The following is a 288,358-nucleotide window of genomic DNA, read 5'->3' on the forward strand; positions in this document are numbered from 1 at the left end:
TTTTCAGATGAATCGTGTTTTATGCTCCATCGGACAGATAAGTATGGCATGAAATGTCTTGGAGCAAACACACTATAAAAATCATTGAAAGGGTCCAGGCTGGAGGAGGCAGTGTTATGTTTTGGGGAATGTTTTCGTTGCATTTCCAGGGTGATCTCATCATTCTGGAAGGCACAATGGATCAACACAAGTATGCTTGTATCCTTGGGGACCACATCCCTCCCTACATGCACTTTGTTTTTCCACAGCAAGATGCTATCTACCATTAGGGGAATGCAATGTATCACACAGCTTGCAGTGTACATGGGTGGTTCGAAGAGCAGAAGGATGAGTTTACTGAACTCCTCCAGCTACTAAACTCCACAGATTTAAATCCCTTCAAGAATCAATGGGACCACATCATTCAGGTTGTTTGCACCATGGATCTTCAAACAGGAAACAGTGCTGCTGGCCAGTGCACTGGAGTCGGCACAGCTCTACATCCCTCTCAGTACCTTCTAGAACTTTATTAACTCTCTTCCTGGTTGGGAGTAATGGCGCACTCCTGTAATCCAAGCTACTAGGAGGCCGTTGTGTGGGCGAGAAATGCAGGTCTACTGCATAATCGGCCATCATGCGAACTTTGGTACAAGCGCAGTGATCCCACTGTGCTCTACATCGCCCTGGCAGAGCTAGGAATATCGTCCAAACAGTGACACTCTTCCTGCATGTGTCACTATGGTCAGTGCTCCAATAGGTGGTTATTCAGGCTTTTGACAGTTGGTTACATTAATGTGACTGACTGTGTATGTGTATTTAAACTAGACAAATAGTTGCAGCTTGGTAGGTAATGATGTCTCTCTGCTGTCATATGTATCTGTGCACAACACACTAATCAGTTTTGGGTGAATTGTTTGTTTTCTATTTCCATCTTGCAATTTTCTTTAATTAGTTCTTTCTGTATCATACCAGAGTGTCAGAACTAAAGATGAAATAACTCTGTCAGCTACCTTTTTAATTTCACCATTTTCTTAATCATACAGTAGGACTGTTGTAAATTCATTATTTTTCTTATGGGGAATCAGAACCATGGCACAAGTTGCAAGCTAGTACTAAGCACAGAACGGAAAGGTGGAAGGCATATGTAGGTGGACTATAAAAGTGAAATGAACCTAAAGGCAATATCACAGAAAGAGAAGAGGAAGTATGTGAAGACGAGTTAAGAGATATGATACTGTGAGAATAATTTGATAGAGCACTGAAAGACCAGAGTCAAAAAAAGGACCAGGGAGTAGATGATCTTCCCTCACTTACCCTTGGGAGAGCCAGCCATGTCAAAACCATTCCGTGATGTGGAAGACATCATAATATCTCAGAAGTAAAACAAAGATATTTTTCTTGTGTTATTTTGTAGAAAAGCTTGTATCTCAACTATTAGTAATCCAGTGAGAGGTAATGACCTATGTGCTGTGCTCTGTTGAGAAAAAAAAGAGCCATGTATATTTTTAGGCAACCTTATTAACTGGAAAAACCATGCATTACTTTTCTGACATAAAGAGGTTTTCATTAAAGCATACAAAATATGAGACAGTAAAATACTCTGAGTCCAGTCCAAAAACACATGCTGATTAGTATGAATACTACTGAACCCCCCCCCCCCCCCCCTCCCATGAACCATGGACCTTGCTGTTGGTGGGGAGACTTGCGTGCCTCAGTGATACAGATACCGATACCATAGGTATAAACACAATGGAGGGGTATCTGTTGAGAGGCCAGACAAATGTTTGGTTCTTGAAGAGGGGCAGCAGCCTTTTCAGTAGTTGCAGGGGCAACAGTCTGGATGATTGACTGATCTGGCCTTGTAACAATAACCAAAACAGCCTTGCTGTGTTGGTACTGCGAACGGCTGAAAGCAAGGGGAAACTATGGCCGTAATTTTTTCCGAGGGCATGCAGCTTTACTGTGTGATTAAATTATGATGGCGTCCTCTTGGGTAAAATATTCCGGAGGTAAAATAGTCCCCCATTCGGATCTCCGGGCGGGGACTACTCAAGAGGATGTCGTTATCAGCAGAAAGAAAACTGGCGTTCTACGGATCGGAGCGTGGAATGTCAGATCCCTTAATCGGGCAGGTAGGTTAGAAAATTTAAAAAAGGAAATGGATAGGTTAAAGTTAGATATAGTGGGAATTAGTGAAGTTTGGTGGCAGGAGGAACAAGACTTTTGGTCAGGTGAATACAGGGTTATAAACACAAAATCAAATAGGGGTAATTCAGGAGTAGGTTTAATAATGAAGAGGAATGCAGGTAAGCTACGACAAACAGCATAGTGAACGCATTATTGTGGCCAAGATAGATACGAAGCCCACACCTACGACAGTAGTACAAGTTTATATGCCAACTAGCTCTGCAGATGACAAAGAAATTGAAGAAATGTATGATGAAATAAAAGAAAATATTCATATAGTGAAGAGAGACGAAAATTTAATATTCATGGGCGACTGAAATTCGAGTATAGGAAAAGGGAGAGAAGGAAACGTAGTAGGTGAATATGGATTGGGGCTAAGAAATGAAAGAGGAAGCCACCTCGTAGAACTTTGCACAGAGCACAACTTAATCATAGCTAACACTTGGTTTAAGAACCATTAAAGAAGGTTGTATACATGGAAGAACCCTAGATATACTGAAAGGTATCAGATAGATTATATAATGGTAAGACAGAGATTTAGGAACCAGGTTTTAAATTGTAAGACATTTCCAGGAGCAGATGTGGACTCTGACCACAATCTATTGGTTATGACCTGTAGATTAAAACTGAAGAAACTGCAAAAAGGGGGCAATTTAAGGAGATGGGACGTGGACAAACTGAAAGAACCAGTGGTTGTACAGAGTTTCAGGGAGAGCATAAGGGAACAATTCACAGGAATGGGGGAAAGAAATACAGTAGAAGAAGAATCAGTAGCTCTGAGGGATGAAGTAGTGAAGACAGCAGAGGATCAAGTAGATAAAAAGACGAGGGCTAGTAGAAATCCTTGGGTAACAGAAGAAATATTGAATTTAATTGATGAAAGGAGAAAATATAAAAATGCAGTAAAGGAAGCAGGCAAAAAGGAATACAAACGTCTCAAAAATGAGATCGACAGGAAACGCAAAATGGCTAAGCAAGGATGGCTAGAGGACAAATGTAAGGATGTAGAGGCTTATCTCTCTAGGGGTAAGATAGATGCTGCCTACAGGAAAGAGAGGCCTTTGGAGATAAGAGAACCACTTGTATGAACATCAAGAGCTCAGATGGAAACCCAGTTCTAAGCAAAGAAGAGAAAGCAGAAAGGTGGAAGGAGTATATAGAGGGTCTATACAAGGGTGATGTACTTGAGGACAATATTATGGAAATGGAAGAGGATGTAGATGAAGATGAAATGGGAGATACGATACTGCGTGAAGAGTTTGACAGAGCACTGAAAGACCTCAGTCGAAACAAGGCTCCGGGAGTAGACAACATTCCATTAGAACTACTGACAGCCTTGGGAGAGCCAGTCCTGACAAAACTCTACCATCTGGTGAGCAAGATGTATGAGACAGGCGAAATACCCTCAGACTTCAAGAAGAATATAATAATTCCAATCCCAAAGAAAGCAGGTGTTGGCAGATGTGAAAATTACCAAACTATCAGTTTAATAAGTCACGGCTGCAAAATACTAACACGAATTCCTTACAGACGAATGGAAAAACTAGTAGAAGCCGACCTCGGGGAAGTTTGGATTCCGTAGAAATACTGGAACACGTGAGGCAATACTGACCTTACGACTTATCTTAGAGGAAAGATTAAGGAAAAACAAACCTATGTTTCTAGCATTTGTAGACTTAGAGAAAGCTTTTGACAATGTTGACTGGAATACTCTCTTTCAAATTCTAAAGGTTGCAAGGGTAAAGTACAGGGAGCAAAAGGCTATTTACAATTTGTACATAAACCAGATGGCAGTTATTAGAGTCGAGGGAAGCAGTGGTTGGGAAAGGAGTGAGACAGGGTTGTAGCCTCTCCCCGATGTTATTCAATCTGTATATTGAGCAAGCGGTAAAGGAAACAAAAGAAAAATTTGGAGTAGGTATTAATATCCATGGAGAAGAAATTAAAACTTTGAGGTTCGCCGATGACATCGTAATTTTGTCAGAGACAGCAAAGGACTTGGAAGAGCAGTTGAACGGAATGGATAGTGTCTTGAAAGGAGGATATAAAATGAACATCAACAAAAGCAAAACGAGGATAATGGAATGTAGTCGAATTAAGTCGGGTGATGCTGAAGGAATTAGATTAGGAAGTGAGACACTTAAAGTAGTAAAGGAGTTTTGCTATTTGGGGAGCAAAATAACTGATGATGGTCGAAGTAGAGAGGATATAAAATGTAGACTGGCAATGGGAAGGAAAGCGTTTCTGAAGAAGAGAAATTTGTTAACATCGTGTATAGATTTAAGTGTCAGGAAGTCGTTTCTGAAAGTATTTGTATGGAGTGTAGCCATGTATGGAAGTGAAACGTGGGCGATAAATAGTTTGGACAAGAAGAGAATAGAAGCTTTCGAAATGTGGTGCTACAGAAGAATGCTGAAGATTAGATGGGTAGATCACATAACTAACGAGGAAGTGTTGAATAGGGTTGGGGAGAAGAGAAGTTTGTGGCACAACTTGACTAGAAGAAGGGATCGGTTGGTAGGACATGTTCTGAGGCATCAAGGGATCACCAATTTAGTATTGGAGGGCAGTGTGGAGGGCAAAAATCATAGAGGGAGACCAAGAGGAATACACTAAGCAGATTCAGAAGGATGTAGGTTGCAGTAGGTACTGGGAGATGAAGAAGCTTGCATGAGGATAGAGTAGCATGGAGAGCTGCATCAAACTAGTCTCTGGACTGAAGACCACAACAACAACAACAACAGAATAATAAGTCATGGTTGCAAAATGCTGATACAAATTATTGACAGAAGAATGGCTAAACTGGTGGAAGCAGACCTTGGGGAAAATCAGTTACGGTTAGAGTTACAGAGGAATTTAGACACAGGTAATGTTAGATCAGTTACAAAGGGAAAATCTATGTTTATATCATTTGTCTATTTAGAGAATGCTCTTGATAATATTGACTGGAATATGCTTTTTGAATTTATAAAGATAGGGATAAAATACAGGAGCAAAATGTTGTTAGAACTTTTATAGACACCAGACTGCAGTAGAATGAAGGTCATGAAAACGAAGCAGTGTTGAGAGAGGGTTGTAGCCCATGCCCAATATCGTACAGTTGCCTCACTGAGCTAACATTAGAAGAAACCAAGGTGAAATTTTGAGAAGAAATCTGAAAAAAATTAAGATTTGTAGTGATGTGATTATGTCAGAGACAGCAAAGGACTTAGAATAGCAGTTGAATGGGGTAGACAGTATCTTGAAAGGATAGTATAAGATGAACATTAACAGAAGTAAAACAAGATTAATGGATTGTTAAATCAAGTGATGCTAAATGAATTAAATTAGGAAATGAGACACTAAAAGCAGTAGATGAGTTTTGCTATGTGGGCAGCACAATTATTGATAAGCCAGAGTGAATATAAAATGCAACTATCTGTAGTGTGAAAAGCATTTTTGATAAATAGGAAATTAACATCTACAGTCCACATCCTATAAGAAGGTGGCTCAGTTTCCAGCTGTTCTGCACATCACCCTCCATTAACTGCTAGCAGTCAACAAGATTAATTCTCTGTCAGAGCAGCTAGCTGCTAATTAACTAGACTGCAAGAATCTCTCTCTCCCACATGCTGCGCTGTTGCCATACCTCGCAACAATACAGTTTCATTCACAAGGCAAATGAATTATTCATTCAGACGTTGATGTTTTCTTCTTGTAGCAGTAGAGCTGTGAATGTGTATCTATAAGTGTTTTACTGCTATTTCCGAATACATATGTCAGGTAACAGCAGTAAACGTGAAGTTCCTCACAAGCATCTTCTAATCAAATTGTTTGCCTATGAAGTATCATCTCAGTTGTGTGACTGGATTCATGATTTTCTTTCAGAAAGGTCACAGTACTTAGTAAAATCATAACAAAAGTGTTATAGGCCTTACCCTGTTCCTGATCTAGGTGAACAAGTTAGAAAACAATCTGAGCAGTCCTCTTAGATTGTTTGGAGATGATGCTGTGATTTATCATCATCTGATCATCAAAAAAAATTGCAAAACATTTTACACAAGAGATCTGGATGATGTGAAAATGGCAATTGACTCAAAATAATGGAAAGTGTGAAGTACTAAGTCCACACAAGTACTAAAGAGAATATGCAAAATTTTGGTTGCAGGATAAAAACACAAATCTCAAGGCCGTAAATGCAACTAAATACTTAGGGATTACGATCGCGCATAACTTACATTGGAACGATCACGTAGATAATGTGTGGGGAAACCAAACCAAAGACTCTTGATTTATTAGTTGAACACTTACAAGTGTTATACTTTTGGACATAATGCAGGTAAAAGATAGATGAACAAAAGAATATGAGCATTGTTTGATTTATCTTTTGATTTAACCTCAAAAACAAGTTGAAAATCAGGTAAAAATTGGACCTTAGACCAGAAACCCCTCTTAAACGAGAAACTTCTTCATACGAACATGCTGTGCAAGGAAGGAAATTTTCTCGTGACATTGTTAAGTTTTAATGCGACAAGAGGTTTGTGTTGTTAAAAGAGAAGGAAATCATAACCAAGATGGTTGAAGATTCTTTTTCTGTAATTCCAGAATATATACACCTGTAGAGTTACAACTGGAGATAACAGAAATTTAGTGTTCTCCGACCTATAAAAGCTTGGACAAAAATTAATATAATAACCTAAGAGAGACAGCAACAAAAGCATTCCGCATGTTTTACAGTATTATTTATAGGAACAAACATTTTCTGTTTTGAACCTAAATGAAAACAAATTTTGCTTTTAACTGACGAACATTTAGAACACATACTAAAATTTGTGACATCAATTATGACTTCAGACTTTGAAAAACTTGTAGCTGACACGAGATGAAATGTCTCACATTAAAACTTTGTTCAGTTTATTATCTTTTTATACTATTTTCATAAGCTATATTTTGTCATGCTAGTATGCTACTAAAACAGTCATTCCCCACTGCCATTAAATGTCTCTTAATAAAAATATTTTGTAACTAATGTATTTATTCAAGATTTCAAAAATTAATTTTGTGTAGTTTTGAGAGGTGCAGGAGCCCCCTCTCATATTTCTATCTTAGTCTGAGTAATTCGATTTTCTCTCTAATTGCACGCGGTGAAAAGTTGCTATTCCTTCACACGCGGACTTCCCACGCAGTGTCTCTCGGCACCCGGGTGGTCCGGTGACAGGCGAGTTCTGCTGAGCGTGAAAGGATTAAGCCGACGGGTGTGAGGGAGTCGAGTGTATGCTTTCCAGATGCCGACATTGTCATAAGAGCGGGAGCGACACGCCCAGAGGGGCCAGAAAGGGCGGCTGGGCTAGAGATTCCGTTACTTCGCAGAAACTTAGTGAAAACACTTTCTGGCGGGCTACCAGCGAGGCGTGGGAATGATTTGTGTTCCCAGGCTGTCTTGGTGGGCAAATTCCCGCATTTTCTGCAAAATCGCCACTGTGATTGGCTTGTTCAGGGCATAGCTCCGTGACGTAGCAGAAATTGGCGCCAAGAATCTCCTTTGGTGGAAGGGTAGTGCTTCGACAATAGAGTGAAATTGTCCACCGGTTTTCGAGTTTCCGATTGGAACGTTTAACCACGACCACTGTCGTGGGGGCAGGAATGTTCTGTGTTCGGCTTGTACGAGTGCTCTTGAAATGGTCAGCTCTCGCCTTTCGGTTGGAGTAGGTTACAAGACTGAGCTCTCACTGCTCTGGACATTCTGCCTTCCGTTGGCTGTCTAATATACTTTTATTTGATTGTAATTGTTTGACGAAGTTGCTGAAGTTTCGACTTCGCCCTAACTTTCCGAGTACAGTTGGCAATTGAGCGTTCTGTGTACAAGCGGCCTATGTTGTCTGTCTTGAGCAGTTTTGACTAAAGTTGACTGTATTGGAGTTACTGTGTTACTTTGCTTGTTAAAATCAATCGCTGTACCGTCAGTGATTGTGTGACGAGCCTTCTTTGTCTCCCTCAGAGGCGCATTTGTATTGATAGGAAGTCTTTTAGTCTGGAACAACCAGACCAGGATAATTTGTTTCGGGCTATACTCGTGACATTATCATCACCACGACAGGATGTCGGAGCAACCAGCCATCGCTTTCGGTACGCCAGATAGTGTCCTTGCAGTTAAGAAGACAGCTTGGTAATGTATGTCTGCAGCATCGGCAGATTAGGGAATTTGTTCTGTGAATATCAGAACTCAGCAGAGCGCACCTGTTCCCGTCTTTTCTTACTTGGTTCTGTCTTGGATGTTCATTGTCTGAGTTCTCACTACTGTAGCAGCAATTAATGTTGGGTTGGCTGGGTGTTTCTCTTAAGATTTGAGTTGCAAGGGATTGGCCCCACATACCACTTTGTCATAAATGTCACAATCTAGTTTATGGACAATTTCACCTTAACAGCATTTATTTGAGTATCCAATTTGATGTATTGTAAATGTTTCATGTGTTTTGTTTATGTTTTTGAGTTCAGTCATAATAAATCAAATTGTTACTTTGGACAAAACTTTCATTCTGTTAATCGGTAGAGCAACCCTTTCATTTCTCACTACGTTACTGAAACTTTCCTTTATTTAATTAATGTCTATCAAATTACATTATTGCAGGTGCCAAACTCTTTTTTTACTCCACTTGCAGGGTCGATTACAGTCAGTTCATGTTTCTTCTCAATCCATGTGCAACAGCAAAAGTAGGAGTTAGAAAAGGGGGGGCTTAGAGCATCATTTCCATTTGAAGATTCGAGAAGAGTTTAGTGTTAAATACACTGCTAGCCCCGGCACCTCACAGTTTCACAAAGTTTAATCAATACTTTGCTGCTTATGTTACGTAGTCTGTATCTAACAGTACATCGGCTATTTCTTTGTCACAGTTCAAGGAAATTATATAATGACGTAATAATTAATAATTGAAATAATAATTAATTTTCATTAATTTTAAAGATTATATTCAACACAATTGACCAAGAAGTCTTCTGTTGCCCGCAGTTTAGAGTCTAGTTGTGGTTTGGCCCCGGACTGCTTTTGAGTTGGGCAGCCCCAAAGTAGGGAATACCAGATATCACAAAAACTTGTTACAATTACGCATGAGCAAATTGGCTTCAAAGGTAGCACTTTGTCAGTGAATTTTAAAAGACAGTGGTTTCCAATATGTTCAGAAGAGAGTTTTTAATTGAAATAAGTGGCATAGGTGCAGTGCGAACCATACCCCTTTATGAAGATCCAAGATACAAGAGGAGGAGGTATTTTAGAGTGTATTACCTTGCTGAACATGGATGAATCACATGAAAACCTGCTGGGAAATGAGTGATGGTAGTGGCAGTTTTAAAGTTTCCATGGAAGAAGGTTCTTGGGTAATTATTTTGCATGCTGACTATTCTTCTGGTTTTGTTCCCTAGAGTAAACTTGTATTTAGGTGTAAGGAAAATAAGAGTGACTGCCATTCAGAAATGAATTCTATCACTTTCAAGAAGTGTTCCTCTGGGCAATTCTTGCCATACATTGCTTCGAAGTCAGTCATTGTAGTTAACGTGCCAATAATCATTCAGCTGTTACCAAGAAAACACCAAGTACAAGCACCAGGGAAGCAGAAAAATAAAAATATTCCAGATGGCAAAAGATAGACTCTTGCCGAACTCCTGCGGCTCGTTAATTTATACAAGTCTAATTTAACTTGACATGAATGTGGACATGCAGTTTTGTGGTTAACCACATACCACCGATACTGATTCTTGTTGTTATTTTCGTGAGTATCATCGTTTACTTTTGCACTGATTGTGTTTAAACATTCTTTGTTTAAAGGGTGCGTATTTCTTTATTTAAATTCACTAAGTATTTCAATTAAAATATTTTTTATGGGATCAATAATATGAAGTTTTTCATCTATAAGCTGATAGAATTTGTTTGGGCATAGGGTAAAAGTTATGTGTTAAAAGGAGGACAGTCAAGACAACAGCTACTGAAACACTTGTGCATAAAGCAGTAGACATCTCCCTTTAGTGTGGCCACACTGAAAAGTTTCAGAAAGAAGACTTTGATAGGGAGGTGAAGATGGATACAAGTCTTGAATCTATCATCCTAAATTTACAATCTAATGGATCGGACATGGACTCTGTTAGCCATGATGATACATTACAGTGTAGACTTTGGAACAAAGTAAAGTCATCGAATGTATTTGATTTAAAGATTCGTGGTTTAATAAATATGCTTGTCAACGTATCAGCTGCATAAATAGTGCATGAGAACTTTGTAGCTTTTACTCAGAAATTTGTAGCCTATGATGTATTCAGACTGTAACGTTCAACACATTGCCCAAGGAGAAGTTAAGGTTTTCCAGTGGAAACTCTAATATTGCGACAAGTAAACCTCTGTCATTCTCAAGGCACGAACTGGGAAATGCCTGAAAATGAAAGGCAGGGTTACCTGTCGAGAAATAAATGCATTTTGTCGCTATTGCTAGCAATTCTGTTGAGTTATCCACAGAAGATGGATAATTGTTTCCTTATTCAGTGGATCATAAATGCAGTCTCTCACTTTAATGTCTGATGAGTTAATTTATACACACACACACACACACACACACACACACACACACACACACACACACAATGCCTGTTGACACCGACAAATGTAATAACGTACTGACAATTTTTGCGATATACTGCAGTGATTTTGGTTTGAGTTTGAAGTTAATTTTGTTGTATTACATTTTGAATAAAAATATGGCCCAAAGCACAATAAATGACAGTTATTGCAACTGTTTTCCATTAACTTGTCGTTAGAAAATCGTCATTTTGAGAAAAATTGTACTTGACATCTTCACAAAGGTGGGTCAGCTCTTCACGTCGTCCAATGTCACACAGATATTTGAAGTGGACGCCAAAACGTGAAGTAAGATTACCCTTATGTATACAATTGAACGAAATTGGTTTTAAACTGTATTACTCCCCTCACAGATTTGAACGTAAGACGTGATGTACCAAAAGCAAATTAACCTGATTGTTTCCACAGCAACACAGACTTTGTCTGCTATCTGCAACATGCTCAGACATCATCCTCTTAATGCTTCTCTAATGCTACTCTATGCGGAGAAGCGTCGCCCTACGTGACAAGGGCTAAAATACACACATAAAAAAAAAGTTTTGCGTCACCTCAGATCCCAGAGCGCCTGAAGATAGACGTTGACTGAATATTGTATCTCAGACACAGTCCCTTTGACTGTTCAGAGATGCCACTAAACCAATCCAAAGATGTAAACAACCATGCGTGAGCAGCACCTATTAGACGGAGGGGGTCCGTCAGCCGATCAGTTCTGGTCATTCCGCCAGAAATGAAGTAAACGGCTCATGTAGTCTGTAGTTCAACGATGCCTAGATGGTCAGTGCCGCAGTTCGATCGCACCTGCATTGTTACTTTGTGCCAAGAAGGGCTGTCAACAAGGGAAGTGTCCAGGTGTCTGGGAGTGAACCAAAGCGATGTTGTTCAGACATGGAGGAGATACAGAGAGACAGGAACTGTCGATGACATGACTCGCTCAGGCCGCCCAAGGGCTACTACAGCAGTGGATGGCCACTATCTACAGATTATGCTCAGAGGAACCCTGAAAGCAACGCCACCACATTGAGTAATGCTTTTCGTGAAGCCACAGGACATTGTGTTATGACTCAAACTGTGCGCAGTAGGCTGCAAGATGCGTGACTTCACTCCCAATGTCCACGGTGAGGTCCATCCTTGCAACCAAGACACCAAGGGCCCAACAACAGGCCAAATGGACTATCCAGGATTGGCATCACAATCTCTTCACTGATGAGTGTCGCATATTCATTGAACCAGACAATCGTCGGAGATTTGTTTGGAGGCAACCCAGTCACACTGAGCGCCTTAGGCACACTGTCAAGTGAGTGCAAGGTGGAGATTCCGTGCTGTTTTGGGATTGCGTTATGTGGGGCCAACGTACGCCACTCTTGGTCATGGAAGGTGCCGTAACGGCAGTACAATACGTGAATGTTATCCTCCAGCTGATAGTGCAACCTTACCAGCAGCACATTGGCGAGGCATTCGTCTACATGGATGACAATTCGCACCCCCATCGTGCACATCTTGTGAATGACTTCCTTCAGGATAATGACATCGCTGGACTAGATTGGCCAGCATGTTCTCCAGACATGAACCCTTTCGTACTTGCCTGAGATAGACTAAGAAGGGATGTTTGGGGACGACGTGACCCACCAACCCCTCTGAGGGATCTATGCCAAATCGGTGTTGAGGAGTGGGACAATCTAGATCAACAGTGCCTTGATGAACTTGTGGGATAGTATGCCACGACAAATACAGGCATGCGTAAATGCAGGGGGACGTGCTACTGGGTATTAGAGGTACCGGTGAGTACAGCAATCTGGACCACCATCTTTGAAGGTCTCGCTGTATGGTGGTACAACATGCAAGGTGTGGTTTTGATGAGCAATAAAAAGGGGGGAAATGATGTTTATGTTGATCTCTATTCTTATTTTTTGTACAAGTTCCGGAACTCTCTGAACTGAGGTGATGCAAAACTTTTTTTGATGTGTGTGTAGATGTAATTGTTAGGAAATCTTTCGAAAAGTGTTTGTGTGGAGTTAAGCCTAACTAGTGCTGAACCGAAGTGAAGAAGACAGAAGTTTATGGCGCAACTTGACTAAAAGAAGGGACACATCCACAGTCATGAAGGAGTTATCAGTTTGGTAATGGAGGGAGGGGGAGGGGCAAAAATTTCAGAAGGAAACTAAGAGACCACTGGATGTTGGTTGCAATATTTATTTGGAAGTGAAGAGGCACAGTATAGAGTAGCACAGGGAGCTGCATCAAACCAGTCTTCAGGTTGCATGCCACAACAGTAACGGTCCGTCACCATGGTCTTACACAGCACTTTTGTCAGATGTAATCAGTCGTCAACCAGTAACCCAAAGGTACAGAATTTGGTTTGCTGTTGAGGATATTTTTGTATTTACCAAGACTTCCATTTTTTTACAATATTTCGTTGTTTTTTATACTATGGCTCATGTATTTTGTGAAGCTGTAGGGCTCTCTCATAACAATAATTATAATGTTAAATGATACCAAGCACATACTACTTCCAATAGCACACTTAGTAAAGCATTGTAATATTTAAATCAAGATCTGAATTGATGATTGCTTCACTTTTGTTGTGAAATATGACATTATTTAAATCCTGCAGTGTGCATTAAGGTCATAACGGTATGTTTCCAGACTTAATCTTTCACTTTGCGGTGAAGTGTGTGAGGTGATGAAAGTTCCTGGCAGATTAAAAATTTGTGTCAGATTGGGACTCAAAACCATAACCTTGCTTTTCATGAGCTCTGCCCTACACAGGCACAACAAGTGACCTGCTTTCACAGCTTCACTTCAGCAAATACCTCTCTCCTATGTGTGTTCCTTGCTTCACGTAGTTCAGTTACAGTGATGAGAAATATAGACTTATTGTTAACTGTTTACAATTGAAGTTACTCAATTACTGAATGGCAGTCAAGGAATCATGTAAAATATAGTTTACAATTTCCAGATGCCATACTCACAAGTTTATTGTGACTGTGAAGTTGATAGACAGTGACAGATATGAACAAAGTTATTGTTAACAGCCTTATAGAATGTATAAAGTAGCAGACATGTGACTATGAGGAGCTTTTATGTACTCCTTGGCTTAAGACAATTGTATTACCAGGATGGAGACTACAACATACAACTGCTGGAGGGGTCATGTGTCTGGCCCAGTGCAAGGCTAATAAGTGTTTGAGAACCAAAACAAACATTATTTACAATGTGCTGCATTGTACTCTATGCCAATTACATCCATGTGGTGTCAGCTAACAGATAACATGAGGAACTGCAGCAGTTTGTCTACTGGAGGTAGTAAGAATACTCATAAATTGCTGTAAACTGTCCTGAGACTCAAGACTGAGGAAAGCATATTAATTATGTTATTCTTGCAATGCAGTTTTAATTATCACCTACATGCAGATTCTTAACACTGATTTGAACAAATATGATGTAAATCTTATACAGAAACGCTGTTTACAACATGAGAAACATCTCTCTCAGTCCAGGACTTTGTTCTCCACAATAAAATCCCTGTAGTTTTCGTTATTTAACATTGAAATATATGAGGGCTATTCGGAAAGTAAGCAATGATAGGTCGCGTAATGGAAACCAAAGTGAAAATCAAAACTGCTTTATTTGAAACAGTTAGCTACAACTTCCAGCTACTTATCTCCATAGTCGCCGATCCGACTTAGACGTTTGTCATAGCGTTTTACCAACTTTCCAATACCCTCGCTATAGAAGGCAGCTGCCAGTGCTTTGTGCCAATTCTCTATGCTGGCCTACAGCTCGTTGTCTCTGACAAAATGTTGTCTTTATTGCCAGCGGTTCCTGTGAGCAGAGACGAAACTCAGAGGGAGACAATTACAGGCTGTATTGTGGGTAATCAAACATTTCCAATTGAAAACGTTGCTCCTGCATCTTCATTGCACCTGCAGTGGCTGAGAATTATCTTGAAGAAGAAAACACATGACAGTTAGGTAATGTTGGGTGCGTAGCTTTGGGCGAAATTTCTCACCAGGCCCTCGTACTTGGTGGGAGGCACTATTGTTCTAGGTATCTTTATGTGCTCCCTGTATGCTCAGAACTAAAAAGAACGATGTAACGCGGTCAACAGCCATACTAGAGACACTGCCCAACACACCTGTGCAAAAGTTCATCGGATTTTCACTGTGGTTTCCATTCTGTGACCGATCATTCTTTACTTTCTGAATAACCCTCGTACATTCCAGGAGCTATCCTACACAATAATAATGAAGTGTCAGATATATATAAAATTACTAAGATATAAATAAAATAGAAAGAAACTTCCACAGACATGTCTGCTTGTGTCTGTATGTGTATGTATGTATGTATGTATGTATGTATGGATGGATGTGTGTGTGTGTGTGTGTGTGTGGGCGCGCGCGTGTATATACCTACCCTTTTTTCCCCTTAAGGTAAGTCTTTCCTCTCCCAGGATTAGAATGACTCCTTACCCTCTCCCTTAAAACCCACATCCTTTCATCTTTCCTTCTCCTTCCCTCTTTCCTGACGAAGCAACCGCCTGTTGCGAAAGCTCGAAATTTTGTGTGTGTGTTTGTGTGTTATTTTATTGTGCCTGTCTACTGGCGCTTTCCCGCTTGCTAAGTCTTGGAATCTTTGTTTTTAATATAAATTACTAAGATAGACTGATGTAGAATCAACTCACCGCCGTCTGGAGAATTAATGTAGATATGACTTGGTGGAAGCATGTCCACACTCAGCAACATGGACTGACACAGGGTTACACAAAATACCAAATGGTATACTGACAGCACTGATGTTGTGTATCGAGATGACTGTCTACTCTCATAAATGAATCAGTATGTAAAATTCTAGTGAGAGTAAATCTGAGAATACAAGCAGAATGAATTGTGCCTTCCTGACACGTACTGGAGCCATCGTTTGTCAAGCAGACCTATTTAAAGTACTGAACATATATGCCTAAGATTGTTCTTCAGTTTCTCTACTGGAGGTGAGCAGTACAACCTCCAATGGAATGGATCAAGAATTTTTTTTCTCATTATGACTCCTAAAATTTGAATACATCTTATATTTTTACCTGGCTGTGTAAGTATTGTGGAAGACTATAGTGTTAATGGAGTATTCAGTGGTGGTATGATGCAATACCTAGATACTCTAGTTAAAAAACGAAGAAGACAATCAGGACATAGAAAGGTTTAAGAAAAATATGGGTTACAGTGACAAAAGATTCACTACTACAAAGTTGGTCAGCAACCTTGTAAAGCACATTGGTAATCATAGCTCTTTTTTTTTTTTTTTTTTTTTTTTTTCTTTGTAGGAAACTGTGTAGGTCTGACTTGTGACATCAGTTGTAATGTAATATTTTTTATGAGTTCAATCATGAGGGCAAACATGATAAAAGTCGGTGTATATTTGTCTCAGAATGTTTTTCTCATTGTACAATCAACTTTGTAAAATATAGCTGTGCAGATAGACTCTGCAACAGTTACTCTCAGAGGTATTAGTCTCCTGAGTCATCGTTATCATCTGTGACATTGTGCTGTTGCAGCTCCAGCAATATATGAGGGTAATCCCAAAAGTAAGGTATATTTTTTATAGGTACATAGACCTGTTTATTTCTACAATGGTTTACATGAGTTTACAGCTTGAACATTTAGCAATTTTTTGACATAATCACCATTTTCTGTCAATGCATTTTTGTGGACACCGTGGCAGTTTTTGTACGCCCATGTCATACCAGCCGCCATGCTCTTCAGAAAGTTAAGAACTACTTCTTTCAACTCGACGTTGGAGCTGAATCGCTGGGATCACAATTAATGCTGACAGGTACAGTGAAACTCTGAAAAAACTAAAACAGGCATTTCAGAACCGGAGAAGAGGAATGTTGAGCAAGGGCATACACATTCTCCATGAGAGCAACATATGGAAGCATGTGCCACTGAACTAAAACTAAATGATGGCACTTTCATGATTGTAACAGTGTATAGGTCCCCCTCAGGGAATTTCCAGCTATTTCTAGAAAAACTTTGCTCTGTTGTGCTATCTGTCAGACAGGGGGAAGCAAATTATCATTAGTGGGGATTTCAATGTTGATTCCCTGAAAGAGTGTAATAGGAAGCATGACCTTGTAGTATTACTCAGTTCTTTCAATTCGAGCTCCGTCATTGATTTTTCTACTTGGATAACAAAGAACAGCAGGACATTGATAGATAACTTTTTTATAGACCAAGATAAGTTTAAGGACATAAATGCTTATCCTGTTGAGAATGGTCTTTCAGATCATGGTGCACAACTAGTTACAGTACATGACATAGCTCCATGCAGTATATCAAATCAGAATTTCAGAGCAGTGCGTTCAATTAACAATATAAATATTGCAAACTTAAGGGAAAGCCTAAAGCAGCTAGACTGGGATGAAGTGTATATGGAACTCGATGCAAACTTGATATATAACTTATTTCATGATACATTTTTAAGGGTATTTGAAAATTGTTTTCCCAATCAAATAGTTAAACATAATTCCAAGAAAACATGTGAAAAACCTTGTCTAACTAAAGGAATAAGAATATCTTGCAACCGTAAAAGAGAACTGTATCTAACAGTAAGAGGGAGTACTGACCCTGAAATTGTTCAATATTATAAAAACTATTGTGCGGTACTAAGAAAAGTTATTAAAAAGTCCAGAAGCATGTATATCATGCCTGAGATCAGTAACTCTGATATTAAAATTAAAGCAATTTGGAATATTATTGAAAGGGAAACAGGGCAACCAAGAGCACAGGAAGATTTTAGTGCCATAAAACTGAATGACAAGTGTACTAACAAACAATCAGAAATTGAAAATATTTTCAATAATCATTTTTAAATGTTGTGGAGAAAATAGGATCTAGATCTTCACTAGAAGAGGCAAGGTTTCTAATAGAAGAGGCCATACCTATGCAGCTTGAAACAACTGTATTTCCACCAACCTCTCCCTCTGAAATCAGTAAAATAATAAACTCGCTGAAAAGTAAGAGCTCTTACGGAATTGATGGCATTTCCAGCAAGATACTTAAAGCTTGTTCCCCACAGATAAGTAGGATTCTCAGCCACGTATGTAATAGCTCTTTGGGGCAGGGTGTTTTCCCCGATAGACTGAAATATGCCATTGTAAAACCATTGCATAAAAATGGGGATACGTCGGATGTCAACAACTATCACCCAATCTCTCTTCTGACAGCTCTATCAAACATTTTTGAGAAGGTAATGTATTCAAGAGTAGTCTCCCATATTTGTAAAAATAAAGTACTAACAAAATGTCAGTTTGGTTTTCAGAAAGGCTTTTCAACAGAAAATGCTATATACGCTTTCACTGATCAAATATTAAATGCTCTGAATAACCAGACATCACCCATTGGTATTTTTTGTGATCTCTCAAGGGCTTTTGTGTAAATCATGAAATTCTTTTAGATAAGCTAAATCATTATGGTTTGAGGGGGGCAGTGCACAAATGGTTTAATTCATACTTAACTGGAAGAATGCAGAAAGTTGAAATAAGTGGTTCATGTAATGTTAAAACAACAGCTGATTCCTCAAACTGGAGGGCTATCAAGTACGGGGTCCCACAGGGTTTGGTCTTAGGTCCTTTACTGCTCTTGATATACCTTAATGACTTACCATTCCACATTTATGAAGATGCAAAGTTAGTTCTTTTTGCTGATGATACAAGTATGGTAATAACATCCATAAACCAAGAACTAAGTGATGTAATTGTAAATGACGTTTTTCACAAAATTATTAAGTGGTTCTCAGCAAACGGACTCCCTTTAAATTTTGATAAAACACAGTATATACGGTTCCGTACAGTAAATGGCACAACTCCAGTAATAAATATAGACTTTGAACACAGAAGTCTGTAGCTAAGGTAGGATTTTCAAAATTTTTAGGTGTGTCCATTGATGAGAGGTTAAACTGGAAGCAACACATTGATGGTCTGCTGAAATGTCTGAGTTCAGCTACGTATGCTATTAGGGTTATTGCAAATTTTGGTGATAAGAATCTCAGTAAATTAGCTTACTATGCCTACTTTCATTCACTGCTTTCGTATGGTATCATATTCTGGGGTAATTCATCGTTGAGTAGAAAAGTATTCATTGCTCAAAAACGTGTAATCAGAATAATTGCTGGAGCCCACCCATGGTCATCCTGCAGACATCTATTTAAGGATCTAGGGATCCTCACAGTATATATATTCACTTATGAAATTTGTTGTTAATAATCCAACCGAGTTCGAAAGTAATAGCAGTGTGCATAGCTATAACACCAGGAGAAAGGATGATCTTCACTATGCAGGGTTAAATCTGACTTTGGCACAGAAAGGGGTAAATTATGCTGCCACAAAAGTCTTTGGTCACCTACCAAACAGCATCAAAAGCCTGACAGATAGTCAACCAACATTTAAAAATAAATTAAAAGAATTTCTAGATGACAACTCCTCCTACTCATTGGCTGAATTTTTAGATATAAATTAAGGGAGGGGAAAAAAACTAACTTAAACATTAGTGTCATGCAATACTTTGTGTAATGTAATATCTTCTACAGACATCTTTTATTAACCTGACACGTTCCACATCATTACGAAGTGTCGTATTCATGATCTATGGAACAAGTATTAATCTAATCTGACAACGCTCACCCACAAATCACTCGGCAAACTGTTGCTCTCCTGCAACAGTTTCAGTGGAACATAATCATCCAGCCTATAGTCCTGACTTGGCACCCAGTGACTATCACCTGTTTCCTAGGTTAAAAGAACATTTGGGCGGAAAACGATTCAGCTCTGCTGATGAGGTGAAAGATGAGATTCATTACTTTCTGAACAGCATGGCGGTGAGTTGGTATGACATGGGCATACAAAAACTGCCACAGCGTCTACAAAAATGCATCAACAGAAATAGTTTTATGTCAAAAAATAGCTAAATGTTCAAGCTGTAAACTGATGTAAACCATTGTAGAAATAAACAGGTCTATGTAATTAAAAAAAAAAAAAAAATAGGAGACCTTACTTTTGGGAGTACCCTCATATGAGAGGCGGATTCGTGGTAGAATCTTAATGTCCAACATCTGCTGATATTATTGTAATGAGTACAATTACAGAGAGTTTTTGCTACTGAATAATGCTTTTTTTTTGTTAATAAACTGTATGCAACAGCTCACAGGTGTGTACTATAATTTTAGAACGTTTTTATTCGGTCTGCTTCGCGTTCAGCAGGTGATGTACTGTTGGCTTTATTAATTACCATGCTTCCTATGATAATGACGGCGCATGGGCAATCCTCAGCTATTGTTTCAACTGCCACAATGCAACCAAGGCGGCATTAGTTGTCACATAAAAACCACTGGAAAAAAATTTCTGGAGTGTTACTCCTCGGTGATTCCCTCCATCCCTCAGTTTGTGTATCTTTTTCTCACAGTTATTTGGAACAAATGAGATGGCACTTCCCCACAACTGGTGGGCACATATACAAGGGTGTGTTGCATGGCCGAAGTTTGGTCAACATTCACAGGTCTGTCTGCAGGCTCACAATGGATTCTGCAGTAACCGAGATCCTGGTTACGTTGTTGATTGCACGGTTATCGGTATATGCAACCTGTATTTTCCAGCGGTCATTGTGTGTGTGTTGCTCACTTTCTTTTTAATCATTTTGATAATTGGACTTTGGAGAATCTGTTTATTGATATACTCTGCTTGATCTGTAAGGTCACATTTTTTAGTGTTGTAGCCTCTGTGAGTCTGTCTATGACTCTGTATGTAGGGAGAATCTATTTTTCTGCCACGCTGTAACCATTTCTCTGTCTTATTTGCTTGTAGCGATGTAGTATATGCATTGCATCTTCATATTTTCGTGGGCCAATGATTGTTTTGTAAAGGTTTGTTTGTGCAGCAACATAAGTTTCACTTATTCTGATATTTGGATTGTAAACCGTCCACCATCTTCACAGTCAACTGGCTCTCACAGCTCATGCTGAAGATGACTGAATGGTATACAGCCAAATATGAGAAGGAGTAGTGAAATTTATGTGGGCACATGCCCACACTTTTATAGAATTAGTATATAATTATTTCTGCATCTATTTGCATATCTTATAGAGAGGTAAATTGCAAACCTAGCCTGCCATCAAAGGAGTCCTACGATTGTATTTGGTTGCTAAATATTTTTCCCTGTTGTATCAGATATGGATCAAATGAAGTGAGTGGGAAATGTTGGTTGCCCCAGACCTGCTCTTGTTTGGGAAATACTCATTAGTAATATACAATAAGTTTTCATAGCAAAAACACCAGTGTGCTTACTGTGAATTGTGTGTCTTAGGAATTCTGTGTATCAGTGAAAATTAGATACCATACAGAGATTTTCCCATGAGGCTTATAGTAATGTTGCATACAATTGCAAGGTTTATTTTCTTGTGAGTCTTCAGTCCACCTAGAAGGCCACCTATCAGGAAATGGAGTCACTCACGCTAGTTTTAAAAGTGTGATTGGAGGGAGGAGGAGGAGGAGGGGAGTATGTTTATGATTGGTCCAGAAAGAGAGGATTGTGGAGAGAGATACGCTTGGCATTTTTAGCAGTGGTTATCCGCAATGGAGCCAACTGATTTCCTCTGGTGAGCGTGTACATGTTTACAAGTTAAGACTGATTGTCTATGTGTTCCATAGAGAGATTATGAAGGAGTGAGGATGGGAAGTGTTTGGTACTTGAACTGTTAGCAGGGTTTATCTGCAAAAGCATCAAAAAGTTATGACAGGTTTTTGCTGTGGTGGGACACTTTCTCCATGGATGATTGAGCACCATTTTTGATAGCTGCTAGGTTGGATGTGACTACACATACATTTTGCAAATTTCTCTACCACACCTGGAGAAATGTTCTGGTATAGTGTTAGACAAACATATGGATCTCTCCCATTCACAACCTGGTGGCCACAAATGTAAAAGGAGTTCCATGGCATATTGGCTTCACTCGGCAAGTACAGGTGAGGAGTTCCTTGTAATATAGGTATGTACCATTCTTTGATATTTCCATATGTGACTTGGGATCTGTTTGCCATTATTATCACTAGCATGAGGTCTCCTGGCCAGAACTGACATAACAGCAATTTTAGGCGCCAACCACAACTTGCTCAGCAATTGCTGGGCACTGTTTCTGTGATCATCGGTGTTTGCACCTACAAACCCACACAATGGAGTCTGAGAAGGGTGATCCACCCTCCAGCAGGCGACATGATTCTGGCTCGGGTTGTCACAGATACTGGACAACTCTCTCTAGGTGTGCTACAAATACAGTATCTCTGGTGGGAAGCATGATAATTTTACTATGATGTCATATAATCTAGTAAAGTAGAGCAGTATTTATTATACAGTATCTTTGTCTTCCCTATAACATCAATATTTCAGCCAACATGCTCCTATAATGTCACACACTAGTGATTGAGTGGTGGCTTAGGAATGACATACAAACTGAGACCAGAACTGAAAGATATGATTTGTTATGAACAGACAGACACAATCTCATCCTATGGTTGAGAGTACCTCAAGTCATAAAACATGAAATTTTGGATGTGTGCCTCAGTATCAGTGATATCTAATTTGTATTCTGATTGCCTAAGGGCATAATGACATCAACTTGACATCGGGAACAGTCTTGTGTCATTGGGCAATTGTGAAAAAATGAAAAAATACATAAAATTGACGAAAATACGAAAAATACATCAAACTTAGAATGCTCACATATCTGCCTACGTGAGGTCTTTGGTGGCGCCATGTAATATTGTTATTAACAAATAAAACTCAAATGACATAATTTGTTATAAGCAAATAGACATACCTTCTCCCTGTGCTGCTCAGCTCCTGAGTAAGCCCTTCCACACAAGTGTTCAATTATAAAAGATGAAGGTGCGGAGGGATGGCAATGATCCACTTTGGTCCAGGGTGGAGGGGGGCTGGGAGGGCTCCTGCCATTTTTATCTTACATGATAATATTGCCTGGGTGATTCCCCCCTATGGCTCCCCTGGGGATAGGGAGGGGGCGGGGCTGGAGGGGGGGGGGGGGGGGAGCAAGGAGCCCAAGTGTGTAACCCAACACCGGGTGTGTCATATGAAACTGGATGCAACAAGATCATTATCTCAGCTGGAACCAGCACTGTATTCCTACTCAGATAGCCTGGATAATGGTTGGGTGGATCCATCTACACACAAAAATCATGGATAATAATCTATATGGGTCCACCCACATATGATCCAAGGTATCGTCTGATAGCCGATACCTCTGGGAATATTGTTCAGGCTGGATCCAGGATACTGTACATCAGGGAATATTATTTGAGGCTGGATCCAGCATGTGGTACATTTGGGATGGATTCACCTGTGCATAGTCTGGGGATAAAACTTGCAGTGGATCATCCTGCATTAGATCCAATGCAGCCACCACTGCCGCTGCCTCCAACGATGCCTCCAATATCTGTGGAGGAAGGGAGTTGGTGTCACTGCTGGAAGTCAGCACCTGAAATACCTTAACTGTTCTTCCATGTACGTGTGTGTGTGTGTGTGTGTGTGTGTGTGTGTGTGTGTGTGTGTGTGTGTGTGTGTCTTGCCAATGAAGGAGTAAGTATATACTCTGGCTGGGGTAGGGCTTTGTATCATAGTTGGATGTCATAAAAAATATAGCAAGCCACATCTTGTTGTGAAAGCAATAATAGCATATTTATATGTGTATACTTACAAACGGAAAAAAATGGATAAAAATTGAAAACAAAATGTTAGAAATGTCAAAAATTCGATACAAAAGTGTGATTTGGTCACACTGGATATCTGCATTTATCTTAGAGTGTGGTCCGAATGTGACAAACTCTAAATCAAACTGTCTGGGGAGACCTTTTGGATGCTTTCCTAGAAAGCTCTGAGGATGAGTGATCTACGAAGGCTATCCACAAAGTACATTACGTTTTGGAATTAAAAATAAATAAAGTATTGGAATTTTCTTTTATTATATACAGATGAAAGCCACACTTAAATACTACTTTTCTACATAGTTGCCATTTAAATTAAGGTACTTATCGTAGTGATGGACGAGCTTGGAAATTCCTGCGACGTAAGATTCGGCCACCTGGGCCTTCAACCACATGGTTACCTCTTCTTGAACCTGTGCATCATCATCAAAATGCTGCATAGCCAACCACTTCTTCATTGCTGGGAATAAGTGGAAGTGACTCGGTTCTAGGTTGGGACTGTACAGCGGATGGGGAAACAACTTCCACTTAAAAGATTCGACAACTTCACGAGTGGCATTTGCCGTGTGGCCCCGGGTGTTGTCGTGAATCAGCAAGATCTTTGAGCCCAACTTTCCCCTGCGCTTGTTTTGTATTGCTCTTCTGAGGTTGTGCAGAGTTTGGCAATACCTTTGAGAGTTTGTTGTAGTCCCTCTTTCCAGGAAATCCACAAAAATCACACCTTTACTGTCCCAAAAGACAGTCATCATCACCTTCCTTGCTGACATTGCCTGCATCCATTTCTTGGGTTTTTGGGGGGAATTTGTGTGCCCCCACTGCATTGACTGCAATTTTGTCTCGCAGTTCACATGCTTAACCCATGTTTCGTCACCAGTAATGATGCGATCGAGTAATGAGTCGCCATCTTTCTCGTAAGCGTCCAATAATGTTAACGCTGCAGCCATTTGCTGATTTTTGTGAATCTCTGTCAAAATTTTTGGTATCCATCTTGCACAAAACTTGTGGTAACCCAGCTCTTCGGTAATGATTTCGTGCAACAAACTTTGTGAAATTTGTGGAAAACTCATAGAGAGTTTTCACAGACCGCGACATCGACTTTTTTGACAAGTTCGGCAGTCACTATGCTGGGTCTTCCACTTTGCTCTTCGTCGTGAATGTTAGTTCGGCCATTTTTAAATATTGACGCACTCCACCTTCAGTGATTATGTTGTCCCCGTACACTTCACAAAGCTGCCGATAGATTTCTATCGGTGTACAGTTTTTTGCAGTCAAAAACCTTATTACAGCACGCACTTCACACTTTGCGGCATTTTCAATTAATGCTGACATTTCAAACTGTCACAGTAACTCAACAGAGTACAGCACGAACCTCTCACTAGCACAGCAGGATGCCGACTGAGTGGCGGAATGCCATGACACCAAGATGGCCGCGCTAGCCCCGCCCCTAACAGACACACACGAAAACGTAATGTACTTTGTGGATAGCCCTCGTATTACAATCGCTGTGCGACCTGTTTGCTAACGAACTGAAATCTGTGCTAAATGTTGAGAGAGAGCTCATTGTAGACTCCATGGGAATAATGATTTTGTTGTTACTTACACAGAATAAGTGATGGACATGTTGTCACAGTTAAGATAGGGGGAAAAAAATACACATGTAACCAGTCAAAAGGAGCTGTGACGAGTAGATATTGGAATAGTGGTGATGCCACAAATAGTGATAAAAGAACATCAGACCATGACTTCTGCAGGGAAGGAGATTGCCACAGGAACAGCAGCCTGATTGTGGACAACAATGAGGTAGTTGAAATAGTTCAAAGTGAATGACCTCCTACTGTAGAGCACAGATGTATCATAAATTTACTTGTCTGATCACAAGCCCAGACGTGAACAAACTTACTGGTAACCACCTTATAGATTTTATAAAGTGTCCATACACGTAACTATGAGGAGCTTTTACATACTTGTTGGTAAAAAACTATTGTGTTACTAGACTGGATTCTGCAACATATAACTGTGAAATGGATCGTGTGGTCAACACAGTGTAAGACAAACAGTATTTACAATGTGCTCCACTGAACTCTCATCTGTGTAAAGCCAGCTAACAGAAAACTTCCAGAACAGCTGCAGTTTTTCTACTGGAGGTGGTAGGAATACCCAGAAATTGCTGTAAACTGTCCTGAGACTCAAAACCAAGGAAAGAGTATTAATTATGTTATTTCTGTATACGATTTTAATTATCACCCACATGGAGATTCTATACACTGGTTTGAACAAAGGCAACATAAACCTTACACAGAAATCAAACAATGGAAAATCCAGGATGGAATGTAACAATACGAGAGAAGTAAAGTTCCTACTCACCATACAGTGGAGATGCTGAGTCACAATAGGCACAATAAAAAGATTCACACAATCATAGCTTTCGGCCACTAAGGCCTTTGTCAGCAGTAGACACACACACACACACACACACACACACACACACACACACACACACACACACACACGTCTGCAGTCTCAGAGAGCTGAAACTACACTGTGAGCAGCAGCATCAGTGCATTATGGGGAGTGGCGACTGGGTGGGGGTAAAGAGGAATCTGGGGTGGGAAGGGGGAGGGATAGTATGCTGGGAGTGGTGGACAGTGAAGTGTTGCAGTTTAGATGGAGGGTAGGAGAGAAGGTGAAGAGGGGGGAGAGGGGGGAGGGCTAAATAGCGGAAAGGAGAGAACAGGAATGGGAACAGGGAGGGGGCTGCAAGGGGGTGAACAGTGATTAACGAAGGTTGAGGCCAGGAGGATTACAGGAACATAGGATATATTGCAGGTAAAGTTCCCATCTGCGCGAGTTAGAAAAGCTGGTGTTGGTGGGAAGGATCCATATGGCACAGGCTGTGAAGCAGTCATTGACATGAGGGGTATCATTTTGGCAGCGTGTTCAGCTACAGGATGGTCCTCTTGTTTTTTGGCCACAGTTTGTCGGTGGCCGTTCATGCAGACAGCCAGCTTGTTGGTTGTCATGCCTACATAGAATGCAGCACAGTGGCTGCAGCTTAGCTAGTAAATCACATGTCTGGTTTCACATGTAGCCCTGCCTTTGATGTAATAGTTAATTTTAGAGACCGGACTGGAGTAGGTGGTGGTAGGAGGATGCATGGGGCAGGTCTTGCATCTAGGTCTATTACAGGGGTATGAGCCAAGAGGTAAGGGATTGGGAGCAGGGACGAGTATATTACGTAGGTTCGGTAGACGGCAGAATACCACGGTAGGAGGGGTGGGAAGGATAGTGGGTAGGACATTTCTCATTTCAGGGCACGATGAGAGGTAATCGAAACCCTGGCAGAGAATGTAATTCAGTTGCTCCAGTCCCGGATGGTACTGAGTTACGAGGGTAATGCTCCTCAGTGGCCGGACTGTGGGACTTTGGGAAGTAGTAGGAGACTGGAAAGATAAGGCACGGGAGATTTGTTTTTATACAAGAGTGGGAGGATAAATAGGGTCAGTGAAGGCTGCAGTGAGACCCTTGGTATATTTAGAGAGCGACTGGTCGTCACTGCAGATGTGACGACCATGGGTGGCTAGGCTGTACGGAAGGGGCTTCTTGGTATGGAATTGGTGGCAGCTGTCTAAGTGGTGGTATTGCTGGTGGTTAGTAGGTTTGATATGGATGGAGGTACTGATGTAGCCATCTCTTAGGTGGAGGTCAACATCTAGGAAGGTGGGTTGTTGGGTTGAATAGGACCAGGTGAAGCAAATGAGGGAGAAGTTGTTGAGGTCTGGAGGAATGTGAATAAGGGGTCCTCACCTTCAATCCACATAGCAAAGATGTCATCAATGAATGTGAACCAGGTGAGGGGTTTAGGATTCTGGGTTTTTAGGAAGGATTTTTCTAGATAGCCCATGAATAGGTTAGCATACAATGGTACCATGTGGGTGCCCATAACCGTACTGCGGATTTGTTTCTAAGTACTGCCTTCAAAGGAGAAGTAATTGTGGGTGAGGATATAGCTGGTCATGGAGACTCGGAAGGAGGTTGTTGGTTTGGAATCCATAGGGTATCTTGAAAGGTAGTGTTCAATAGCAGTAAGGCCATGAGCATTAGGAATGTTAGTGTACAGGGAGGTGGCATCAATAGTGACGAGAGGTAAAGGGAAAGGAACTGTGGAGAGTTGATCGAGAAAATGGTTGATATCTTTTATATAGGAGGATAGGTTCCGGGTAATAGGTTGAAGGTGTTGGTCTACGAGAGCAGAGATTCTCTCAATGGGAGCACAGTAACTGCTCACAATGGGGTGTCCTGGGTGGTTGGGTTTATGGACTTAAGGAAGCATGGAGAAGGTGCGAGAGGGAGTGGTAGGGGTAAGTAGAAAGACGGACTCTGGGGAAAGGTTCTGGGATGGGTCTAAGGATTTGAGTAACAGCTGGAGATCCTGCTGGATTGCTAGAATGGGATCACTGTTGCATGGTTTGTAGGTGGAAGTATCTGACAGCTGACGGAGCCCTTCTGCCACGTAAGTCTTGTGGTTGAAAACTATGGTGGTCGAGCCTTTGTCTGCAGGTAGGATTATAAGATCAGGATCAGTTTTTAGATGGTGGACTGTGGTTCTTTCTGCGGATGTAAGGTTAGTATGCATGTTGAGGGATTTTGGGAATTATGGTGAGGCAAGATTCGAGGATAATAAATTCTGGAAAGTTAACAGGGGGTGGTTTGGAGGCAGTGGGGGTGGATCATGGTTGGATGGAGGAGTGAACTGAGTTAGGCAAGGTTCAGTATTGGTCTTTTGTTGAATCTGATTGGTTGGGTTGGTGGCGAAAAAGTGTTTCCACTGTAGGGACCAGAAGAAAGAGTGAAGGTCTTTAACTAGTCCTGCATGGTTGAATTTTGAAGTGGGGCAAAAGGTGAGGCCTTTGGAAAGGACTGATATTTCTGTAGGACTAAGGCTTCTGGAGGAAAGGTTCATGACCATGTTGCGGGTCTGTTTAGGTTTTGAGCTCTGTGTGGTGGTGGGAGGGACTTTGGAGGGTGGGGTAAGTGTAGTAGGTCTGCGAGACAAGGTTTGTCAGCTATGAGGGGGCATGTGGGAGTTTTGGAGGTTGTTGTAGAAGTGGTGGACAGTGGTACTCCGAGGCGGGAGTAGGAAGTGAGCAGGATGGAGAGCTTTTTGAGGTGGCATTGTGCATGTTGCTCAATTTCCTGTAGGGCAAGAGTTTCAAACTATGTTATGGGTTCCAGGAATTTGGGATTACATAGCAGGAGAATTTTGCAGATGGAGAGAAGGTACTGCAAGGAGGTTGGGCTTGGTTGATATGGTTTTGCAGGACTATGTTGGTGAGGGCTAAGGACTGGTGGAATCTGAACAGGTGGAGATCATTGTGGAAAGAGGGGTGGCAACCAGAGATGGGTAATTTGATGGTAAGGCCATTAAGGGAGATTTCATGAGCCAAGCAACAATGCAGGAACAATTTGTGGGACTGGAATCTGACTAGGGGTAAGGAAACGTTTCTGTAGTGATGCAGATGGAAGGAGCAAGGATCCATTGTGGTGCAAAAATGCGAAAAAATATGTAAGAAAGTAGAATTATGTCTGAAAAATTACGCAAAAATACACCCCCAAATATGTGGGAAAAATACAAAATGGATGCATGGGGGGGGAGATGAAATCTGAGGAAGACGACGATACTGGAGGCGAAAACTGATGAGGTGCTATATTACAGCATGAGAGACATATTTCTCTCAATACAGGACATTGTTCTCCACAATAACGTCAGATAAGGATACCGTTGAATTAGAACTGGTACCCACAAACAATAATGACAATAGTAGATCTGTGTGGTGATTTATGGCTGCTGTCATAATTGAATCATCACGGTCACCGTAATCCTGCTCCATCTACCATTCCATATCTCATCGCTAGTGAGTGTGGTAGGCCACGTATACCACTGCTTAATCGTCCAGGGTCAATGACAGCTCTATGTGGTATCCTCCAAGCTCCTCCTATCGCAGTCCACTGCTTATAAGAATATTTGAAAAATAAGAAATAATTGCTTATAAACCAGATTTGTTTTTCCCAAACACTGCTGGATATTCCTCATCAGTAAACTGGTATGTTGTAGAACCATATCTTGTGGTAGGGATGGAATGATCATCCGTTCGTCAGACTTGTTACAGCTGGAGTCTAGTACATGCTACTGAATCAAGACTGTGAGTCATGGTTGTTATTTATAATTTATAAAACCATCAACATTTTCACATTTCATCCCAGAGGTTTTTACTAGCGCGTGAAGAACACGGGGAGGGGAATCTAGTGACAGTAATTCTGATAATGCAAAGGAGAGGCCTAACTGGTGGCTGTATAGATGTACAAGGGATGTAGTGTGTCCAGCTGACGTATATAATGTAGTTGGAAGCATAGCAACCCTATATGACCAAAAGTGCTTCGATTTTTACTCATATGTTTTCCATCATCGGTACAAATAATCAGCCTGTGTTAAATACACATAAAACAAAAGATGACACATGAGAGAGAGAGGGAGGGGGGGGGGGGACGTGGCAAAAAATACTAAGACAGGTCAATGTGAGCTCTAAAACACAACCTTCTGAGCCATTAAAGTACATATGGAAGACATATAAAGAGCCACACATATTCCTGACAATCAGATTGAATAATCAGTTACAGAACTACAGTTTTAATTATTTAACATAGAAATACACATTCCAGGTGTTGACCTACACAACAATAGCAAAGTGACAGTCATACATAATTACTAAGATAAGATAGACGGACATGGGATCAACACATTATTGTAGATATGACTGGGTGGAAGTACTCTCTCCTCCCCCAAACTGAACTAATAAAAAATTACAAAAATACCAAATGAGGTACTGACAGTACCATTGTGGTCTATATCTTGGTAGTGTACCATGCTGCACATCCAGATTACTTCGATTTATCATAAGCAAACCAGTATGGAAAATTCTAGTGAGAGTAAATCCGAGAATGCACATATCATCTGCTCTAATAGGTCTGGTTGGTTGCGAAATAGAATAAATCGCAGCTTCCTCTTAAGTATAGGAGACAATGTTTGTCAAGCAATTTGTGTACTGGAGGTTACTAATACTAGCTCTGATGACATTGATCATGACATCTTTGCTGATTATGGGGACTAAAATTCAAATACGTGCTATATTTTTAGATGAATATGTATGTGTTGTGGAAGATTGCAGTTTTAATGGATTATCTGGTAATGGTAGGATGAAATAATTCAATTACATAAAAAACACAATCACAACAAGTAATGATTTATAAAATAATGTCTTACAGCAACAAAAGTCATTGCTACGATATTGGTCTGCAACCTTATAAAACACATTGGTGAATCATAGCTCATTTTTCTTCTTCACTGAAAACAGTGTATGAGCCTGTCATCGATAAGCTGATCATAATGTCACACTACATTTGTTGTCACAACATATTTTCTTTTAATGGGTCCCATCACAATAGTAAACATGACCCAAGTCATGTTGCTCCTAGTACAATTGATTTTATAAAATATTGCTATGCAGATAGATTCCTGTTACTCTCAGAAGTATCAGGCTCCTGATTTGTGATATGTCATCAACAATATTGTGTTGTCAGAGCTCTTATGATATCTGATAGGCAGAATTGTGATAGAATCTTAATGTTCAATATCAGCTGATATTATTGTAACAAGTACAACTATGGAGTGTTTTTGCTACCAAATAATGCTTTTTTCGATAAGAAGACTGTATTCTGCAGCTCACACGCATGTAAAATAGTATCTTTTTAGTCCTATGGCTATTTCAAGTCTTCGCTAGGTGGCACACAGTGTCAACATTACCCATTGCCAGCCTCTGCTGATACTGGCGGCGTGTTGTTACTCCTTGTTGATCTCCCCCCCCCCCCCCCCCCCCCCCCCAACCCCTAGTTTTCATACGATTTTTTTCCCGAGGTTACTTGGAGCAAGTGAGATGGCTCATCCTCTCGTGTGTGCTAGAGTGTTATTGCCAGGCTTCTGCAGGCTCTTAGTGGCTTCTGCAGGAGTCACAGTCCTAGGTCAACAGACACACACCTCTTTTCATCATAAATATGGTGCTGACTGCACTGTTATCAGGTATCTGTGACCAAAATTTTTTCATTTATTATTATGCATGTGTTGTTTGCACTTTTTAATCAGCTTGGTAATTGGTCTTTGGAGAATCAGTATACGGTGCTCAGTCTCTTAGGTCACATTTTATAGTATCATGACCTCTGCAATCTTATGACTTTGTATGTAGGAACAACAGTTTATTTTTCTGTGCTGCACCAGGAACATTTCTCTGTCTCTTTTGCATGTGGTGATGTATGTAATTATTTCTGCATCTCATAGTGGCATAATATTGCTATAGTTACATGTCTGACACATTGAACCTGCCATTGATGTGGTCCTAGGTTTGTTTTTGGTTGCTTAAACTGTTAGCAACGGTTATCCACAAAAGCATCAAAAAGTTATGACAGGTCTTAGCTGTGGCAGGATGCCCTCTCCCTAGATGACTGAGTGTCGTTTGTGACAGATACTAGGTCGGAGGTGACTACACATACAGTGTGTGAATTTCTCTACCATTCCTGGGTTATATGGCATAGTGCTAGACAGACATTTTGAGTACTCATGTTTGCAATCTGTTGGCCATGGTTGCATGAGGAGTTCCATACCGTATCAGCATTATGCATTGAATACCTCCACCTTCATCTTAGGATCTGTGTGCCATTAGTACACAGGAGAGAGATCTCTCGGTCATCAGTGTTATGCATCAATCAAAACTTTCTCAGTAATTGCTGGGCATTGTGTCTCCAAGCATCAGCATTCATGGCTGCTTCTCAACACATAGGGATCTGAGAGGGCGGGGTGTTGTCTACCCTCCAGCATGCGACATGACTTTCAGTGGGTTTCATGCAATACTTGATGCCTCTCTTTAGAGGTGTGCTACAAATACAATTTCTTTGGCTGGAAGAATCATAATTTTTCTATGACTTCACATAATCTTGTAACATAGTGTAGTATTTATTATACTAGCCTATGTAGCCTATAGCTATGGTGCCCTGCTCCAGAGTGTCCCTGTTATAAAAGATGGACTTTGGGAACTGTGCCTCAGTATGAGTGACATCTAATTCCGCATTGAGAGCATCATGCCATTGATGTGATGTCGTGAACAGCCTTACTTTATTGGACAAAATATGTAAAATTGTGTAAAACCTGTTAAAAATACATAAAACTAAGGAAAAAATGAAAAACTGAGATAACTTACATATTACCTTGCTGAATGTGGTTTCTGCTGCTGCCTGGAAATGTTAAGCAAACAGCCTAGAGTGACATAATTTGTTATAAATAATTAGACATAATCTTTCCCTATGCTGCACAGCTCCAGAGAGCCTCCAGTTATAAAATATGAAAGTATGGAAAAATACATGAAAATGAAAGTACTTGCATCCTCCCACCAGCACCCACTCCAGCCCAGTCATTAACATTGCTTATCCCATCAAACACAGGGCTACCTGTAAAACCAATCATGTGGTCTAGAAGCTAAGCTGCAACCACTGTGCTGCATTCTGTGTAGGCATGACAACTAACTAGCTGTCTGTCTGCATGAATGGCCACTGACAAGTTGTGGCCAAGAAACAAGTGGTCCACCCATTGCTGAACATGCTGCCAAACATGATATCCTTCATTCAATGACTGCTTCACTGCCTGTGCCATATGGATCCTTCCCACTAACACCAGATTTTCTGAATTGCACTGGTGGGAACTTTCCCTGCAATACATCTTTCATAGTCACTGTCCTCAACCATCAAGCCCCTTCCCTGTTCCCATTCGAGCACTACACAGCCATCATTCCACCACCAAACCCACTCTTTTTATTCCTCTCCTTTTCTGCCACTTCCCCCCCCCCTCCCCCCCTCCCCTGCCCCCCCCCCATCTAACTTGCAGCACTTCACTGTCCGCCACAGCCACCGTACTATCCCTCCCCCTCCCTGTCCCAGCCTCCTCCTTAGCCTGTCCAGTCCCCTCTCCCATCATGCACTGATGCTGCTGCTCGCAGTGTGGTTTCAGTTGCCTGACACTGCAGTCATGTGTGAGAGTTGTGTTTGCATGAGTGTGTGTGTGCGTGCATACGTGTGTCTATTGTTGACAAAGGCCTTAATGGCCAAAAGCTATAATTGTAAGAGTCTTTTTGTTGTGACTATCTGCTACTCAGCGTCTCCACTATATGGTGAGTAACAAGTTTCCGTCTCATAATATTGTTGCGTTCCATCCTCGATTTTTCAATGTTTGATATTATGTTCTTGAAATTGATTTCAAAGTACATCTATGCAAGATCAGCATGTTGTATCATTAAAAAATTATGTTACAATATTCAAATGGCCACATAAACTTTATTCTAATGCCAATAATCTCAAGCTTTCAAAATGACAAAAAGCCAATGAGCCCCTTCATTTCTGATACTTTTTACATGCCAAGGGTTACCAAAAAAAAGCTACAGTTTCATTCCTGAATCCAAATTTTTGTTCATACTAGTTGTCAATTAATGTAGCTTATGATGTACTTTCTCCAGCTATATCATCTACATTTCCACCGTTTGGACTACATGTAATCTTCACAGGGTCTTCAAAATGACTCAACAACTGATTACGGTATTTATTTTTCATATAGTTCATTTTTAAAAATGGAACTACACAAAGGTACGTTGAAGGACTGTCCGCCAAAATGTGAGCAGCCACCAAGGTGCAGCACTTTTGATATGTGGCTCGCATTGTTAGCAGATAGCATTTGGGCAGTACGTTGATGCCATTAGGCACTGCAGTTTGCCATCAGGTGGCTTTTTCTGCTTAAATATTTAATGTATATGAAAGTGATTATATTCACTTACCCTAAGTTCTTCTCCGATTTTTATCATAACTTTAGTCTTTAGTATGCAGTGCCCTGCAAACTAAAGTACCGCTATTGGCAGACAATTCTTCAGGCCATTCAGTCCAAGACAGTACTTTGTGTGAGGTGTAGCAAAGGCTTTCAAACTTAGGATCAGCCACACATTTCATTTCATTATCAAGAAAACAATGAGTCACAGTTTTGTCACCTACAAATCCTGCCAATAAGCTGAATCTCTAATGGTCTGAATGAAGGAGCCAAGCAAAGTATGCAACTACTAAATTTACTTGGTGATTCATTGGGAAACAATGTAGATTTAATTTCGCAGTAGTATTAGTAATAAAGCTTAGTATACAGAGATTAGATTGAAATAATTTGCATGTAACTGATTATTGCAGTTTTTTATTTTGTCCATCACTCCTTCAGTACCGTCTAACTGAATCCAATTATTGCTGACAATATTAGTCAGCTATGCAACTATCACTCCTGATGCATGTTCTCACTTGCAATCTGGAGTCACTTATATGTTGTACTTTCTCAAACATTTGTGCCAGCTTCAACTGAGTTTGTAATACAGTGTTAAAAATTCAGTGAAATCCTGCATAACATTTTTAGTGATTGAGTATCACCATTCTACCACTTAACACAAAGATCTAACTGCATGTAAAATTGTAAACAATTAATCAGATTTCTCTGTACATTATCCACATGGAATGCTCATTTGAGAGACTAGCTTTGGAAGTGACAACAATGAAAAATAAAAATAAATTTTATTTCTCTATCAGTTCTGTATTTTTTCACATTATGGCTGTTTATACAATGGCTTCATTTCTCACCTGTAAATAACATTTTTCAGTGAATGTGTTGAGATATATTGAGTGTTAGATTTTAAGATTTTAGTTGAATATCAGATTTTAAGATTTTGGTCTAATGTTTTTGTTTGTAATCTGTATTATCTCTTCTTTAAATATGAAACATTTATGTAAATGCATAATAATAAAAAAATTAGTTAGTATGACACAAGAACAATAATTATGTCTAAGACCTCAGACACTATACTGAAGACACTGACAATACTACCACTATAAAATAACATCACATTCCACAGAAATGTAAAAGGTGGTTTAGACTGGGCGGCGGAAATCTTTTCCAGCGAACCTAGCAGTGTGCCCCAGTTCCTCCTCAATGCGTAACAACTGATTATATTTAGCTAATCTTTCTGAACGACATGGTGCACCAGTTTTTATCTGCAACAAATAATTTTAACAAATTTGCATTACATTAATCAAAATTAGTGTTATTCAAGACAGTAAAATCATATCAACATTACCAAACAACTTAAATTACAGAATTCTACAATCAATTCTCTGTTAATTTTAGACAGAGACTTTTAGGTATTTACTCTCCATCACATTAAATCATATATTTATGTATGTCCAGGCAACCTGAATAAAAAATAAGTACTATGGCAACATCAGTACAAACCTGGGGCCACCCACTTACCAGATGTGTTGTATTACTCAGATCATTCATTGCATTCCCATGAGTGTACTACAAACTTTTTCTCATGTTTCATCTATATATCCTTAGTTTTCGAAACAATTCAGCTGTTTTAAATTTCAGATCATTGAACAAACTGTTACTCTGACAATGTATCTCCCAAGACGAATATTATACTGACTACTATGTTTCATCTATTTCATAGTCTTTTTTCTTTTTTCTTTTTTTTCAGGTAAATTTCAGCAAAAAACTCAGTGATACTGAACTGCATTAACTGAATTTTATTATGAAATCCAATTAATGCAGTTCACTGTCATGAGTTTTCTGAATCCTCTACTTCAGTTTGTCTTTGCCACTGTCACCTTCCTGCTAATTTGATATTTGTTCTTTCTTCTTTACCTTCCTACATCCTGCATTTCCTCCTTATGTCATTACCATCTCACACAACTTCCATTTTCTCTGCAGCTACCAAAAAAAGTCACAAGTTAATTCCATGATTTGTTCATTTTATTCATTATCATGGATCCCTGTTAACCATGTTACGTACTCTACATTTTTTAAACAAAGTATTAGTGTCTATTTTCCTTCACACTTAGTAATTGTAATTTATTACAGAAGTAATTAATACCTTTTAGATCACTACTATCATCAACAAAATCTCCATGTTCTTGTGTGCACTGATAAAGATGCTTATATTTTTGTTTAATTGTGCCATTGTGGATTTGTTGCCACTCTGCTATTCCCAAGTTATTTTGAATTTCACACCATTCTGAAGATACAATATTTTGTTAATCATCTGTTTTATTACTCCTTTTCTGTTGTGTCATGGCATATTGTCTCTCTTCTAGTACAAGTGCAACATAATTTCTTGGAAGTAATGGTTTGTGTTTTACATGTATTTGTTTCCTTTCAGAGAGTGTTGTGTAACAGTAAAGATTAGCTTCCTTCTACACAATTTTGTATACTTCTGTATATAATCTGATATCTTTGCAAAAGTGTACTTATCAAAAACGGGATCTTCAGCTTTTGTAAATCTACACCTTCCAAGAAACATAAAAAAAAACTCTCTGAAAATGTGAACTAGTGTTAGTCCAGCTCATTTATTTCACACAACTGAGATACATCACTCTAGTGGCATAACTTACAATGCACATCATTAGTGATTGTCTTGCAATGAATAGGAAAAAGCATTGAAACATCTTATGGTCAAAGTGTTTTGATTTCTTCACTTTCACAGGGCTAAATTAAAATAAGAACTGTGCACTCTCTTGCCGAAGTCTTTTTATTGCAAAATGCTGTACTTTGTTACTAGTATTCACAATTTTTAATGCAAGATATTTCCAAACCAGGAGACTTTGTTCATCCAATGAAAAGAATTTTTTCATTGGTTTTTTAATTATAATGTTCAATGTCCCCCACTCTGTTTGTTCAGCAAGGTTTTCTTCTTTAAATAATTATCTCTATTTATTTATTTGCCATGTCCACTTTAATTCTTTTTCTTCATGTTCCTACTACTCCACAAACATTAATATTCTTCACATAAAGACATTCACTAATATCTGATTGTATTCTATATTTGGAAAGAAAATTATTTATTTTTCCTTATATTCATTAATATATCAAAATTTATTCTATAACTTGTTATCAAAATTTAGGAAACACAAAACAACCAATATGGTCAATACAGCATTTGATAAAATATTGCTTGCTGTAAAACTGTGATTCATTGTAAAATTGCTGCACACAAATTGTGAAACTTTTGCTAGAAGAATTTTGCCACGCATTTCAGTTCCATCAGCGATGATGGGGCAGAAACAATCTTTATAGTGGGGAGGGAGACAAAAATATGGAAACACCAAAAACATAACAGATTACCATGGCTAATATAATGTAGGAAAACTGTTTCATTCAACAGCTTCCAGTCATCTTATAGTGGATAAATATAGGTCCTGCATAGTTTTGGGACAAATATTATACTATGCTTCCTGCAAAATGGTGGTCAAGCTCAGTTAACAATGACAGAGATGAACAGCAACCACAAACTCTTCTTTCCAAAGTAGAATACAAAGGCTAAATAAATACTGAGATCTGGTGACTGTGAAAACCAGGAGAGATGTGACAATTCATCCTCATGGTCACAAAATCAGTCCTGGACAATACGAGATGTGTGAACAGGGGCCCTGTCATCTTTGAACCCAGCATCACCATTGGGGAACAAAATTGTACCATGGGATGGACCTGATTATTCAAAATAGTCACATAATCCTTGCAAAGTGCCCTTGCAGGGTAATCATGGGGCCCCTGGAATACCTCAATATGGCTGCCCTAATCCTCACTGAACAACACCCCCCCCCCCCCCCCCCCCCCCCCCATGTTTCACTCTGGGGATGTAAACTCAGACAGAAGTTGGAAGAAGTGTGAAGAAGTGTGATGCAGGACTCATCCAACCAAAATGACTTCACTCCATTGCTCCACAGTCCAGGTTTGTGGCTTCAGCACCATGTTTTCCTGTTATGAACACTTGTGTTGCATGTGTGGTTTTGGATTTCCAGCTCACCCTGCAATTCCCAGCTTATGTAGCTCCCATCATATTGTTTTGTTTCTAACAGTGTTCACAAGTGGAACATTCAGTTCAGCTGTGACTTTGCAACTGTCGTCTTGTTATTTTTTGTCACAGTCTTCTCCAATGACCATCTGTCACAATCACTTAGGACACACGTCTGTCCACGTTGTGACTTAGTAGATGAATTTTGTCCATTCTCCCTGCATGCACTACAGACATTCAATATGGTGCCTCTTGAAACACCAAACACTCTGACTACCTTGGTTACTGAAGCACTACCATATGAGCATCAACAATTTTCTCACATTTGAATTCATTTTGCTCTGATATAATGCATTCAAAACTGCACAGAACACTGATCTGACCATGATTGACACTTGGACTATATTGAGGACACTGCAAGGGTGTCGTTTGTGACCAAATACGGCGCATTTCTCGTGATGTTTCCAGGTTTTTGTCCAATCTCTATAGTTAATTATGCTAGCAAGAATCATTTCCTCATCGTGGTGTACAAAATCATTGACTGAAGTATGGAGAACTAATACCTCATGATGTAATCTGATGTGACACCCTTGGTCTAGAGGTAGCATCTTCGACTATTGATCAAAACTTTCTAGATCCTTCTTTCAAATGTTGTTACTAATTAAATTTTGAATAATAATCATCAGCAATGGTGGCCAAAGATTTCTGGCATAAGAAGTCACCCTTGCTCTGTCAATGGCGTCGTCAAAGAGGGTGAAGAAATGGACAGAGTTTAGGGCATTCAATTGCCATTTGGGTAAGAAACTGCCCCTAAAAGGCAGAAGAACCAGCAATGATCAATGGCATGCATATAAAGAAGACAATAGGAACCACAGGCACAAAGACACACAAAATTATCCATGTCACATATGGCCTTGAAGTGAAAGAGAATCATGATGATCAGTCCATAGGCAAATGATTCTGGATCAGACCCCATTTGAATCTTGGTAAAGGGCTGCCAAGGTGGAGGTGACCATGACAAAAAGATGGCATAACCAATGAAAGGGTAAGGCTCTGTGAATCAGAGCATGGAATGTCAAAAATTTGAATATGATAGAGAAGCTAGAAAATCTGAAAAGGGAAATGCAAAGGCTTAGTCTAGATATAGTGGAAGATGGATGAAGGAGAATGGAAAGAAGATAAGAATTTCTCATCGGATGAGTAGAGGGTAAAATCAAAAGCAGCAGAAAATGGTATAATGGAGGTTGGACTCATTATGAATGGAAAGGTAGGACAGACAATGAGTTACTGTCAACATTTCACTCATCATATTCAACAGCAAATCAACACCAGCTATAGTTCAGTGTACAAGCTGATATCACAAACAGGAGGTGAAGATACTGCGAGAGGATACGAGGATACTGAACAGGTAATTCAATGGAAAAAGATAGATAAAATAATTTACTCACCAAGTGGCAGCAGGGGAACACACACACAAAAGGATTTAACTTTTACAATCTTTTTGAGCCATGGGCTCCTCCTTCTGGCAGAAGTGTTGAAGGGGACGGAAGAGGGGTGAAGGACAAGGACTGGAGAGGTTTAGGGAAAGGGTTTACAATTCAGAAATGTCACCCAGAACCCCAGGTCAGGGGAGACTTACAGGACAGGATGAGAAGAAAAGACTATCCATTTACATTATATTATCAATAACTGAATATTTTCATTGTTATATTAGCCCATACGGCCATCATTCCTTCTTATGTAACCCTCTGAACAGGTAATTCAGTCATAAAGAGAAGATTAGAATTTATTAATCATGGGGGATTGGTGTACAGTTGTAGGGGAAGGAATAGAAAAAAATGGTTACAGGAGAATATGGGCTTGGTTTAGGTATAAGAGAGGAGAAAGACCGAGTTCTGCAATAAAATTCAGTTATAAATAGCAAATACCCTGTTCAAAAATCACAAGAGGAATAGATAGATTTGGAAAGGCCTGTAGGTACAGGAAGATTCTGTTGGATTACCTCATGGTCAGACAGAGATTTCAAAACCAGATACAGGAATGCAGAGAGACCCCAGGAACAGATGGAGACTCATATCACAATTTCATAATAATGAAGAATAGACTGAAGTTTAAGACAATTATACAGAAGAATTAAGTGTGACAGGAAGTGGGATATTACAGTACTGAGGAATGATGAGACATGTTTGAAGTTCATTAAAGATATGGATTTTTCCCGAGGGCATATGGCTTTACTGTATGGTTAAAAGATGATGGCATCCTCTTGGGTAAAATATTCCGGAGATAAAATAGTCCTCCATTCGGGTCTCCGGGCCGGGACTACTCAAGAGGACGTCATTATCAGGAGAAAGAAAACTGGTGTTCTATGGATCAGAGCGTGGAATGTCAGATCCCTTAATCGGGTAGGTAGGTTACAAAATTTAAAAAGGGAAATGAATAGGTTAAAGTTAGATACGGTGGGAATTATTGAAGTTTGGTGGCAGGAGGAACAAGACTTTTGGTCAGGTGAATACAGGGTTATAATTACAAAATCAAATAGGGGTAATGCAGGAGTAGGTTTAATAATGAATAAAAAAATAGGAGGGCAGGTAAGCTACTACAAACAGCATAGTGAATGCATTATTGTGGCCAAGATAGACACGAAGCCTACACCTACTACAGTAGTACAAGTTTACAAGCTCTGCAGATGACGAAGAATTTGAAGAAATGTATGATGAGATAAAAGAAATTATTCAGGTAGTGAAGGGAGACGAAAATTTGATAGCTGTGGGTGACTGGAATTCAAGGGTAGGAAAAGGGAGGGAAAGAAACATAGTAGGTGAATATGGATTGGGAGTAAGAAATGAAAGAGGAAGCCGTCTGGTAGAATTTTGCACAGAACATAACTTAATAATAGCTAACACTTGGTTCAAGAATCATAAAAGAATGTTGTATACATGGAAGAATCCTGGAGATACTAGTAGGTATCAGATAAATTATATAATGGTAAGACAGAGATTCAGGAAACAGGTTTTAAATTGTAAGACATTTCCAGGGGCAGATGTGGACTCTGACCACAATCTATTGCTTATGAACTGTAAATTAAAACTGAAGAAACTACAAAAAGGTGGGAATTTACGGAGATGGGGCCTGGATAAACTGACTGAACCAGAGGTTGTAGAGAGTTTCAGAGAGAGCATAAGGGAACAATTGACAGGAATGGGGGAAAGAAATACAGTAGAAGAAGAATCAGTAGCTCTGAGGGATAAAGTAGTGAAGGCAGCAGGTGATCAAGTAGGTAAAAAGATGAGGGCTAGTAGAAATCCTTGGGTAACAGAAGAAATATTGAATTTAATTGATGAAAGGAGAAAATATAAAAATGCAGTAAATGGAGCAGACAAAAAGGAATACAAACGTCTCAAAAATGAGATCAACGGGACATGCAAAATGGCTAAGCAGGGATGGCTATAGGACAAATGTAAGGTTGTAGAAGCTTATCTCACTAGGGGTAAGATAGATACTGCCTACAGGAAAATTAAAGAGACATTTGGAGAGAAGAGAACCACGTGTATGAATATCAAGAGCTCAGATGGAAAACCAGTTCTAAGCAAAGAAGGGAAGGCAGAAAGGTGGAAGGAGTATATAGAGGGTATATACAAGGGCGATGTATATGAGGACAATATTACGGAAATGGAAGAGGATGTAGATGAAGACGAAATGGGAGATACGATACTGCGTGAAGAGTTTGACAGAGCACTGAAAGACCTGAGTCGAAACAAGGCCCCCGGAGTAGGCAACATTCAATTAGAACTACTGACGGCCTTGGGAGAGCCAGTCATGACAAAACTCTACCAGCTGCTGAGCAAGATGTATGAGACAGGCAAAATACCCTCAGACTTCAAGAAGAATATAATAATTCCAATCCCAAAGAAAGCAGGTGCTGACAGATGTGAAAATTACCGAACTATCAGTTTAATAAGTCACAGCTGCAAAGTACTAACGCGAATTCTTTACAGACGAATCGAAAAACTGGTAAATGCGGACCTCTGGGAGGATCAGTTTGGTTTCCTTAGAAGTGTTGGAACACGTGAGGCAATACTGACCTTACGACTTACGTTAGAAGAAAGATTAAGAAAAGGCAAACCTACGTTTCTAGCATTTGTAGACTTAGAGAAAGTTTTTGACAATGTTGCCTGGAATACTCTCTTTCAAATTCTAAAGGTGGCAGGGGTAAAATACAGGGAGCGAAAGGCTATTTACAATTTGTACAGAAAGCAGATGGCAGTTATAAGAGTCGAGGGACATGAAAGGGAAGCAGTGGTTGGGAAGGCAATGAGACAGGGTTGGAGCCTCTCCCCGATGTTATTCAATTTGTATATTGTGCTTGCAGTAAAAGAAACTAAGGAAAAATTCGGGGTAGGTATTAAAATCCATGGTGTAGAAATAAAAACTTTGAGGTTCACCAATGACATTGTAATTCTGTCAGAGACAGCAAAGGACCTCGAAGAGCTGTTGAACGGAATGCAAAGTGTCTCGAAAGGAGGATATAAGATGAACATCAATGAAAGCTAAATGAGGATAATGGAATGTAGTCGAATTAAGTCGGGTGATGCTGAGAGAATTAGATTAGGAAATGAGACACTTAAAGTAGTAAAGGAGTTTTGCTTTTTGGGGAGCAAAATAACTGATGATGGTCGAAGTAGAGAGGATATAATATGTAGACTGGCAATGGCAAGGAAAGCGTTTCTGAAGAAGAGAAATTCGTTAACATCGAGTATAGATTTAAGTGTCAGGAAGTCATTTCTGAAAGTATTTGTATGGAGTGTGGCCATGTATGGAAGTGAAACATGGATGATAACTAGTTTGGACAAGAAGAGAATAGAAGCTTTCGAAATGTGGTGCTACAGAGGAATGCTGAAAATTATATGGGTAGATCACATAACTAATGAGGAGGTATTGAATAGAATTGTGGAGAAGAGGAGTTTGTGGCACAACTTGACAAGAAGAAGGGACCGGTTGGTAGGACATGTCCTGAGGCACCAAGGGATTTAGCATTGGAGGGCAGCGTGGAGGGTAAAAATTGTAGAGGGAGACCAAGAGATGAATACACTAAGCAGATTCAGAAGGATGTAGGTTGCAGTAAGTATTGGGAGATGAAGAAGCTTGCACAGGATAGAATAGCATGGAGAGCTGCATCAAACCAGTCTCTGGACTGAAGACCACAAGAACAACATGGATACTGTTATATGAAGTCCACAGTATGCAGTTCAATTGATGAGGAAAAGAAATCTCTAAACAGAGCAATTACAGATGACGGAAAGACAAGCATAGATGCTTGGAAGGTAACTGTGAAGAAATTTTGGGTAACAGATGAAACACTTCAGCTGATCAACAAGAGAAAGAAGTACAAAAATGTTCAGGGAAAAACAGTAATACAGCAATGTAAATCACTGAAGAATTAAATTAACAGGAACTGCAGGGAAGACAAAGCAAAATGTCTGCAGGGAAAATGTGAAAAAATCAAAAAAGGAATTACTGTTGGAAGGACTGAATTAGCATGTAGGTCAGTCAAAACAACCTATGGTGAAATTAAAAGCAAGGGTGGCATCATTAAGAGTGCAATGGGAATTCCATTGTTAAATGCAGAGGAGAGAGCAAATAGATGTAACGAGTACACTGAAGAGCTCTATGAGGGAAGAAAATGCCTGATGACATGATAGAACAAATTCAAGTTGATATGTAAGAGATTTGGATTTTCAGTATTAGAGTCAGAATTTAAAAGAGCTGTGGAAGACTTGAAGTTAAATAAGGCAGAGGGGACAAATAACATTCAATCAAAATTTCTAAAATCACTGAGGGACAGAGGACGGGAGTTCGCAGTCAAATGACTGTTCAAGTTAGTATGTAAAATCTACGAAACTGGCAACTTTCCATCAGATTTATGGAAAAATATCGCCCACTCAATTCTGAAGATAGCAAGAGCAGTGCAAGAACTATTGTCCAATCAGTTTAATAGTTCATACATCCAAGATGGTGAAAAAAATAATATACAGAAAAACAGAAAATAACATTAATTACATGAGGATCATTTTGCCTTTAGGAAAGGTGAATGTATCAGAGGCAGTTCTGACATTGTGCTTGATAATGGAAGCAAGACTGAAGAAAACCAAGACAAGTTTATAGGATCTGTTCACCGGGAAAAAACATTCAACAATATAAAATGGTGCAAAATGTTTGAAATTCTGAGAAAAACAGGGGTAAGATACAGGGAAAGATGGGTAATATACAATATGTCTGAGAACCAAGAGGGAACTACAAGACTGGAAGACCAAGAACAAAGTGCTTGGATTAAAAAGGGTGTGAGACAGGGATGCAGTCTTTCACCCCTACTGTTCAATCTGTACATCAAAGAGGCAATGGCAGAAATAAAAGAAATGTTGAAGATCAAGATTAAAATTCAGAGTGGAAGTATACCGATAACAAGATTTGCTATTGACACTGCTATCCTTGCTGAATGTGAACAAGGATTACAATATTTGTTGAAGGCAATGAACACACTGATGAGTACAGAATATGTATTGATAAACTGAAGAACAACAAAAGTAATGAGGAGTAGCAGAAATGAGAACAGAGAGAAACATTAGTATTGGGGATCAAAAAGTGGACAAAATTGGGAATTCTGCTACCCAATCAGTGAGGGGCGAAGTAAAGCCAACACAAATAGTAGACTAGTACAGACAAAGCAGGCATTTCTGGCCAAAATAAGTTTACTATTATCGAACATAGGCATTAATTTGAGGAAGAAATTTCTGAGAATGGATGCTTGGAGAACAGCATTGTATGTTAGTGAATCATGGACTGTGGGAAAACCAGAAATGTTTGACACGTGGTGGTACAGAAGACTGAAAAATTCCAACAAGAAGAAGCAACAGAATGATTGGTCATGTGTTAAGACATCAGAGAATAACGTACATGGTACTGGAGGGAGCTGTGGTGGTCAAAACTGTAGAGGAAGACAGAGATTACAATATGTCCAACAAATAATTGAGGACCTAGGATGCAAGTGCTACTCTGAAATGAAGAGGTTGGCACAGGAGCGGAATTCATGGTGGGCCACACCACACCATTCAGAAGACCAATAAAAAATAATAAATAAATAAATAAATGAAGTATTACTAATCTAATACCATGTTATGAATGAACCCAACACCACATGGAGTAATTCATTCCAACTACCACTAGATTACCATTCACACTGATGAAAGAGGTAATCACATTTGGAGATGTTTACTTGCTATGAAATAGAATAATTAGAACGTATTTCATGACTCTCAGTGATAAATGCTACAGGAAATGGTGCACAAGAATTATCATTTGTGGACATCTACTTGATATCAAATGTGGCCCCATTCATGTTACTACCAACTCTCACTGGCAAATTATACAGGATTTATCATCCTAATATGTGTGTGTGTGTGTGTCTGTCTACAGCACTCCTCAAGTTACCTGTACTTACAGAAAGACACTGCAATGCTGCATCAGTCCAGAGTTGTGAAAGGATATTCCTAGGAACATTCTATGCATATTAGAGTGTTTACATGGCACCTCAGATCACATGACCTCCAGTCTGTTGAGCATATCTGTCATGACATTAAGCAAGATGTGTGTGCCTTGGATACAGCTCTCACTAACCTGTGTGTTTAGAAAGTGGAAGTTTAATAGTTTTGTATTAGAATGGCTCCTGATGCATGGGCTGTCTCATGAAGTCCTTGCAATGACACATTTCCATTACCATCATGGCTTAATGGAGTGCTACAGAATATGGGGTCTCGCACTCATAAATTTATATCCTACAATGTAATCAATTAGCAAAATAGCATAAATTTCCAAAATATTTGAGATTATCACAATTATGCCGCATAAAATAAAGGGAAAGAACCCTTCAGAAGTAGAATGAATAGTAAGAAATAGATAATTACTGTTAGAAAGAGAACTACATGGAAATCCAGGCTTTCTTGATGAATTTCATCAATGAAATCATGTTGGGTTAGCAGATGAGTCATGACATCATGTAGTCACAACGTTCTGATGAGGTCATTACTTCTCATTTTCTGGCAAAGTGTTGAGTTCATGTGGCATGACATCATGTTGTCGCAACATTTCGATGAGGTCACTACTCATCACCTTCTGGTAAAGTGCTGAGTTCATGTGCAATCATTGTTTTATTGCCTCTAGACTGCAGACTCCTCTGTTGAGGGCCCAACAGCTGGCCAGTCACAATCCTCTGGAAGAGATCTAAATCTACATCTGTACTATGCAAAGCACCGTGAAGTGCATCACAAAGGATATGTCCTATAGTATCAGTTGTTATGGTTTCTTCTCATTCCATTCACATACTGAGCACGGGAAGAATGACTGTTTAAATGTCTCTGTGTGTGCTGTAATTAATCTTGTCCTCATGATCCCTACGTGAACAGTAAGTCGGGGGGTTGTAGTAAACTGATGGCAAAAAGTTTGTATCCATATTTCTACATCTGAAATATGATGTCTATTCACCAGTCAGATAAGAGTGGCACTAGTAGCACAACTATGAGGATGCAAATCAAGTTTGCTTTAGATACACACTCTAAATGTCATAAGAGTTAGCTACTTTTGAAATTGGATGTGGTGAGTAGATGTTAGCCAAGAATGTCTTTAAAGCAACAAAGATGCTATTATCACCACCTCGCTGAGTTTGAGTGAGGTCCTGTAACAGGGCTATAAGAAGCTCGATAGTCCTTCTGTGACACTGCACAAAGACTCAGCAGGAATGTAGGTACTGTCCATGATTGCTAGCAGCGGTAGTCATGAGAATGTCCGGACACAAGAAGACTGGGCTCTAGACAACCACATGTTAATACCAAAAGGGAAGACCATCGTGTTTGGCATATGGCTTTGACTCATAACACTCATCTGCAGCAGCAATTTTAGCATCAGTTGGCACCACAGTTTCACAATAAATTGTTAAAAATTGATTACTGCAAAGACAGCTCTGACCCAGATGCCCTGTAGCATGCATTCCACTGACCCCAAACCACCGGCATTTCTGACTCCACTGGTGTAGAGCGAGAGCTCATTGGAGGTCAGGGTGGAGGTCTATTGTGTTTTCTGATGAGAGCTGGTTCTGCCTAAGAGCCACTGATGGCTATATCTTGGTTGGAACGAAGCCAGTTAAGCACTTGCAACAACCAGTCTATGGCCCAGAGACACTATGTGTACTGTACACCTGGAGTTATGGTCTGGGGTGATATTTTGTATGACTGAAGGAGCACTCTTGATGTTATCCCACACACCCTGAATGCAAATTTGAATGCCTATTTGGTTATTTGACCTGCTGTGCTGCAATTCATGAAAATCATTCCAGAGGGTGTTTTCCAACAGGATAAGGCTCACCCACATACAGTTTTTGTTAAGCCAACATCCTCTACAGAGTATTGACATGTTGCCTTGGTCTGATTGATCACCAGATCTGTCTCCTATTGAACATATATGGGACATCAGATGAATCATTTCAAACAGCATCAACTGTCCCTGTATTGACAGATCAAGTGCAACAGCCATGGAACTCCATCCCACAGACTGACATGGTACCTGTACAACACTGTGCATGCATGTTTCAAGCTCACATTCAACATTATGGAAGTTACCTCAGTTATTAACATACCAGCATTTCACATTTGCAATGACTTACATTGCACTTACATTAACCTGTGATCTTACTATGTTGATCACTTAAATATATTACCTAGAAAAATGTATTCCAGAAATTTCATTACTCTAAGTTAATTATTTTTTGGGGTTGTGATTTTTTCCAACAGTGTATATTCTTAAAATCATCATTTAAAGCTGGTTCTTGAAACATTGTAAGTATGTTTTCTCAGGATAGTTTACATCTATCTTCAAGAGTCTGCCAGTTTAATTTCTTAACCATCTGTGTGTCACAGAGATGTGATTTTTCTCCCACAGATGAAACAAACTTATGACCATTCGTGCTGCTCCTCTCTGTGTACATTCAATATCCCCTGTTAGTCCTATCTGGTACAAGTCCCACAAATTTGAGCAGTATTCTAGGATGGGTCACACAAATGATTTATAAGAAACGTCCTTTGTAGATGGATTGCATTTTCTTAATATTCTGCCAATAAACTGAAGTCTACCAGTTGTTTAACCTATGACTGAGCCTATGTGATCATTCCATTTCAAATACCTACAAATTGTTACACCCAGGTATTTGTATGAGTTGGCTGATTCCAAGAGTGACTCACTGATATTATAGTCATAGGATAGTATAGTTTTTTTCTGTTTTGTGAAGTGCACAGTTTTACATTTCTGAACATTTAAAGCGAGTCGCCAATCTTTGCACCAATTTAAAATTTTATCAAGATCTCACTGAACATCTATGCACTTCCTTTCAGATAGTACTTCGTTATACATAAGCATCACCTGCATATAGTCTGAGGTTAATATTGCCAGCAAGATCATTAATATACAACACAAACAGCAAGAGTTCCAACACATTTCCCCGGAGCACCAGTAAAGTTACTTCTACATCTAATGATGACTCTCCATTCGAGATAACAGATTGCATCCTTCCTACAAAAAAGTCCTCAATTCAGTCACAAATTTCACTTTATATTCTATACAATAGCACGTTTGGCAATAAGTGTACGTGTGGTACTGAATCATATGCTTTTTTGGAATTCAAGAAATACTGCATCTACTTGACTGCCTTGATTGAAAGTTTCCAGTGTGTCACGTGAGAAAAGCAACTTGGGTTTCACATGACTGATGTTTTCTGTATCCTTATTGGTTGGCTTGGAAGATGTTATTCTGTTCAAGATATAGCATTATGTTTGAGCTCAGAATATGTTCAAAGATTCTACAGCAAACCAATGTCAAATATAGTGGACGGTAGTTTTTTGGATCGCTTCTATTATGCTTCTTGTAAACGGATGCGACCAGTGCTTTCTGTTTGTGGGATGTACAATAGATTGTAGTTAAGGGAGGGGCTAAATCCACCACAAATTCAGTACAGAATCTGATAGGGATTCCATCTGGCCATCGAGCTTTGTTCAGTTTTAGTTACTTCAGCTAATACTCAGCTCCACTGACACTAACACTTATTTCACCCATCTTGTGCATGATAAAATGATTAAATCAGGAGGGTTCTCCTGGATTTTCCATTGTAGAGGAAAATTTGAAAATGGAGATAAGCATCTCAGCTTTTGCTTTGCTACCCTCAATTCAGTTCCGCCTCATTCCCAAGTGACTGGACACTGACTGTGATGGCACTAACAACCTTTATAAACAACCAGTATTTCTTTGGGTTTAGTGAAAGATCAGTCTAATATTCTACTATAGTAGTCATTGAAGGCTTCATGCATTGCTCTCTTGACAGTCACACGAGTTGCATTCGGCATCTCTCCATCTACAGCCTCTTGCTTTATTTTGAAACTGTTATGCAGTAGTCCCTGTTTATTTAGAAGTTTCTTTACAGTAATTGTACACAATTATCAACTGTTCTACAAAAGTACATACCTACTGAGACCGTCGTCAATTATTCTTTTAAATTTGAGCCATAGATCCTCTACAAGCTCCTGTCCTGTGCTGAAAACTACTGCTTTTTATGCTACATTAGTGAACATATATATGTTGCTACTTGTTTTAATTGTCCTTTGTACTTTGGTGATCACTGTTGCCAAAACCACATCATTGTCACTGTTATCAGTTTCAATGTGGGCACCCTGAAAGAGGTTAGGTCTGCTTGTTGCCATTAGATCAAATCGTGGTTGGTGGTGGAAGAGCCCCGTGCAGGGGTAGAGAAGAGTCTGGGCATTGATGCCTTGGCTGCCCATCTGTTTCTCTTGCTGCCCATACCACTTTCACATCAGAGCATTCCTGACACAGTTTTGCTAAACCCACGTTCTATGCAGACGTTGGATGGAAATTGCTGTCTTGATTGCTAAGGCCATAAAGTACTCTTTTTTCCAATACCTCTTTGATAACTGAATTCCAGAATCTGCTGTTACAGCAGAATACTCTTGTATGTTCAAAAACAAACATACAGTACTGGCCATTAAAATTGCTACACTAAGAAGAAGTGCAGACGTTAAACGGGTATTCATTGGACAAATATATTATACTAGAACTGACATGTGATTACATTTCCAAGCAATTTGGGTGCATAGATCCTGAGGAATCAGTACCCAGAACAACCACCTCTGGCCATAATAACGGCCTTGATACACCTGGGCATTGAGTCAAACAGAGCTTGGATGGTGTGTACAGGTACAGCTGCCCATGCAGCTTCAACATGATACCACAGTTCATCAAGAGTGGTGACTGGCATATTGTGACGAGCCAGTTGCTTGGCCTCCATTGATCAGACGTTTTCAATTGGTGAGAGATCTGGAGAATGTGCTGGCCAGGGCAGCAGTCTAACATTTTCTGTATCCAGAAAGGCCCATACAGGACTGGCAACAGGCGATTGTGTGTTATCCTGCTGAAATGTAGGGTTTCGCAGGAATTGAATGAAATGTAGAGCCATGGGTCGTAACACAGCTGAAATGTAATGTCCACTGTTCAAAGTGCCGTCAATGCGAACAAGAGGTGATCGAGACGTGTAACCAGTGGCACCCTATATCATCATGATAGGTGATACGCCAGTATAGCAATGATGAATACACGCTTCCAATGTGCGTTCACCATGATGTCGCCAAACACTGATGCGACCATCATGATGTTGTAGTCAGAACCTGGATTCATCCAAAAAAATGACGTTTTGCCATTCGTGCACCCAGGTTCGTCATTGAGTACACCATTGCAGGCACTCCTGTCTGTGATGCAGCGTCAAGGGTAACTGCAGACATGGTCTCCGAGCTGATAGTCCATGCTGCTGCAAAAGTCATCGAACAGTTCGTGCAGATGGTTGTTGTCTTCCAAACATCCACATCTGTTGACTCAGGGATCAAGACATGGCTGCATGATCCGTTACAGCCATGCCATAAGATACCTGTCATCTCGACTGCTAGTGATATGAGGCCGTTGGGATCCAGCACGGCGTTCCGTATTACCCTCCTGAACCCACCAATTCCATATTCTGCTAACAGTCATTGGATCTCGACCAACGTGAGCAGCAATCTCGAGGTAAGATAAACCGCAATCGCGAAAGGCTACAACCCGACCTTTATCAAAGTCGGAAACATGATGGTACGCATTTCTGCTCCTTACACGATGCATCACAACAACGTTTCACCAGGCAATGCTGGTCAATTGCTGTTTGTGTATTAGAAATCGGTTGGAAACTTTCCTCATGTCAGCACATTGTAGGTGTCGCCACCGGCGACAACCTTGTGTGAATGCTCTGAAAAGTTAATCATTTGCATATCACAGCATCTTCTTCCTGTTGGTTAAATTTTGTGTCTGTAGCATGTCATGTTCACGGTGTAGCAATTTTAATGGCCAGTAGTGTATGTCTTTCGAGGATGCTGTGCTCTTCTGCTGCACCCTTGTTGGTTTGGCCAAAATGAAGGCTCCTTTCATGTTCTGAACAGTGTTGCAAGATTCTTCACTGAATCTGGTCAAAGTACTAATTATCTGAATAATTTCTTTTTATCTCATCTTACATTTCCTCAATGTCCTCCTCATCTGCGGAGCTAGTTGCCATATATACTTGTACTACTGAGATGGGTGTGAGCTTCATGTATATACTGGCTACAATAATGTGATCACTATGCTGTTCATAGCAGCTTACGTGCATTCCTATTTTTTTACTCAGTATTAAACCTACTCCTGCATTACCCTTATTTTATTTCATATTTATAACCCTGTACTCACCTGACCAAGAGTCCTGTTCCTCCTGCCACCAAACTTCACTAATTCCCACTCTATCTAACTTTAAGCTATCCATTGCCCTTTTTAAATTTTCTAATCTACCTGCCAGATTAAGGGATCTGACATTCCATCTACCAATCTGTAGAACACCAGTTTTGTTTCTCCTGATAATGATGTCCTCCTGAGTAGTCCCCACCTAGAGATCTGAATTGGGGACTACTTTAGCTCCAGAATATTTTAACCAAGAGAATTCCATCATGATTTAACCATACAGTAAAGCTGCATGCCCTCAGGAAAAATTATGGTTGTAGCTCCCCTTGCTTTCAGACACAGCAAGACCATTGTGGTTTATATTACAAGGCCAGATCAGTCAATCGTCCAGACTGTTGGCCCTGGAACTACTGAAAAAGCTGCTGTCACTCTTCAAGAACCCCGTATTTGTCTAGCCTCTCAGCTAATACCCCCCTGTTGTGGTTACATCTAGGGTGCAGCTATTTGTATTGCTGAGGCGTGGATGCCTCCCCACTAACAGCAGGCTCGGTGATTCTTGGGGGGGGTGGGGTGGGGGAGCCAAGGGTACTATAGGTATTAGAATCTGAACAGTGTAACATTGAGTGAGACAGCACAGTGGCCAAGAGACCACATCCTGTATGAGTGAAGTCAAATCATGGCTAGCAACCTTCTTTTACATTGCTTTTTTTAAAAAAAGGTTTTTTTCTATCTGTTGATCACTGATATTCATTTGAAAATTACAAGTTTTGAGCAATATCTCTCCTTCGATCTGTTAAACAATAAAAAAAATTACAACTGGTTTCTAATCCTATCCTATGTGACTTGAATTAAATTTCACTCTGCAGTGAAGTGTATGTTAATTTGTATCATCCTGGCAGGTGAAAACTGTGAGCCGGACTGAGGTTCAAACCTGGGGCTTTGCCTTTCAATGGCTAATGCTCTTCTGACTGAGCTATCCAAGCTGTCAGAGCAGTTTTTGAGTTGTGCATTGATAGCTCAGGAAAAGCAAAGGCCCCAGGTTTGAGTCCCAGTCTGGCACACATTTTACTGCCTGGAGATTTCAAGAAATGATCAGTTTCACGACTTTTCAGACCAAGTTTGTATATGCTGAATGTTTGTTTTAATGGATGTCAGGAAAATGATTAACTCCAACTTTCTGCTTGGAGAGATTCTACACTGGAAAACAAAAAGTAAACTTGAAAATTCAAACAATGGTAACTCCAGGTTGGATTATGAACAATATAATGAAAAAGACATTGATACTGTAAAGATGACGCATGATGTTACAGATAGGTACAACTAAAATAAACTTACATTAGCTTTCAGCCACAGCCTTCATCACAAAAAGAAAGAAACACATACCCATAGACAGTCATTCACACAAGCAAGCACACTTCCCACACACATGACCACCATCTTCAGCAGCTCGGACTAGAATGCAACTGTCATGTGGAATGTTCCGTAACATTTCCCACTTCTTTGATACACACATAAAAAAAGTTTTGTGTCCCACCAGTTCCAAGAATTCCGGAACCTGTGCAGAAAATTACAATAGAGATCAACATAAACATCATTCCCGCTCTTTTTGTTGCTCATGAAAACCACACATTGCGTGTTGTATCACCGTACAGTGAGACCTTCAGAGGTGGTGGTCCAGATTGCTGTACACACCAGTACCTCTAATACCCAGTAGCACATTCTCTTGCATTGATGCATGCCTGTATTCATTGTCGCATACTATCCAAAAGCCAAAAGTTCATCAAGGCACTGTTAGTTCATATTGCCCCACTCCTCAATGGTGATTCGGTGTAGATCCCTCAGCGTGGTTGGTGGGTCACATCATCCATAAACAGCCCTTTTCAGTCTATCCCAGGCATTTTCAATAGGGTTCATCTCTGGAGAACATGCTGGCCACTCTAGTTGAGTGATGTCATTATCCTAAAGGAAATCATTCACAAGATGTGCAAGATGGTGGCATGAAGACAAATGCCTCGCCAATATGCTTCCGATATGGTGCCACTATCGGTCGGAGGATGGCATTCACATATCGTTCAGCTGTTATGGCACCTTCCACGACAACCAATGGCATACATCGGCCCCACATAATGCTACCCCAAAACAGCAGGGAACCTCCACCTTGCTGCACTCACTGGACAGTGTATCTAAGATGTTCAGCCTGACAGGGTTGCCTCCAAACACGTCTCCAACGATTGTCTGGTTGAAGGCATATGCGACACTCATCGGTGAAGAGAACATGATGCCAATCCAGAGCGGTCCATTCAGCATGTGTTGGGCCCATCTGTACTGTGCTGCACAGTGTTATGGTTGCAAAGATGCACCTTGCCATGGATGTCAGGAGTGAAGTTGAGCATCATGCAGCCTATTGCACACAGTTTGAGTCACAACATCATGTCCTGTGGCTGCGCAAAAAGCATTACTCAACATGGTGGCATTGCTGTCAGGGTTCCTCTGAGCCATAATCCATAGGTAGCGGTCATCCACTGCTGTAGTAGCCCTTGGGTGGGCTGAGCGAGGCATGTCATCGACAGTTCCTGTTTCTCTGTATCTCCTCCATGTCCAAACAACATCACTTTGGTTCACTCCGAGACACCTGGACACTTCCCTTGTTAAGAGCCCTTCCTGGCAAGTAACAATGTGGATGTGATCAAACCAATGTATTGACTGTCTAGGCACAGTTGAACTACAGACAACACAAGCCATGTACCTCCTTCCTGGTGGAATGACTGGAACTGATCAGCTGTCAGACTCCCTCTGTCTAAATGGCACTGTTCATGCATGGTTGTTTACATCTTTTGGCGGGTTTAGTGACATCTCTGAACAGTTAAAAGGACTGTGTCTGTGATACAATATCCACAATCAACATCTATCTTCAGGAGTTCTGGGAACTGGGATGATGCAAAACTTTTTTTGATGTGTGTAAATATTCTGTTCAGATTAGATGACTTCTGACTAGAGGTTCTTTTCTACAGTGTTTCAAAACTGAAACTTTCATTATAATCACCATGTACATGGAAGAAATAATTTGTCAGATGGTTTAAATGCTCTGCTATCATAGTTAAAACTGACTGCAAGAAAGAAAATAAAATCCCACATCTTCTCGGCACAGCATTTTCTTTCTTGTTGTTGGTTTTAATAGAAAACCTGTAGATTGTTGCTTAAAAAATATACAGCATCTATCTGTCTGGTTGTTTATTATAGTGTTGGGTAAATATGTGAAGTAAGTCAAATATGAGTGTTTCAAGTTTTCTGCTAACGCTGTTTCTTTGTTATATAATGTTCAACAGATGGCATTCCAGTAGGTATAAAAACACACATATATTCAAATGCAACATTGTGTCAAAATTTCAAAGCAATTGGTTAAGAAATTTCAGAGATTTAAAATTCTGAACAAATAAATATTTACACTTTTATTTATATGATTGTTTGCTGCTTATAAGAGGTCCATATGATAACTTTAATTTATAGTAAGACAAACTGTTACTGTCACAGGTGGGAAAGAAAACTGAAATAACTTTTCTGAGAAAAAGTTCTTGTTGGTCACTTGAAAAATAGAGAAGATCTTTCTATCTACTCTTAAGTTCAAGCTAAGAGAAATACAAGCAGAACCTGTATGACAGAGTGATTAGATTAGAAAGTATAATCACAAACAGCTGTGGATTCTGAGCATATTGGACGAAGGGTACATATTCTGAAGATTGACTTAAATTAACATTGTGGGAAAAGTGAAATTAGTAAATAAAATGGAGTTCGCTGAGACAGAATTTATAAGATCTTGGCGGTAAACGTTTGGAAACTGTACCAACAGAAGTACTGTTGAAAAGTGAGGTTAATATTTTGAAAATAGTTATCAAGAAGCCTGGATGAGAGCTAAGAAGTGAAGGAGCACCCTGGGAATCCAAGTAAGGCTGCAAGTATAAAGTGAGTCTTGTATAAAAGGCTTTTTGATGCCCAACTGCAACTCTAAAATCTAGATTTTTAATTTTAACGGACAAAGTAGGAGAGATACATGAGGAAGATCTAAACATGGATATTAGTTTAAAATGGCTTTTAGTCACATACTGAAATGCGTCAGATGAAAACAGATTATGTGAAGAGTTAGAAAAAACTTTAACCAAATAAAACTGATTTTTATAATTCAGAAGTGCAAGTCAAATGATACTGGTAACAGAACCAGTTTTTAAGTATTTGTAATGTACCTCAACACTCCCATAGCAACCACCTGAGGGTCACAATCATTTTCATGAACGTACACTATGTGATCAAAAGTATCCTGACACCTGGCTGAAAATCACTTACAAGTTCGTGGTACCCTCCATTGGAAATGGTGGAACACAATATGGTGTTGGCCCATCCTTGGACTTGACGACAGCTTCCACTCTCTCAGGCATATGTTCAATCAGGTGCTGAAAGGTTTGTTGGGGAATGTCAGTCCATTCTTCATGGAGGGCTGCACTGAGGAGAGGTATTGATGTCAGTTGGTGAGGCCTGGCATTCCAAAACATCCCACAGGTGTTCTATAGGATTCAGGTCAGGACTCTGTGCAGGCCAGTCCACTACATGGATGTTTTTGTCGTGCAAGCACTTGGCCATAGGCCATGCATTATGAACAGGTGCTTGATTGTGTTGAAAGATGCAATCACTATCCGCAAATTGCTTTTCAACAGTGGGAAGCAAGAAGATGCTTAAAACATCAATTTAGGCCTGTGCTGCGATAGTACCATGCAAAACAAGAAGGGGTGCACACCACCTCCATGAAAAACATGACCACACAATAACACGAGTGCCTCTGAATTTTACAGTTGGCGCTACACTCACTGGCAGATGACATTCACCAGGCATTTGCCATACCCACATCCTGCCATCGGATCGCCACATTATGTACTGTGGTTCATCACTCCACACAATGTTTTTCCACTGATCAATTTTCCAATGTTTACACTCCCTACACCAAGCGAGGTGTCCATTGGCATTTACCGGCATGATGTGTGGCTTATGAGCAGCCGCTCGACCATTAAATTCAAGTTTTCTCACCTCCCACCTAACTGTTCTAGTACTTGCAGTGGATCCTGATGCAGTTTGGAATTCCTGTGTGATGGTCTGGATAGATGTCTTCCTATTACACATTACGACCTTTTTCAACTGTTTGCAGTCTCTGTCAGTCAACAGATGAGGTCGGCCTGTGTGCTTTTTTTCTGTACATGACCCTTCACATTTTCACTTCACTATCACATTGGAAACAGTGGAACTAGGGATGTCTAAGAGTGTGGAAATCTTGTGTGTAGACGTGTGACACAAGTGACACCCAATCACTTAACCAGGTTCAAAGTCCGTGAGTTTCCCGGAGCGCCCCATTCTGCTCTCTCACGATGTTTAATGACTACTGAGGTTGCTGATATGGAATACCTGGGAGTAGGTGGCAGCACAATGCACCTAATATGAAAACATATGTTTTTGGGGGTGTCCAAATACTTTTGATCACATAGTGTATATGATAGGAATTTACCCAAGTCCCAGGATGATAAACTTAAGAATTAGATTGGTATAAAACTGATCTGATGCAGCTCTCTACACCAGTCTGTCCTGTACATGCCCTCTTCATCTATGCATAACTCCTATGACCTACAACGTCCATTTGAAACTGCTTACTGTAGCCAATCCTTTGTCTCCATCGACAATTCAGAGCTATTATTAGAAACAGGTGATGCACAATGGGGTGTCCTCCATTTTGAAGATTTAGAGGACAAGGTAGGATTTGAGAAAGGTTTAAAAAGAAATCTTGGTCTGAAAGTGCTCAGTCGAATCTGGGTTTAGACTTGCTTAAGCCTGGCACTTTTAGATTAGTGTTGGATACATAAATTTCTTCAGGTGGTACTTAAAACCAAGTCATGTATTTAGATGACTCAGCCAGTAAAACCTACCATGCAGGTATATTAATAAGTCGTTTACCACTGGAGTAATGGAAAAATTTATTCAGATTCATTGAAGCGTTGTAAGTTGGCTTTCTTGAACAAAGAGATTTCTTGAACCATTCAAGAAGTTGAAAGAAGAAAGGCAGAAATAGCAAAAGGGGAAGACTGCAGGCAAAGCATGAATAAGAATCAGGGATCAAAGTTTGGAAATGGAAGCTGGAGTTTTAAAAGCAACTACACGAAGGAGATGATAGGAACTGTAAAGATTAATCACAATGAAAAGAATGCAAAGAACACAATACAAACAGATTATTCTAAAAGACAAAAGGAGAAGGGAAAGAAGGTGGAATTGCCTTGGATCACTTTGGTTAGTTGGGCTCAGCAACACAAAACCCAGAGCATTTTATAATGGCTTAATCCATTATCAACAGAACCAAGATCTAAGGGACATATTATTGAAATTAGAGATGCAGAGAGTGAGGGCTATATTCCAATATTTTGTTAGCAGTTATGTGTTTGAGTATTTCCTTACTTGTCGTGTCACCAGAAAATATTTCCTGAGCTGATCTTTAGAGGGCATATCATCTGACAGAAGAGAAAGCTGTACAACCAGTGGAGGCTGTAGAAATCATTTTGTCTTGATAAATGTGGCAGAGCAGCAAGTGTGTGAGTATCATCTGTATGTTCACTCCTGAACATTCACTGTTGACCATCATCTCAAATCTACTATTACTATCTTGCTGGCCAACCATTGTCTTCTCACATCACAGGGGTAACTAAGGAAGAAAATATGGCAAATCTGGAATAATTAGCAAGAATTCAATATTTGAAAGTGCAAATTTTTGCATGCTTCACACACATTGTGGACAACACAAGAATTAGGCTAACTTCCCCAGCCTTTCATGAATCTGATTAATTATCCATAAATTCACCATAGGTACAACAGCAAGTATCAGCTCCAATGAAGCAACTCTGCAAGAAGACATTCCAAGCAAAGCCTTTGACTGCATCTCACACACAACACTAATAGCTAAGTTAAGATGCTACGGTGTTGGAGGTGTTGTTCTATCAACACTCCAATCGTATTTGGAAAACCGAAAGCAGGTAGTATCAGTGCAAGGAGCAACTTCTCTTAAACAAAAAGTGGAACATGAGTGCCCCAAGAATCAGTCTTAGGACCCCTCCTATTCCTCATATATGTCAATGATATGAGCTCTAATAGCCAAATGTTGCAGTTTGCAGATAACACTACCCTTATTGCCAAAGGACATACAGCTGCAGAAGCTCTTGGTGCATCAACTTTGATGTTTGAAGAAATAAAAGAATGGTTCATCATAAACAAAATGAAGATCAATGAAGAAAAAACCCAACATTTGATATACACTCTAACCAACATTGAAGACCAAGAAAACATGGAGACTGTCAGACTACTGGGCTTCAAGATTGACAGCAAACTCTCCATGAATGATCACACTGCATATGTATGCACTAAACTTTCTCGTGTGATATACCTCCTGAGGAAGCTGAAGAGGGTAATAACTGACCAGTTTCTCACAACTGTCAACCATGCACTCTTTTGCAGCCACCTTTAGCTATGGACTGTTGTTGTGGGGCACTACTCAGGCTGCAAGGATGTGTGGTTCTAGTGAATGGACAAAATAATAAATATTGTTATGTTTTATATAAAATTTTGCCTAAATTTAATCTTTTTTTATGTTATCAGTTAACTGCACATTTAATTTTGTGTTCTACTTAAAGGACATATTTTGCCAAAATGAAAGTTTAGTGTGTGATCTATGTGGTTTTGTAAACATTTTGCTTTATGGTATTTTCATTTGCTGCTATGAAGTTTTACTTTCCTGTTTAGTTACATTTCATTTTCTCTATGTTCTGTGTGTTTTTGTGCACTGCATAAATACACTCCTGGAAATTGAAATAAGAACACCGTGAATTCATTGTCCTAGGAAGGGGAAACTTTATTGACACATTCCTGGGGTCAGATACATCACATGATCACACTGACAGACCCACATGCACATAGACACAGGCAACAGAGCATGCACAATGTCCGCACTAGTACAGTGTATATCCACCTTTCGCAGCAATGCAGGCTGCTATTCTCCCATGGAGACGATCGTAGAGATGCTGGATGTAGTCCTGTGGAACGGCTTGCCATGCCATTTCCACCTGGCGCCTCAGTTGGACCAGCGTTCGTGCTGGACGTGCAGACCGCGTGAGACGACGCTTCATCGAGTCCCAAATATGCTCAATGGGGGACAGATCCGGAGATCTTGCTGGCCAGGGTAGTTGACTTACATCTTCTAGAGCATGTTGGGTGGCACAGGATACATGCGGACGTGCATTGTCCTGTTGGAACAGCAAGTTCCCTTGCCGGTCTAGGAATGGTAGAACAATGGGTTCAATGACGGTTTGGATGTACCGTGCACTATTCAGTGTCCCCTCGACGATCACCAGAGGTGTACGGCCAGTGTAGGAGATTGCTCCCCACACCATGATGCCGGGTGTTGGCCCTGTGTGCCTCGGTCGTATGCAGTCCTGATTGTGGCGCTCACCTACACAGCGCCAAACACGCATACGACCATCATTGGCACCAAGGCAGAAGCGACTCTCATCGCTGAAGACGGCACGTCTCCATTCGTCCCTCCATTCACGCCTGTCGCGACACCACTGGAGGCGGGCTGCATGATGTTGGGGCGTGAGCGGAAGACGGCCTAATGGTGTGTGGGACCGTAGCCCAGCTTCATGGAGACGGTTGCGAATGGTCCTCGCCGATACCCCAGGAGCAACAGTGTCCCTAATTTGCTGGGAAGTGGCGGTGCGGTAACCCTACGGCACTGCGTAGGATCCTACGGTCTTGGCGTGCATCCGTGCATCGCTGCAGTCCGGTCCCAGGTCGACGGGCACGTGCACCTTCCGCCGACCACTGGCGACAACATCGATGTACTGTGGAGACCTCACGCCCCACGTGTTGAGCAATTCAGTGGTACGTCCACCCGGCCTCCCGCATGCCCACTATACGCCCTCGCTCAAAGTCCGTCAACTGCACATACGGTTCACGTCCACGCTGTCGCAGCATGCTACCAGTGTTTAAGACTGCAATGGAGCTCCGTATGCCACGGCAAACTGGTTGACACTGACGGCGGCGGTGCACAAATGCTGCGTAGCTAGCACCATTCGACGGCCAACACCGCAGTTCCTGGTGTGTCCGCTGTGCCGTGCGTGTGATCATTGCTTGTACAGCCCTCTCGCAGTGTCCGGAGCAAGTATGGTGGGTCTGACACACCAGCGTCAATGTGTTCTGTTTTCCATTTCCAGGAGTGTATTTTCTTTTATGTGTAATATAAATTTTCTATATGGTGTTGTATAAATGTTAGTTGATAAACATTGCATTTGTGACGCAGTCTGTCCAGCCATGGCTGGTAAACGACGAAGATCTAGTGCCTAACAAACTGCATGCCTAATGGATTTCATACCTGGGAAAATTCTCATGTTTGCTGCAGACACATCATAAGCTAGGCATTGGTGCTAGGCAATAGGGCAGAAAACCCTCATTGTCAACCATGTCAGTCATGCCACTCTGTTCTTTCATTTAAAAGATGCAAAGTATAATTATCACCAAACTGAAAAGGGGAATTAACCATTATTTCTTAATTACAGAAAACTCTGTTAATATTGGTAAAGTGTACAGTTCCAGATAAACCAGTGGCTGCAACTCTATACTTTCTGTGCCACCAGAAGATATTTTCTAAACTGAATTTCAGGGGCTGTATCACTTTAAAGATGCCAGGGAAGGACTAACATTTCTGTGAGAGGAAGGCTACAAGAATTCCTCAGCTCCAATGGTAGGCAAAGCAGCAAAAGCCAATGCCACGCACTGGTACAGCAACCATAACAGATCTTTAGATGCAGAAAAAACAGTCTTGGTTGCACAAGATTGGTTAAATAAATCTTTACATGTGATGCATTTCACCTATTCTAGGCATCATCAGACAATCGGGAAATTACGAACTGATATAAGCATAAATTTATACTAAGGACAATAATAAATGAATAAATTAAAAATAATGAAGGAAGACAAACATTGACTGGACTATGGATCACATGGCCACATTTGTGCTTCAGGGGGTGGTGAAGGGTATAAATTTCAACTCACAAAATACTGCACCATGATTGAGCTTACCAATAAAAGCTTGCTAATCATGACTGAGGTGTTGTAATTAAAAGTGCCATCTAAATGGGTCGAAAAAATTATATAGTCACTGCCAACGCTTCTTTATCTCATCCAGAAGCAGCACAAAAAAGGTACTGACAGAAGTTAAAAGAAAGCTACTTAGACTTGAGATGGGTACCTACCTTAGGCAAATAGACAAATTCATTAAGCAGAAAAAGCTCACGGTTGCAAAATACACCAATATAATGGTTAGGCTAATACACCGAATGAATGGGCACTAATAATCACAAAAAAAACAGCAAAGGATTAATGATAGAGACTACATCAGTCCTTCGCTTACATCAGCAGTGTGCAAAAGTACAATTGTGGCTATCCCAATTACTGGGTCTTTTTAATACAACTTGGCTAAGCTATTTTGGCATACTAAAGTTCATGTTATTTTCTCTCTCTCTCTCTCTCTCTCTCTCTCTCTCTCTCTCTCTCTCTCTCTCTCTCTCTCTCTCTCTCCCTCCCTCTCCCAGGCAGTAAACACAGTAAACAGTCCCCCATAATCAGGAATTTATTCTCGAAGTCACGAATTTATTCTCGATGTTTAGACAAGAAGAGAATAAAAGCTTTTGAAATATGGGCTACAGAGGAATGCTGTAGATTAGATGGGTAGATCAAATAACTAAAGAGGAGGTACTGAATAGAATTAGGCAGCAGAGAAATTTGTGGCACAACTTGACTAGAAGAAGGGATCAGTTGGTAGGACACATTCTGAGACATCAATTTAGTACTGGAAGGAAGTGTGCACGGAAAAAATCATAGAGGGTGACCAAAAGATGAATACACTAAGTAGATGTAGAAGGATGTAGGTTGAAATAGTTACTTCTGAGATGAAGAGGTCTGCACTGGATGGAGTAGCATGGAGAGTTGCATCAAACCAGTCTTTGGACAGAAGGCAACAACTACTACTCAAGTTCTAAGTACTAACGTCAAGAAAGAATAGGATCAGGCAGTAATGATACAACAGATTTTAGTAAAATCTGCCAGGGGTAAGTGAGTATTAAAGACTTTCTAGCAAATAACTGGTAGCTTCCCCTGCCTGAATAATCTTGGCCTTGTACAACATTTTTACTTGAGAGAAAGTCATACCAAATCACTGCATTACCCGTTGGATTAAACATGCTGATCAAAGTGTTCATTATAGCTGTGGATCTATTTTTGGGCAAGCCCCTTGGACAAAGCAACCTTGTATGTGAATATTACTTCAATAATGACCAAAACATGGGGGGCACACTACTGAATCATAACGTAATTACTCGATCAGCAAAAGCAGAAAGAAATCACGAATAAGTTGTACACATGCTTCTGATTATGATGTAGTATGGTTAAGTTTTTCAGGAATCGAAAAAATTTTGCTACTGTTTGCCAAAACCTGGCATAAGAAAGGAACTATTCAGTAACTAAAAAGAAAATCTCTGAGTTGTATGGTATCTTAACTATTAAGGTGCTATATCAGTTAATTCCTTAAAAAATGACTATACACTTGTGTAACAGAACTTTTTCACTTTCACAGCACAGTGAGCTAGCACATTGGTACCTATTATGATGGGCTTTATAAAGGACATCCCATTAAGAATGCAATTTTTGATATGGCCACCATTTTTGTTCTGGTAAGTTGGCAGATCTGAATGACGCATGATTTCCACCTGTTATCGTCTTGACCAATTATCGAGCACTTCATAACAGAACAGTGTGCTCTCATAGTAAAAACTTACTACAACTGTGCTTAATGTTGTGGGGAGACTGTTTGCAAATGCTGTGGAATGACTGTACAATGTAATGCTCCTAATAAGTCAACTGTATTGAGATCGAGTGCTAAATTTGAGAAAACTCGTTTGGTTTAGGAAGTTAATCTTGAGGCAGCCTTGTGTTGCCATTCTGTGGAAAGCATTATCTACATGATTGATAACAATTCTGTAAGTCTAGTGAAATCTATTCACTGTCTCATAAAACTGGATATTCTCAGAACTAGCTTGTAACGAATTCTGAAAGATCTGCACCTCTGAGTCTATGAAAAAGAACAGAAGACGATCACAAAAAGCACCAAGTACTTACCCACTGGGAGCTTGCAAAAAAAAGTGTAGACAACAGTTTCACGAAGGAAATAATATTCATTAATGAAACATTTTCTGTTTAATTGCTTTTTGTGAACAAGCAAAATTGCAGGATTTGAATCACAAAAAACTCTCTTAATGATTATGAAGCACCAATTCCATCCAGAAAGCGATTATGTGGTTTGATATTTGAGGTGGGGGTGTAATTGGGCTGTACTTCTGCGAAGATAGTAACAGAAATCCACAAACAATGGATGGTAAATGCTACTGTAGTATGTTAGCGAAATTGTTGGTTGTCATAAATGGATAATGTGAATGCTGAGGAGGTTCAATTTCACACGATGGAACAATCTGTCACACATCTATTTCAACAATGGATTTGTTAAGAGAGAGTTTTTCTGTCCAGGTGATTTCTCACAATAGTGACACTAATTGGTCACCCAGATTTTGTCATTAGACACCACATGATGTCCTCCTTTGGCACTGTTTGAAGCCTCATGTATATAAATTCAAAACTAAAGGTGCATGTACACCAAAAAGTTATGGAAAATTTCATTTAATGAATAAGTGTGGGCCTGCATTTATGAAGTTCTGTATTTAATACATAATCACAGCTAGCACACACTGCAATAATACATAAATTACTTCTATTATCAATATCAAACAATGGGAAATCCAGGATGGAATGTAACAATACCAGAGAAGGAAAGTTGCTACTCACCATTAGTGGAGAGGCTGACTCATGATAGGCACAATAAAAAGATTCACACAATCATAGCTTTGGGCCGAAAGCTATGATTGTGTGAATTTTTTATTGTGCCTATCGTGACTCAACCTCTCCACTATATGGTGAGTGCCAACTTTCCTACTCTGGTATTGTTATATTATCAATAAATTTGTATGTGGGTGTGCACTCAAAAGTTGTGTTCATTATTATTTGAGTCATTCCATGTCAAATCAACAGAGAAAAAAACAATTTTCAACCTGATCCTCTTCGAATTTCACGAAATTTTGTGTGTTCATTGCACATGACAAGGGAATGAAAAATATCAAATTACAAAATTTTAGCACAGGTAACAAAAGAGTAATGGACACTCAAAGATCTAAAAATGTGCAGAAAATTTGACAAACACTGCTGACAAAAATGGGTTAACTTTTGTTCTAACAAATACAGACCAGCAAACCAGGTAATTTTGGAAAAATCTTAAAAAAAGCATTTCATTGATATGCAGCTTTGTCATATTCAAAGAATGTACACAATTAATGTCACTGAGCTTGACCTTTGACATTTACTATCTCAAAACATGTCATATTCAAAATGGACGATAAAAATATATTTGCTTCTTCATGTTACTCTATACAACATAGAAAAAAATCAACTTGGGATAACAATGGGATTAGGAGATATAAATTGATAAGTTCAGCAATGTGTGACATTAATGCAAAATAAGTTGTACTCAGAGTCCAAGACACAAAGCACTGAAAAACATCTTTCTTGTTAAAAAGGTGGTGTTACAACAATGCACAGTAAGGTAACAATAAAGGAAAGCCAGTCTCATGCTATCAAATAATGGATGGCAGTGTGGCTGCTACATGTACATAGGTAGTTGCTGAAAAAGGTGGTGTATGTTGAAATTATACAAATCTACCATGAAGATGGAATTTGAAAAGATCATGGGTTGTTGAAATCCATTCAGCGAATACGTACATGACAGAACAAGAAAATATCTTTGTTAAATGCAAACTGCATGATTGATATGACCAGTGGTATAATGTCAGACTACAAAATATGTGATAAATGTAAAAAAATTAACTCAGGGACAAGGGCAAATGGCTCACCCAGCTACATGAAGCAAACTCGCATAGCTCCTCAGACAACTCAGACACATCTTTTAACACCAAAAATTGCTTTAGATGCATTAAATGATAATTTGGTATCTCTTGGCAAGTGTCCAGTGAAAAAGAAGAGAAAACATATGCGCAGAAAAGGTTTGAGCATGTGTCTGAGGTATTCCAAAGTAAATACATGCCTAGTGTGGAAAAATGCAGATTATGAAATAAATGTTGAATCTGAAATGACAAAGCAATTGAAAGGGAAATTCAGTACCAGCACCACAAGCCATGAGAAGATCCAAATTTTGATACTTCTTCCAAAAAGTTTGAGGATTTGAAGGATTGAAATTGAATTTGGAGCCTCTAACTATTTAGTGAGAAAAGCAAAACAATTAGTCAAAGAGTGTGGCATTTAGAATCTCCAAACCCAAGACCTAAACCAGTCTTAAGTGAAATAATTGTGAACGGTCTCATAGAATTCTACAACAGAGATGATAAAAGCTGCTGTTTGCATGGGAAGAAGGATTTTCTTTCTGTCAAGGAAAATGGTTCCAGGATTCAAAACAAAAACAACTAGTGTTCAGAAACCTGCTTGAACTCTATCAGGCATTCAAAGATGAAGACCCAGGACTGAAAACAGGATTATCAAAATTCTGCCAGTTGTGACCCAAGAACTATTTTTGACTGGTGCAACCCATACCTATAGTGTGTGTGTCTGCAGTGTTCACCAAAATGCGAAGCTTGTGTTGGAAGGTTCCAGATCAAAAGAGTTGACACATGATGCAGAATGTCAACTTAGCCCCTAGAAACACTGTCTTGCTCAGATAATTTGTAATCCTGTACAGCCAAAATGCCATATGTCCACATTCAAAAACTGCCAAGGTACACATTTTATCAAGACACACATGCAGGTGTTGTTTGCTGAAAATGAATGTTGTTTGCTGAAAATGGAATTACTGAAGTAACATATTAACTATGGACATGCACAGATATAACTACTCTATAGACTTGTGTATCATCAGTGGAAGACTCCTTGGAAAACCTTGCAGGCAAATTAAAGAGGCTTCTGTTGCATTCCTTCATAGCCACCCAACAGTCTGAATTTCTCCAGCATCTGAAAGAGACACTTCATGCCAAAGAATACATTTCAGTATGTGATTTTGCAGAAAATTATGCACTTGTCCTACAGGATAAGGCACATCTTCATTGGATCAACATCCAGAAAACTATACAATTGATCAAATTTCATTTGTTATAATATCAGAATGCCTTCAACATGACACAGTGAGTGTTCATCTTTTACAGTGTCATTTGATTAGCTTCATGACATGCCATTTCCATAGAACACCCAAGTATGTATACTACTTCCCAGGTGGTGTTGCAGCCCAGTTAAAGAATCACAAGAATTGTGCCTTCATAACTTTTCATCAGGCTAATTTCAGTTCCTATGAGAGTGGCATTTCTGTGCCACATCACATCTCAAAGAATCATGTGATGCAGTGCATCTACTACTGTCAGATAATGACAGATAGACAGTTGCTAGAATGATGCTCCAAGAACATTGCAGTGTATCACTTTCATTTTACAACTAACTGTGAGTATGATGAAGAAGAATCTCTCCTTCAACAGTGATTTGCACAAATTCATGCAATTCTAGGTACCCACAATTTACATTGTGTTATTCATGCTGGCCATAACAATATCAAAACAAAAGTTTTCTCCAGTTCTCCAGATGTCAGGAATGAATCTCTTACTAGGACCCAGCAAGACTCGTACCTCAGTGATATCACAGCATTTGTTGCATGCATGTATGAAGGTTACTGATGGCTTGGATGTGTTTAGAATGTTAATGAAGACACCAATGAGGTTTCAGTTAGCTTCCTCTATCCTTATGGGCCTTCACCTTCATGTGTACACCCTGAGAAACCTGACAACTATGAACAAGAAGGACAAAGGTTGATGTGAGAACAGCAACAGGATGAACGTACTTCCTTTCACCAAAAGATGCACAGTGTTGTATGTTGCTTCCCAGTATTGAGGCAAAGTAAGTCTAGATGATACATTTGCCATATTTGTTTCTGTAAATCTGAATCTGTTTACCATGCCTTCCAAGCATGTGTTTGGCTGGCCTTCCAAGCGTGTGTTTGGCTGGGATGGCTATATCATGTTTTGCACCACTGAAGGTGACCTTGCATATTATAAATGCTTAACATGTAAACAATGTATGCTAATGGTAACATCTATCTGGGATACTAAGACTACCAAATTTTAGTGAACATCAAAAATTAAAAACAGTTTAAAAGTGTGACGAAATATTAATACTAACATTTTTATTGTGTTTAACTCAAAATTTGCCTGACACCGTGAAAAATTATATATCCTTTGCTCATGAAAGTGTTTATAAACTTCATTATTCTTTTGCAAAATTCAAAAAATTACAAACTAACATTTCCAATGAAATGGTTTGGAAAGTAGTAAAGAAAAAAATTACAAACTTACCTTATAGCGGAGATGCTGAGTCGCAGACAGGCACAACGAAAGGATCTCACAATTGAAGCTTTCATCCATTAAGGCCTTCGTCAACAAGACACACACACACACACACACACACACACACACACACACATGACTTTAGTCTTAGGCAACTGAAACCACAGAGTGTGTGTGTGTGTGTGTGTGTGTGTGTGTGTGTGTGTGTGTGTATTGCCCATACAGGCCTTAATGGTCAAAAGCTTTAATTGTGACAGTCTTTTTGTTGTGCCTATCTGCAACTCAGCATCTCCACTGTATGGTGAGTAGCAACTTTCCTTCTCATAATATTGTTACATTCCATCCTGGATTTTGAAAATTACTAACTTTCTGCACATATTTTACAAATTTTCATGGAGTACTGCAAGCAGTAGGGTTTATTACATTCAATGAATTCATGGAGGCAAAGAAAAAATTACAAACTCTGCACATATTTCACATATGCTCATGGAACACTGTAAAGAACTGGGTTCATCACATTTCACACACTTGTATTCCATTGTTCTGTTCAGTTTGTATGGATAGTAATGACAGTTTTTTCTCTTTCCTAACTTCTCACTTCTTTCTCTTTTTACTGAATCACCATCTCACTGCTCTTCACTCAAAATATCTGAAATAGTTTTCCTAATTTCATCTGGTAACTTTGGAATCTGGAGCCTTCTTTGTACATGTCTTCTGATTAAATTTATTCCTATGCTCTTCATTAACTCAAATCTTGACATTGTACCCTTGTGTAAATACATAACATAGTCATTTTTGCACTTCAATGATATTAGAAAGTAAAATATTGCCAGTGGTCACCTCCTCATTTGCCGATTAGCAGATTAGTAGCTGCACTTTATGTCCAGAACATCTAACCAGATTTTGTGGCATTATAGAAATTAATAATTTCTGGTTTGCTCACTTTTTTGATCGACATATGCAAAGTGTTGCATTGAAGAAAGCATTATAACGGTCCTAGGTTTTTTTTGGAAGAAAAGATAATAGTGTAAGATCCTTACTGAAACCATAAACACTGGAGCCCAGTTCTTTCTTTGGGATAGAAAGAAACTCTTTTGGGATTTCTCTTTTGTTGGATTTTCGAGTTCCAACATACATCAACACACAATTAAATGGAGGGAAACCAATTGTCTGCTGTGATATTCCTGTTTGTCCCATATATACGAGGCGTATTTTTTAAGTAAGGTCTGTTTTGTTGCAACACTAGTAGTTCATGTGCATACTGCAACGAGCGCATGTGTCGTGTACTGGCATGCCTTGGGAACAACTGCACTCAGTTTCAGCTCTGTAGTTAAACTGTATGGTTCCGTTCTGTGCTTTCAAAATGTTTAAGACTATCAACTAGCCCGCTGCATGTGAGATTCGCTCCAAGTGATACAGTTTTTGTCACCAAGGAACCTGTCTGCTGCTGAAATTCATCGACAGATTTGCAGAGTGTACGGTGATTCTGTTATGAGTGAAAGCAAAGTGCATAAGTGGGTATGAGAATTCAAAGATGGCCGTGACAACATCCATGATGAGGATTGCTCTGGTCTCCCTTGTTTGATTACAGACGATTTGGTGGCTTCCGTTGAAGCGAGGATTTGTGAGAACAGGTGCTTCACAATAACAGGTCTCTCAAATGAATTTCCTGATGTGTCGAGATCAGTGCCTTACAACATTGTTTCTGAACACCTAAGGTTAGGAAACTGTGCTCCCGTTAGGTCCTGAAACTCCTAACAGAGGACCACAAAAACCAAACATTTAAGTGTGCGATGAAGTTCTTGACTTGTTTTCACAAAGAAGGTGACAGCTTCTTGAGTCAGATCATAACTGGAGATGAAACATGGGTTTTGCATATCACACCTGAATCAAAGCAACAGGCATGGAATGGAGACACACACACTCACCTGCAAAGGTGAAGGCAAAACACTCTGTCCCAAAATCATGATGTCAGTGTTTTCGGATAGGCATGGTGTTTTGTTGGTCAACTTATGTAACAATGAACCACTATGAATGCAGAAGCATACTGCCAAAACCTGAGAAAGCTATGCACAGTGATTCAAAATGGAAGACACGGCATGCTGACAAAGGGAATTGTCCTTCTCCATGCCAATGCAAGACCTCACACTGCAGGTCAGACCCCCAGTTTATGGGAAAGTTTTGGCTTGGAAGTTTCAAACCACCCACTCTACAGTCCTGATCTTGTGCTGAGCAATTACCATCTGTTCCTCCACATCAAACACCACCTCAGTGGCAACCGTTACAATGATGATGACGATGTGAAAATGGCAGTGAACTCTTGGTTATTAGAGCAGGTGGCAAGTTGTTACGAAGAGGGTATTTTAAAACTGGCTGAGATGTATGATACGTGTTTGAACAAACTTGGCAACTATGTCAAATAATAGAGTGAAGTATCTACTTTCCGAAAATAAATTTACTTTTTTGAAATAACCTTTTGTTGTGTACTTATGTTCAAACAGACCTTACTTAAAAAACATGCCTCGTACATTTGGAAAGACAAATCACGGACTGAGTTGGCTTTTGGAGCTTTTTCTCTTCTTCTGTTATTGTTGCTCCATCACTATCTATATAAGCATTATATAAATATGATGAGTATGCATATGGGAGACACAAGACCTTAATGCCATATTTAGCAGGTGTCTTGGGCACATATATTTTGAATTGGTATCTGACTCTAAATGGATTTAGACTCTCATAAATACAATCATGAACTTCAATGAATTGTACCTTCTTACAGTTCGAAATAAAAGTGTTGAAAATGTCAGACATAGCTGCTGCAGGATCATCTATTTTCCTTTGTTCATGAGTAGACGAATCATCAAATCTGAGAGCCACCAGTAAAACTTCACATCATTTTAGAGACTTGGTTGCTTGAAAAATGAGACATTCAGTACAATTATTTCCAAAAAGTGATGCCAATTTTTCATTCTGAGACTTGAAAATGGAACATAGAACCATCAGACCAGTCATTGCTTCAATTTGCCATGACAAGCTATGTCAGTTTTGGTGTCACCATTTCCCCTGTTCTGACAGAATTAACACTGTCTTGTTCATTCTCAGATGAGTTGAGAACTCATTCACACCTGACCACCTGACTCAGAACCTGAATGATAATCTCATTGCTCTCCTTGAACTGCTCTAAAGCCACCAGCATCATTCTTTTGCTTCTTTTGTGACACATCAGGTATCCCTCCACTAGCAGCCACCTATAAAGAGGTATTTGGAAAGTTTTTCACTTAAAGTAATATTTGTCAATCAGATGGAGGCGAACTATTCCCTTTACAGTAATATCTGCCTGTAGATGATATGGGTGATATGTGTGAGTAAGTAAAACAATAGAAACAATTATGCCCACACAATAATAAGTTCAACTCATAACTGAAGCATAGTCAAAACATCAGATCAAATTAATAATGTGTGTGTAACAACAATGCGTTGAGAAATTTTATATCTGCTTATGAGATCACTGTTATCAACTAAAGGATAATTTACTGTGCTATGTTATAACACCACTTTTTTTAACAATGAGCATGTTCTTCAGTGCTTCGTGTCATACTGTGGGTGTCTGAATACAATTTACTTTGCATTAATGCAACACTTTGCTGAACTAATTAATTTATATCTCCTAATCCCATCGCCATCCCAACTTGATATTTTGCTATGTTGTATAATGTAACATCAAGAAGCAAATATATTTTTATTGTCGGTTTCAAAGGTGACATGTTTTGATATATTCAATGTCAAAGGGCAAGGTCACTGACCTTAATATTGTACAATCTGCGACTATGACAAAGTTTTATATCACTGAAAATCTTGTTACAAGATCTTTCCACAATTACATGGCTCACTCTTCTATCCTTATTAGAATAGAAGTCACAGCCATTTTTGTCAGCAGTGTTTGTCAAATTTTCTGCACATTTTTTGAACTTGAGTGGACATTACTCTTGTCTTATTTGCACTAAAAATCTGTAATCTGATAGTTTTCAGTCTCTTGTCATGTGCAATTAACACATGCATTTTAGGAAAATCAAAGAGGGTCAGGTTGGCATATACATTGATTTGACATGGAATGACTCATATACAAGAATATGACTTAAGATATAATACGCAAAACAACAGAATAATGTTGGAACTAATGTTCTGACATGACTTTCATAAGGGGTGGAAAAACAAAAAGGGAAGAAAATGGAGAACATTCATAAAATTGCATTTCTGAAAGTGAGTTGCTTCAAGTTTCCCTCAAGCATTAATTCTGTCATTTGAAATTAGAAGTTACTTTTCCTTCAAATGAGTCCACAGTTGTCCTCACTAATCCGAATGGAGCCCATAGCAGTCCCAGTACCAAAGCAAAATTACTTAACAGTGCAAGAAATTGAGCCTAGTTGTTTATGTGGCAGTTAATCACTATAACTGCCAACTGACAGAGCTAAGCATTTTACAAATAAGCTGCACAACAAAATTAAAGGATCACTTTTTTGAAACCCTATCATTTTCTCTCATTGCACCTAAAAGCCTGAAATTTGGCTTGAAGGTGCCTACAACTTTCCTCTGTAATATGCAAAAGTGAGGTGTCTTCCAATGTCACCTCAGACTCAGCGATGCTTCAAACAGCAAGCTGTTAGAGTTCAGAAGCCCATTTGCATTTTAAGGTGGGTTATGATGTTGCATTGGCATCACATTTTACCACAATTCTGCCCAACACCACTGTGAATGTTTCCACCATGGGAAGGTCGTCATATCTACCCTTGTCCACTTTTCACCCCTTTTCATGATACCTCTGAGATGGTCAGAACCACAACGTCCAGCATGTATTGAAATCACACTGTTTTCTTATGTCTTGCTGAGGAATCATACACATTGCTACATAAAATTAACACCAAAAGGCCTCAGGAGTTGTCATAAAGGGCAGGAGTGACACCATCTTCTCTGGGGTGTTCATTTTCAAACATATCACTGTCAAATATGACAGGCTGGAGCATAAAGTGCAACAGAACAGTGTTCTTGAGAACCTTTGATACTGCTGACATGTCGGATATTCAATCCTTCTCTAATGATACCATGGGGCTACAACCCCCTGAACATTATCTTACACCTTTGGGGTATAGAATGACTGAAATTTTAGCTCTGATATACAGGATGGACCCACTCTGGACCATTCAAAACCACTCAAACAAATCTGAATGTGATCCAGTTCAGAAAATGGTGTTCATGTTTTTTCATCCCTCCTTTTTCACACTCACCTATAATGTGTGCATGGCAGTATGGGGGGCTGCCACACTTACACACCCATGAATGAAACAGCAAACAGTCCCTCTAAGACCCCACATTTTAGTGACACCCTCAGATGTGCACCTTAAAATGTGCATGGGCAAGGACTCTCATTCACCAATTCCTAGGCACCGGCAGGATAGGCAATTTTTTTGGCACTCCTCACACTTTGAATGCAACAAGCAGGCGATAGTGCAGTGACACTCAGCTGAGGAGTGTCATGTGGTGCCACACTTTCGTATCACTGCAGAGGAAGGTTGTAGGCACCCCAGTCAGATTGTTAAAGTCTGAACTCTGTATACATAGCCTAGTGTGTCTGTGTGTAACTCTTAATGAGAGAAGATTCATCTTTTCAGTCTTGAAACATCGATTACATGACTAAGATGTGAGTTTGTAGTTGCACAGGCTTGATATATCAACAACTATTGTAAACTTTCGCAGAGCATAACAATATTCTCAGCATTCAACAGCTGTGAATTTCAATCTCTGTCACAGTGTTTCTTGTGATTCATACTTTATATCTTGAATACTCTGTTTATTTACTTCCCCTATTTAACTGATTTAAAAAATAGAAATTGTGAGAATTTATCATACCTGTCCAGTTCCAAGTCCTACAACAAGATCAGCTATGAAAAAGTCTTCTGTTTCTCCAGATCGATGAGACACCATCGTACCCCAGCCATTCGATTTTGCCAAGAGATGGGCTCGGATGCTCTCTGTCACAGTACCAATCTGATTCACTTTTAACAACAAACAGTTGCAGGCTTTCTTCTCTGCTGCTAGTGCGATACGTTTTGGATTCGTAACAGTGAGATCATCTCCAACAATCTGAATATTTACTTGTGATGTAAAGGTGGTCCAAGCATCAAAGTGATCTTGATCAAATGGATCTTCAATAGACACTAATGGGTACTCTCTAATGAAATCAGAATATATCTCTGCTAGTTTATCCATACTGGCCCACTGGCCCCTGTCTGAGTTTGGATTTTTAAAATCAAGATCATACATGCCCTCCCTAGAAGATTAAAAAAATATACATCAGAATGTTATTACGAGGAGTCTATATGAATACACACATCAGTAATCCATCAACAGCAAACAGCTTAGACAGTAATGTACAAATACATAAGCTTGAGGATATATTATGGAATAGAGTCTTTTTGTGCTTCAAGCCAAATCAAGTGGTTCAAAGTCTGTGATTATTGGAGAAGTACTCCCCAAGCACTTAGATTAGATTAGTACTTGTTCCATAGATCATGAATACGACACTTCGTTATGATGTGGAACGTGTCAGGTTAATAAAAGGTGTCTATACAAGATATTACATTACTTAAAATATTACATGACACTTAATATTTTTATTTTTATTTCATTTATTTTTTTGGGGGGTGGGGGGTGGGGGGAGGGGGGTGGGGAAATTACCCACTTACTATATCCAAAAATTCATCTAATAAGTAGAAGGAGTTGCCATTAAGAAATTATTTTAATTTCCTTTTAAATGCTATATGGCAAAATGCCAGACTTTTGATGCTATTAGGTAAGCGACCAAAGGCTTTTGTGGCAGCATAATTTACCCCCTTCTGAGCCAAAGTTAGATTTAACCATGAGTAGTGAAGATCATCCTTTCTCCTAGTGTTGTAGCCATGTACACTGCTATTACTTTTGAATTCGTTCGGATTGTTAATAACAAATTTCATAAGGGAATATACATATTGTGAGTATACAGTGAAGATCTCTAGCTTTTTAAATAAGTGTCTGCAGGATGATCGTGGATGAGCTCCAGCAATTATTCTGATTACACGCTTTTGTGCAATGAACACTCTTTTACTCAGTGATGAGTTACCCCAAAACATGATGCCATACAAAAGCAGAGAATAAAAATAGGCATGGTAAGCTAATTTACTGAGATGTATATCACCAAAATTTGCAATGACCATAATAGCATAAGTAGCTGAAGTCAAAACTTTTCAGCACATCCTCAGTGTGTTTTTTCCAGTTCAACCCATCATCAATGCATACACCTAGAAATTTTGAATATTCTAGCTTTGCTACCGATTTCTGATCGAAGTCTATATTTATTAATGGTATTATTCCATTTACTGTGTGGAACAGTATATACTGTGTTTTGTCAAAGTTTAGTGAGAGCCCATTTGCAGAGAGCCACTTAATGATTTTCTGAAAAACATCGTTTACAATTTCACCAGTTAATTCTTGTCTGTTGGCTGTGATAGCTATACCTGTATCATAGGCAAAAAGTACCAGCTTTGCATTTTCATGAATATAGAATGGCTAGTCATTAACATATAAAGAACAGCAGAGGACCCAAGACCGAACCTTGCAGCACCCCATTCTTGATTGTTCCCCAGTTTGAGAAATCACCAGTTTCTTGCATATTATGTGAACTGCTTAGTTCTGCACTCTTCCAGTTCGGTATGATTTAAACCATTTGAGCACTGTCCCATTCATACCACAGTACTTGAGCTTATCTAGAAGTATTACATGATTTACACTATCAAAAGCCTTTGATACATCACAAAAAATCCCAACAGGTGACTTCCGATTACTCAGAGCATTTAATATTTCATTAGTGAAAGTATATATAGCATTTTCTGTTGAAAAACCCTTCTGGAAACCAAACTGACATTTTGTTAAAACTTTATTTTTTCAAAGGTGTGAAGCTACTCTGCAATTCATTACTTTTTCAAGAATTTTGGATAAGGCAGTCAGAAGAGGGATTGGGTGGTAGTTGTTGACATCAGACGTATCCCCTTTTTTATGCAGTGGTTCTTGTTAGCTGCTAGCTACTAACTACTACATGGTTCACAGTACTGATCTTATGCAGTTATACTGGTCACGCTATTAGTGGTGCCTATTAAATTTTCATATAAGGCAATGTATTCACTATATAACTGTTCTGCCCTTTTTGATTTCACAATTGCTGAGTCACACACAATACTCAACTCCAGCCCATCCTATTTAATGAAGATAATAGATTTAATTTTGATTTATATTACTTAAACAGCATACATTTCATGTGCTGTCATTTTATTTAAGTGTTCTATGATGGTTTTGTAATAGGAAGACCATTAGTTCCATCTTTGTTAATTTACATTTCCCATACTATCTAAGAAAGGACATACAAGATACTAAAAATATCATCACGAAACACACCCCTAGTCTTCAGTGCTTAAGTGATGATAAAGATAAACCATCAAAGTCAAAGCAATAAACATCACCTCCAAATCTTTATCAAAAATTTGACATATTCTAAGTCCTATGAAGGATGACATCAACCCACAAACTCAGCCCTTATAAAATACTTTGTGATAATGGGTATTCTTACAGCAGGTAGACAATGCACACTGTTTTAATATTCATGAATACCGGAAAGAATATGCTGGGGGAGGGGGGGGGGGGGGGGGGGGTTGTGCCTAAGTAACCCACAAGTGAATTCATTAATAATAATAAAAATGACAATACAAAAACAGAAAAAAGGGAACCACACAATCAGGCCATGAAGCCCACGTGATAGTCAACTAACTGTCATGTCATTCTCAGTCATTCATCATGGAGGGGTATGGGGTCAGATGCAGTCATTATTTGTGCATAATTTGCTAGTTAAAGACTAGCTCTTCTCAACACATGTTTTATAGTTCCTCCCAAACCATCACACACAGATTTACCATAGCTAGTAGCAAAAAAGGAATGCTCAGCATCAATAAAATAATCATATTTGTGCTGACACATATTTTTCAAGCTTTTTCTATTCTTATATAGAGCAGCACATCCATCAGTCAAATAATGCACTTTCTTCACTTGTGTGTAATGCACTGCCAGCCACTTAATCATTTCTTTCTGCACAGCATTTACAAATCCTACATCATGTCCCATATCAGCACTTATAAAGCAATGGTTCACTATTAATGAGTTACTTTCTTCATTTACCACATAAGCACACACAGGATGGATTGTACTGCTGCTTTTTGTCCAGTGGTAAATCTGAATTTCATTCTGAATTATAATACTATAGTTTTCGGCAAAGTCCATTAACAGAATTGCTTTTTCCAGGGTTAGATTTTCTTTCAATTTTTTCAGTGATTTTGATTGACACTTAGATATAAATGAGTGTGGTCTAAGTACCTGTAATTTTGTTACCAACAAGTCTATGTACTCACCAACAGTTGCAGACTGCTTTATCAGTTCACTGGTTTGTCATTCAAGTATGGTGATGATATCCCTAGCTTTCCATTGGCCAGTACCTCTCAGGCTTATCTGCTGAAATTCTTCTCTGGTAGGTCTTGAATTTCAATTCCTTCAACTATTTTTAGCAACTGTCCTTTAACTTTCAACTTCACTCTAAACACTCACTTTGCATAATGTCTGCTACTTGAATAATCTTCTGGTCATTTGTCTGTTTTACTGAGATTACATAAATAACAGTTCTTCAGACAATGGCCACCACATGTAAGCTTGCATACCTAGAACTCTGTCTTCGATGGTTCCATAACATTCAATAAGATCTTCCCAGTTTGTTAGCTTCGGATTCAGCAAGGGCAAACTGCAAAAGCTTCAAGTGCCACTGATGAAAGACACCTTGTGAATCAGTGAAGGATGCTAAGCTGATGCATTCCTTCCATGCTGTGGAGCAGTGATTAGCAAAATAGGATGCGTGCAGAAATGATGTGGACTGGGACCAGTGTACCAGCCTGCCTCCAAGCCCATGAGATATGTTCTGCCCCGTTAAAGACAACGTAAGTCTTTGAGTTGCTGGCATGTATAGTGTCTGGTGCCCCCTGCAAATGTGGTAGCATTTAGCACAAACTTTTCCACTTGCTGAGTTCTGTGCAGAGCACCCATGACATATTAGGCAAAGGCAACTTGAGAACCCAGCTGTGGCTCAACAAATGCCTACAAAACGAACATAAAAAACAATTTGAAAAGATGACAGTTTTGGCTCTAACATCATCATATTGGGATTCTGATATAAAAGGAAGGTCTGAAATTAGAGTAAACAGCATAAACAGCAATAATTTTAACAGAGGTCAGTAATACAAGCTTAGTAAGGCATTTGTCAGGCTTTGGACATCAATCAAAGCACAGATGGTGGCCTGGTACTTGTAGGGGATGGGAGCAGCAGTTTCAAAAGTGTGACCAGCCCCTCACACCACATGACATCACTCGGTTCCGTGGCAGAATGCAGCTGCTATGAGCTGCCCAACTTGCCTTCTGCGCATATGTAACTTTAGTCCTCTCTGGAAGGTTCTAAACACTGCTATTGCATCTACGTAAGCATAACACTGACCCAGCACTAACAGTCAGTGATTTTGACTCCTGATGATGGCAGTGGAGTCAGGTGTCAAAAGCTTGAGTATTTTTCTCAAAGTGAAGAGGGCTTGTAAATCAAAATGATTTTCTTGAAGCATGCCATCACAAAAGACTCCAAGGGCAACACAAGTCACAAACTGTTATGTTGAGCCATTCTCCTGCTATATAGGATTGACAGATGTTTGTAAATGAAAATACGCAACACTACAGCAACTGATTTTCAATCTCTTAATATTTATTGCCACCAAATGTTCCCTTGTTGGTGAACAACTTTGAAACTTTCAGGAGTCTCAATATTTGACATAATCAGTCACTTACACTGATTAACAAAAATCTACAAACTTCACAGGTGGCAGACTAATATATTCCTTTACACAATGTTGACGGACATAATGCTTTCACATTTTAACAGTTTGGCACTAGCTAAATGAAAACTACATGATACTTATGAATGTTATCCTTCATATTGTCCCATAGATGGTTACATCTTGGTCACAAAACACAGGCCACTTACATGATATTTACGAATGTTGGAACTTTAATAGTGGCAAAAATTTATTAACAACTTATACAAAATAGATAAATGTTTCAAAGTTTTACTGTCCTTCCGAGTATTCACCAGAATTGTGTATAACCAGCTGTCAGTGATGTGGAACTCATAGGATAGCTTTAGCAGTGCCAGTTGTGTTGATAGTTCGAGAGGAGAGGTTTACTTCCTGAATCTCTGTGACAGTTCTGAAACGAATGCAAAGAAGTGCTTCCTTCATCTTAGGAATCAAGTTTTAAGCACAAGGGCTTAAGTCCTGAGACTGTGGTGTATTGCATGCTGTGTTCCAAAAATGAACAACTTAGAGAAAGAAGCAGTGACACTTTCTGCAGGATCCGCCCATCATTTTGTAGGACAATGCCAGGTCTCGTGTGGTACTAACTTGCAACTGATTTGGTCGATCGATGGCACTTGTTTCCTGAAATGAAGGAATCATTTTATGGAATTCATTTCAGAACTGTTACAGAGATTCATCAGGAAGTAGACCGCTCCACTCGATGTATCAACACATATGGCACTGCTAAATGTATCCTACGACTTCCACATTGCTGGTAAGGGGTTATACACAATGCTGTGAAACATGTGTCTTCTTTGTGTAAGTTGTAAATAAATATTTGCCACTATTAAAGTTCCAAACCTTGTACATAATGACAACTAACATGAACTGAAAATTACATTTTCTCCCTTGAGCATAGACTATCTGAGACTTTGCACGCTATACTTACTTTTAGATGAGCATAATTTGGAAAATTACAATTTATGAAAATTACAATTTACTGTAATACAAGATTGTTACAGTGAGACAACTATTTTATGTTTTTTTGTGATCCAGACTTAAAAAATGCAAAAATGTGGAAAATTCAGAATCAAGGAAAATGTTATAACCCCAAAAATATGAGCAAAAGCATATGTAATTGACACATATGATTGAAAACTGTAATCCTCACCATTACATTGTACAAAATCTGTAAAAGTGAAGGAAATTAAATGTATAACACAATGTTTAAACAATAATTTGAGGTAATGAATTTCATCAGTTCTTAAAAATCACAAATGTTTAACAGCAAGTAAAACTTGGCAAAAAACTGTAGTTGGTATCTGGGTACAAGATAATTGAGCTATTTTCTGACATGCTACAACTACAAATTATATGTCAAAACACACGCTTTTGAGAGCTCTTTCCTTTGCGCTCATCCAGAAAAAAACAAAAAATGATGAACATGGTTAATTAAACTGAAAGCTGTAAAGTATGGTGAAAACTGTCGGAATCTAACACGAGGGTGTGTATGTTCCATCTGTAGCCAATGGAAGGGAAGTATAGTCTCGTGATGTGAGTGTAGTGACCTCTAGTGTATTGCATGTACACTTTCCTTGTTCACTGTGCTGAGTAGTCAAAGTGGAGCAATTTGCAGTGTTGCCAATGTGTGCCATTTGCACATATGGTACTTTTTTTATATCAATGAATATAAAACAATATAACAAAAACGACAGATGCTACTCACCATGTAGCAGAGATGCTGAGTCACAGAAAGACACAACAAAAAGGCTATTGGAAAATTAGCTTCCAGCCAACAAGGCTTTTATGAAAAATAGACAGCATACATACCTATATACAAACAAATGTAACTTACACACATGACAGGCTTGCAGCTGGAGCCAGTCTAGCTGCCAAAGACTGATCATGTGTGTGTGAGTTGCATTTGCATGAGTGTGTGTCTGGGTGTGTATGCTGTCTATCTTTGACAAAGGCTTTGTTGGCCAAAAGCTAACTTGCCAATTGTCTTTTTGTTATGTCTTTCTGCGGCTCAGTATCTCCGCTATATGATGAGTAATAACTGTCCTGTTCATTATAGTGTTTCATTCCATCCTGGATTTTCCAATGAATATGAAATAAAGCTATGCCTGCTGTGATTTCACTGTTTCTCTGTCACAACAACCTGTTGCTTTATAACATTCTATCTGGCATCACAATGCATTAAACACCACTGAAGACTGCAATAAAGACACACAAGCCATCTCACAATTGTTCACTGAACATGCCCTGTTACCTGAGCTGCTGAAAGTAGTATATGGAGTAGCCTACGATGGCTGCAATTGGTAGAGGCATGATACATTCCAGATTCTGTTGACAGGCTCTGACCAGGAAGACTGAAAGTAAAATTAGTTACGATAGTGAAGGATATATGAGGTATAACTACTGCATTGAACCTAAGTAGAGCCCGTTGACACTTCATTTGCTATACACTGATCACATCAGCTGTACTTTGCAACAGGCTGCCAAGTAAGCTTGCTGTTTTTCACCTTATATGCTAAAAGCCACTGCACTAGAGTGATGTTACTGTGCCTTACAGCCACTGGTTGCTAAACATCAAGGATGTTGTAATCTGGCAGTTTTCACTGTATTTCACAGTTTTCAGTTTGTTTCACCAAGCAGCCTATAAATTTTTGCTGTTTCTGAGGGGAAATAAAATGAAAGAACCCTCAAAACTGCATGTTGTAAGGTATAATTTGTGGCAGTAGTGTGTTGGTAAATGGCTCAATTACCTCATACATCATAAACAAAAGTGTTAGTCTTTCCAGTTTCACATTTTACAGTATCACTAGTAGCAAAACCTGCTTTTTCCCTAGTGAGTCTATTACATGATGTAAAATTTTGAAATTTCTTTCTTGTTTGGTTATGGATTTGTGATTTGGTTATGTAAGTTGACATTACGAGTTTTGGTAAAATTGCTACATAGGAGAAGAATGAAATTCTCACAGGCTACAATCCTGTCTCATTCTCTTCCCAACCACTGTTTCCCGTACATGACCCTCGACTCTTATAATTGCCATCTGGTTTCTGTACAAATTGTATATAGCCTTACGCTCCCTGTATTTTACCCCTGTCACCTTCAGAATTTGATAGAGAGTATTCCAGTCAACATTGTCAAAAACTTTCTCTAAGTCTACAAATGCTAGAAACATTGGTTTGCACTTCCTTAATCTATCTTCTAAGATAAGTCTTAGGGTCAGTATTGCCTCACTTGTTCCAAACTGATCTTCCCCGAGGTCAGCTTCTACCAGTTTTTCCATTCGTCTGTAAAGAATTCGTGATAGTATTTTGCAGCCATGACTTAATAAACTGATAGTTCGGTAATTTTCACATCTGTGAGCATCTGCTTTCTTTGGGATTGGAATTATTATAGTCTTCTTGAAGTCTGAGGGTATTTTGCCTGTCTCATACATCTTGCTCATCAGATGGTAGAGTTTTGTTAGGGCTGGCTGTCCCAAGACTATCAGTAGTTCTAATAGAATGTTGTCTACTCCCGGGGCATTGTTTCGACTTAGGTCCTTCAGTGTTCTGTCAAACTCTTCACGCAGTATCATGTCTCCCATTTCATCTTCATCTCCGTCCTCTTCCATTTCCGTAATATTGTCCTCAAGTACATCGCCCTTGTATAGACCCTCTATATACTCCCACCTTTCTGTTCCCTTCTTTGATTATGACTGATTTTCCATCTGAGCTCTTGATATTCATACAAGTGGTTCTCTTTTCTCCAAAGGTCACTTTAATTTTCCTGTAGGCAACATCTATCTTACCCCTAGTGATATATGCCTCTAATACTTACATTTGTCTTCTAGCCATCCCTGCTTAGCCATTTTGCACTTCCTGTCGATCTCATTTTTGAGACGTTTGTATTCCATTTTGCCTGCTTCCTTTACTGCATTTTTATATTTTCTTCTTTCATCAATTAAATTCAGTATTTCTTCTGTTACCCAAGGAATTCTACTAGCCCTCGTCTTTTTACCTACTTGATCCTCTGCTGCCTTCACTACTTCATCCGTCAAAGCTACCCATTCTTCTACTGTATTTCTTTCCCCCATTGCTGTCATTTGCTCCCTTATGCTCTCCCTGAAACTCTGTACAAACTCTGGTTCTTTCAGTTTATCCAGGTCCCATCTCCTTAAATTTCCACCTTTTTGCAGTTTCTTCAGTTTTAATCTACAGGTCATAACCAATAGATTGTGGTCCGTTCCACATCTGCCCCTGGAAATGTCTTACAACTTAAAACCTGGTTCCTAAATCTCTGTCTTACCATTATATAATCTATCTGATACCTTCCAGTGTCTCCAGGCTATTCCATGTATACAACTTCCTTTCATGATTCTTGAACCAAGTGTTAGCTATGATTAAATAATGCTCTGTGCAAAATTGTACCAGATGGCTTCCTCTTTCATTCATTATCCCCATTCCATATTCACCTATTACTCTTCCTTATCTTCCTTTTCCTACTATCAAATTCCAGTCAACCATCACTATTAAATTTTTATCTCCCTTCAATATCTGAATAATTTCTTTTATGTCATCCTACATTTCATCAATCTCTTCATCACCTGAGGAGCTAGTTGGCATATAAACTTGTACTACTGTGATAGGCATAGGTTCCGTGTCTATCTTGGCTACAATAATCCATTCACTATGCTGTTCGTAGTGGCTTACCCGTGCTCCTATTTTTTATTCACTATTAAACCTACTCCTGCAGTACCCCTGTTTGATTTTGTATTTATAACCCTGCATTCACCTGACCAGAAGTCGTCTTCCTCCTGCCACCGAACTTCACTAATTCCCACTATATCTAACTTTAACTTACCCATTTCCCTTTTTAAATTTTCTAAGGTACCTGCTCGGTTAAGGGATCTGACGTTCCATGCTCCAATACATAGAACGCCAATTTTCTTTCTCCTGATAACAACGCTCTCCTGAGTTGTCCCCACCAAGAGATCCGAATGGGAGACTATTTTACCTCTGGAATATTTTACCCAAGAGGACGCCATCATCATTTAACCATATAGTAAAGCTGCATGCCCTAGGGAAAAATTATGGCTGTAGTTTCCTCTTGCTTTCAGCTGTTCGCAGTACCAGCACAACAAGGCCGTTTTGCTTAGTGTTACAAGGCCAGATCAGTCAATCATCCGACTGTTGCCCCTGCAACTACGGGAAAGGCTGCTGCCCCTCTTTAGGAACCACAAGTTTGTCTGGCCTCTCAGCAGAATACCTCTCTGTTGTGGTTGCACCTAGGCATGGCTATGTGTATCGCTGATGCACGCAAGCCTCCCCACCAATGGCAAGGTCTGTGGTTCATGGGGGGGGGGGGGGGGGGGGGGGGACACTATAAGATTATCATTCTAATTATTGTAATGTGTATGTACTGTGTATGTATTGTTAGCAACCTGAGATGAAATGAGGGAGTGTTATAAGAACGAACTGGATAGTCACTCCTTGCTGTTTCACAGCTCATTAAAACATTTCTTTGTTAACTTTGGTTTATGAACCAAATCTAGAATGAATTAAGACTATAATGTATTAATTGAATTAAGAGAATGAAATTTTAGTTTCATAATTACAGGTCATTTTCCTCTTTTAAAACATGATGCTGCACAGAGAAGCAGCTCATATTCTGCACACAAATAAAATGTCTCTTTTCAAAGGCCTTTCTTGTGTGGCTGACAAAAATTCTGGAAAATATCTGGCAGTAATACAAAACACTTTCAGTATTCAAGGTAGACATCCAATTGATGACCTTCATTGTGGAGAGGATATGGGCAACTATTCTCTAAGACTAATCATGAATTCTACTCTGCTTTTTTAATTACAATATTTTTTGTACAGAGTGTATGCATTGAAGCATGTTTCTTACTGGTTTATCCCTCAGCCCTTTTTTCAGAGACTAGTAAACAGTTATTGTGCATCTTAAATTAATATGGTCATTATCTCTAAATTATGTACAGATACCTTAAAGAGATTTTATTTATTTATGATAATACAGCAAAGCTTACTTATAAAACTCTGATGCAGCAACATCCATTCCAATTTCCACAAGTCCAGTATATCCAGCTTTTGTAATAGCCTCTGATATAAGAGACAGAGCCTCCTTATTGTTCTGTATATTTGGTGCAAATCCTCCTTCATCCCCTACAGCAGTAGCATCAAGGCCAAAGCGACTCTTTATCACACTTTTTAAGTTATGATAAACTTCACTACCAATTTTCATGGCTTCTGTGAAGTTTTTTGCTCCAGTTGGTAATATCATAAATTCCTGCATTGCTAACTTGTTACCAGCATGACTTCCTCCATTAATCACATTAAAAGCTGGCACAGGCAGTATGATGTTAGAATTACCTGCCAGATCTGCAATGTGCCTGTAATATCAGAAACAGATATATTCTAATTATATTCTTCCATTCCAGAAGAAAAAGTTATTTAACTCACATTTGATTTCCTACTGGAAGTAGTGAATGTGCACACACACACACACACACACACACACACACACACACACACACTGTTTCTATCACAAAAGAATTTATGAAATACAGTATTTCACTGAACATTTTAAAGCTTACAATAAATGCACTATTAAAGATTACTTCAACAATGTGGAAAGTAAAGATTACTAGTCACCACATGGCACATGGGAGGGGAGGGGAGGGGGGGCACTGAGCCACAGACAGATGCAATGGAAAAGAACAGACTAAGTCCTTCTTCAGAAGTAGAACTGTAACACCTTTGTACTACAAAAACTTACACACACATGACTACTGTCTCTAGGCAATAAGTGCTTTGCATGAAAGCTGAAAATATTTCTATGTTCTTTCTCATTGTGCGTATCTGCACCTCATTGTGGTGAGTGGCAGTCTATCCTTTTCATATTGTTTTTATTCAATTCTGGTCTTTGCATTGCTTAAATAATAATTCAGCTAATTTAAAATAATTAAGCATGTTTATCACCATTTATTACCATATCTACATCGTTCACCAGTCACAAATGTAAGTGTTAAAAGATTAAGATTGCACAAGCATTATAATATGAAAACAAATTAGCATAAGTATGCATAATAATACAGAACAAATTTGCGTAAGTACAGCATAACACATAATGACATACACAGTGAGAAATTTAAAAAAAGTATATTTTCACTTCATTTCATATAGCAGTGAATTGTTTAGGGAGTTCAATTTGTTGTTTGACTGTCAAAGAACTTTTTTAAACTGTACAGTGTTTTTTGGAGTAAATTTTGTGATATCTGTCCTTGAAATTTCACCACCTCCAATGACTGAATTTTAGTATATAGATGGTTTGAGACTTAATTTTAACAGCTACTGCTGGACAACTGTCCTGTGTCATGCATCATGCAAAGCATCTACTTGTTCTTGAGCCTTACTGACACAAATGCCTTTCGAGCACAGAACTGTGTCTTCTGCGAATTGCAAGTCCTGCCCATGAGAGCTTAAATCATTTATAAATATTAGGAACAGGAAGGGACCCATTACTGATCCCTGTGGCACACTGTATTCTGACTTCAGTTCATGTGATAGTGCTCCTTGAACTGATCCAATCTGTCTTCTGTTTTCCAAATAAGATTTGAAGCTTGCCACAACAGTACCACCCAATTCCATATTTACTGAGCTTGTTTAGAAGTATCTCATGAGGAATGCAGTGAAAGCTGTAGTAAGGTCACAAAGGGTCAGTGCTACAGAGTCTTCATTCTCAAAACTATGCTTTCTTCTAGTACCCAGTGCTACTGCTGCTGCTGTTGTAGATTTCCCTTTCCAGAGTCCATGCTGTGCATGTGTGAAGAGTAATTTGATATTTGGACTTTCACTGCAGTCTCAATGACTGTAGCAAAGACCAAAATAATTGAGATTGGTCTGCAGCTTGCTGCCATGGCTGGGTATTCCTTTTTATAGACCAGTACTGTACCTGCAAGTTTCAGAGAGTCTGGAAAGACACCAGCAGTAAAACACTTACTAATTACCACAGTTTATGGCTCAGCAAATTTCATACATGATTTCCTTGAGGACATTAGTGGACATCCTGTGTATATCCTAATTATCAGAAGAAGGTCTATAAGCTTTTACAATCTTTATTATATCATTTATTTGTAATTCTCTCCAGTTTATCATGGTGCATCATTTGTCATTTATTACGGCAGCTGCAGGACCTACACTAAGGTCTGGGATTGGATTTACAGTGTTTTCCACAATGTCTATTAAATAACTATTAAAATCATCTGGACTATACAAGCTTAACACTTACAGCACGGTGCCCGTACGCCATACGGTCGCGGCCGCCCTGACGTTGGCGACAGTGCCCATATACCGTACGGGCGAGCCTTTATTTGGCTCCGTAAGCGTGTTTAGCGCGTCTCCAAAGCAGTTTCGTCAACTAATGTGGATGTATTTCATTCTTCTTCCACAAGAGGCAAGCATTTATTGGCTATCTCATCCTGGGAGCGGCTGTGAGCACTGCAAAGACGAAGTTACCTGCAGCTTCATTCACAGGTGTTTACGATCGTGAAAATATCGTGCAGCGAGTTGACGGAGGCAGAGATCTTAGATATTCTTTATGGAGATGAAGGATCTGAGGTTGATGATTCTGACAAAGAGGATTTGTACTCTCCAGATGAAAGTAAAAGTGACGATTCAGGTATGTATATGTCTCAACTATTCATAAACTGAAGAGCCCGTTTGCCTGAAAACGTGGTGGTAAAAGCTGTTTGCATTTGTTTATAGTGTCAACTGTCAACAGTTTTATTTTATATAAAACGAACACTAGCTAGAATGTATTCCTCATAGACTTTATTCACTGAGTGGGGAAGAAATTGGCTGAGAAGGCCAGAAATATTATTCAGCAACAAGCCGCTTCATCCTCACAAATTGAGAGGACATTTGCAAGGCACTTCCCAGAGAAGGTCCCACCCACTGCAAACAAGGTGAATACTTCTAGGTACTGCAAAGTATGTTCAGACAGGGGGAAGAAAGAGATGGGTAAGGGCATCAGGAAGGAAGTAGATGGTGGTACAAGGACTGTGGCGTTGGCCTTTACGTCCCACAGTGTTTCCAGGATTTTCACACGATGGCTAACTACATCTGAACTATTAAAATTCTCTAGTTTACAGGTACTGTCAGTTATACAGTCAAGTGATATTTTGTTTTATATTTAGATACAGTAATAATGGCATTACTCAAGAGATAGATCATGTAAAACTTTTTTTATCCACGATATTTTTGTGTTTTCTTTTTTAATTATAACACCTATTTGTATTTTATATTGTAAAATAAACTCACTATCATGTAAAGCTCTAACTTTTTCCTTTAAAATAATGCAAGAATCATATTCCTATCATTCTCCTGTTCTTTGCAATTTAATTTCAAACATTCATTAAATATGCCAATTCACAGCCAAGGGCCGGGTGTAAAGAGGGCAGTGTTGAAAGTGTTAAAGGACATGGGATACTCCAATATCACTGACGTGCACAAGGAGCAAGGGATATACAAGAAACAACAGTCTTTGATATTATGATCTGTGTAATGAAAAGATTATGTGTACTTTTAATAATGTGGCAAAATAACTGTTCAAAATCATTAACAATTCATGCAATGTCCCAAATCTCTATAGTCAAAACGATACAGATGACAGTTTGCAGGCCATCAACAGTAGAACTTTTTGACTTCATCAGACAAAGATATAAAATACTAATAAAGCTTATTAGACAAAAATGGGGTGTCATTTTAAGTGGTGATTTCAAAATAGATTTTATTTCCAGCAAGAATATTATGACACCGTAGAACTGCAACTGATAATTTATTTCTAAATTCGTTTATCATTCATGAAGAAGATGAGAGCCTCAAAATGAATTGTTTGTCTGCAGAAATAAAATGTCATAAATGATCTGGTTTAGCTAAAAAAAGTGAGAAGTACACACTCACAGAATCATAAATGGCAACTCAGTCACAGCATTCACAGATGGGTGAACAATGGGTAGAAATTTTCCTAGAGATCACAGCAGGAGATGGATTCTTTCTTAAAATTGTTCTTTCAACATTAAGAGCCCAATGTTCCTCTGTAGTTGTTTAGGTACAAAACCAAAGAAGCTGAGAAAAAGGGTTGCTAACATATGGTATCAAAGAACCTCTTGCCAGGATGAGAGAGCATTATGTAAAGCAGATATTTAGCTCTAATCGAAACCTAACTGTGATTTATGAAGTCACAATACAAGACACAAAAATAATTTTCATGTGTAGGATACAGAATGGTTGTATGTATTCCTGTGAGAAAATACTAAAAAAAATTTATAAGTAATGTAAAGTAAAAAATTGGGAATTCCAACTCATTCAAAAGAAAATTAAAAATGTTCACCATAAGCTACTATTTATATAAATTATCTGAATACTTAGATTCAAGAATTGAAAATTTCTGTTATCCACATGTCAAATATCATTGTTGTAAAGCTTCATGACAACTAATGTACTGTAGATAGGACTCAATAAATACTGATGCAGGTAAACTTTGCTTTGAAAAATTCCTAAGCTGCCAATAGCAGACAAACAGCAGCTGTACAGTATAATTGAGGAGACTGCAGCTTTTTTCAAAGGAGCAGTTTTCTTCCCAAATTCCTTATTTAAATAAGGATGTTTTAACCATTAATAGCACTTAGCAGTATAGTGATAGTTTGCTGTTAATAAAGTATATAGATTAAGTTTCTATGATTTCACTGTCTTTTTTAAATGAATAAGTTGACTTATTCTGCAATACTGACAGTTCTTATCCTTTACTATATCAGCAGAACACAATGAATGAATGACAATGTGTCTCTTCATATGAGGATAATACTAGCTGCTGGAAGTCTACTGTGTGAATGTGTTCTCTGATACATATTCTGTAGTTTAAAGGCAACCGTTCTTCTACAAACTAGTAAGCTATGTTATTAATTACCTGCATCTGTCAAGGGATCACTGTTAGATATTGTAAATTGCAATGCTACTTGTCTTTGTGACACGTGATACCTAATGTGGATAAGTTTTCGTATTTTGATGTTGCCAGAGATGTTCCTTAACTGGTGGAGATGTTCCTAAGTAGGCACCTATTGACGTGATTTATCTTTAAAAGGCTATTTTTCCTACCAATGACAAAAGATATTTGATTACACATGCCCAACAACTCACTCCATAAGTTTTAAAAATCAATTAATCCAGGCTCCCCTTCTCAGTTCTGTTCAGGTGCAGTACATACTTTTCCAAACCCATCATACTCAAAGTCAGCCATTACAGCTTTGGTTTTGTGATAAATGTCAAATTACAAAAAAATTCGGTTTGTATACCAAACATATCATCGTGATCTGAATAAGGAACATTTTTAGCTGAACACTTATTGTTTTTATTTGTTCTGCACATATAAGAGTGCTCTGTGCAGGAGAAACTAAATTAAAAAGAAAAGTTAATAATAATCCTGTAAACAAAAAATTGACAGATTTTATATTGTAAATACCCCTGTAAATTACATAAGTCACATCATTTAAGTAAAGATAAGCATTCTCTATTAATTCCACCACCAGTTGCTTTCAGTACCATAGTGAAAGTACATTTTACCTGTAGAGAGGTACACCCTTCTTGGCTGCTCCTGCTTTGCACACAGCAAGCGAAACCCCCAGGATAGCATTGGCTCCTAACTTTTCCTTATTTTCTGTTCCATCCAATTTAATCATAAATTCATCAATGTCTTCTTGCTGAGTTGCTTCAAGGTCCTGGGGAAAAAAATTCAAAAACTGTGATTGGACCAGTCAAAAATATTTAGTTTGTGCATTATTTTATAACAACTTGTAAACATTAACACTTCTTAATAAATCAACATTGCAAAAGCTCAACTGACATAATGGTCATAGTAATCACTGATCCCTTGTGGTGTTGTGACAGTCATGGACCAGGATTAGTCTCTTCACTCATTTAAAACAGCAGAGGTGTACACTTCTGAATTCCTACAATTTGTCATCTGTTCCACAAATGTGCCATTTGCAGAATATTTACAAATGAATTGCAGTTGAACTCTTAAAGTGCTGTCTTGTGTTTTGTGTCCAACATCTTGAGACCAAGATGGGTTCTACAAATCAACATACGGACAGGGGGGATCCAATCATAGCTGTATATTCTGTAGTACAGTAGTATTAAGTTAACCTTCAATCCCTCATTTTATGGGTAAAATGTCTGAAGATGGTCAGAAATATGTTCCAAGGGCAGTAAACCCATTTGAAGTTAGAGATAAAAGGTCTTTGACAGTTTCCACCAGTAAACACCCAATTCTTTGAAGACTCTAACTTCAATGTATAAAACAGCTTCAAATGTCTGATTACTTTAGTTAATGTGTTAAACATTTGATTTTGAGCACATAAGCAAGAAAAAGTTTGGAAAAGATTTGGCAGTGTATTTAACTTTTGTTGAAAGTTGCCAAAAGTTCTCATTACAAGAGACTGGATGAATATAATCTTGATAATTTGCACTCCGTTTTAAGAAAAAGCTAGTTTCTCACACATCTCAATGTTAATGATGTCATATCTCTGAATATGTGTCATATAATGACACGAAGTCTCATATAATGACACAAATTTGCAGCTATAGTCAAAGATTTACATAGATACCGTTAGCAACGTGAGTTAAAAATGGATTTAGTAGTAAATAAGTAATAAATTAAAACCTAATGCATGATACTGAAGTTTTACTGTATACCAGTTAAAGCAGAAGCTAGTTTTTCACTCAACTAAATGACTGTGATGACGTATCTGTAGAACTATGTGTTGCACAATCATATAATTTTGCAAGTGTACCCAATGGTATATGTGGATACTGTCTGCTAACTGTGTTGCAAATAGAGTCAGGAGTAAAGCATAATAAATTAAAATATCATGGCTGACTCTGAAGTTTTACTGCATGAACACCAAAAATCTACTAAGTGATAAACTTTTTGCTTCCTATCATTTTTTGTGACATTTATATTAGATTAGATTTACTTTCATTCCAATTGATCCATAGTGAGGAGGTCCTCCAGGATGTGGAACATGTCAAAAAAACAATAATACATGACAAATATTTACAACTAAAACAAATAAGCTAATGTACCTTCCACTGGTCACAAGTGGAATGATCGTCATTTTTTTAATGAAAACTATATGAAAGAATCATTTTACAAACACTAATGCACTGAATTTAAAATAAATATACGGTTATTTTTTATTTATGAGGTAATAAACATGTATTAGAACTACTAAAATACTTATTTACAATGAACACATTACTGCACTGAAATTGTGCAGAAGTTAGATTGTACTTACACACTTACACACACGCACACGCACACACACACACACATTTACAATGAACACATTACTGCACTGAAATGGTGCAAAAGTTATATTGTATATAGGGTGTTACAAAAAGGTACGGCCAAACTTTCAGGAAACATTCCTCACACACAAAGAAAGAAAATATGTCATGTGGACATGTGTCCGGAAATGCTTACTTTCCATGTTAGAGCTCATTTTATTACTTCTCTTCAAATCACATTAATCATGGAATGGAAACACACAGCAACAGAATGTACCAGCGTGACTTCAAACACTTTGTTACAGGAAATGTTCAAAATGTCCTTCGTTAGCGAAGATATATGCATCCACCCTCCGTCGCATGGAATCCCTCGTCGACAATTCGAGCACGAAGAGTCTCTACATTTGGTACCGGGGTTGCGTAGACAAGAGCTTTCAAATGCCCCCATAAATGAAAGTCAAGAGAGTTGACGTCAGGAGAGCGTGGAGGCCACGGAATTGGTCCGCCTCTACCAATCCATCGGTCACCGAATCTGTTGTTGAGAAGCGTACGAACACTTCGACTGAAATGTGCAGGAGCTCCATAATGTATGAACCACATGTTGTGTCGTACTTGTAAAGGCACATGTTCTAGCAGCACAGGTAGAGTATCCTGTATGAAATCATGATAACGTGCTCCATTGAGCGTAGGTGGAAGAAAATGGGGTCCAATCAAGACATCACTAACAATGCCTGCCCAAACGTTCACAGAATATCTGTGCTGATGATGTGATTGCACAATTGCGTGCCGATTCTCGTCAGCCCACACATGTTGATTGTGAAAATTTACAATTTTATCACGTTGGAATGAAGCCTCATCCGTGCAGAGAACATCTGCACTGAAATGAGGATTGACACATTGTTGGATGAACCATTCGCAGAAGTGTACCCGTGGAGGCCAATCAGCTGCTGATAGTGCCTGCACACGCTGTATGCTGATAGTGCCTGCCCACACTGTACATGGTACGGAAACAACTGGTTCCCCCGTAGCACACTCCATACAGTGACGTGGTCAATGTTGCCTTGTACAGCTGCAACTTCTCTGATGCTGACATTAGGGTTATCATCAACTGCACAAAGAATTGCCTCGTCCATTGCAGGTGTCCTCGTCATTCTAGGTCTTCTCCAGTCGCGAGTCATAGGCTGTAATGTTCCGTGCTCCCTAAGACGCCAATCAATTGCTTCGAACATCTTCCTGTTGGGACACATTCGTTCTGAAAATCTGTCTCGATACAAACGTATCGCACTACGGCTATTGCCCCGTGCTAATCCATACATCAAATGGGCATCTGCCAACTCCACATTTATAAGCATTGCACTGACTGCAAAACCACGTTTGTGATGAACACTAACCTGTTGAAGCTACGTACTGATGTGCTTGGTGCTAGTATTGTAGAGCAATGAGTCGCATGTCAACACAAACACCGAAGTCAACATTACCTTCCTTCAATTGGGCCAACTGGTGGTGAATCGAAGAAGTACAGTACATACTGACGAAACTAAAATGAGCTCTAACATGGAAATTAAGTGTTTCCGGACACATGTCCACATAACATATTTTCTTTATTTGTGTGTGAGGAATGTTTCCTGAAAGTTTGGCCGTACCTTTTTGTAACACTCTGTATTCACAAACACTCACACACACACAAATCAGTTGGTCCTACTGAGAAATTCGTCAACAGAGTAGAAGGAGTTGGCCACCAATAAATCCCTTAGGCTTCTCTTAAACTGAATTTCATTGGTTGTTAAGCTTTTTATAGCTGCTGGCAAGTTATTGAAAATGTGTGTTCCTGAATAATGCACATAATGTACAAGAGTAAGTGACTTTAAATCCTTGTGAAGATTATTCTTATTTCTAGTACTGATCCCATAAATTGAGCTGTTCATTTGAAAAGTGATATATTTTTAATGACAAATTTCATTAAGGAGTAAATATATTGGGAAGCAGTAGTTAGTATCCCTAGTTCCCTAAACAGGTTTCTGCAGGATGTTCTTGAGTTCACACCATATATAACTATTACTGCACTTTTTTGTGCATGGAAAACTTTAGCTTGGCTTGAGGAATTACCCCAAAAAAATAATCCCATATGACATTATGGAAGGAAAGTAAGCATAGTACGCCAGCTTTTTCATTTTTATATCCCCTATGTCTGACACAATTCGCATTGCAAATAGAGATTAAGCATTTAACACTGTCCACTTTTTCTATCTGCTTGCATTGTATGTTAGGCATATACTCATGGGACACCCCTTACAAGTTCTGAACTGCATGTAGTGTGTTTTTTCAAAGTTTAGTGACAAAGAATTGGCTAGGAACCAGTGATTAACGTCCACAAATATTTTATTAGCCAATTTTTCTACGACTACACTTGATTTGCTATTAATTATTGCAATGTTTGTATCATTGGCAAACAAAACGAACTTGGCATCTGATAATGTGACTGATGAAAGGTCATTGATAAACACAAAAGAAAGTAAGGGCCATAAAATGAAACCTTGTGGGACCCCACATGTAATTAGTTCCCAATTGGATGATGCCTGATAGCTTACTATTTCTTCAAAGGGTACCATTACCAGTTTTGAATTGTTGTGATTCATCCTCCTCAGATGGTTTACACGCTTCCTTTATGACGTGTGGTGTGTCTTTTACAGAAAGCAAATTTGTGGCTGGTTGCTGTCCCAACACCATCAACATTTGTCTTCAAACAACAGCCACGGTCTTAATCATGTCATCATATGACAAAATTGCACAGAGCTGAAATACCTGCTGATTGTTGAAAATTCTTAACCAATAGCTGTTTATACTGGTGTAATAACCTAGAGTTTTGTTCTTTGGTTTCTTTCTCAAACTGAAGGTTTGTCTCAGTCATAACCTCTCTTAAAATTTGGTTTCTTTCTGTCCTCCCTACCCTAAAAAAGGGTCTTTTTGAACCCTATAACCACTGGTATTTTATCACTCATGACAGTGCCTCACCCCTTTAACTTTCCTGCTATTTTCCCAGCCAGTTTACCCTTCCCTTTCCTGTTGAGGTGAAGGCCATGCCTAAAATAATCCCACCTATTGAGAGAATCAACTGGAGCCATACCAATGTGTGACCCTGCACCCGACATAAGCAGCCGTTACAACTTCAAATTAACACTCTTGACAGAAGAGTTCAAATCAGGTCGGTCATGGGGCCCAAGAACAGATACAAACTCATCACTAGTATGCTTCAATGCTGACACAATCTTTGCCAGGTCACACTCTATACTGTACCCCAAATCTGTCAATACTATTACCTGGCCCACCCACTATAACCACAGTGTCTTCCTTAGTGAAATCGTTGCAAAGTGATCCTAAATCCTCTGTCAACTGCTCCAGACCAGCACTAGGTTTAAAAAAAATGGTGACCTGGTATTCTGATCTTAGTTCATCCTGCAAAAGTTGGCGAACACCTCTTCCATGTGAACTGCCTAACAACAACACTTTCTTTTTCTTTACTGATTTCCCTACATTCTTACTTTTCAATTTGCTGCTGAAAGTTTGTTGTGCCCTGCCTACACCTGCAACTGCCTGAGGCTCACCAGCTTCTAACTGAAGCAACTGGTCAAATCTACTTTCCACATTCACCACGAAGCTGTCAGACAAAGTTCTAGGCCCGTTCCTCCTGTTGCCAGTTGCCACTTCCCACCTCTCTTTACCCTTCTCTCTCCTTAACCTGTCAAGATCTCCTTTGGCCTTGTCTAACTCAGCCTGAAGGGCGGCAATTTACCCCTCCTGTTCTAGTATCTTCCTGTCTCTACTACATATCCTACAAAACCGCTGATGAGTCTCATTTACTTCCCCTATTCCCATGCCACTACAGTCACCCACATGGAAAAAACTACAGCACTCGTCACACCAAAGCCCCGACCTAACAATTCTATGGCAAGTCAAGCACTTTTCATTCATGATACATGTAATAGTTTATTAAGAATAAGTCAGTTAAATTAACAGATAAACACGAAACTATGTTCCAATGAAGAGGTACGCTACAGTTAAATGCCTGGAGAGAGCAAAGAACAACTAAACAAAATTCTATGGCTTGCTGTGGAAAAATGTAAACTGAAAATACGACTGTACGATCTTTTTGAATTTTCTGCTATATTACGTAAAGAAAAATGAAACCATTAATGGTACGCTTAAAAGACAGACTAATACAAATATTTACCATGTAATCAGTACTAAACTATATGTTTTTATAATCTAAAATGACTTATCTTTAAGAGAACACCAAAACTCACACTAGTTGCCTGGCTGCAGGGCTGCCAGCGAGAAAGTTTTGCTAAGGTTAGAAATCAAGTATGAAGTTTGGTGGTAGTTGCTAAGTGCTCTCATTCTCAAATACTGGATGAATTAAGTCCAGGTATCTGCACACAGCCAGTTATGCTGCCTCAAGACAAAAACTCACAGTTTTAACAATAATAACGTGTCTTATTGTGTTAAATTTTTCCCGAGGGCATGCAGCTTTACTGTATGATTAAATGATGATGGCGTCCTCTTGGGCAAAATATTCCGGAGGTAAAATAGTCCCCCATTCGGATCTCCGGGCAGGGATTGCTCAAGAGGATGTCGTTATCAGGAGAAAGAAAACTGGCATTCTACGAATCGGATCGTGGAATGTCAGATCCCTTAATAGAGCAGGTTGGTTAGAAAATTTAAAAAGGGAAATGGATAGGTCAAAGTTAGATATAGTGGGAATTAGTGAAGTTCGGTGGCAGGAGGAACAAGACTTCTGGTCAGGTGACTACAGGGTTATAAACACAAAATCAAATAGGGCTAATGCAGGAGTAGGTTTAATAATGAATAGGAAAATAGGAATGCGGGTAGTCTACTACAAACAACGTAGTGAACACATTATTGTGGCCAAGATAGATACGAAGCCCACACCTACTACAGTAGTACAAGTTTATATGCCAACGCGCTCTGCAGATGACGAAGAAGTTGATGAAATGTATGATCAAATAAAAGAAATTATTCAGATAGTGAAGGGTGACGAAAATTTAATAGTCATGGGTGACTGGAATTCAGTAGTAGGAAAAGGGAGAGAAGGAAATGTAGTAGGTGAATGTGGACTGGGGCAAAGAAATAAAAGGGGAAGTCGCCTGGTATAATTTTGCACAGAGCACAACTTAATCATAGCTAACACTTGGTTCAAGAATCATAAAAGAAGGCTGTATACATGGAAGAAGCCTGGAGATACTGACAGGTTTCAGATAGATTATATAATAGTACGACAGAGATATAGGAACCAGGTTTTAAATTGTAAGACATTTCCAGGGGCAGATGTGGACTCTGACCACAATCTATTGGTTATGACATGTAGATTAAAACTGAAGAAACTGCAAAAAGGTGGTAATTTAAGGAGATGGGACCTGGATAAACTGACTAAACGGGAGGTTGTACAGAGTTTCAGGGAGAGCATAAGGGAGCAATTGACAGGAATGGGGGAAAGAAATACAGTAGAAGAAGAATGGGTAGCTTTGAGGGATGAAGTAGTGAAGACAGCAGCGGATAGAGTAGGTAAAAAGATGAGGGCTAGTAGAAATCCTTGGGTAACAGAAGAAATATTGAATTTAGTTCATGAAAGGAGAAAATATAAAAATGCAGCAAATGAAGCAGGCAAAAAGGAATACAAACGTCTCAAAAATGAGATTGACAGGAAGTGCAAAATGGCTAAGCAGGGATGGCTATAGGACAAGTGTAAGGATGTAGAGGCTTATCCTTATCTCACTAGGGGTAAGATAGATACTGCCTACAGGAAAATTAAAGAGACCTTTAAAGAAAAGAGGACCACTTGTATGAATATTAAGAGCTCAGATGGAAATCCAGTTCTAAGCAAAGAAGGGAAAGCAGAATGGCGGAAGGAGTATATAGAGGGTCTGTATAAGGGCGATGTACTTGAGGACAATATTATGGAAATGGGAGATACGATACTGCATGAAGAGTTTGACAGAGCACTGAAAGACCTAAGTCGAAACAAGGCCCCTGGAGTCGACAACATTCCATTGGAACTACTGACGGCCTTGGGAGAGCCAGTCCTGACAAAACTCTACCATATGGTGAGCAAGATGTATGAGTCAGGCAAAATACCCTCAGACTTCAAAAAGAATATAATAACTCCAATCCCAAAGAAAGCAGGTGTTGACAGATGTGAAAATTACCGAACTATCAGTTTAATAAGTCACAGCTGCAAAATACTAACATGAATTCTTTACAGGCGAATGGAAAAACTTGTAGAAGCCGACCTCGGGGAAGATCAGTTTGGATTCCGTAGAAATGTTGCAACACGTGAGGCAATACTGACCTTACGACTTATCTTAGAAGAAAGATTAAGGAAAGGCAAACCTACGTTTCTAGCATTTGTAGACTTAGGGAAAGCTTTTGACAATGTTGACTGGAATACACTCTTCCAAATTCTGAAGGTGGCAGGGGTAAAGTACAGGGAGCGAAAGGCTATTTACAATTAGTACATAAACCAGATGGCAGTTATAAGAGTCGAGGGACATGAAAGGGAAGCAGTGGTTGGGAAGGGAGTGAGACAGGGTTGTAGTCTCCCACATGTTATTCAATCTGTATATTGCGCAAGCAGTGAAGGAAACAAAAGAAAAATTCGGAGTAGGTATTAAAATCCATGGAGAAGAAATTAAAACTTTGAGATTCGCCGATGACATCGTAATTCTGTCAGAGACAGCAAAGGACTTGGAAGAGCAATTGAACGGAATGGATAGTGTCTTGAAAGGAGGATGTAAGATTAACATCAACAAAGGCAAAACGAGGATAATGGAATGTAGTCGAATTAAGTCGGGTGATGCTGAGGGAATTAGATTAGGAAGTGAGACACTTAAAGTAGTAAAGGAGTTTTGCTATTTGGGGAGCAAAATAACTGATGATGGTCGAAGTAGAGAGTATATGAAATGTAGACTGACAATGGCAAGGAAAGCGTTTCTGAAGAAGAGAAATTTGTTAACATCGAGTATAGATTTAAGTGTCAGGAAGTCATTTCTGAAAGTATTTGTATGGAGTGTAGCCATGTATGGAAGTGAAACATGGACGATAAATAGTTTGGACAAGAAGAGAATAGAAGCTTTCAAAATGTGGTGCTACAGAAGAATGCTGAAGATTAGATGGGTAGATCACATAACTAATGAGGAAGTATTGAATAGGATTGGGGAGAAGAGACATTTGTGGCACAACTTGACCAGAAAAAGGGATCGGTTGGTAGGACATGTTCTGAGGCATCAAAGGATCACCAATTTCGTAATGGAGTGCAGCGTGGAGGGTAAAAATCGTAGAGGGAGACCAAGAGATGACTACACTAAGCAGATTCAAAAGGATGTAGGTTGCAGTAGGTACTGGAAGATGAAGAAGCTTGCACAGGATAGAGTAGCATGGAGAGCTGCATCAAACCAGTCTCAGGACTGAAGATCACAACAACAACAACAATTGTGTTTAAATTTTAATACAAGAATATACTTCTTAATGAGTAAATTATGGCAACTTTTTAAATTTGATTAATAATTATGCAAAATAATGAAAATAAAATTTTTGTTGCTCCTGGAAGCTATAAGATAAGAAACTTGCAACTGGTACAAGGTCCTGGGTTCTGGGACTGTGGCTTAGTAATACAGATGATTGAAAGCATAGTTGAGGACACACTTGTGTGTAATAGTATTGTAGCTCCACATTCAAAGAGGACAGTGAGCTGGAGCACCATCATGTAGTAACCACATTACCCTTCATACCACCAAAGGTACATCTTCCATCAGCAAAGGCAGGGTCACTGAGTCACACGAGCATATAGTTTGGAATCGATATTGGAGAGGTCTGCCATGAGAGCATTGTGCTGCTTTTTGTCTCTGGTTGAGGTGGGCAGGAAGCAGTACTGGCTGGTGTGGTATCACAGTCACAAGCCAGCCTACAAATGAGGAAGGGAAAACAAGAAGGAGTGCTTTGGCTAGCAGCCAGCCTGTCAAATTGTGTTCTTGCTGATTGCTTGTAAATGTCTTCCATAACTCACAAGGAAAAGGCACCACTCATTCCAAAGGGGATGCTGTCGTAAATTTAAATATTTGTCATTACATTTTGGATTTCAATATCAAGTCGTTAGTGCTAAGTTTATCACCTTTTTTGAATCATTGTGTCTTAATAATGCATGTATGTTTGTCATAATTATTATTAAAATAATGGGGATGATATATTACAGTCATACATTATCCTAATCAGTTGTAAGGTCAAATATTTGTTGTATTACAGCCAAATGTGATCAAATATATTTTGAAATAAAACTGTTGTGATGCACCAGGGTGAATCACTGTTAAAATGTGTAGTTCAGATTCGGTTTCTATTAATAAATTATGAATAGGGATCTGTCCAGTAAAACTACTAGTGCCTTCCGCCTTCCACCACTCCCCCCCCCCCCCCTCCCCCTGCAAATGCTCCCTGTCATTTCAGTCATCTGCAGAAAGTGCAGATATGTCTCATCTGTGAGACTTTGTGGAAGGATGACTGGTGCAACAAGGCAGTTTCCAATAACTCCTGTCCACACGTTGAGGCCAAACTGGTACTGATGGTTTGCTGCCACCATATCATGGGGATTTTCCGTAGACTACAGGTCAGTGTTGTGAAGGCTGATGATACCACCCCTCTGTGGATAGGATGGATGACAGAAATCCCAGCACAATGGTGGCCTGTGTGACATAACTGTTTCCACAGAGCAAGGCCTGTACATGTTACAAGTGATACAGAAAGTGGCAGTTGCCATGGAGAATGTACTACACAGTTGCCTGGTTTACCCTATGCTGGCAGGCCAGCTACCTGTTGTTGATACTGGGGTCACTGTCAAAGACACTTTACTCTCATCCTTCAACTTGATATACCTATCTGGAAATGCCTTTCCAACCATATGACCTTTTTGCTCCTTTTTCTCTCAGGGACCATTTCCTGCACATTGACCCCCCGCCGCTCCCCACCTTCAGCAAATCACTCTGTATAATCTTTCACAATTTTAGCATGTCTCAGTTGGTTACAACTGCAGCTACGACGACTAAAATCTCAGTACTGGTGGTCAAATACTTGATAATAAATGTACAGGGTGAAACAAAATGGTACTTAAAGTTATCAAAGGATTTTATGGGGTGCATTCAAGAACAAACTGAGGGTAGGAAACACCCTCTGGAAGTACCACTTACAGGCCACCGAAGTTAAAAGGGTTCAACATCTAATGCTAGCACATGCCTTCGGCAAAATATGTATGTACATTGACGGACAACAAGCGAAACTCCTTGCAATGGGCCTGACAGCATTCAGGACATTTGGTGACATTTAATGTGGCCTGCCCATTATAACAATACTGTGTTAGAGCATGTAACCAATGGGTGGCCTATCAGTGGCACTGGCCTCTGAAATTTTGATGCCTTTTAGTATTGTTGGGTGAGATTTTAAGAGAGAATTCCCTATTCTCAATTTGTTCTGCAGACACACTCTACAATATCTCATTGAAGTATGTCAGTATTGTTTTGTATCACCTGTAAACAGCTTGTGTATCTCTAACAGATATTAAAGACTCAAGTCATTACAACAACAAAGAAAGTTGGTTTGGAAAAGCCCAACTAACCATTAGCCTGAAAAAAACACATTTTTCATAACCCAAACAATAGGTTTTTTCTCATTTGTTGTGAAACCAGAGGCTTAAGCACATATTACAAGAAAAAAAAAAATTGTAACTGTCATCATAAGTCATGTGTCTACTGACCTGGTAAAAAATCACCTCTACACTTTCCCATCCAAGTTGTTTGTGCATGTTTTCTTATGTCATCTACACATCTTTCATTACCTCATCTTCCTAGTCTTTTCTCACCACTTGGAATCCAGCAAAGAACTACTATGGCTCACCTATCATCCATTCACTTGGTTGCTTCACTACTTCCTATCATCTGTTTATTTCTTTACACCCAGTCTAATTATGCCTTCATCTTGTGTGTGCCCTGGCCCTGATCCACTAGTTTGTATTCATGTCTCACCTAATAATTCCCAACATAGCTTACTAACAATACTTAGTTTTGAATCAGTTTCAAATTAAAAGTTAATGTCTCGCTGTCATACATCAAAAGAGGCAATAAACACTGCCTGCAAACTTTCAGTTTCGTACTCATAAGAAGCTTATTTTAGAAAACTTTGTTTAGTTTGCCAAAAGCACTCCAGGAAAATTCTTCGCTTTGGTTCTCTTAGTGCCCAATCAGTTGTTGTCTTTAATCAACAGAAATTCATCAACTGATTGTATCATGGCACAGCTTATCTGTAGAGTTACATCTTTTATGGGTTAGCTGTACATTATTTAGTTTCACTGTATTTCGTTTTCAGGACAGGCTTCAAACTTGCTCTATTAAGTGCTTCCTTTAGTTGTTGAAGTTTATTTACACCAAAAGCAAACAGTACAATGCCATCAACAAATTGAAAGCAGACAGTCATGTTCCTTCATCTTTTTTTTCTAGTTTAGGGATCAGAAAATTCCCTCTAGGACAGTTAACAATGGTTTTGGTGACACAGAATCTCCTAACCCCTCTCAATTCTGAAATCCTGCCTAACCTAATGAAGTCTTTGGAAGCTGCTGATGAATATGTTCTTCAGTATACAAATAATCTAAGTCCTCATCTTGTTTCACAAGAGCTCGAAGTACAGATTTTGTTGAGTCAAAAGATTTCTTAAAATCTATGAATTCCAGAGAAAATGGTATTTCAATCTTGGTGCTTTATTTATAATCCAGTGATATATTATAAATGGCCCACTGAGCTATATATTTGTAAAGGCTAATTCTTCCTTTCTCAGATTAAAATCCAATCATTTTGCTATGTAAATGGTGATAATTTGAAAGGTCCTCTGACAAGCATATGTCATTCATATAGCTTTAACAAAGTTTATAGAGAAACATAATGAAAACTCTTATTAAAGTGATCTAGAACAAATTTCTTGGTTGCAACATCCAGATTTCTTGTAGTAACAATGTTGTTCACATAACTAGTTTCCTCAAATAAAAAGATCATTTTGTGGCAGGCATTTTCAGAATGACAACAAGGTGATTTTTGAGGTGGAATATTTTCTGAACAACTTAAATGCAGTCTTCTACAGCCAAGTCCTCTATCATTGGGGAAAATGTGTTGCATTGAAGGATGAATATATAGAGAAAGGCTAACATCATCACCTAGAATATCACCTAGATCATCACCTAATTTCGTGGTTACAACTAGATGTTTTCAAGGCAATAATTAAAACTTTATGACTACCCTTCATATTGGAAAAAGGTTTCTGATGAAAAAAGACTTCACAAACTATGCAGATTGGTCTGGGGAAAACCTTTTTGGACAGTTATATTACAAAGTATAAATTTATCAAGACTGTGTAGCAAATGATGGGATAGTGATATGCAGATACACAGATGCAGTTATTATTTTCTATAGAAGGTATAAAAGGGCACTGCATTGGCAAAGCTGTCATTTGTACTCAGTGATTCATGTGAAAAGGTGTCCGGCATGATTATGGCCGGATGACAGGAATTAATGGAATCTGAACGTGAAAGCTAGTTGGAGCAACATGGGTGGGGCATTCCATTTCAAAAATCATTAGGTATTTTAATAGTCTGACATCAACAGTGTCAAGAGTTTGTCGAAAATACAAAATTTCAATCATTACCTATCACAATGGAGAATGCAGCAGCCCCTGGTCTTCACTTAACGACTGAGAACTGCAAAGTCTGCATAGAGTTTTCAGTGCTAACAGACAAGCAACACTGCATGAAATAACCACTGAAATCAATGTGAGACATAGGACAAATATATCCGTTAGGACAGTGTAGTAAAATTTGGTGTTAATGGGTTATGGCAGCAGATGACGACACGAGTGTGTTTGCCACCAGCTGGTTGGTTGCTTAGTTTGGGGTATAAAGAGACCACACTACAGAACCATCAATCCCCTTTTCCTCATGTAGACAAGGCTCAAGTTACAATAGTTCCCAAAAGGTGTCAGGGAAAGGAAAACAGTGGAAAACTAATGGAGAATCACACAGAAAGAAAAAACAAAAGAAGCTAACCCAAAGGGTAAAATGTGCTCTAAAAGGAAAAGTAATAGAAGGTATTAAAATTATACAACAGGTGGCCAAGACTGGCTGATCACAAGAATAAAAATGGACGAGCCAGCCACTATGCAACACACTAAAATCTCCAGCCTAAAAGAGAAGGCAAGATTAACATACATAGGAACAAGAATACCAAGGCAAGCAAATAGTAAAGAAAGAGTGAAGAAGAGATAAAATGGAGGGAGGGTGGAGGTCTGGGAGAGAAGGCCAGACTCCCAACCTTAGATTGTGTTATAAAAAACCCCTATATGAATAAAACGTAAAACAACTTCAGCCATTGAGACATTGTCGTCCAAAACCTGAGGCAGGGTGATGGGAAGGTTAGAAGCTGCCACAGAGTAGCTAAAATTGGGTAGTCCAACAAGATGTGGATGACAGTCATATGGGAGATATGGGAGCCACAGCGACACTGAGGGCAGTCCTCATGATGAAGGGGGTGACTATGTGTTAGCCAAGTAGGGCCAATACGGAGCTGGCAAAGGACAACGGAGTCTCTGCGAGCAGCTTGCATGGATGATTGCCACATATTAGTTGTCTCCTTGATAACACATAGTTTATTTGGTGTACTGAGGGTGCACCATTCAGTATCCCAGATGCAAAAACTTTGCAGCCGAAGACCAATCGAAGATCAGTCTCGAGCAGGGCAATCTCCAGAGTTGGTTTATTGGTAGCCAGTTTGGCCAGGCAGTCAGCAAGTTCACTGTCTATGATCCCAACATGTCCTGGGGGCCACAAATGAAAGTCACTGAACGTCCACTGTTGCTGAGGGCATGAAGAGACTCCTGGATAGTCATTACCAAAGGATGGAGAGGGAGGTGCTGGTCGAGAGATTGTAGGCTAGCTTACAGAGTCACTTCCAATGACAAAGGACAACCCAGCACAGCAATGGATATGCTCAAGAGTGTGATAGATGGCTATTAAATATGCAGCGAAAACACTGCAGCCAGCTGGCAAGGAGTGCTGTTCAATGTATCCAACATGAGAGTTGGTGAAACCAACAAGATCTTCAAACACTGATCCATCAGTGTAGACAATTTCTGAGCCCTTAAACATGCCGAGAATAAATAAAAATTGCCGATGGAGAGCCTTAGGTGGAAGTGAGCCTTTTGGGTGTTGAAACAGGACCAGACAAAGCTGTGGTCAAGGTATGGACCATGGAGGGGTACATAAGTGGAACCGCAGTTAAGGTGGTAGTGGGAAAGTGTCGAGTTCAGTAAAAAGTGACCAGACGCAGACTGCAAGGGCGTGCCCTGTTCTGGGCCACCATTGTGGGAGATGGATCGTCATGTTAGGAAAAAGGAGACGGTAATTGGGATGGTGAAGTGAACTATGAATATGGGCATTATGATCTGCAAGCAGTAGTTTCCACCAGAGTTGCAATGGAGAAACGCCAGCTTCCATGAGGAGGCTGTTCACTGGGCTCATTCAGATAGCTCCCATCGCGAGGCGAACTCGACAGTGGTGAATATGGTCTAGCACCTGCAGCACGGAGGATGATGTTGAACCATACCCCAGGCTGCCATAGTCAATATGGACTGCACAAAGGCTTTGTACAGCTGCAGCAGTGTAGGGCAATCAGTACTGCAGTCAGTGTGGCTTAGACATTGAATATTATTAAGATACCACCAGCACTTTTCCTTAAGCTGACAAAGATGCAGGAGACAAGTTAAGTGGGCATCGAAGACCAGTCCCAAAAAGCGGTAAATCTCCACTACATCAAGTAGTTGCTCATCGAGGTAAAGTTCTGGTTGTGGGTGACCAGTACGATGACAACAGAATTGCATGACGCAAGTCTTGACGACCAAAAGCCGAAAGTCATGAGTGAGGGCCCACGACTCCGCCTTTTGTATGGCTACCTGCAACCAGCATTCAGCCACACCAATAGGTGAGGAGCAGAAAGAAGAGGAGAGATTCTGAGGACCCTAATGCTAGTGTGAGACCATTAACAGCAATTAAAAATAATGGGACACTCAGGACAGAGCCCTGTGGGACCCCATTCTCTTGTATATGGGGCGAACTGCAGGAAGCACCGACATGAACTTGAAAAATCAGTATAAAAATCAGGGACAGGCCCCAGAGACCTCACTCATGAAGAGTAGCGAGGATGTGATGTTGAAAAGTGGTCTCATAGGCCTTCATCACGTCAAAAAGGACGACAATAAGGTGCTGTCACCAAGAAAAGGCCGATTGAATGGCAGACTCCAGGAGAATCAGGTTTTCAGTGGTGGAGCACCCTTGCCAAAAACCACCCTGGGACAGAGCCACAAGGCCCCAAGACTGCAGCAGCCAACACAACCAATGGCTCACCACAAGTTCAAGCAGCTTGCACAGAATATTAGTGAGGCTGATCATCTGCTGGTAATCTGCTGACAGATGCTCACTCATTTGGGAATGGATTCAGTCTGGACCAGGGAATGTGTCCGGACAGACAGCAAGTCCACTGAGAAATTCCCCCTCACTGAAGGGAGTATTATATGGCTCAGGGTGGCATGGACAGAAGATAGGTGTTGTCGTTTTACCCACATTTTCAGGATTCAAAAGGCAGTGAGGTTATTCTCAGACACAGAGGTGCAATCAAAATGCTTGGCAAGATGCTCTGCGATTACATCTGGATCAGCAGACACAGCTCCAAGTGTGGAAATTCCAGGTAAACCTGCAGGGGTCTGATAGCTGGAAGGTCATCGGAGCTTGGTCTAAACCCAGGAAGGAGTTTCTCGTATTACAATGATGGAGACAACGCTCCTGTTTCCGTCATTTGATGAGTAGGTGGACTGGGCCACAGAGCTGTTTGAAGGCAATGAGGTTCTCCAGGGACAGGTGGCCCTTGTGACATTGGAGGGCCCACCTATGGTCTCAAATGGCCACAGTGATTTACGATAACCACAAAGGCACTGACTTCTGCAGCAGGTAACATGAGGAATGAGGAATTGCCAATTCAACTGCAGCAACAATGGTAGTAGTGACACTGTGGATCATTTTGTCTATGTTGCCATGCAACAGAAATTCACCAGTCATGGCGGCAGTGAAAGTGGTCCAGTCAGCCTTTGTAAGAGCCCACATGTGCAAGTGTCCAGATTAGTGATGCTGGGAGAGGAACAGGAAGAGTGGAAAGTGGTCACTGCCACACAAGTCATCATGAGCCCTCCAGTGGACAAACAGGAGAAGTCGGGACTGCAGATCGAGAGATCTGGTGTCCACTTGACCACAGGGGAGACTATGGAAGCTAGAGCCCCAAGGGATGCCTTCCATGTGAGAGGAGCCAGGGAAGGCTGTTGCTTCTCCAGCTGGGAGGAGGTGACTGATGTCTCCGGACTTTGGTGGGGCAATGCTCCTGAAGTACAAGATTTGGGAGCAACAGAAGAAGACATGCCCCCAGTCACCAGGAGAGAGGATGAAGATGGGCAGCCCTGAGTGCCCACTGGAGTAAGCTTAGATGAGGAGCGTAACAATGTCATGGCGGGTGATGCCATCATAGAGGCAGCATAAGACAAGAGCATTCGAACAGCATTCAACCTTTCATATTTTAAGTTTAGCCTTGTCGTAAGACAGCCTGTCCAGGGTCTTGTACTCCATAATTTTCCACTCCTTTTGGAGTACCATGCAGTCTGGCAAGCAGGGGGAGTGGTGCACTCCACAGTTAACACTGGTGGGAGGAGGTGCACATGGAGTATTTGGATGCAGTGAGTGTCCAGTTTCTACACGTGGCACTGAAATTGCACCGGGAGGACATGTGTCCAAATTTCCAGCATTTGAAGCACCACATAAGGAGAGGGATGTAAGGTTTGCCGTCACATCGGTATGCTATCACCTTTACCTTTTCAGGTAACGAATCACCCTCAAAGGCCAAGATGAAGGCACCAGTGGCAACCCTATTGTCTTAAGGCCCCCTACAGAGACACCGAACAAAGTGAACATCCCATCATCCCAAATCAGTGCATAGCTCATTGTCGGATTGCAACAGGGGGTCATGATGAAAAATAATTTCCTGCCGTGTTGAGGCTTTTACGGGGAGTGACCGAAACACGAATATCACGCAGCTAGTCACAGGCGAGTAACACCCAGGACTGGTTTGGGGATGCCACCTGAATCCAAAACTAACCCATTACACATTTTGGACAGCACTGTCATATCCCCAATCTTGTCCTCCAGGTGCTCAACAAAAAACACAGGCTTCATATCCAAAAAGGAGTTGCCGTCACTTCTGCTGCACGCTAGGCCTAAATAATGAGGTGAATATGGCACTTTAATTCTGTAATGCTACATTCTTCCCATGGTGTTGCTAGAGAGGAGAATGATTTAGGGTCATACCTATCAGCATTGTAATCAACCTTCCCTTTCTTAGAGACTGCTGGGGCCATTCGGTCCCCAGCAAAAGATGACTTGGTCCACTTCATTGTGTGTCAGCCGCACGGATGCCACCCACTCCAATTAGGGGCTCTCCCCACAGGCACCACTCAGCCACAGCAAAGGCCACCTGGCATGATGGCCATTGCCAGGTGTCCTGATGCCCCAAGAAGATCAGCATTTACTCCTTGGCATACGTGGGAAGTTTGCAGCCCAGGCATCAGTAGTGCGATTCCTGTGTTGTCAATGGAACTCCATCAAATGGGTAAATGATGGCCCCATGACAACTGACGGGCTACTGTGCTAGATATTGAGTGCGGAGAAATCCAATAGAGTCATGAGGGCAAAAGAGGACAGTAGACAATGGAAGAAAATGACATACTCTGAAACGTGTCCTCACCCAGACTGTTGAATTGCAGTTGGAGATGAAAAGCCATGACAATAAGAAGTGCATGAGATCTAATCTAATGGCACTATGGATAACTGGTGTAACAAGAAAGGCATCCTCTCCCAAATGGCCTGCACTTTGGATAATGAAAGATGTGTAGGTCGAACCTTTAAAGGGGACCAGAACTGATTAGGCTGAAAAGTGGGAGACAGCTTTTAGTCACCTCTTATGACAGGCAGGAATACCTCAAGCTTATTCTAGCCACTGAACCCGCAGGGGTTTTGCCAACACCACAACATCACCTACAGTGCCTCTCCTGGGCTTGTGACCATATAAGTTGGGCTCTAGATGACTGAAAACTGTGGCCTAGATAGATGAGTCATTTCAGTTGGTAAGAGCTAATGTTAGGATTTGAGTGAGGCACAGACCCCATGAAGCCATGGATCCAAGTTGTCATGGAAAGCACTGGCTCCTTTGGTCCAACTGAACTCATCATTGACTGGGAATGTTTTAGTATGCCTTAACCAACAGGAATGGCCTACTAGTGTGAAGACCTGAATTTCATGAGCATCAATGAAATGGAACTGCTGTTTACTGATGATATACTGCCTTCGTTGATGAGTCATATTTTCTACTTTATGGGACAAATTAAAACCATTGCATCTGGTGGTAAATGTTGAAAAACAAACACTTTTCAAACTTTTTGGAGGAAAGAAATTTGATGGAGGCACTATTGTTCATTGCAAACTTTTATTTTGCCTCTGAACGAAGGATGCTGGGAGGGGGAGCTAGCATCTGGCTTAAGTGCTATGCTGTTGGGGCAAGCCTGCCTCCATCTCCCAGGGCAGCCAGCTTAAAGCTTAAGTACTCTTTGAATGAAAGTCTTCCTTTTTCATTAATGTTAAACAGTTATTTCAGCTTGAAGTGCCTACAAATTCTGGAAATCAGAAATGAAAAGGTGTAGCTCCAATCTTTAATAATAGTAATCTAGATCTGATTATTATTGAGGATATAAATTCTGTTTCCCATTCTATTCTTCCTTTTTCACACAGGAGTAGTTGGAATACATGGGAGTTCATGGTGAGCCTAGAGAAGGACCTTGTACAGTCTGTTCACTCATTTTTGTAAATGATATTGTAAATCATAACAAACAACACTACAGACAAATCAACAATGGATTCATAATGGATTGGTGCACAGTACTGTTACAAAGCAAAGATAGCCAAAGAGCATAAACATGCAGGAGTGTTAGTCCTGCCCAGATTGCAGGAGAGCTTCTGTAAAGTTTGGAAGGTAGAAGACGAGGTACTGGCGGAAGTAAAGCTGTGACAACAGGGCGTGAGCCGTACTTGGGTGCTCAGTTGGTAGGGCACTTGCCTGCGAAAGGCGAAGGTCCCGAATTCGAGTCTCGGTCCGGCACATAGTTTTACTCTGCCTGGAAGTTTCATATCAGTGCACACTCCGCTGCAGAGTGAAAATCTCATTCTGAAACATCCTCTAGGCTGTGGCTAAGCCATGTCTCCGCAATATCCTTTCTTTCAGGAGTTCTAGTCCTGCATGGTTTGCCGGAGAGCTTCTGTAAATGTTGGAAGGTAGGAGACGAGGTACTGGCGGAAGTAAAGTTGTGAGGATGGGGCGTGTGTCGTGCTTGGATAGCTCAGTTGGTAGAGCACTTGCCTGTGAAAAGCAAAGGTCCCAAGTTCGAGTGTCGGTCCGGCACACAGTTTTAATCTGACAGGAAGTTTCACATCGGCACACAGTTCACTGCAGAGTGAAAATCTCATTCTGGATTTGATATGTTGCACCATTTCCAATTTATTTAAAACTGAAATTAGCCATTCAGGTTGATGTGCGTGCATATTCAAGCAGCCTGCCAAGTGTGTTGCTGCCTATCTTCATTTGGTTAGTTGGAATTTGAATTTGCATGCATGATGAACAGATTGGCTACCTTTAATGCTAAATAACTCAGAAATGGCGGAATGCATCAAATTTTTTTCTTAATTATTTCTCAGCACAACCTACTCTGCAACACCTTACAAGCTTTCCAGAATGTTTCTAACCACCCTGTATATTTATATATTATCTAAGAGGAGATCGGAAAGTTTCCTATTTTTTATTTTTTTATTTACACTGATGATGACTGACAACCCTTCGAAATTAGATAAAAAAAAATTCACTGAATGCGAATAACTAAGTCAGCTGTATTCGATACAAACATTGTACCTGTTGGTGATGTATGAAAATTTGTGTCAGACCAGGACTCAAACCCACATTTCCCCCTTATTGTAAGTGGTCCCCTTATCATTACGCTATCAGTGTATGCCTCTGGGAGTTCCCTTTACTTCCATGTGTTTTACTTATTGCTCCCTGTACGATAGTATCTTACATTTATCACTAAATGCTTACAGCTTAACTCTGTATTCTCGCATTAATGAGAATAAGACTGTGGGGAGTCAAGAGATATGACTTATCATCTAGTGTCAGCCTTGGAACATAATATTTACACTGATGATAATTGACAGCCATTTGAAATGAGGCTGAAGTAAGTTCACTGACTTAGAGTAAGTTGGTGTCAGTTGCATTAGGTACAGATGTTCTAGCTATTGGTGACATGGAAATTTGTGCCAGAGTGGGACTCTAATCCAGATATCCCACTTATCATGAGTGCCATTAGGCTACTCGTGCACAACTCCCCAAACGACCCAGACTTCCACAGGTCACACTGTCTACAACTCTGTAACATGTTAGAGTCACAGTCTGGTACAAATTTTCAAATGTCACAAACAGGTACAAAATCTGTACCTACTACAGCAGATGCCAAGTAACTCACATCCAGCAAATTTATTTTGAACATCTGTCAATTATTATCAACATCAATATTGTATGTTAACCGGGGGCCTACAAATAACGGAGAGACTCCGTTCCCAATGCAGTCACAGTGGTCAACAACCCCACGACAACTACCACAGTCCACTTCACTCCTCCGCTGCCCAACACCGAACCATTCTTACAGGGTTATTGTGCGGTTCAGTCCCCAGTGGACTCCTCCAGGGAACATTTCACAGCAGACGAGTGCAACCCCTATGTTTGCGTGGTAGAGTAATGGTGGTGTATGCGAACGTGGAGAAGTTTGCGCAGCAATCGCTGACATAGTGTAGCTGAGGCGGAATAAGGGGAACCAGCCCACATTCATCAAGGGAGATGGAAAACTGTCTATAATCCACCCACAGATTGCCTGGCTCACTGGACCACGACACAAGTCCACTGGGCAAATTCATGCCGAGGACCAGGTGCTCCTTCCCAATCCGGGAAGCTGTGCATTAGACCACATGGCTAACCAGGTGAGCAATGTAGTTGTTACATGATCAGGTGGGAACTGGATGATAATTCATAGGTCTCAATTCCCCATAGTCTTATTCTCACTAATGCAAAAATAATATGGAATAAGGATGTAGACATTAATATAAATATTATATGCCAAGAAGGGCACTAGATGGTAATACACAGGTCTTGATTCCCCATAGTCTTGTTCTCACTAATGCAGGAATACAGAATTAAGCTGCGATCAATCAGTGATGAAAGTAAGAGATTACAGCATAGGGATGTAGACAGTGTGACATATGGAAATTTAGGCAACTGCTCGCAATAAGCAGGAAATCTGGGTTCGAATCCTGGACCCCAAAAAATTTTCACATGTCACCAACAGGTAGAACATTAGTACCTAATGCAGCAAATTTACTTTGATCAAAAAGTTTCCACTTGAAAGCATTGCTGCAGTTTATATGCAACGTAGCCTGACTCCAATGCGGATATATAAGCACTGACATGTAAGCAAAGGATTAGTGTGGCATTCATGTCTTTATGACATGCACACAGTAAATGTGGAAATGTGATCTATGGCAATGTTACTATCACACATGTCCAAACAAGACCAAAGGGCTGTTATTCTTTTCTTGGCTGCTAAAGGACAAACACTTGTAGGCATCCATCAGAGAATGAATAATATGTATGGAGCAGCATGTCTGTCAAAAACCACTGTTGTGGAGTGATACATCAAGTCCATGCTGGGTGCTTTGCACATCATAATGCACATACTCATATCGCAAATGTCATAAACCAGAAATTATACCAATTTAAGTGGGAGACACTCAAGCACCCGTCTCACAGTCCATATTTTTTGTAATGCAATCATCACACCATCAGTTCCTTAACAAAGGCATTGAAGATTTCACAACTCATGGCAGATGAGGATGTGGAGCAGGCATCTACAGACTTCTTCACAAAACAGGACCTGGTGTTTTACTAAATGAGTATCATCAACCTGGTTTATCACAAGGATGATTGCCTCTCTGCTCTCAGCAGTTTTACCTGTTTCTCTTACCAATTCTGGACTGTACAGTCTTTGAATGGTAACTTTTTATTGCCCCTTATAAATATTAAAAAATATACGGGGTGATTCAGCTGCACCTACTGATGTTGTTTTATGCAACCCCACATGACAGAACAATGTTGCCGGCCAGTTTGCTCAGCAGATGTGAAGCCCACTGTCAAAATGACAGAGAGTAACAAAAAGTATACAATGTGTGGTATCACCGCCAGACACCACACTTGCTAGGTGGTAGCCTTTAAATCGGCCGCAGTCCGGTAGTATAAGTCAGACCCGTGTGTCGCCACTTTCAGTGATTGCAGACCGAGCGCCGCCACACAGCAGGTCTAGAGAGACTTCCTAGCACTCGCCCCAGTTGTACAGCCGACTTTGCTAGCGACGGTTCACTGACAAAATAAGCTCCCATTTGTCGAGACGATAGTTAAGCATAGCCTTCCGCTACATCTTTTGCTATGACCTAGCAAGGCGCCATATTCAGTTACTATTGATATTGAGAATCATGTACCGTCAAGAGCGACGTTCGTCATTAATGGATTAAAGTTAAGTATTCCACCAGCTACGTCCGTTTTTCTAAATTCTAATATCCTTGTCCTGTTCCAGACCTCACGCCAGTCTGCGTGAGCTAAAACGCGTGCCTCTCGGCCTCCTCTAGTAACACGGTGTTGGCTCTCCTGCCAACCACAACATTGGCGACAAGGAAAAACCGCGTTCTTCTCTAAACTGCCCTGATTTACTTGTGTAATGGCTTCGCCACAATCTCCAGATGTACTGTCCGAATTTTATCACTTACAGAATCAGCAGACGCAGGCCTTACTGGATGCCCTTGGACAGCTCGTCCAGGGTCAACGTGTGATGCAAAACGATGCAGCAGCAGCCGCTTCACCGCTAAAGCAGCCACAACACGCTGTTGCCCCAAGTTTTCGACCTTTTGATGCTGCACTGGAAAGCTGGACGGAGTTGTCACGCCAATTTGGATGCCATCTCGCTGCCTACAGAATTCAAGGTAACGAGTGGCAGCCTTTTCTCCTTTCATCCGTCGGGGTACAAAAGTACCGTGTGATAGTCAAATTATTTCCCCGTCGCGACGTAGCAACTCTGTCTTACGAAGAAATTTTGTCTGCATTAGATGCATATTTCAAGGAATCAGTCAATGTAGTTGCGAAACAGTATACCTTCTTTCGTACAAAACATACGGCAGATCAGACTAATCGGGAGTGGGTTGCAACCTTGCAAGGCCTTACTAGGGATTGTGCTTTTGAGTGTCAATGTGGACTCCCTTATTCAGATACTATGGTACATGATGCAATTGCACAGAACGTTTCTGATGTTTGTATAAGGGAACAGATTTTGAAACTAGTCAATCCCTCCCTTCAACAAGTGATGGACATATTGGATCAGCAGGACATACTTGACTTTGCTCAGGCATCATTTGAAACTTCACCAGCAGTGTGTCAGGTTAACCGGCCCGCCGGGCAAGCTGCATGGAGCAGTAAACAGCCCTCGCGCCCGGCCGCGCCGCTGCCGCCAGGCTCTCAGTCACGTGTGTTGTGCCGGCAAGCAAATGCAGTGATCAAATCATGCCAGCGGTGTGCTACTAAACATTCACATGAGAATTGCCTGCCACGCCAAGCTATTTGATTTTATTGTAATAAAAAAGGACATGTTCAGAGTGTTTGCCAGAAAAAGCTCAGATCGGAAGCTCAAAACCGTTCCAGGCCCTTTGCTTCGCACTGGAATCGGAATCAAACCAGGGATACTCTGGCTCGCGAAACTACACCCATGGAAATTCATGTAGTTCATTCCACTCCGCGCAGTGCCACTCTCTCTAACAGTGACTGTGTTCGTCCCAAAAATAGTGTGCGTCAACATCACCTGAACTCCCATCAAGTTGCAAGTGCTTATGTACCAGTGTCAGTTCATGTTGCATGAGACAGTCGCTCTTGTCGTCAGCAGGACAATAACCTTTTTGTGGACTTGGACATTAACGGCAAAGTGATACCATTCCAGCTCGATACCGGAGCTGCAGTTTCACTGATCAATCATGACACTTACAAACTGCTGGGCTCACCTCCATTGCGTGCAGCAAATGTTAAGTTAACTAGTTATTCTGGTCAAGATATCCCTGTGTTAGAACAGTGCAGCCTTCTTGCAACATACAAAGGACAAACAAAACTTGTGTCATTTTACGTCCTTCGTTCTTCTTCTGCAGTGAACTTGTTTGGTTTCGATTTATTTCAGTTCTTTAACTTGTCTATAGTAAATCAGGTCCTCTCAGTGAACCACACTGTGCCTTCAGACAGTGTTTCTCGTCTATGTGAAGAATTTGCAGACATTTTTGCTCCGAGCCTCGGTTGCGCTAAGAACTATAAAGCACATTTGAAACTGAAAGTAAACGTGCAACCAAAATTTTTCAGAGTGCGCAATGTTTCCCACATGTTGCGTGATGAGGTCGCAAAAACATTACACAATTTGGAATCACAAGGTGTAATTGAACATGTGCAGGCTTCTCTCTGGGCATCACCCTTAGTAATTTTGCCAAAACCTTCCGGAAAATTGAGACTTTGTGTGGACTTCAAGGCAACGGTGAATTCACAACTAGTGATTGCAACTTTTCCTTTACCCTGCCCGGAAGATTTTTTTTAACAAACTGTGCCCGGATAAATATTTTTCAAAGTTCGACCTAGCAGATGCGTACTTGCAAATACCGGTGGACGCAGAATCCCAGCACGTTTTCGTGGTTAACACGCATCTTGGGTTGTATCAATTCAAACGACTACCATTCGGGTGTGGATCCACCCCTGCATTGTTTCAGCATTATCTACAAACTGTGCGTCGGTCCCTACTGCAGCAAATTATCTGGACGATATTGTGATATCCGGAAAGACGGAAGAAGAACATTTGGCCAATCTCAGAAAATTATGGTCTTCGCTTGCGAAAGGACAAATATGTGTCTTTTGCTCGGGACTTGCCATACTTGGGACATGTACTCAATGCCCAAGGCATACATCCCAGTCCAACGCACATCCGTGCCATACAAGACTCGCCTTCGCCGCAGAATTTGAAGCAGCTACAGAGTGTGCTGCGAAAAATTACGTATTATAACCACTATGTTCCGCATGCCTCTTCCATTTCAGCTCCGCTTCATCGCTTAAGCCGTAAGGGTGTTCCGTTCGTCTGGACAACAGAACGCGACCGCGCCTTTCAGCGGTTGAAATCAGCGTTGCTTTCCAATACTTGCCTTACGCAATTCAATCTCCAGAAGCCCCTCTTGTTGATGGTGGATGCATCGGATTTCGGAATCGGTTCTGTGCTTGCGCACAAAGATGGATCGCACGATCGCCTTATTGCCTTTGCATCCAAATTGCTCTCGTCTGCTCAAAGAAATTATTCACAGATCGAGAAAGAAGCATTGGCTTTCGTATTTGGTGTTACAAAGTTTCATGATATCTTGTATGGTCGTCACTTTACCATCATCACAGACCACAAATCTATGACATCGCTTTTTCATCCGACCAAGCCTGTACCTCCTCGTACAGCGCAGAAATTCATTCGCTGGTCTATTTTCCTCTCGCAGTACCGCTATGATATCTTGTATCGGTCCACTGCTAAGCACGGAAACGCCGATGCATTGTCCCGCTTGCCTGTTGCTGAGGATGGGGCATTTGATTCCTCTGAAATAGCTTGCATGTTCATTGATGCGGAAACCGATGGTGTGGTCGAATCGTTTCCGATTGATTTTCGTCGTCTAGCTACAGCCACAGCTGCCGACCCTGTCCTTGCTCCCGTTCTGCGATTTTTTGCTACGCAATGGCCCTTGTCAAAGTCATGGATTGGGGACCCGTTGGTTCGCCGATTTTTTGCTCACGAGGAGAGACTTTTTCTACGACGTGGTGTTTTGCTGTTGCGTTCTAATAATGATCAGTCCAGGGTCGTGGTACCACGTTCGTTACAGTCCTCTGTCTTAAAGCTTCTCCACCAAGGACATTGGGGTATAGTGAGAACGGAATAATTTGCTCGTCAGCACTGTACTTGATTCGGAATCGATGCCGTGATTATGAATATGTGCTCTTCTTGCATTGTGTGTGCCGAACAAAATCAGCACCACCGCGGAAATTCTTTGCATGGCCAAATGCCACTTCCCCTTGGTAACACTTACACATCGATTTTGTTGGTCGATTCTGGAACGCTCGATGGTTGGTTGTGGTAGATTCATTCAGTAATTTTCCTTTTGTTGTCCGGATGTCTTCCACGACGTCATCTGCCACCATACAAGCATTATCCGCTATCTTTTGCATTGAAGGTCTTCCATAGACTATTGTTTTCGACAATGGCCCACAATTCATGTCTGCGGAATTTCAGTCATTCTGCAAGGCCAATGGTATTCAACATCTGATGTCCGCGCCTTTTCGCCACAGTCAAACGGTGCCGCAGAGTGATTGGTCAGGACTTTCAAGTCACAGATGTTGAAGTTGAAAGAGTCGCATTCTCGGGAGGATGCGTTATTGCTCTTTTTGTCCTCGTATCGCTCTCAGCCCCGAGATGGTCACTCACCTGCTGAGTTGCTCCACAGCCACCCTCATCGAAACTGGATGTCTTTGCTACATCCGCCGCGTCAGGTTCCTGTGCAGTGGCAGATGCCTGCTTTTGCTCCAGGGGACTTTGTCTACTATCGTCACTACTGAGGTTCACGGTGTTGGCTCGAAGGGCGCATTCTTCGCTGCCTCCGACATACTATGTATCTGGTTTTGGGGGCCTCTGGTGAGGTGCGCCGGCATCTCAACCAGCTGCGCCTCTGTCGTCGCACAAGATCTGCCGCTCACAGTCTGCTTTCAGCAACGGTGCCGTCCGGTCAGCGCCCCGGGGACCCATCTGCTGGCTCGCCTCAGCCCCAGGTGCTACCGATGCTGCCTTCCATTTTGCCCCATGACGATGCGCCGCCACTGCCGCCTGTTCTCCCACCGGCGCGCCCACAGTGGACGCGTCGCTGCAACCACCGGGCGCCACTCTGGGTCACACGCCGCCGATCGCTTCCCGTGACCAGTTGTCCTCCGACATGGAACTCTTGCCCGCTCCGGACCATATGTCGTCTTTGCCAGTCGGCTGCCCCGGCCCAATGGAGATCGCCCCTTCGGCCCCTTCTGTCTCTGTACGGGCGCATACACCGCATGTTGGTGTGCACCCTGGAGCAGGTTTTCAGGCGTTTCCTAGCTCTCCGCAGTCCGAATGGCAGGGTGTGGGTGGCACAGCCTCACATACATCAACATGCGGTCCTCCCCACGGCGGGCGGAAGCCTTATGCCACAACCATACCCCAATTTGCAGGGGAGGAATGTGGTGTCACCGCCAGACACCACACTTGCTAGGTGGTACCTTTAAATCGCCCGCGGTCCGGTAGTATACGTCGGACCCGTGTGTTGCCACTATCAGTGATTGCAGACCGAGCGCCACCACATGGCAGGTCTAGAGAGACTTCCTAGCACTTGCCCCAGTTGCACAGCTGACTTTGCTAGCGATGGTTCACTGACAAAATAAGCTCCCATTGTCGAGACGATAGTTAAGCATAGCCTTCCGCTACATCTTTTGCTACGACCTAGCAAGGTGCCATATTCAGTTACTATTGATATTGAGAATCATGTACCGCCAAGAGCGACGTTCATCTTTAATGGATTAAAGTTAAGTATTCCACCAGCTACGTCCATTTCCTAAATTCTAATTTCCTTGTCCTGTTCCAGACCTCACGCCAGCCTGCATGAGCTAAAATGCCTTTCGGCCTCCTCTAGTAACACGGTGTTGGCTCTCCTGCCAACCACAACACAATGTGTTATACCTATTGCATAAAGTTTATTTATGATACTGCTTTGGCACATTAATGCAGTGAGGCATATGTTATTCTTTTCACTGGGCTATATACTGGAATGTTGTCACTTCAATGCTTCCGTTTGACATATCCTGTTGTTTCTGATTGTGTTACACACTGTATAAGGCAACATTTCTGAACCGTCAGCAAAAGATTAAACACTGTAAACAGAATAAACTTACAGAGACATTCAAACCCCACGACTTTTTGAGGTCAACTACTTCCTGCATCAGTATGAGATTAGACGTAGGGCAATGTGATGTTATAGTCAGTGCAAGAGCGATGCTACACAGCATCTCCAAGGCAATAATGAAGTGGCAATTTTCCCGTATAACCATTTCAGGAGTGTACCATGAATGTCATGAATCAAGTAAAACGAATGGGACCAACGATAACTGGAGAGAATCATCCAACATTACAGAAGTGCAACTGTTCCGCAAATTGCTGCAGATTTCAATGCTGGGCCACCAGCAAGTGTCAGCATGCTAACCATTCAACAAAACATCATTGATATGGGCTTCCAGAGCCAAAGGCCCACTCGTGTACCATTGATGACTGCATGACACAAAGTTTTACGCCTCACCTGCCCCCCCCCCCCCCCCCCCCCCCCGCCCCAAACAATAAAATTGGACTGTTGATGATTGGATACATATTGCCTGGTCAGACAAGTCTCGTTTCAAATTGTATTAAGCGGATGGACGTGTACGGGTATGTAGACAACCTCATGAATCCATGGACCCTGCATATCAGAAGAGGACTGTTCAAGCTGGTGGAGGCTCTGTAATGGTGTGGGGCATGTGCAGTTTGAGTGATATGGGACCCCTGATACATCTAGAAATGACTCTAACAGGTGACACGTACATTCATGTCCATTATGCATGCTGTCAGACTTGGGCAGCAACTCCAGCAGGACAATGCGCCACCCCACACATCCAGAATTGCTACAGAGAGGTTTGAGGAACACTCTTCTGAGTTTGAACGCTTCTGCTGGTCACCAAACTCCCCAAACATGAAAATTATTGAGCGTATCTGGGATGCCTTGCAACGTGCTGTTCAGAAGAGACCTCCACCCCTTTGTGTTCTTACAGATTTAAGGACACCACTGCAGGATTCACCAGCACTACTTCAGACATAAGTTGAGTCCATGCCATGTCATGTTGCAGCACTTTTGCATGCTCCCGGCCCGCCCTACATGATATTAGGCAAGTATACCAGTTTCTTTAGCTCGTCAGTCTATATGAAAAAACCCCACATCACATGGGCATGAAATTTATAAATAAAATCTGACCAGGAAAAAGTGACTCAGTTCTAAAAAGTATTGAATGAGACCTGGAAAAATATTTTAAAAGTAAGTGCTGTTATAGTGTAGAAGATTTCTTGAATTATGACCATGTGATATAGTATCTCTCTAAAGAGTAACACCATATATACTACAGCCATAGATTTAAAAAAATGATAACCATGTTAAGGTACATGTATCTATTGTTACCTTACATTAGTTTATTAGTCTTAAAATTGACAAGTCGCCCATTATGATTCCATTTGCTAACACTCATCCAAAGCTTTGAGAGTGAATTTACATCAATTATGTGACTGCTGCCTGTATGGATACTGTTCCTGATACAGATGTAGTGCAGATTGCACAAAACGACATCAGTAGGGGCAGCTGAATCACCCTGTATAGGATATGTCCACCTGAATGTTCGTTAGAACTTCATGTAAAAACTGAGATAAATCAGATAAAAACTTTTTGTGATTTTTGAATACAATGTTCCCATTTATATGTTAAATATATATTTATAAATTGCACAGGGTGATTAAAATTGAAGTTAAACTTTCAAAACACTGTAGAAATAACACCACTGGTCAGAATGACGTCAAATTGCAACGGAGTGTTATCGGAGAAGAGAGAGAACTTGCAGCAGTAGAAAAAAAATAGTGGGAACATTGATCAATAGTTGGTGCTGCAAGTGTCAGAATATATAATTGCAGACACCTGCCATGCGCATGTCCCATTGAAGTTGGTATAAACACGGCAGGTACACGGCTTTTCCTCCTTTCACGCCTGTGACTTCTGCCATTACTGTCTCAATGCAGGATTACGCTCTGCTTGTAAAGTTGTATTACAAGAATGATGAGTGTGCACACATCACTCTGCAGAAGTTCTACACACAGAAGCGTTTGAGGAAAGGCATTGGTTCGATGACTGCTGTAGGTCTGGAGAAAATGATTCAGAAATTTGAAAAGATGGGTTCTTTTGGTGTGCAACCTGGTAGAGGGAGGAAACAAATTGATTCGATGTCTGTGGAAGCAGTGGCCACAGCAATGCAGGAGGAGATGAGTGGTGGTGTGTAAACATGCAGTGCATGGAGAATTGCCCGAACATTGGACATAACCGTAAGCATGGTGCATAAGATCCTATGCAACATCTTTCTTTGATATCAATTCAAAATTATCCATGTGCATGAGCTGCTTCCTGTTGACCTGCCAGAAAGAGAGACGTTTCCTTTAGAATTTCTTCCTCACATGAAAATGGACAATAATAAGCCATAGAAGATTTTGTGGACAAACGAAGCCCAAGTCCATCTGACAGGATATGTCAATACACAGAATTGTTGAATACGGGCAACGGAAAATCTACACACTAATCATCCAGTACTACTTCATCCTGAAAAGGTCACTGTGGGGTGCAGGTTTATGGCATCATTTATCATAGGGCAATATTTTTTCTAACAGACAGGTGCTTCTGGTCCTGTTACCTGCATCATCAAGGGTAAGCGCTATGGGTGTCTTTTGCCCAACCACATCATTCTAGCTCTCCAACAGCATGAATGTATGGATGAGATCATTTTTATGCAAGATGGCACACCCCCACACATTGCAAATCCAGTAAAGCAGCTACTGAAGCGCCATTTCAGAAATGCTAGAATTATCGGCCTGGCCGTCCCGATCACCTGATCCTAATCCGTGTGACTTCTGGCCGTGGGGCTATCTGAAAGATGTTGCATTCAGTGTTCTGAATGCAAACTTATGTGCATTGAAGGCATGCATTGTGCAACACATTCTGAATGTGACCCTGGAAACACTTCTATCAATTGTGGAACATGCTGTTTGTTGATTTCAACTTGCTGCAGAAAACAATGGGTAACATATTGAACATGTTTTGCACCAGTCACGCATAAATAAATATCTGAGTTGATTTTGATTCACGCTTTTTATGTGGTTTTTGGCATCAGGATAATTAAAAACTGACTTTTCCCATGCAATGTCAAATGACTTTGTCATGGTGGATGGGATTACGTAACTAACAGTATCACACCTATACACTCATGCACACTGAGTAGTGCAGTTTGTTTAACGTCAAATGTACACCTTAGGCATTGCTGTGTGACTCATTTGTCATTTGTAGTCGACCACCGTTAAATTATAAAGCTTATAGTGCCATCTATTGCTACATTTTGTAACTATTTTTTTTTCTTCTGCCATACGTTTTCCCCCTTCTCCGATAGTATTCCGTTGCAGTTTGATGTCATTCTGAAAAGTGGTATTATTTCTACAGCAGTTTGAAAGTTTAACTTTAATTATAATCACCCTGTATATGCTACAAAGATATACATCCTATGCTAATTCAAATGTTTATTAGAATATCATGTAAAAATCTGAAGTAAACTGGTCAAGAACTTTTCGAGATTTTTGGTAACAATGTTCCACTTTACATACTACACATATAACTACATTTTATATGTATTAAGACAAAATATAGCCTCTATCTATCCAAATGTTAATTGTAGTATTAAATAAAATTTTTAAGTAAAATAGTAAAGAACTTTTCCAGATTTCTGGTAATGTTTCCCCATTACATATTACACATATGTTTATACATTTCATATATTAGAAAAGCATAGCCTATGCCCATCTGTATATTCATTAGAAAACTGTAAAAATCTGAAGTAAGCCGCTCAAGATTTTTTCGAGATTTTTGGTAGCAATGTTCCACCTTATGTGTGTGTGTCTATATATATATGAGTCAAAAAGCATTTTACAACTTTGGAATGATATATAAATTTACTGAGATTACTCACAGAACTGGCAGGTGTGTCATTTTGTACCAAACAACCTAAAGTTTCACATAAAAGTTTGAAGTGTCATTTTCCTTTGATGTAACTACCATTTGTGATGCAGCAAAAATCCCACTGGTAATCAATTTCTTACCACATAGACTGCAGAAAATCAGGTGTAACTTCTGCAACAGCAATGTAGATTCGATTTTTTAGGCCCGCTAAATTGGTTTGGTAGAGGAGAAACATACACATGGTCTTTAATGAAACCCCAGAGAAAGAAATCCAGTGGTGTCAAGTCTGGGGAGCAAGGCGGCCATGTAATTGGCCCTTCATGGCCAATCCACTGAGCTGGGAACCGACTACCAAAGAAACGTCAAACTTCCATGAGAAAATGTGGTGGTGCACCATCTTGCTGGTAATAAGCTATCCCATCTCAGTCATCTTCATTTGTCTGCAGAATTAAAAAAAATTCAAACATATCCAGATACACATTACCAGTGACAGTTTTCTCCAAGAAGAAGAAAGGGCCATACGCTTTCAGTATGCTAAAGCCACAAAACACATTAACTTTGAAGTGTACTTTCACCATGCCACTTATACGAAATGTTGACTCATCACTGGAAAGTACTGCATCCAGGAATGTCTATCCAATGCAACATTTTGGCATGGAATTTCCCAAAAGTAACCTTACCTGCATTACTAATGTGCTGTGCCTTTGTGAATCTGTATGGTTGCAAGTCTAAACAACTACACAGTACACACCAAACCCTCTTCTGTGGAATGCCAGCCTCACAAGACAAATACCATGTTGATTGTTGTGGACAGCAGGCAATGCTCTCCCTAACCTGTTTGATATAATCAACATGCAGGTGACCTGTTGATTTAGCATATCATAGTGAATAACCCACCGCAACAAATTTCTTGTACATCAGTACATCATAGGCCCACTTGGTGGTTCTTTAACATATCTGGTGTGAAATTATGCTGAACAGTTATTGCAGAGTTCACTTCATGAAACCAAAACGCATGGCAAGCATGCTCCACAGCAGTGAAAGTAACTATTTTAACTGTGCACTATAATGGCACTTCTGGTGGCTGAATGTCATACTGATGCACTTTGAGAATCAAACTTGTTGTTTGCTACATAATGACACAACTACCCATTCTGTAATATAGCTCAATAAATTTCTATATCATTCCAAAGCTGTAAAGCCCTTTTTGACTCACCCTGTACATGAAGAACATATATAGCCTACATATGTCTGACTGTTTAATGTGTAAGAATTGAAAGTATATTGGTTAAGTACTTTTCAAGATTATTAGTTATAATGACTTGTCTTTATGTAGAAGTAATAGATATAATTATGGAGAATACACAGAAACTGTATGTAACAGCAATAAATAAAACATTTTCTTACAGGAAATGTGAGAATATCCTCTTGGTTATGTCTTGTTAGAATGTACAGTGAATTGTTATTCTTAGTTTCACCACCATACTTTGTTGTTCCTATGCAACAAAGGTAATGTTCACACATTACTTACTTCTTTGCTTGTGTATACATGTGACTAACCTCACTGATCTACTTGCATCAGCTGTTTAGGGTTCATCACAGACTACATGAGCACAGAGCATCAGCTGTTTAGTGTCCATCATTGACTTAGTTTCCTGTACACTTCAATGGAAGTATAATCAACCGTGGGGTTGGCAGATGCTCATTTGCTGTTTGAGCTAGCAAATGTAATGGCTAAGGTGCTCAATGTTTGTACTGGGAGTGATTTCCAGAACAATGGTACCCCAAGAGCAGGACATTTGAAGCAACCTTAAGGAAACTGACAAGTTTAAGCCTACTGCTCACATCTGTGGGAGGCTAAATGGACGAGTGTACCTAACTGCAGAAAGAACTTCTTCATGCAGTTGACAACAGCCTGAGTGTCAGTGTAAGATAATTAACTGAAAATAATGCTCACCACATGACAGTCTGGAGAGTGCTATAGGAGAACCTGCTGTATCCCTACAATTTACAGCACATGCAGGCACTATGTGTAGTTACTAGTTTATTTTTGTAAATTCTTGCATGTCTGACTATTTCCTAGGCACAACCTCTTATTTTAATAGCACTGTAACATAGAGTACCACTTTGTCATCGACTCTTGTATTGAACCTCGTATTGTACAAGCTTTTGTTTTGTTTGATTAGAACACTTCAGTGTTGGTTAGACCATCAGTGAGAGAGCACCGTGAGTTCCTACTGGTGATAATTTGAGTACACCATTCGTTTATTACATATTTTTCTGATCTTCAAACAGGAGCAGCTTCAGTAATGGATAGGAACTGTGATTGCTGTGTACAGATGTGATCTGAGATGTTGATCCTTTGCTCAAAGATCCAGGCTGTGTTGGCTTCTGTCACACACCTTGAGGCTACTGCCAAGGGGCATCACTGTGGGGGGTCAGAGGCGGGTATGCGAGGGACGTCAAGCACATCCCACATGTCCCCCAATCAGTCCACTGCTGTGGCCACTCAGGGTACTGCATGCACTGAAGTTGATCCCTCAACTGTCGTCAAGTGGGAGATCATTCCAAAGTCTGGCAGGCAATGAAAGACTTTCTGAGGGGCCGATCGTACGGCCTCCCCGAATTGTTTGACGAAGAGGTTTCGGGCATTATATGTGGCTGATGAAGCCTCTGAGCCGAATGCAGTCATCCTCCCTATTCCAGAGGAAGCTTCTCAGCCTACAAGATCTGGGCACTCACAGAAGGTGTATTTGCTGGTAGTTGGAAGCTCCAACATTAGGCACATAATGGGGCCTCCTAGAAACATGGCTGCCAAGTAGGGGAAGGAAGCCAATGTGTTTCTATGTGCATCCTGAGGGGAGTCATTCGAAATGAGGAAAGGGTGCTTCCGGATGCCATGAAGAGTACAGGGTGCAGCCAACTGCTGGTGGTGGCCCATCTTGGTACCAATGATGTGTGTCACTTTGGATCAGAGGAGATTCTCTCTGGTTTTGGGCAGTTAGCAGAAATGGTAAAGACCATATCTTGCTTGCAAGATTAAGGTAGAGCTCACCATCTGCAGCATCATCAACAGTACTTACTGTGGTCCTTTGGTGCAGAGCAAAGTGGAGGGTCTGACTCAGAGGCTCAGGCAGTCCTGTGACCATGTAGGCTGCAGATTCCTTTACTTGCGCCATCGGGTGGTGGGTTTCCTGGTTACAGGCCCTCTACAGTTCCTGATCTATATTAATGACATAGGAGGCAATCTGAGTAGCCCAATTAGATTGTTTGCAGATGATGCAGTCATTTACTGTCTTGTAAAGTCATCAGATGACCAAAACGAATTGCAAAATGATGTAGATAAGGTATCAGTATGGTGTGAAAAGTGGCAATAAAGAAAAGTGTGAAGTTAATCACATGAGCACTAAAAGAAATCCACTAAATTTCGATAATGCGATAAGTCACACAAATCTAAAGGCTGTAAATTCAACTAAATACTTAGGGATTACAATTACAAATTACCTAAATTGGAACTATCACATAGATAATGTTGTGGGTAGAGCAAACTAAAGACTGCGATTCACTGGCAGAACACTTATAAGGTGCAACATGTCTACTAAAAAGACTGCTTACACCACACTTGTCCACCCTATTCTGGAGTATTGCTGTGCAGTGTGAGATCCACATCAGGTGAGACTGATGGATGACATCAAAAAAATTCAAAGAAGGATGGCTCGTTTCGTATTATCATGAAGTAGGGGAGATTGTGCCACAGACATGATACGTGAATTAGAGTGGCAATCATTAAAAGAAAGGCATTTTTCATTGTGATGGGATCTTCTCATGAAATTTCAATCACCAGTTGTCTCCTCCAATTGCGAAAACATTCTGTTGGCACCCACCTACATAGGGAGAAATGATCAACACGATAAAATAAGAGGAATCAGGTCTTGTATGGAAAAATTTAAAAACTTGTTTTCCCACGTGCCGTTCAAGAGTGGAATGGTAGAGAGACAGCTTGAAGGTGGTTAATTGAATCCACTGCCAGGCACTTTATTGTGAATAGCAGAGTAATCATGTAGATGTAGATGTAGATCAGCGGCTTATAGTCCCGTGTGGGTACACTTCTGTGAATGGTTCATCCAACAATGTGCTAACCCTCACTTTAGCGCAAATGTGATTTACATGGATGAGGTTTCATTTCGATGTGATAAGACTATGATATTTCACGATCACCATGTATGGGCTGTGGAAAATTCTCATGAAATTGTGCAATTGCATCATCAACAAAGAATTCCTGTCAACAATTGGGCCAGCATTGTTGGTGACTTTTTGTTAGGATCTTGTGCTCTTCCACCCATGCTCAGCTGAGAAAGGTACCCTGCTTTCTTAGAGAATACTCTTATATTTTCTGTTAGGGCATATGGCATCATGAGTGATATACTTCATACACAATGGAGCTGCTTCTCATTTCAGTATTAATTTTCATAGGCTTATAAATAACAGATTCCATGATAGAGGGATAGGAAGAGGCAGATCAGACCAGTTCATTGGCGTCAATGCTCACTGGATCATAACTCACTAGACTGTTAGTTGTGGGGGCATTTGAAGGCTGTTATATACAGAAACCCAGTATAAGACATACTAAGTCCTCGTGTCATACTGTGGAAGATTCTGAAGCAATATGCAGTTCTTTAGGGATATATCATCACATCAGGGGTCAATGATGAAGAAGTAGATGTAGATCAGCAGCTGATTGCTACAGAAATCCTTAAAAATAGAGGACATTCTGAACATTTCATTTAGGAAAGCATTACATAGTGTGCTGAAATGTTCTTTTCCTCTATGTCAAAATGTGGAAACTGAGCTATAACATGGAAATAAAGCATTTCGGGACACATCTCCATGCAACATTTTCTTCCTTTACACATCAAGAATGATTCCTGAAAGTTTGGCCACACACTTTTGTTACACCATTTACGTAATCATAGTTTGCTTATTTTTGTGTAAGTGCTTCTAAAGGAGGGAAATATTGTAACATCTAAATTAAATTTACATGCTAGTTAATCTTTTCAGAACTTATGTCTGGAATATAGCCTCACATTGAAGTGAAATATGGATGGTATGCAGTATAGAAATGTGGGGCTACAGAAAAATGCTGAAGATTGGATGGATAGATCAGAGAACCAATGAGAATATACTGGATTGAACTGACATTGTCTGAAAAGGAGAACTCCCAGATTTTAGTTTATAGATTTTATGAACAACATATGTGCTTTAATTTTCATGTCTCATTTCTTCATTACATTTGTTTTACAATTTAATTATACATATCAGTTGTGAGTTAAACAAAATCATCATCAACTTCATACAGCCACATGGGTCATTTGCTGGATATAGATCTCCAGTGGCAAGAAATCAACACTACCATCAGCAGTCAGCCACAACTCACAATATTTTGAAGGAGTAGGTCCATTTCCTGTTGCTTCAACCAGAAGGCGTCACTCAATGTCATTGGAAGATACTGACCCATTTGTACTTATATTTGGTCAACTTAGTTAACAATTTCAGTTCTAAGTAGAGTACGCAAAATTGCTATTGTTTGGAACTTATTTATTTTGAAATTTGCATACATGTTTTGGTAGCTTTTGGTATTTTTGAAAGCTGTGTCTATGACAAATCCTTAAGAAAAATTTGAATATTATGTCAAATAATACAAGATTTTTCTTGTCATGAGACTAATATCTAAAAATATAATCAAAACTACTTCAATTTATAGAAAATTTTTCAAGATTTTATAAAACCAATTAAATTCAAAAGTAGAAGTTCTCCTTTTCAGGCACTCTAGGACTGTATGGTACTGAACAACAGGAAAGAGAAAAAAATATATCTTTTGGGATTAGCATTTTTGAAAATAAAATAATATTTTTCATCCAAAATTATGGAGAGCAGCAATTGGTTGTTTCCTTTCTGGCTTTATTAAAGCAAATCCAGATTTCGGCTAGTAACTCGTCATTATCAGTGCAGTAATTCAGGTTTTGAAAACACTATGGCATGTATCAAAAATCAGAAATATTACATTGATAATGGCTAGTTACTAGCCAAAATCTCAATCTGCTTTAATAAAGCCAGAAAGGAAATAACTGATCAGTGCAGTAATTCAGGTTTTGAATACACAATGGCATATACCAAAAATCTGAAATACTGCATTAATAATGGCTAGTTACTAGCCAAAATCTTTATCTGCTTTAATAAAGCCAGAAAGGAAACAACTGACTGCTGCTCTCCATCATAATGAATGTCATCTCACAGTTTTTGAGTACATTCCACATTCCCAATGGAAGGTAATGTGATAGTTTTCAATTCTCACTGAGGTTATCATTTTAATCAGAAAATTAAATCAAGCAATGGAAAATCCAGGATGGAATATAACAGTATTATGAGAAGGATGATGATGATGGTGATGTTTGGTCTGGGGGGCACTCAACTGCGTGGTCATCAGCACCCCTATAAAGTCCCCAATTTTACACAGTCCATTTTTTTACACTGTCCAATCTAGCAACTGTCACGAATAATGATAATGATGAAATGATGAGGACAACACAAACACTTAATCCCCAGGCAGATAAAAATCCCCAACTTGGCCAGGAATCGAACCCTGGACGCCGTGATCCAGAGACAGTAATGCTAGCCACTAGATCACATATTATGAGAAGGAAAGTTACTACTAACCATACAGTGGAGAAGCTGACTCACAGATAGGCACAACAAAAAGACTCTCACAATTAAATCTTTCTTATAATCAGAAAATTATTATCTTTAAAATAAAAGAGCAACAAAATATTTAATATTTTACATATGTAACGAATGTTGCCCAAGGCACCCCCTTAGTGGCCTGCACCTTAGGCCAGGAATTTTATGATGCAGAACAAAAAATAAGGATCCATTGCTTTGTCCTGAATGTTAACACATGTTTAGTTCAGTAACATCTGAGACTATTTCTTGGCCTGCCTAAACCGATATGAACAAAGACAAAGACACACCGAACAATCTAACAAGATATTCCACAGTGTGTAAATTGACTAGATAATATTATCATCACATGTAAAACAAACATTGAACATCTGTGAAATTTGCACTTACATTTCACAGACTTTCACAGTGTGGCCTTAAATATAGTCTTTCCAAATGTTGATTATTTACTTCCAACTGACAGCCACCCACACAGAAAGCAAAAAAAGTCTCCAACTAAGCAAAGACTTGTGAGTGTCTGTGGGTAAAATCAGTTATTATTCTTGAGTAATCCTTTTGAGCACCAAGATCTCACGTCCTTTAATTTATTAGAGAAAAGGCACCAAATCCGATTGATCCCAGGCCTGTCAACAGGCATTTAAGCGACTAAAAACCTTACATAAGCACCATGTCTAGCAACATATCAACAAGGTGTGATCTCAGTTATAGCAACTGACACCTCTGCATGTGAAATCAGCCCAGATATGCATACTATCATGAAATCCAACACTCTACTGAAGATGATATCCATTGTACCCTTATTACTGACAGTGGGTCACAGTTCATGGTAAATGCCTTTAAGCACATCAGTATCCACAGTGGCATCAATCATGTAAAAAAGCCTATATTTTAGTTTACATTCAATGGCACTATGGGAAGGTGTCTGCATATTTTTAAAACTCAAAAACTTAAACAACTATGCGTGGCTACTTCTGAAGGGAATTTCAATTGTTTTCTAGCAACACTCATCAACAGGTGCAATCCAGCCAAGGTGCTTCATGGCACCTCTCAGCTCTCAATGGATGCACCTCACTCTGCTGTTCCTCCACTAGAGTTAGATGAGGAAAAGTTAGCACTCCAACTAGGGCAGCATGTTTGGTGCCACAACAGGCTGAATCTGAAAACCCATAATGTTTCATCAGCCCATCAAATGGTGATGGTTGCAACAACTGGTGTCAACTACAAAAACAGTGGAATCAGCTATATTGGAACTGTCTGCACCAGATTCCACCAGCTCTTGCCACCACATTCCAAGAACAACCATGGTCAGCACCACCAATGAGCCCTCAGGCCAACCAGGAACTGCCCTTCCGAGGGTTTCTGACCAGCTGTCCAAACATCCCACTCTGAGACAATGCCCACACCAATGGAAATGCCCTACTTTGCCAGCGTCTCCACTGCCTTCTCCCTTCAAGGGATGACATGGAGCAGAAGATGGTCAACCACTCACTATCAGCAGCCTACCTGTGCCATACAGTGCTAAAAACACTTTGAACTCTCACACCAAGCATCCTTCCCTGTATTGGCCAGGAGAGGGGAAAATATATAATCAATCTGGGCAATTGCTGTGATGCCTGGCAGGGATGCTGCAAGCTACTGGCAGGGATGCTACTAGCTACTGGCAGCAAAGTTTGGAGTAGCATATCACATCCACCAATAAAACACTGGCTACGGCGGCCAGAGATAGTGGTCATATGTGCATGAAGTGTGTCTGCTTGTGTGTATATGTGTGTTTTCCTTTCTTTTCTGAAGAAGGATTTGGCCTAAAGCTCAGTATGCAACAGTCTTTTCATTGTACTTGTCTGCGACTCGATGTGTCATATTTAATGTGTGAAGAAATCCATTCTTTTCATAACTGTTAATATTCCAACCTGTCCTTTCCATTGCTTATGTCAAGTTAAGTGTTTAAATAAATGTTCAGTGGTGTTTACAACATCTCTACCTATTAACTGCATAGCACACCTTCACCCAACATATCATAGAAGAACATATTAACCATTTATTTGGTTAATTCAAATCATATACATGTGGCGACATGCTGCAGTGCATGCATACTCACCACCTTTTACCTTCAGCAGATAACAACAGCAGACGACTTGGATCGGCTGTGAGCAAAGCGGACCAATGTAGTGAAATCTCTCTCCACCATGCACTGCCTTGTGGCAGCTCTGGGGTTTTTCCTGGAGAGAAGCATGCAATGGAAACAACTCCCTGACTAGCACTTCCCATGCCAATGCTGAATGATTGACGTGCTCACTTAAGTGAGATAGTGTTTTACATGAGACTTGCCACAAGGCACAGTGACTGCATTCTGGACATGTACAGCTACAGAGAAGACGACACTGCTGAGTCTAAATCACATGCTTCACCTGAACAATGATTGCAGACATCTGCAAAAGCCTTGATGAGTGCTAGTGGTAGAGCATTAGAATTTTGTTCATATGGACCAATTTTAGATTGATGTTTCTCATGCCACCCCCAACAGTTTCACAGGATCAATAGGCTACTTCTGTATCACAGAATTCTCAGGAATGGGTGCATCACAGTGGATAGTGTGCCGTATGTCACCTGATTGCCAGTCTACAACTCCCATGCCCGTAAGTTTTCCTTCCTTTTATTTGAAAGTTAGGGAGTAGTCGTGCATAACTGTTGACACTTTTACTTGTCACTTGCTGAAACTTCAATTCTGTGAGGTTACTGTGTGCTACTGGAATCATATCCACTGGGTCCATTTTTATTGCTATGTAATTTTGCTTTGGTAATGTCCCAAATTAATTTTTATGTAATTGTGTCCTGTTCCAATAAAGGAACTGAAAAATCAGAAGTAGTTTCCATGTCATATTTGCCTTTTTTTCCAGCTAATGCCCACATGTACTAGTGTACCACTGGGCTACGTGTGCAAGGTTTGTGAGGAAAGTATTTCCCACACTCAGAACATTTGTTGAGAAAATGAAGAGGGTCTGTTGACAATTCCTCAGTATTATGGGCAACCTTGATGAGTTGATCTTTTAATTTCAAGAGTCAGACTAATACTTCTTAACAGTTCCGTTTGTGTTTAAATATTAAATTTTTCTGCTTTGTGGATATTTATTGACTGATGACACTTTAAATTAAACATATAGCACAATGGGAAAGGTCTATGGTTCAATCCTCAATTAGTCCTAGGACTTTTCTGTGATTTTTTGCTTCCGTCACCTCTGACAATGATCTATTAATAGAAAAATACCAAGTTGTAACATGATTTGTAGTTCACATCAAACTGTAGGTCCTTCCATAAATATCCTGACACATCAGTTCAGAAGTGATAGGAGACAACAGGAACATACCATTTCCAATGAGATCATACCTGTGGTGTCCATGACAACCTTCAGATTGTTTATACCTCCTTTTTCACCCTATGTTTGGAATACAAGTCCTTATTTCTAGTGATACTAAACAGCAATTAGAAACACCTTCCATAACTTGTTTAGCCAAGGTTTATTCTTTCTCAGAAAACCATGAATTGACTGAAAGCTGGTAATATGTCACATTGTATTAGAATAAGGGCTACAACAGTACCGATTTGGAAAGTGCAGGCCAAATGATTTTGTTAATGTTGTCAACAGCAGTCCTAACTCCTTTGCCCATGTAATTGTTTTTCTCCTCATCTCTAAGTTCCAAGGCTTCATGAACACCTGTACTTGCCCCTGATGGAACAGCGGCACGGAACAGACCTTGATCTGTCAACAAGTCCACCTATTAAAAAATAAATTGAAAAGAAAAATGTATTCAGTAATATAAAAATGCATAATTTCTTCACATTCAGCATAAAGGCAATAACTAGCCTACAAGATTAATTCACAAAGAAAAATTATTGCAAAACTACCTCATTTCATGTACCTCAACTGTAGGATTTCCTCTTGAGTCAAAAATCTGTCTTGCATAGCAATTCTGAAGAGGCATACTGATGCAAAATTTATTTGCTTATGTCAGTAAACAGCTGAAACATCATCATTCTGCAATCAGATCACACAAATAATATTCAAAAATGTACAGACAGCTGTTGTAATTTCAAATGAAATATTCACAAATGTGTAGGCTCCTTGTGTAAAGACAGGTGCAATTCAAAACTCAAGCTTCTTACACTTTACCATTCGTGTCATTTGTACTTCACATTTCACTGAATATGTTAAGATATTTGTGTACTGCCATATAGAAGGGAATCTGGGACATTTTTGAGTGACATGCAAAACTGCTACTGTATTGTCAGTCGTAAACTACATCTGTGTTTCCTAGAAATTTTGGCAACAGCATCCTTGTTTAGATAACCATTTCCTCTAATTTCAGTGTGTGTCTTTGAGTAAAGGTGCTTTCTGAGAGTTACTGGAAGCTTACAAGGATTATGCATAAGGTATTTCATAGTAAATCAACATTTATGTGCTGCAGTTGTGTATTCTGCAAACTTGGACTTTTTGGAAAATCATTTCCCTTATTGGAGTGTAGGTACTCATGCAATAGTGCAATAGTTTCACCTTTTCTGGCTGTCAACTTTCAGCAGTCTTACGTAAGTCTGCTAACAAACACAACCTCATAAAAGACGAGACAAAAAGTAAGCTTCGAAGAATCAATTATCCCATGTTTTTCTCTCATTGTAACATACACCACTTTCTTGAGCAATGCTGCTTCACCTATGAAGGGGAATTTGCAGTCCTCATTAATGTAATGTGTCATGAAATTAACAGGGAATAAGCAAAGTTAATTTAAAGTTGCCAGTATTTGTTTACTACCCAGATCAAAATTGCACCAACCAAATGAATTAGTTGCTGTTTGCAAGTAGCTAAAAGTCACCCTGACTGTTGACAAGTGAATGGAAGCTGCATTAAAAGGGTGTGTTGGGCAACTACCAAGAGTTGTTTAACAGAAATACCAAAGATATCTCAGGTACTATCCTCTCTTTGGATACTACCTCCTGACTAAAAAAGATCTGGCATTACTTGGCAATTAGAGTGTGCGGATCGAGTCAGGAGCCAAATCCAGGACCTTGATCTGGAGGGGCTGAGCTCATAGAAATTTTGTTTTGAGATTAAGAAGAAACAGGTAAGCAGCAACCAGGAAAAATTCAGAGTACTACATTTGCCCCACTTACCAACAGATCTGAGGTGCTATTTCCCACTGAAAGTGACACAGCAATTGGGTCACACTTAACCTGCAGAGAAGTCTGCTGTGTCCCATGGCAGAGGGAAGCAAACAGAAAAGTATAGGCTTCTGTTAGTCATTAAGAATTCAAACATTTGGTAAATGGTATATAATTTTTATTTCGGCTGAAGTGACAGTCATGGTAAATTTTTTGAATGATGCTGTCACCATTTGACTGTAATAATTTTTATTTTATTGTTAAACAATCCAGATTTCAGCCTTAGGCCATTTTCAAATACAAAATATTATTGATATGTCAAGTACAAAATCTTAATTGTATTTTGACATATAAACAATTTTGACATATAAATAATTTTATGATACATTACATTAAAGAGGATTGCTAATTACCTTTCAGAGCTGTAACAACAGCACCGAAGAAAGTGGTGTATGTTACAATGAGAGAAGAGTCTGGGATAAATTTATTGATTCTTCGAAGCTTACTTTTTGTCTTGAATTTAATGAGTTACGTTTGCTAGCAGACTTATGTAGCAGCACTGAATGGCTGGCAGCCAGAAAAGGTGAAAATATTGCACTATCAAATTAGTACCTATGCTCCAATATGGGAAATGATTATCCGAAAAGTCCAGATTTGGAGAATATACAACTGTAGCTCACAACTGTTGATTTACTATGAAATATCTTTATCTTTACATATAAATAAGTTTTTGTACTTGAAAAATGGCCTAATGTCAAAATTTGGATTGTATAACAATAAAATAAAAATTGTTACAGTCTAATGACGGCAACACCATTAAAATGTAAAATAGTAGTTTCCCTTGGGCAAATGGCAGCAAAGGATGGGAAGGATCATCTTCTACATTCTGTGTGTATTTCAGGAGGCCACATTCAGCTGTCCTGGCAGCCACTAAGGGATCAAGATGTAATAAACTGCAGTTTGTGGTACACACTGGAATGATCAATTCTTGCTGTCTGGGCTCTACCAACTACTAGAGAGGATGGCAATAGACCAGCTCATCTCAACAGAATTTCACTGAAGCTGCTACATTATCCCCAGAGCTGATCGTAGCCCTCTGGTTCTGAACAGAAGCTTTTTAGGTTAGGTGACTCTTCATCCAGTCCGTGTAATGACAGCTGTAGGAGACACTATATTATTGGTGTAAGATCCAAAGAAATGCTATCCACATATGAGACAATTAAAATTCCAGAGTCAGAAACACTAAACAGTAGTGGAGCTCACATAATACCAGATACACAGAACTGGTTAAAACCTTAAATTGACAGCAATAAGGTTTTTAGCATAAATCTATATGTATATCAAAAGGATACGCTGAGGGCAACTGTAGGTATGTATTCATTTCACTAGACAAGAAATTCAAGTCCAGCAACATAGAGACTGAAGCTACCATGTAAGACTGTTAAGCAAAGTCTCAGCAGCAAGGGTGGATATGAACTTAAAATTGGATTCTTCTATTGTCAAACATAACACCGCCAAATGTAATCAAAAGCTTTAGTGAAACTTCGTCTTTTTAATAGGCTACATATATTCGCCAGTCATATTCTCGTCATTGGAGGAGACGTAAATCCTTCAACTAGTAATTGGGATACCATAAAATGAGATGAAGTTGACTGATTTTGGACTTTAAATTCAAATATGTCTGAAACCAATAAAATTTATGTATTGGTATTTGTTTCAGAGCATGGGTACTGCACTGCAGCAAGAAAATGCTTGGGCATTACTGCGTCATTCCATGACAAATCAATCAGAAAATAACAACTGACAGATATTGTCTCAGGTTTTGATGTAACTTGGCATATTTGTTCCCTTTTTTTAATCTAATTAAGGAACCAAAATATTTCTGTGCTGTCTCAAACCATTTAGATTTTGTAGCGTTTTGAAGTTGTTGAAATTTAACAGATTTTGGTTGCCAAGTGAAGAAAATACAGTGTGTCCAAATATACAAAATAATTTATTTCTTCCTTATTTACCAACAAATGCTGATACAATTTTATTTGCGCATGCATCAACATATAGAGTTCAGAGAAATGTTAATTAAAACATCATGGCTGTAAAAAATCTTTAATTGCAGTTTTCACTTTTTTTAAAAAAAAAACCAAATACAGTACCCATGCTAACAGCAATATCACTGAAAGGGAAAAGGATAATCGAATAACTCTTTTTTTATATTCCTCTTCTAAAAGATGTACTCTATCAAATAAGAAACTAAAATTAATGAGTTTTCACTCATTTGTTGTTTATTACTTCACATACAAAAACTATTAACAAAACTCACATGTTTACCCACAGTGTGTAGAGTTGCTGAGTTTACCCTTGTTTTGTTTAACAATGTCAATCTTGCTATCCTTCAAAAGTAAAAGTAATGTGTAACAAAAATAAAATTAAACACTTTGCTTAACGTGAAGGCATGAACTTTGATTATGTAATGCATTGAACTATCTACTGCTTCTTTCTGCATGAGTTATGGAATCAATAATGTCGAAGCTTTGTAGAAGTACACAGAATCATACCGTTGTTACCTTATTTCTGTAAACTGTTGAATAACATTCCCTTGTAGTGTGTACAGGTGAGTATAGCTCAACTATTTTAGTAAGTAATTCTTCAGTTTCTGATAGAAGGAAAAAGATGTTGGTCAAATTTTGTTTCTTTTCTAGATATTACAACAGTGTGAAAATTGCTGTGAATGACACTCTTCACCCAACAATTGATATCAGCTTCTAAATAATACAGTGGACAATAATTATTGTGATAAGTGTAAATAGTTATAGTGTTTTTAAACATTTTTAAAATTTGCTGTGTAATGGAGAAATGCAGTGTCAGGTAGTTACTGACAGTAATTGTCATTTATTAAAGTATATCAAACAAAAAGCCATACAGTCTATTGAAGAACTATTTGAAACTAATTTAAGTATCTTAAAAGTGCAAATGGAAGCTGGTGTCAATTTAAAAACTATTTGTGTGCACCATCAATGTAGGTTTCTGCAAAAGGATGAATTTTTACAAAAGATTGGTTGTAGCCCTTTGAAGAAATACAAATCATCAATTTAAAAATAGTAAAAAGCTTTGTATTTCAGCCATAGAGCAGAGCAGATTTCTTTTTTTCAAAGGGCTACAAATTAGAACCACGTCAAAAACTGTGAACATCTTGCAGGAAACAGCTACTTCAAATAAAGTAAAAAATTAAAATTGATGAGTGTAGTACTGAAGCTATTTTAAATGCCAAAGATGAGGTAGCAGATGTCAGATTACCACCTGACAAAGTATTTCAATTACAGAAAAGTACTGTTAGTGGTAAGCCATGTGCTTGAGTCCTCCCATGAAAATTACAAAGAATACCTACATGAAAATGTAAAATAAAAAATTCAAATTGTTTTGGAAATTGATTAATTATCTGAGGAAAAAATGACTTGGAAATAAGTTTGGGGAAAAAATCTGAATTTATGAACGAGCCTATTGATTTAATTAAAAATGAATTTACTCACTACATCATGAAAAAAACAACAGATTTAGATGCTGACAATTCCTGCTGTGCTCCAGTGGTCTAGGAGAAAAATATTCTAGACATTCAATGTATCTGATAATTCTGTTCATATAACTCAACAATTATTCAAAGAGAAGGGTTTTACAGTAGAACTTGATGACAGACATGGGACAAATTTGAGCCCTTTTACAATCAAAATTTGAGGATAATGATGAACAAGATTCAGTCGAGTACAGTCAGTGGGTTTCAACTGACTGAACTCAAATGGTATGGTGCTCGAGCTCACTTAGGGAGTTTTCTGGGGCATCTGAACAACTTAATACCACATTAGTAGATAGCCAAGACAAAGATATTTAAAAAAGAAAATAAAAAATAAAAAAGGAAAAAAAGAAATGAAAAGGGGAATGGCTTAATCACACACAGCAGTCATAGATGTCAATGAAAACTATGCTTTCATAAAAAAAACAACAGGTTCAAGGTTATGTACTGAATCATCCTCCTCCAACATTACCTTTTCTTTTCATAGAGATAATGGATATCTTGTAAGCTATGTATGCTTGCATAGGTTAAAATTAACTCAGCTGTTTCACTAAAAGAATTCACACGATTTTGTATATGATGTATAATATTTCAGGCTAAAATGTATAAAAAAGAAATTAATGTGTTACAATCAATATGTACTAACAGTTAAAATTACTCTTCTTTTGACAATATTTGAAACTACAAAATTTGTGGCATACTTAAAATCCATATTATTAATTGCACTATATAACACTAATTTTTAAATTCATTTCTGGATTAATTTATAAAATAATGAAACATTTTAGCGATGATTCATCTATTGTTTTGTTAACTCTTTTGCTTTGTAAACTCTTCGGAGTAATGTGAACACCACAGAATGTAAGTAGTGGGGGGCATTGCCTCTGATGGAAACAGATGTATTTTGCTAAACTTGTCAACAACAATGTAATTATTGGTTTTTTGAACGTGGAAATTTTGAAGTCAGTGTGATTTAGAAGAATGTGATAAAATAAAAATATATTCATACTAACAGACAACTTTTCAATGGTTATTTTGTCATCACAAACCTAAGAAACCGAAATTTTCACCTGTAAGAAATACTCCGAGACAAGACTTTGAGCCATCGACAACAACAATGAGATAATGAAGATAAGTAGAAATGTTCTTTTTTTGTAATCTTACTCCTCTCATAATTTTCAAGATTTGTGCAAGGAATGTGACTTTAATGGTGATATGTGGTGGGAGGGTAAGATTACAGTTACCACTGCGCTTCAGATTCATGCACTATTCATCCTGTCATGATTTACTGCAGGGATGCAAGTTATGAAAAACTTGTTTTACCTCTATGCATTATTTCTGATGACCTTCAACATGATGTGTCTATGGTATATGACATCCAAAACACAGTAACAACGTTTCCAAAAGGCAACTACTCACATGTGACAAACATTCACTACTTTAGTAATGGTTGTGCTTGCCAGTATAAAAACAATTTAATGATCTGTCTTTGCATCAGAAAAACTTAACTCAAACCCCAGTAATAATATTTTGCAACCAGTCACGGTAAAACAGAATATGAAGGTATGGGGATATTGTAAAATGCTTACCTGGGAAGGAAAGTCTACAGCAACATTTGGTCAGATAAATAACAACAACAAATGAACTATTAAAACGATGAAAAATCAATATTATGAATATTAATTTAAACTTATCTCCAAAGAAGTGGTTAATTGAATTCGCCAGACTTTGCAAAATCACTTGAAAAACATTCAAACTCTTCTAGGATGAAGAATTTTTACAACTTCCAACCAATGAATGACTCGGGAATAAATGAGGCTAGAAGACTTAGTGGTGATGCAAAAGCATCTCTCACATTCAACTTGTGCAACATGAAGCAAACTTTATTTGTGAAACTAGGTGATTTATATTCTGGATGTTTTATGGTTTGAATTTAAGATAAGTTACGGTATTTTGATATGGTTAGTGATGTAAATGCCAAAGAGAGAAGAAGATGTGTCTACAAAATTTTCCTCATGGGCCATCAGAATTATTTTTGTAGCTTGAGAAAGAAGGTTCCTGTGTGAAACCCATCCATCCATTATGTCATCACAATTGTGGATCCTTCAAACAGCTGGCCGGTGTGGCCGTGCAGTTCTAGGTGCTACAGTCTGGTACCGAGCGACCGCTACGGTCGCAGGTTCGAATCCTGCCTTGGGCATGGATGTGTGTGATGTCCTTAGGTTACTTAGGTTTAAATAGTTCTGAGTTCTAGTGGACTGATGACCACAGATGTTAAGTCCCATAGTGCTCAGAGCCATTTGAACAATTTTTGAGCCTTCAAACGCAATGACTAGGAGGACTTACAGACTCAGTCAAGAAAGCAAGTCTTATGTTAATATTCAAATTTCGAAAAATACTGAAGACACTTAAAGAACAATGATCTAGAATTTAAATGTATGATAATATTGATTTTTTTGTAACAATATATCAGATATTATCATACATTGATATGTTTTTGCCATGTCAATTTTTTTCTTTAAAGTCATGTCCCCTCAGGCAATGTATTTAATCTTGTTTCAAATACTCTATACTGTTTACTTTTAAAGTTTTTAAAGAAAAATACTGAAGACACTTAAAGAACAATGACCTAGAATTTAAATGCATTTCAATAGCGATTTGAAATACAATCATACATTGATATTATTTGCCATGTCAGTTTTTTTGTTCAAAATCATGTTTCTTCAGACAATGTATTTAATCTTGTTTTAATTACTCAATATTGTTTACTTTTCAAGTTTTTAAAGAAAAATGGATATTGTTAAGCAAAAAAATGTAAACACAACACACCGTAAGCAAGCATATAAATTTTCTTGATTATTTTCATCTATGAAGTAATAAACAATAAGAAGTAAAAAACCTCATATTTTGTCATTTGGACAGTGCCTCTTTCGGAAGAAGAATAAAAAAAAACATTATTTGAGTATTCTCTTCCTTTCAATGACATCGTTAGTGTTGTTCTCTGCACTTGGATTTAAAAAAAAAAAAATTGAAATCTGCAATGAAGGTTTGTTTCCTTGCTGTGTGAAGTTTCATCATATTTTAATCAACATTTCTTGGAACTCTTTGCTTACTGATGCATAGGCTTACACAAAAAATATTCGTATATAAATAAGGAAGATATCAATTATTCTGTATATTTAAACACATTGTATTTCCTCCGCCTGACAACCAAAAGCTGTGAAATTCCAGAACTGGGTGTAAAACCTAAACCATGTGGGAGAAATGATATGTTGAATTACTACTTAAATCCATAAATGGAACTAATATGCTAAGTTATATCAAAATCTCAGACCATAGTGGTTGGACTGATGTGGAATGACCCCACTACATTTGCTCTAAGACACCGGAAAGAAAACCTGTGTTATGGACTTTACTCCACCTGGGTGTGAATTTGATCAATTACCTGTTATGTAATAATTATGGATTGTTTATGACTCTTGGGTGACTTTAATTGTTCTGAAACTTTATCAACAATTGAAAAATAAATCTGACATAGTACCAGTACTGGTAACTAAATTTTAATAATAATTTCAGAGTAACAAAGAAACTTTACTGACAAAAAAATTTGATGTAAGAAATTCCAGAGAAATGTGCACAAAAAACATGTACAATGAATAGTGAACCCCAAGATGTTAACTTCGAAAGAAAAATCTCCCCCCCCCCCCCCCCTTTCTCCCAACTATTGGGTATGGCAATTTCTTTTTCTTTTGTACCATCTAAAACCTTGATCGTATCTGTATTATCAACTACAGGTCACATAAAATGAGACACATTTCCACATACGAATGTAATATCTTGTTATCCTTGGCATTTGATAAGACCATACCTCACATAGGCCTTCTATTCCAGCTTTTTTTTTTTTTTTTTGGAACAGGTATGCAAAGGAAACTGTTGCTACACATCAAAGATCCATGGCAGAAACCAGAAATCCCCAGTTTCCACAATTGAGCAAGTCCTATCAATAGAACCTCTTCTTCTTTAGGACTAAAAACTGCCTGACCACCTTGTGTTTTACCTTGACAACCATCCTGTTTATCAGGTCCCTTTAGGAATTGTATACACTCTGTTAGCCTTGTTAATGCTTATCTTTCCATTTAAAAGTTCTATAAGACAGTTCTAAAACATCCAGGCTCTGTTTCTTCGAAGATGTCTGTATACACAACTCTTTGATCTCACCTTTATGATGCAATAAATAGAACTGCAACCTACAGGATGAATTCGGAAGTTAACAAACAACCATTTGCAACTATGACTTTCCCAATCCACTGTCAGGCTGTTATAGTAGTAGTAGTAGTAGTAGTAGTAGCGGGTTTTTTGGGCGCACGACAGCAAGGTCTTCAGCGCCCGCTCAGTAATATTGTGAGACGGGTGTCAAGAAAAAACTCAGAACAGTAATATAAAACAGAACAGAAAACACAGGTATCAAGCTTTGAAAAATATCTGCATAGACAATTGTTGCTTCGTCCAGAGTGTCACATTTTTGCTGCATTCATTAGATCACATACACAAACATTTGTCTACAAAAGAACCTCTAGAGTCAGGTAGTCAGCCTTAGCCCACTTCCACCAAGAAGTAGAAGAGTTTTATTTCCGTGTCTATAAATAGATAGGTCCCCCATGAAGCACGGCGTTGCAGTTGGTGGGGTGGCTTGCATGCCTAGCTCTGCCATAGGCACAACCACAACAGAGGGATAGCAGTTGAGAGATCAGACAAACATGTGGTTCCTGAAGAGGAGCAGCAAGCTTTTCAGTAGTTGCAGGGGCAACAGTATGGATGATTGACTGATCTGGCCTTGTAATATCAACCAGAATGGCCTTGCTGTGCCGGTACTGCGAATGGCTGAAGGCAAGGAGAAACTCCTGCTGTAATTTTTCTTGAGGACCTGCAGCTCTACTGTGTGGTTAAATGATGATGGTGTCCTCTTGGGTAAAAGTAAAACAGTCCCTCATTTGGATTTCTGGGTGGGGACTAAACAGGAGGATATCATCATCAGGAGGAACAAAACTGATGTTCTATGGATTGGAGCATGGAATGTTAGATCCCTTAATTGGGCAGGTAGGTTACAAAATTTTAAAAGGGAAATTGATAGGCTGAAGTTTGTTATTGTGGGAACTAGTGAAGTTTGCTGGCTAGAGAAACAGGACTTCTTGCCAGGTGAATACATGGTTATAAATACAAAGTCAAATAGAAGTAATGCAGGAGAGGGTTTAATAATGAATAAGAAAATGGGAATGCGGATAAGCTACTATGAGCATCACAGTTAACACATTATTGTAGCAATGACAGATATGAAGCCCACGACTACCACAGTAGTCAGGTCTACATACCAATGAGCTCCGCAGACGATGAAGAAACTGAAGAAATCTATGATGAGATAAAAGAAACTATTCAGATAGTTAACAGAGATGAAAATTTAATGTAATTCGATAGTAGATAGAGGAAGAGATGTAAAAATATTAGGTGAAAATGGACTGGGGGGAAGGAATGAAAGAGGATGCTGCCTGGAACAATTTTTAACACAGCATAATTTAATGGTCGCTAGAATGTGGTTTAAGAATCATAAAAAATGGTGGTATACGTGGAAGTGACCTGAGGACACCAGAAAGTTTCAGATTATTATAATGTAATGGTTACACAGAGATTTAGGGACCAGATTTTTAACTTGTAAGACATTTCCAAGGGCAGATGTGGACTCTTGACTACAAATTGAAAAAAGGTAGGAAATAAAGGAAAAATTTGGAAATTTGTGGTAAGGTCTTATTGGATAAAACTGCTGAGGTCATTGGGCCCTAAGCTTAAATCATAGAGGGAGACCAAGAACAAATAGAGTATACAAATTCAGAAAGATATAGGCTGCAGTAGTTATTTGGAGACAAAGAGGCTCGCACAGGATAGGGTAGCATGGAGATCAGGATCAAACCAGCCTTTGGAATGAAAACCTCAACAACAACAACAACACAAATAGGTAAGTATAATAGAGTAACTTCTGTTATTGTTCTAGTTGTCATTGTGAAGACACATAACAGACATTAGTTGTTTTATGCCAGTCAACCGAATAAAAATTTTAGCTCATTAAAAAAGTTAAAAATCAGTCCTGCTGAAAATGATTGGTATTCAAATGGAAGTTCGGAATAATAATATTTACCTGCTACCACGAATTAAATACTTTCGAACAGTAAGTATACTAACTAAAGTAAAAGAAAACCAAAATTTTTTTTTAAAATATTATTTATTGGCAGAAGTGGTACAAAGCTGTATTGCTTTTCAACATAATCTCCCCCACACTCAATGCAAGTCCCCAATGCTTACAAAGTGCATAAATTCCTTTTAAAAAAAAATTCTTTTGGTAGTCTGCGCAACCACTCATGCACCGTGTGGCGTACCTCTTCATCAGGGTCCAAACATACGGAAATCACTTGGAGCAAGGTCTGGTTCGTATGGTGGATGAGGAAGACACTCAAAATGCAGGTCTGTGATTGTTGCAACTGTTGTACAGGCAGTGTGGGGTCTTGCATTGTCATGTTGCAAAAGGACACCTGCTGACAACAATCCACAACGCTTTGATTTGATTTCAGGCTGCAGATGACTTTTTAGGAGATCTGTGTATGATGCACTGGTGACAGTGGTCCCTCTAGGCATGTAATGCTCCAAAATGACGCTTTTTTTTATCTCAAAAGAGAGAAACATAACGTTACCTGCTGATGGTTCTGTTCAAAACTTCTTTAGTTTTGCTGATGAGAAATGTCGCCATTCCTTGCTCACTCTATTCGTTTCTGGTTGGTGGAAGTGAACCCAGGTTTCATCCTCAGTAACTATTCTTGCAAGGAAGCCATCACCTTCTCGTTCAAAGCGCCGAAGAAGTTCTTCACAAGCATCAACACGTCGTTCTCTCATTTCAGGAGTCAGTTGCCATGGCACCCATCTTGCAGACACTTTGTGAAACTGGAGCACATTATGCACTATGTGGTATGCTGACACATGACTAATCTGTAAATATGCTGCAATGTCATTCAGTGTCACTCGGTGGTTTTCCTTCACTATGGCTTCAACTGCTGCAATGTTCTGTGGAGCACCTTCCACTGAAGTCACACCATTTCCGAACTTCCTACTCCATTTGTAGACTTGCTGCTGTGACAAACATGCATCACCATACTGAACCTTCATTCGTCGATGAATTTCAATAGGTTTCACACCTTCACTGCGCGAAAACTGAATAACAGAACGCTGTTCTTCCCTGGTGCAAGTCGCAAGTGGTGTGGCCATCTTTATACTGATACTGCAACAGTATGTGCGCATCTGCACTATGCTGCCACCTGCAGGCCATTCTACATGCTGTTTGTAGCAAGCTTACCAACTTACAGGATAACGGTGTGAAATTTCGATTTGTTATTACAAATTTAAGGTTTTCATTTGACTCGCCCTCGTATATCTAGTTACTTAACATAAAATCTTTTTTGAACTTTTGAGTCAACTTCACGTCTGCTGTCAGCTTCACCTTATTTCAGGGTAATTATAGATTTTTAAGTTGTGAGGGCGATAACACTTTCTGCGAAACAATACGAAATGCTTTCTCTGAAAACTACCTAGAACAGATAGTTCTGATGGAAATATGTTAGATCTAATGGTGACCTACAGACCATTCCTCTTCGAGGATGTTCACATTAAACTGATATCAGTGACCATGAGGCAATTTATTAAAATTGTAGATAAAGTAAAAACTAAAGGAAGTACAAAGGTAAACAAGATTAAGAAGAAGTAGTGTCATGTGACAAGAAGAAACTTGAAGAAATGTACCTACACAGGTAGGTCATATAGAGGAACTATGCCTCAAGTTTAGAAGAACAGCTGGTGAATCTTGAATAGATACAACACACAAACTGGTAGTAGGATAACCATGATGGGAGCCATCATCCATGGTAAACAGTCTCTCTAAAGAAATGTCAAACAGTAACTACTGCAATGCAGATGATAAATTAAATGTAGAGCTATAGATAGAAAAATGCTGAATGAAACATGTTCACCTGTCAAAATGGCAATGTGTGCAGTCTTCAAGGTCTATGGCATTACAAACTTTCCAAAATATCTTCAACAACCCAAATAAATTCCTGGTCATATGTAAAGGCTCTCAGTGGTATCAAAGTTAATTTCGATATGCTCACGGATGGCATAGGAACCAAAATCGAAGCTATTAAAGCAAAAGTAGGAATGCTGAACTTCATTTTCAAACAGTCATCTACAAAGGAGAACAAGAAGTACTACCTCAGTTTTAACTCTCGCAACACTGCAAAAATCAGTATAGATATTACCATCAGTGGTGTCAAGAAACAGCTGAAATCACTAATGTGGACTCTCTGTTAGATTTTGCACAGAATTTGCAGCTGAGTTAGTCCCCACTGTAGCCATACTATTCAGCAAATCCTTTGAACAACAAATTTCATTCACCTGTAGTGGAATACTTGAGCACAGTCTGAGCTGAAAGATAAAGATGTGCTTGGACAAAATGACCTCTTCCAAGCCAACCAGGTTGGATTGCAAAAACATTGTTACCGTATGCAAAACTCAACTCACTCCTTTATCACATGAGATGACATCCTGAAAACCAGTGGACATTGGATCACGACAGACAGTTTGGTGCAGTATTTATTGACCTTCCAAAAGCATTTTACTCAGTACCACACCAGCCCGTACGGTTAGCCGTCTAACACAATACTTTTGGGCGGGAAGGGAAACCCGGTGGATTAGTGTCAAGGTCTGGTGTACTGGTCAGTTGGTGGATGGTTTTTAAGGCAGTTTTCCATCTGCTTCGGTGAATGTGGGCTGGTTCCCCTTATTCCGCCTCAGTTACACAATGTCGACAATTGCTGTGCATACACTTTCTCCATATATGTGTACACAATAATTACTCTACTGTGCATACACTGGGGTTACATTCGTCTGGTGTATTTTTCAGTGCTTGAAGAGAAGACAACAACTACCAGGCAAAACGCTTTTTACAAAGTTTCAAGACCTTTTAAGAATCTAGGAATCTAGTACTGCACAAAGAATGTATCTATGGATTGGGCTCGTTGCAATTGTGATATGTGGGAGAACTTGTATTAACTACACTTTGAATAACAAAATAGTTTTGAGATTCCATTATAAAATGGCTCTTCCTACTTTTGCTGTTAGTCAAAATCAATTACTATTCTGGCTTTCTTTGCAGGGAGCAGGGACAAAGAAGATTAAAGATTATGTTTATATTAGATGTAAATGTATTACTCTTGTGTCTGTGAGCAATAAAAATTTGCATCTGTAAATCTGTAAGAAATCTTAATTGTTTGATGTAACAATAATTAACCTGACATTTTAATACCTAGAAGAACGACAAAATACAACAGCTTGAAGTGTTCATGAAAAGCAGTGAAGCTCACATAATACTAGACCTAGTTCAGAAAGCTGTTGAAACCTTAAATTGACAACAGTGAGATTTTTGGGGAAAATTTAAGAGTATATCAAAAGGATAGGCAAATGGAAAATGAAGGTAGTGTATTTGTCGCAGTACACAAGAAACTCAAATCCACCAAGGTAGAAATTGAAGCTGCATGTGAGATTGTTTGGAGAAGACTCAGTATCAGGGGTGGCCATAAAATGATTACTAGATCCTTCTATCGCCCTCCAGACTCATCTCCTGATGTAACCAAAAACTTTAGAGAAAACCTCACTCCCTTGTACATAAATTCCCCAGTCTTATTGTAATCGTCAATGGAGACTTTAATTATCCAACAACTAAGTGGAAAAACTGCATTTTTGTTAGTGGTGGCCACAATAAGACATCCTGTGAAACTTGGCAAAACGTCTCCTATGAAAACTACATAGAACAGCTGGTTAGGATCCCGGCTCATGATCGAAATATATTGGATCTAATGGCAACAAATAGACCTGACCTCTTTGATGGTGTTGACATCAATATGGTATAAGTGACCATGACACGGTTGTGGTAACAGTGATTAACAAAGTACAAATGACAACTAAAACATGCAGAAAGTTACATATGTTCAGTAAACTAGATAAGAAATCAGTAATGTCATAATATCAGAGGAACTCTGGCTCAAGTTTAAAAGAATAGTTGAGCATGCACTGGATGGATATGTACCCTGGAGAACAATTATAGTGGTAGGGAAACCCTATTGTATACAGTCACTGTAAAGAAACTTCCAAGGAAGCAGAGATTGCTGCATAATAGGTGTAAAACAAAGCATAGGCCTATGAATTGAGATATGCTGAATGAAATGAATTTGGCTGTCAAGGAAGCAATGACTACCATAGCAGAATATTATCAAGTGATCTTTCACAGAATCCAAAGAAATTACGGTCGTATGTAAAAGCTGTTAGTGGCAACAAAGGTAGTGTCCACTCCCTAGCAAATGAGTCAGGAACTGAAATTGAGGGTAGTAAAGCGAAAGCTGAAGTGCTTAAGTCCGTTTTCAAATATTCCTTCACGAAGAAAAACCCAGGAGAATTGCTCCAATTTAATCCCCATACCCCTGAAAAGACGAATGAAACAACTATCAGTGTCAGCAGTGTTGAGAAACAGCTGAAATCGTTAAAACTGAACAAAGTTCTAGGCCCTAATGGAACTGGTGTCAGATTTTATACTGAGTTTGCAGCTGAGTTAGACCCCCTTCTAACTACAATCCAATGTAGATCTCTTGAACAAAAAAGCATACCCAGTTCTTGGAAAAAGGCACAGGTCACACCCATCTACAAGACAAGTAGTAGACGTGATTCACAACACTACCGTCCAATATCCTTGACACTGAATCTTATAACATATTCCAAGCTCAAACATAATGAAGTATATTGACAGAATGTCCTCCTCAGTGTTTCACAGCATGGATTTCCAAAACATATCATGTGAAACACAACTTGCACTTTTCTCATATAACATACTCAAAGCTTTGGATCAAGGTAACCAGATATATGCAGCATTTCTTGATTTCCGAAAAGCATTTGACTCAGTACTGTACCTACACTTGTTGTCAAAAGTACAATCACATGGGGAATCAAGTGAAATTTGTGACTAGATGGAGGACTTTTTGGTAAGGAAGACACAGCATCTTATCTTGGATGAAGGGTCATCATCAGATGAAGATGTAGCTTGTAGAAGTAACTTTGGGTGTGCCCCAGAGAAATAAATTGGGATTGTCAGTGTTCATATTGAATATTAAAGACCTTGCAGACCATATCAATAGTAAAAACAGGCTTTCTGCAGTTGATGCAATTACCTATAATGATCTGAAAGAAGTTGCATAAATATTCAGTCAGATCTTGATAAGAATTTAATATGGTGCCGAGATTGGCAACATGCTGTAAATCTTCAGAAATGTAAAATCTTATAATGCACAAACTGAAAAAGTAGTATCCTGTGACTACAATACCAATGAGTCACTGTTGGAATCGGCCAACTCACACAAATACCTGGGTGTAACACTTTGTAGGGGTATGAAATGGAACTAGCCTACCTTACCTTCAGTCTTGGATAAAGCAGAGAATTCGGTTTACTATTATAATGCTGGGGAATTGCAATCAGTCTACAAAGAAGATTGTTTAAAAATCACTGGAGCAAAGGCTTCTAGAATATTGTTCAATTGTGTGGGGCCCATACCAAATAGGGCTAATGGGGTATATTGAACGAGTACAGGGAGGGGCAGCACAAATGGTGACAGGTTCGTTAAAGTCAGTCAGAGAGTTTCACAGAAATAGTGAAGAAACTGAACTGTAAGACTCTTGAAGCTAGATGTGAGCTATCCAGAGAAAGTCTATTAACAAAGTTTCAAGAATGGGCTTTAAATTATTACTCTAGTTATATACTACAATTCCCTACGTATCGCTCACGTAGGGATCTTGAGGATAAGATTAGAATAATCACTGCATGTACACAGACATCCTAACAATCATTCTTCCCGCGCTCCATACGTGAATAGAACGAGAAGAAACCCTAATAACTGGTACAATGGGTCGTACCCTCTGCCATGCACCCCACGGTGGTTTGCAGAGTGTAGATGTAGGCCTGGTCGATATGGCAGTAATTATTAATACCCAATAATGATCTATGCAGTAAAAACCACACAGTTAATCTCAGTCAAACGTGTAAAGCAACTGGGATTGGATCTTCAACATATGATGTTATGAACACAGATTTCCGTATAATTTTCGCAGGTACTGAGGCAAAAAGGCGAGTTAATCCAGAAACTGTATTAAATTACGATCGAACATGGAAGTAGATCGCTATCCGAGCCAAATCCACTGCTTCTGTGGCAACGACTTTCTTTGTCAACAATGAAATTATACGTATTTACTCGCGCAATTACTGGTGAGTCAGTATAATGGACAAAAGTTTGTGTCTTCTATTGCCGTTACGTTTTATCATGCACTGCCACGTGCTTCATCGAACACATTGCATTGCCAACAGTCTTTTAGCTTTGCGACTCTTGGAATTAAGTACCGTTAACTGTGTGCAAAACATTAGCTCTAAGTAAAAGTACTTACCAGTAACAAACTAACACAAAACTGCTACACTATGTTTAAATCTCAGTACTCAAGCAGGTTACTTCATTTGCCAATATTTTTCTTGTTTACTACTTATCACTCTCTAAACAAACTTGGAAACAGAAGAAGGGTTCAGAGACTCCGTCGATACAAAATCCGTGAAGTAACGTAACAATGTCATCATCAACGTCACGAAATAAATTATTCTTTGCCACAAAACGAGCAGTACAGACATTAACAAACAGTGCTTAATATGAAACTGCGGACGGCTTCATTGCACTTTGCTTACAGGCGAGTCTATAACTTTTGCAGTTGTTTAATACTTACACGTGAATGAGCAGCTTTTAGGTAGCACTCAGCCACGAAAACAGAGAGATGCAGTGAAAACCCAAGCACACCGCAAACTCAGGTCTTAATAACGCAGAAACGACAATTGAAAGTAGGCGATGCTCAGTGACCAAAAACGTGCTCAAGAGACCAACCTGCAATATTACGCAGACACAAATTGATTGAGCTTCGAATTTGAGTGATTGTGAGACGAGAAACAAGTGTTTAGAATACAGGTCTGAATCCAATAATAAATAGTGAGCGGTATCGAGATAGTTTCTTTGGATCGGGAGGAATTTATGCTAGGCCTGTTCTTTCTCCGTTTATTCAATACTGACACGTACGATTTGTTCACACATTATTCCCAAAAGTGAGCTAATGCTCCATTTCTAATTGACTGGTATTTATTACATCTACATCTGCACCCTGCGAACCACTGTGAAATGCATGGCAGAGGGTAAATTCCATTATGGCAGTTACAAGTAATAGTAACAGTAGTAGTAGTAGCTTTATTCATCTGTAGATCACTTTTTACAAGGATACAGGGCATGTAAAAATATTTACAAGTTTAGATCAATTTAAAACAAGCTAATTCTTATACACATACTTTTACAGACTTTTAGCTAGAGACAATCATTACATTTACTACTGGTATATGTTGTTGTTGTTGTCTTCAGTCCTGAGACTGGTTTGATGCAGCTCTCCATGCTACTCTACCCTGTGCAAGCTGCTTCATCTCCCAGTACCTACTGCAACATACATCCTTCTGAATCTGCTTAGTGTACTCATCTCTCGGTCTCCCTCTACGATTTTTACCCTCCACGCTGCCCTCCAATGCTAAATTTGTGATCCCTTGATGCCTCAAAACATGTCCTACCAACCGATCCCTTCTTCTAGTCAAGTTGTGCCACAAACTTCTCTTCTCCCCAATCCTATTCAATACCTCCTCATTAGTTATGTGATCTACCCATCTAATCTTCAGCATTCTTCTGTAGCACCACATTTCGAAAGCTTCTATTCTCTTCTTGTCCAAACTAGTTATCGTCCATGTTTCACTTCCATACATGGCTACACTCCAAACAAATACTTTCAGAAACGACTTCCTGATACATAAATCTATATTCGATGTTAACAAATTTCTCTTCTTCAGAAACGCTTTCCTTGCCATTGCCAGTCTACATTTTTTATCCTCTCTACTTCGACCATCATCAGTTATTTTACTTCCTAAATAGCAAAACTCCTTTACTACTTTAAGTGTCTCATTTCCTAATCTAATTCCCTCAGCATCACCCGATTTAATTTGACTACATTCCATTATCCTCGTTTTGCTTTTGTTAATGTTCATCTTATATCCTCCTTTCAAGACACTGTCCATTCCGTTCAACTGCTCTTCCAAGTCCTTTGCCGTCTCTGACAGAATTACAATGTCATCGGCGAACCTCAAAGTTTTTACTTCGTCTCCATGAATTTTAATACCTACTCCAAATTTTTCTTTTGTTTCCTTTACTGCTTGCTCAATATACAGATTGAATAACATCGGGGAGAGGCTACAACCCTGTCTCACTCCTTTCACAACCACTGCTTCCCTTTCATGCCCCTCGACTCTTATTACTGCCATCTGGTTTCTGTACAAATTATAAATAGCCTTTCGCTCCCTGTATTTTACCCCTGCGACCTTTAGAATTTGAAAAAGAGTATTCCAGACAACATTGTCAAAAGCTTTCTCTAAGTCTACAAATGCTAGAAACGTAGGTTTGCCTTTTCTTAATCTTTCTTCTAAGATAAGTCGTAGGGTCAGTATTGCCTCACGTGTTCCAACATTTCGACGGAATCCAAACTGATCCTCCCCAAGGTCTGCATCTACCAGTTTTTCCATTCGTCTGTAAAGAATTCGCGTTAGTATTTTGCAGCCGTGGCTTATTAAACTGATAGTTCGGTAATTTTCACATCTGTCAGCACCTGCTTTCTTTGGGATTGGAATTATTATATTCTTCTTGAAGTCTGAGGGTATTTCGCCTGTCTCATACATCTTGCTCACCAGCTGGTAGAGTTTTGTCATGACTGGCTCTCCCAAGGCCGTCAGTAGTTCTAATGGAATGTTGTCTACTCCGGGGGCCTTGTTTCGACTCAGGTCTTTCAGTGCTCTGTCAAACTCTTCACGCAGTATCGTATCTCCCATTTCGTCTTCATCTACATCCTCTTCTATTTCCATAATATTGTCCTCAAGTACATCGCCCTTGTATAAACCTTCTATATACTCCTTCCACCTTTCTGCCTTCCCTTCTTTGCTTAGAACTGGGCTGCCATCTGAGCTCTTGATATTCGTACATGTGGTTCTCTTCTCTCCAAAGGTCTCTTTAATTTTCCTGTAGGCAGTATCTATCTTACCCCTAGTGAGATAAGCTTCTACACCCTTACATTTGTCCTCTGGCCATCCCTGTTTAGCCATTTTGCACTTCCTCTCGATCTCATTTTTTAGACGTTTGTATTCCTTTTTGCCTGCTTCATTTACTGCATTTTTATATTTTCTCCTTTCATCAATTAAATTCAATATTTCTTCTGTTACCCAAGGATTTCTAGCAGCCCTCGTCTTTGTACCTACTTTATCCTCTGCTGCCTTCACTACTACATCCCTCAGAGCTACCCATTCTTCTTCTACTGTATTTCTTTCCCCTATTCCTGTCAATTGTTCCCTTATGCTCTCTCTGAAACTGTGTACAAACTCTGGTTCTTTCAGTTTATCCAGGTCCCATCTCCTTAATTTCCCACATTTTTGCAGTTTCTTCAGTTTTAATCTACAGGTCATAACCAATAGACTGTGGTCAGAGTCCACATCTGCCCCTGGAAATGTCTTACAACTTAAAACCTGGTTCCTAAATCTCTGTCTTACCATTATATAATCTATCTGATACCTTTTAGTATCTCCAGGGTTCTTCCACGTATACAACCTTCTTTCATGATTCTTAAACCAAGTGTTAGCTATGATTAAGTTGTGCTCTGTGCAAAATTCTACTAGGCGGCTTCCTCTTTCATTTCTTAGCCCCAATCCATATTCACCTACTATGTTTCCTTCTCTCCCTTTTCCTACACTCGAATTCCAGTCACCCATTACTATTAAATTTTCGTCTCCCTTCACTAACTGAATAATTTCTTTTATTTCATCGTACATTTCTTCAATTTCTTCATCATCTGCAGAGCTAGTTGGCATATAAACTTGTACTACTGTAGTAGGTGTGGGCTTCGTATCTATCTTGGCCACAATAATGCGTTCACTATGCTGTTTGTAGTAGCTTACCCGCATTCCTATTTTTCTATTCATTATTAAACCTACTCCTGCATTACCCCTATTTGATTTTGTGTTTATAACCCTGTAGTCACCTGACCAGAAGTCTTGTTCCTCCTGCCACCGAACTTCACTAATTCCCACTATATCTAACTTTAACCTATCCATTTCCCTTTTTAAATTTTCTAACCTACCTGCCCGATTAAGGGATCTGACATTCCACGCTCCGATCCGTAGAACGCCAGTTTTCTTTCTCCTGATAACGACATCCTCCTGAGTAGTCCCCGCCCGGAGATCCGAATGGGGGACTATTTTACCTCCGGAATATTTTACCCAAGAGGACGCCATCATCATTTAATCATACAGTAAAGCTGCATGTCCTCGGGAAAAATTACGGCTGTAGTTTCCCCTTGCTTTCAGCCGTTCGCAGTACCAGCACAGCAAGGCCGTTTTGGTTAATGTTGCAAGGCCAGATCAGTCAATCATCCAGACTGTTGCCCCTGCAACTACTGAAAAGGCTGCTGCCCCTCTTCAGGAACCACACGTTTGTCTGGCCTCTCAACAGATACCCCTCCGTTGTGGTTGCACCTACGGTACGGCCATCTGTATCGCTGAGGCACGCAAGCCTCCCCACCAACGGCAAGGTCCATAGTTCATGGGGGGAGGTACTGGTATATAACAGGTTTTTTTTTTTTTACAAATTACTTTTTAAATAATGTAATGCCACACTTCACTCATATATCACTATCAGTCACTGCACACATACGCACATTTTTTTCATAACACAGACACAGGTGATCTCTGGGGCATTTTCTGTACCGCAACTTCCCATTTGTTATCCTGAAAAACCGAGTCAGCATCACTCCATAATGAGTGAAATGTTGAGCTCAGAAAGAGGAAGAGGTGTTAGTATTGTGCTATGCATTGGGTAAGTATTTCTAGTAAGGAAACAAGAAGGAAAACAAATATAAAGTGAAGGTGTTATGTGGAATGTTGGATGTTTTATAATCATTATAATTAGTATTTATTTGTATAACATTTTTTTATCAAACCCCTAAAAGTTTCCGTTTGTGGGTGTCGCTGCAGCGTATAAGCAACGTAGCGCGACTCCAATGTGGTTATATAAGCACCGACACGTAGACAAGGGATTAGGGTGTCATTCGAGTCCTTCCGACTTGCTTGCAGTCAATGCGAAAATTTGAATTATGGCGATGTTATTCCCAAATACGCTCTAACAGAACCAACGTCCTGTTATTCTTTTCTTGGCTGGCGAAGGACAAACACCGGTAGAGATCTGTTAGAGACGAGTGATATGTACAGGGCAGCATGTCTGTCGAAAACCACCGAAACGTCGGGGAAAACTGCGACAAGATGTGCTGCTGCTTCATGACACCGCACGTCCCCATATCGCAAGTGTCGTAACGTGGGGAACACTCGACCACCCGCTGTATAGTCCTGATCTCTGCCCATACGAATTATCAAGGCTTCGGTCCCTTAAAAAAGAACTTGAAGGATAGACGATTCCTGTCGGACAATGATGTGTAGCAGACAGTTACGGACTTCTTAATACACCAGGACACGCTGTTTTACCCAACAAATATCTTCAACCTGGAGCGCTGGTGGGATGATTGCCTCGATGCTCACGGCGATTTTACCTGGACTGTTCGACCTTCGAACGGAACGTTTTTGATCGCCCGTTACCTATTCCCAGAGTCATCAATTAATCCCTGCCCTTGAAACTTTGTTAGTAGACTTTCTCAGGATTGTTTACGTCTGTCTTCAAGGGTCTGCCAGTTCATTTCTATTAACATCTCTATGACACTCCCTCGAGGGTCAAACATACCTACAGTATGACTATTCGTGCTGCCCTTTTCTGTGTGCATCTGATGTCAGGCCTATTTGGTAGAGGTCCCATGCATTTGATCAGTATCCTAGGATGTATCGCAGGAGTGATTTGTAAGCAACCTCCTTTGTAGACTCATTGCATTTCCCTAGTCTCCCATATATTTGATAGATGGAAAAGTTTGCGTGTGAGTAGGTTTGTTACTCCTTCACGCTGAATCTGCCGGACGGATCTGCAAGAACCTTTGAATGGAATTAGCTTACATCCTGAATTAACACACAGGCTACTTTTAGAAGTACGTAGTACAAGATATTTATTGCTTTGAAGGATATAACGCGAAATGTGGAACAATAATTACTCTTAGAAAAAGCTATTTAGCCTTTGATTTTTTAACTGTATCGTATTTGTGAAAATGATTTTATTGTTTAATGAGTCCTGCATGATGCAATGTAATGAGTACAATGCTTATACACTCCTCAAAGTGTTCAATCCACACTTCCATACTAGCCTGTCAAGTGTGTCTTACAGCTTCTGAGAAACCATTTAAAGGGGTGCGACAGAGAGACGTCGTGTTTTTACATTGAGAATGTGGTAGGGTTTTAGTGAGGTTGGATTTGATTTACGATATGGCGAGCATACCCGCTAGCACCAGGTACACAGGTAAGCGTTGTTACATGTTCAAATATGAAATTTGCGCTGAACCGAAATAAAAATTTGTTTATTTCTTTCTTCGTCGAGTTAGTGTGTTCGTTATTCCTTCACGCTGAAGCGGCTGGACGGATTTGGATGAACTGTGGAATGGAGACAGCCTAACAAATGGTTCAAATGGCTCTGAGCACTATGGGACTTAACTTCTATGGGCATCAGTCCCCTAGAACTTAGAACTACTTAAACGTAACTAACCTAAGGACATCACACAACTCCCAGTCATCACGAGGCAGACAGCCTAACACACGAAGGCTATATTATTAACACAAAGGCTAATTTTTATTCCGAAAAAGATCACTTCGCACTTGGTGGTCAAAGTGACTGCTGTTCCTGTGGGACGAATTCCTGTCATCCCAATAAACTCGCCTTTCCAGTTCGGATGCTTGCAGTTCCTTTTGTAAGTGGTCTTCTCAGCGTTGCCAACAGAAAAATTTATTCCGCTAAACTGAAGTTCAAATTCTGCAAAACGCTTATTATTGTTATTTACGGTACCCTTCTAAAAATTTCGATGCACTGTTAACTTACAACGAGTTTTTTTGTCATCGTTATGGCATATTACTGCTACTACTACTACTACTACTACTAAAAGGAAGTTTACGAAGTTCAGATTGCATTCCCCACATTAATGTAGTTCAAGACACCGTATTTCATTTCCCTCCTCATCCTGAAGTAGGCTGTGTGCTGAAGTACTGGGCATATACTCTCAAGGTGCCGATTTCTGGGAGAACATTCGCCGGCAGCTCGTAATCGTGATAGCACTTACAAATATGATTAAGACAAGCTCTTATTGTAATTATGGCGTTTACCACAATAATAGTCTGTTCCGGAGAGATGTTTTTATCAAATTTAGTTGGCCAAAGGCCCTTTGCACCTCTGCATCGGACCATTGTAAAACAAAAAGCATAATAGCCACATCTGAGAGTTCTCGGAAAGAATTGAAGCCGCTGGCATCTCTGTATCACCTAATTTCATTCCAAAACGCCGCAGTATTGTTGATTTTTTACCGTTGGACAGTAGTGAGCCTGTACCACTGAAAATCAATTTTTGTTACTGTACTGTCTGACAAGCCCATTTCCTTAGCCAGCGATACCATTGGTTCTTCTATCACTCTCTAGCATACCCTTGGAGCAATTAAGGATACTTTTTGCAACACTATTACATTATGGAGCAAGCGGCATTGTAGCTCAGAAGCACAGGAAACAAGAAAATGTTCACATCTTCTCCTTATGACCTTCTCAACCTCTGATGAAATTTTGTTGGAAGTATTCATATACTGCAGTAAGACTTCGACTTCATGCCGCAAGTACGAGGGTTGGATGAAAGTAATGCCTCCACCTTCGGTAATTGGGTTTGTATGGGAATATTTAAATAAATCAAACGCAGAAATAATCATTAGAATCTGATCTTTAATTACCAATACTCACTTCTCTACATAATCATCAACCCATTGGATACATTTCTGCAAACGATAAATAAGTTTTCTGAAGCCGTCTCTGAAGAAGTTGGCACTTCGTTTCCGCAAGCACAGTCCCACAGTTCTCTCAACTTCTTCATCAGAAACATAATGATGTTCCCACAGATCGTCTTTTACTATCTGGAACAGATGGAAGTCAGATGGTGGTAAATATGGACTATATGGAGGATGCCGTACAGTGGTGAGATTCAGTCTCTGAAGTTCTGCTGTGGTGGCACGTGAAGTGTGTGGTTTGGCATTGTCATGCTGTAGGAAAACATTTCTCTTATCCTTTCGGATCCTTGTTAGCCGTCGTTTCAGCGTTCGCAGTGTTATGATGTAACGCTCTGAATTTATTGTTGTTCCACGATCATGGAAATCAACATGGATAACACCATCTGCGTCCCAGAACACTGTGGCCATGATTTTTCCAGCTGAGGGCTGCGTCTTGCATTTCTTTTTATGGGGCGAGTCTTTGTGTCGATATTCCATAAACTGACGTTTCGTCTCCGGGTCGTAATGGTGTAGCCATGTTTCGTCTCCTGTCACAATTGAATGAAAAAGGCGTCACCTTCATTCTCGTAACACGAGAGGAATCCTGGCAAATATCAAGTCTGTGCAGTTTCATTTCAGGAGTCAGCATCCGGGTTATCCATCGTGCACAGATCTTCTGATAGCCAAGCAAAGCAATAATGCGACCCACACATTCTCGTGAAATGCCGATTGCGGTTGCAGTTTCTCTCTGTCATACGGCGATCGTCCTGAATCAATCTGTCAACATTTTGGTTGTGAAACTCGTTGGTTTCTGTCACAGGACGTTCAAATCTTTGTTTGTCACGCTGGTCAGATTTTCCCGCCTCAACATTTGTAAACATACTCGCCCAACGAGGCACAGTACTCACATCAACACAGTCACCAAAACTGCTTTCATTCTCTGATGAATCTCCTATCGGTTGACACGTTCTGCTGTCAAGAATTCAATGACTGCACGTTGCTTTAATCGCATTGACTGACCGTATGCGCAGGGTTCCATACATTACACTGTAACAACGCAACCGTTCAATGCTTAGGCTTCCCGCCAACTGGAGCTGTAGACAAGAGGATACGGAACAAGCCAGTACCTGCCGCATACCAATGCTGCCTACTGTTGAAGAGATACGAAGGTGGATGCATTACTTGTCAGGAATCAATTCTAGTGTCCGATTCCACTCGTCGGCTTTGAGTAATGACGTCATATCTAAGGCATAGACACTACGCAGAGGGAATCTTTGAAAGCAACTGATCATAATCGTAAACAAGCAAATGTATCATACGACAAAATTACAAACACAATTCACGTGATTAATTTCTTAGCCCCAAATTATACCGAGAAGAATTAAAGGTATCGAAAGTAAATAAGAACAGGAAAAGAGAAGTATTCATGTCGGAAATAAATTTTTATCGTAATTTATGAGAGTAAGAAAAGCGCAGTATAGCGCATGATGGAGTCATATTATTGTGAAATAGCGTTAAGTTTTAATACTAGTTATAAATCTAATGGGACTAGTACACTAGTAATGAAAATTGACAAAAAGTAGTGCTAACAAATACTGGAATCGGTAACTGGAATTGAGGAATATACACTCCTGGAAATTGAAATAAGAACACCGTGAATTCATTGTCCCAGGAAGGGGAAACTTTATTGACACATTCCTGGGGTTAGATACATCACATGATCACACTGACAGAACCACAGGCACATAGTCACAGGCAACAGAGCGTGCACAATGTCGGCACTAGTACAGTGTATATCCACCTTTCGCAGCAATGCAGGCTGCTATTCTCCCATGGAGACGATCGTAGAGATAATGGATGTAGTCCTGTGGAACGGCTAGCCATGCCATTTCCACCTGGCGCCTCAGTTGGACCAGCGTTCGTGCTGGACGTGCAGACCGCGTGAGACGACGCTTCATCCAGTCCAAAACGTGCTCAATGGGGAACAGATCCGGAGATCTTGCTGGCCAGTGTAGTTGACTTACACCTTCTAGAGCACGTTGGGTGGCACGGGACACATGCGGACGTGCATTGTCCTGTTGGAACAGCAAGTTCCCTTGCCGGTCTAGGAATGGTAGAACGATGGGTTTGGATGTACCGTGCACTATTCAGTGTCCCCTCGACGATCACCAGAGGTGTACGGCCAGTGTAAGAGATCGCTCCCCACACCATGATGCCGGGTGTTGGCCCTGTGTGCCTCGGTCGTATGCAGTCCTGATTGTGGCGCTCACCTGCACGGCGCCAAACACGCATACGACCATCATTGGCACCAAGGCAGAAGCGACTCTCATCGCTGAAGACGACACGTCTCCATTCGTCCCTCCATTCACGCCTGTCGCGACACCACTGGAAGCGGGCTGCACGATGTTGGAGCGTGAGCGGAAGACGGCCTAACGGTGTGCGGGACCGTAGCCCAGCTTCATGGCGACGGTTGCGAATGGTCCTCGCCGATACCCCAAGAGCAACAGTGTCCCTAATTTGCTGGGAAGTGGCGGTGCGGTCCCCTACGGCACTGCGTAGGATCCTACGGTCTTGGCGTGCATCCGTGCGTTGGTGCGGTCCGGTCCCAGGTCGACGGGCACGTGCACCTTCCGCCGACCACTGGCGACAACATCTATGTACTGTGGAGACCTCACGCCCCACGTGTTGAGCAATTCGGCGGTACGTCCACGCGGCCTCCCGCATGCCCACTATACGCCCTCGCTCAAAGTCCGTCAACTGCACATACGTTTCACGTCCACGCTGTCGCGGCATGCTACCAGTGTTAAAGACTGCGATGGAGCTCCGTATGCCACGGCAAACTTGCTGACACTGACGGCGGCGGTGCACAAATGCTGCGCAGCTAGCGCCATTCGACGGCCAACACCGCAGTTCCTGGTGTGTCCACTGTGCCGTGCGTGTGATCATTGCTTGTACAGCCCTCTCGCAGTTTCCGGAGCAAGTATGGTGGGTCTGACACACCGGTGTCAATGTGTTCTTTTTTCCATTTCCAGGAGTGAAGGTTCATTCTAGTTACCGATTCCAACTATTCCACGGTTCGTTATTTAGACCGTTTTAATAACAAGTGTGTGCTCTAACACGTTACAGAATTTCTCTCTCCACTGGTACGAAAAGGAGAAAAATTTGGAAGCTGAACCTACAATATTTATTTGTTCTGAAAGCAAAAAGAAATCTAGAAAATGTACAAAAACATAGTCTTTTATTTGTCCACAGATTTACTGCAAATATGTCCAAAATTATCAATCATCGAATAGTTGGAATCAGTAATTGGAATTGACCTCATATATAGATCAATTCTAGTAATTGGAATTGACCTCTTATATGGGTCAATTCTAGTAATTGGAATTGACCTCTTATACAGGTCAATTCTAGTTACCGATTCCAGGCATTCGATGACTCATTAATTATATCGTTTTTTTTCAGCACGTGTTTGCACTAAAATGTAGGCTAATATGATTTCTGCACTTCTTTGAACCACTGCAAAAAAAGTTACTAATTTTGGAATCGGTTACTAGAAGTGACCTATCTAGAAGGTCAGTTCTAATTACTTCTTCCAGTTTTTGTTATAACCGAAGTAGCTTTAGAAAGCAATGAAAAATGTAAAAATGGTATTAAATTTCAGTGCACACATTTGCAAAAATAATTTATATGTGAGTCATGGAGCGGTTGGAATCTGTAGCCTACATAGGTTAATTCTAGTTATCTATTCCAATATTCTTTATTTTTATAGATATTCGTTAACCATGTACTGGCTTTTCTTTTAAAATTTAGTGTGTCAGTTTCTCCACATTTCATTCTGTTTCGTTTTTGTTGTCATTCATTTCATTTTCCCGTTTTTCTGTTACATTTTAGTTTCTCCACGCCCAAAACCCCAACTTTCCTGCACTTCTTCCGTTAGATTCAATTATTAATAGTAAAATTAATGCTATTTTATAACAATATGACTTCACCATGCGCTTTACAGTAATGCAATTTAAAGGTACTCTGTGCTTTTCTACTCGCGTAAATTACGAGAATACTTCTTATCATACATGTAAGTTTCTTTTTAAATCTTGTTCTTAATTATTATTATTATTATTATTATTATTATCATTATTATTATTATTATTATTATCTTCGTTTAGATATAATTCATGACTAAGTAAATAACTGCGTAAATGTGATTGTAATTTTATCGTATGCTACATTCGTTTGTTTTCGAGTATGATCCGTTGCGTTCATAGATTGACTATACATAGCGGCTTTGCCTTACGTAAGACGTCATTGCTCAAAGCCGACGAGTGGAATCGGACAGTGGAATTTATCCCATTTCAGTCAACCCTCGTATATTCTTGGCGACTTATATTTGCGAACATCTGCTGTTAAAAGATCGTCTCTATACCCTGATACAACAATTCTCCTTACGAGCCCACTGATTAGTAAAACAACATAGTTTAGGAACCGTGATTGGTCTGCTGAATTTGACTGAAATTCCTTATTTACTATCTGACATTCTTCCAAATGAGGTTCCAGAAAAGTAAGATAAATTTTGTTTACGTCATCACTGTACATATTATGGAGTACTTGGGCAGTATAGCACTTCTCACGAAGCGCTGCTATCTCAAATTGGATTTTTAGTTCAAGCCACTGAGACAAAGCACGAGAAACAGCCTCTAACATAGACATCCAACGTGTATTGCACTTCTGGAACTATTTTCAGTGGATTACCTCCGTCATCTATTGCACTGAATAGCTTTCTGTAAGCAATTTGACAAGAAGAAGACTTGGAAAACCAAGAATACGTTTCTGATAACAAAAATTCCAAATTCCGGGGCAAAGTTTCAGCTGCGGCAGTTGATACCGCTAGCTGCACGGAATGGCCGACACAAGGAATTAAGATACGATGAGGAACTTCTCTGCCTACCATAACTGCTGCATTGTCAGTACCCAAACCACGCATTAAATGAATGTTCAAGCCGTACTCATTATCCACAGATTTCAAACCACTGATTACTGCCATTGCGTTACCTTCCTCTAACTCTACCATTCCTAATAATGTGGAAACAATGCGACCTTGGGCCTCAGAAAAGTATATCACACATGCAACTAACAATTTACTAAATAAAATATGGCGTTTCAGTCTTAGAATAGTTCGTTTCATGGTCCACTCAAAAAAGATTATACATATGTTATTGCCTTAAAAAGTGTTTTATTAAAAAGAATATTCGCCATTAATATATACGGTGAAATAATAACAGATGCACAATTCTTACAGGTAGAGGGCACTTTTTACTGTTACCAAGCAGGTTACTCTTAAAAACTGCGATATAATGTTTTAACAGATTGAAATTTACTTTACTTATGACAGTGAACCGTGTGTTCTGTACGGACAAGTTACTCTGTAACTACAACATATGGTATGTTGGCATTTAATACGTTCCAAAATTTCTTTTTGTAAACTAAGGTGTTTCTATCACTAGATTAGATTAGATTAGATTAATATTTGTTCCATAGATCATGAATACGACACTTCGTAATGATGTGGAACGTGTCAGGTTAATGAAAGATGTCGGTACAAGATATTACATTACACAAAATATTGCATGACACTAATGCTTAAGTTAGGTTTCTTTCCCTCCCTTAATTTATATCTAAAAATTCAGCCAATGAGTAGAAGGAGTTGCCATCTAGAAATTCTTTTAATTTATTTTTAAATCTTGGTTGACTATCTGTCAGGCTTTTGATGCTGTTTGGTAGGTGACCAAAGACTTTTGTGGCAGCATAATTTACCCCCTTCTGTGCCAAAGTCAGATTTAACCCTGCATAGTGAAGATCATCCTTGCTCCTGGTGTTATAGCTATGCACACTGCTATTACTTTTGAACTGGGCTGGATTATTAACAACAAATTTCATAAGTGAATATATATACTGTGAGGTTACTGTGAGGATCCCTAGATCCTTAAATAGATGTCTGCAAGATGACCGTGGATGGGCTCCAGCAATTATTCTGATTACACGTTTTTGAGCAATGAATACTATTTTACTCAACGATGAATTACCCCAGAATATGATACCATATGAAAGCAGTGAATGAAAGTAGGCATAGTAAGCTAATTTACTGAGATTCTTGATGATGAGGATTGAACTTTGCACCGGTTTCGAGCACATTACCAAAACTAGAGACTGCATTCTCATGTACTGAGATTCTTATCACCAAAATTTGCAATAACCCTAATAGCATACGTAGCCGAACTCAGACGTTTCAGCAGACCATCAATGTGTTGCTTCCAGTTTAGCCTCTCATCAATGGACACACCTAAAAATTTTGAAAATTCTACCTTAGCTACAGACTTGTGTTCAAAGTCTATATTTATTACTGGAGTTGTGCTATTTACTGTACCGAACTGTATATACTGTGTTTTATCAAAATTTAAAGACAGTCCGTTTGCTGAGAACCACTTAATAATTTTGTGAAAAACATCATTTACAATTACATCACTTAGTTCTTGGTTTTTGGATGTTATTACTATACTTGTATCATCATCAAAAAGAACTAACTTTGCATCTTCATCAATATGGAATGGTAAGTCATTAATGTATATCAAGAACAGTAAAGGACCTAAGACCGACTAATTGTATCTCTCTTATTAATTACATTTTTAACTTTGTCTAACAGATCTGAAGATGGGCAGCTAGCCCGAAACCGGTAATTGAAAATAAAGAATAGCGATCGAAGACTGAAACGCCATATTTTGTTTAATGAACGGTCGCGGAATTCCCATCGAGACAATCATGTCTAGTTTCGATAACAATTTACTGGCACTAATGTCTGTACATTCATCCAATGTACACTGAAAATATCTGTCTCCTATGTCCTTTTCCAGACTGGCCTTGAAATGTGGGTAAAGGATGTTTTAAATCACACCAGTACACCTGCTTCTATGTAAACGCATCTGGGAGACATTGTCAGCACCTATAAAACACATTTTTGAAAGGCTGCAGAGTGGTCCACAGATCTTATTGCGTAATAGTTAGACACATATAAACATAATGCAGCCTCTGTAAGAGAAACTTCATTGGACTGCCTAACTACATGTGCATCTAGTTTCAACTGCCCTGTGGAGAAAAGGGTGCCACAGCTTTTACATGCTTTTTACTTTTTGAATTATTCAATAAATCCGACAGACGCGAATTTAAATTGAACTGTCAAAATCGATATCGCACACTAGAAGGATCCGCGGGGATCTTCAAGGAGCCAGTCTTTCAGTCGTTTGTTGCTAAGCTACTCTTTTCTAAACTTTTGGGTGTATTTTTTTTTTGTCCTTTTGCTGCGTCATTTTGATGAGAGAACTAATAAAAAAGTAAAGAAAATCACTGATTACAACGCGATTAACAGCATCATAAACATTAACAATTCAACACTATGCACTCGGTCCGCGGTAACTTGTAACTGCAATGCTAAAAGCAAAGAACTAAGACTGGAAAGGATTGTTCTGTTGTGTTGAGGCAGGGGAAACACGACTTGCACTTGGCGGCAGAGCTTCCCCGGTTGTGGCCTCCTGGCCAACGGTGCCATACGCTCATTTCATTTAGGGGAAACACTTTATCGAAATCTATTTATTAAGAGTTAGCTGGAGCCATATTGTTGCCAGTTAAGATTTTTCACGCTAAATATAATTTCAAATTGTAAAATGGAAAGACTGAATTAAACGGAAAAATATTGTCGCAGACATCAATCCACAAATCTGTTAAAAAAATCCTTTGACCGCTAAATGCAAAATTACACCCACTGACAGTGTGTAAAATCCGTCAAATTTAGCGGAAATTCCGGTAACTTGGCAACCCTGGGCCTTCTCGATCACTATGAGCAAAGAGTCAAGGACAAACGTCGCAAGTGGCAGATATTTATCTGGGTACAACGTGGTTTTCGCACCGACACATCTACGTTGTCTGCTCGGGTGTATCGAGAGCTAGAGCTCTAGATACACAGAGAACAAGAAATCTCGGAACGTTGTTTCCAGAGACGTGCTAAACAGTAGATTTCTGGCTCTCCATAAACACCAAGACAATTATGATTTTTTCCGTGCTAGGCATGTCGCAAACAGTCGTGATATTATTTATTCCCTTTCCTGGCACATTTTGTAAATCGCTACTCGGTCACGTAAATTTTTTTTTCTTAAGTAAACAAGTGAATTTTGAGAGACGTTTTTTCTGTCAGATTTTCCCGTCGTCTCAAAATTTGGCGTGTTTTCTACCGATATCGCCCGCTTTGCTGGGCCGCAAGTGGCCCACGCCTCAGTACCTCTAAGAGACGACTTTTGTAACGGCGCACACGCGTGGATACTGAGTTCCAGCAATAACATTTATTTATACATAACTGTTTAACAGTTGCATAACAATGCTGTATGTTGCATTGGCCAAATCCAATGGGAGGGTTCAGCGACTGACCCCACAACCACCACACATTCTCCTTCTAGGATAAATCATATTACTTACGTGTTTCCATAATTTTGGCAGATTAGAAGATCAAATTGTCGATTATTATTACTGGAAAATGCTTTCTGGGACCTTTTTAGTAAAAAATAAATAGTTTTTATACATTTATTTGTATTAATTTCACAATTAGAAGGATTACTCAGATTCACCTTCAGAACACTTTACAATACGAACTACTTTTTCTTTCTTGGTGTGTGCAGGCAGATATACTTCCTGCAAGAAGCCTTCGTGTACTTACAGTCTTTGCTTCTGGCGCATAAGTAACAACGTCCTTTTTTTGGCAGATTATGCACAGCTGCACGTGTTACTTTCCATCGCGGCTCCGTAACGTTGTTTCCTCTGCTCACAGCACCTTGATTTTGATTACACTCATATCCAAAAATTGATAACGCTGTAGTGTATTTTGAGTGTAGGCCTACAGCTTTTTGAGCGCGTCTTTTTATGTCGAGGTCACAAAGTTCACGAGCAAGATCTTTCAGGTATTTCTTTCTTCCAGAACTCTTTGTCGGGTAATTCTTTGTCCATTCCTTGTGTTTATCTTGAAATAGAACATATGAATTGTATGCTGCAATGTCAATCAAGTTGAATAACACCGCCATTGACCATCGACGCCTTGCTCGACGGCAGCTGTACGTTCTTACACACTTATCGAATGTATCCACTCCTGACTTTGTACAGTTGTAGAATAAAATGATGTCTGGCTTCTCTTCCGTCACATTCATATCATGATGTTGGGTTGACAATACTGTAACAACCTTTCCTTTCTTAGGCACGTAACTGAATAAAGTGGCGTGATCACTAAAGGCAAATCGGATTGTTCCCGGTGTAGCTTTTTTTAGAGAAACAGTACGGAGTTCTGTAGGAACATCGCGTTTGTCACTTCGAATAGTACCAACTGTAGTTATTTTCTCTTTCAAAAGATCAGATGCAAGTGGAACGGTAGTGAACTTTCTGTCCATGGTAACGTTTCTTCCAGATTGTTTCAATCTTGTAACTATTTCAGGGCCACTGTGATGGTTCTTCTCATTAGCGAGCTTTCCAGGGTAGGGATCCGCAGCGAAGCAGTATTTCGTATCTGAATTACACAACAGGCTCACCTCTATTCCATATTTTCCTGGGTTTGTTGGAATATATAATCTGAACGGTCATCGCCCATGGAAGGTCACAAGTTCTTCATCCACTGTGACTGACTCACTAGGATTATAAAACTCAGGAAATTTACTAACTATCATGTTCCATATATCCCTGATAGGAGCAAATTTGTCGGTCTGTTTTCTAGCTGCTCGAGTTAGAGCATCATCAAAATGCAAGCACTTCAGTAAAAGCCTCAGTCTATGCTCCGAAAATGAAGCTCGGTATATCGGAAAGTTTTCTTTACTAAATATATCACGTAAACTGTCCTTGTTCTGTCTATGGACTCCACAGTTCAACAGAATTCCGATTGCTGACACAATTTCTTCCCTTTCGAATGCTTTCGAATTTTTTATGAAAATATCTTCAGATGATGCCCTAAGATTTCCAAGCTTTTGATTGGTACATATTAAAATGTTATCCAGGATGTTATCATCGAAGTACATGAGAAAAGCTTTACCTGGTGTATCAGGTTTTATCCCTGGCTTAGTTTCTTTCAGGATTCTCATTACGTTAGCAACAGACCTCCTCCTTTGATTTACGTAAGGGCTTCTTTTTCATATAATACTTGACGGGGCCACCATGTCTTTTTCAAGTTGATCAATTTGTGCTTTCGGCCTGGGTCGTCTTCTTGTTGGTTGGATATCTATAAAAATATGAAAACAGAACCGAACACTAGCAAACTAAGCACTCTACCGAGACACACAACCCAATATACTCCAAAAATCTGCAAAAAGTAATAAAAATCAATACTTACCCTGTTCACTTTCACCCAACTCGCTGCTGTCAGAAACTAATTGTTGTTGTTGTGGTCTTCTGTCCTGAGACTGGTTTGATGCAGCTCTCCATGCTACTCTATCCTGTGCAAGCTCCTTCATCTCCCAGTACCTACTGCAACCTACATCCTTTTGAATCTGCTTAGTGTATTCATCTTTTGGTCTCCCTCTACGATTTTTACCCTCCGCACTGCCCTCCAATGCTAAATTGGTGATCCCTTGATGCCTCAGAACATGTCCTACCAACCGATCCCTTCTTCTGGTCAAGTTGAGCCACAAACTTCTCTTCTCCCCAATCCTATTCAGTACTTCCTCATTAGTTATGTGATCTACCCATCTAATCTTCAGCATTCTACTTGATCTGGAATTTCCATGACTACTTCTTCAGTTTCACTGTTTGAACTTTCGGATAGTTCACCACTAAATTCATTGTCTGAACTCTCAATCAAATTTCTAATTTCGTCATCTGACAATTTCATCTTCTTGTACATTCTGTCAAATGCCACGAAGATATTACCTTCCACTCACCACACTGTTTACCGGTTGACTGCGAGTGGTGATTGTTGACCTACTAGACCTTCAGTTGTAACAATCGCTATAACTCAAAAATGAGTGTAATCCAAAAGGTGTTCTTATTGTCGATTGTAGCAATTATAATTACGATAAATGTCGTGTATTTATTAAATAAACAACTGAACACGATAGAAGTTTTAGCCTTAAAACGTCGTTGGGGTCAGTTGCTGACTCCCCCCCCCCCCCCCCCCCCCAATTGCTATGCAACTGTCGACGCGGGTAACATCGCAGGGCGCAGCTAGTTCTCTAAATAACCGAAGTTTGCTATCTGTTTTACCCACAAATGAGCCAATGTGATCGTTATATTTCATGTTCCTATTAAGTGTAACACCCAGGTACCGTATTCTGTGAGTTGTGGTACTGCTTCGCACTGTGACTCACTGATAGTATATTCCTAGGATACTATGCTTTTTTTTCATTTTGTGAAGTGCACAGTTTTACGTTTTTGGACATTTAAAGCAAATTGACAATCTTTGCACCACTTTGAGGTCTGACTGGATATTTGCATGTTTCATTCACACCACATACAACATGAGCAGCAAGAGACGCAACACCCAGTACACTTCCCTGGAGTACACCCAAAGTTACTTCTACATCTGTCGATGACTCTTCATCCAATATAACATGCTGCGCTATCCCTAACAATATACTCTCAGTCAAGTCACAAACTGTGCGTGATGCCCCACATGATCGTTCTCTTCTTAATGAGAATAGGTGCAGTACTGAGTCAAACGCTTTTCAGAAATCGAGAAATACTGAATACTGCCTTCGTCTATGCTTTTCAGCTTATCAGAGTGGGAGATGGGTTCCACGTGATCTATGTTTTCAAAATCCATTAAGGGTGTTGGGGAGCAAGTCGTTCTGTTTGAGATACCTCATTATGTTTGAGCTTGGAGTATGTTCTAAGATTGTTCAACAAATGTATGTCAAGGATATAGGACAATAGTTTTTTGGATCACTACTGCTACCCTCCAGTGGACAGGTGTGACCTGTGCTTCGTGGCCTGTGGTTTTTTTTCCATTTACTGGGCAAGATTTTTGGTCCGAGGAGTCTACAATAAATTATAGTTAGCAGAGAGGCTAACTCAGGCGCAAATAATTGGGTATAGAACCTGATAGGCCGAATTCCATCGAGCTCTGAGGCTGTGTTTAATTTTAACGATTTCAGCTATTTCTCTATACCACTGGCACTAATACAGATATCACTCCTCTTTTCAGTGGCATGAAGATTGAATTGAAGCAATATTCCTGAGTTTTCCTTTGTAATGGAACATTTGAAAAGCCTTTACATACGACCAGAATTTCTCTGTGTTTTGTGAAATATCTTTCGACAACATTCACCTACATAAGTCACTGAAGGCCTTAAACATTGCTCTCGTGACTGCCAAACCTGGTTCATTCAGCATCTCTCTATTTATAGCCTTGTGCACTGTTTTATATCTATTATGGAGTAGTCTCTTTCCAGCTAGAAGTTTCTTTACAGTGACTGTATGCCATGGGGTCTCTCTCGAATCATGAACTGTTCTACTGTGTACATATCTATCCAGTACATGGACACCTATTCTTTTAAACTTGGCCGGCCGCGGTGGCCGAGCGGTTCTAGGCGCTTCAGTCCGGAACCGCGCGACTGCTACGGTCGCAGGTTCGAATCCTGCCTCGGGCATGGATGTGTATGATGTCCTTAGGTTAGTTAGGCTTAAGTAGTTCTAAGTTCTAGGGGACTGATGACCTCAGATGTTAAGTCCCATAGTGCTCAGAGCCATTTGAACCATTTTTTAAAACTTGAGTCGTAATTGAACCACATGATCCTGTCCTGTGCTACAAGATTTGAATTGTTCATTAAGATACAACACTACTGCTTCTTTGTCTAGTTTACTGAACACATTCATAAAAATCTTTCTACCTGTTTTGGTTGTTCTTTGTACTTTGGTATTCATTGTTGCTATAACTGTCTCATGCTCACTGATATCAGTTTCGATGGGGGCATCCTCAAAGAGTTCAGGTCTGTCTGTTGCCGTTACATGTAATACACAAGATGTATCAAAAATAGCATCCGAGTTTTAAAAAATCATAACTATTATGTTATTTGAGATACGTGCTTGCGCAACGTACTGTTGGAAAGAACAAACTCTCGAGTTCTACATGGTTCCCGCTATGTATCAAGTATGTGCGCCCGCTTCAGTTCTAGTAAAAATGGTGTCGGGACAGTAGAAGTCGTTCTGTTCTACGTTTTGCGCAGTGCGGGCCAGTAATAACTGTTAGTGCGACTTTCGTACTAAGTATGGTGTGGATCCTCCTACAGCACAGAGCATTAGACGATGGCATGAACAATTCCGAGAAACAGGTTTTTGTGTAAAGGCAAATCGCCGGGCCGTCACCAAAATCATCTGCCAGTTTCACAAGAAGTCCGCAGAAAACCGTTCGTCGTGCTGCTCGACAGCTCAATATGCGCCCGATGTCCGCATGTTGTGTACTGCGTCGATGTTTACACGTGAAACTATGCAAAATTCAGCTACTGCAAGCTCTTCGTGAAGGTGACAACCAACAACGTGTGGATCTCCGTAATTTCGTTCTTGGTAACATGGAGGATGACAGTTTCTTTCTTTAAATGGAAAGGTGAACCTTCATAATGTGAGAACATGGGGTACAGAATAACCACATGAAGTTACACAACATGAGAGCGACACTCCAAAATTTAATGTCTTTTGTGTAGTTTCACAGGAAAAGTTGTATGGTCCATTTTTCTTTGCCAACAATACTGTTACAGGACCACATATCCCGATATGCTTGACAACGGTTGGAGACTGATACGAACGCCTTCATGGGGCACCGCCACACTGGCATCTGGAAGTGCGGGAATTTTTAAATCAAAGGATTACTGAACGATGGGTCGGTCAAAATGGGCTAAATGATTCAGCCTTACTTTGGTGGCCTCCAAGGTCACTGGACCTGATTGTATGTTATTATTTCTTGTATGGGTTTACAAAAGACTCTGTTTATGTGCCTCCATTACCAACAACAATGAATGAACTGAGACATCGCATAACGGCAGCTGTGGAAGCTGTAACTCAAGACGTGCTCGCTGCAGTGAGGGAATAATTTGAATACCACTTTGACATACACCATGCATCTCAGTGGGGGCACACATATGAAAATGTATGAAAAAACCTTTTTGAGTTTCCAGTTCAGCAAAAAGGAAATTCATTGTATGTGTTTATTAGTTTCAGAAATATAGACGTGCCAAATCGGATAATTATTTTTGATACGATATGTATTTCCAACATGGGCGAGGTTCTGAACTATCTGTTCTAGGTAGTTTTCAGAGAATGCATTTAATAATTTTTCACAGGATGTCTTGTCACACCTCTCAATAAGGTTTTCTCTAAAATTTTCGGTTCCATCAGGCAGTGAGCCTGGTGCTTGATGGAAGGATCCTGTTTTAATTTTAAGCCCATCCTTCATACTGAGTCTTGCCTAAACAATATCACATGCAACTTCAGTTTATATCTCGGTGGATTTGAATTTATTGTCTACCATGTCAAAACATCACCTCTGTTTCCCATTTCCCTAAAAACTTAAATTTTCCCCAAAGACCTCACTACTATCAGCTTTAAGTTTTAACCAGCTTTCTGTGCGTAGCATTATGTGAGCTTCAGTGCTTTGGGGGGAGGGGGGGGGGGGTACTCAAAAAACGGGCAGTTTGTTACGAATGCTTCAGCAGTTAACCAATAGGATTTCAATACTCTCACCTATGAGGGGCTTTTCTTTTGATCTCACATTGATATTTATTGGTTTCTTACAGGTTTCGTTATCTGGATTGGATGGAGAGCTTGACTAATCTAAAAAAAACCTTATTTGCACACCACACATCGACAGCTACCTAGTTAGCTGCCTCTGATGTGTAGTGTACAGCTGATCAATTTAGTGGGACCCCACAACAATCAGTCCTACGCGCAAGTCTATTAAATCACAGCCTAGCTTGTCACAGAACCTTTGCAGCCCCTCGCTCAAGCCTTCTGTTCGGCTTAGAATCATGGAGCCACGATCCATTCTCAGGGTAATGCTACGGACCATGAGCTTTTTTGAAACTCTGTGAGCAAGACTGGTATTCTCGTTCTGCTCTACTAGTCGCTGGAATGGTCTAAGTAAGACCTCGGAGTCCAAATGAGAGGCATCAGTTATTCCAACGTGCACCACAAGCTGCAGTTGGTTAAGCCCTGTTCCCCAAAGGCTGCTGGAATAGCCATTCAACATTCTGAATGAGTCCCTCAGGGATCCACATTAAGTGTACCTGGTGTTGCTTCCGATCCCTTGCTGTCATTTCCTTAGAGGTATCATTTTTCGCCACACGTTTGAACTGCCGACAATTAATATATCCCTGTCGCTTTGCGTTCGCTGCCGCCTGTCGCAGGTCACAGAAGGTTTCCCAAAAGGTGAAGTTGTTCTCATTGGCCCAGTTTCTGTTTCAGTGGAAGATAGCATATCGAAGTTGTTGGTTAGTTGGATGGATGCAACATCGTGAGTTCTTCCTGATCTCCATCTCCCCTGTATAGGATCAAGACCTATCACTGATAAGCCACTATTAGTCAAGCAGATAAGTAATGCGGGCCCCGTATTTCCTGCAGGCGAGGCAGTATCCTCAAGAGAGGATAGTACTTGAGGTACCTTTGGTGTCTCTGGTACATAACTCTTGGTCGCCATTCCAACATACCATTTGCAGCAGCCTCTAATCGTTTGACAGTAGTCATGGCGATTTTCAGCTTATTACGAATGGCAACCAACGCATCCTCTGCCCGAAAACAGCGAACACAGTGGGGCTGCATTATGTTCGGTGCAATGTTATAACGAACAGTAAACAAATAACTTATTCCCCGTTCAATGTTTTACAGAGTAGAAGACATTTATGAATCTGATTTCCAGTAGCTTTTCGATACTATAGAAATTTACAGCCAAAAGCGAGATATTTACTACGACACCAAGAAACTTGGTTCAGGTTTTACTATACTGATTCTCTGAAAAGTTTTTAACATTGTGGTCCGTAAAAAAATTCTGCAGTAGTGTTAATTTATGGAATGTGCAGACAATATACAGTCCTGTGAAAAGAGAGAACTAATGTAATACGATATGTTACTTATTTACAGTAACTGTACATCACAACCACCGATTTATTACGAAATAGGTTATACAAAACACTCACGATTTACGAAAAATCATTGCAAGCTTCCAAAACTTCTCAAAAATATATCTTTCTCATGTAAATATATAATAGCGTTTGAGAACTGTTAGTTGTGAATAAGGATACTCTGACCAAAGTTTCTGAAAATGGCAATGGAAGGCCTGTCTCCACATGCGGCACGTATGACCCCACTTGGCCGACACTCGAATGGCATTGCCCAAGTTACCTGTGGAAGAACCCGAATTCCATTGGCATCACTCGAATGATGTAACGTTCAGCCATGCCTCAAAAGGTAAAAACGCTGTAACTTTGTGACTCCACTTTCATTCTACCACCACCGATTAGCATTAGAAAGGGCCATGTTTGAAGCTGCAGGTTCTCGTATAAACATTTATTTCGGATCACACAAAGGAAACTACCGAGAATGCGCACAGAATACATTGTTTTTAATAACAGTTGCAATGGAAACGATAAACAGATAAACAAAAGACTAATTACTTCAATATGTATCTATAATTTTTACACAGTTACATTTCACCGTGTTCCTTACAGCAACATATTTCTCCCTTGCCAGTGACAATGCCGAGGTATTTCTTTGGGAAGTGCATTGTATGTCCAGAACATGAAGCTCATTGAGTTTGCTGATGACACACTGGAATTTTGGTGACTAGAGCTGGTTGTTTACATGGCTCTGACGTAGGCTTCTGGAACCCATATTTTTCAGCAGGAAGGCTGGCTCGAGTAGTTAATGGAGATGGTCTTCTGACCAAGATGTGTTTCAATAACGGAGTGTATTTCGGAGTGTGAATGTACCAGATATGGGTCATCATAGGTAGGTTGCAGAGGTTTTCCCTGTGCATCGTACCTGATGAATAGACATGAAGAGGCCACGCGTACTGGATGGATGAAGCCAGGTATTGTAACATGATGTCGAGCATTAATTGCCTTAAGTGATGCCATGCGCTAACTCAAGCTCAAAATGGAAATTGGAACGTCATGAACCACTGGTGTAGGAACAAAGAAATGGGCTAGAAGTCTAGTTGTCATGAAGTAAGTCATTTCTGCGCCAGGGGTGTTATATTCTGCAATCACATAGCTACGGAGACCCATTAAAATTGTTAGCAAGTTGTCAATCCAGGCATCTGAAAGCCATGATCTTAATGCTGTCTTGATGTTGTGACACCACTGCTCAGCTTTGCCATTCTACTCTGGTTGATAAACATTGATTTTGATGTGATGTATACCCAGGGTCTTTGTGAGGTGACTGAACGACTGAACAATTGAGACTCAAATTGCCGTCCTCTGTCAGTGGTACTAAGAGAATGCTGTGAACACTTTCTGCAGTGAATTCCTTCAGTGGAACTGCCTCTGGCCAACACGTAAACCTGTCGATCATTGCTAAGAGATAGGTAATGCCTTGAGAATAAGATAATGGTCCCAGTAGATCAACATGTTTGTATGAGAAGCGACTGTCAACTTCACTGAAAGCTCCAAAAGCACTGGTTGTATGTTCTGAAATTTTTACTCATTGAGAGCGGACATATGTTTTTGTCTATAGCTTTGTATCTTGTTTCAGTGAATACCAAATGAGGCAAGTCTACTACGTCTTTGATACCAGAGTGGACCAAGTCATGTAATGCATGGAAAACTTGTCAGAAGGATGGAGGAACATAAGGTCAGAGTTTACTTGTAGAATTATCAAAAAGTAGCTGTTTTTCATCAAGTAACAACATTGTTACAAACACTAAGGAATAGTAACTCTTCACTTTTGCCAATTCTGGGTCATTGCTGTGTGCATTTGAAATACTTCTTATGAAATGCTTGCTGGTAACATGATAAGGGCAACTCTGGAACATGTATCAGCAGGTATGTTCTCTCGTGCAGGAAGGTTTAGAATAATTATAGTGAACTGACTGAGAAATGCCAGATGAGGCAGTTGCCTTTTATCTTTTTTTTTTAAGGCAAATCTTAATGTCTTGTGATCTGTTGGTATTGTAAATATTCTGCTTTCCAAAAGATAACGAAAATACTTGACTGCCAAATACGCTGCCAATAATCCGCAGTCGTACGCACTAGAATTACATTGTGTGTTGATGAGAGACTTTCATAAAAATGAAAGTGGTTCAGGTGTATCTTCACACAATTGGTGTAAGGAATGACCTATAGCATAGTCTGAAGCATCAACCATCAAAATTATGGCAAGACCCTATTGACGTATGAGCAAGCTGAATTGCATTAGCCAATTCTGCTTTCAACTTCTTGAACAGGCGACAGGAAGGGCATCCAGCCACCCCTTAAAATTAACACGCGAATTCCGGTTAACCGTAACAGCAGACCCCGCCAGTCGGGATAAATGCTTGAAAAGAGAGAGAGAGAGAGAGAGAGAGAGAGAGAGAGAGAGAATTTCCTCGTTTCCTTAAAGAGATTGCGAAAGTGCTGCAATATTACCATCGACATATGTGCTTGAAAGACCTTTCTTCGATTATGAAACTAAATAAGTCGCGATTACATTGCAATCTGAGTGCAAAAATCTATCAATGTGTCGATAGTTTGTATCAGATAAAAAATTTAATATGTCTTCGGTGCATCAAAAACAATTAGATATTATGAAAATTTGTTTTCATTGTGTTCATCTGCTGAAACTCACGTTTTGCTTGCGCTAATTATCCTGGTGCAAGTGTCTGGTTCGTGCATGCAGTAGAGGTCCTATTTTTGTGATTGTGTTTTGCGCTTTAATTTCAGGAAAATCGTTATTAAGTTTCTAGGACATTTATTTAGCAAGTCTCTACATTTATGCTGTGGGTCAATCAAAAACAATGTCACTACATACGTCTACAGACTCAATACTAGCGATTATTTCTCGATCGGGTAACTTTTTCGACTTACAATACAAGTAATAGACCACAATGGCTCAACAAATCGTCATCTATGAGGGTAAGTCAATTATTATCCGAAATTTAGTCATATTTTTGTTTACATTGGTAGTACGGTCGTTTACGCTGTTGACACATGCTTTGTTTATTTGTTGTTGCATCTTTGCAATTTTCAAGCTGCCTGGTTAGTTTCGTTATCGCTTCCGTGCTGGTAATCAAGGCTGCTCCGCTATCTATTTGCACCAAAGAAGAGCAACGTTCAGTGATCCGTTTTTTGTGGTCGGAAGGCGTATCAGGGGCCGAAACTCATCGAAGACTTCCCATACACTACATGAACAGTGTTTTGCCATAACGGAGCGTCTATGAATGGATTGAAAAAATCCGAAATAGTCGCACAAGTGGTACATGGGATGGAGGAGCCGGACGACCGTTTACCGCCACAAATGGAGAACCATTGAGCGTTCACGTGAAATGATTCTCTTAGACAGACGATTAACTATTGACAAAGTGACACATCGTCTGCAAATAAGTCACGGTTCTGTCTTCGAAATCATCCACAACAGACTTGGGTTCCATAAAGTTTGTGCAAGATGGGTCCCAAAACAACTCACACAGCTGCATAAACAAACGCGCTTGGACATCTGCAGAAAACATTTCGATCGCTATAGTAACGAAGGGGACAACTTCTTAGAGAGGATCATTAATGGTGACGAAACATGGATCAATCATTACGAGCCGGAGGGTAAACGGCAGAGTATGAATGGATACATCCAAATTCGCCGAGCAAGAAAAAGTACAAGACTCAGCCGTCCGCAGGAAAACTGATGCTCGCGGTTTTTTGGGACTCACAAGGTCCAGTACTGGAACATTCTGGGGAAAGGGGCACAACAATAAACAGTGTACGTTACAGTGAGATGCTTACTGCCAGGCTAAAGCTTGCAATTCGAAGCAGAACGTGTTTTGTTGCATGACAATGCCCGTCCGGGATAAATTCTAGTGTACGATACCACCCGTCGGCTTTGACCAATGATGTCATACGTAAGGCAAAGATGTTGCAATGGACAATTTATGAATGGAACGTGTTATACTTGTAAACAAACGAATGTAGCATGCCATAAAATAAGACGTTTAACGCGACCATTTTTTACGCGCGAATTTCATTTAATCGAGCTGAAGATGACTGAAATAAATCAGAATACAAGATCAATTACGAGTGCATATATTATATTACATTTTCCACATGTACTGCAAAAACTATGTAAATAATGAACCGTCGAATAGTTGGAATCGGTAACTAGAAGCGACCTATGTAGGACGTCATTTCTAGTTACCGATTCCCGTATTACTGTTTCTTGCGCAAAAATCTTATAACATATCAGAAACTTAAAAAATGATCTTGTTAGTGAACTACAGAATACGACTGGACTTGCAAAAAATGAAAACCTTTACACACATTACTGCACACGCAAAGAAATAAAACGCAAAAAAGAGCAAACCTTGCAACCGATAATTATATCACACGAAAGTCACACAATCTACAGTAGCTGCAAGTAACATTCAGTAAAATCGATATACCAGGAGCGACAGTAAAAATAAAACAAGTGCAGCAGAAACATCGAAAAGGAAAACATAAAAGTAGCTAGATAAGAAGAAACTTACCGCATATGAACTTCCAAAGGAGTCAAAGATCGAGACTGACAAGAGCGAAATAAGGACATACCAAGAAATAATAATGCTTGAACGTCAATCTGTAACGAAAGAGGCAAAATCCAGAATAACTAGTGAAAAAAATAATAAGAACCACAAACTGCCAGGCACGAATGAGGTACCATTCAAATCAGTTCTTCCTACCAGCCGCCCTCAATCGGGCGAAAAATTTTAAAATAATAAAAAAAATGAAACCACGACTCGATCACATAAACCCTCCGGCAAAAACACAGCAATACCCCTCGGCCCACCACTGTAACCAGAAAATATTAAAATGGCAGAGCTATCTCCAGATAAACCACTTGGGCACTCGCACAACACAGTAACATAAAAAAACGCAACTTAAAACACTGAAATCCTTCTCTTTCCCCGCCCGACAACAGATTTTACAGCCCCCCTCCCCCCTCCATAGTATTAGTTCATGCCCCCGTCTTATAATCGTTAAACTGAATATTGCGAATCACGACCAAATGATGATAACCCCTTTCACCCAACCCCTTGTACGAAGCAAACCCATCCGACATGACTACAGAACCTTCGTCCAAATAATCTTCTATTGCAGGTGTCAAGACTTCATTCGTCCGATTTGGTACAACCTTAAATACATCAGCACAATCTCCTCCATAAACTACTACTCCAAGAATTCAAAGTCCAACAACCTCGTGCCCCCTTTCGTGATTTCGCTCTGACTTCAACTAACTATAACTCCTGCCCCCCCCCCCCCCCTCCCCGCCGCAATGATCCAATACACCTTATAAATTCCGCGCAAGCTTCTCTACAAAACGAGACTCAGTCGATTACAGTGCCACACGAAACTCCAGCTTCATGCATGAGAGATTTGCAAGAGTAATCATAGCAAAAATAGTAGGTTAGCATGACAATTACTTCTAAATTCAACCCCGATCTTTCGAACCACGTCCCCCTGCGTAAGGACCTCTATATGTTCCAGAATGAGATTTTCACTCAGCAGCGGAGTGTGCGCTGATATGAAACTTCCTGGCAGATTAAAACTGTGTGCCCGACCGAGACTCGAACTCGGGACCTTTGCCTTTCGCGGGCAAGTGCTCTACCAACTGAGCTACCCAAGCACGACTCACGTCCGGTACACACAGCTTTACTTCTGCCAGTATGCGTCTCCCACCTTCCAAACTTTACAGAACCTCTTCTGCGAACCTTGCAGAACTAGCACTCCTGAAAGAAAGGATACTGCGGAGACATGGCTTAGCCACAGCCTGGGGGATGTTTCCAGAATGAGATTTTCACTCTGCAGCGGAGTGTGCGCTGATATGAAACTTCCTGGCAGATTAAAACTGTGTGCCCGACCGAGACTCGAACTCGGGACCTTTGCCTTTCGCGGGCAAGCGCTCTACCAACTTTTTTCTTTTATTTTTTTTTGTTAGAGATTGGATCTCCTGCTTACATGGCAGACGCTCAATCCATCTTTTTTTATTTTTTTTTTTGCAATAACAAACATAAACTGCTTCTAGCATTTTTTTTAATATAGAAGACGATGACTTCATAACATAAATTTTCCTGGGAAACGTAAATAAGTGGACTTTCCACCTTTTTTTACATAAGTGCGAAAAAAAAATCCTGCTTCCGTCAGGACAAAACAACAACGGTCTACGTTCCTCTTTCAGGCGCGTACCTCGCTAATCCCATCATACCTCGCGTTGGTGTCGGGTACGTCTTCACGTGTGTTTGTGGATCCTCTCCACTGTCCTGGTCCTTTCTTGTTCTAATACTTATAGGTAATAATTACATTCTCCTACCCGGGACACCCCAACTGGGTGGGGGATCAAGCAAGGCACTCCCTAAAAAATTTGCGTAATATGTTCTATATCTCGGATGTCTCATAAGCTGTGAGTGATGTTCCTGTAATAAGGCCCAGAAGTCAAGCACATTCTTACTGCCGTCTCGGAAAAGATAACGTACAGTCAAACCTCGAATCCAAGTCACTGCGTTTGTCTTTGTTCGGGGATAATATGTCCTATCTGGGAGAAGTAATGTGCGTGGTTCTACTGTTTGCGGCCCCACCCGAAGGAGGAAGGCGATCATTTTTTTGACCAAACACCATACGTCCGCCGAAGGACCGCATATCAGGCGATGCTCCTCTGTGTCTATAACATTGCACTGCGGACACAGTGGCTCGTCCGCCATATGAATTGTATGCAACCTGGAACGAGTCACGTATTTCCCATTTACCACCTGATACCACAGTGCGCGCGTTCCCGTATCAAGGTGTGGATGGTGCACTGTACGCCATACCACTGACCACGTAACTGTTGGTTGGCGGCGCTCCACGGCATTGTTCGGCCGTCGTCGAGTTAAGATGTGATATATATCACGTGCCGTTGCCGTCCTGGTAGTCGGTAGTTCCATATGTACATAACTGTGTTCCACAAAAAAGGTTCGCATGTGGGTAAGCGATGGTGAGATGTGAGCCACCGCTACTGGAGCCGAACGCGAAGGTGGGGCGAGTTCGTCTATCAAGGTGCCCGTCAGACATGTCTGGTGTCGTGTCCACATCTTTATCATTGTGGTTACATAAATAGCCACTGCTCGGTCGCGTACGTGGACTAGTCCAAGACCTCCACGACTACGAGGAAGGGTGAGGGTTTCGTATCCTACCTTAAAAAGCAGACCCGTGCTCACAAAATATCCTAGTGCCGCCAGGATTCGGCGGGCCAGCACCACCGGCATAGGAAGAACTTGTGCCAGGTGGGGGATGCGAGAGGCTAGATAAGTGTTGGCAAAGGTGACCCGTTGTATCATATCCAGTGCCCTTAACCTGTGACTTCGGACACTCGCACGAATTGTTTGCAGAAGATGTCTGTAACTCAGTGCCGCCGTGCGTCGAACGTCTGTAGTGAAGATAATTCCTAGGCATTTCATCTTGTTGATCGGCTGTAATGGTGCTACACTTCCTGTCGGGAGTCCTCTCCCGATGTTCATCGCTCCCGACTTTGCCATGTTCAGGCGACTTCCCGTAGCCATACAATACAAATTAATCCAATGCAAGGAGGCTCTTGCCTCGTCTCCTGACCGTGCTAAAAACACTAGGTCATCTGCGTATGTTCGGCATATAAACTTGTTGTGCCTTATCGTCATTCCTTGGAGTCGATTCCGGAGCCCGCAGAGCAGGGGCTCGACAGCGATGGCATACAATATCGTTGACAGCGGGCACCCTTGTCTGACCGATCGTGAGATGGTGATGGGCCCCACCAAGCGTCCATTGATGAGCACTTTGGATGCTGCTCCGTGGAGTAGTCTCATAACGACGGTGACAAAACTTTCCGGAAACTTCATTTTTGTCATAACGTCCGTGAGATAAGCATGACTCAGCCTGTCAAATGCGCGATCGAAGTCTATCGATACCAATACACCCCGGAGACGACATGTTGATGCCAGTGCGATAACATCGCGGTAGTCACTGAGTGCCGTTTGTATATTGCTGTCTCCTCCCAGCTGGGTTTGGTCGAGTGAAATCACTTGGCGTATTACGCGTTTAAAACGTGCTGCAAGTATCCTGGCGTAGATCTTGTAGTCGCAATTAAGAAGGGTCAGTGGCCGGTAGGCCTGTATCCCTGTGCCGCCAGATGGTTTGTGGATGGGGATGATCATTCCTTCCACGAAGGCGGGTGGAAGAGGCACGTTGGGAGACATCAATTCGCAGTACATGGCAGTTCATCGTGGAATCATGAGATCTTTAAATGTACGATAGAACTCTAACGGAAACCCGTCGGGCCCCGGCGATTTGTGCGACGCTCCCTTATCAATCGCTTCCATTACGTCGTCAACTGTGATTTCACCTGTTAACTTCAGGTTGGCCGGCTCGTCGAGACACGCGGAGAGTGTTCGTCGGACCTCCTGAAAGGCTGGCTGATCGTGTTCCGCTTCTTCATAGAGATGTCCGTAGTGTTCCACGAAAGCGTTGGCAATATCTTTTTGCGTTGTCATGCGGCGACCATCTGGCAGTACGACCGTCTGTATTAAGGTTCTGCGGCTACGTTGTTTTTCTCTGATAACGTGATACATCGACGGTGGTTCTCCACGGACTCGTTCAAAGGCCCTTGCACGGATTGCGACTCCCTCCAGACGGCGGCGCGTTATGGAAATTATTTGGGCCTGTGCTCGTTTTATACCGGCTCGACGCTCCTGTGAAGGTGCTTGTACAGAAAGTTCGCGGAGCATCGTGAAATAAAATTCCGTCGTGTGTCGCCTCCACATCATCTGCTCTCTTCCGTATGCAATTAACGCTCGGCGCAATGCAGGCTTAACGCATTCCAGCCACCACTGCAACGTCGTCGGATATGTCGGGAGGCGTCGTTCACACACGTGCCAAGCATCTTCGACTATGCGTCTGCACTCAGGTTCCCTGAGGTGTGCTGTATTCAGTTTCCAAACACTGCGACTCCTCCAAACTTGTTGACGACCCAGGGAGACCGTGCAAATATATGCTATGTGATCTGAAAAGGCGACAGGCCACAATTCCGAATCGAGGATCGCAGGTTCGTGACGACGTGTTACGTAAATGCGATCGAGCTGACTTGCAGAGTGACTCGTGACGTAGGTGTATCCACGTCTGTCGCCATGTATCTTCTCCCATGTATCAATGAGATTCATGTCCTGTATGAGTTGTCGCAGCTCCGGGCATGAAGTATAACGTGGGTGTTGATCCTTTGGTGCGAGCACGCAGTTGAAGTCGCCTCCAAATAAGACATTTTCATACCGACCTAAGAATAGTGTTGCAATCTCCTCTGCGTAAAATCGGGATCGGTCGCGCCGTCTGTCGGACCCCGACGGTGCGTAAATGTTAACGACCCGTACTCCCAGCACTGTGAGAGCCAGTCCCCGCGCTGACGGCAGGTACACCACGTCCTCGGCTACTATGCCACTACGTAGAAGTATCGCTGTTCCGCTGCCGCCGTCGGTAGTAGGTGTAATGTACGTATCGTACTCATAGAGGTCGGGGAAGCTCTCAACACATACTTCCTGCAGCAGAACGATGTCGACGTCTGACGCATGCAACATGTCTCGTAATAACTGCAATTTTACAAGCGTTCTGATCGTATTGATATTAATAGAGGCTGTTCGATATGCCTGCCGCTGTTCCTCAGTGCGTAAAGTGCACATGGACGCTTATGTTAATTTGTGTGCTGCTGCCCGGTGACCTGCTGTCTGTGCGTCAATCTGCATCTTCTGCGCGGTTAACATCCTGTGGACGCAGCACTCGCCATTGCGGGTGCGTCGTCAGTGTGTGGGTCAGCATCGGATTCGTCGGCCCAGTTACTGTGCTGGAGGTCCAGCTCCCGTCGCGTCTCTCCGGCCGGGCTGACCGAAGGCGGTGGCGTTGCTGCGGTGGGTGGAGGGTCTCCTTCCGTCGGCTTTCCATCCGGTGTGTCTGTATTCAACCCCTGTCTAGCGTGATTCGCGTCGTACTGCTGTGTGGGGGGTAGAACGTCCCGTTGCGCCTCCGGATGCTCTGTATCGACGTTACACGCAGGATCGTCTGACATGGACTGCAGTAAGCAGGTATCCGACGGCGCTAGCCGTCGTTTCTTGTGGCGCTTCGGCGACCGTTGTTTGCGCGTGTGCGCCTCCGTATCCGAGTGCGGAAGTGACTCCCGGTGCTCAGGGACGAAAGCAGCTGTCGGCACAACCGCAGGATCAATTTCCATATCTCCTACAGATCCTTTCCGCTCGGTTAAGGGCGTCGTCGGCGCCGGAGCGGCAGAAGTGTCCGTCGTTTCGTCACTGGAGGCGGTCTCTGCTGCAGTCGGTTGCCGTAAACTGTCAGGATTCTGTACCTGGTCATTCTTCGGGATGGGATCTGTTCGGAATGCGTCCGCATACGTTAGTGACAGCGGCGTCAACGTGGACGTAGGTACAGGTTCGCCATTTGGAACTTGCACTATCCTCCGCTGCATACATTCGGAACGCACGTGGCCCTCTTTCCCGCATCCTGAGCATGTTTTGGGTTGTCCATCGTAGATGACTATAGCTCTGCATCCGCCGATGAACAAGTACGAGAGTACATGTTGTGTCAGTTCTATTCTGATTTGTCGCACCCCATTGAGAACGGGGTAAGTCGTGAAGTTGGACCATTTTTCCTGAACGTGGCTGAGCACTCTTCCATACGGGCGTAAGGCGTCAATGACCAAGTCAGACGGAACCTCGAAGGGAAGTTCGAAAATGCGTATGTTTCGTAAGCCCAGTCCTGCATGATCAATAGTTACTTCTCCAACATGTCCATCAGAGTGACGAAATTTGAGTCCATGTTTGGTATCTCGGATGATTCTGTCACATACTGCATCGTTAATCAGCTTGACGTAAACGACACTGCTCACTATGGAGAGGTGGATTCCGATAAGTTCGTTGTACTCAAGTTTAACTTCGTCTCGTAGGAACCGTTCTATTTCGTAGGCTTTCGGTCTCGCATATACATTCGAAAAACTAATCTTGAGAGTCGACTTTCGGTATGCATGTGCCATTCTGTATCGAGTCGTCTAAACGCGCGAGTACTCCGAAGAGGTAAACAACTGCGCGAGCGCGAACTACTCCGGCAGTGACGTAAACAGACGTCCGTGCTGTAGCACCGCCGAAGGCAGACTGTACCTTAACATCTATGGTCATCAGTCCCCTAGAACTTAGAACTATTTAAACCTAACTAACCTAAGGACATCACACAACACCCAGCCATCACGACACTGTCCAGTTTAACACGCCTGATTTGCAAAATTTACGCAGCGAACAGATAATTCCAGAATGAGATTTTCACTCTGCAGCGGAGTGTGCGCTGATATGAAACTTCCTGGCAGATTAAAACTGTGTGCCCGACCGAGACTCGAACTCGGGACCTTTGCCTTTCGCGGGCAAGTGCTCTACCAACTGAGCTACCGAAGCACGACTCACGGTCGGTACTCACAACTTTACTTCTGCCAGTACCTCGTCTCCTACCTTCCAAACTTAACAAAAGCTCTCCTGCGAACCTTGCAGAACTAGCACTCCTGAAAGAAAGGATACCGCGGAGACATGGCTTAGCCACAGCCTGGGTCTCCACGGTATCCTTTCTTTCAGGAGTGCTAGTTCTGCAAGGTTCGCAGGAGAGTTTCTGTAAAGTTTGGAAGGTAGGTGACGAGATACTGACAGAAGTAAAGCTGTGAGTACCGGGCGTGAGTCGTGCTTCGGTAGCTCAGATGGTGCCGGCACGGTAGCTCAGCGTGTTCGGTCAGAGGGTTAGCTGCCCTCTATAATAAAAAAAGTGAGTTAATGGATCAACGACGAACTGAAACGGGTGTCTTGCGACTTCCGCCCTGAGCACTTGCCTGCGAAAGGCAAAGATCCCGAGTTCGATTCTCGGTCGGGCACACAGTTTCAATCTGCCAGGAAGGTTCATATCAGCGAACACTCCGCTGCAGAGTGAAAATTTCGTTCTGCACGACTACTTTCGTTACCAAAAGATGCCGAAAACAAATTACGAGATGAAAACAAAACAATCTACATCGAATTTTTAATATACGCGCGTAACAATGAAATCCAGAGAAATCATTTAACGTTCATCGACAGCAATCTGCGGCACAAACAAAATAACGTCACACATTACGTCATTGTCAAAGCCGACGGGTGGTATCGGATACTAGAATTGACCCCCGTCCGCATACTGCTGGAATTGTTTTGCAACGCAGAGATGCCGTTTCCGAAAATTTTTGTGATCTAGTACTGTTGCTGGCAATGTGGAAACGTCTGCTCCGGAATCGAGTAAAATCGAACACGTGAGTTGCGATCCGTTATGAACAGGCAGCAAGTTGACTCAGCCTCCTGTCGGCCGTTGTGGCGGAGTGGTTCTAGGCGCTTCAGTCAGGAACCGCGCTGCTGCTTCGGTCGCAGGTTCGAATCCTGCCTCGGGCGTGGATGTGTGTGATGTCCTTAGGTTAGTTAGGTTTAAGTAGTTCTAAGTCTAGGAGACTGATGTAAATTCAAATGGCTCTGAGCACTCTGAGACTTAACTTCTGAGGTCATCAGTGTCCTAGAACTTAGAACTACTTAAACCTAACTAACCTAAGGACATCACACACATCCATGTTGGAGACAGGATTCGAACATGCGACCGTAGCGGTCGCGCGGTTCCAGACTGTAGCGTCTAGAACCGATCGCCCCTTCCAGCCGGTGGGACTGATGACCTCAGATGTTAAGTCCCATAGTACTCAGAGCCATTTGAACCATTTGAACTCTGCCTCCTCACTCTGTGCCGTGTCAAGTGAGTAGCGCACTAGTTTTTCGTCTGAGTGTTCGCGGACTGTTGTGAAATAAATGAAAAAACGCTGTGCATTTCTTCTCTATTATGTTTTAATTCATAGTGATACCAGCATACGAAATGTTCCTACGCACACCGCGGTGATCTAGATCTGCTTCCCTATCTGCTTATCGATCTTCTCCCAGTTCGTAGTTTCTGAATATGTGCCTTAGTTCCGAAAGCTGGCTTTCCAGATCGAAACGTCTGTCATCTTGAGATGAAGCTGGAATAGTTTCTGTACTATATACAGAGTGACTGGGCGTCATAATCCCTACGATTTTGTCGGGCGTAAAACCCTTTGCTACGACATTTAAATCTTGACTTGCTCATAGTTTACAAAGCGCATTGGTCGGTAGCCTTTGAACAAATACAGTTCTTAAAAACATTGGTTTCTTGCGTTCCGGCAAGAGGTTGCATTTCTCGGAGTAAAGAAGGGGGCTTTTTGTCTCCTAGTTCAGTCTGTTGTAATGGTTTGGACATGAAATCTGAAATAAGCTCAGCAACTTCACTATCAGGCGATCCCAATAATCAATGATACTTTGTCATCTCGTTGCCAATATTTGCATTAATAAATAAGCACTCCACTAACAAAAACCATATATTTAGATTTTTCCACCAGAAAGGTGGTATTTTCGCTGCCCATGCGGTATTTCCATACCAGTACCGTTCAATGATGAGTTTACCATAAAAAACGCATTAAATTGCTGCAGTAAAAATTGAAATAACGGTTGCAGTGATTCTTGTGTACTATCACACCGGGGTCACCAGTTGTGACTTCTAGAAAAATTAATTATTTATTTCTCACTAAACAGAGGAAACTGCCAAGAATGCACACATAATATATCTTTCTTAATAATAGTTCAATGAAAACGACACGCAAAAGACTAATTAGTCCCATATGCATCTACAATTTTTACAGATCTGACATTTCACTGTGTCCCTTACGGCGGCCATACAAATAACTGTATGCTTGACTAGCACGCTTGCGCAAAACAGTTCACGTACGCTCTTGTACAAACATTTAGTTTATCAGAAAATTTCGTGTTCAGACGACGCTGCGCTAACATTGGTAACCTTTTTGGTTGTGTTAAAAAAAGATAGAATGTGATATGTCGAGAAAAGTTTGTTAAACGAACGAAAACATTATTCCCATAATACGTGGTAGACACACTATGGAAACTGTCTCACAGTACTTGTATGTGTTGTGTTCTTTGACTTGACCTACAGTACAGTACATTGTTTCTACAGAATATAATTTAACAGAACCAAATGAAAATAAATTCAAGCCAAATCACTGACAATGCTTGCACAAGCCTCCCTATTCTTGGTACACTCGCTCAAGCATACGTTCGCTTGAATGCTTGCACAAGCAAGCATAATAGTAATTCGATCAAGCATTCAGCTGCTTGTACAGTCCTGCCGCTTGCACAAATTTATCCTACGCAGTCTCAAGCATGCATGGGCAATCACGCTTGCGCAAGCGTGCTTTTCAAGCATGCAATTACGGGTGGGGCCCCCTTTACAGCCACAAAGCTAACATGCCATATTTGATCGTTTTCATATTTATACTTGTGTTTCACGAAAATATGTAGGTTCGTGATGCACTGGATTAAACATCTCTCCTAAGTGCATTGTTTTGAATATGGTTTATAATGGTACCATGGTAAATATGTGTGATTTTGGTGTATTACGGTTTTGACATATCACAAATGATTGATTAATGTGGCGAAAGTATATGACCTTTCTGTTATTTGACGTATGAATAAAATTTGTGTGTGAGTAAGCAAGTATTGTTAAATTATTGAAAGGCGTTCTGTGGTTTCACAGCAGCTCACAGTATTCTAAAAAAAAAAAAAAAAATGCTGGCAGTATAATCAGATAACCAGATTCTAGTACAGGTAACCTCAATGCTGATTAAACACTTGCCCAGCAGATTTGAAAAACGAAATAACAAGGTTTCTGATGGCAGTATTATTTCAGACTGACTCCAAATTTTAAAAAAGGCAAACAACTATATTACAGTTTCTTTTATAGTCTGATCAGAATTACTTGGTGGTTGACACTTCAAGCATTGGGGCTGGTTTCTTCCAATCAGAGAGCTAAACGTCATGCCAAACTGCTACAAAAATTAGTCATTTTCTTTCAAATTCCTTGCCCGGCAGACTTTTTGATTGGTCTGAATCCCGAATCATGGCTCTGGCACTTTTATTTCGTATGTCATCACACATGATAACCGCACCAACAACAACTTACACACATAAGGATGTTAATGAAACACACACGTTTCATAACAGCAATAACTAAACGCTACTCGACACTTCCACACAAGATGCGATTCAGAGTCACATGTGCGGTTATCATAATCACACATATCGGCTTACAGTAGATAAACTCCCTACGACATTGCGTGAACCCGTCTTTTTGACTGTGTGATCGTAGGGAAAAATCTAACAACTTGACTGGTTGTAGTACCTTAGCGCAATGGTTAACGTAGATAACCTCCCATGTTGAAGTTTGTAGGTTCGAATAAGTTTCGAATGAGTTTGATTACCATTTTTATTCAATTAAGTGGTTTAAATATAATTTTTTATTTCCAATTCTTTGCGAAGTTATTTTCATCATCGTATTGACTTTTTTATTCTTTTTTCGTCTGGAATCTGTCTGTGTCGTCCATCATCTGCATCCAAGTGCCAACGAGGACTGCGCATCAGCTAGTAACGCGGCAGCTCATGTAGCCAGCGGGAGGATGGTTGCAGGTAACCATCGATAGCAAGAAATTACAGTTTGCTTTTAACGCTGAACTCAACTTGTTCTGTCTTGAGTTTGCTCATAGAGATTGATTTTAATAACCGTGAACAAAACGATCGCGATTTTAGTTCTGCTGCAGATTGTTGACCACGGCTTTCTCAGGTACATTACACATCACGAAGTTTCGGTTAGTTTAGGACATGTGTTTGAATTCATGGCTACAACACGCGTCTCCTTGCGCAGTTTATTTACTTGTTACTTAAAATCAGCTGTGAACAGAGCATCTCGCATTTCTCACGTACCTTGCGACGGGCACTTCCGACATTTGCTGCACGTTACACATTAATAGCATTTGTGAAGTGAGTTGCCCTGTTTGTGTGTTACATATAACCGAGCGGTTGCCGGTGGCGCACGGGACTGCTCTGTCTTTGGCTCGGGTTCGAGTCTCACTACCGACCCATGTCCAATTCTTGTATCGCTCCCTTGTTTGGTTTTAGGAAACCAAACGAAGAACATGTTCAGGGACATCGTCTGTGACAGGCCGCTTGTCTTCGCACACGCAACTGGCTAATTTGCTAACTTCAATGTTATTAACTCGGAAACAACGCAACGTATTGATGTTTTCCTTAACTGTTATTTCTCAGCAAAACCTGTACAACCCTTACAAGCTTCTCAGGCTGTTGCTCAACATCCTGTATAATGGTCTGTAATACATTTTCCGGCATGACTGAAGCTGCTATTACGTCTGAAGATTTCTCTCCTTTAAGAGCGACTTGCTGTGTTCTATTTGCTAACTCTACAATCCAGTCACAGAGCTGATCTGATAGTCCCTAAGCTGGTATTTTGTTCGTTACGCGCCAGTGTGGAACTATATCGAATGCCTTCCGAAAGTCAAGGAACAGTGCATCAACCTGGGAGCCGATATCCGCTGCCTTCTGTGTTTATGGACGAATATAGCGAGCTGAGTTTCACAGCAACTTTGTTGATGGACTTCATATTGATTCCTTCAAGGAGATTCTTTTTGTCACCAGATAGGTCATAATACGCCAGCAAAAAACGTGCAGCGAACTTACGTCAGCGATATAGTCGTGTGTATCTGGTCAACGATTCTTCTCGAAAACAGGATTGACCTGTGCATTTTTCCACTCACTTGGAATGCATCGTTGCTCCAACGATCTCCGATAGATTGCTGCTTAAAGAGGAGTAAGTTATTTCTGATATGCTTTGCACAATAGAGCAGTATAGAGTAGTAAAGGTATCGCATCAAGTCCAGTCGCCTTTCCTTTGTTGAACGACTGTAGTCGATTTTCTATCCCACAGTCACTTACCTCGGTATATGATATTTCAGTATTCGTGCAAGGTAGATCTTCCCCAGTGAAACAATTTCTGAAAACGGAAATTAGTATTTCGGGCTCCTGTCTGTCATCCTAGTTTCCGGTGTCAGTATGGTCACTGAGTGACTTTGATCTGTTTTCTGATGTCATGCAGGACCAAACTTCTTAGATTTTCTGTGAGATGAACAGACATAATTTTATTTCAGAATTCGCTGAACGCTTCACGCGTGTATATCCTTCGGCTCTTTGTGGCTTCGTTTTGTTTTGTTTGTCTACTAGGCTTTGATTACGTTTAAAATTTAAGCATTTTGCTTCCGGAGTACTCTATAACGTGGCAGCAGAACCACGACGCGTCTTTTCCATCCAGCACAACTTTGTTCAGGATGTAACTTGTAAAGCAGGTTGTGCGATACTCCTGAATTTTATTCGTTTACTTTCCAAATCTTCGCTCTCTATGGATGTTTGATATTGACTACTCATTTAATCTGAGATCTATTTCTTGTGGTGCTCACTAAGCAGAAATAGCTTCCCATCTTTTTTTACATGCCTATTGGCAGCTTTAGCCAGTGATGCTATAACGGTCGGATGCTCAGTGATTTGTTCTGTTTGTGACCAGAAGATTTAAGACGTTACCCTATCGAGTAGATTTTTTGACTGTTCAAGGTAATTTTTGAATAAGGCATTTAGACCAATTCACCTCTTGAATCCCTTTCCATACCACTCTCTCAGACCACGTGAATCTCCCAGACTACAGCTGGTAAGCTGAAATCTCTCTTATTACCGTAGCTTGACCAGGAAATTTACGCGTATCTTTCTCCAAGTTTCCTACGAAATTTTCTGCCGCTATAAGAAATTGGATCTGTAGCAGCACCCAAATTTCGAGGGTTTTTCTCAAAGTTACATCAGCGTGGGGTGACCACGACACTGAGGACGATGTACACGGGCTGTTCGGTCTACCTGTGCAGTCAGTTCCAACCCGTATGTTGTATGACCCATTTTCGTGAGTGTTTGTGGCTCTGAGCACTATGGGACTTAACATCTCAGGTCATCAGTCCCCCAGAACTTAGAACTACTTAAACCTGACTAACCTACGGACATCAAACACATCCATGCCCGAGGCAGGATTCGAACCTGCGACCGTAGCGGGCGCGCGGTTCCAGACTGAAGCGCCTAGAACCGCTCGGCCACCAATGAGTGTTTGTGACACTATTGTAATATCACTCTTTCCCTCAGAGTAATGGGGTTGTAGCCTCTCCCCGATGTTATTCAATCTGTATATTGAGCAAGCAGTAAAGGAAACAAAAGAAAAATTTGGAGTAGGTATTAAAATTCATGGAGACGAAGTAAAAACTTTGAGGTTCGCCGATGACATTGTAATTCTGTCAGAGACGGCAAAGGACTTGGAAGAGCAGTTGAACGGAATGGACAGTGTCTTGAAAGGAGGATATAAGATGAACATTAACAAAAGCAAAACGAGGATAATGGAATGTAGTCAAATTAAATCGGGTGATGCTGAGGGAATTAGATTAGGAAATGAGACACTTAAAGTAGTAAAGGAGTTTTGCTATTTAGGAAGTAAAATAACTGATGATGGTCGAAGTAGAGAGGATATAAAATGTAGACTGGCAATGGCAAGGAAAGCGTTTCTGAAGAAGAGAAATTTGTTAACATCGAATATAGATTTATGTATCAGGAAGTCGTTTCTGGAAGTATTTGTTTGGAGTGTAGCCATGTATGGAAGTGAAACATGGACGATAACTAGTTTGGACAAGAAGAGAATAGAAGCTTTCGAAATATGGTGCTACAGAAGAATACTGAAGATAAGGTGGATAGATCACGTAACTAATGAGGAGGTATTGAATAGGATTGGGGAGAAGAGAAGTTTGTGGCACAACTTGACTAGAAGAAGGGATCGGTTGGTAAGACATGTTTTGAGGCATCAAGGGATCACCAATTTAGCATTGGAGGGCAGCGTGGAGGGTAAAAATCGTAGAGGGAGACCGAGAGATAAGTACACTAAGCAGATTCAGAAGGATGTAGGTTGCAGTAGGTACTGGGAGATGAAGCAGCTTGCACAGGATAGAGTAGCATGGAGAGCTGCATCAAACCTGTCTCAGGACTGAAAACGACAACAACAACAACAATGTATCATGCCGGTATCCGTGTTTTACGGGGTGAATGTCTGAGCAGTGTAGTGTTGTGTTTGTGTTGTTTTTGATAATCAAAAAATAAAAGAAGCGGGCAACGTGGAACTCAGTTCTTGCACAGAGCATACGCATCTTGCATAACACCAACACTTCAAAGTCCCAATCCATGGGTGGATCGTTATGTATAGAGTCACGTTGTTGACACCATAGTACGAGCTTTGTGATGTAATCGAGAGCACAGAATATTGGTCATGGTTGTCTGTTAAATGTAAATGTAAATGTCGTGTGACTAGGTGCCCGGCGACTTGCGCGTCGAGGTCGTCTGTTGTGGACATTATACTCTGATCATCATAAGAATAAACCTGAAGTAAACATTACGTCATGTATCCTTCTGCGTTTGCTTGAATCTCATTGGATTTCGTCTCACGTGGAGCGGAAGCCAAGCTGAGATCAGTACAGTTAAGTACGATCATAAGGATACGTTATATGGTGTATTGCACGCACACTGCGCGATAATGCGGGACAACAACTTTACCGGAGCATTAAACTTGGACGGCACTGGCCAGCCGGCGATCCAACCAACATGCAATGATGTGAGCAGTTGCAGTTCCGACGTAAAACGAGACGAGCAAAGAAACAATATAGCTTCGAATGTCATTTAATTCTTAAAGAGAATGAAATAATATTCAGCAAAACTCCAGACTACCGCGCGCTTCTTAGATGATCAGATTGAAAGTATAAAACGGTCTCGTTCTCACCTGACAGTATTCTAATTACAAACAAGAGTCATGAAAAGTCCTCAATTAAACACAGAGTAATTTTTCAGCGTGAGCTACGTGTAATGAAAAAGCATACGGCAGGGATTGAAATCCCTGTACTGTTGAATACTGAAGCAATGAAGGCATTAATTACAGTCAAATGTCCGATAATCTCTTAGCTCCTTCCTTATCCGAATCCGAGGAATAGGCCCTACATTTCAGCTCTGGAATTGTCATCTGGTACGTTGATAAAGAGTCTGTCAACAACGCAGACCACGAAGCCAACCAGGCTCCGCATTTTCTCCTCTTCTATGATGTGCCGATCTATATCCCTCCAGCGTTCGGCAGTGACGTGTGAAAAAGCTGCGTGCGTTCGTTCCCGTACGTCTGGCAATGAAACAGTCTTGTTATTTCTCGAGCCAAATCCCTCCTTGGCTCCAGATCAGTTCCGTTTGGTTCACATCATAATGGTACAGTGGCAAACGTAAAAATGCAGCGTATGCTGTATTCGAGGCTGTCAAAATGATTGTTTTTAATATTTCTACGACACCAATCTACACTTGTGGTATAAAACAAAGGACATAGTCCAAATAAAGAGAATCTGGTTTTTCGTTTTTGCCTTAAGAAATTAAATTGTTGTTTTATTAATTTAAGCAACCTTTATTAAAAGTCTTTTACAAAATATCGAGAAGTAAGGATTTATATTTGAAATGAAAACATGAATTTTGCGTGCTATATAAAATGAGAAAAAGAAGATTTGCATTATTTGTGAAAAATAATGATGAATTTTACAAATACGAGATGTAGATTGAATGAGAAAAAAATGACTCAGGCAACACTTTTTTTATAACAATACGTAAACTTTTTTAATTTCATTATTTATAAAATTGGTATAAGGTATGTTTTTGAATTCCATTACATTTCGTTCTCAATTTCCCTTTTACACAGTTTTTGTTTCAAAGTTATCATTGTGTATAGAGTTCGTTTGTTTCATTTCTAGGACATTGTGCTCTTTTCATTTAATTTTTTAATAGAAAGTAGTTTTTGTTTTTATGCATTTGCCATGATGGTTGACTTGGCCATTTTTACTTTTAAATGAGTTTTTTCTGGGCAATGATAAATGGGAACAAATTTTCTACTACACACATCAAAAAAAGCTTTGCATCATCTCAGTTCCCAGAACTTCTGAAGGCAGATGTTCGCAGCGGATATTGTATCACAGACGCAGTCCCTTTGACTGTTCAGAGATGTCACTAAACCCGCCCAAAGATGTAAACAACCACGCACGAGCAGCCCCAATTAGACGGAGGGAGTCCGACAGCCGACCAATGCCAGTCATTCCACCGGGAAGGAGGTACACGGCTCGTGTTGTCTGTAGTTCAACCATGCCTAGACTGTCAATACCGCGGTTCGATCGCGTCCGCCTTGTTATTTTGTGCCAGGAAGGGATCTCAACACTGGAAGTGTCCAGGCGTCTCTGAGTGAACCAAAGCGATGTTACTCGGACATGGAGGAGATACAGAGTGACAGGAACTGTCGATGACATGCCTCGCTCAGGCCGCCCAAGGGTTACTACTGCAGTGGATGACCGCTACCTACGGATTATGGCTCGGTGGAACCCTGACAGCAATGCCACCTCGTTGAATAATGCTTTTCGTGCAGCCGCAGGACGTCGTGTTACAACTCAAACTGTGCGCAATAGACTGCATGATGTGCAACTTCACTCCCGGCGTCCATGGCGAGGTCTGTCTTTGCAACCACGACACCATGTAGCGTGGTACATATGGGCCCAACAACATGCAGAATAGACCTTTCAGAATTGGCATCACGTTCTCTTCACCGATGAGTGTCGCATGTGCCTTCAACCAGACAATCGTCGGAGACATGTTTTGAGGCAACTCGGTCAGGCTGAATGCCTCAGGCACATTGTCCAGCGAGTGCAGCAAGGTGGAGGTTCCCTGTCGTGTTGGGGTGGCATTGTGTGGGGACGATGTACGCCACTGATGGTCATGGAAGACGCCTTAATGACTACGGACTTGTAATTGACTTTTTTTTCGTGTTAAAAAGGGTAGTATTTGTGTTGATTTGTTTGCATCTGGTGAATGAGCTCGTATTTTTCTGCGGAATGGGGGGAAATTTTTGCACTTTGATTCCACTTGTTATTAGCTAATCCAGTGGTGAGGGCATTGATAAAACACTGAACACAAACAACACGGCACTCAACACTGAAAGCGGGGGGGGGGGGGGGGGGGGGAGGGGGGGCGTCGGTCGGCGTTTCCTTGGGCCGCCGTCCTCCTCCATAGTGGTCGGGCAGGCGGTGACGTCAGGGCTCTCTGAAACGCTGCATAGGGCGATTTCGAGAATTCTATTTTGTGCTTTTTGGATCTCATGGCTTTATTGTTTGCCTCTCATAAGTGCGAGAGGTATCCCATAACATCTTTTTGGTTCTGTTCTATTACCGGTACTGCATACACTGTTTAGTCCAAAATCCATGTTTGTTTCTTTGATCTGGGGAATGACTTAATGTCTGGGATGGTTAATAGTTGGATGTTTATAGGTTCTGGTATGCTTCTGTTTATCAGTGCCAGCATAAAATTGTTCAAATGGCTCTGAGCACTATGGGACTTAACATCTAAGGTCATCAGTCCCATAGAACTTAAACCTAAGGACATTACAAAGCTGGCCAGTGTGACCGAGCGGTTCTAGGCGCCTCATTCTGGAACCGCTCGACTGCTACAGTCGCAGGTTCGAATCCTGCCTCGGGCATGGATGTGTGTGATGTCCTTAGGTTAGTTAGGTTTAAGTAGTTTTAAGTTCTAGGGGACTGAGACCTCAGATGTTAAGTCCCATAGCGGTCAGAGCCATTTGAACGATTTTACATCACACACATCCATGCCCAAGGGAGAATTCGAACCTTCGACCGCAGCGGTCGCGCGGTTGCAGACTGTAGCACCTAGAGACCTAGACCCACTCTGCCGCACTGGCCGGCTGTGCCAGCATAGTTTCGTACGTCTCCAAAATTTGTTTCGTTTTTCCATCTTGGAAACGAAGTTCCCAGGTGTCGTTTGGATTTAAAATGTGACATTTTCGTGATAGCCTGATGTGAATTGCTGTTAGTCTTTCATTTGTAGGTACAGTGTTGTTGACTGCCTTGTAAGATGTTGATTTGACATTCGTACTGAGTACACCTTAGTGTAGATTGAGCCATATTTGTCTCCAATAGTGCTCAGGTTTCTTTGATTCTATCTTGTCCCGTTGCTCTTCTCCTCTCAATTTTGCATACAGCTCCTTGGTCGTTCTCGTTCTTGGATCTTCTGCTGTGTCTAATACTCAATCTTTTTGTACAAAGCATTCTCTCGGGTATTTTAGGTTGTAGGGTATGGTTGTTATGTTCACTGGTGCTTTTTCTGAGGCTGGCCGGTACGTATTTATCAGAGCGGCTGTCAGGCTGTTTTGGTTGTTCCCTTCTATGGTGTTCAAGCGGTGTATCAGCAGTACGGCGCATTTTCTCTCGACAACGTGGTTGCGTACCGTGCACGTGGAGCGCTACACTTTGAATATTTCCCGACGCCAGAGGAGGTAATGTATTGCTCCTCCAGTGGATCTTGCTGTTTCCTTTGACGGGTGGGGCACCAGCGAGAAAACCATACTTTAGACAGAAGTTGCTCGTTAATGAGAATCGCCTTCTGGAATAGGTCCAGCTCTCTGTGGTCATTCGTTCTGGCGAGACCTCTAATTGTTTGCAACACTTCCCTCCAATTTTGTGCCACAATTTACGTCAGGCACGAGTGTAGTTTCAGTCCTAGGCCCTTATGCATTTCGACAGCTTTGTACCAGGTACTTCTATCGTGTAGCTTTTCGCTGCCAATCGGTAATAGGGCAGTCTCGTTTTTAAATGCGATTGCTGGCTTTCTCGACGTGTTCCATAGATGATCAGCCGAGTGGTGGTGTCGTCTTGTCGCAACGTTTCGGTGAGTTTCTCACTCATCATTCTCAAGCGAGAATGATGGTTACAAAACTCACCGAAATGTTGCGACATGGCAACGCCACCACTCGGCTAATCATCGGAGAAGAGTTAATCAAATTTTTTTGCTTCTTTATTTTGGCTCGTGCTGACAGTCCGAATGGTTGAAGGAAGTAGTTTGTTTTGTTGAGGTCCTCTTTGTCTCCCACAAGGAAACCAACGTCGTCAGTGTACGCCTTGCATTTTAGTGTAGTGCGACGTGATTCCTGCTCTGGTGTCGTCCATTTTTCTTAGCACAGGGTCCAGTGCGATGGTGGACAAACTCATCGAGAGGGGGCATCCTTGCTTTATGGTCTCTGTATTCATATAGGTTGGATTTGAACCAGCGAACCATGAAATGCAGTCTACTACGCTACCAATTCTGGTATACATCCAATGTGTGTTGTGTCTCAACTGTAGCTATGCAGTCCCTCTCAAAATTGCAAAACTGATTATCTCTGTAAATTTATGAAAAACGTTAAGAACAACATTTTCTCGGCACGTTTTAACCGTGTTGTACTACGGTACAGGACGCAGCCTCAGCCGTTTTCATACTGCGTGTTAACAGCGCGACAATCACATCACAAGAGTGCAGAGGCCATGACTGAATATAATTTTTGAAATAAAAACTATGTAGCTAAAGTGCAAGAAAAAAGTTGATAGCTGTCAATACATTTGAATATCTTAAATATTTATTTAACGTAACTTAGTAATAAAACACTTGTCGAAAATGGAAAAAGAACACTTTTGACGCAAGTGACTAAAGAATGTCATACTTGCACAGGACTACGAAAGGGCAATTAACGCGATGATCAAATGGACAGCGCTGCTTACAAACCAAGAACCGCGATATCAGTTGTGGAATAATCAAGCTCCGCAGCAGTTGTTCATCTCCAAAGCCAGCATCAGCCAGTTGTCTCTGACTGTATCATTGTTAGCATCCCGCGACGGCGTGGACGTGAACCGTTTGTGCAATTGACGGAGTTGGAACTGGTGGGGTCTGAGGGATGCTGGGTGGTTATACCACAGAATTGCGCTACACGTGCGGCGAGAGGTCGTTCTAGACGGCTGCAGGTCATCAGTGGTGTCTATTCTTTCGGACATGTCCGAAAGTACATACAACATATCCATATAAGTATATAGATCTGGCAACACTGACCATGACCTCCTTCTTCTGTGCGAATGGACACATATTCCCCGAACACTTACGGGATTTGGCAAGAATGTCTTCCACGAGTAATGAGTGTGCTGGGGTGAGACACTAAGAATGTAGTTTGTGGACATACAAAGTGAGAATGTGGGTCTCGCAGGAGGCGTGCGCGAGATAGTCCCTGCAGTCGCTCTATTCTCTGTGCCCTCGGTGGCTCATATGGGTAGAGCGTCTTCCATGTAAGCACGTGATCCCGTGTTTGAGTCCCGGTCAGGGCACATATTTTCACCTGTCTCCGTTGATATATATCAACGTCCATTTGCAACTGAAGGTATTAATGTAATTCTAATTTCGTATTAGAGACACTATAGCTCCGGGTGTATCAGCGAGGACCATTCACAACCATCTCCGGGAAGTAGGGCTACGATCGTGCATGCCTTAATGTGTCTTCCACTCACAACCCAACATCGTGCAGCCTGTCTCCAGTTGTGTCGCGATAGGCACTTATGGAAGGGAGAAAAAAGACTTATCTTCAAATGGGAGTCACTTCTGCCTTGGTGTCAATGATGATCATTTGCATGTGTGACATCATGCAGATGAGTGCCAACCTCTGTAGTGTATATGAGAGTGGCATACAGGGCCAACACATAGTGTGCAGAGCCATATCATACAATGGCCGTTCTACTGTGATAATTGTAGAGGAAACATTATTCAGTGTACGATTCATCCAAAACAGTATTCAACGGATGTGCTATCATTCATGCACCAACAAGATTTAGTGGTTTTCCAACATGACAATTCACAGCCACATGTAACCTGTGCCACCCAACTTGCTCTCCGAGGTGTAGGTCAAGTACCCTAGCCAGCACGATCCCCATATCTGTCCCCCACAGAGCATGTTTGAGGGTGGATGACATGTCCTCTTGCACAGTCTGCAATATCGCAGGGTTGTTGTTGTTGTGGTCTTCAGTCCTGAGACTGGTTTGATGCAGCTCTCAATGCTACTCAATCCTGTGCAAGCCTCTTCATCTCCCAGTACCCACTGCAGCCTACATCCTTCTGAATCTGCGTAGTGTAGTCATCTCTTGGTCTCCCTCTACGATTTTTACCCTCCACGCTGCTCTCCAATGCTAAATTGGTGATCCCTTGATGCCTCAGAACATGTCCTACCAACCGATCCCTTCTTCTGGTCAAGTTGTGCCACAAACTACTCTTCTCCCCAATCCTATTCAATACTTCCTCATTAGTTATATGATCTACCCATCTAATCTTCAGCATTCTTCTGTAGCACCACATTTCGAAAGCTTCTATTGTCTTCTTGTCCAAGCTATTTATCGTCCATGTTTCACTTCCATACATGGCTACACTCCATACAAATACTTTCAGACACGACTTCCTGACACTTAAATCTGTACTCGATGTTAACAAATTTCTCTTCTTCAGAAACGCTTTCCTTCCCATTGCCAGTCTACATTTTATATCCTCTCTACTTCGACCATCATCAGTTATTTTCCTCCCCAAATAGCAATACTCCTTTACTACTTTAAGTGTCTCATTTCCTAATCTAATACCCTCAACATCAACCGACTTAATTCGACTACATTCCATTATCCTCGTTTTGCTTTTGTTGATGTTCATCTTATATCCTCCTTTCAAGACACTATCCATTCCGTTCAACTGCTCTTCCAAGTCCTTTGCTGTCTCTGACAGAATTACAATGTCATCGGCGAACCTCAAAGTTTTTATTTCTTCTCCATGGACTTTAATACCTACTCCAAACTTTTCTTTTGTTTCCTTCACTGCTTGCTCAATATACAGATTGAATAACATCGGGGAGAGGCTACAACCCTGTCTCACTCCCTTCCCAACCACAGTTTCCCTTTCACGTCCCTCGACTCTTATAACTGCCATCTGGTTTATGTACAAATTGTAAATAGCCTTTTTCTCCCTGTATTTTACCCCTGCCACTTTCAGAATTTGAAAGAGAGTATTCCAGTGAACATTGTCAAAAGCTTTCTTTAAGTCTACAAATGCTAGAAACATAGGTTTGACCTTCCTTAATCTAGCTTCTAAGATAAGTCGTAGGGTCAGTATTGCCTCACGTGTTCCAACATTTCTACGGAATCCAAACTGATCCTCCTCGAGGCCAGATTCTAATAGTTTTTCCATTTGTCTGTAAAGAATTCGCGTTTGTATTTTGCAGCTGTGACTTATTAAACTGATAGTTCGGTAATATTCACATCTGTCAACACCTGGTTTCTTTGGGATTGGAATTATTATATTCTTCTTGAAGTCTGAGGGTATTTCGCCTGTCTCATACATCTTGCTCATTAGATGGTAGAGTTTTGTCAGGAGTGGCTATCCCAAGGCCGTCAGTAGTTCCAATGGAATGTTGTCTACTCCAGGGACCTTGTTTCGACTCATGTCTTTCAGTGCTCTGTCAAACTCTTCACGCAATATTGTGTCTCCCATTTCATCTTCATCTACATCCTCTTCCATTTCCATAATATTGCCCTCAAGTACATCGTCCTTGTATAGACCCTCTATATACTCCTTCCACCTTTCTGCTTTGCCTTCTTTGCTTAGAACTGGGTTTCCATCTGAGCTCTTGATGTTCATACAAGTGGTTCTCTTATCTCGAAAGGTCTCTTTAATTTTCCTGTAGGCAGTATCTATCTTACCCCTAGTGAGATAAGCCTCTACATCCTTACATTTGTCCTCTAGCCATCCCTGCTTAGCCATTTTGCACTTCCTGTCGATCTCATTTTTGAGGCGTTTGTATTCCTTTTTGCCTGCTTCATTTACTGCACATATATATTTTCTCCTTTCATCAATTAAATTCAATATTTCTTCTGTTACCCAAGGATTTCTACTAGCCCTCGTCTTTTTACCTACTTGATCCTCTGCTGCCTTCACTACTTCATCCCTCAAAGCTACCCATTCTTCTACTGTATTTCTTTCCCCCATTGCTGTCATTTGCTCCCTTATGCTCTCCCTGAAACTCTGTACAAACTCTGGTTCTTTCAGTTTATCCAGGTCCCATCTCCTTAAATTTCCACCTTTTTGCAGTTTCTTCAGTTTTAATCTACAGGTCATAACCAATAGATTGTGGTCAGAGCCCACATCTGCCCCTGGAAATGTCTTACAATTTAAAACCCGGTTCCTAAATCTCTGTCTTACCATTATGTAATCTATCTGAAACCTGTCAGTATCTCCAGGCTTCTTCCATGTATACAGCCTTCTTTTATGATTCTTGAACCAAGTGTTATCTATGATTAAGTTGTGCTCTGTGCAAAATTCTATCAGGCGGCTTCCTCTTTCATTTCTTTGCCCCAGTCCATATTCACCTACTATGTTTCCTTCTCTCCCTTTTCCTACTACCGAATTCCAGTCATCCATGACTATTAAATTTTCGTCTCCCTTCACTATCTGAATAATTTCTTTGATTTGATCATACATTTCATTAATTTCTTCGTCATCTGCAGAGCTAATTGGCATATAAACTAGTACTACTGTAGCAGGTGTCGGCTTCGTATCTGTCTTTGCCACAATAATGCGTTCACTATGCTGTTTGTAGTAGCTTACCCGCATTCCTATTTTCCTATTCATTATTGAACCTACTCCTGCATTACCCCTATTTGATTTTGTGTTTATAACCCTGTAGTGACCTGACCAGAAGTCTTGTTCCTCCTGTCACCGAACTTCACTAATTCCCACTATATCTAACTTTAACCTATCCATTTCCCTTTTTAAATTTTCTAATCTACCTGCCCGATTAAGGGATCTGACATTCCACGCTCCGATCCGTAGAATGCCAGTTTTCTTTCTCCTGATAACGACATCCTCTTGAGTAGTCCCCGCCCGGAGATCCGAATGGGGGACTATTTTACCTCCAGAATATTTTAGCCAAGAGGACACCATCGTCATTTAATCATACAGTAAAGCTGCCTGCCCTCGGGAAAAATTACGGCTGTAGTTTCCCCTTGGTTTCAGCCGTTCGCAGTACCAGCACAGCAAGGCCGTTTTGGTTATTGTTACAAGGCCAGATCAGTCAATTATCCAGACTGTTGCCCCTGCAACTACTGAAAAGGCTGCTGCCCCTCTTCAGGAACCACACGTTTGTCTGGCCTCTCAACAGATACGCCTCCGTTGTGGTTGTACCTACGGTACGGCTATCTGTATCGCTAAGGCACGCAAGCCTCCCCACCAATGGCAAGGTCCATGTTTCATGGGGGGAGGTTGTTGTTGTTGTTGTCTTCAGTCCTGAGACTGGTTTGATGCAGCTCTCCATGCTACTCTATCCTGCGCAAGCTGCTTCATCTCCCAGTACCTACTGCAACCTACATCCTTCTGAATCTGCTTAGTGTACTCATCTCTCGGTCTCCCTCTACGATTTTTACCCTCCACGCTGCCCTCCAATGCTAAATTTGTGATCCCTTGATGCCTCAAAACATGTCCTACCAACCGATCCCTTCTTCTAGTCAAGTTGTGCCACAAACTTCTCTTCTCCCCAATCCTATTCAATATCTCCTCATTAGATACGTGATCTATCCACCTTATCTTCAGTATTCTTCTGTAGCACCACATTTCGAAAGCTTCTATTCTCTTCTTGTCCAAACTAGTTATCGTCCATGTTTCACTTCCATACATGGCTACACTCCAAACAAATACTTTCAGAAACGATTTCCTGATACATAAATCTATATTCGATGTTAACAAATTTCTCTTCTTCAGAAACGCTTTCCTTGCCATTGCCAGTCTACATTTTATATCCTCTCTACTTCGACCATCATCAGTTATTTTACTTCCTAAATAGCAAAACTCCTTTACTACTTTAAGTGTCTCATTTCCTAATCTAATTCCCTCAGCATCACCCGATTTAATTTGACTACATTCCATTATCCTCGTTTTGCTTTTGTTAATGTTCATCTTATATCCTCCTTTCAAGACACTGTCCATTCCGTTCAACTGCTCTTCCAAGTCCTTTGCCGTCTCTGACAGAATTACAATGTCATCGGCGAACCTCAAAGTTTTTACTTCGTCTCCATGAATTTTAATACCTACTCCAAATTTTTCTTTTGTTTCCTTTACTGCTTATTCAATATACAGATTGAATAACATCGGGGAGAGGCTACAACCCTGTCTCACTCCTTTCCCAACCACTGCTTCCCTTTCATGCCCCTCGACTCTTATTACTGCCATCTGGTTTCTGTACAAATTATAAATAGTCTTTCGCTCCCTGTATTTTACCCCTGCCACCTTTAGAATTTGAAAAAGAGTATTCCAGTCAACATTGTCAAAAGCTTTCTCTAAGTCTACAAATGCTAGAAACGTAGGTTTGCCTTTTCTTAATCTTTCTTCTAAGATAAGTCGTAAGGTCAGTATTGCCTCACGTGTTCCAACATTTCGACGGAATCCAAACTGATCCTCCCCGAGGTCTGCATCTACCAGTTTTTCCATTCGTCTGTAAAGAATTCGCGTTAGTATTTTGCAGCCGTGGCTTATTAAACTGATAGTTCGGTAATTTTCACATCTGTCAGCACCTGCTTTCTTTGGGATTGGAATTATTATATTCTTCTTGAAGTCTGAGGGTATTTCGCCTGTCTCATACATCTTGCTCACCAGCTGGTAGAGTTTTGTCATGACTGGCTCTCCCAAGGCCGTCAGTAGTTCTAACGGAATGTTGTCTACTCCGGGGGCCTTGTTTCGACTCAGGTCTTTCAGTGCTCTGTCAAACTCTTCACGCAGTATCGTATCTCCCATTTCGTCTTCATCTACATCCTCTTCTATTTCCATAATATTGTCCTCAAGTACATCGCCCTTGTATAAACCTTCTATATACTCCTTCCACCTTTCTGCCTTCCCTTCTTTGCTTAGAACTGGGCTGCCATCTGAGCTCTTGATATTCATACACGTGGTTCTCTTCTCTCCAAAGGTCTCTTTAATTTTCCTGTAGGCAGTATCTATCTTACCCCTAGTGAGATAAGCTTCTACATCCTTACATTTGTCCTCTAGCCATCCCTGTTTAGCCATTTTGCACTTCCTGTCGATCTCATTTTTGGGACGTTTGTATTCCTTTTTGCCTCCTTCATTTACTGCATTTTTATATTTTCTCCTTTCATCAATTAAATTCAATATTTCTTCTGTTACCCAAGGATTTCTAGCAGCCCTCGTCTTTGTACCTACTTTATCCTCTGCTGTCTTCACTACTACATCCCTCAGAGCTACCCATTCTTCTTCTACTGTACTTCTTTCCCCTATTCCTGTCAATTGTTCCCTTATGCTCTCTCTGAAACTCTGTACAACCTCTGGTTCTTTCAGTTTATCCAGGTCCCATCTCCTTAATTTCCCACATTTTTGCAGTTTCTTCAATTTTAATCTACAGGTCATAACCAATAGATTGTGGTCAGAGTCCACATCTGCCCCTGGAAATGTCTTACAACTTAAAACCTGGTTCCTAAATCTCTGTCTTACCATTATATAATCTATCTGATACCTTTTAGTATCTCCAGGGTTCTTCCACGTATACAACCTTCTTTCATGATTCTTAAACCAAGTGTTAGCTACGATTAAGTTGTGCTCCGTGCAAAATTCTACTAGGCGGCTTCCTCTTTCATTTCTTAGCCCCAATCCATATTCACCTACTATGTTTCCTTCTCTCCCTTTTCCTACACTCGAATTCCAGTCACCCGTTACTATTAAATTTTCGTCTCCCTTCACTATCTGAATAATTTCTTTTATTTCATCGTACATTTCTTCAATTTCTTCATCATCTGCAGAGCTAGTTGGCATATAAACTTGTACTACTGTAGTAGGTGTGGGCTTCGTATATCTGGCCTAATTGAGCCACCAGATGGAAACTGTAATTCAGGCCACTCCGCAAGACTACTTTCATCACGTGCACGATCGTCTCCATGGGAGAACTACAGTTTGCATTGCTGAAAAATGAGGATCTAGAGGCTACCAGCGCTGAAATTTTACACGCCCTGTCCAATGCGCTCAGACGTTTATGGGGCTGTCGGTGTGATTGTTTGTTGTATATGTCCTCAAGAGTGTGTCAACAAAATTTCCATCTGCTGTGTCGACGAATTCATGGTGTTCTTCTTTCACTTTCCAGTAGTGTATATCTAATACACAAGTAGGACCTACTTCGAAGAGCGTAACAATACCACTGTGTGTGTGCTACATCTTCTGACCAATCATTGTGTTTGTGTTTGTTTACATCAGGTTTATCCTTATGATGATCAGAGTATAGTACCTCTTCCCCCATTGCTAACCGCAGCCTGATGACAGACATCTCTTCCACCATCAGGATTCGGACAGTTACCCCACCAGTTCGAGCGAGATTGTGGCTCCACATTGCAGCATCTTTTACGATGGTTGTTGCTGAATTCAGCATTAGGAGGAAGGAATTTATAGAATAATTGTCTGGCAGCACTGAAGGCAGAGAGAAAGAGAGCCGTTTTACTCTTGTTCCTTACCAAGAATGACAGTGACAAGGAACACTAATGCCGGATACAGTGGCGAGATTGCCAAAGCTTAAATTAGGACGTGCGAAAACTTCAGGCAGAGGCGTAATAATAATGTGAAGAAACGTGAAGCTAGAAGCTGCATTCAGTTGGAGGGATTTGGGAGCGGGGCTCACCCAACTATTAGTCAAACGACATGTCATTGTAAAGCTTTACATATTTGTTAATAATTACCATTTTAGTCAGGAAAGGATAGGTATTGTACGGTTGAAGAACTGCTTTTTTTTTTTCTTTAGCGGAACAATATTTATCGATTCGGAGACAACTCAATGCCAGCTTGAATGCCAACAGTTTTCCTTCACCATATTAGCCATAGTAATGTGTTGTGTTTTTGGTGTTTCCGTATTTTTGTCCACTCCCCCTATATAACTATCCACTCAGCATTAACAGATATCGGGTGAGTCTAAGACATTGCACAGTAATGTACAAAAACTGTAAAATGTAAACACTGAAATTTTATCACATGCTTAGATGGGCAGACGACAACAGAAGCTGGAAATCTGGGTTTTATTGTCGTTCTGAAAATACGTTGTTAAAAATCAACCATTGGCATGGATTTTTTTTTTCTTCAAGAAAATGGACGATAATAGCCGTTTTGTGAAATGTGCCTTGGGCAACAAAGAATATAAAAAATTCAGGGAATACGACTTATTTAAGGGACTACTGAAAAAGAAAGCCTGGGGTAAAACTAGAGAAGCTGTTTTTCATTTGAAACACCTGCTCAAAACAGCCGATGGTTTATCAATATATCAACCATTTTAAGAAATAGTATCGATATAATCGGCTATTAATAATTACCGATGTTGGAGGAAGACTAGTAGTAGTATAGTACACTGTCGTTAACAGACGAAATCCCAGCCGTTGACGTGAAGTGCTATTGTGCAAACATCCTCATACACCAACGATGTCACAGCTGCAGGAAGTGAGCTGCTTTTTTTTGAAAGTTGGTAAAGGTATCACTAATGGCACTGTTGTAACATGCAGAGTTCTCAGGAATAAATGAACTAATTACTGAGTACAGAGACATGATTACACAGTGCATTTCATGCCATATCATGCCAAGTCTTAGTTCAAAGCTGAATATACAACTCTCTGCAAATTTGTCCAAAGACAAAATCCACAAGCACTGCCAGAGTCATTGTAAATAAAATGTCGGTGGGTGTGAAGTAAGACAACTTTTGATGACACAAGTACCCATATTTAAAGCCGGGTTTCGGGCAGTGTTTGGCAGGCAGAATCTCAACGACCATATGAAGTCAATGTGTAGGCCGCCTGTGTCGGGGTAGCGAGCTGCCCACCTTGTCTCTCTGCCGTGCGGCAGCCTCCTCATGTGGTGCGTTTCACAGGCTCCACATCTGAATTCAGGCAAGGTGGGACATTGAACATGCTGGCCTCGCACTCCATATCAATGCCACTGTCTTATATACAAGTTGTTTATTGGTCTGTTGACTGTGCTGCGGGACTTCGAAGTTGAGGCCAAATTTATATCTTTTGACAACCTCCCGTCCCTCCTCCCCCTGAAGTCATGGTTGTGGTGAGGACAGACTGATCTGTAGTGCCACTGGAGATCTAGTTTATGTTGGAAGGTGATAATTCTGTTAAGAGCTGGCGAAGCCAACTGATTTGAAAGCAGAAAATCTGATTGTGGTAACAAACTGACCGATAGTGCAGCCTGATGTTCACGTCGGCATCATATTGAAAAATATGAGGTGGGTCCAGTACATTACTATAAACCGAAGTCACTGCACCAAGTGCTGTGATATTCAGATATTACTTACTGTTGTTCAGTCTTTGACTCCACCTCACAGTTTCAAGTGCCTCTTCCAACCTGAAATCCTAGGAATGACAAGTAGCAGATTTTTTTGTATATTTTTTAAGGGTATGAGCTTCATGCTGAGTTTTTGAATGAAGTCATACCACATTAGGTTGTTAAATGTTATTTATTGTCATTGCTGTTTCGACACAGGGACATGAGCCATGAGGTATGGGGTTGGGAGCAGGGGATTGTGTAGGAATGGACAAATATATATATATATATTGTGTAGGTTCGGGTCAACAGAAGCGTCCAATCCCACGCGTCGGCTTTGACCCGTGACGTAAGAGTATTGTGTGTGACGTCATGACGGCGCGGAGTTAGGTTTGTGAGTGTGGAGTGTTTGTAGATGTCATCGTGTTGTAGTTTGTTGTGCTCTCTGGTGGTATGTTCAGGGTTTTTTCGTTTGTGTGGCATAATGGGCTGTTTGCTTTTGCTTATTATCCAGAATTGTTCGAGTGTCGGCTCTGTTTGTAGTGGAATTCGTTTCAGTGAGTTAACGATTTTGTGTGAAGGTTAATTTAGTGTTGTTCGCTGTACGTCGTGTGATAATTTTAGTAAAATTAATCGGTTGTTGTTTTTATTCAGGAATGGATATTACGGATAAAATTAACAGTACACAGGTCAAGGGAAGTGTTCGATCCCAATGTGTGGCTGTGTATGTTGGTATCGGGAGATGTTTTTGAGCTATATAGGCCAAGGGAAGTGTTTGATCCTAATTTGTGGGATCGGGAGCTGCTGTTGAGCTATATAGGTCAAGGGAAGTGTCCGATTTCAGATGATATTTTCTTTAGTGGTATTTGGGGAGTTTTGTGATTTTTTGTGGTTTTGTATGGGGGATGAGTGTCTAAATTTGTTTGTATTCGGTTTGCCCCCACCTAAAAACACCCCATTTCCCGTTATAGTCATTAGGCTTTTTGTGGAAAGTGTGTGTGTTTGTTTTTTGATGTATTTTCGTTCTCATAATGTGTACGTACCGACTCTATATGTGCCATATTGGAATCATGGTTTATGGTCGTTTCTGCCATATTTGTTACATCATGGGTCAAAGCAGATGGGCGGGATCGGGCACTTCGTATTTCCGTAGGTTCAGTGGACAACAGAGTACCACAGTGTACAGGGTGCGAAGGATAGTGGGTTGGACATTTCTGGGCACAGTGAGAGGCAGGCAGAACCCTAGCAGAGAATGCAATTCATTTGCTCCAGTTCTGGGTGGTACTGAGTCACAAGGGGATGCTTTTTTGTGGGCAGATGGCAGGTCTCTGGGAGGTGAGTGGTGAATGGAGAGATAGGGTGCAGGACATCTTTTTCTGTACTTCGGGAGGGTAATTATGGTCTCTAGAGGCCTCAGTGAGACCCATCGTATATTTCAAGAGGGAATGCTCATCACTACAGATGCAATGGTCATGGGTGGCTGTATGGAAGAGTCTTCTTGGTATGGAGTGGGTGGCAGCTGTCAAAGTGGAGGTTGGTAGGTTTGATATGGACAGATATAACAACGTAGCCATCTTCTGGGCTGAGGTCAACATAGAGGAATACAGCTTGTTAGGTTGAGGAGGACCAAGTGAAGTGAATAGAGGACAAGGCCTTGAGGTTCTGAAGGAACATGGATAGGGTTTCCTCACCCTCAATTCAGATCATGAAGATGTCATCAATGAATCTGAACCAGGTGAGGAGTTTGGTATACTGGATGACAAAGGTTTCTTCTAAATGGCCCATGAATAGAATGGCACGAGATGGTGCCGTGCGGATGCCCATTGCTGTACCCCAGATTTGTTTGTAGGTGATGCCTTCGAAAGAGAAATAATTGTGGGTGAGGATGAAACTGGTCATGGCAACTACTAGGAAGGAGGTTGTAGGTTTGGGATCTGTCGGATATTGGCAAAAATACCGTTAAATAGTGGGAAGGCCATGGGCACTGGGAATGTTAGTGTAAAGGGAAGTGGCGTCAATAGAGATGAGCAGGGCATAGTGTCGTAAAGGAACAGGAACCATGAAGAATCAGTGGAGGAAATGGTTGGTATCTTATATACATTCCAATGAAGGTCTTTTTGGCCGAAAGCTTACTTCTTTGACAGTCGTTTTATTGTGTCTATCTGCAAGTCAACATCTCTGCTACCTGGTAAGTAGCAATATAACCTTTTCGTAATATGGTCATTATTCCATCCTGGATTTTCCATTTTCAGACGGTATTCTATACCGACTCCTACTTCTTCTTCTTCTTCTTCTTCTTCTTCTTCTTCCATCACATCATCAAACAAGTCTTCTCCCTCATATAGGCCTTCAATGTACTATTTTCACCTATTCACTCTCTCCTCTACATTTAAGATAGGATTTCCCTTTGCACTCTTAATTTCACCAAACTCTGTTTTGACTTTTCTATATGTTGAGTCAGTCCTTCCGACAATCACATCTTCACATTTTTTATGCAGCCATTTCATCTGAGCTACCTTGCACTTCCTATTTGTTTCATTTGTAAGCAACTTACTTATTTCTGTGTTCATGAACATTTTTGTATTTCCTTCTTTCATTGATCAACTGTGTATTTGTTCTGTTACCCACAGTTTCTTCCCTATTTGTATCTACTTTTTCTTTCCAAATACTGTGACTACCCTTTTTGGATGTGACCCTTCAACTGAACTGCCAACTGGGCTATTCATTATCACAGTATCTAAGCCCCAGAGAACTTCAGCCATATCTCTCCATTCCTTAGTACTTCCACAACCCACTTCTTTGGGCATTGATTCTTCCTGCCTAGTCTCTTTGAGTTCAGTGTACTTTTCATCATTAGTAAATTGTGATCCAATTCTACATCTGCTCCTCGGTACAAATTACAATCCAATATCTGATTTTGGAATCTCTGTGTAACCATTATGTAATCTAACTGGAACATTCCTGTACTTCCTGGCCTTATCAAGTATATCTCCTCCTCTTATGGTTCTTGCACTGAGTATTCGCTATTACTAGCTGAAATCTATCGTAGAACTCAGTCTTTCTTATCTCATTCATATTACCTAGCCCATAGTCTACCATAACCCTTTCTTCTACTCCTTCCCCTACAACTGCATTCCATTCCTCCATGACTAATAGATTTTCATCTACTTTACATACTGAATTACTCATTCAGATCCTCATGGTACTTTATCTGTCGATCTTCAACTTGCAGCGTAGGCACGTATACCTAAACTATCATTGTCGGTGTTTGTTGTCGATTCTGATGAGGCTAACCTTATCACCGAGCTGTTCACTGTAACTCTCTGCCTTAACTTCCAATTCATAATGAATCCTATCCAGCTACACCGTTTTCTCCTGCTGTTGATATTACACTATACTCATCTGACCAGAAATCCATGTCTTCTTCCCATTTTACTCCAGGTTTATGCCAATGATATTGAAGAACAGGTAAACTCAGAACTAAGACGGCTCTTGGTGACAAACTAGTTTAAAAGAAAGTAAACAACTTTGAAGACAGATTCTGGAGAAAGATCTATACGTCATATGAACCTGGATCCAGAGAAATGGGTTGTTGGCAAATGTGGAGATGAATCCTCTCATTAGCTTCTGATATAGCAAGAGTGGTATAAGATACAAGTACAAGCCAATATCTGACAGCATCTCAGTAGGCCAATAACACTGATCCCTGTCAGTCTGAGAAATTATGTTGGTGGCTACAAAAGGAGAGACAGTAAACGAGGCACATAAATCTCTGTACGTGTGTATGAGGATTCTGAAGGGAGCAAGCTAGAGTCCAAAGCAGGAGGACAGCCAACATGTCTCTTAAGAACCCAGTTGGAGTATGCTGCAAGGATATGTAATTCCCGGCAAAGATACCTATAAAATCAGATAAAATGAGTGTAATGGAGGTCAGCCACATACATAACAATGGAATGAGTAGTATTAATTGAAATGGGCAGGTATCACACAAAGAAGATCAAGAGTTAGGCTTGTGGGAATTTAACAAGCATATGTGGGTGATGGGGCATGGGAAGATACAGAACAAAGATTGTTTACTAGTGAAGCACGTAACAGAAGGAAAGATCATCAGTACAAAATAAATGTGCCATCATGGAACAACAAAACATAAATGCCCTTATGTTAGCAGAGTAGAGCAAATTACCAGGGGATATCCTCAAACCCATTCCTGGTACACATCACTAAATTTAAATACCTGATACAACAGTGTCAAAACATGAAAGATCTGGGCTATTTATTGCAATACTTTTCTCATCTGCAAATAAAACAAAATCTCCCTCTGGCAATGCAACTCATGAGAAATCACCAAAGCATGCAACAGAAAGCAATGGCATTAAGATGGGCAACTGTGGGACACTACAAGTAATTACCTCCTAAACTGACAACATGCAGCTTAATTCACCAACGCCATCTGTTTCTTCCTTTTGAGACATGACTGACTATTTTGCATCATAGCCAGTGAAATCTTAGTTTTTTTAATTTATGCTAAAGGATGGTATTTGCACAGTCAGTTGCCTTTAGAAAATCACAGAAACTACCTGCAGCTTGTAATTTATTACCTAACAAATTATGTACAGTCTCACCGTATGTGCAAATAATGCTTTCATATCAGAACCCTTCAGAAATCAGAACTATCTGACAATGTTATTTGTTTTCAGGTGCCACCTGAACATTATCAATTCTTTGTTGTCCACAGTCCAACAAGCCCCTGACTTAAGATTCTGAACAATACAATATTTGACAACTTTTTTGTAATGTTCATTTACATGTAGATTGAAACCAGGAAATATTTTCATTGCTTACCACAAGTTTTTGCAGCAGAAAGCAAATATCTTGGATTATGACCAAACATATCTGTAATTATACCCATCTATCCATTGTACCTCTCGCTTCCAATATGAATCATGCAGGGGATTGGCAGACTAATGTTGAGAGCATAGCTTGAGGTTTGCTTAGATAAAGACTGTAGCCTGTAAAATACAGATCTGGACCATAGTTTAGAAAAGTTTTACGATCAAGTAGTTGGACACATAGTAGGTCATGGTAAGTTATATTGGTGTGCATCTGAATTTTCTGAGTAATGTGACTAGCACTACATTTATGAATGTAACAACTGAGTTAACAGCTCCCCCCTGTCCTCACTATAGGTGGGTAATGCGCCCCTCCCCAACTGGTGGGTCAGGTGCCCCTCCCCAACTGGTGGGTCAGGTGCCCTTTCTGAACTCAACCAATCCTCTCCTTGGGGAAGGAACTCAATTCTGAAAGGTAGGTAGCACATCACTTATGTGTCAGACAGCTGCTGCCTCATGCTGTCTCAGTTTATTGGTTTATCTTTAACATTGCACAATGTCACAGTAATGACTCAATGGATGCAGTGTTTCTTAACTACTGATCTGCATATCTGTGATAGCTGTTATTTATGAATAAGAAATCATAAATAGTTTTATCTTTTATTGTCAGAATTTCACATTCACATACACTTTAGTTTCTTAAGGGAGTGTACAAAGGAACACTGAGGTGTTATAAATATTGTCACTACAAATAATAAACATTTATAAACTTCTTACATTCAGTTATACACTTCTCACTGATGACATTCAAGATAGTATATTAATCTGCTCACTTTACAACAGAAAACTAGTCGTACAGGAATGAACACCATATTGCAACAAAATGTTCGAACATCTGACTTTGGAAATGTCAACAGAAAATGTTTTACATTCCTTATAGATCTGATAATTCTCACTCTAAACATACTGTTCAGTTAACAGTTTTCCCCATACAACTATTGCTAACACCTCAAGTTTTAGTGATTCAATAAATAGGGCAGTACATTTCCTGAAAGCCAACACATCAAATTGCTCGAACGGGCATAAGGAAACCTTTAGACAGGATTGCGAAAATTCTTGCCAGCATACTTTGCAGCAGATCCCAGCTCTTCTTCAATGCGCAGCAACTGATTGTATTTGGCCAACCGCTCCGAACGGCATGGAGCACCTGTTTTAATCTGTAATGAAACAGAAATGTATAGCTCTCTGATATTTTTAATTATATCACAAATGTGCTCTCAGACTGTACACATACCTGTCCTGTGCAGAGACCTACAACAAGGTCAGCTATGAATGTATCTTCTGTCTCCCCAGATCTATGAGAGACCATTGTGCCCCAACCATTGGACTTTGCCAAAAGGTGTGCTTGTATACTTTCTGTGACAGTACCAATTTGGTTTACTTTCAGTAACAAGCAGTTGCAAGCTTTCTTTTCTGCAGCCAGGGCAATACGTTTTGGGTTAGTAACTGTTAGATCGTCTCCAACAATTTGAATCTTGACTTGTGATGTAAAATGGGTCCAAGCTTCAAAATGATCCTGATCAAATGGATCCTCAATAGATACAATTGGGTATTCCTTGATAAATTCAGTATACAATGCTGCGAGCTTTTCCATGCTCAGCCACTGGCTTTTATCAGAGTTAGGGTTCTTGAAATCCAGGTCATAAGAGCCATCCCTGCAAAACAAAATTCATACAGACATGATAAAATGGTACTGCTTTGTAAAATCAGGCATGAAACAGCAGTATTTGTTATTACAGAATATCATTCCTGGACATTCTTTTTACTTTGCGAAGGATATTAAATTATGAAGATAAGAGAAAATAAATTTACTTTGCCCTCTTGCCACTTTTAAGTACTCTGTGTTTAATTTATTTAACAGGAAATTAAGTTAATACAAGAGACCACCACAGTTCCTCTAAATAGTCAACATTTAGGACTGTTGATGTTTAGGAAATGGAGAGTTACAGAAAGTCACTCAGAAGCCTTGAGCAGGGGAGACTTACCAGATGGGATGAGAAGGAAAGACTGACTGTTGCAGGCAGTACTGGTACTACATCATATTTGAAAACCTGATAGCTTAAAGGTGGAAGATCAGGTAATAAAAGAGAGGGGGGGGGGAAAGAGAGAGAGAGAGAGAGAGAGAGAGAGAGAGAGAGAGAGAGAGAGAGAGAGAGAGAGAGAGAGAGAGAGAGAGAGAGAGAGGGGGGGGGGGGCTGACAAAACAACATGCAGGAGTTTATAAAAGTGGAAAGCTACAAGCATTATACATGGTATATAGATGAGTTGTGGGGGAGGAGGGGGAGCGAAGAGAAAAAGATAAGTCACAAAATAAGATATAGAAACTAAAAGGAAAAGTTACGGGGGGGAAAAAGCAAGACTGATGAAATAAATGTAAATTAGGCTAGGTACACAATGAGAACCATGGACATTTTGCAATACCATTTCCCACCTGCAGTTCTTAGAAACTGCTGTCAGGAGGGAAAATCCAGATGGTACGTGTGGTGAAACAGGCACCAAGGCCCATGATAGTGTGTGTTGCTAGTATACACCCTCTGTCTATGCCCATTGGGCACAATGTTTTATTTACCAGGTGGGTCTCCCTTTTATAGTATGTGCTTTGCCAGTTACATAGTTGGTATAGGCGGTGGTAGGAGGATGCATAGGGCAAGTCTTACAGTGGGGCAGACAGGGGTAGGAGTCAGGGTAGGAAATGTGTGCAGAAGGGATCTGGCGTTACAACATGTTCTTGGTTCCACCACCCATCTATTCTTAATTTACATTAATTTCCTTGGCTACAGCATTTCTTTTCAGTAATTATACCTTTTCTTTACTCCCTTTTAGTTTTCTTTATCTTTTCATTATCTGATTTTTCCCCACACCCTAGCTCATTGATCTACCATGAGAAATACACATCATCGCACTCACGGCAGGTGCATATAGTGTAGGTCACAATCTCTTGCATTCTGCACATGCGAAGGCTCTTTTGTCACTCCCGTGTGCATGCACTACCGTGTATATTATGGGCTGTCTGCAAATCTGCCCTTATATCAGCTGTTTGCGCCCCCCCCCCCCCCCCCCCCCCGGCTATCCCAGGTGGGCATGCAAGCTGGATCAGCCAAGACTATAGCAATGCTATATGTGTAGCAACCCTGCAATATTTTTCTCCCCAATGAGTAAGCAATAAATGGCCCAAATTATGGTTGAAATTTCTCAGAGTGTTCCAAAGTTATGATGGCAAGCACACATATTGTTATATACAAGTGTGTAATACAAAGGGTATCCAAGCAATTGCTATTATGAACACTTTATTACTTCAATCTAATACTAAATTTAATGAAACTTCTGGAAGTCATGTGAGTGGAGGTACAGTATTGGCTTTAGGGGCTAGGGCAAGGAACTTTAATATGTATTGATAGAACAAGGTAATAAGAGTACACTAGTTGTAGTGGTGGGAAAGGGGGGGGGGCAGGAAGAAGGAGAAAAAATAAGTTAAAAACTAGAAGAAACATCATAAATCACATGCTTTTTGAAAGTAGAAAAGTTAGAGTCCATGTCAACTCAAATAATTCTGACGAAAATAACGAAGTGGAAAGGAAAAAGGAGACATAGAATCTATACACACTACTGAATTAAAGTTCCCCCTTACTTGTTTTTCTGTATGCATGTTTATAAAGGCTAATCTCTGGAACTATTTGTAGAGATTGATACTTTTTCACTAACAGACAACCTGACATATGAGGAAGGTTGTGTATATAAATTTATCATCCTATTGCCAGACCAGTTGTCTGACAGTAGATATCTTGTGCAACCCATATGAAGCTGGAGCCAGCTCAAGTTTTTTAGTTATTAACACTTTGCAGTCGACACATGCAAAAATACAAGGATGGTTAGCATGCCCGATAGACTGCCACCATAATTCAACGAGTGCACTTTTATCACTGTTCTGCTGTCTGCATATTCTTATTACCTGTCTGATGGGGCTCTTCAATAGGTACTGTAGATCAAGAATTGATTGCTGGATGATGAGAGCACACTGAAGAAGCAGTAAGTTACACTATCAAAGCGGAAGGGAGTTGCTCTCAATGAAATGATTATTGTGCTCTTAAGAGTAGTAATATGGTGACTGGAAAAGTCAATACCAAGCAACCAGTATATACCCGGGCCGTTGAAACATTGCACTTGACGTTTGCGTATGAAGTTGGCAGCGTAACAGAGTAACAAGTGAAGAACGATAGGCGCTAGGCGTTCAGCGTGGGGCGCCAGCCAATCACAGCGCAGTGAGCACTGCTGTTACTCACGTGCTGTGACGTCAAAGTTCCCGTGTTGCCGGCTTTGTTTAGTGAATGTGTATACAACGTGAGTTGTGTGTTGTTTACCGCGTGTTTTCGATGTACTGTGTGCTATATCGTTGTGACTTGTTACGTTGTGAGTTTACGTACTTGGAAAATGCCACCGAAAAGACTTCGTTCACCTAGTGACAATCCTTTGCGTCGAGGGGTGCCGCTACACAGCCAAGCACTGGAGTTGCTACGCAGAACTCTTGAGTTTTACGAGCAGGAGAAAAACTACGTAAGCATTCATGGACAGCCATCAATTCCTGCCGACAAAGTGGTGGAACGTACGTCGAAAACTCTTGGTATTAGTGCAAGAACGGTAGTAAGTAAGGGAGTATTACTACAAAACTTGGAAGATACTGAAGTGAGCCGTAATGATTCCGAGCTGTCTGGATCAAATAATACATTTTTATCAACCCCGGGAAAGAAGAAAAAGCGGCGTAGTCCTATCACAGATTTAGATTCTTTCCAGACTGATGCAGTTCGTAGGCATGTTTATGCTCACTACAGCAGAAAAGAGTATCCGACTGTAGCTAAGTTATTAATCTCTTTAAAAGAAAGTGAACTCTTCAGGGGTGGTAAAACATCACTAAAATTTGTGCTAAAAAATATGGGTTTCCGTTACAAAATGCTAGACGGACGCAAAGTACTGTTAGAGAGGGCACATATTGTTACCGCTCGTAGCATTTTCTTGCACAAAATTGTGGGCAGAGACATTCATTCCATAATTTGGCTAGACGAAACGTGGGTTAATGCCGGGGAAGCTGTCAGTAAATGTTGGACGGATAACACACCCAGCAGTAGCGGCCATCAGCCGACAGGAAGAGGAGCTAGATTAATTGTGGTCCATGCAGGCTCCTCCAGTGGTTTTGTCCCTGACGCACTTTCAGTTTTTAGATCAAAAAATACTGGTGATTACCATGAAGATATGGATCACGCACGATTTGTTGAGTAGTTCAGGAACCTTTTAAAACAATTTCTTGTCCCTACAACAATTGTAATGGACAATGCTCCATATCATTCAGTGATACAGAACAAAGCCCCAACTACAAATGATCTGAACGAAATTATGGTGCAGTGGTTACAGGCTCGAAATATTGCAGCGGATATGGGTATGACAAAGGTTCTGTTATATTCTCTTGTTAAAGAAAATAAGCCTACGACACCTACATACGTAGTAGACGAAATTGCTAAGGAGCAGTGTCATACTGTAATAAGGCTGCCACCATATCACTGCCATTTCAACCCTATTGAGTTAGTATGGAGTGACGTAAAAATGTATGTAAGGAACAACAACAAGTCCTTTACAATAACAGAGGTGGAAAAGCTGTTGCGTGAAGCTCTTGTGACTGTGGATGCAGCCTCACGGAGAAAAAAAGTAGAGCACGTCGAGAAGCTTATACGAGCAGCACAGACAATAGAAGGCATTATCAGTGGCCATGAACAATTAATGATTTGTCTTGCCGATGACGACGATGAAGACGGTTTTAGCGATGAATCGGACAACAGTGACGATGGCGAGCTGGATGGAATTGCGCCATTATCGTTGTAAATTGGTGAGTGAAAAAATTCTAATATTGGTTATTTATTGCAATCTCGGTTATTATTTATTTAGTAAACTACGTACATTATTGATTTTAAAGTACCAGTCGTCAGATGCTTGTTTTTCGTATTTCTTTGCTCCGTTATCGAAAGGGTGCGCATTGTTATGCTTTTACATGCATTATTATACGGTTGTTTACTTCCTGTCATTGTAGTACAACTAAAAACTAGTTTTTATATACATTGTAATTGCTCAGTCGCTTGCATTTACGAGACGGGACGGAAAACTGTATCGTCTGCTGTGTGTATAGAGGCTGCTGTTGCAACATCGCTATTACAGTATAGCCAACCTAACTAGACAAAAAGCGAACTGTCAAGTGCAATGTTTCGCCGGCGGGGGTATACTGAGTGGAAAGTTGGACTATGTTACTTACACTGCTTGAAAGTTTATTATACAAAGCAGGAAAAAGTTTCACAGGTCCTCAAATATGACTACAATACACAAGACAAGCTTTATGATCCATCATTAAATATTAGGTTTAAAAGAAGCATGTTGGTCCCTGAAAAGATTGTGTTAATGTACAGTTTATCAATTTTCTTCTTTTCAAAAAAGAAAATTACAGAAAAAATAACATTATGGAAGTAAATGTTGATTCAAAAGTATAACACCACTTTAAATTAGGAAGTCTGAATTTTTTATTAATGTAAATATTAATATATTATATAGACTTTCTAAGAGCTATTATCGCAAAAATTATAGTCACTACAGGCAGATTTTCCAATGTAAGTTTCAGTGTTACAGATCACGGCTCAGTGTTTGAGTAAAAAAAAAAAAAAATGAATATTATCTTACTTGTAAAATTCTGATGCTGCAACATCCATCCCAATCTCTACAAGACCAGTATAGCCTGCTTTCTCAATAGCTTCTGAAATAAGAGCAAGGGCATCCTTATTGTTCAGAATATTAGGTGCAAAACCACCTTCATCTCCTACAGCTGTAGCATCGAGACCAAAACGGCTCTTTATGACACTCTTCAGGTTGTGATACACTTCAGTACCAATTTTCATGGCCTCTGTGAAACTCTTTGCACCTGTTGGTAATATCATAAATTCTTGCATAGCTAACTTGTTGCCAGCATGGCTCCCACCATTAATGACATTGAAAGCTGGCACAGGCAGCAAGACATCAGGGTATCCTGCAAGGTCCGCAATGTGCCTAAAATATTAAGACATAAAAATTAGTATCTCAGTTAACAGATTTTTTTCTAGAGAAAGCAAACTGTAATTTCCTTCACATTCATCACACCTTATTTAAAAAAAATTGAGAGTTCTCAGCATGCACTTACTGTTCTTCCCTTGAAGCCAAGATTTTATTTACATAACAGATGAATTTAGTTACAGGTTCCATAGAGCATATGCAAAATACACAGATAGGCCACATAACTAAAGTGACTCATTAATATGACTTCTAGAATCAACTGATACTGCAAGCATGACTCATTATGGGACAGAGCAGGCAGTAAGTGGTATATTTACTTCGTTTTGTTTTCTGCAAATATCATATAATTTTAACTAAGAAGGAAATAGATAACTCTATGCAATGTTTTAACTATCAATAAATGTAGAGCACTCAATAAAATGTAATATTGCAGTTGAGAAGTGAAAATTTCTTAATGTGTATGTAAATACAAACTTCTGGTGTAAAAATCATACTGTAAGCAGTCTTTAACCCTGAAATTCAGCAACTGCTTCTTATGAGGTTTTTTCAGATTATTGTTGGTGGAAAGTCAGACCATTACCTACATATTAATTAGCACAAGGTCTAGAATCTGAAGAACTCAGAGTCAGTAAACCACATGAGATAATTTGAAAGTTGTTCAAGTTTTGTACATAACTTGAAAACTAGAGGTTTTAGACCAAACTTACCCAGAGGTTATTTAAGCACCATTGAGGTAAGGTTTGAATGGACAAATTATCTTTTACAAATGCAACATTCAAAGTTTATAATAAGCTTATTGGTTTGGGGGAGACAGCAAGAACTTGGCACCTGGAAAGCTCACCCGGTGACCAAAGCATGAATAATTCCAGCAAGTCCATTTCTGTACCACAGTATTCATGGGTTGTCATGTGACCGTGCATACCAATGTAATTTATCAAGGCAGTATGCTTATGTACCCCAGCAATACAGAAAGCTGCTTTCAGGCTGAAATTCCTTAATGGCACATGATCATTAGATTAACAAAACTCTTTTCTTTGCCCATTTGCAATGGAGTTAAAGGCATATTGATATTTCCAATGTAAAACTTAACAGTTACTTTAGAATGACACAGATTACCTCTCAAATTTACTGATGTTATTGAACAATATTTTGGTTAACTTCTGCAAAAAATATTCCTCGTATAACTGAATGCAATAAGAACATGTAGTTCACATCCTTGAACCATTAATAAGCAACTATAAGCTAGTAAACAATAATACCAAGAATTTCAAGGGGAGAGGGACTAAATTACCAGTTTAAGTATGGGACCGAGTTGAAGGTAAATATAATAAGAAACTTCATATTTGGCTAATTGCACAGGGTACTTCACCTTAGTTTATGCAATGTTTTAAGAGTAAAACTTATTTTATAAAAACTATGGGTGAAATCCACTGAAAAATTAAAAAAACAAAAAAACAAAAATTGCTTCATAATTTCACATAGAAACATGGCACAAAAGTATTACTGCCGAATACAGCTCTGAAACGTAAATGCTTTTATCAAATAAGTTTGAAGATGAACCACAGTCCAGCCATCCTCTCACCTCAAAAACGAATGAAAATGTTATGAAAGTTCGTGACTTAGTGTGATCTGATCATAGACTTACAATTGGGGAGATGGCTGATGAACTTAATTTACATTTCTATACAGTTTAGTCAATTTTAACTGAAGATCTGAACATGTGTCTAGTGTCAGCAAAATTCATTCCAAAAGTGTTGTCAAGTGACCACAGGCAATACCAACTGTAAGTGTGCCAAGAACTGATTAATTGGACAAAAAATGACCCAGATTTGTTAAATACAGTAATTACAGGTGACAAATCATGGGTATATGGATATGATCCTGAAACCAAATTACAGTCTGCAATGGAAGACTCATGTTCACCAAGACTGAAAAAAGCTCGGCAAAGTCGGTAGAAGGCAAAGACAATTTTGCTAATTTTTTCACTTCTGCTGGTATTGTGCATCATGAATTTACCTCTGGAGGACAGACAATTAACTAGGAATACTAGGAATACTACAAATGCGTCCTTGAGCATTTGATCTGAAGGTGTGGAAGAAAGGCATGGACTGTGGCAATTGAATCTCTATGTAGACAAGTGTAATGTGCTCCGAATACATAGAAAGAAAGATCCTTTATCATTTAGCAACAATATAGCAGGTCAGCAACTGGAAGCAGTTAATTCCATAAATTATCTGGGAGTATGTGTTAGGAGTGATATAAAATGGAATGACCATATAAAGTTGATCATCGGTAGAGCAGATGCCAGACAGATTCACTGGAAGAATCCTAAGGAAATGCAATCTGAAAACAAAGGAAGTAGGTTACAGTACTCTTGTTCGCCCACTGCTTGAATATTGCTCAACAGTGTGGGATCCATACCAGATAGGGTTGACAGAAGAGAGACAGAAGAACCAACGGAGAGCAGCGTGCTTCGTTACAGGATCATTTAGTAATTGCGAAAGCGTTATGAAGATGATAGATAAACTCCAGTGGAAGACTTTGCAGGAGAGATGCTCAGTAGCTTGGTACGGGCTTTTGTTGAAGTTTCGAGAACATACCTTCACCGAGGGGTCAAGTAGTATATTGCTCCCTCCCCCTCCTATGTATATCTCGCGAAGAGACCAAGAGGATAAAATCAGAGATTAGAGACCACACAGAGGCATACCGACAATCTTTCTTTCCATGAACAATATGAGACTGGAATAGAAGGGAGAACCGATAGAGGTACTCAAAGTACCCTCCGCTACACACCGTGAGGTAGCTTGCGGAGTATGTATGTAGAAGACAGGAGTTGAGTGCTACACCATGATAATGCTCTGGCTCATTATGCCTTCTCCATCGTTGAATTTTTGACCAAATTTAAAATTCCTGTGCTTCCACAACTGCCATATTCCCCTTATTTGGCCTCTGCAGACTTCTACCTGTTTCCTAGACTGACATTTTCACTTAAAGGGAAGCGATTTGACTATTGAAGACATCCAGGCAAATACGGAGTGTGTCCTTAACACACTTCAGGAAAAAAAAAAAATCCAGGAATGTTTCCAAAAGTGGAAACACAATTGCAGTCGGTGTGTTCTGTGAAAAGGGGACTATTTTGAAGGAGATGCATCACAGTAGCATGTAAGTGCCACAACTGTACAATTACAAGCCCGTTCTTAAAACTTTCCAATCACATCTCGCATATTACCAAAAATAAATATAATAAAATAATCTGATTATTAAATTTAAGTATTTTGGAAGGCAACTCCACCTTGTAGAAGAGACAGCAACTTGGTTCCCAGGGCAAGTTGGTTGTTATGCTGGCGTTTCATAAATATAAGTGAAAAAAAAAAAGGAACAAAAATAAGTTAGACATAAAATCTTTAAGGAAATGTCCATCATGTTAACGGCACCTGTGAGCTCTAACACATTTTTGTGAAATTTTTGAACCAGTTGTTAGTTGATTCGCAGATTATAGGTTGCGCAGCATACGGTGGCTGATAAACAGTGACCAGTTTTTGTCCAAAGAGCTGGGCGAGTTATTTCGTTTGTTCTGAAAGGAAGGTCGCCAAACGTTTGCCACCTTTCGGCGATGACAGAATCAAAGTGCATGCCTTAAGATCTTTCTCAAACGATTTTACAGAAACTATTCAGTAAAAAAATTCATTTTTGCTTTACTTTTAGCTTTATGTCAGGTTCATTATGAGATGCCCATCATTTCGTTAGTGGTCATAGTTATTGGGATATTTACATTGAAGTAAGACATTGCGAGAAATTTGAGAAAGTTCCCAATGAAAAATAGGGGTAATTATTATTTTGGGTTTGGCACATGTTACATAATATGCTCCTGCATATGAAATTTAGTTAATACATTGAAGTTTTCTACAGACTTCATTGGTCTGTATCTATCACCATTCTCAAGAATATTGATTAGACATAGCACACTAATTTGCCATCGCATCGTGCCAGTGATAAAGCCAGAGTGAAATGACTGTAACATTAAATGTTTCTCATATTTCATAAATGGTTTGAGATATCAAAGAGATCTGGCAAATGAAAGCACACAAAGAGGAGAGTTTTCGCATGGTTATTATGCAAAACTTAATTATCTACTGTGTTATTCCACTAGCTACAGACTTTCCGATTGAAGAATGTATTTTTTCAGGGTCATCAATAACTGGTCAAACGAGAATTGGAAAAACATAATTGAAGTCCTTACTGCCTGGTCCCTTCAACCCCCACAAACCAACCAACCAACGCATTTATTTGTACCAAGAATGTGCTTTTTCATAAGATGCTGATCTTATTTTTCCTTAGTTCCTCACTTAAACCCCTGTTTCCGAATTATTTCACAATTGCCTTTGTACAACATGTTAGTGAAGTGAGACTGTGTAAGCTCCACTATGATTTGGCTAAAAAGCAAATTTTAATATGGCAACAAGAGAAGGTTTTACTCAAAATTCCTCACTTGTGACTTCTCTGAAAGTTACAAATATTTAACAAAACGGGTGAAAATAAATCACTTCATTTTTGGTGGAATTCTTTTTAGATACTAACCAAAGAAAAGGTGACAGATTTTTCTGAGTGGCCACCATGCAAGTGTGGGCGTGGAGGAGCCCCATTTAATATTTACCAAAAATGCGAATCCATGCTTCAGTTTAGAATGGCACTTGCTCTCCAGTGCTCTGCACTTGCCGTACAGCACTCTGAGCAACCCTCCACCACTGCAGCTCTCCCCATGCTTCCCCAGTCTACTGCACATGCGGCGGCCACGACATTTTGCATGCACTATACGTATGGTCTTTAATACTGGTTTGCATTGAAGTTTTTTTGTCAGTGAACCTTTTTCATTTTTTGGAGCTTAATGGTGTACTGGTCTATGAAACACCTGTCACTCTGTATGTTTATTTAATCGTATTTCCAAATATCTGATGATGGTAGTAGTCAAAACATTGTAATAAATAAATAAATTTTACTTAGTGATCTAGAAGGTTTTATTCATAAAATAATCTTCATGATCTGACTCTTAATGGAAATTTGTTTCACTGACTAATATATTAACAACTGGTTTCATATGCCAAGCACTAGCTATTTTCAAACAGTCGTGAAATTTTAAAATGGATGCTTGATGTTTGATTAAAATATTAAATTTTAATGTGGAAGTAGGACAGCATGCTACACAATATTCCAACTACCTGCTATCGCTCCATGACAAACAACCAAGAAGATTAATCACTTTTTTTTTGATGTGGCTAATTGCCAAAGTCATCTTACTATGGGTGTAACTACAGGTGATAATGCACGTAGTTATGTAGAGGAATTGAAAACCAAATGAAATATCAAAATGTGTGACAATGTCTCAAAACACAAACTGAGCACTATCACCATCAGATTCCCCTATTATTTAACTGGACAGGTAAAAATTATACTCACCAAGTGGCAGCTGAACACACATAAAAGACAGTAGTGATTGGCAAGCTTTTGCAGCCAGTGGCTCCTTCAGGTAGAAGGGTTGAAGGGGAAGGAAGAAGGGTGGAGGGAAAGGACTGGAGAGGTCTGGGAAAAAGACATACATATTGGGAAAGTTACCCAGAACCGCATGTCAGGGGAGACTTACCATATGGAATGAGAAGGAAGTATCCCCAATTGCAGTTCTGGGCAACTTTCCCGATATCTATTCCTTTTCCTAGACCTCTCCAGTTCTTTCCCTTCACCATTCTTCCTTCCCCTTCAACACTTCTGCCTGAAGGGACCACTTGCTCCGAAGGCTTGCCAATCACAAAATCTTATGTGTGTTCTGCCGTCACTTGGTGAGTAGATTTCTTATCTATACAATTAAACAAATTATATTAAAAACAAACATTGCAAGACTTACCAAGCGGGAAAGCACCGGTAGACAGGCACAATAAAATCACACACACACACACACACACACACACACACACACACACACACACACACACACACACACACACACACACACACTAAGGCAAAGAGAGTGGGCTGAGATGTCAGTCGAGGCAGAAGTGTGGTAGCAAAGATGATGTTGAATGACAGGTGAGGTATGAGTGGCGGCAACTTGAAATTAGCAGAGATTGAGGCCTGGTGGATAACGAGAAGAGAGGATATATTGAAGGGCAAGTTCCCATCTCCGGAGTTCGGATGGGTTGGTATCGGTGGGAAGTATCCAGATAACTCGACGGTGTAACACTGTGCCAAGATGTGCTGGCCGTGCATCAAGGCATGTTTAGCCACAGGGTGATCCTCATTACCAACAAACACTGTCTGTGTACATTCATGCAAATGGACAGTTTGTTGCTGTTCATTCTCTCATAGAAAGCATCACAGTGTAGGCAGGTCAGTTGGTAAATCACGTGGATGCTTTCACATGTGGCTCTGCCTTTGATCATGTACACCTTCCGGGTTACAGGATTGGAATAGGTGGTGGTGGGAGGGTGCATAGGACAGGTTTTACACCGGGGGCAGTTACAAGAGTAGAAGCCAGAGGGTAGGGAAGGTGGTTTGGGGATTTCATAGGGATGAACCAAGAGGTTACGAAGGTTAGGTGGATGGCAGAAAGCAAAGAAGCAAACAACCAGAGCCACTTCCTCATCCCCTCAAACCCAGAACCTCTCACAGAAGAACCCCAAAAGTGCCCCACTTGTGACAGGATACTTCCTGGGACTGGATCAGACTCTGAATGTGGCTCTCCAGCAGGGATACGACTTCCTAAAATCCTGCCCCGAAATGAGATCCATCCTTCATGAAATCCTCCCCACTCCACCAAGAGTGTCTTTCCACCATCCACCTAACCTTCGTAACCTCTTGGTTCATCCCTATAAAATCCCCAAACCACCTTCCCTACCCTCTGGCTCCTACCCTTGTAACCGCCCCCGGTGTAAAACCTGTCCTATGCACCCTCCCACCACCACCTACTCCAGTCCTGTAACCTGGAAGGTGTACACGATCAAAGGCAGAGCCACATGTGAAAGCACCCACGTGATTTACCAACTGACCTGCCTACACTGTGATGCTTTCTATGAGGGAATGACCGGCAACAAACTGTCCATTTGCATGAATGTACACAGGCAGACAGTGTTTGTTGGTAATGGGGATCACCCTGTGGCTAAACATGCCTTGATGCATGGCCAGCACATCTTGGCACAGTGTTACACCGTCGAGTTATCAGGATACTTCCCACCAATACCAACCCATCCGAACTCCGGAGATGGGAACTTGCCCTTCAATATATCCTCTCTTCTCATTATTCACCAGGCCTCAATCTCTGCCAATTTCAAGTTGCCGCCACTCATACCTCACCTGTCATTCAACATCATCTTTGCCGCCACACTTCCGCCTCGACTGACATCTCTGCCCAAACTCTTTGCCTTTAAATATGTCTGCTTGCGTCTGTGTCGCTTTCCCGCTTGCTAAGTCTTGGAATCTTTGTTTTTAATATATTTTTCCTATGCGGAAGTTTCTTTCTATTTATTTACATCAATTAAACAAATTTATCAATAACCAATAGATTCCCCTGTTAATACCTTACGATCAAATCAAAAATGTTTCTTCTTACCACAATAACAAGAACTGTTTTTCTTTACAAACAATTTTCCCTACAGCAAATACTAGGTTACTCTCAGGTTTAAAAAAGGTGGAAAAGTAATGAAGAAAGATATTGCATACAAATTTTATTACTCACTGATTCACTGTGATTTTTTAGTACAATAATAGGCTGCATCCCAATGAAATTCCCTACCTTAACTGCCATGTCTACAAACACACTGGGCCGATATATTACATAGCACCAACAGAATGTTGAAGAACTGAGAAACAGTGGAAATGGTAAGACCAAGGCAATGTAATTCTCTCACCAATGAGTAGAATGAATAAGTAAAGGTGTTTGACAATTTTTATCAAATAGTGTCAAAATTCACCTGTGGAAACATTTTTGGTGGAAAAAAGTTAGGAGAACCTGAACAATTTGTACCTGTAGAGAGGAACGCCCTTCTTCGCTGCTCCTGCTTTGCATACTGCAAGTGAAACACCCAGGATAGCATTAGCTCCCAATTTATCCTTTTTATCTGTTCCATCTAACTTCAGCATAAATTCATCAATTTCTTTCTGCTGTGTTGCTTCAAAATTCTGAGAAAAAACAATTTACAAATTAATACATGCATAAAAAAGATGGTATCACTATGATTTTTGGCATTAGCAAGTATCTATCTCGTCACAAACCACCTAACTCAACATTTCCTTTCCTGCCAACATTTGTAATATCAACTGCAGGAAACTAACATTTTAGCTGGGGATTTTCAGAGATGAAAAATTTTGTAGTAAAGAATAATATATCCAGTTTACTGAATTCCACTGTAACTCAAATCAGAATTTGATTTTTAATGGAATTATGTCACATAGTTTAAGCACACTGTCACTACAAAGCAGCATTACATACAATTAAAAATTAATGGTAAGTTACAAGCCCTTTTCCACAGTAAATTTATTTCTTCTGAAACTATTTTATCACAGTTACAATGGAAAACATTACAGTGTGTTAAAGATGTTCATTTTAATCAAACTGATGCTGTTTTTTAGTATGCTCTCTAGCACACAAAGTACAGATTTTATTTTGCATTACCTGTTTTGAAAGCTCTGGCCATATAATCTTATTGATGTTATCAACAGCTTTTTTCACTCCCTTGCCCATGTAGTTATTTTTTTCACCATCTCTCAGTTCCAGTGCTTCATGGACACCTGTGCTAGCTCCTGACGGGACAGCAGCACGGAAAAGTCCCTGATCCGTTACCAAGTCTACCTGTGAAGAAGAACCAAATTCAATAAGTATCAACATCACATCCGGAACAGCAGCTCATGGCAGGTAAGTAACTGGGAAAGAACGTGCTGGCGATCACACACGAATGTATATGCCCAAAATTAACACTTGAAATAACTGAGCAACACAACCACAGAATAAGTTGGAACTATTACATTTTGAAAATTTCTCTTCAAATGTAATTTTAGCAAAACTAATGAAATACTTCGGCCTGATTTTTCTTAATTTTACAAAGACAAATCAAGGTAAATAAGTGCATTCAAAGCCATGTATTAACTAACAAAAAATGGACAACACTGGATTCTGAGTACCGTATTTACTTGAATCTAAGCCACACACTAATCTAAGCCACACCTGAAAAATGAGACTCTAAATTCAAGGGGAGAGAAAAGTTTTAGGCCGCACCTCCAAATCGAAACAAAGTTGGTCCATTGTAATACGAGACAATTCAGATCAAATGAATGATGATACAGCTACAGTAGTTTGGTTCGAGTCGTAAGCTTAGCAGTTAAGCTTTACCAGGTAGCCTTTGCTATGCGTCAGGCGCTCCGTCCTTATCTATACAGGTACCTTTCCTTTTTCACGTGCTTCGTCTGGTTTGAATTGATTGCTTATTTTTCTTTGATCTGATAAGTGCCGTTATCTATGTTATAGGTGTTTACATCACTAAGCTGAAAATGTATTATTGCACTGTGTCATGCATTGTTTGTTGCATTCTGTTAATGAGTGTTTACGGCCTGTCGCCGCTCGCGGCATGGCTAGCTGTAAAAAAAAAAAAAAAAGGAGAGAGAGAGAGAGAGAGAGAGAGAGAGAGAGAGAGAGAGAGAGAGAGAGAGAGGAATAGTCTCAGTGAAACAATGGCAAGAGACTGCTATTTGTTCTTTCTTACACTGCTGCTTTCTTTGATAATGATCAACAAGAACCAAATAATAGACTGCGTATGATAGATGTTCTGAACGAGAGGTTAGCAAACATTTTTCTCCATTTGAAAATCTTTGCAGGCGACTCTAGTACATTAAATTCGGCACAGAAATTAGATTCATCGTAGATTTAAAAATCTAGTCAATTGCCGTGCTTCATTTCTGACTATCACTATTATGCATAAGAATAATACGAATATAAACATGACATGATATGTATATTCTTCCGCGTTTGCTGTTGTCTCACTCTAGTTTCATAGTTTATTAGGCAGACAGGAATTTAATGAGATAGCAGCAAACACTAAAGAATACATGGCTAAATGTTTATATTCTTAAGGTGAAGACAATACTGCATGTGATTCACAATTCATAAAATTCCTATTAGCAACGATCTCTTCTCACAGGTAGGAAAAAATTCAGAACAGAGTTGGCCAAATTGATGAACATCCCAAACAGTCTTTCCAGTCAGATTTTCATAGTACATTGAAATGCTGCTACATTCGAAGATGAACAATACGTAATTTGTATTTACTTCGTTGGATAATGTCTGAAAAATGCAGTGGTCGAAACTCAGGGCAGAGGAAATGCTAGTCTTCCACTTCCACAGGTTTTGGCACCAGTATTTATCTTTGTGCCTGCAAAGCATGCCTGTATATTACTACATATATTCGACGGCAGGAGTTAGTTGTGGCGGCACCTACAAACTTTTTCACAACTTCCGCCTATGTTGCACTATTCTAAGCCGCAGGTGGTTTTTTAGATTACAGAAACCGGAAAAAATTCCGGCTTAGATTCGAGTAAATACGGTAGTTGCATCTTTACATATCAACAAGTAACTTGTGGTCTCCAGACGTGTTCTGATTAGTGCAGGATAAAAAAACCACACATAAATTTACGAATATGGTCACAGACTGATATATTTTATAATTGGGCTTGTTTTGCTATTATTATTTCTGCAATGTCTCTGAATTCTTCAACATTATAAACCAGCCTAATTTGTCACTTTTTCATTACATTCTGCTCCAATGTTTGTCACCTACATTTAGAAGTTCCTGACATTTTCTGTTTGTAATATAATGTAAAAAATTGTTGCAGTGCTAACTTTGTAGAACACAATACTGGTACAATCTAAAGAGATTAGCATATTTTCAGTGTTTCAAAGCATGAAAACATTCACATAAATACTTAAAAGCCAAATAAGAAACTTTTTAAATACCTCCACAGTAGGGTTTCCTCTGGAGTCAAAGATCTGGCGTGCATGGCAGCTCTTAAGTGGCATTTTGAGAGAAAAATTCCGATGACAACTGAAAGGAAATCACAAGATCATATTCTACATCACAATCAAAGGGATATTTCATACTAATGTATGACCCATATACACTTATATCACGTGTTATATTAGCAAATGTAAAATGGCTTTTCTATCCCAACATCAGCTTTAGAATCAGTTAATTGATATATTGGTAAAAACTGATCCGAGTGATTTAACTACATCTATATATATAATCCACTACCCACCAAGCGGTGTTTAAGGACTGCATCGCTTCAGGAGTCTACCAATAAACTGCAATCTAGAGTTTGCCTTACCCGTTACTTGTGTGATTTGATAGTTCCATTTAAGATCATTTCGAATAGTCACACCCAGATACTTGACAGATGTTACTGCTTCCAAAGACTGGGCATTTATTTTGTACTCTTACATTATTGGGGATTTTCACTTTGTTATATGCAGTAGATTACATTTACTAATATTGAGAGGGAACTGCGACTCATTACACCACACATTTATTTTCTGCAAATCCTCATCGATTTGTTCAAAACTTTCGTGACACTACTTTCCTGTAAACTACAGCATTATCGGCAAACAGTCTAATGCCACTATCAATACCATCAACCAGATCATTTATGTAAATCTTAGAAAGCAGTAGACTTCTTACACTGCCCTGGGGCACACCTGATGTTATGCTTGTTTCTGTTGAAGTCTCTCCATTCATTTCAACATACTCCTCTCTGTCTCTCAGAAAACTTTCTATCCAACTGCATATGTCATCAGATAGACTAAGCGTGCACTTTTTGGAGCAAGCGACAGCGCGGAACTAAGTCAAATGCCTTTCGAAAATCGAGGAATATGGCATCAACCTGGGAGCGGTATCTAGAGCCTGTTGTATATCATGCACAAAGAGGGTCAGCTGTGTCTCGCATGACAGCTGTTTCTTAAAACTGTGCTGGTGTCTGCAGAGTTTAGAAAGGCCATTATGTCCGAACACAAAATATGTTCCACGATTCTACAACAAATTGATGTCAGTGAAACTGGCCAGTAATGAGGAGCATCTAATTTTCTACTCTTTTTATAGATTGCTATGACCTGGGCCTTCTTTCAGACCTGGGGAACTTTCCGCTGTACCAATGATCTGATAGATAATGGATAAGAATGGTGTTATATTTGTAGCATAGTCAACATAAAATCTTACGGGTATACCGTCTGGGCCAGATGTCTTTCTGGCATCTGAGGATCTTAACTGTTTTACAATTCCTGATACACTAAACACTATGCCAGCCATTCTTGCATTTGTTCGATAATTGAAAAGGGGAATGGTGCTGCAGTCCTCTACTGTAAATGAGTTTTTGAACGCTAGGTTTAGAATTTTGTCCTTCTGTTTATCATCATCTGTTACATTGCTCATACTGTTAGCAAGAGAAGGTATTAAATTATTTGTAGCGTTCATAGATTTTACATATGACCAGAATTTCTTGGGGCTATTTTTAGAATCTGTAGGTAAAATATTGCTGTCAAATTCGTTAAAAGAATCTCTCATTGACTTTTTGACAGCTGCTTTCATTTCGCATAATTTCTGTTTGTCAGCAGGGCAGTGACTACATTTAAAACGATGTGCAAAATTCTCTGCTTTCTCAGCAACTTCCTAATATGCTTGTTGAACCAAAGTGGATCCTTTCCCCTTCCCTATATTTTTTGCTAGGCACGTATTTCTCTAGCATATGGTGGACAATACCTTTAAATTCCAACCAAAGATGCTCAATATCTTTGTATTCCACAGTGAATGCTTGGAGCTGACAATGAAGACATTCATTAATGACACTTATTTGCTTTCCCAAACAATGTGTTCTGTTAACTGGTATCAGCATGAATCTTTCATCCTGAAGTGAGGAATATGCTGTCACAAAATTTCATGGCAGTTTAAAACTTAATCTTGTATTTAGCAAGCAATGTTGCAAATACTGAGTTACCACACAATTTATACTGTACTTAAGAATGACCACTGCCAGTAAACTGATGAGGAGTTACTAATTCACAATTTTTTTTCTAATTTCAAGTGACTGCACTATTTTTATACAGTTCAAACAGAAAAAATTAAAAGTAAACTGTTCTGGTTTGTAGAATTCTCAGGTGTCCCAGAAGGTCATATCATAATTACTCCATGATATTTCAGCAAAGAACATGTAGCCACTTTTGGTGGTCCCTGATGAATGTTGCTCCCTTCCTGCCAGTGCCCTGTATATGCTGGCTATTACCCCCTCCACACTCCAATCTATTGCTAGCCACACTGCTATGGTTGACAGTGGCAGTGGTGAGGGTAGTGGCACCCAGCTCCAAACTCTGGTCTCCAGTGGCCCATACTATCACAGTCTGAACCCGACCTCACCGAACAGGAACAGTCAGCATATATAGGATGCAGAGAGGAGCGGAGCACCTTTCATCAGTAACCACCTGAAGATGGCAACAAGTCAGTGTGCTGATATAATGTGGAGTAATTGTGATGTTATCCAGACGGACACCCGATAATTCTACAAGCTAGAAATATGCTGTGAAAACACAGCTCACATATACTGTTTTGGAATTAATTTTCATGGTAGTTATGTTAAGCTATAATGAATTTCACTATAGCCCAAATGCCCTATGCTGTGAAAGCACAAATATTTTTGAAATATAAGCAGCATACCAATTACATCAGTTGTATGGAATATGATTTGAAGTTCAAATGATAAACTGTTAGAAAGAAAAGTCCAACTCTCTTTATAGAGTGAGTAAACTTCTGTATGTTTATACATTATTTTATTACCAAATACAAAATGAAAATCATATAGTTTTAATATACAAAATCTACTTGTGAAATTTGTGCTTACCACCTTACTGAGAATTTCATTAATGTTCTCAGAACACATTTGTTCATTTTAATACTTCTACACAACATCTTTTTGTATTCTTAAAGATTAAATCCTGTTCCAAAAGAACTGATTCATTATTTGGTTTGTGATAACCTTCACCATAACTTCCTGTAATTACATTTTCCATCTTTATTAACTGCCACATAACATTACAACATATAAATCAGTAGTCATAATTCAAAACTGCTACGAGCTGAGTACACTCGAGAATGTACTTAGTTCATTTGCCAGCACAGTAATAAATACTGCTTGCTACACATTATCTAAAAGACAAAATGGCATGTCATTTGACACAAGGCTGAATTTTTTTTTTTTCAATTGTCAACACAGTAAAAGAGAAACAGAGTAATCACCTCAATTTAATAAGAGTAATCACCCCCTCTACTGACCAACATATTTTATTTAAATGCTGGTACTATACCCATAAACTACAATAAATGCTAGTACCACACCAATAAACTCAAACAGGAGCAGAGAGAGAGAGAGAGAGAGAGAGAGAGAGAGAGAGAGAGAGAGATGTGTGTGGAACAGCAAAGCAATTGCAGTGTTGTAAAGGGAAGATAAGATTAAGACCAGGAGGTAAAATTATGTCAAAATTGAGGTCATTAGTGACAGAGTACACATTTGGGTTGGGAAAGGAAATTCCTGACATCTGCCTTGCATCACTTAAAGATGCCACAGAAAACCTTACTCTGGATGTCCACACTGGGATTAGTAACTTGGTCCTGTTGACAGCATGTTCAATGTCAACAAAACGGGATAAAGGAAGTGGTTTAACTGAGAAATGGTAATATATAATCGAGTGTTGTCAAATGAAAGCTCACTGTTGAAGTTATGTTGCCGAAGATTTAAGTGGGGGTCCACATCCATTAATTAATGCAACCAGTAACCAAGGATCCCGACACGATTGTTAACATTGCCTATTTGTACCATAAATTTGGCCTGTGTTAATATTGGTTGCATGGGTGAGGGAAGGAACAAGAGGGAAATAGTTAAAGCAAGTAAGATATATAAAACAGCTAAGACACCCTGAGAGAAACTAAATAATAAGAGTTATTTGGAAACTGATGGGAGCAACATTAAGGTACTTTTTTATTATGGTATGAGGAACACTCACCTGAATCTAAGAGCATTATCATGAAAACTGTGGCTCTTTTACAGTAGCTATAGCTATAGTACAGAGTAACATACAATGACTATATAAGCATAGTTTTCCCAACAGATTGAACAGGCATTTGTCAAGAAATGGTTGCAGAGGAATTGTTGGGAGTAGACACTTCCAAAGTGAAGTAAACATCATTTAAAAGAAAACTGTAAACAGTTTTGGAAGTTTCTCTGAGGCCTTTGTATATATTAAAGATAAAATGTAGGGAACTGTTTAAAATCAGCACAAACTATCACTACACGAGTATGATGTCGTGGTGTAGCTCAGAGGACAACAGACTACAAATCCAAAGGTCTGGAGTTCTATTTGCACTTAGTCATAGGGCTCTTTCTGTTACCTATCCTTCTTCCAGCTGATTTGATAATGTGAAAAATGCCAAATTGCACTGTTGTTTGAGGCCCACACAAACTGTAGTTCCTCCTGTAATTGGCTACGTAATCAAGTTCAAACATCAGAGATAGACAAAGCCTTTAACAGGATCATGTCTAGTAAAACACTGCGATAGTCAAACCATTGTATTGTGAACAGTTTTACTTATTGCACACCCAGTTTAAAATCAAAACAACAAAATTACCTAGTTCATATTTACTACACTGACATTTATAAAAATAACAGTTGATTAGGCACTGCAAGATAAGAAGCCACCTAATTACAATGAATATTTCAACTAGTCATGCAGCTAACAGGGCTCTTCAAACTGCAAACAGATACTCAAATTTTAGAAGTAGTTGTTACAGAAGCTGGACTTTTAATTCTCCTTTTAAGTTGGAGATATTGCAGAACAAACTCTCACCCTACACAACAAAAATGTCTACATGGAAATTATTTTTGCCTTTAAATGTGGCAGTATAACTCAAAGATCACTGAATTATCATTATTTTCAATAAATATCACTAATGAACAGGTGCAATGAGAAATGAATGTATGAATATCAAGATGCTTTAAGAACAAAGGACAATTAGGGTTTAACATACCAAAGGTAACAAAGTAATTGGAGACAGAGCACACACGCTGCTTGCTTAGGGAAGTCAATCCTGTCTTTCAAAGGAACTATCCTGTAGTTCAATTTAAGAAATTTAGGTGAAATCACAGGAAACAAACCAGGATACAATTTGAACTGCTAACTGTCTTACCATTGTGCCGTATAGATTTGTGAGAGGGCTGTAATCAAATGATATAGTTTTCACTTTGTAAGTTGCTATTACTTTGGAATACATTTTTCTAGTATGTTTAGTTTAGTTTCATTTTCACATATTATAAAGCCAAAAGTGAAAAGACACTGGGAGTATGCAAAATAAATTGCTGCTTTTGTTAAAGACAGCACGAGAGAGACTTCAGCGCAACACATGCTAGATTAAGGATCTTTATTAATGACCTCAATGGCATTTTTAATTTAACGTGACTATATTTCTGCCACCGCCATGTCGTTACTTGCTTGAAATTGCAAGTTGTGAATCTATGGGATTAGGAATTAAAGTACTTGATACAGACCTGTTGCAATTTCACAGGTCGTCATATTAAGTGTTCAGCAGGCTACAGATGAGTTGTGCCATTTAACTAGTAAGTTTGTTATTGGCAAACATTACAGATTTTTGAAAGATTCTGTAAAGTCATTGGAAATTAACTAGATCAAGAACAGTATTGGACACAGTACAATGTCCTGTTGGATTCCGCAATTTGCAGTCGTCCATTCTGAGTCCCTATCTATTCACTGAAGTCCATTAACATAATACTCTGGTTCTGTAGATGAATGTAGTTATTAGCACAATACTTCAGTTTCCTTGATAGATATGGTTCAACTAACAAAGCCCTTGACAAGGTCAACACAATCGAAAGGGTCTAGTGAATATCAGCCAGCAGTGTTTACCCTGAAGTGTGATTGTTGCATGGACTATATCCTCAGTGCTTTTTATCTGTAAATGCTGTTTGTCTAGTGTAGATGATGAGTATTTAAGACAGATACTGTCTACTTGCTTTGACCAGTCACATTTATACACGTGCTTTCTTTTGAAGTGGTAGTTGTGGTGACAGCCTTAACTGTAGCATGGCTCAAGGCTAGTAAATTGCAAGATGACTTAGTTGGCAAAGTCAATGAATGTGTTGCAGCAATATAATTTCTCTGTCGTACATACTTAATCATTTACATTCCTAATTAAAGGCTATTTTTACACAGTGGTTCGAGATTTTCAAATTTTTAATATATTTGAAGCACCCAAATGTTAATTTACAAGCTATAGCTAGCAGACTTGCATACACTATAATAAGGTTACATGCACAGGGATTTAAAATACGTGCTGATCTAGAATTATTTCATCTCAACATAAATATGCCCAAATATTACAAAAAGAAGAATAAGAAAACAATAGAGATGTTTCTACAACTGCACCCATGCAAAAAGGTGCCATTAATGGCATAATATTCTAGTCTACTGACTAGAATTTGATGGTCCATGCAATTGAAGGTCTTGGCAAGGTCAACCAACACCCCAACAGAACAGTTTTTCTTTAACTCTACCAACACTTAATTTGTGAGGCAACGTGATTTTACTACTGGAAAGCCCTCTGCAAACACTTAAGTTATAAGCACTTAATTTTGGCTCAGAAAAGTGAGACAGCAGTGTTTTATGTCTAACCCTGAAATGGATCTATAAGTGCTCTGCTTAACTTTTATATACAAGTGTTTCTCCTGTATAGGTTTGTCAGAAAATAGATCTTCCCGTAGGTAGATTACAAAAATAGCTCAAGAGCAGTTCTACCAATCATCAAGACTTTAGTATTCTGCTAAAAATAAGGATATCTGGCAAAAACTGTTTGTTTGGAATAAGATTTCTGACATCTTGGTTGTTAGTTTTTCAAACAAACAACAAAAAGTGGTGTGCTCAGTACTGCTGGGAGTAAATAACTCCTCTGTGTTTGGTGGGTTGTTACTACACGCAAAATATGCAACAATTGTCACAAAACAAAATTTAATTCAGTGGCCAAAGATACTACCAAGTCACGTCAACAGATACTGTCTGGCAACTCTGTTTCATTCACTTCATTGTTTTTGTATGATGAGTAGCAAGAGTCAAAACTTAACCTAGGGGAAGCTTTTTAGCCTCTGCATTACAACACACTACAACTGGCAACTGAACAAGGGAATTGGACACATTAAGAACATTCTGACTGCAGTGAGGGGGACGTATTTCAGAAGATATTAAAGAGGGCCAGTAACAGTGGAGGTTATTAAGGCAACATAAGATTTCGTTTACACAAAATAAGAAAATGAAAAGCATAATAAAATCACAGCATACTGAGCCTGACCAGAACATTACTAAAGACTGTTATTAACAGCACCCAACACAAAACAAATAAGATTCATAAGACAGGGAATAAATTTGAATAATGTCAATGGACAGCTTTACATACGAAGATGGAAAGCCAAGGGTAACTATGAGCATAGCTGCATCTTGTATCAAGTTTTAATAATGAAAAAGAAATAAGCTAGCTTTTGTATAACAGTGGTATTTTTAACCGAAAGTGGACTGTTTTTCTCAAGTGTCACATAGAACATCAAAACAGTTCAGTCTGAGTTGCAATGTGGTATTGAAGGCCAAAAGCAGTGAGTACATGAGAAAAGTCTAATGTTCAGAGAACAAGATTTAAGGGGTGTTGGAAGAAGTCCTCTTAGAGAGAGAGAGAGAGAGAGAGAGAGAGAGAGAGAGAGAGAGAGAGAGAGAGAGAGAGAGAGAGAGAGGGGGGGGGGGGGGTAGAAGGGGGAGGGTTTACAGGTAGTTTTCAAGCTTCAGCTATCGTCTGTAGTCTTCATTTACACTTCGTATCTTAAATAGGAAAACCACTGCTGAAGTGAGCACATAAGGTATTCGTGATCCGATTTACACGAGTTATATTCGGTCTCGTTGGCAGCCAATCGGTCACGATTAGAGGTTGCCGTCAATTATTCTGTACGTACAATGCTCCCTGAACAGTAAGTGTATGTCGTATGATGTAAGCCTACGGTTTCATCTTTCATAGACACCATTTTATTACGTGTAAAGCTAGGAATATTACATTCCACAGCAGTGAGAAAGTTTAATGACGAATCTACAATCAGTTCTACAAGACAATTAGCCACAGGATAAAAAAAAGAATAACGTTTTCGAATCACCGGACTGTTATAATAACTCTGGATTAGGGCGAATGGTGTCAATGCATGCTCTGTCGATGCTTAGTTATGACAGCTATGACATTAACTCTTTCCGCCTACTTCCTCAACAAAGACTAACCACGCCACATAAATTAACGTGACCGCTTTTAAATGACGAAACTGAACGAGTTATGTTTTAGTTAACCTTGTCATGTTACCGGTACGGCTTTCCCACCTGTTTCCGGAGGGTGACGTTCATTTTGAACTTGTTAGTTATATAATTGATATGTAATGGGTTTAAGAGTATAAGAAAATAAATTTAGGATGGAAGGCCAAATTTACTCTCCTGTGTGCCACTCCTCTAATAGAAATCGAATACTATATGAAGACCGGCTTACACTCAAGGGCATCGAAGGTGACTGTATTTGCCACTGAGAGGAACTGGAGAAAAAAATGACTAAATTATTGACATAAGCAGAAAAATATTCTGTAGTAAATATTTCTTGTAAGTAAAAAACGACTTTAAGCATGAAACTTGTCCACCTACACTTTCGAACCAAGCTCACCTTACAGCACAGCAGTATTACGACTGTCCGACTCGAACTCCAAGCTCCTACTGAATTGACCTTCAGGAAAGGGCGGAATACCACCTAGACTGAAACGTCAAAATGCAGCCCATTACTTACAAACTGCAATATACATTATAAATGTGAAACACTGAAATAATATTACAGACACGAGTTTTTGATAGCATTTTCTCGTACTATCGAAAGCTTTAGACGGAAATAGAAATTCTAAAATCAACTCGCAACATCCAACGCGGCTCAAATGAATTTCCGTTACCCGCGAAATTCAAAATAATGCAAGCTAACGTCTGGCTATTGCAATTATTACGTAGTACTAGAGCTATTAGTCAAAAACCCAGTTTTGAAGCATTGATGGGTAGGGAAATAGGACAGATTATACGATGCCATGAGATTTATTCATTATAATCTTAAAAATTTAATACAGTATCCCTCTGATTTGCCGCAAGAAAAATGCCGAAAATTGTGTTTAACAAGTTTTTCAAAAATATATAAAGTATTCACAATATGTACATATATTCATCGTACTTCAGCAGAAATATCTCTAGACTCTTGTATTTTCTCTGATCTTTTATTTCTCCCATAAAATCCCAAGGCCATTGTCAACAGCCACATTGTCTTACATACCATATTAGTTTGTACCAGTTGATAGATAGAACTATCATAGTATTTAAATCACAAAATGAAGTCATCAGTACCAGTTTATTCATTTATAAAATAATGCATTAACCCTGCGCTGCTACTCTGTTCGTTTGTACCACCGTTGCTACGAGGGGTCTCTCAGACCCGACCTGCGTATCAGTCTGATTTGTTACGAATAAGGAGCACAAAAGGGCTTCGCATTCATGTACGTTGTCTAGATGAAGTAAACAAACACGTTTTGCTTTGGGTTTGAGTAAATTGTTGTCCTTTATTACTACGTAAGCAAATTAGACAGCGATTCTAACATTTACATAACGTACAGGACAAAAATGGTTGAACGATTTGACTGTCGTGTGTCGTAGCACACAAAATAGAACAATGAAAGCTACGAAAACCAAACTCGGATATGAACAGATAAGTACAAAACAAGTATGAAAACGTTGTAAACAAATGGAGAGTCTTCACAACATCTTTTGAACGTACTGTTTCTACATATAGTTTTACCATACCATGCCAATACGTACAGTCTTTACAAATTAAACTTGATTGTTTTTTGAGACGCACAACCTTAGAGCATTTGTAATAAATATATTGTGTTTTACTATCTTCATACCCATAGCATCGTCCTCTCTTAGGCACAGTACTCTGGTTCACACTCCCATCGTCTTGCTGTTTGTCCCCTGCCAGTCTGTTAACAGATCTTATGAAAGGTCAGTTGATATGCTTACTGCCAGCCCTGTGTAGTAATTGGCCTCTGACAAGAGCCTTCCCAACCGATTTCAGAAAGACTTTCCTCTTGGTCTCCCCTGGTTGTTAGCTCTGAAGATGACGAGACTATTTATGCCTGCTACATTCAGTGTGCACTTCTACTTGTTCTTGCTACATCATAGGTGGCACACATCTGATCTACTAAATCTACCTCACTCTTAGGAGCATTATACAGAGTTATCGTTTCCGGCTGCATTTCCTCTCCAGTTGTTGCATTTATTTTGTTGTCATAGTGCATAGTACTCATTAGAAGTAGGCGTCTGTTTTTCTTTGGTACATAACTCACTAATGTACACATTTTCTGAAAGCCAAAGATACTTGTAAAAGCATTTCTACCTCTTGTGTTCACGAATTCCGGGGGAATTTTGGTCTTGTTCTTCCTTACTGTTCCCAATAGTGTTAATTTATGATCTTTCAGAAGTGTCAGGGCCAGTTCATAGCTCGTAAACCAGTTATACATCATTATGTTCCTTGATGTTTTGGAAATATGATCACACAACCTTTTGATGACATCAGCTGTACAATTACTCAACTTATACGATCCATCTGGCTGCTCACCTAAATGAACTTTCAAATTTGATGTGTATGCCATTCTTGCATCGGTTAGATTGAACATTTTTATTCCGTATTTGCCAGGTTTAGAAGGAATTTACTTTCAAAAATTACTTCGCCCTCCAAATTTGACAAGCATTTCATCAACAGTGGCATATTCTCCAAGAGAATAGTGTGCTATGCAGTTTTTGGTGAACAAAACAAATATACACTCCTGGAAATTGAAATAAGAACACCGTGAATTCATTGTCCCAGGAAGGGGAAACTTTATTGACACATTCCTGGGGTCAGATACATCACATGATCACACTGACAGAACCACAGGCACATAGACACAGGCAACAGAGCATGCACAATGTCGGCACTAGTACAGTGTATATCCACCTTTCGCAGCAATGCAGGCTGCTATTCTCCCATGGAGACGATCGTAGAGATGCTGGATGTAGTCCTGTGGAACGGCTTGCCATGCCATTTCCACCTGGCGCCTCAGTTGGACCAGCGTTCGTGCTGGACGGGCAGACCGCGTGAGACGACACTTCATGCAGTCCCAAACATTCTCAATGGGGGACAGATCCGGAGATCTTGCTGGCCAGGGTAGTTGACTTACACCTTCTAGAGCACGTTGGGTGGCACGGGATACATGTGGACGTGCATTGTCCTGTTGGAACAGCAAGTTCCCTTGCCGGTCTAGGAATGGTAGAACAATGGGTTCGATGACGGTTTGGATGTACCGTGCACTATTCAGTGTCCCCTCGACGATCACCAGAGGTGTACGGCCAGTGTAGGAGATCGCTCCCCACACCATGATGCTGGGTGTTGGCCCTGTGTGCCTCGGTCGTATGCAGTCCTGATTGTGGCGCTCACCTGCACGGCACCAAACACGCATACGACCATCATTGGCACCAAGGCAGAAGCAACTCTCATCGCTGAAGACGACACGTCTCCATTTGTCCCTCCATTCACGCCTGTCGCGACACCACTGGAGGCGGGCTGCACAATGTTGGGGCGTGAGCGGAAGACGGCCTAACGGTGTGCGGGACCGTAGCCCAGCTTCATGGAGACGGTTGCGAATGGTCCTCGCCGATACCCCAGGAGCAACAGTGTCCCTAATTTGCTGGGAAGTGGTGGTGCGGTCCCCTACGGCACTGTGTAGGATCCTACGGTCTTGGCGTGCATCCGTGCGTTGCTGCGGTCCGGTCCCAGGTTGACGGGCACATGCACCTTCCGCCGACCACTGGCGACAACATCGATGTACTGTGGAGACCTCATGCCCCACGTGTTGAGCAATTCGGTGGTACGTCCACCCGGCCTCCCGCATGCCCACTATACGCCCTCGTTCAAAGTCCGTCAACTGCACATACAGTTCACGTCCACACTGTCGCGGCATGCTACCAGTGTTAAAGACTGCGATGGAGCTCCGTATGCCACGGCAAACTGGCTGACACTGACGGCGGCGGTGCACAAATGCTGCGCAGCTAGCGCCATTCGACGGCTAACACCGCGGTTCCTGGTGTGTCCGCTGTGCCGTGCGTGTGATCATTGCTTGTACAGCCCTCTCGCAGTGTCCGGAGCAAGTATGGTGGGTCTGACACATTGGTGTCAATGTGTTCTTTTTTCCATTTCCAGGAGTGTATTTCATATAGGAGCCAATTTATACTCTTTTTGTCTGTCAGACCTTGCTAACTTATCGTAAAATCTCAGACACTGTGCCAGAAACGTGAATCTCTGTATGGTCATTGCAGAGTAGAATAATTCCAATCGTATTCCATCTCTCTCCCAGAGTTCTTCTAAATTAACCTGTGGGTATTACGTGGCGTAGTACCATAATAACACATTTTTAGAGTAAGAATTAACATTTATTTCGGCACTGAACAGAGTGAATACAGAAATGGATGTCGAACATGGCGCGAGTGAACAAAGACCAAAGACTAAACCAAAGAACATAATCAAAGAAATGTCGCTTTGCATCAGAGATGCCAGAACCCCCCGCCCCTGGTAGTGGGGAGCACGGCGGGGCGGAGCTAGCACGCGTCCACAACAAAATCCTCATGCCAGCGTGGCAGGTGGGGGTGGAATCAGGCACATGAAGTGTGCGCCTCAGCTCATTGTAGTCAGGGTCCCGTGCATTGGACAGCTGCACAGGTGGCCGGGTGTCGGCGTCGGCGCACGAGGTGTCAGTGGTCAGCAGAGGCAGGCAGCGGCGGGGAGTGGCTCTGGGAGAAAACACACAGGCTTTACTCGTTGAAGAGAAACTGTCCTCACTTGTAGCAATGTTGAAGCATTAATGTGTTGAGCTTTGTGATGTACAGGCAGGCTATCTGTGGTACAGATGCGGTGACCAGTGCCATTGTTGACTGGCAAGACCCGCAAAGGGGGGCACAAGTGGTGGTGGTTGACTGTCCTTGGCATGCCGGGATTGCTCATACAGAGTGTCGGCAGCAGACGATGACTGAGGATGCAGCGCGGTAGCCACAAAATGTGAGGGATCCCACGAAGCGAGAACATAATCGTCCGTGCCAGGCCTGAGTGACGTAGGTGGGGCATTGGCAGCAGACGACAACAGAGGGTGTGGTGTGGTGGCCATGTTATGCAAAGGGTCCTGTGAAGTGAGAACAGGAGCAGCCTGCCAATGTAACTGCATCAGCTTGGAACCGGCATCAGAGAAAGTGTAGCTTGACAAAGGAGCAAATCAGAGTGAAGACACAGTAGGAGAGGTTGGTAGCATTGAAAGAAGCAGCTGTGCAGAGAGGCTGCATAAGGTACTCTGTGCTTGAGCCAATTCAACGGAGGCGGTAGCAATGCAGGAGCGTAACTCAACTTTATGTGTGCGGAGCTCATTGATCTGTTTGCAGATTTCTGGTAAAACAGAGAGACGTGCCATGATACCTTTGAGCAGAGTTGCACATGTGAAAAGAATTGCCAAGGAGGCAGAGAGTATAGATGTGTCTAGTTTGTTCAAGCATGGAACGGTAGAACAAGACGCTTGGTGGAGCGTAGAGGTCTGCAGGTCTGGCGAAAGTTCATAATGGTGTAGAAAGTGTAACTCAAGCACAGGTTCGTCCACGTTGATGATGTGGAAGGTCCAAGGAAACATCGCGCTCAATGATACATGAAGCATCTTGATGGAGCCGAGGACCACGATACGAGAGTGATTTGCAGCAATCAAATTGAGGTTAGTAGGAGAAAGCATATTGCCCACGTGCTTGGCCGGGATAACACTGACATCAGCGCTGGTGTCGATGAGAAAATGAGTGCCCGATGACAAGTCAATGACATAGAGGTGTCATGCCACTGGAGCAAGTGGTGCAGCATCAGATGGTAGGTGCCATGAAGAATCATGGCAGGAAGTGGTGCCTAAGCGTGCCCACCGGTCTTGATTGGGAAAGGCACAAGGCATGCAACAGTTATGGGTGGCATCCCCGTAAGTAGTGTGGAACTAGTACATTGCAACTGACTGCGTCAGGGCAGGAAGCCGATCAGGTTGCTGCTCGGGTGAGGTCGGCAGCTGTCGGGGGACCACAGGCAGTACCTCTTGCAGGCTGCTAGGTGGCAGCTCCTGACAGGCAGATAGGGCACTGAGGTGAGCGTGCTGGTCTCTGTCAGCAGAGTGCACAACCAATGGTGCAAGCATGCCAGTTGATGGTGACTGGGATGTCATCTGTGACAGTCAGTGATGATGATGAAAGATTGTGTATGACCAATCGGCCATTTGTAAGTGAACCTCGAGAGGATTGGTGACCTGAGATAACAGGTGAAGTTACAGGTCAAATGATAGTTTGGCCAACTACAAAGTCCAAAGCGCCACAGCTGGTAGTGTTTGGTCATCAACTAATGCACGAATGTGCTGCCAAAGCTGTGAACGTGTGGGGTCGTCGAGATGCTCGTCATGGATGATATGTTTGATAACTTCTGCTGGAGAGCGAGAAAGGCATCTGATAAGTAATGTTTTTGCGGTTAAACACTTGGATGAGGCAGGTGGCGAGAGTAGCAGATCACTGATGAGTTCTGAAAGGGCGTGGAGGTTGCTCACTAGGTAAATGAAATGTGTGTCATTGTCCAAAATTCTGTGGAAATCCAGTAGATGGCTCACCAGTGTGAACCAAGTCCTGGTGTTGTCCTTTTGCAACACAGGCAGCTTAGGAAATATGCTGGGTAACACATGTTGATGTAGCACTGATAGGCAAAGATCTGTGTCGGCAGTGGAGGGAGCCCTGACACCAGAAGTGCAGTTGCGGTGAACGGTTCATCGCCTGAGGTCTGTGTGAGGGGCTGGCCTCAAGCAGCACACGATGTGGAGTGAGCCAGAGTAACCGACGGCACAATGGGTTCCAACTGCAGGCGCAGAGGTGGGTACGGCACGGGTGTAACAGCCGGTGCCATTGCAACAGCAGGTGAAAGGAGGCAATTACGGAGCAGCCAAGGGTGGGGGGGGGGGGGGGGGTGATGTGGAAGCTGGCACAGAAGAAATGGCCGGTGCCTCTATGGGGGTAGTGGTAGGCAATCGTGGTGTGGCCACAGAGCAATGGTCGCAGAGACCGGTGTGGCAGAGACGACTGATGTCACCGAGATGGCATGCAGAGGAGGGGGCCATATAAGAATGTGCAACTCCATGCATGTGATCATTCAAAGTACAGTTCTCAAACTGTGTCTGCACATCAAACTAACCGGAAGGCGACTGCTTAACCAGAGAGTGAAACACAACATCCTTCATACGATGTTATCATTCACAACGTTGGTGAACGGGGTGCACAGTCTGGGCGGCGGGCCTTGCTGTGTAGTAGTATTTGATGGTGGCCGTGTTGGGCTGGCAAAAGTGGCACTAGCACAAAACGGTGCTGGTGGATCCATTGTTCCAAAGACAATGTGGACTGGCACACAAAGTTCATTAATGATGAAAATAAGCACAAAATAATTCCTGCATGCACGACGTTGAAATTGGTTTCACCACTGTGGATATTACATGGCATAGAACCATAACAACACACTTTTAGAGTAAGAATTAACATTTATTTTGGCACCGAACAGAGCAAATTCAGAAATGGATGTCAAACATGGCTCGAGCGAAGACCAAAGACTAAATCAAAGAACATAATCAAAGAGGAAATGTCCCTTCGTGTCAGAGATGCCACAAACCCTGCAAACCTTGTAGAGTCCACCCAAATACAACAGACCAAAAAATGCTTCAATTTCACCTTTATCTATCTCATGAATGAAGATCTGAGACGAAGAGTATCTCGACTTAGCAGATTTGATATGTTGGTTAGTATGTATCACTACTTCATCCATTATTCCATCCATGACAAACAGCTGACATATTTCTACATCCGTCCTTTTATTCTTTGCCATTCCCCTCACACTAGGAATATGTGACACAATATTATGTGACCTCATTCTGATACATTCTGATACGAGGAGTAGGTATGTGTTTCATCCATTTAGTACGCTTGTCCTTACCAACAAAATATTTCTTATTGTTCTAATATCTATCACTGTCATCTGCACTTTTGTCACTTTCCGTATCATGTTCACTATATAGTTCGACGTCTATGTCTACACCTTGGTCACCTGATTCATCAGTAACGATTTCATTTCACAGTGCATTATTACATGGATCTTCTGGTACATCCATTATAGTGCTTGACTGAAATAAATAGGCTGATTCAGCAATTTGAATGTGTGCTACAAACGTATTTGTGTTGGGACAAATGATACCATCATTGCTGCTCTGGGTCCTCTAGCCCCACCAAGTACTTACCTACTTGCTAGGGTTGGTCTGGCAGACACAAACAGACTACAAGCACTCCTAGACAGTGGACTTCCACCATCACTTGATGAGTAAATGGCACAGCTGTGTAAGGTAGGAAGCTACAAGGAATGCTGCTCATGTGCGGTGTTGTGAACCTAACAACAATGAATCACTCACACAAGTCAGGGTCTGGGAGACGCACCAGTGGCAATGCTGGGTTAATTCATTATGAGGGAAAAATTCAGGGATATGAAAATAGTCAAGATACATCAAATTCAAATCCTTTTATTTGCCTGAAGACAACATTGCTGTTGTATGAGACATTGTCAACTACAGGTTATGCCTTTACATAACATAATGTTAGGTATTTAACTTACATAATATCAATTTTCCTACCCCCATAAACCATGGACCTTGCCATTGGTGGGGAGGCTTGCGTGCCTCAGCGATACAGATGGCCGTACCATAGGTGCAACCGCAACGGAGGGGTATCTGTTGAGAGGCCAGACAAAAGTGTGGTTCCTGAAGAGGGGCAGCAGCCTTTTCAGTAGTTGCAGGGGCAACAGTCTGGATGTTGACTGATCTGGCTTTGCAACACTAACCAAAACGGCCTTGCTGTGCTGGTACTGCGAACGGCTGAAAGCCAGGGGAAACTACAGCCGTAATTTTTCCTGAGGGCATGCAGCTGTATGGTTATATGATGATGGCGTCCTCTTGGGTAAAATATTCAGAAGGTAAAATAGTCCCCCATTCGGATCTCCGGGCAGGGACTACTCAAGACAACGTCGTTATCAGGAGAAAGAAAACTGGTGTTCTACGGATCGGAGCGTGGAATGTCAGATCCCTTAATCGGGCAGGAAGGTTAGAAAATTTAAAAAGGGAAATGGATAGGTTAAAGTTAGATATAGTGGGTATTAGCGAAGTTCGGTGGCAGGAGGAACAAGACTTTTGGTCAGGTGAATACAGAGTTATAAATACAAAATCAAATAGGGGTAATACAGGATTAGGTTTAATAATGAATAAAAAGTAGGAGTCCAGGTAAGCTACAACAAACAGCATAGTGAACGCATTATTGTGGCCAAGATAGACACAAAGCCCATGCCTACTACAGTAGTACAAGTTTATATGCCAACTAGCTCTGCAGATGATGAAGAAATTGATGAAATGTATGATGAGATAAAAGAAATTATTCAGATAGTGAAGGGAGACAAAAATTTAATAGTCATGGGTGACTGGAATTCGAGACTAGGAATAAGGAGAGAAGGAAACATAGTGGGTGAATATGGATTGGGGGGAAAGAAATGAAAGAGGAAAACATCAGGTAGAATTTTTCACACAGCATAACTTCATCATAGCTAACACTTGATTCAAGAATTATAAAAGAAGGTTGTGTACATGGAAGAATCCTGGAGATACTAGAAGGTATCAGATAGATTATATAATGGTAAGACAGAGATTTAGGAACCAGGTTTTAAATTATAAGACATTTCCAGGGGCAGATGTGGACTCTGCCCACAATCTATTGGTTATGAACTGTAGATTAAAACAGAAGAAACTGCAAAAAGTTGTGAATTTAAGGAGATGGGACCTGGATAAACTGACTAAACCAGAGGTTGTAGAGAGTTTCAGGGAGAGCATAAGGAAACAATTGACAGGAATGGGGGAAAGAAATACAGTAGAAGAAGAATGGGTAGCCCTGAGGGATGAAGTAGTGAAGGCAGCAGACAATCAAGTAGGTAAAAAGACGTGAGCTAGTAGAAATCCTTGGGTAACAGAAGAAATATTGAATTTAATTGATGAGAAGAGAAAATACAAAAATGCAGTAAGTGAAGCAGGCAAAAAGGAATACAAACGTCTCAGAAATGAGATCAATAGTAAGTGCAAAATGGCTAAGCAGGGATGGCTAGAGGACAAATGTAAGGATGTAGAGGCTTATCTCACTAGGGGTAAGATATATACTGTCTACAGGAAAATTAAAGAGACCTTTGGAGAAAAGAGAGCCACTTGTATGAATATCAAGATCTCAGATAGAAACCCAGTTCTAAGCAAAGAAGGGAAGGTGGAAAGGTGGAAGGAGTATATAGAGTGTTTATACAAGGGCGATGTTCTTGAGGACAATATTATGGAAATGGAAGAGAATGTAGATGAAGATGAAATGTGAGATACAATACTGTGTGTAGACTTTGACAGAGCACGGAAAGACCTGAGTTGAAACAAGGCCCCGGGAGTAGACAACATTCCATTAGAACTACTGACGGTCTTGGGAGAGCCAGTCCTGACAAAACTCTACCAACTGGTGAGCAAGATGTATGAGACAGGCGAAATACCCTCAGACTTCAAGAAGAATATAATAATTCCAATCCCAAAGAAATCAGGTGTTGACAGATGTGAAAATTACCGAACTATCAGTTTAATAAGTTGTGGCTGCAAAATACTAACACGAATTCTTTATAGACGAATGGAAAAACTGTAGAAGCCAACCTCGGGGAAGATCAGTTTGGATTCCGCAGAAATGTTGGAACACGTGAGGCAATACTGACCCTACGACTTATCTTAGAAAATAGATTAAGGAAAGGCAAACCTACATTTCTAGCATTTGTAGACTTAGAGAAAGCTTTTGACAATGTTGACTGGAAGACTCTCTTTCAAATTCTAAAGGTGGCAGGGGTAACATACAGGGAGCGAAAGGCTATTTACAATTTGTACAGAAACCAGATGGCAGTTATAAGAGTCGAGGGGCATGAAAGGGAAGCAGCGTTTGGGAAGGGAGTGAGACAGGGTTGTAGCCTCTCCCTGATGTTATTTAATCTGTATATTGAGCAAGCTGTAAAAGAAACAAAAGAAAAATTTGGTGTAGGTATTAAAGTCCATGGAAAAGAAATAAAAATGTTGAGGTTCACCAATGACATTGTAGTTCTGTCAGAGACAGCAAAGGACTTGGAAGAGCAGTTAAACAGAATGGACAGTGACTTGAAAGGAGGATATAAGATCAACATCAACAAAAGCAAAACGAGGATAATGGGATGTAGTCAAATTAAATCAGGTGATGCTGAGGGAATTAGATTAGGAAATGAGACACTTAAAGTAGTAAAGGAGTTTTGCTATTTGGGGAGCAAATTAACTGATGATGGTCGAAGTAGAGAGGATATAAAATGTAGACTGGCAATGGCAAGGAAGGCATTTCTGAATAAGAGAAATTTGTTAATATCAAGTACAGATTTAAGTGTCAGGAAGTCGTGTCTGAAAGAATTTGTATGGAGTGTAGCCATGTATGGAAGTGAAACATGGACGATAAATAGTTTGGACAAGAAGAGAATAGAAGCTTTTGAAATGTGGTGCTACAGAAGAATGCTGAAGATTAGATGGGTAGATCACATAACTAATGAGGAGGTATTGAATAGAATTGGGAAGAAGAGGAGTTTTTGCACAACTTGACAAAAAGAAGGGACCGGTTGGTGGGACATGTTTTGAGGCATCAAGGGATCACAAATTTAGCATTGTAGGGCAGCGTGGAGGGTAAAAATCGTAGAGGGAGACCAAGAGATGAATAAACTAAGCAGATTCAGAAGGATGTAGGTTGCAGTAAGTACTGGGCGATGAAGAAGCTTGCACAGGATAGAGTAGCATGGAGAGCTGCATCAAACCAGTCTCAGGACTGAAGACGACAACAACAATTTACACTTGAATATAACACAGCTTATGTTGTGAAGCATTTAGTTACATAATAATTGAATTATTAAATCATTTACGGCATTATGTATGAATTCCTCAACATTGTAGAATGCGATTCTTTTTAACTGCTTAAATTAATTGTGTGACAGTTCCTTAACAATTTGTGGTACATTGCAGAAACACCTTGCCAATATGTGCAAAGTTGTTTTTGATCTTGGATAGTCTAGTTCAGGGGAAATTCATCAAATTTCTGTTAGGGGTTTTGTAAGAATGGACACTAGCCCTAGTTTTATATATATTGGCATTCTCTTTGGTGTACACAAGAATTTCAGATAAGTAGAAACTGGGAACAGTAAGTATTGTTTATTCGCTAAATTACGGTATTTCTTGTAGGAATTCATGTTTTGTAGATGTAAAATACACCTAATTACTTTCTTCTGTCAGAGGAAGACATTATTACCACTAGCAGATTTTCCCCACTATAATAGTCCATAGTTCAAATGTGTATGGAAAGATGCACAGTACACTATAATGAAAAGGTGTTGATTGACCCAACTTTCTAATTTTCGTATCAGGTGCACTATTCTTGATAATTTATTGCAAACTTTTTCTGTCTGGGTATTCCAACATAACTTATCATTCACATGAATGTTTAACAATTTCACTGACTTTTCTGTAAAATTGTGCAGCTCGTTATCAAGATTCTTGTGTGAGAAAAGTATGTATCCTCTTTTATTAACATTTAGCTTTATTCTGTTATTAGTGAACTAATGAGTTGCCCCTTTCATCAAGATGTCATCCATTTGAACCACAACTTTTTCATCTATGTGAAATGCGATGAAAAATAGTGTCATCTGCACACATAACTGCTTTACTTGGCACAAGGCTTGGAAAGTCATTTGCATGTATAACAAACAGAGGAGGCAATGGCTCAAAACCTTATAGGGCTCAATGCCCTACATCTAGAGAATCAGATTTTTTGCTTGTATTTGTGATCACCAGTTTTTTCTGTTAGCTAAATATGATTTCAGACCTGAGAAAGTAATCCCCATTGGCCTTTTTCTTGGCAACACAGAGATCTTCTCTGTGCATCTGTTTTAGTTTGCTGTAAGCAGGTTTAGAGAGCGAATATCTCTGCAGAATTTTTCAAAATATGCTCTTGGTAGGATCTTTAATTTATGGAGGTACATTACAAACCAGTTAATGGAGCCTTTCTTCTGCTTCTTAGTATGTAACAAATTTGATTTTGTTTTGATTGGGAAGCACTCATTAAAGATGTTTATAATTGTATGTGGGAAATACTCAGATGCCCCAGTAAATGAGACAATTTGCATCACAGTGGTACACCAGTCTACAGCCATAATTCTATGTGTAATATTTATTATGTTCGCATCATTTAGTTCTCTCAGTGCCACAGATTCTTTTGTTTGCTCAAGGCCTTTACTGAAACCAGTTAGTTTGAGAAATGTGCCATCATGGTCAGACAGCATGGTTTTTATAACATCCAAGACAATATTCTTTCTGCAGACATCTGAGCTAACATTATGTAGACATGCTTCATGTCTTGTCGATTTCAAAGTGTACCTGGAGACTAGTTTTAGAATTATGCACACTCAAATCCATATTAATATCACCAAAAATAATCAAATAATAGAAAATGCAGGGTGGAATGTAACAATATTATGAAAAGGAAAGTCGCTACTTACCATATAGCAGATATGTTGAGTCACAGATGTTATTGTTGTTGTGGTATTCAGTCCTGAGACTGGTTTGATGCAGCTCTCCATGCTACTCTATCCTGTGCAAGCTTCTTCATTTCCCGTACTTACTGCAAGCTACATCCTTCTGAATCTGCTTAGTTTATTCATCTCTTGGTCTCCCTCTACGATTTTTACCCTCCATGCTGCCCTACAATGCTAAATTTGTGATCCCTTGATGCCTCAAAACATGTCCCACCAACCGGTCCCTTCTTTTTGTCAAGTTGTGCAAGAACTCCTCTTCTTCCCAATTCTATTCAATACCTCCTCATTAGTTATGTGATCTACCCATCTAATCTTCAGCATTCTTCTGTAGCACCACATTTCAAAAGCTTCTATTCTCTTCTTGTCCAAACTATTTATCGTCCATGTTTCACTACCATACATGGCTACCTTCCATACAAACACTTTCAGAAATGTCTTCCTGACACTTAAATCTAGACTCGATGTTAACAAATTTCTCTCCTTCGGAAATGATTTCCTTGCCATTGCCAGTCTACATTTTATATCTTCTCTACTTCGACCATCATCATTTATTTTGCTCCCCAAATAGCAAAACTCCTTTACTACTTTAAGTGTCTCATTTCCTAATCTAATTCCCTCAGCATTACCTGATTTAATTTGACTACATTCCATTATCCTCGATTTGCTTTTGTTGATGTTCATCTTATATCCTCCTTTCAAGTCACTATCCATTCTGTTCAACTGCTCTTCCAAGTCCTTTGCTGTCTCTGACAGAATTACAATGTCTTTGGCGAACTTAAAAGTTTTTATTTCTTCCCCATGAATTTTAATACCTACTCCGATTTATTCTTTTGTTTCCTATACTGCTTGCTTAATATACATATTGAATAACATCAGGGAGAGGCTGCAACCCTGTCTCACTCCCTTCCCAACCGCTGCTTCCCTTTCATGCCCCTCAACTCTTATAACTGCTGTCTGGTTTCTGTACAAATTGTAAATAGCCTTATGCTCCCTGTATTTTACTCCTGCCACCTTCAGAATTTGAAAGAGAGTATTCTAGTTACCTTTGTCAAAAGCCTTCTCTAAGTCTACAAATGCTAGAAATGTAGGTTTGCCTTTTCTTAATCTTTCTTCTAAGATAAGTCGTAAGGCTAGTATTGCATCAGGTGTTCCAACATTTCTACGGAATCCAAAATGATCTTCCCCGAGGTCTGCTTCTACCAGTTTTTCCATTTGTCTCTAAAGAATTGGCATTAGTATTTTGCAGCTTTGACTTATTATATTCTTCTTGAAGTCTGAGGGTATTTCGCCTGTCTCATACATCTTGCTCACCAGATGGTAGAGTTATGTCATGACTGGCTCTCCCAAGGCTGTCAGTAGTTCTAATGGAATGTTGTCTACTCCCGGGGCCTTCTTTCAACTCAGGTCTTTCAGTGCTCTGTCAAACTTTTCATGCAGTATCTTATCTCCAATTTCGTCTTCATCTACATCCTCTTCCATTTCCATAATATTGTCATCAAATACATCGCCCTTGTATAAACACTCTATATACTCCTTCCACCTTTCCACCCCCCCTTCTTTTGCTTAGAACTGGGTTTCCATCTGAGCTCTTGATACTCATAAAAGTGGTTATCTTCTCTCCAAAGGTCTCTTTAAATTTCCTGTAGGCAGTATCTATCTTACCCCTAGTGAGATAAGCCTCTACATTCTTATATTTATCCTCTAGCCATCCCTGCTTAACATTCTATATACTCCTTCCACCTTTCCACCTCCCCTTCTTTTGCTTAGAACTGGGTTTCCATCTGAGCTCTTGATACTCATAAAAGTAGATTATCTTCTCTCCAAAGGTCTCTTTAAATTTCCTGTAGGCAGTATCTATCTTACCCCTAGTGAGATAAGCCTCTACATTCTTATATTTATCCTCTAGCCATCCCTGCTTAACCATTTTGCACTTCCTGTTGATCTCATCTTTGAGATGTTGGTATTCCTTTTTGCCTGCTTCATTTACTGCATTTTTATATTTTCTCCTTTCATCAATTAAATTCAATATTTCTTCTGCTACCCAAGATTTCTATTAGCCCTCGTCTTTTTATCTACTTGATCGTCTACTGCCTTCACTACTTCATCACTCAGATCTACCCATTCTTCATCTACTGTATTTCTTTCGCCCATTCCTAGCAATTGTTCCCTTATGCTCTCCCTGAAACTCTCTACAACCTCTGATTCTTTCAGTTTATCCAGGTCCCATCTCCTTAAATTAACACCTTTTTGTAGTTTCTTCAGTTTTAATCTACAGTTCATAACCAATAGATTGTGGGCAGAGTCCACATCTGCCCCTGGAAATGTCTTACAATTTAAAACCTTATTCCTAAATCTCTGTCTTACCATTATATAATCTATCTGATACCTTTTAGTATCTCCAGGATTCTTCCATGTACACAACCTTCTTTTATGATTCTTGAACCAAGTGTTAGCTATGATTAAGTTATGCTCTGTACAAAATTCTACCAGATGGCTTCCTCTTTCATTTCTTCCCCACAATCCATATTCAACTACTATGTTTCCTTCTCTTCCTTTTCCTACTGATGAATTCCAGTCACCCATGACTATTATATTTTCGTCTCCCTTCACTACCTGAATAATTTCTTTTATCTCATCATACATTTCATCGATTTTTTCATCATCTGCAGAGCTAGTTGGCATATAAACTGGTACTACTGTAGTAGGCATGGGCTTTGTGTCTATCTTGGCCACAATAATGCGTTTACTATGCTGTTTGTAGTAGCTTACCCGCATTCCTATTTTTTTTATTCACTATTAAACTTACTCCTGTATTACCCCTATTTGATTTTGTACTTACAACCCTGTACTCACCTGACCAAAAGTCTTGTTCCTCCTGCCACCGAACTTCACTAATTCCCACTATATCTAAATTTAACCTATCCATTTCCTTTTTTAAATTTTCTAACCTACCTGCCCGATTAAGGGATCTGACATTCCACGCTCCGATCCGTAGAACGCCAGTTTTCTTTCTCCTGATAACGACATCATCTTGAGTAGTCCCCGCCCGGAGACCCGAATGGGGCACTCTTTTACCTCCGGAATATTTTACCCAAGAGGACGCCATCATCATCATATAACCATACAGCTGCATGCCCTCAGGAAAAATTACGGCTGTAGTTTCCCCTTGCTTTCAGCCGTTCATAGTACCAGCACAGAAAGGCTGTTTTGGTTAGTGTTACAAGGCCAGATCAGTCAATCATCCAGACTGTAGCCCCTGCAACTACTGAAAAGGCTGCTGCCCCTCTTTAGGTACCACATGTATTTCTGGCCTCTCAACAGATACCCCTCTGTTGTGGTTGCACCTACGGTACGGCCATCTGTATCGCTGAGGCACGCAAGCCTCCCCACCAACGACAAGGAGGGGGGGTGGGGGGGGGAGGAAAGAGTCACAGATAGCCACATCAAAAAGACTCTCACAACTATAACTTTCAGTCATTAAGGCCTTTGTCAGCAATAGACAGACGTGCATGCGTGTGCAGTGCTCCTGTTTTTTGCTTGATGTAATGATCTTGAAAGCTTTTTTTTTTTGGAGTATGAGCACCTTGTTACAACCTGCAGAGTGCTCCACAACAGCAGACTATTGTTAATATGGCTATAAAAGAGTGCATAATAAGCTGTTAATAGGTACTGGTCAGTTAATACACCTTTTATTTTTCTTAGCAGGTATATAACATGAGAGATCTTGGAACACACATACTCTGTGTACTTGTTCATTATCAGTTTGCTGTCTATCATGAAGCCATTAAGACCTGAGTTTCTCCTGGTGTATACAATTTTCAAACAACTTCCCTTTCTTGACATTTTGGTTGGGAGGAAGAATAATGGAACATTGGGACATGCAGTTTACAGGAAACATACTCACACCAACTTGTATTTACAGGCTAATAGTTGTCACCATCTGGCTCAGCGTGAAGAGGTGTTTCATACCTTGATATACGGGGCACATGTCGTTTCTGATGCAGAGATTTTGCCAGCTGAGCTGTCCCATCTTGACGTTACATTTCATCAAAATGGTTATAGTGATAGAGAGACTGAACTGTGTTGCACTATCAACCAACTGTGCACTGATGATAATTCTGAGTCAACACCAAAGTCTACTGCCTTTTTCTGTTACGTAGGAAGCACTTCTAACAAGCTTGATTGTATTTTATGGAAATATGATGTGAAATGTGTTTTTCAAGTCCAACTAAAGTTAAAGTGCTTTTGGGTTCTGTTAAGGATGATCTTGGTTTTCGTAAGGCAGGTGTATATCACACTCCTTGTAGCTGTGACACGGGACATACTGGTAAGACTATCAGGACAGTGGAGGACCAATGTACTGAGCATTAATGGCACACGCGCTTGCAGGAGCCAAGTAGATCTGCTATTGCCAAACATTGCTTGGATACTGGTCACCCCATGCTATATAACAACACCTAGATATTGGTATGCACATCCAGCTACTGGGACAGTGTTATTAAGGAGGCAGTTGAGATTAAATTAGCGAGCAACCTTGTAAACAAGGATGGAGGTTTTTGTTTAAACTGTGTTTGGAATCCTGCTTTCTCTGTCAAAAAAACAGAGGGATAGAGTCAATGTTACCTTACCTGCTATATTGGTGGTCGTTGAAAATATTACCTGGCTGAATACCTGTAAGTTGGTTGAAAAATGAAGCCTAGTAGTTTGACAGCCTCCATGTTATCCTGGCAGCCAACTTTGCCGAGACTGCATACCATACGTTTTGTTTTTTCTTGATTCATTTTCATTTTATTTTCAATTAACCACTCTTTAATGCTTTCAAAGAGTACATCTGCTGTCAAGGGAGAATGTTATAGATACAACCTGTATTACTGACATAGATAAGGAACAGGAGAGGACCTATGATAGATCCCTGGGGTAAAATGGTCAAGATACATCAAATTCAAATCCTGTTATTTGCCTGAATACAACATTGCTGTTTCATGAGAGATTGTCAACTACAGGTTATGCTTTTACAGAGTATAATGTTAGGTTTTTAACGTACATACATATCAATTTACACTTCAATATTACACAGCTTATGTTGTGAAGCGTTTAGTCACATAATAATTGAATTATTAAATCATTTACAGCATTATGTATGAATTCCTCAACATTGTAGAAGGCGATTCTTTTTAACCATTTAAATTAATTATGTGGAAGTTCCTTAACAATTTGTAGTACTTTGCAGAAACACCTTGCCAATGTGTGCAAAATTGTTTTTGATCTTGGATAGTCTAGTTCAGGGGAAATTCATCAAATTTCTGTTTCGGGTTTTGTAAGAATTGACACTAGCCCTAGTTTTATATATATATTGGCATTCTCTGTGATGTAGACAAGAACGTCAAATATGTAGAAGCTGGGAACAGTAAGTATTGTTTATTCACAGAAATACAGTATTTCTTGTAGAAATTTGTGTTTTGTAGACCTAAAATGCACCTAATTACTTTCTTCTGTTAGAGGAAGACATTATTACCACTAGCAGATTTTCCCCACTATAATAGTCCATAGTTCAAATGTGTATGGAAAAATGCACAATACGCCATACGGAAAAGGTTTTGATTGACACAACTTTCTAATTTTCTTATCAGGTACACCATCTTTGATAATTTATTGCAAACTTTTTCTGTTTGGATATTCCAACATAACTTATCATTCACATGAATGTTTAACAATTTCACTGACTTTTCCTTAAAATTGTGCAGCTCATTATCAAGATTCTTGTGTGAGAAAAGTATGTGTTCTCTTTTATTATCATTTAACTTTAATCTGTTATTAGTGAACTAATGAGTTGCCCCTTTCATCAAGATTCATTTGAACTGCAACTTTTTCATGTATATGAGATGTGATGAAAATAGTGCCGTCTGCACTCACAACTGCTTTACTTGGCACAAGGCTTGGCAATCTCTTATATCTTCACATCCCTCCCTTATCTTCATGATTAAGTCCAGTATTGCTGTAACTGTTGACTTTCCTTTGTGAAAACTATGCTGTGCATTCTGGAAGAGTTTATTGTTTTCAAAGTAATTTTGTATCTGAGGTTTGATTATGGACTCTGTAGCAGTTCTGCCTGCTTTATTTATTTTGTTTCTTGCCCTCAGTGTCGAATACCACATTGCTGCACTGGCTAAAAAATGGGGTTTGTAATTTGGACACTGACTATTGTAAATAATGTAGCTGACAGGGCACAGTTGCGTTTCACTGTTGCTTGCTTTCACTTTTCACTAACTCCCCATACACACATTTATATGGCCAGTGCACTATTGTTTAACTTTCCAACTGGAGGGCCACAGGAGCCATTACCGGAGGCTGTGAAGTCACAGGCTCATCAGGTGGAAGTGCTGGCACAGGCAGAAGAGGAGACTGGAACACTGGTGGATAGGTGGCACCCAGCAACTAGGGCATGGTGGAGGTGATGATGTGTCTGGGATGGGGGCTGGTTGCTCACCTGAACCTGGAGTTGACTCTGATGGCTCTGGACCTCCCGGCCTCTAGTCTGGAGATGTAGACATGATGGCCATTCTGACACACGATGATTGCTGGCAAGTAGTGGAGGCATTGACCAAATCCACACATCCAGACTGCCATCACTGGCAGGAAACTTGGTACAGCGGAACAAAATGATGGGTGAGAAACCAGATGGAGGAGGCAGAGCAGCATCTGTGGCTGATGCTTGTGGAACAGCAGGGTAATGGGAACCAATATGGGTCATCTAGTAGGCCACCATAAACAACTGCAATGTCGCCTTGGTGGGAAAGTCTTGCAGATATTTTTTTATACAGATCTTAAAAGTGCAAACCAAGTGCTTGACCTACCTGTTAAATTTGGAGTGAAAATTGCGAAAGCCTGACCACATACAGATATGAAGAAATGTCTGGGACAGGTACTGAGGTTGGTTGTCAGAGATGAGAGTAACTGGGAGACCTCCAACAGAATTTTTTTTTTTTGAGAAAGCCTCACTAGTGACTTCGATAGTGGCCAAGGAGCACTGGACCACGTGTGGAAAATGTGAAAACATGTCAATGAGAATCAGCCAAAGTACATTCAGAAATGGACCCACAAAATCCACATAGATGTGTTCCCAGGGCTGGGTTGCTGCAGGACATGGGATGAATGAAGCTGTTTGTTGACTACTGCACTGGGGACATGCAGCAACCAAATGCTCCACCTTCTTATCAATGCATACACTTGTCTGCTAGCAAAGGCCTTGGTGCACAAAACACCCCAGTGACCCTCATGTAACAGCTGTAAGACATCGTGCTGCAAATTCCTGGGAATAACCACTGTGGGAGCTGCGTCATCTGTGGAGAGGAGGAGGACCCTGTCTAAGACCGAGAGACAATGGCACAAGACAAAGTAGTTATGAAGTGGATCAGAAGCAAGGCTTGGACAACAAGGTGTCCAAATGTGTTGGATAAGGTGGATGATCTGTTGAGGACACGGTCAGATGATGTGGCCTTGGCAACCCAGTTACTAGTGTTTGGGAATCTGTCTACCACTTGGTGGGGGGTGATATCGAAATGTAAACACGCAAACATCTCTTGATCAGACTCTGGGTCAGGGCCAATGAGAGTCAGGATAAGGCGTCTGCATTAGAATGGCACCCAGTGGGCTGAAAAAGTACTTTGTAGTGGTATTTGTAGAGGAACAAGGCCCTCTTCTACAGCCTGTGGGCTGCCTTATTGGGAACCTGGGCAGCAGACTAAATAATAAAGGCTTCTAGAATTAATGAATTGGAATTTGGTTCCATACAAGAGAATGTGAAATTTGAGGTAGAGAGGGTGAACAGTGATTGACAACCTGGGAATAAACCAGTGGTAATAGGCAGTTTTGCCCAGGAAAGCTTGCAGTTTTTGCCACAATGAGGGACATGGCAGGCCTATAATGGCCCTAACAATACTCATCAGGGGTTGGATGTCTTGCTGTGATATGGTGTGGCCCATATATTCAAGAGATGGATGGAAAAATTTGGGCTTCTGCAGATTGCAATGCAGACACATGGCCCAGACATTTTGAGACAAGACCTGAAGATTGTGCAGGAGGTCACTCACAGTATCCATTAATGACAATGTTATCCAGGTAGTTGAAACAATGAAAAATTGTGGATGTGAACTGTTCCAGATAGAGCTGAAAAATTGCAGGGCCACCTGTCACCCCAAACATCAACCATTGGTATTGATATAGCCTGAAAGGTGTATTAAGAACCATTATACTCTTAGACTCCTTATCCAATGGTAACTGGTTGTATGCTTCAGAAAGATCAAGTTTAGAGAAGAATTGGCCCCTGATAAGTGTGTGAACAGCTCATCTTGATGTGGCAATGGGCATCTGTCAACCGCAGACTGTGAATTCCTAGTGACCTTAAAGTCAAAATTTATCAGAGGATTTCCCCACAATGTCAAGGGGCATGGCCCATTTATTAGAGGAAACAGGAACCACAACCCTGAGAGATGTAAGCTGATCAAGGTCTGCCTTGGCTTGGGAGAGTACGGCTATAGGAATCTGCCTAGCATGAAAAAATCTAGTACTAGCTGATTGCTTTAAGGTTATAAGGGCTTGAAAGTCTGTGGGGCACCTTAGGCCATCTGCAGAGATATCCTGAAATTCTGAGCAAAGAGAGTCGAGTGTTTGATAGGGGACTTTGGCAGGTACAAACTTTATGCAGCGTGTGACTGAAGCACCAAACGCCTGACTGGCCTCAAACCTGAACAGGTTTGCTGAACTAGCATCATGGATGACTACCAAGGTAAAAGCCCAACTCACTGATCTATAGGTAACGTCAGCAGAGAACTGGCCCAGCAAGGGGATTTGCTGTTTACCATATCTCCACAGGCATCTGTTTATTTGCAACAGTGGTGGAGACCCAAGGTCTGAATATGCTTGGGCATTAAGAGGGAAACTGCAATGCCAGTGTCTACCTGCATGTGTAGCTGTTGCAAGAGAACCAAAACATCAACAAAAAGTTTGTTGGAATCCTGATTGCGAACCAGCCCTAATTATGACACTTCCTGGATATCCATATCCATGATCTCTGATGCTGCATTCTGTGCATTTCTATGGCAGACTACCGAAATGTGGCCTTCTTTTCTACACTGACAACAGACAGCGCAAGACTGGGGACACACTGATCTGTCAATACGAGAATAACAAGATGCACACAGTGGCAACAGGGAGCAGCAGCTGGAATGCTGTTTAGATGCTGTGCAGAAGCCACTGGATTCGCTGGCCTGTACAACCATGACGTCATCCTCCCAGGATGCAGTGGGGCCAACCTGTACTGCTGTGACACTACAACACACTTCCAGTGGCATGTGAGAGCTGAAACGATTGGGCAATGTATGAAACCTCAGTGAGGGAGAGGTTTTCTTATGAAGGGCCACTGCTGTCCTTCCTTATCTGGGGTGAAGCAGATGATGCATTGTGAATATTGACATACATGTATGACTCCTTTGACCTGATCATAATAAAATAGCACTTGTGATTAAGACTGCAGCCCATGCACAACAAGACTGATGGGGCTGGTTCTTGCATTGGCAAAATTCAACCCTAGCAGCCATGATGTGTGTGCAAGAGTGACAATAGGGAGACAACAATGAGTATAAATTGTCAGACAGCAATGAGGAAGGTTCCTGCAACAGGGCCAACTGCCGCAACACCAGATACAAGGTGGGAGAAATCAATGACAAAAACAGTGCATCCGTAATGTGGATGGTGTGGAAATGTTGACATAGGTGGTATTCATACACTTCCCAGTCTTCTGCCACATTGTCAGATGGTGGAAATGGAGGAGGAAACATAGCCAAAGACAAAGAGAAAGAGAGCAAGGCTGGAACAGCCTGTCACATGACCATAATAAGTTCCATCTGTTGTTGCACCAATTTTTAAAGCAGAAACTTCATTTCACCACAAGAAGCAAAAAGCAACTATGCAAGAAAATGCTCAAAAAAGACCCTACTCATCACCAGTATGTTCTGACCACTAGAACACACAGATAATAACAGACACAACACTTTACGACATTTAGAATACTTCTACAAGAAGACACTTGCCATGGGGTGGCTACACTACTAGTCCAATAAACAAAGGCCAAATATCAACATATGACTGACAGCGAGGCTGTCTGGCCCTGACTCTATAGGCCATTGGCTGGCCAGTAGAACACATTGCAGAGAGGCTACACAAACATCCAAGAGTGGCAGCCTGTGTCAGTGCTAGAATCTTCTGGCTTCCATGGCGCACCATACAACTGGACACCCAGATCGCAGATAGGGCATCTACATGGATCATTACACAACAGGAGTGTACAACTAACTTTCATTTATGTGAGCTAGCATTCTTTGAGACACAGAACATTATTACGTAACTCTTCTAAAAACAGTTCTAATTCAGACATATTATTTCATACTGACTGAATGTGATATTTATCTCTGGTAAACCTAATCCATATTTTCCATTACATAGTAGCTGCTCAATATGTCTGCTTTCACAATTATCTTGATAGCTTTGGGGTATTTCGTTTCACATCTCAAGCTAGAGCTAGTACTTCGTAAATTAGGTAGACACAATATATAAATTGTATGGGTCCTTTGTACATTTCCCTGATCTGGCTGTGGAAGCATTTTGTGCCTGCAGTGTTTCCTACTGCTTTAGAGATTAATAAGTTTATGAGACCACTGATAAATTTCTGTTTACCCAGTCTGTTCATACGCATACCTTGAACAATGAAGAAGTCTCTGTCATAACCACTAATATCTAATATACAGTCATTATTGTACTGTACTTATTACAAAGATTGAAGAGCCTCAAAATAGCTTATCCAATTTGTACATTTATACCTGATGTACATTTGTACATGACCAGTCAGGCGGAAGTTTGCAACTACTGCTTTTGAGTTTCATAACAGTTTCAATTTCACTCACCTGAGTAACCACATTACACAATTCATTGTACTAAATATAATTTAAACCAGCAATAATAACAACATTGGCTTTATTACAGAGTTTAGTGTTAGACGTATTGACATCTTCTATAACATTTTTTAATTTGGCACTGCCTTTTGCAGTGGACCTAATCTCAAAGTCCTTGCTGTTCTGCTGAATTTTTGAGGCAGTTTTACATTAACACAGGAAACAACTATAAGAATCTGCACCAACATTTAACTATTGCTATACTGCTGTAACCTGTCTGGGTTACAGCAGCTAAATTTGACATGATAGAACTAACAAGAATACCATTACTCTGGGAAAAGCTGCTGCTTCCTCAGATGGCTGCTGTTATATTCCATTACTAACTTAATAGCTACTTACTTGGCCTCAGAACAACAATTATCTATGAACCATGAGGTTAGATGCATGAGCAATGTGATCGTGGCTGCTTGATGTACTGTTAACAGGATTCATCACTCTCAGAATAATTTTTAATAGTGGCTACTCATGTATGTTTATAACATTTTTTTGAACTTATAGGTCCTTTCAAATCCTGTCTAAGTCCAGCTTCAAGTATAAAAGCGTTCAATAAACTTCCTGTCCATATCAAATCAGTCATTGGGGATCTTACTAAATTCAAAACAGAGCTAGAACTTTATCTTTTGGATAATTACTTCTATTCTTTACAGGAATTCTTTGATAACGTGTAATACTTCTTGAATTTGTGTTTAATTTCATGCCTTTCTAATAGAACTGATTACATAGATTAGCATATCACTTGTTGGCAGAATATTTTTTAGATGAATTACTTTAAATTTGTTTATGTAATCATCTATGCCATTACTGCACTATTATTTATGCAGTCATCTGTAATTACTGTACTATCTGTGTTGTTATCTGAATTTCTGTATGTATAATAATTTGACACATGAATGTCCTTTTTCATGTATCTGCTTATATATGCCTCTTGATCATCTACATGTGGCTATTACTGTAATAACCAGACATGTTCTACAGCCTAGCGATATGTTCGCGTCAATGATCCACGGAACTCGATAAATAAATAAATAAATAAAAATAAAGGTAATCACATTGGAATAAGAGAAGGAAAACATTTTCTTCTGGATTGATACTATATGTGTTTAGCTCACAATTGTGATTTTGGCATGTGTGCCATTTTTGAATAACATGAAGAGAGAGAAACACCAAAATCACTATTGTAAGATAACTGAACTCAGTAACTATCTGGGCAGAACATGTCATATCTTAAGTACCATAGGACTGTGGACCCATGAAAACAGAAAATAATAGAATAAGATAAACTTGCTGTGACCCCAGACAAGAAGGAAGCCTATTCCTCTAAACTATGTTTCTGTGGTGTAAATTAGAGGTGAGTTAAAATTGTTTTTGTTGACAGGAACAAATATTGTTCACAAGTAAATTTACTGGTAAGTGAGTGTAAGAACTCCAAGACCTGTGAAGAAAAATATGCAAGATCATACAATGTAAGCTTTCACAGCCGGTATTGTCTTCACTTAAAACTTCTGGGCTGACAGGCCATGGTCAAAGTATAAAACTCTCCCCTAACTTTTTGTCTCTGACTGCAGGAGACATCCTTGGAGTATAGTGGCGGACTGCGGAGAGAACTCGAGGAAGCACTGATTATGTAGGCAGTACAGAGAGCGACACTGTCGATCATGTGGCGTCGGCTATGAGATTGTCTCTGGTAATGCCGACATTCTTGATTGAAAGTAATCGATCATTACGCTTGCAGTGCAATGCTGACATCCAAATTTTATCCAGTTTAACACCTTTGTTTTTCCTGTTAAAATTATTAAGCTGTTCATCAATCTCGATAGCCTCTCTATACATGTGTGCATAATAATGAGAGGTTTTTGATATGACGCTCGTCTCACTGAATTTTATTTCATGATCACCTTCCTGGTAAACATGTTCTGCTGTGGCTGATTTATCTGTGTGACTCAGGCAGCAATTCCTCTTATGTTCAACAAGATTAGTTTTCACTCTTCTCTTTGTGGTCCCGATATAAAACTGTCCACAACTACAAGGAATTTTATATACCCCCTGGTGTAGCCAAAGGGTGTCATACATCTTTTAGCAATATTAAATATTCTTTTCTATTCCTGGTAGGTCTGAAAATAGTTTCTACCCCATACTTGCTTAAAACTTTCCCAATGCGATCTGTGACCTTACTAATGAACGGAAGAAAAACTTTGCCCTTGGGCGACTGTTGTTCGTCGTTGCTCCTGATTCTCTGCCTAGAGTGAATTGCTCAATCTATGTCCTTGCTAGAATAGCCATTCTTCATGAAAGTTGACCGTTGATGTTCAATCTCATCTCTTAAATAAACAGGTTCACAAATTTTGTACTCCCTTTCTACCAAGGTTTTCATTAACCTCTTTTTTGTCTAGGGTGGTGGTTTGAATCTTTACGCAGAAAACAATCAGTATGTGTGGCCTTTCTATACACCTTATGGCCCAACATTCCATCCTATCGTTTAATCACACACACATCCAGCAAATTCAATTGTCCATTTCTTTCCGTCTCCATAGTAAATTGGATTTTCGGTTTAATGCTGTTTAAATGTGTCAGGTCGGCATCAAACTCCTCTGCTCCATGTTTCCTTACTACGAATGTGTCATTGACATAGTGGTACCATCTGACTGGCCTCTTACTGGCAATCTACAATGCCTGTTGTTCAAAAGTCTCCATAAATAAGTTAGCCACAGCAGGACTAAGAGGACTGCCCATAGCCACCCCTTCAATCTGTTCATAAAAGTTATTATTGTATTGAAAGTAGGTTGTGGTGAGGCAGTGTCAGAATAATGTCACAATATAGCTAGGAAAAATATCCGCTATGCATAAGATAGCTACGTTTACTGGAATCATGGTAAATAACGACACAATATCAAAACTGACGAGGATATCATCCGGGCCCACACTCATTTCCTTTAACTTGTCAATGAAATGAGCTGAATTTTTAATATGACTGTCCGTCCTACCAACATAAGGTTGCAGCAATGAGGCAAGGTGTCTAGCTAACTCATATGTTGGTCCACCTATAGCGCTGACAATTGGCCTCAATGGAATCTCAGGTTTATGCACTTTGCGTAAGCCATAAAGGCTCGGTGGGTATGCTTATGATTTACAAAGCAGCTTCTTATTATCAGAGGCAAATGAGGATGCTTTCATCAGTTGATGTGTCATTCTTAAAATCTCCATAGTCAGATCTTTCTGGAGTTCTTTGTAATTGGAGGGAACCAAAATATCATTGATTTTTCCATGATAGTCCTCACTGTTCAGTATGGTGGCATTACCCATACCTGCATTAATAACAATAATTTATATCCCTCAGTGCCTTCCTTTGTGCCTGTGACAAATTACTGTTAGGGGGCTTACATGTATGTGAAATCCTATGCGTTTTCATCCTAATTAGGTCAGCAGACTGCAGTGGAAGCTGATGGATACCTACCTCAATATTTGCTACAATATCCTCTGTGGGTATGTTTTGGGGTGTCACAGCAAAATTGCCTCCTTTCGCTAGTGCAGAAATTTCAACTTTTGACAAATCTTTATCAGACAGATTAATAACAGTTTGAGAATTGTCCTCAACTGAACCTCCCGAAATGTTGTTCTGTAAGTTACTGAACTTCTTCTTCTGTCTATTTGCTGATATTTCTGCACTAACTTCCATAGTTTTGAATGTTAGACCATCAATCTTATTCCAATCACCACACTACATAGTATTACTAACAACCAAGTGGAGATAAAAAAGCTTACTGCTGGTTTCCGCCAGTGCTCGCCACGTCTGATGAATCCTCTCACGTAGCATTTCAGATTCCATACGGTTGTAAATACGATGAGCCTGAGCTGAGCAAAATGTTCTCTTCACCTTCAGAAAGTTTTAATCTGCCAGGAAGTTTAAAAAAATACATAGTATCCTATGACTGTAGTATCAGTGAGTCAATTCATATAAAAACCCTGTTGAAACATTTTGCAGGAATATGAAATTGAATGATCTCATAGGCTTAGTCATGTAAAAAGCAAATAGTGAACTTCAGTTTATTGGTAGAATACTAGGGAAATGCAAACAGCCTACAAAGGAAATTGCTTACAAATCACTCATGCTACCCATCCTAGAATATTGCTCAAGTGTGTGGTACCCAAACCACATAAGACTAAAATGGATATTGAATGTATACAGAGAAGAGCAGCATGAATGGACACAGGTTTGTCTGATCCATGGGAGAGTGTCACAAAGATGCTAAAGAAACTGAAATGGCACACTCTTGAAGACAGACATAAACAATCTCAAGAAAGCCTACTTACAAAGTTTCAAGAACCAGCTTTAAATTACGAATCTAGGAATGTATGACAAACCCCATGTATCACTCCTACAGGGATCCTGAGGACAAGATTAGATTAATTATGGCATACACAGAGGCATTTAAACAGTCATTCTTCCCATGTTCCATACATGAACAGAGTGGCAAAAAATCCTGATAACTGGTACCCTTTGCCATGCACTTTACAGGGATTTGCAGAGTAAAGATGTAAATGTAGTCCTGGAGGAAGTACCTTAAGCTTCGTAAAGGAACTAGAGACAGTTAACCAGATTTAACTTGAGAATTGTTGTTTGTGGGGACTTTTGGCTAATGTTGGTTTTCTGTCAGATAGTACTGATCAAGTTGACATGGAGTTGATGATGCTAAGCTTCTGTTGCAAAGAAAGACATTGTGCAACAGCCATTGACAATTTGTTTTCAGACTCCAGGTCTCACAGTGATTTAGCCGTAAAGCCAACAGACAGTAGTTTATCTGACAATGTCGGTTGAATGTTTGCACAATAATATACTGACCAATTAGGTACAGATCATAGAAGAAAAGTATTGCACTCCAGAATGACAAACAATGACTCAATCATAATGTGTGGGGGAAAAACTATGAGGTAAACACTAGGGAGGAATTTGTAAAGCAGACAGCACAGATGGAAAACTTAACTTTTTCTTGAACACATTGCTATAGCACTTTGAAACTTGTTTCCCTGAAGCAAACAAGCATAAAACTGAATTAAAGCAAAGATAAGAGATGGATAACTCCTGATGTGAAAGTATTTTACTTTTGGAAGAGAGCACAGGTTATAGTAAACAGCTGAAACTCTATTAGCACCAATACTGTAAAATCATCCGGTATGGCATTAAAAAAGGAAAGCAAATGTGCAATGCCAAAAAATTAAAGCAATCAAATAATAAGGCAAAAACAGTTTCAACCATTATTAAACTAGAAATGCATACTAAAAGCAATCTATATGTAATGCAGCTCTTGAAAAATAGCTCTGATAGAAATGGCAACACTTTCAAGTCATAGGCCACCAAATTCAATGTTTACTTCCTTCGAGTGGCAGTAGAAAATGCACTCTCTAATAAACAGCTAAATACAAATGCATTAGATTTACTTGTGCAGCCACTGCATACATCACAGGCAGACATTAGTTTCAAAAATACAGCCTCTAATGAGATTGCAAAAAAAGTAGTACTTCCGCTTGTTGTGATGGCATACCTACAAAAATGTACAAAATCTTGTGCTGACTTGATGACATAACAGTATTGCACCTGGAACTATGTTGCGCAGAGGAAAATTTCCACAAGTTTGTAATGCACAAGTTACACAACATCATAGCTTTCTGTTGGGAAGTTTGATCTGTGAGGGAATTTGCCAGGGCTTCATGCATGTTCTGAAATTCCATCATGGGAAGTTGTACGCACATGTTAACATCAGTCTCACTTAGCTGTGAGAACCCAGTCCATCTAGGAGGAGGTTAACAGGTTAACTTAAGTCGTTTCAATATTGGAAAGGCTCAGGAAAAATCCCTGTGTTTATCTGAGTGGGAGCAGGAAAGTCTAACCATGGATGGCTAAGTGCTGCCTATTGTACACAGCTGTGGCAGAAAGGATTAGTAATGAGTGGTGCAGGCATGTTTTCATGACCAATCTAAAGAAGAAAACCCATGCAAGCATGTATTGGACATTTACAAAAACAGCTAGATTTAAGATTCCACATTGCAAACAGTGAGCAGGAAATTCCATTCAGATATACCGAATAGCATGTAAAATGAAGGACCTAATTACCTTTGTCCCACATACATGGCATAAAAATAAGACCTGTGCAGTTTTCTTGTGTGAATTTCTAGCTACAGGTCTAAGTTAAGCAATTTGTACAGACAAAATAAATGATCAGTGGTACCATACATGAAACTTAGTAGTAAATTATAACTGTAATTTCTTATGGTTTAATTTTATATGGGATGTAATTAATGTAAATTACCCAATGGACTCAAAAAATGTAAATTTTGTATTTTATTAACAAAAATCAACATACATTCTCTGCAAGCCACTAAATCTTGAAAGACAGAGAATACCATGTACTAGTCATTTCCTTTCTTATTGAACTTGGAAATGGATCAAGGAAAAAACCACTGTCTGTATGTCTCCATATGAGCCGTAATTCTGATTTTCTTGTCTTCGCGATCCTTTCACAAAATGTATGTTGGCAACAATAAAATCATTCTGCAGTTAGCTGGAAAAGTCTGTTCTGTAATATATCTCACTAGTGAGAGTAAAAGTTGACAGCCAATGACAGATGTGATTTCTGTGGTAAGGAAGGAAGACACAGGGTGGAAGGGTTGGTCAAGAGTTGTTCTTTTGGGATGAAAGAGGAAGACAGTGAAATGAACATTTCGTGGTTGGATATAGCTAAATGAACAGTTTGTATGGGAAAATGAAGACAGCACAGATATGTTGTTCATCTTAGTTTCTGGATGTTGTACAGCCGATTAACCAAAATAACTTTGCTAGGGGAGTCAGTATGTGACTTAGTGTTTTCATGAAGGAAGCATCTTTTTGTGAACTCTTGAGTTTTCTTCAAGAGTAGGAAATTAATTTTGTTTTTCATTTAGTGGGATATCAGTGAAGCAATGTGTGCATTGACTGTTAGCTTGCATTTTTATTGCAGCTGTTTTTAGCCACAAAAGGCCTTGTGTTTATTGTAATAAAAATTTTATTTGCTACTATAAATTACAGTATCAACTAGTTCAGTCAAACATACTCACTATCCACTAACATTCATTTTATGAAATTTATGATGCAGTTAACTAGCTCTGGAAATAAACTTGATAAATGTTAATTTATTTCAGATCTGACTGTGAGCTTAAGTTTAACCCCCCCCCCCTCTCCCCTGAGTGTCAAATGAATATAAATTTTCTTTGTTTGACAGAAGGTGTTTTTAAGGTTGCAAATGGAGCTCAGCCGAAATTGTAGAATATTATTAAACAGACCCAAGAACAGTAGTATGGAGCACTAGAACAATGGTGAGAACTAGTGAGCAGCCATTAGCTTTGACAGTTTGAGACATTGAATTGCTGCTTCAATCGTAGGAGACTTCACATTGCTGCAAAACATTGGTTGTCTGAGCCTTCAGGTTGCTGCATTCATTATTATGGTGATACAGTAATTCATACTAGTGTAGTCCACAAGTTGGCTGGAGTTTTTGAGTTACATTGCATCATGTGACTGCAGTTAGTAGAGATTACTCATTTGGAGATGAGGGGGCCATCACCAGAAATGCATGTGAGATTGGAGGTTTGGATCAGCACACATCAAAACCATTTTGTGACTTTGAGAACATTTTGTAAGATAAATGCCACTGTAATTTTATGTGCTTTCTAGGGTTTCGTTAGTCATGGGAGAACAAATTAAAAAAATGGTCAACTTATTATGGTTCATAACAGGGAGGTAGTGAACCATTATGTCTTGGATCAGAAATGGAAGTACCAACAGAGTCAAATACATGGCATCTCATTTTAAATACCATATATTGCGGGAAATAAACTCACAGTCTGAATGTAAATTTGGAACTTTGGGACCAAAATTTGAAAATGTGTTTGAGGGCTTAAATGATAAATTCAGCAGAATTCAAAGCAGCATGACTGATAAACTGGAGGGGCTGGAAATTAGATTCTCTGAACTTGGGAAGTATTTACTTTCGAGTTGGAAGTAGCTGATGGGAATTTGAGGTAGGATATGGAATAGGATATGCTGGAGGTTATAATTGTACAGCCACCCCTAGATTCATATGAAATGTCTGAAACCACCTTTTTTATGCATGTGGGTGGTTTTTGGATGATTCAGTGCTTCCTGGAGACTTTTGTGTGTGTTTTTGACACATTATTCAGTTCAATTTGCAAAAATATAGTTTTTATTCTGGAATGGCAGATATTATTGTTATTGTCTATGGATTGTTGTCATCAACAAAATTATGTACAGGTTGCTAAGTTGTTGTTTTATCAGTCAGTCAAAGAGATCTGTGAAGTATGTCAGTCAGTGTTTTGGTAACTTGACGAGTATGCAGTTCAGTTGTCAATAAATTTTGTGAAGCTGGAAACTGTTATATTCTTTCATCAAATGAACTCCAGGCCAAGTTAAGTAACGTTCAAGAATTTAGCATTGTTACAAATGATGGAGTTGAACTTAAAAAAAAGTTTTGCAGAATTTTGTGTTATGGATGCACAGAACAAACGCATGTTGCCGCATGTGCAGCATGGGAAGAGTTGGCATGGATAAAAAAAAGGACCAAATTCTTGGACAGCACCATCAACCATCAGTTGAGTTACAGTTTATTTTTTATGTTTTTTTATTGTGATAAACAATTGTGTGGGAATTTTTTATGTAGGAGCAGTAGAAGGAAGGTTAGAGATATTAGAAACTAACTTCATACAAGAGTTGTCCAAAAATGAGGAGAGATTCGAAAAATTAGATAAACATGTAGAAGTAAAAAATTCTAATCTTAAAGTAGAGATTCTTCAGACTACGAGAATCTTAGAAGAAAAAATAGAAGCTTACAAAAGCAACTCTGAGCTAAAACTTACAGACTATTCCAATCAAATAAGTAATGTAGAATTAAAGTGTGATGAAAAAGTAGATTTGTAAAAAAAATAATGATTTAGATTTAAGTAAAAAAGTTGTAGGAATCAAGGCAGGAGTGACAATGAAAATCAGAATAATAATAGTGGTTACAATAGAAGTGGTAACATATGGATCAACCATATTAATGGGAATGGAAACAGAGGACAGGACAACAGGGAGAGACTTTGGGAAAATGGCAACAGACAATTAGATAATCACCAATCAAGGCGAGGCAATTTAAACTGATGGATGCCTTATTGGGAGCCTGTCAGTTTGGGGCAAGAAATAAGTACCAAAATCAGGCTAAACACCACCGGCCTAGAAACATCAAAATTACATATAATTACATAAGACAGAGTAATTGAAGATATTGGAGAGGAAATGACAGAACTAATGCAAGAAGAGCATGTCAGATTAGCAAATTACAGATTGACAGTAAATTCTGGAAAAGTATGAATGAAAGCATTGAAGATAGAAGTATTAGCAGCTGTAAGAATGTTGAAGAAGTTCCATTAGAGGAGGAAACTATTTCAAGTCTATGTAATCAGTGTGGTGAAGAAGTTTGTGAAGAAAATGTTCATTCTGATAATAATCCTGATGAGTTTGGATTAGGTAAATTAATGGAGGAAGAATCTATCACTGTCAGGCACTTAAGTGGTGATACTTGTACTGGTGTACTTGCAACAATTCTGATGATGATTGTGAAGATGTGGTAGTATCTTGTACTGGAGACAATAGCATGTGTGACGATGTTGATAGTGAAAGTGTCAGTAGTAATGATGAATGGGAGGAAGAATTAGGCAACCCTGGTGTATATGGAGGTTAAAGAAGATTTAATTAATGGTGAAGAAGATGATGTCAGTAGTATTAGTGAAGAATATGAGAACCAAATTGTGCCTATGAAAATTGGGAAGGTATCATCAGAAAAGGAACATGTGGACAGCCATTATGATTTAGATGTGATGATAGAAATGTTATGGGATACTTGCAAGGATTATAATGACAATAACAGAGTAAAAAGGGTCATCAAGATTATTTGTGATGAATTGCATTCCAATTGGGAAGGTAGAACCAATCAGCAGGATTACAGTGAGATCATTTCTGGGAAAAATGGACAGTGTGTAAAATAGGGACATGACATCAAACAATCATCTGATGTGGCTCTAAGTAAAATTCAGATGACTAAGAGAAATTGTGCAGGAAAAATTTGTACAAATGGCTTGGACTTTAGAGAGATTGAGGATGATTTGTTACATAAAGATGAGGAAAGCAGGAAGGAAAAAGTTTTAGGTTGCCCGGATATATGTATAAAAGTTGCAAATTATGAGGGAGTTTGCCTCTCAGACACAGATAGTCCTGTCTGTGCCATTTCTGGAGAATTTAGAGACCAGATAAAACATAGTGCTGGCTTTTAAGAATATCCTGTTATTGGAATCAAAATTAAGGGAGAAACTGGTAGGCACAGCAAAGTTGTAAACTGGCAAGCCTTAATGTCTTTTACAGTTAATGATATACAGTATAACCAAGAATGTTTTGTAGTTCCTGACCTAAGTGGAAATGTTTTGTTTGGAATGAATTGGATACAACAATTAAATGCAGATTTTGACTGGAATAACAAAAAGTTAAAACTTACCAACCCAGAGAGAGAGAGAGATGTAGCACATTGATGAACAGGTTACTAGAACATTTTTTTAATATTTTAAGATCACTAAATTTACAATGTACAAATTATACACCAACACGGGATAATGCGTGCTTAGATAATATTATAGTAAATTTTTCTAGAGATATGTATGACTTCAGACTTGCCAGTGGAGCCCTAGCTGATCATGAGCCATTGATTTTAACATTCTCCTGTGATCAGTTGCCTAAATCAGACAAATCAGTCAGAATCAAGTCTAATGCCACATGGGGAAGAGGGCAGAAAGATGAATATATTAATTTATTTATTGACAAAATATCTGATGTTAACTGGGACTTTGTGTACAACACACAACCTGAGAAGGGTTCTGGTGAAATGGTGTTTAACAACTTCCTGGAATACTCACAGAGTTATGGTACTCCTGCTCACCATTAATCAAAAGTAGCCCTAAGCATAAACAGAAAAACAAATGGCTAAAATGGTATACAGATGAGCTAGCTCTCATTAGGGAGGAGATGCTCAGACTGTACAGAATATATAAAAAGTTTTGTAAACAAGGACTTGAGCTAGATAATACTTCTTATAGAGCTTATCTAAAATGTAAAAAAATCTACAAAGACAAATTGTCCTTGGCCAAAAAACAGGCATGTGAACATTACATTGAAAGTGCTACCAACAAATGTAAAGCAGCATGGGATATCATCAATCGATATGATTCACAAACCCATACACAAGATGCAATGCTGGTCCCAGAAGAAGTAAATAATTAATTCCTAACCTCAGTGAGTGAGCTGAAAAACAAAATCAAGCAAAATGGCACTTGTGCACTAGATCATCTTGGTGCTGTGCCCCATAGCAGGTATACTTTCCATTGGAATGTTATCACCCCAGAGGATATTGTAAAAGCTGTGGCAAGGTTCACTAACTCCAAAAGCATGGACTGTTATTGGTTTTCTAACTATGTAATGAAAAAAATAATACACCTTATATGTCAACCTCTTTCTTTCATTTTTAATATGTGTTTAGAATGTGGAGTTTTCCCAGACGCACTCAAAACTACTAAAGTGATACGAGTCTTTACAAATGGAGATAAGCATCTGCCCCAAAACTATTGCCCAGTTTCTATTGTCCCAATTTTCTCTAAAGTTTTTGAATATGTAATGTACAGTCAGCTAAATAACTATTTTGATAAGCATGATCTCCTCTCCAACAGACAGTTTGCATATCAGCATGGTAAAAATACCACTACTGCTGTCACTGAAGTTGTTAACCAGGTGTTAACTGCATTCAAAAATAAGGATCTAGTATCAGTCGTACTTTGTGATCTTAGCAAAGCCTTCAACTGCATACCATCTAACACCCTATTTGCAAAACTGGAATTTTATGGCATACACAAACCATCTTTAGATGTAATCAAATCATACTTAAGTAACAGGAAACAGTTTGAACAGTTTGTATCAGTCAGAAATATATGCCCTCGCTGAAGGAACTTTGGACTGGAGTGCCTCAGGGCTCGGTCCTAGGTCCTTTTCTGTTCATCATTGCAATTAATGACTTACCTTACCATGTAGGAGCAAATTCAATTGTGTGTTATGCAGATGATACAACATTGCTCAGTACACACCTTGACACAACAGAACTGCATCGGGTAACACAGGAAAAACTAGAACTAGTAATGAATTGATTTTCTTCTAATGATATCCTATGTAATCCTGATAAAACACAAGAACTAACTCTGGGTTTAACTACAGCTGTTGAAAGCAAATCAATAAAATTGTTAGGATTCCACATTGATTCCAAATTTAGCTGGGAGGAACACATTAACCATATCTTCAAGAGAATAGCAAGAGTGTGTTATCTCATCTGGAGACTGACAGATGTAGTCACTGATGAGTATCTAAAGGTGGTATATTTTGGCCTCTTTCATTCACACATTTCCTATGGCATATTGTTATGGGAACATTCATACTTTGTCTGTGAAATTCTGAAAATAAAAAAAAAAAAATCAGAATAATGAGCAAAGTTAAGCTCAAGGAACACTGCCGCCCCCTCTTTATCAAGCACATGATATTAACTGTTGTGAATCTATACATCTACACAGCACTGCTTTATGTCAAAAGCAACTTAAATGAGTTAAAGACCAGAGAGAACATACATCCCCACAACACCAGAGGCAAACTGGACTTCGACGTACCAAGACTGCAAACTCGCACAAAATAATGAGTTTAAAACTCTTCAATAAACTTCCAGCATCTGCTTGGTCACTGACCAGTAATATTTTCAAACATAAGATTTATGACTGGTTACTCAAACACCCATTTTATAACATAACAGAATATTTTGAAATAATCATTGATATTAGTATATAAGTATTAAATTGCAAAACCTTTACTGTAAAATTATTGTTAATTGTATATTTAATATTCAGACCTATTCTGCTGTAAGTGGTCAATGGTGAATAAACTGAATACTGAATACTGAATACATGTGACTGAACTAATCATCCAAAATTGACTAGAGAACAATTTTCAAATTAGAAGAGTAGTTTGTGCAAATTAAAAGATTGAAGTTAACAAGGAATACAATGAAGAAGAATGCAGTGAAGACAGGTATTCCACCAAACTAAAGGAAGCTGGGAGTCTGGATAAAGAACAGACAGATCAATTAGGTAGTTTGTTGTAGGAGTACAAAGATGTGAAACTAAGATAATGTAAATGCCATCAGGAGGACACACCTTTGTGTCAAGTGCGTGGCGACTACTAGGTCTCCAAGCTATGTAGCATTCCATTTTCTTCTTTTCTTTTTCAGATGCTACATCTTTTACTCATATATAAACCTGTAATGAAGTTATCTCTCACTGAAAATACTATCCATTCTCTGTAGTAAAAGTTTTCTGTATGTAATATGACTATTGAGTGACATTATTTGAGGATACCTGTAATGAAGTTATTGCTTACTGAAAATACTATCCATTCTCTGTAGTATAAAGTTTCTGTATGTAATATGACTATTGTGTGACATTATTTGAGGAATAATTTGAAAATGTAAACTGTGTACTAAATTTGATTTTCCTACAGTAGTGATTGACAAATTATTGTAGTTTTACTCTGTGGAGCATGTATTTGATTAGTGGGTGCTTCTTTGAGAATTACAAGCATGGTCATGATTTTATGAGCTTTCTAATGAGATGTACAAATGGACAATGTTAAAGATGTACATGCGTTACTAAATGGACACGTTGCACTGTGACAAAAGACATTTTGCGAAAAGTTTGTTATTGCAACATGATATGGTGATGAACAGTCTGTAAGTGTGTTTGATATGATAAAGAGTTAAATGAGATCTGGGGGGTCAAATATACTGTATAGTGGAATATACTGAAATATTAATAAAAAAGGAAAATATATAATTTATTTTTGGTTCTCTGACTTTGCTAAATCTTTCCAGTTTAGAGATGCTTAATTTTATGTGATTTTGTTTGTAAATATGCTAATAGTATAGGGTAATATGTGAATGCTTTTGGTATATTCATACCTGATGTGACCTTAACTGTAACCTACAGGAGTACCTAGAGTAATGAGTTCATCCTTGTTCCTATCTAGAGAACTGTATCCAAGATCCTTACCTGACTAGGAAGAGAAAATTAAATAACCGTGAAACCAATAGTGGACTGTGCTATTGCAATGTAGAGACTGCCAGAAAAAGAGGGGTTGCAGACACAAGATGGACAGCGGAAAAGAATGATGATTTGAGCTGCCAATTCCTTAAGATGTGCAATGTGAACCAGTGACTGGAGTGACAGCTAAGAAAAGAAAACTTTTTTGATTGTGTATATGTATTTAGCAGCCATTCATACAAGTAATACTTTTAAGAATGGGTGGGTGGGCAGGCGGGGGGGGGGGGGGGGGGGGGGGCGGTGTATAACAGTACAGCCTGCCCCTTGATTCATATGAAATGTCTAATAAAACCTTTTTTTATGCATCTGGGTGGTTTTCAGACAATTCAGTGCTTCCTGGAGACTTTTGTGTGTGTTTTGGATGCATTATTCAGTTCAGTTTGCCAAAATACAGTTTTTATTCCAGAAGGGCATATTTTATCGTAATTGTCTATAGATTGTTGTCATTAACAAAATTATGTATAGGTTCTTGAGTTGTTGTTTTGTCAGTCAGTCAAAGAGACCTGTGAAGTATGTCAGTCAGTGTTTTGTTAACGTGATGAGTATGCGGTTCAGTTGTCAAGAAATTTTGTGAAGATGGAAACTGTTATATTCTTTCATCAAATGAACTCCAGGCCAAGTTAAGTTAATTTAAGTAACATTCAAGAATATAGCATCGTTACAAGGTGACAATGAGGAGACGGAAGTTAAATCTGTTCTGCAGAAGCTTGGAAGTGAAGTTGTGCAGTTATGTCAGAGCTTGGACTGAAGCTAAAGATAGTAGTTAAATGAGCTGCAGAAATGGAAGTGAACAATACTGATGCAAAGTTAGCACCTGTTGCCTGTTGGCAATGTGAAAGCTAATAAATTGTACGTGGCTTAGATTCAGCTAGTCAAGCAAGGACCTGTGTTGAAAGGTGACAACAGTTGTTAATATTCTGTAGGGGTAATTTTGTCACTGGAATGTTGAATGATGTGAAAAATTAAGGTTGTAAGAATTGATTAGAGGGTTCTGTGCAAACTTTGGCAAACCAAAACTGTAAGCATTTGAAAATTACAGTGTTTTTGAAAAGTATTTCCTCAATAAGTATTGGAGCAAAACCAAACAGACTAGTTAACATTTTTTTAAGTGGACCTGCTTAGAGTGGTGGCTGGGAGAAAATGTGTCTTTTATGCAAGAGATAGTTGTACAAGTTAATGCATCTCAACAAACCACCGGGGATGTTAGACTTTCCAGTGAGACTTGATTCACAGCGCAACAAAGCCAATGGAGGAATTTCTGGATTATCTAGCAAAGTTGAAACATATGCTGTGTTGCAAGCTGAAATTAGCAAATATTACAGCTGGTAAAGCAAATGAATTTAAGCAAGTACATGGGATGGAAGAAAATAAACGATTTGGTGGGCATGAGCATAACTGGGATGGCAATGGCCAGAGTAGTAAATGAAACCATCAGAAGTTTCAGAATAACAGAAACCAGTGTGGATTCCAGGAAGATGGGAATCCAGGTAACAGTTCACTCCACAAAGCTGCTGAAGATTCATGGACAGAGAGAGACCAAACCAAGCAATGTATGATGGTTCTGAGAGGAGAGAAACAGATAGTAATCAGTCAAAAAACTGGTCTGGGTCCCCCATAAGGTCCAAGGATGCATGAAGAAATTTACAAAGGAACAGACAGAGAGATGTAGGATATGATAGTACAGGAGGAGGAGGGGGCGAAGAATTAAATCTGTGCACCATGAACAGCATTCCTGAAAAAACACAACTGTGGATCAGGTATCAACAAATTTGACAGCAGACAAAATAAGGCAAGGTTAAAATATATAAAAATGATAGTGTACATGATAATTTTTGCATTGATATCTATCTGAATCAAATGAAAATGTCAATTCAAGTAATAATATTGACATTACTGCTTTAATGGCACACATATGTATTTGTGGGGTGTGGCAGAAGATACTATAAATGATAATGTGTACTGTAGAGGTAAGAATGATATCAGCAGTAACAAAGAGGTAATTGAAGTTTATATGCAAACAGACAGGCCTGTTTCCATACGCAGTAATAATTGTGTGAATAATGTGGAGGTTGGCATTATAAATGGGACTGCACAGTATTTCATAGCTACCTATAATGCAGATCTTTTAAAGGTGCCAGAGGAAACAGAAAGTAGTACTGTGGACTCAGTGGACCCAGAACTATTGATAATTTGTTGAATGATGTGTAATGGAAGTGAAGAACAAACACCTTTGTTTATAAAGGATGAAAACCTCATTAAAATTTCTTTGTCTAATGACCATCTGAGGAAAAATAAATCTGAGCATTATGCTACAGATTGTGTGAACTAACTCAACTTTTACAAATTCATCAATTTTAAGGAGAGGAAACTGAGTTTGACTGTGAGTTAGACATTAAAAGGATTAAATTTAAGAGCATGTTGACTGGGGCTGAGGAAGTGGCAGAACTGTGCATAACAGAGGAGAAAGACAATGCTATGCAGATAGAGAAGCAGATTGGAGATATGGCTATTAATATTAAAGGTATTACTGAAACTCAGAAGCAAGAGTTATGTGTAATTTTTTATTCATAAATGTTACCAATATGGTGGCCATTTTTGAAGCTACCATCTTGGATGCTAGCTGTAATTATCAAACAGAAAGTGGGTCTTGTGACATATCAAACAGATGGGTAACTACATAAGAAAAAAACATGTTTTTTTTCATTTGAGCTTAGCTTTATTCATTCTTGAGTTATGTCACATTTTATGCAGACTAATGTAAATGTTGGTGACAGTGAATGAGGTTGCAAGTAGTACTCAACATATTATACAGTATGTTGTAAGGTTGTTGCTATCAGCTTCACCCATTTCTGATGGACTGTAACCAACAGATGTCAACACAAGCATCAACAACCTTCTCCCTAAGATGTAAAATGTTTCTGATCTTCATTGCATACATGGTTGCCTTCACGTGTCCCCACAGATGGAAATCTAATGAACTTATATTTGGGGAAGCAAGGTGACATTATTGGTTGTGGTTTTTTAAAATTATGAACCATGAAATTGCCTTAAATGATTTAGGGAAATCACAGAAAATTTGAATCAGGGTTGCCAGATGGAATTTAGTTGCTGTTCTCTCAAATGTTAATCAAGTGTCTTGCCTGGGCTCCATCTCATTCTGTGTAAGAAGTAGGCTTTAGGAACAGAATTCTTGCAGTACACTCAACTGAAATAGTTATATTTATTTAAACAATGGAAACACCAGGACGGGGTAACAACAATATTAAAAGAATAGAATGCTACTCACAACATAGAGGAGGCACTGAGTAACAGGCAAGCACAATGAAAAAGAATGCTATAAATATTCAATTTTTGAACTACATTCTCCATTAAAACCAGAAAATACACACACATTCACACAATCACAATTCACACATACATAGCTACTGTTGTCTCTAGGCTGTAAGGCCTGACTGCAACTACTCTGTGGTGAGGAACAATCTATCTGGGGCAGGCACTGGGGATACAGAAGAGACATGATTGGGAGACGGGAGGGATAACAGGGTAGGGATGAGGGGAAATTCTAGCACTGCCTGTGGGAGTGCGCAGGCATGTGGTGGGGACAGGATTGGGCTGCTAGGTACAGCATCAGAAGGTTGTGCTGCTGAAGAAGGGGAGTAGAAAGGCAGAGGGAAAGGAGAGAACTAGAGAAGGGGAAAGGACTATGTATGCGCATTGGGAGGATAGAAGGCATGTGTAGTGCTGGAATGAGAGCAGGGAATGGGATAGGAAGGTGGAGGACAGGGACTAGTGAAGGCCGAGGCCAGGGGGACTGCAAGAATGAAGGATATTTTGCAGAAAAACACCACATTTTCTGAATTGTAAGGGTAGGAACTTCCCTGCAACATATCCTTCATTTCTGTAATCACTGAGGCCTCAAACTTTGATAGTCTCTGTCCTCCATCTTCCTATCCTCTTCTGTCCTCACATTCCAGAACTATTCATCCCTTCCCATCACCTCTTCTGTATCCCCTCCATCTAGCTTGCTGCTCACCTCAGATGCAATTGCAGTTGGACCTTAGCAAACAGAAATAATAGTTCTACTTATTTACAATATAGGAAAAGATAGACTGCTACTTACTGTAAGGAAGACATATGAAGCTGATGACAGCACAATTAAAAGACACATAGCTTTCAGCCACAGCCTTCATCAATAAACACACAGACACACACACACACACACAGACACACACACACACACACACACACACACACACACACACACACACACACACACGCACACACACACACACAAGCACATACAACCACCAATTCCAGCACCTCAGGCTTGGAATGAACAACATATGGAATGCAAGCAGCAATCTGGAGGGGATGGGGAAGGGATAATAATATGTGGGTGGGGAGAGAGATGGACACTCTCTGGTGGAGTATGCAGGGACTAGACTGTCAAAAGGTGCAGCGACAGGAGATTGTGTGGCAGGGAGGTGGGGAAAAAGGAACAAAAAAGGAGAGGAGTGGACAAAGATGGGAAGTTGCATTTGGGCAGAGGGCTGCAAATAAACAAAGTGGAAGATGAGGATGGGGAGCAGATGATAGGACAGAGTGGGTGCAAACTGCCCCACAACCTCCTGACACTGTGCCTGTTGGCAGTCTGGTCCCTGGACAACCACTAAACAGTGCCCATCTCTCTCCCCACCCACACACTACTATCTGTTCCCCTTCCCCACCCCCACCCCCCTCCACATTGCTGCGTGCCTCCCACAGGATGTTGCATTCCGGCCCGAGATGCTGGAGTTAGCAGTTGTGTATGCATGAGGTGTGCTTGCTTGCTTGCTTGCTTGCTTGCTTGCTTGTGTGTGTGTGTGTGTGTGTGTGTGTGTGTGTGTGTATGTGTATGTGTATGTGTGTGTGTTGTGTGTGTTACTGATGAAGGCTGTGGCTGAAAGCTATTTGTGATTGTCTTTTAATCATGCAGCTTGATGTGTCTTCTTTACGGTAAGTACAATCTATTTTTTTCTGCATCGTTGATATTCCTACCTGGAGTTTCCATTGGTTGATTTTTGCTGCATGGCTTTCTTCCATGCTACAAAGCTGTGATGTTTTCCTCTGTTACTCTACTCTACAGCATTACTCTTCTCAGTGTCCATTCTTTATCATCTTTCCTGTGTTTATTCACCACCTTCCAAACTGCATCTACTTCTGAGCCACACTGTATCAACAACCATTTGCATACAACACAGACTTCATGACCATGTGGACTGTTGACTCAGCATCTAATGCCACAGATTCTTTCCTCCTGTAGTTAATTTCCTTTATTCCTACTGATCCCACTTGATGTGTCGGTGGTGCATGAACTCTTGATCATCAACCTACCCCAACCCCCCTCCCTTTCTCTTCACTTATCGCAGCACACTTACACTCCTACACCTCAATGTTCCTTTTCACCCACATTTCTGTACGTTTTTAACTTATTCGTGCTTAGTTTTACGTGGTTTCACATATATCACATATTTGTGCATATTTTTACATATCCTTGCGTGTTTTTGCGTATCTGTGAATGTTTCTGTGTGTCTTTACGTATTTTTTACACATCTTTACGCATCTTTTCGCTTATCCAGCTTGTCTCACAACCATCAACACCTATTTTGCCCACTTCTGCATCATTCCCATTTCCTTTGTTCCATTCCTGCCACAATGTATCCTTGCTCCAACTTTGTGCTCCAGTTTGGAAAAATATCCCTTTCCCCGGATAAAACCAGTCCCTCATCCTGTTTCTCAAATGCTGTCCAAACCATGGAATCCCCTCAAATGGTCTAACTGCAAAGATTACTTTCTCTGGATCCCACCCCTCCTTTCAAAATGAACCACACCTTTTCAGATCCTGCCAATCCCTGGCTCTCATAAACCTGGTTCTGCAAAAACACATCTCCATGGCACAGGTATCCCAGAACCATCTCTGCTCCCTCTACTATCCCTACTATATACATCACATGTCTGAAACTGAATCCAATGCTATCCAGCACCTGGAAGAGCATTCCAGACAACACCTCCACAAATTATACAACCTGCTGACATTGCGGCACCACTATCCAACCCCTATCATGCCCACAGTGTTCCTCCTCGTCTGCCCCTCATAGGGGCTAAACACTGCCTAGCTGACCTTTTCAACTTGCCACATGCCCCAATACTTCCTACAAATTCTCCATCAAAGCCAGAACTAATAAATTCTTGTAGCACTGTTGTTAACCTCTCCACCAAAACCCTCAGCTCCACAGAAGTTTCAGTCCTATCCAAAGGCCTCACCTTTAACACTACACCCAAATTTAACCATGCTGAACATGTCAAAGACCTGCTCTCCTTCTCCTGATTCCTGCAATGGAATCACTTCTTTGATGCCAATCCCTCCCACCAAAGCCGCCCTAATTCCAACATTTAACCCTGCCTCTTCCTGTTTGTACCACCACCCAAAACCTGATCCTCCCCTCCTCCATCTAACCACCTTCTGGCTACCTTCCAGGAAATTCTTACCTCCAACTTAGCCTCACCATCATTCCCTAGGTCCCTTCCTCTGAACACCAACCTTTCAGTAGAAGAAAGAACAGTCACACACAACCTCAAAACAAATACTAACCTAATCATCCTGCCTAAAGAGAAAGCTTCCATCACTGTTGTTATGAATTGCAGTGATTACCTGGCAGAAGGCCTCTGCCAATTGTCTGACTCCTATAAACTTTGCCAGAGTGATCTCATCCCAGAAGCCCAATACAAACTCTAATCCCTGCTAAGCCTTAGGTCCTTCCCAGAACATCTCCTTTGAAACCATTTCCCTCATCACCTCAATGCACCCTGCACCCCACCTTCAACGAATTTTGGCACTCATTGACCAACATCTCCAACCAATTGCCTGTAATCTGGCCTTCCATGTCAAAGACACCAACCACTTCCTTCATTGACTCATTACCAGCCCAAATCCTTTACCTCCTGGATCCCTACTCGTCACTGTTGACATCATCTCCCTATACACCAACATCCCTCATACCCATGGTCTTACAGCTATTGAACACTACCTTTCCCAATGTCCTTCAGACTTAAAATCCATTACCTCATTAATGATACACCTTACTGACTTTATCCCAACCCACAATTATCTCTCACAGGTTTATCATACTCCATCAGGGGTAAGGCCACCTGTGAAGGCAGCCATGTCATTTACGAGCTCTGCTGCCATCACTGCCCAGCTTTTTGTATTATTATGGCTACCTACCAGCTTTCCACTAGGACGAACGACCACTGCCGTACTGTGGCCAGAGCAAAGTAGACCATACTGTGGCACAACACACAGCTGAACATAACACACTTGATATCTATGGCTGCTTCACTGTCTGAGCCATCTGGATCCTTCTCTCCATCACCAGCTGGGAGTTATTCTTACAACACATTCTCCGCTCCCGTATTTATGCCAGCCTCAACCTAAGGGAACATAATGTCCCCACACCCTCCATCTAACAGTTTACACTCCATCTGTTCTATTGTCTCCTCTCCATTCTCACCTCCCATGCTGTTTATTTACAGCCTTCTTCTAACACATCTGCCCATCTTTGGCCACTCTTCTCCTTTTTTGTTCCTTTTTCCCCACCT

At 40.2% G+C, this 288,358-nt stretch overlaps 2 protein-coding genes across 8 annotated transcripts; both read right to left on the reverse strand.

Annotated features, from left to right (window-relative positions):
* Nucleotides 1–34,814: 34,814 nt before the first annotated feature.
* Nucleotides 34,815–152,909, reverse strand: LOC126354590 (enolase-like). Of its 4 annotated transcripts, none has more exons than XM_050004341.1 (7): nucleotides 152,796–152,909; nucleotides 135,103–135,202; nucleotides 134,782–134,958; nucleotides 91,491–91,645; nucleotides 85,898–86,260; nucleotides 74,803–75,223; nucleotides 34,815–35,690 (listed from the first exon to the last, which is right to left on the reverse strand). In XM_050004341.1, the coding sequence occupies exons 2-7, from the start codon at nucleotides 135,163–135,165 to the stop codon at nucleotides 35,568–35,570; spliced, it is 1,302 nt and encodes a 433-aa protein (XP_049860298.1). In that variant the 5' UTR covers nucleotides 135,166–135,202; nucleotides 152,796–152,909; the 3' UTR covers nucleotides 34,815–35,567. The 4 variants fall into 4 exon arrangements, with proteins under 4 accessions (XP_049860298.1, XP_049860296.1, XP_049860299.1 ...); XM_050004339.1 differs by lacking the exon at nucleotides 152,796–152,909 and adding an exon at nucleotides 152,469–152,641 and having other exon boundaries at nucleotides 34,818–35,690; XM_050004342.1 differs by having other exon boundaries at nucleotides 34,828–35,690; nucleotides 135,103–135,218; nucleotides 152,796–152,899.
* Nucleotides 152,910–216,012: 63,103 nt separating this feature from the next.
* On the reverse strand, nucleotides 216,013–242,422 carry LOC126356014 (enolase-like). 4 transcript variants are annotated; one of them, XM_050006664.1, is made up of 8 exons: nucleotides 241,988–242,168; nucleotides 236,421–236,570; nucleotides 233,494–233,581; nucleotides 231,163–231,339; nucleotides 230,515–230,669; nucleotides 222,138–222,500; nucleotides 216,661–217,081; nucleotides 216,013–216,583 (listed from the first exon to the last, which is right to left on the reverse strand). In XM_050006664.1, exons 2-8 carry the CDS (start codon nucleotides 236,486–236,488, stop codon nucleotides 216,461–216,463), a joined length of 1,395 nt encoding a protein of 464 aa, XP_049862621.1. In that variant the 5' UTR covers nucleotides 236,489–236,570; nucleotides 241,988–242,168; the 3' UTR covers nucleotides 216,013–216,460. The 4 variants fall into 4 exon arrangements, with proteins under 4 accessions (XP_049862621.1, XP_049862620.1, XP_049862618.1 ...); XM_050006663.1 differs by lacking the exon at nucleotides 241,988–242,168 and adding an exon at nucleotides 240,618–241,768; XM_050006661.1 differs by lacking the exon at nucleotides 241,988–242,168 and adding an exon at nucleotides 241,579–241,752.
* Nucleotides 242,423–288,358: the final 45,936 nt, after the last annotated feature.

Source organism: Schistocerca gregaria, chromosome 3 (assembly GCF_023897955.1).
Source record: "Schistocerca gregaria isolate iqSchGreg1 chromosome 3, iqSchGreg1.2, whole genome shotgun sequence".
NCBI lineage: Eukaryota > Metazoa > Arthropoda > Insecta > Orthoptera > Acrididae > Schistocerca > Schistocerca gregaria.

Excerpts from the sequence above, each read along its gene's own strand:
- LOC126354590 (XM_050004341.1), bottom strand. The coding sequence starts at position 135,165 with ATGCCTCTTCAGAATTGCTATGCAAGACAGATTTTTGACTCAAGAGGA. Across the intron at positions 91,646-134,781 it reads GGCCTGCACTTTCCAAATCG|GACCTTGAAGCAACTCAGCA; the intron begins GTACTGTTGTAG and ends TTTTTTCCCCAG. Across the intron at positions 75,224-85,897 it reads GCTGCATCAGAGTTTTATAA|GGAGGGCATGTATGATCTTG; the intron begins GTAAGCTTTGCT and ends TTAATCTTCTAG.
- LOC126356014 (XM_050006664.1), bottom strand. The coding sequence starts at position 236,488 with ATGTTGTGTAGAAGTATTAAAATGAACAAATGTGTTCTGAGAACATTA. Across the intron at positions 231,340-233,493 it reads GAGGAAACCCTACTGTGGAG|GTAGACTTGGTAACGGATCA; the intron begins GTATTTAAAAAG and ends TCTTCTTCACAG. Across the intron at positions 217,082-222,137 it reads GCAGCATCAGAATTTTACAA|GGATGGCTCTTATGACCTGG; the intron begins GTAAGATAATAT and ends TTTGTTTTGCAG.